At 43.6% G+C, this 268,374-nt stretch overlaps 3 protein-coding genes and 1 long non-coding RNA gene across 21 annotated transcripts; 1 reads left to right on the plus strand and 3 right to left on the minus strand.

The window, feature by feature from the left end:
- Nucleotides 1–14,871: 14,871 nt before the first annotated feature.
- Nucleotides 14,872–23,642, minus strand: Gm34963. The gene is made up of 2 exons (XR_388594.3): nt 23,413–23,642; nt 14,872–17,700 (listed from the first exon to the last, which is right to left on the minus strand). It is a non-coding gene; the product is annotated as a predicted gene, 34963 (long non-coding RNA).
- Pwwp2a (PWWP domain containing 2A) lies at nt 22,703–64,211 on the plus strand. Of its 15 annotated transcripts, XM_030246310.1 has the most exons (5): nt 24,130–24,194; nt 25,059–25,803; nt 46,112–47,055; nt 58,608–58,727; nt 61,799–63,999. In XM_030246310.1, the coding sequence occupies exons 3-5, from the start codon at nt 46,179–46,181 to the stop codon at nt 61,810–61,812; spliced, it is 1,011 nt and encodes a 336-aa protein (XP_030102170.1). In that variant the 5' UTR covers nt 24,130–24,194; nt 25,059–25,803; nt 46,112–46,178; the 3' UTR covers nt 61,813–63,999. The 15 variants fall into 15 exon arrangements, 13 of the variants coding, with proteins under 13 accessions (XP_006534263.1, XP_011247559.1, XP_006534271.1 ...); XR_001780050.2 differs by lacking the exon at nt 25,059–25,803 and having other exon boundaries at nt 22,703–24,194; nt 58,608–59,418; XM_006534200.4 differs by lacking the exon at nt 25,059–25,803 and having other exon boundaries at nt 22,703–24,194; nt 46,112–47,145.
- A 7,372-nt stretch (nt 64,212–71,583) lies between these two features.
- On the minus strand, nt 71,584–89,586 carry Ttc1 (tetratricopeptide repeat domain 1). The gene is made up of 8 exons (NM_133795.2): nt 89,500–89,586; nt 86,663–87,025; nt 83,339–83,399; nt 81,295–81,407; nt 80,375–80,411; nt 79,445–79,593; nt 77,997–78,051; nt 71,584–72,185 (listed from the first exon to the last, which is right to left on the minus strand). The coding sequence occupies exons 2-8, from the start codon at nt 86,990–86,992 to the stop codon at nt 72,052–72,054; spliced, it is 879 nt and encodes a 292-aa protein (NP_598556.1). The 5' UTR covers nt 86,993–87,025; nt 89,500–89,586; the 3' UTR covers nt 71,584–72,051.
- A 26,596-nt stretch (nt 89,587–116,182) lies between these two features.
- Nucleotides 116,183–242,828, minus strand: Adra1b (adrenergic receptor, alpha 1b). 4 transcript variants are annotated; one of them, NM_001284381.1, is made up of 5 exons: nt 242,672–242,815; nt 185,815–185,964; nt 178,371–178,438; nt 176,718–177,859; nt 116,183–118,037 (listed from the first exon to the last, which is right to left on the minus strand). In NM_001284381.1, the coding sequence occupies exons 4-5, from the start codon at nt 177,664–177,666 to the stop codon at nt 117,439–117,441; spliced, it is 1,548 nt and encodes a 515-aa protein (NP_001271310.1). In that variant the 5' UTR covers nt 177,667–177,859; nt 178,371–178,438; nt 185,815–185,964; nt 242,672–242,815; the 3' UTR covers nt 116,183–117,438. The 4 variants fall into 4 exon arrangements, with proteins under 4 accessions (NP_001271310.1, NP_001271309.1, NP_031442.2 ...); NM_001284380.1 differs by lacking the exon at nt 185,815–185,964; XM_011248675.3 differs by lacking the exon at nt 185,815–185,964 and having other exon boundaries at nt 116,184–118,037; nt 176,718–178,438; nt 242,672–242,828.
- Nucleotides 242,829–268,374: the final 25,546 nt, after the last annotated feature.

A 268,374-nucleotide genomic window follows, 5' to 3' on the forward strand; every position in this document is an offset into this window, starting at 1 on the left:
TGCCTCAGCATGGGCCTGCCCAGGCACCCCTCCCACCTCACAATACTGCCCCCTACCAAACATGTCCTGGCTTTTTATAAAACACACTGCCAGGAACCATCTTTCTCTGCCTTCCTGATGCTGGGCTTACAAACCCATTACTACACCTGACTCTCTTTTCTTTTGTAAGTTGGGTTCAGAGAATTGGAATCAGGTACCTGTTCATATGGGGCAGAGACTTTACTAAGAGCCACAGGCTCGTGTAGTCCAGGTTGGTTTTGAAGTTATATAGCCTGTGCACATTTGAACTATGATTTTCTTGACTTAGGCTCCCTAATACCTGGCATTACAGGTTGGTACCACCGGGTCTGGCTAATGCCCATGTTCTTATGGCTCCCATTCCCACTGTGTTTGCAAACCTAGAGGTTCAGAGTAACCCAGAATGGAGTTGAGTAGGCCTTAGAAACAAACCAATTCAGACACATGGTTTGAACATGTGTCTAAGTGCTACTTTGCATCTGTCGGTGGCAGACTATGAGACCTATTGAGTTCAAAGGGACTATGAGGCTTCCTACAGTATCAGTAAGTGACAGCCACTATGGCAGAGGTGTGTGTGTGTGTGTGTGTGTGTGTGTGTGTGTGTGAAAACACAGGTCTGGCTCCAGGCATCTCAGAACTGGTCCATGTGCCTTACTTCACAAATAGAAAAACCAAAGGCAAAGGATGATGGGTACCAAGTGAGACCCACTTGCACTGGTAGTCCAGCACTTGAGCAACAGGCAGATCTCCAGTGCAGGGATTCTCCTTCTGTCCACTTCAGACTGCCTTCGATCTTGGTGACAGGGCAGCTAGCAGATTTAAGCTCAGCTATATACTGAGAGACTAGGAGTTAGACCGATTCCCTAATAGGCTGAAGGATATGGAGAGGGCCATGACTAGGTAATAAAGATAGAGAACTTCCAAGATGGCTGGCTTCTTTCCCACCTTCCTGACCTGAGGCAAAAGCCTGAAAGTTTAAACCATAGGTCTTGCGGGTTTTTCTCCTACTAGTGGGATCCCAGGCCGATGAAATGGATCAAGAAGTTCAAAGCCAGACCAGGACTTGTTTACAAGACAGTTGTGGGCCAATCAGCCATCCAGGTTGTCTTCAAACTGACCAACCCTAAATAAGGGGTGGGGGAAAGCCTTTCAAAGGCTTTAAAACACACAGCTTTTGGAGCCCCTTACCCCACCCCGTACCTCTGCTTCGTGGGTGGACTTTCTCTTCATGTGTTTTCTATATATGCATTTTTTCAACCCTAATATAAAGCTCTTTCCCCAACTGTTGGGAGCCGCGCCCACATTCGCCGTTACAAGATGGCGCTGACAGCTGTGTTCTAAGTGGTAAACAAATAATCTGCGCATGTGCCGAGGGTGGTTCTCCACTCCATGTGCTCTGCCTTCCCCGTGACGTCAACTCGGCCGATGGGCTGCAGCCAATCAGGGAGTGACACGTCCTAGGCGAAGGATAATTCTCCTTAATAGGGACGGGGTTTCGTTTTCTCGCGCTCTTGCTTCTTACACTCTTGCTCCTGAAGATGTAAGCAATAAAGTTTTGCCGCAGAAGATTCTGGTTTGCTGTGTTCTTCCTGGCCGGGCGTGAGAACGCTAATAACAATTGGTGCCGAATTCCGGGACGAGAAAAAACTCGGGACTGGCGCAAGGAAGATCCCTCATTCCAGAACCAGAACTGCGGGTCGCGGTAATAAAGGTTCCCGTAAAGCAGACTGTTAAGAAGGATTCAACTGCATGAATTCAGAACTTTTCAGCTGGGGAACGGCGGTAACCCGTAAGTATAGCTTTACGAGGTAAGCCTGGCCTTGAACTTTCTAAGGAAATTCAAGACAGTCTATCAGAAGTAAAGTGGAAAATAGCTTTATAAGGTATGTTTGGCCTTGAACTTTCTCTAGTGTTAGAAGCCCTTTTGTTCCTTTTCACATGTTATCAAGTGGTTAAGGCAGGGCGGATTCTGGATGAAGTTCAGGACAATCTATCAGAAGTAAAGCGGGGAGAGAGAATAGGAGCAAAGAGAAAATATGGTTCACAAAATAAGTATACAGGCCTTTCCAAGGGTCTTGAACCCGAGGAAAAGTTTAGGTCAGGTAAGAATACCTGGGGAGAGATTAGAAGGAAGGAGAAGGAAAAAGAAAAGAAAAAAGATCAATTAGCGGAGGTCTCTAGGAGAAGGAGCCTATACTCATCACTAGGTGAGCTCAAGGAGCCAGTTCTTAATAGTTCTGAATCAGATGAAAAGGCTATTAGGGCCTGGAAGGCGCTCTCCCGAGCAGGTGAAGCCACTGGACAATAATGACAGAGGCAGGCTCTTGCAGCCTACAAGGTCTTATTGTCCACCCTGGAGTTGTAGATCAGGATTGTAAAGGGGAACTTCAGGTTCTCTGTTCTTGTCCTCAAGTTGTCTTTTCTATATCACAAAGAGACAGAATAGCTCAACTAATAATTTTGCCAAGCCTACATGGCTGTTTTTTCTTCCTCTGATATTCCTAGAGCTGCAAGAGGGATTGGTTCTACTAGAAATGATTCTGATTACTTAATAATGCCTTTAGATTGTTGTCAAATTTTGTCTACTCACGTAGGGGTAAACCCTCGTGGCGTCAGGCCATTACAGGTCTGACAAATGGATGTCACGCATATTTCCTCCTTTGAGAGAAATCAATATTTACATGTTTAGAAGAAACCCACTTAAAAATGGGATTGTGGTATATACTGATGGATCAAAAACTGGCATAGGTGCCTATGTGGCTAATGGTAAAGTGGTATCCAAACAATATAATGAAAATTCACCTCAAGTGGTAGAATGTTTAGTGGTCTTAGAAGTTTTAAAAACCTTTTTAGAACCCCTTAATATTGTGTCAGATTCCTGTTATGTGGTTAATGCAGTAAATCTTTTAGAAGTGGCTGGAGTGATTAAGCCTTCCAGTAGAGTTGCCAATATTTTTCAGCAAATACAATTAGTTTTGTTATCTAGAAGATTTCCTGTTTATATTACTCATGTTAGAGCCCATTCAGGCCTACCTGGCCCCATGGCTCTGGGAAATGATTTGGCAGATAAGGCCACTAAAGTGGTGGCTGCTGCCCTATCATCCCCGGTAGAGGCTGCAAGAAATTTTCATAACAATTTTCATGTGACGGCTGAAACATTACGCAGTCGTTTCTCCTTGACAAGAAAAGAAGCCCGTGACATTGTTACTCAATGTCAAAGCTGCTGTGAGTTCTTGCCAGTTCCTCATGTGGGAATTAACCCACGCGGTATTCGACCTCTACAGGTCTGGCAAATGGATGTTACACATGTTTCTTCCTTTGGAAAACTTCAATATCTCCATGTGTCCATTGACACATGTTCTGGCATCATGTTTGCTTCTCCGTTAACCGGAGAAAAAGCCTCACATGTGATTCAACATTGTCTTGAGGCATGGAGTGCTTGGGGGAAACCCAGACTCCTTAAGACTGATAATGGACCAGCTTATACGTCTCAAAAATTCCAACAGTTCTGCCGTCAGATGGACGTGACCCACCTGACTGGACTTCCATACAACCCTCAAGGACAGGGTATTGTTGAGCGTGCGCATCGCACCCTCAAAACCTATCTTATAAAACAGAAGAGGGGAATTGAAGAGATTTTACCCCGAGCACCAAGAGTGTCTGTGTCTATGGCACTCTTTACACTCAATTTTTTAAATATTGATGCTCATGGCCATACTGCGGCTGAACGTCATTGTTCAGAGCCAGATAGGCCCAATGAGATGGTTAAATGGAAAAATGTCCTTGATAATAAATGGTATGGCCCGGATCCTATTTTGATAAGATCCAGGGGAGCTATCTGTGTTTTCCCACAGAATGAAGACAACCCATTTTGGATACCAGAAAGACTCACCCGAAAAATCCAGACTGACCAAGGGAATACTAATGTCCCTCGTCTTGGTGATGTCCAGGGCGTCAATAATAAAAAGAGAGCAGCGTTGGGGGATAATGTCGACATTTCCACTCCCAATGACGGTGATGTATAATGCTCAAGTATTCTCCTGCTTTTTTACCACTAACTAGGAACTGGGTTTAGCCTTAATTCAGACAGCCTTGGCTCTGTCTGGACAGGTCCAGACGACTGACACCATTAACACTTTGTCAGCCTCAGTGACTACAGTCATAGATGAACAGGCCTCAGCTAATGTCAAGATACAGAGAGGTCTCATGCTGGTTAATCAACTCATAGATCTTGTCCAGATACAACTAGATGTATTATGACAAATAACTCAGCAGGGATGTGAACAAAAGTTTCCGGGATTGTGTGTTATTTCCATTCAGTATGTTAAATTTACTAGGGCAGCTAATTTGTCAAAAAGTCTTTTTCAGTATATGTTACAGAATTGGATGGCTGAATTTGAACAGATCCCTTCGGGAATTGAGACTTCAGGTCAACTCCACGCGCTTGGACCTGTCGCTGACCAAAGGATTACCCAATTGGATCTCCTCAGCATTTTCCTTCTTTAAAAAATGGGTGGGATTAATATTATTTGGAGATACACTTTGCTGTGGATTAGTGTTGCTTCTTTGATTGGTCTGTAAGCTTAAGGCCCAAACTAGGAGAGACAAGGTGGTTATTGCCCAGGCGCTTGCAGGACTAGAACATGGAGCTTCCCCTGATATATCTATGCTTAGGCAATAGGTCGCTGGCCACTCAGCTCTTATATCCCATGAGGCTAGTCTCATTGCACGGGATAGAGTGAGTGTGCTTCAGCAGCCCGAGAGAGTTGCACGGCTAAGCACTGCAGTAGAAAGGCTCTGCGGCATATATGAGCCTATTCTAGGGAGACATGTCATCTTTCAAGAAGGTTGAGTGTCCAAGTGTCCTTCTCTCCAGGCAAAACGACACGGGAGCAGGTCAGGGTTGCTCTGGGTAAAAGCCTGTGAGCCTAAGAGCTAATCCTGTACATGGCTCCTTTACCTACACACTGGGGATTTGACCTCTATCTCCACTCTCATTAATATGGGTGGCCTGTTTGCTCTTATTAAAAGGAAAGGGGGAGATGTTGGGAGCCGCGCCCACATTCGCCGTTACAAGATGGCGCTGACAGCTGTGTTCTAAGTGGTAAACAAATAATCTGCGCATGTGCCGAGGGTGGTTCTCCACTCCATGTGCTCTGCCTTCCCCGTGACGTCAACTCGGCCGATGGGCTGCAGCCAATCAGGGAGTGACACGTCCTAGGCGAAGGATAATTCTCCTTAATAGGGACGGGGTTTCGTTTTCTCGCGCTCTTGCTTCTTACACTCTTGCTCCTGAAGATGTAAGCAATAAAGTTTTGCCGCAGAAGATTCTGGTTTGCTGTGTTCTTCCTGGCCGGGCGTGAGAACGCTAATAACACCCAACTCTGTTGTTTCTATTTTTATTTATTTATTTTTTTTATTGGAAATAGATTCTTTTCTCATACAATACATCCTGACCATCGTTTTCCCTTCTTCTGCTTCTCCATGTTCCCCACCATTGCCCCACCACCTTCTCTCTGCCCCAGATCCACTTCCCCACCATTTCCCTCCAGAAGAGTGCAGACCTCCAAGAGACAATGACCACGCTGGAGAAAAGAAGATATAATACCAGCTGATTCTATGTGCTTCTGTCTACTGTGTTTGAACTTCCCTATCCCCCACACCTCACTGTTACCTGGGAGTGAGCGCTTGGGAGATGGGTGTCCCAAGCCAGCTATGTTGCCTGCATTGCTGGCTCCACAGCTGATGAGTTTCTCACAGGGAAAGCCATGAACTCATGAAGACACTCAAGGGACTGTCTACATGCAGAGTGTGAGTTTCCTACAGCCCCATCAATGAGTGGTTTCATTTCTCATCTGTCAATCAGGTTTATATAGAATGTTATATGGAAAATTCCTAGAGATTTGAACCAAAACTATGTATTTAGTCCATGGCTCTATGAGGACTTGGCTATATGTGTCTGTAACTGATGAACTGACTAGTTCATTGCCAGGAAGGGAAATAATACTTACTCTTCATCCCAACAGAAAGATAAAGGGGAGATGGCAGGAAGAAGTTTCATAAACTGCCCATATGGGCAAGGAATAATGTGATGGTACAGGCATTATCTACTTTGAAAGCTGAGGCAGGGGGACCACAAATTCAAAGCCTGCCTAGATAACTTACTGAGACCCTGTCTCAAAACAGGGTAAGTAAGGAGGCGGCTGGTGATGTAGCTAAGTACCTGTCTCTGTTGTGGATTTGGTTTAATGCTTGTATTATGTTAATTGGGTTCCCCAAATTGCATGAGAATCTCTCACCTGAGATGCTGAGGGTCCCTACCCCCAGTTGGTTCTGATTGGTAAATAAAGTTGCTGGCCAGGTAGAGAAACAGAGGCGGAACTTAAGGATTCTTGGGCAAGGGGACCCGAGAAGAAACAGAACTACCATGCTGGAGAAAGGAATAAGATGCAGGCTTGAGAGCAGCAGACGACAGAGTACCAATCATGTAGGAGCCAGGAAAGAGCAGCTCCCCACCCCAACTGGGTCTAGGGTAGCAAAGACTGGATTTTAGTAAGTAATGACTCTGGAGTATCAGAGAGGAGGTGTTACTGCAGGGAAGATTAGAATGATTAATCACCTCCAAAGAGGCCTTAGTTTATTCACTATCTCCAAATTTCCCCCAGCCTCAGTCTCAATGAATTTGCACATACAGACCATTCATTTGAATGGTGCAGTCAACCGGCCCTTTGTCTTTTTGATGATGTTCTGTAGCTATCCATACAGTCTCCTTGTAATTTGCTTTTTGCTGGTGGTTAATGATACAAGTATCTTTTGCACTAGTCTTGCCTTGAGATGTATCTTTCACCCCCTCACCTTTCACCTGTTTGTTCCTGGTTGTCCTTGGGGTAGGTTTGGTCAGGCAAGAGGGTGAGTAGAATGGAGACCTCCCTGTAGTTATAGGGAGAAACCACTTTCAGGTCTTCCAGTTATAGAAATTGCTATAAGCCCACTTCTCAGTGCTGTTGTCCACAGGCAGCTTTGTGTAATCTCCACAGCCACTGCATGAAGCATGGTCTCCTGGGCTCAGGAAAGTTAAGTAAACATGTGTAAAGTAAGTCAGCAAGGAATTGACCACATAGCTCAGAGACTCCGAAGTCACTGCCTGCCTGGATGAATGAGCTGCATGGCGTTCCTCATGGCTGGTGAGGAATGTCCCTGCAGCCCATTGAGATAGTGCATTAGGGAGGCTGAGACAGCAGTACCAGGAGTTCAAGGCTAGCCTGGGTTACAGGAGAGGCTGTTTCAGAAGCCAAATGAATGAATGGACAAACCACAACAAAAAGAATGGGTTAGGGCCAGGGCTATAACACATCCAGGAAATAGAGGCAAGGGGATGGCAAGTTCAAGGCCAGCCTGGGCTACATAGAAAGACTGTCAGAAAGGAAAAAACAAAACAAAAACCCTCCAATCCACACGTTGTGGGAACGCTTTACATTGGCTATTTTTCATCCCCAAAAGTGTGTGAGTGTGTGTGTATGTGTGTGTGTGTGTGTGTGTGTGTGTGTGTGTGTGTGTGTGTGTGTGTGTGATCATGTACTGTTGAAGAGTCAGGACTCCCATTTGATCCTGACTCTAAGTCTCAGGTTTGGTTTTGTTTGTTTGTTGTGTGTGTGCAGTGTGTATGTCTCCGAGTGTTCTCTTATGTGTGGACACAGATGCAAATATGCATGTGTATGTGCCTGTGCAGGTCCAAGGTTGGTTTCTGGAGTCTTCATTGATTGCTTTCTACCTTATTCATCAAGGCAGTTCTCTCAGTTGATCCCAGAGCTCACTGATATGGCTACTCTAGCTAGCCAGCTTGCTTGAGGGACCCTGATCTCTGCCTCCTGAGCCCATTAAGTGGCCATTTAAGTGAGTTCTGGAGATCCAAACTCTCCTGGGAAAAAAGGTTGTTTGTTTGTTTGTTTGTTTGTTTGTTTGTTTGTTTTGAAACAGGGTTTCTCTGTGTAGCCCTGGCTGTCCTGGAACTCACTCTGTAGACCAGGCTGGCCTTGAATGCAGAGATCCACCTGCCTCTGCCTTCCACGTTCTGAGATTCAAGGAGTGTGTCACAACCACGTGGCAGCACTATGCTCTTAGTTTCTCTAGCCCACACCCCCCACTTCTTTTGAGACAGGCTCTTGTGTATCCGAAGCAGCCTCCAACTAAGTAGCCAAAGATGACCTTGACTTCCTAGTCCTCCAAAACCTCCCTAATGTTGAGAGTCCAGGCTTGGACTATCATGACCCTGCAGCTTAAACTATCGTGACCTACAGCTAGGTCTCTCCTTCTTAAAGAGCATTATAATTTTTAAAATGAAATGAGCTAATTCACTTGCAAATCTGTGTCAGATGTGGGTCTTTGGCTACAAAAGTTCTAGTTTAGGCCATTAATGAAAGGCTTAGGATCTGATTGCCAAACTTGTGATAATCCCATTAAATATGAACCCAGCTTGGCACAAAAGGCCAAGAGCCAGGCCATCTAAAGGGTCCTGTGTGTCCATGGTGACCAAATGCTGTGAGAACGAGGCCAGGGCTCAGGGCTTCTGCTTCCAACCTGGCTGTACCACAGAGCTGAAAGTCTGTGTCGGTCCTGTTCTCCCTCTAAACGGAGGGGCTGGGACCCAGAGGCGTGTGAATTCCCTCCCAGCTCTGACCTTTGCTCCTCTGCCCAGCAGAGGACCGCCCTACCATCCTAGGCCCACACTGCTTAAAGGTCCCATTGCATTAGCCTCCCGTTTTCCAATGCATCTGGTACTTGCTTCCCCAGTGGGCGGAGAACTCAAGGGTGGTCTTATTATGAATGAATATGAAGAAATAACAGCAGGGTTGCGGCTTCGGAATGAAGTCACTATGGTGACCAAAGCTGAACGAAAGAGTACGGCTCCAACAGGCTTCCAAGGTCTCGCCTCTTTTATTCCAGAACTCTGCTGGGCTCCACATGATAGCCCTGCTGAGTTAACTGCCTCAAGGTCACAGAAGCATCTAAAGCTGCTTTGTCTGTTCCTGGCTTCCTCAGCATCCACGGACTGGGCTGGGCTAGCCCGAGTCTGGAAGGAATATGGATTTTGACACAACAGTACACCAGTTTCTAGAGAAAAAGGGGTTTGCTTCTAAAGATTCCAGGGGCAGCAGCGAGGCCACCTCCAAAGCAGCCCGAAAGAGTCTGCGAAGACTCGGGCCTTGCCTCTGCTGGACCGGAAGTGTGCTTTATGAATCATTTAGAGTCCTTGCGGAGCTATTCTGGGACATGCTTCTCTCTCCACCTAGCAAATTTACCACAGCAGAGAATGTATTGTGAGCCACAGAAGTGCAAGGGCAGGCTGCAGGACCACGCTCCCCCCCCCCACCCCCCAACCCCCCACACACAGCGCCTCACTTCTCATCTCTCTTAGGTACAAATCAGATCAAGGAGATTCTGGGAACCCAGTCATCCTCTGTACTTCTTAAATCAGGCGCCAGGTTTGGGATTCTCCTGCTCTAAGATGACCTTACCGCACTCCCCCACTTTGTTTTTGAGACAGGGTCTTTTGTAGGCAGGGTCAGCCTTGATCCTCCTACTTCTAACTCCCAAGTGCTGGGGTTTAGGGCTTGTACCCCAAGCCTAGCCCAGGCTCCATTTTCTCTACTTATGTTTTCCTCCCTTCCCCACTCTTCCTTTTCCCATCTCCCCCTCCCCCACTTCCGCCCAAGGCCATCAGTACACCACTGAGCCACATCCCAAGCATTCTGTGTATTTCCTGCCTAAGAAATCCATGTTCACTGTAGAAGAATTAGAAATTAGGGTACTGGAACCATATACTTGGACAGAAAGCAAGCCCACAGTGATCTGCCACTTAGAAATCAGTTATTCAGTTTGTTAATGCTACAAATGTTTTCAAAGCGTCCTGTATGTCGGCCAGGCTCTATACTGCCTGCAGCGGTGACCGAGGCAGATTTCACAGAGCTTTCTTCTCTAGCTAAAACTTAGTCTACATTTAAAGTTCCACGGCACTTTTGTAATTTCACTGTACTTAGTGTTTGCCTGTGTAAGGCAGATATTTGAGAGTTGGTTCTCTCTTTCTGCCGTGGGTTCTAGGGATGGTACTCCAGCCCTCAGGCTTTTATAGGAAATATTATTACCCACTAATCCACCCTACTGACCACACAGGAGGCTTTTCTATGTAGAGCTGTTTGCATATAGCTTTTTGTTGTTGTTGTTCGAGCAGGGTTTCTCTGTGTAGCCTTGGATGCCCTAGAACTCCCTCTCTAGACCAGGCTAGCTTTGAACTCAGAGATACAGCTGCCTCTGCCTCCTGAGGGTTGGGATTAAAGGCCTCTGCCACTACTGCCAGGCTTGCATATAGCTTCTTACATTTTTCCCCTTCTCCTTTTTGAGACAGCATCTCATGTATGGCCCCAAACTCACTAGTAGCTGAGGCTGGCCTTAAACTGCTGTCCCTCCTGTCTCCATCCTCTTCCTTAGCTCTAGGGTCACATGCATGTTCCTCCACACCCAGCCTGACAGTTCCACTTGTCTATTTATTTTATATTTGCACCAGAGAATAAACCTAAGGTCGGAGCCCAGTCATCAGTCTCTCTGGCAAGCCAAGATGGATAGTGGAGACACTGGTCCCCCAGAGTACTATCTCTGGGATTGTCATACAAAAAATTGAAACAATTCTCACCTCTGAGAGGATAAGAAATAGTTTTGTTTGTTTGATTGTTTGGCTTTTTTGTTTTTGGTTTTTGGTTTTTTGGTTTTTCGAGATAGTGTTTCTCTGTATAGCCCTGGCTGTCCTGGAACTCACTTTGTAGACCAGGCTGGCCTTGAACTCAGAAATCTGTCTGCCTCTGCCTCCTGAGTGCTGGGATCAAAGGCCTGCGCCACCATGCTTGGCGAAATAGTTTATTCTGAGTGACTATGCCACAGGAACATGGATTTTGGTTGCTGTAGATTCCATGTTCCAACGTGGTAATAGTTTGATGAAATTTTTATAGTACTAGAAGAGACAGTCACACATTGAGGGACGTGCAAATACATTATTGGTGACAGTTTCCCTGGTAGTCCAGTGGTTAGGATGTGGTAATCTCACAAATATGTTGGAAAGATCCAGTGGGTGGGGCCTCTCAGCCATACGTTTCAGATGCTATCTGATGGCAGGCTTAGCTTTTTGGGTGGTAGAAACTAGGTTTAAGTTAATACATTTTAAATGGTTTTTTGTTTGTTTGTTTGTTCTTCCCCTGATAGACACACAAATTTTAGTTCAGATACAGAGGTAAGCAAGTGATCTCTATTCAGGAAGCTAAAGACAGGTCAAGATAAACTGTAATTAGGCTCTGAACTTGCAACACTACAGCCTCTGCAAAATCATTTAAGTTTTCCTTTAAAAATGATTTATTGGGCTGGTGAGATGGCTCAGCAGGTAAGAGCACTGACTGCTCTTCCGAAGGTCCTGAGTTCAAATCCCAGCAACCACATGGTGGCTCAAAACCATCCGTAATGAGATCTGACGCCCTCTTCTGGAGCGTCTGAAGACAGCTACAGTGTACTTACATATAATAAATAAATGAATCTTTTAAAAAATGATTTATTTACTTTTTATGTGAACGAGTGTTTGCCTGCATGCATGTATGTGCACCACCTTTGTGCCTGGTTCCGGAAGAGGCCAAGATGATGGTGTCAGATCCCGTAGAACTGGAGTTCCAGATGGTTGTGAGCCACCATGTGGGCAATAAGAACTAAACCCAGGTCCTCTCCAAGTGCAGCAAGTGCTCGTAACTGCTGCTGAGCCACCTCCCCGGTGCCATTACTGAAGTTCTAATCAGTAAACCAACCTTGCGAAGGCTCAGTGGAAGGTATGGCTTCTTTCCAGACCCTCTGTTCAAAAAGTCAAGTTTAAAACATCTGCAGGCAAAACACTCAGATATACAAGCTAGGTAAGTCTAGAAGCAAGCAAACACCACCCTGAAGGCCTGCAAGAGGGAGTAAAGGTGCCTGTTGCCAAGCCTGGTGGCCTGAGTTGAGTTCCCAAGCAACACATGATGAAAAGCTATTCCTGCAGGTTGTCCTACAAGGCACACAGGTAGCATGGCATACATCTGCTCCCCACTCCACATGTGAACCAAAAAAAATGATTTTTTAAAAAAGGCTATGTTGTCACAGCAGTCACATTGTGCGTGGTGGTACATGCCTACAGACTTAGTTGGAAGGCTTACTTGAACCCAGGTGTTTGAGATGAGACTGTGCCGCACAAGACATTACAGAAGTACTTGTGTGGCTTCTTCTTTGGGAAAACACCCAGATGATGCCAGTGCAGAGGGAGGGCCCGGTGGACCAGGATGAGGGGCTTGTGGAGGTAAAGCCGAAGACAAGGAGTGGATCCTGGTCAAGGATATGAAGTTCAAGTCTCTGGAGGAACTCATCCTGTTCTTCCTGCCCAATTAGGAATCCAAAATTATTGGCTTTTCCTTGGGCACATCCCTAAAGAGTGAGGTTCTATACATTCCACTTGTGCAGGAGCAGACTCGGGCGACGAGTGGACCAGGTTTAAGTCCTTTGGTGGCTATTGAGGACTACAACGGTTATGTTGGTCTTGGTGCCAACTGCTCCAAGATGGTAGCCACTGCTATCCAAGGGTCCATATTCTTGGCCAAGCTTTTCTTTTCATTGTCCCTGTGTGGGGAGCCTACGGGGGGTGAGGGTGGGGATACAAGACTAGCAAGCCCCACACTGCTCTGTGTAAGGTGGTAAGCTACTTTGACTCTATGCAGGTGGATCTCATCTGTGCCTCAGAGGCACTGGCATCGTCCTGCTTGTGTGCCCAAGAATCTGCTGCTGATGGCTGGTATTGATGACGGCTACACATCAGCCAGGGGCTGAACTGCCACCATGGGTAGCTTTGCCAAGGCCACCTTTGATGCCATCTTCAAAACCTGCAACTACCTAACCCCTGACCTCTGGAAAAAGACTGTATTCACCAAGTCTCCCTATCAGGGATTCACTGACCTTCTTGTGAAAACCCACACCAGAGTCTCTGCTCAGAGGACCCGGGCTCCAGCTGTGGCTACCACATAGAGGCTTTTATACAAGACAAATGAAGTAACTTTTGTTTATTATTATTATTTTAAGATATGTGTGCACTCAGGCAAAGCACGGGGAGAGGAGGTAACACTCAGGCTATGAAGGAGTCTCAGGATAGTGCCTACAGGTTATAGGGCTTGATTTTCTACGCTCACCTGGTGGCTGCATCTGCCTGGCACACAGTAGGTGCTAGCCAAAAGGCTGGACTAATTGTGGCTTTTATTATGGAGAGTGTTGTCAGTGTTTATCTGTGCAGTATGCTGGCCCTTTTACTCTGCTGGTGTGAGTGACACTATGTTACCATAAGCAGACATACAGGAAGAGAGCACTCCCAGGAGCACTGGCAGATCTCAACAGTCTGCAGAGGTGTGTGGGGGAGAGGAATTTGAACTCTCCTTCCTTGTGTTGTTTAAACCTTAAGCCATGCAACATTTGCTTCTGAAAGGATCTTGGTGGGCTCTGCCTCTTGTTATTATGCTCTTCTGGGATCCTCTCCCCTTTCCTGGGACTCTGGAACTCAAGTGATGGGCTACTGCTTGGGAGATTAGGGCACAGAAACGTGGCTCCTCTGCTATTTGCACTTCTTTCTCAGCGTGGTCCTATGGAGCTAAGTGCACATTGCAGACTGTCCTGTGGAGCACGCTCCTATAGCCATTAGCTGTGGGCTGCTCCTTGTCAACACCCAGGAACAGAATGCAGTCAGTGTTCACATAAGCTTGCAAGTGCCTACATCAGTCAGGATTCTCAAGGGAAATGGAACTGATGATATTGGCTTGGTGGCTCATGCCTATTATCCTAGCACTGACATTGAAGCAGGAGGAGAGTCTGGGCTATATAATGAGTTCCAGACTAGCCTAGGCTACAGAGTGGGAATCTGTTTCAAAAAAAGATAAAATAGTGGAGCTGGTGAGATAGCTAATTAGGTAAAGCTCTTGCTTAGCAACCTGACGACCTGAGTTCAACTCCAAGAACTCACATAACAGTAGAAGGAAACCAACTCCAGGAAGTTGTCTACATACCTCTAAGTACACATGAAAGCAAGTGTGCATGTGCACATACAGAACCAGTATTGAGTTGATAATAATGATAGCGACAAAGACAGCATATACTGGGCATGGCATTGAACACCTGTGATCCCAATTTGGGAGGCAGAGGCAGGAGGACTAAGGGTTCCGAGTCATTCTCTGGAACAATAAGGAGTTTGGGGTCAGTCTGGGCAATATGAAACCTTTTCTTTAAGAAAAATTATCTTGTTTAATATAGAGGTGAAAAAGTCACCCTACCTGGCTGGCTGCAAGCTGGAAACTTACACAAGTTAACACTGTCTGTACCCCAAAGGCCTGTAAACCAAGAAGAGAGCCACTGGTGTAAAAGCCAGTCCAAGGGCCAAGGAAGACTGGTATCTCAGAGCCTGCAGGCAGGCAAGCAGCAGAAAGGCGGATTGTTCCTTTCCTTGCCTATCAAGCCTTTGAAGGACTAGGTAAAACCCAGCCACACCAGGGAAGGCAGTCTTCTAATGCTAACCCCTTTTAAAAACATGCTCATAGACATATTAGAAATGATGTGCAGTCTGGGCTCCCCCTGTGGCTCAGTGACAAGTCGATCAAACAGCACAAGGCCTCTTCCCCAGTTGAGCTTTCAGAAGGCGCACAACCCCTGCTGATGCCGCAACAGCAGCCCTGTGCAAGAGGACAGGGTTAAGTCAGGGTCCTGACTTACAGTCATAAAATGCCTGACTATTGTTTCAGAAACGATGGTGCTCGCAGTTGTAGTCAATACAATTTACTTACAGAAAGGTACACAGAGCAAAGCTGGCGTTATAAAAAGCCAAACACAACCTGTGTGACCAGTATTCAGGCCAAGATAGAGACTAGGCTTAGGAATGGCCCCTTCCTGTTAGTTCCTTGGCCTCCCTGGGACCACAGTGTCATGTGCCATGCCCGGCTTTGTTGTGTCTACCTTATCCATATGGGTTCTTACCATGTGTGCAGGCAGCTTTAGCAGATTCTTGGATTCCAAAGTACACTGAGAATCCCTGAGGCACAAAGAGAGCCAGTGCTTGACAAATTTGCCAGGCACTGAGCTTTACTGAGTTCAACTGGGAGCAGGTGAGCTAATTCTAGAACAGGCTTCCAGAGAGAAGTCGTCCCAGAAGCCAAGAAACACCTCACTGCACTCCCGTGTCATATGTCCCCATGAGTCTTTAAAGCCATTCCTTTTATCCTGGTCTCTGCCCCCCACATTGTCTTTTCCCTATTCCTCAATTTCCAGAGTAAGCATGCCCAGAGAAAATAAAATAAGCACTAAGTCATATTTAAGCATTTTCCCGTTCTGTGAATGAACATGCTAGGGCTTTTGTTTTCAGAAGTCTTTTGCAGGTTTCATTATTGGGGTGGAGGCAGAGTCCCGCAGCAACCATGTATGATTAATCCAAGATACACCAATCAGGTTGAGTTTCTGAACCTAGTTATAAATAACTTAGTATTCTTAAAATAAGCCTTAATATGATTGGAGGTCTATGTTATACACCTAGCATTACGCAGCCAGGCACGGTAGGACGGTCCTGTGATCCCAGTATGTAGGAGGCAAAGGTAAGAAGATCACCAAAAGTTTCAAGATACACCCTAAGGTATACAAACAAACAAAAGACTCCAAATCAAATCCTAGGGTTGGAGAGCTGGATTGGTGTTCATGAGCACTTGATGCTTTTGAAGAATGTCTGGGATCAGTTCCCCAGTCCCCAGCATCCCTATGGCAGCTCACACAACCAACTGTAAACATCAGTACCAGGGAATCTGATGTCCTCCTCTCATCTCTGAAGGCTCCAATGCCATCCTCCGGTCTCTGCAGGCTTCAATGTCCTCCTCTGACCTCTGAAGGCTCCAATGCTCTCTCCTGGTCTCTGCAGGCTCAAACACTCTTATTCTCTTCTGATTTCTGCATACTCATTGCACACACACACACACACACACACACACACACACACACACACACACTTTCTTGATAGGTAGTTATTATATGAAACTAAACAAAATATATAGGGAATGAAGAAATATGACTCAGTAGTTAAGAGTACTTGCTGCTCTTCCATAGGACTTGAATTTGGTTCCTAGCACCCGGGTCAGGACCATTTGTAACTTCAGCTCCACAGGATCTAATGCCTCTGACCTCTAATGGCACGTACACTCGTGTGTGCATACCCACATATAAACACACATGCCTAAACATAATTAAAAATGGATCTTCTAAAAAGTCAGTGCTTTAAAAGTAGCTTATAGCTGAAGAAACAGGTAAGATGATTTATCATGGAGATTATGGAGATTTTGTGCTGCCAAAGAGGCTGGCTGGAAGCGGACACAGGTTCAGGGTTCAGCCTTTTCTTTTCTTTTTTTTTTTTTTTTTTTTGTTGGTTTTTCGAGACAGGGTTTCTCTGTGTAGCCCTGGCTGTCCTGGCACTCACTTTGTAGACCAGGCCGGCCTCGAACTCAGAAATCCGCCTGCCTCTGCCTCCCGAGTGCTGGGATTAAAGGTGTGCGCCACCACGCCCGGCTCAGGTTCAGCCTTTAAGTTTAAACATTCTTGAGACTTGGTCAATACTCTAGCACCCCACAGAGCTTGAAACTAAATTCTGTGGCAGTCAGGACCAGCTGGTACCCTAGCTTAGCCTAGAATCCAAACCTGTCAAAACCCTTCTGCAATAGTCTCCTGAGTACTGGAATTATGGGTGGGAACCATGAGGCCTTGCTCCATCCATCTGACATCTTCGAGTCTTACTTAGACATGGCCTTATGCATTAGTCTGGCCTTGAACTCTGAACTTCAGATGCTCCTGACTCTATCTTCTGAGTGTTGTGTGTGTCTCTAGGCCTGGCTGGTTTCTCTCTCCTTTCCTTTTCTCTCTTTTTTCTTTTTTCTTTTCTTTTCTTGTCTTTCGTTCGTGTGTGTGTGTGTGTGTGTGTGTGTGAAACAGGGTCTCATGTTTGACATGCTGGCCTTGAACCCATGTGTGAAGTCAGAGAGGACATTGAGACTTTGAGTTCCTGATCTCATGGCTTCTAGCTCTGGTATGATAGGCATGCATGTGCTACCATGCTCAACCCCAGCTGACCTCTCTCTCTGTCTCTGTCTCTCTGCGTGTTTCTCTGTGTGTGTGTGTGTTCCTCCCTCCCGTCCCTCCCTCCCTCCGAGGCAGTATCAAGGATTCTTATTGTCAATATAGGAGATAACACAGATAGATTAATTTTTATGACAATTTTAGACTGCAGGGCTTCTTAGTGAGGTTAGCTCATTAACTAAACATATTATTGCCCCAAACAAAATCCAGCAAGCATTTGTGACAGTGTTCAAAACAGCAGGCCTGTTCACAGCAAGGAAAAAGAAAAAAAGGCATTTGTTTGTTTTCTGTCCTCAGTAAGATGTGTAACCTAAAGCATGCAGCTCATTTGGTAGAAAATGTTTTTGATATAGAAAAGATCTGAATTTTTCTTCTTCTTCTTCTTCTTCTCCTTCTTCTTTTTCTCCTTCTCCTTCTCCTTCTCCTTCTCCTTCTTCTTCTTCTTCTTCTTTCTTCTTCTCACAAACCAAAATCCCAGGCCTTGACCTAAATAAGGAAATCAAAATAAGGTGATTTCAAGTGAACCTCAAGTTTACCTACGTATCTGCCACCTTTACCCTTAAGAATATATATCTAGTACCTACGGGTGCTTAGTGAGCACATACCTAGCACAAATGAGCTTCAAGCTCTAGGAATAAAGAACACAAAAGCACAAGCCCAGTTAGGATGTATTTATCAATATGGACTTAGTAGACTCAGCTTTTTCCCATAGGAAGTTTTTGACCAAATTGAAGTTAAGCTAAGTTCATTTGCAAGAGAGGTCCTGAGAGATTAGTATTTGTTCTGTGACATTTAATAGCAAGGCACCAACTGCAGAGGCCTATCAGGTTAATAAAAAGCACATAGCCTCTAGCTTCAGTAGAGCCAGGGTCCTACTAAGTCTGGTTGTTATGTATACCCGGCTCTCAGATAGGGTCAGTCCTGCTGACAAGGCTAGAAAACATCAGGAGGACACAGCTGTGCAGGTTAATAGGTACATATCTCTGTTGATGCTTATGATGGTCATGGGAAAAGAAACAAGACATCTAGGTTTGGGAACTGTGTAAGCATTATTTACTCAGGAGGCAAGGCTTAATGTCCCTCTCTAGAACAAAAGATACAAAATAGGTCACAAGGTTCCCCAAACAGCACAGCTAACATTTTTTTTTTCATCCAGTACAGGACAGTTTCATTCACAAAGGATAATCGCTTTGTAGGATGTCACTCAAGCCTCTACTTAAAAATTCTGTGTCCCTATTTCAGAGCTGAGGTTAATCGGCAGAGTCGCTGGGACTGCCCAATGCCTTCTAGAAAGCAATGAGCATGAACATACTCAAGTCATGGGGGCTGAGCTTGTGGGTTCACAGTGTGTGCTTTTTGCCTTCTATCATTGGAACGTCATTCTTGGGCAATTTGAGGTTTCTGGATCTTCAGCTACTCAGGTGGCCTGGACATCTCTCAGCCTCTGGGCTCCTTTGTAGGGCTAGCTAGCAAAACCTCCAGTTTAACATAAACTTACAGATCAGTCTTGGTCCAAAGGGTCTCTGTTTACCTGATGAGTTCTTTTTTTGTTGTTGTTGTTGTTGTTTTGTTTATTATTTTTTAAATTTATTTTATTGATTTATTTATTTTATTATTATTATTTTGTTTGTTTTTTAGAGACAGGGTTTCTCTGTGTAGCCCTGGCTGTCTTGGAACTCACTTTGTAGACCAGGCTGTCCTCGAACTCAGAAATCCACCTGCCTCTGCCTCCCGAATGCTGGGATTAAAGGCGTGCGCCCCCACGCCTGGTTTACCTGATGAGTTCTTATCACTTAGGATTTGGGCCGGATTAGACTGGGGAGGAAGCAGAGATGAAGCAGCCTGTGGACTTCTGCTTATTGGATGAGTGAGGGGTGTTTTGTGTGGTAGAGTGACCGCTTTGCAGCTTTAACTCACGGAGTGGTTTTTGCCCTTCACAGCTACTTGGTCTTCTCAGTGGGAAGGCCCTTGTGCTGTGTATAGCCAAGTATCTCTCAGTCCTGTCTGATTTTCAAAATGCCAAATGCTCTCCTAGGTCAGTTTTGTGTTGAGATAATTCATGATGATGTGGGTAGCTTAGTTGTTCCACACTGTCAGTGGCTACTGATGGAGTTGTCTCACAGTAGAAAGGCAGCAATGGCTTCTCCTTCCTCTCCTTGAAGAGGTGCTGCTGGTGTGTGTGTTCTGGAATCTCTGGCTTCCAGGGGATGCTGCTCATGTCCAGTGGAGAAGTCATGGGTGCAGGGTCCTTGAGGCCACCATCATTCCTGGATGTCTGGCAGCAACACGTCTCCATGGGCAGCAGCGTCTTGCCCAGGCACTCACTGGGTCCAAGACACAATGAGATGTTAGACTATGGTGACAGGCAGATGTTACATGAGGAACATCATCCAGGGGCTGCACATCAACAAAGCTTCCAGTCAGAGGTCCTCCATAACTGCTACAGCCAGGCTCCCACCAGGCTGGAGGAGCTGCATCTTTCCCCGGGGCTGTGCCACAACACAGAGCTAAGCCATTATGCAAGCACAGTCCCCACAGTCCGCACCACCCCTCTGGAGCACTGCCACCCCTGCTGGGCTTCTTTTTCTTCCCACCCATACATCCATCCAGCCCTCCAACTATTTATCCATCTATTCTCCCGCCTACCTCTCGAGACCCACAGAGCACATGCCTCTCAGTAATCTCTCTCCACGACATTTCCATTCCAGAAGGAACCTGAGGGCACAAGTACCTAGCTGCAAATGTAAGAGCCAGGTTCTCTGCTAGACCTGGGGTTCCCATGGGAAGAATCTCTTACACAGCATTATTTCTTTTCCAACCTCATTCTACCTACTCATCCTCTTGGCCATTGTCTTCAACCACCAATGGTCTTCTTTCTCTTTCTGACCAGGGAAGCCCTCTTTGGCCTTGGGGCTTTAAGAGACTGCTATTCTTTTGTGACCTGAATGTTCAGCCAGCAATGCAAAGAGCTGGCTCTGTGTGTTCCGTTGCACCCTCAAGTGTCCTGATTCAGAAAGGCCCTTTTTTACCCATCTTCTTTAAAGGGTGCATTCTTCTGCCTTGCCTAACTACTTTATTACCCCAGTCTGTTTCTTTCACTTATAGAATTTCTCAGAATCTTTCATTGTCTTAAGTATTATTTTGTAACTCACCAATTAGAAAAAATAGGCCCAATGCTCAATTTTTTAATATTCTTATGGCATACCTTCTGTTTGTCTTACTGTTTGCAGCTACTGATACGTAGTAGTCCTTTAATGTTTTTGAATGAATAAGAGAAAGATTCGGACTAGACCTTCCTAGTATTAGAAAGCTTGAAGATTTGTAGAGAGTAGACTAGATAGACTAGGATTGGAGATAGGGTCCTGATGGCAAAGCAGAAGAGCTGACCTAATGAGGTGAGTAGAGTCTCTTGAGCTGCACAATGAAAACAGTAGCCCTGGAGGGTGCCTTGTTATGCATGCCACAATCTGTGATAAATTGGAAGTTTAAACTAGTCACTGCAGAATTTTGTAATTACGTTGAGAAGTAATGAGGTACCAGGACCCAACTCTTATTTTCCTCCCTGTGGGAGATTATACAGTGTGAGAATTCAGGGTGTCATGGCTCCATAGACTATATGTTATTGTTTAATTAGCTGATTGTGGTGAACTATAGATGTAGAGTCATAATGAAAATTCTGTAAGGCAAGACCTGTGTATGTCTAATGTAAGCATAACGTAATCCCCGTAAGAGATGTTTTTGGCTTTCTTACTCTGTCTAGGTATCAAAACCAATGCGTGTGCATGTTAGCAAGCACAGTTTGTTTGCTTGTTTGTTGAGGAAGGCCCAGTTTTTTCATTTGTAAAGAGAGTTAAAACATATTAGTGTGCTTTAAAAGCTGATTACTAAGATACAGTCTCATTACGATAGATGCCCTAATTGGTTGTCTTAGTCAGGGTTTCTATTCCTGCACAAACATGACCAAGAAGCACTTGGGGAGGAAAGGGTTTATTCAGCTTACTCTTCCACATTGCTGTTCATCACCAAAGGAAGTCAGGACTGGAACTCAAGCAGGTCAGGAAGCAGGAGCTGATGCAGAGGCCATGGAGGGATGTTCTTCACTGGCTTGCTTCCACTGGCTTTTTCAGCCTGCTCTCTTATAGAACCAAGACTACCAGCCCAGAGATGGCCCCACCCACAAGGGGCCTTTCCCCCTTGATCACTAATTGAGAAAATGCCTTACAGTTGTATCTCATGGAGGCATTTCCCCAACTGAAGCTCCTTTCTCTGTGATAATAACTCCAGCCTGTGTCAAGTTGACACAAAACTAGCCAGTACACTGGTCTAGAACTTGCTATATAAACCAAGATGGCCTTGAACTGAGATCCATTTGTCTCTGTCTCCTTCACTAAAAACATGCACCATCATGCCTGGTTATTTTCACTACTTTTAGCTATTCATCTCTGTATGTCTGGGAGTAGGTTTGTGCACAAGGTAGCTAGAGGAGGGCATTGAATCCCCTGGAGTGCTGGAACCAACTATGATTCTCTGCAATAGAAGCACATGGTCCTCACTGCTGAGCCATTGCTCTAGACCCCCAGAACACAGGACTTCAAATGAGAGGGTTTGGGAAAGTCAGTGGTACACAGTGGTCTCTAAACAAACTCCATTTTCCCTGTGGCTGTAAAGGGAGATTCTGAATTCTCCTTGACTGGCATCTTCTATTGGACTTTTACTTTCCTGAGAACTGCTAAGCTTGAAATAGACAGAACGTTGGCTAATATTTGCTTATTGTCATTTTGTCTTTTCTATAAAAAAATACCTGGACTTATGACCGTGTAATTTATTAGCTAAACAACATTAGAAACCTTTTTGTCTCAGTTTTCAAATAAAATGGGTATAATAGCACTTGTCGAATTGCAAGGACCATGTAAGATTGTACTAGATATTGATATATAGTATTCAATTAATCTTTGACATTTCATTCTTCCCTCCACGTTGGTAAATATCTTCTTTCTCTTTTGTAGGTGTTTTCAGTGCCTCTGATTGCTCCTATTAGAAAGGACTGACTGAGGAACAATCTGCAAGAAATGAGTACAGTGGCTCCTTCTAGACTTAACAGATTTCAAATAGAATTGGTCTTTAAACGCAACACTTGGGAGGCAGAGAGAAGGAGGCCGATCTCTGTGAGTTCCAGGCAAGCCAGAAGTACATAGGGAGACGCTGTTTCAAAACAAAAACCCAAACCACAAAAACAAGGACCTTAGGACACTGGAGGGCTCCCCTAGCCCTCATCTTTTCTTTCTTGGGATGGGATCTCAGTTTGCAGTTGAGTCTATCCTGAAACTGTATTAAGTCTGGACTAGAATTTTGCCATTTCTGCCTGTGCCTCCCAAGAGCTGCCCCACCGGCAACTATGCCTAGATTTCTTTCTTTCTTTCTTTCTTTCTTTCTTTCTTTCTTTCTTTCTTTCTTTCTTTCTTCCTTCCTTCCTTCCTTCCTTCCTTTCTTTCTTTCTTTCTTTCTTTCTTTCTTTCTGCACACGGCAAGGAAGAGGGTAAGGAAAGAAAAGGCTTCAATAGTGAACTCTTTCCGTGGATCTAAGGACTACAGTCAATTTAGCATGCCAGTTGTCTGTCTTCTCGTTAGAATTTTCCTTTTTTGAAATTAGCAGGTTCCTAGAGTTTAGTCCTTTATATTTTAAAGAGTGAAACCAAGGAAAACACCGCTTGTGTGTATGCGGGAGCTCCTGTCATGTGGTCATGGAGAATGTCTTGTACATCGCCCTGTTTCCAGCACCTCGTAATCTGACTAGTGAATAGGCACCCAAAAAGTGTCTCAGGATTATTTTCGGAACTTTAGTTATCTTTCCCAACAGAAGCCTGTTGTGCCCACACTTGGCCACAAGCAAATCCAAGCCTAGAAATAACATTTATTCTAAGGATCTCTGCGCAAAGATTCTTGGGAAGTGGTTCCCTTTCTGCATTCTCCCGCTATTCCCCCCTTGGGGAGTCTTTGAAAGAACTGGCACGACTCGCGTTTTCTTCCCTTCTCCCACCTCCGAAGAACGGGCCGAGTAAGGGCAGGGGCATAAACCAATCCTAAAGCGGTATTTCCCCTACTAACCAATAGATACAGGCTGTAAGCACAGGGCGCCGCTTTTGCCATCCTTCAGCCCGCCCCTCAAACTCCTTTTAGATTCTCCACTTGACAACTCACCTGACCAATGGGAAGTTCCTACTCTGAGGGAGGGGGCGGGACTCAGCCCGCGACAGACGGCTCCTTCTGACCAATGGGTTGACAGAAGTGCGGAAGGGGGTGGAAGGCGGAGCCAATGGCGCGGTGCCAATCACGAGCATCAGGGAAAGGGCGGGACGAGAGTGTTAGCGGGAGGGAGGGGAAGGCCTCGGGATCCCAGCCGCGCTGCCGCCGCCGCCGCCGCAGCCCGAGTAGGAGGAGGGAGAAACCAGCGAGAAAATGGCGGCCGTGGCTGCTGAGGCGGCGGCGACCGCGGCGTCCCCCGGGGAAGGGGGCGCCGGCGAGGCCGAGCCGGAGCTAGAGCCCATTCCCGGCAGCGAAGCCGGCACCCCCCTCCCGGTCACGGCCACGGAGGCGGCGGTGCCGGACGGCGAGGCCGACGGGCGCCAGTCCGCCCCTCAGGCCGACGAGCAGCCGCTGCCGCCACCGCCGCCGCCGCCGCCGCCGGGGGAGCTGGCCGATAGCTCCGAGGCTGAGGAGGCGAAGCCGCCCGAGCCCGCGGCTGTCCCGGTCTCGCCGCCCGAGCAGCCTCCGGCCGCCCCCGAGCAGCCCGAGGACGCGCCGCGGCCGCCACCAGCTCCGGCGCTCGTGCCGCCGGCGGGCGGGGACTCGGCGGTGTCGCACCTCATCCCCGGCTCGGAGGTGCGGGTCACGCTGGACCACATCATCGAGGACGCGCTCGTCGTGTCGTTCCGCCTCGGGGAGAAGCTCTTCTCCGGGGTCCTCATGGACCTATCCAAAAGGTACCGTCGGCCCCCCAACTGCAAGCTGTCCGCTCCGCCGCGAGGGAGAGCGCGAACCCGAGCTGCTCCCGCCCCGCCCTCGGGTCCTGCGCGCCGCGCCGCTCTCCGCGTGGGGCGCGCTCCGCGTGGGGCCGACGCGCGCGGCCCCGGCCCCAGGTGTGCAGCTGGGGACGCGCGCGGGTGCAGATGGCTGGCACACCCCGCCTCCGCATCCCCAGCCCCCTGCGACCCTCTGGCTTGCGCACTGGGGCAGATGGGTTAATGCAAAATGCAGATGGATCCCCTAGAGAAACGGGTGCTGTGGGGGGGGGGGGGGGGGAAGAGGTGCTGCGGAGGCATCTCCCTGTCCTCAAATCAACCTTTAACTTTAGCGGGGCTGAAGAAAGGGGTGTGTGCTTTGGGCTTCCCAAAAGGTTACCTGTCAGTTGTTAAAAGAGGAAGAGCCTAGAGTTAATGAACCCTTTTTTAACTGTTATTAAGAACTGCTGGAAATAGTTTCTCGGAGGATCACTCTTTAATAAGGAGGTACCTTTTGCTAATTTTACTTATAGCTTAAAGAAATATTGGAGACGGGATAGGTCCCCTGTCTTTTGAACATTTACTACCCAAGTGGTGGGTTTACAAAGGAATGTTCGCATGACTTTTTCTTTGGCAGTGATAGAGATTGAGTCTCAAAAGATTTCCGAGACGATGTTTACAGTTAAATTTGTTTTGACTAGAAGGTTGAGTTCACCTACAAACCTCTGTCTTATCCAGTATATTTTCACCTTTTGATTTAAAATGTTCTGGGCACTGCTTTAAACAGGTAAAGAAGGTAATCTGCTTTCAGTCTAGAGTTAACCTTTTTATTCTCTTCTTTTGCAGATAGGAAGTGCAGAGACTCCCATTCATGGCTCTCCATTCTGTTTCCTGCAACAGCACACACACTCTGGTGTCTCACCTGTTTGGAAATGGCTCTGTGTGTTTGATGTGTTTATGTATTTCTCTTCTCTTCTTTTTTCTCTGTACTGGAGATTGAGCCTAGAGCCTCTGCATGCTAGGCAAGCATCCTGCCATCTAGCTACACACCCCCAGCTTCCTCCAGAGTTTCTTTGACTTTTGAGACATGGTGTGGGTTAGTTAAGTTGTCCATGCTTGCCTTGAGCTTGCAATCCTCTTGCCTCAGCCTCTCCCAAGTACTGATATGATAAGCATTCCCATCATATCCATATCCCGGCTTATGCTTTACTCTCAAATTCCTTGACCTCCTGTAAAGTTACAGGAATTTGTTCCTACCTGGAAACAGCTACTTAAAATTTGCATTGGAATATGGCAGGGGGTGGGGTGGGGAGTGTTATGTTGGACAACTCTTCAGTTGCTCAGTGTACTTTGTTAGTCTTCAGAGTCCTTGCTTTTACTTATTCATTTATTTGTTGACTGTCTTTGGGTTAGTGCTTTCATTAGTAGCTTTCATTTTCATAATTAGAAAGCTGAATATAGATTGCTTTCTACTCATGTTTTTAATAGCAAGAGAGACACTCTAATGTGTATGCTATTGAATCAAACAGAAGAAGAGGCCAGTGATTGTGAGAATCTGAATTTCAAATCTGCAAAAGAAAGGTGCAAAAAGGTAAGTGTTTGGAAATAGAGTGGATGGTGATTTTTCATGTTGAGGTGCTCGTTCTGTCAGTTTTAGAGAATTGTCATTTTGAGTTTTGCTCTATTTTGCTAACAGCACTTCTTGTATATAATAATTTATTTTTTGTCAGAAGAGCTTTTGAAAGGACATGCAGTCTTGCTTAGTTTTGCTGTTTTGAACTCCTGGGCTCAAACTGATCCTCTTGTCTCAGCCTTTCTCCTGCCTCAGCACCCCCAGTAGCTGGGACTACAGTGTCCTGAGCATTTATCCCGACTCAGGTCATGGATACACTGTATTCAACAGACACTTTAAAATTAGCTTGTATCTTATTTGAATTGGCCACTGAATTATTCTTCCTGGTAAAAAGTAACAAGAGCTCGCAATTGTATCATAAGTTAGAGTCTTTGTAATTGTAGCGATGGTGTATCACTATGGAAGGCAATTAAGACTTATTTAATTTGACCAGTTAGCTTATGACTGACAGAGATTTAAATGTGAAAAGTTTAGGTGGGGTAGGAAGTAAAGAATTGGTGTGTGTGTGGTTTTTTTTTTTTTTCAGATTCAGTAGCAGGGTGCTGCAAAGGGTCTTAAGCCAAGCTGAATAGTCCCTTAATAGTCAAGGCTGCTTTGGAGAGTCTTTCTTTCTGTGAATATAGGAGGGCATATAACATAATTTCAGAAGTTGGAGTTCTTGCCCTGAGATAATTGGGAGACTGTGTCAGTGTATTTGTGCTATTGTTTAGTCTTCGAGAGGGCTACTTATTGTATTTATTTAGTTACTTAGTTTTTTTTTTTTGTTTGTTTTGTTTTTTTTGAGGATTGAATCAGGAAATGCATATAAATTGTTTTTCTCAGTGTATCAGAAAGGACAGACTTTACTGTTAACCGACTGTACTTTTGATGAAGACTATACCATCCTATTACTTCGTAGCTCTCTAGTTTGTACAAGTGAAACCGTTTCAGCAAGGCACTCCTCAGGATACACACTTCCTTTAAGCAGCATAAGCTGCACCATCCCTTACTTCTAGAGGTCTTCGCCCTCAATGACATCATTAGCCTAAAATGAGGGTAGTTTGAGTATCTTGTTAAAAACAAGCTTTGTTTATCATAGCATTAAAAATACACTGAATACGTTTCAGTAAAGCATAAAGTTCACTCACTCCAGCTGTTTATACCCATTCCTCTTAGATACTTTAGATTACTTGCTAAACTATCTGATTATTCTAGATAATATTACTGATGAACTTTTTGGTAGGCTTTATATCAGGAAATATGAGCCTGTATGTGTATACTGCCCTGCTTCAACATTTATTTCAGTTTGGTCAAATGTATTCAATCATGTAATTGCCTCCATTGGGTGTTTTTTGAATGAAATCCCAGGCCTATATACAGACATTTCATATTAGCTCTTTGAACAGATAAGGGCTTTATCAAATAACCATAATTCCCAGAATTAGTTAACATGGTTATGGATAAACCTTATTTTCCCATAGACTTTCTCAATCGATACCTGAAAGGATATTCTTGACATGATTTTGTTTGTTTGCTTGTTTTTGAAATAGGGTCTTATGTAGTCCCAATTGGCCTTGAACTCTGGTTCTCCTTGCTTCTACTTCCCTAATGCTAGAATTACAGACTTGAGCCACTACATCTGATTTTTCTTTTTCTTTCTTTTTTTCTTTTTCTTTTTTTTTAAATCAGGGTCTTGTGTGTAGTCTTGGGTGGCCTTGTACTAGCTGTGTAGCCCAGATTGGACTCCTCTTGACTTCTGTTATAATTATTGGTGTGTGCCTTGTTCAAATGGATTATTTTATTTAGTATTATCTTAAAGGAAGTTAAAAAGCTACTTTGAAACCCTGAAAAATATTTCTGAATCCCTGAATTAAGGAATCTTGGAGTAAGCATTTGTACGTTAAAAAGGATTGTATATTTTAATTTTTGTGGCACATACATATTGTATTTTTATAAATATAATAGTCTATGTATGGGGGCTGTTTATTAAAAATTGAAATGATTTCTATTAAAAACTTCAGCATTTATTGCCTAGGACCTTAAATTTGTAGAACATTTACTTGTTTTTAAAAGAAATATAAACCAAGACAATGATTTCTTTTCTTTACAGAGACCATGAACGTATGGTGCAATAGCCCTACTTTTGGTGGGAAAAATATACAGCCATTCTGGTGGAGCAGTGAGTAGTGGTGTCAGTAGTTTATATAAAGCTTTGAGGTTGAAGACATAGGCCCTCAAGTAGTTTTCATGAAGGCTGGGTTGAGTTGTATATTCCTAAAAACGTTTGAATGTATTGATGGTTATATCTTAACTTGAAAGGTGATAGAGGGCTTTGTATAGCAGAGACAGAGGCAAGTGCCAGTCACTTTCTGCTCTAGACAGCTTCTAGGATGCACTGCACTGTACTGCACTGTACTGAGTGACTTCCTCCATTGCATGTTGCTTTAATCTCACTGTTTTGGTGGGCAGGCATAATTAGTTGTTGGTAAATAAAAGTCTAGTTTGAGTCTGGGAACAAAGAGTTGTGGTATATATTTTTTTGCTTAGAGACAGAGTTTTTCTGTGTGGCCCTAGCTGGCCTGTATGTAGTTTGCACTTTCTCTGCCTTAGCTGCCTTGAGACCTGGGATTATAGGGATGTACTTGCCCAGCTCCCAAATAATTATCAATTCTATTAGCTATATTTTTATATTATATATAAAACACTCCCATGTGGACAGGCTTGCTGCATAGCCATTCAGGCCCTGAACTCAGATGGTTTTCTCTCAGCTTTCAGAATAACAAGTTTGGAATAACAAGCCTGTGTCATCACATGTACTTAAAATATTACATATCAGTAACTGGATGTATTATACGTTCTCTATGCCAGGCATGCTTTATTGGGCTTAAAGCTTTTCTTTCTTTGAGATAGGATCTCATTTTGTGCTCCAGGTGTACTCAAGCTGTCCCTGATCTTTTCTGTCTTAACCTTTTGAGTGCTAGGATTACAGGCATGGCCATGCTTAGCTGGAGTTTCTAATAATGTCAATTTTCAGATGTTTACATATAACTAAGACCATATTTTACTGTGTATTATTTTAAAGTCATGATGAAACTGTTGGTAAGAACAACTTTTTCTGGGGGAGGGAGCTGTTAAATAATTTAAGTATTAGTGCTTATCTTCACTGTTATGGCTGATTGCAGATGCTGAAAGGTGAAAGATCTTTTTAGTTATTTGGCCTATCAAGTGCATCATTTCTTAGTGGTTTGGTTCTCCCTAAATTCCTAAATTAAGATGCACATTACCAGAAAGAAGCTTGCTATAGTGATTGCTAGATATGGAAGTAAGTGAAAGTTTAGTTATGCCTGGATTTAATATAGAATGACTTTGCTAAACACAGTTTAGTCAGTAGTTCTCAAAAGTGTATAGATTTCTGGTGTTGCAAAGATGGCTGGGCTCTTCTAGAAGATACAGCTTCCGATCTCAGCTCATACAAGACAGCTCACAGCTGTCTGACTCTTGCTCCGGGAGATCCACCTTTCTGATCTCCACGGGCACTGTATGCATGAAGTTTTCATAAATACATGCAGGCAAAACACCCATATATATAAACTATCTTCTAAAGTGTACAGACTTCTGACCCAGTCCTTATCAGTTTTACTCTTACCCAGTGTGATTGTTATAGGAGACACCGGTTTTTAGGGATGTTTTAGTTCAAACAAAATTGCATAATCCTGCTACAAGAAGTTATTTTAACTTAGAATGGAATATAATTTGCACACTAGGCAGTGAGTTTGGAGGATGTTCAGCTTGAGTGACAGATCCAGAGTCTCGTGGAAAATCCGGTATGTACCTTTGGAAGTGGTGTTAGCTTTAGCTGCCCACTGCAGGGATAAGTTGTCAATAATTTTTAATCTTTACCTCTTTCAACCAATTGTTTTAGTTGTCTAACTGTAGTTCCCTCTCTTCTCATCTCTCTGTTATCTAACAGCGGCCCAGCTCTACTTTCTCCGCTTAATAAGTACACTGCACTTGTCATTTCTTTATTTTTATTTTATTTTTTTAATTTCCTGAGAACACAGAGTCTTTAGTTTAAGCAGGCCCCAGTTACTATGTAGTTGAGGATGACCTGGCACTTCCAACCCTCCTTCCGTTGTCTTTTGAGTGCCACAGTTAGAGATGGCATGCTACCTCCTCTTGTCTTTAGAGGTTGAGGATGCAGTCCACGGTTCACCCATGCTTAGGCTGCTTCACAAGCGCCTACAGTTGCCATTTCTGTGTTATGTACATTGTTTCATTTCACACTGAAAGGGTTTTCAGTGATAAATTGCAGACATAGTGCCAGGTTAAGTAAATTGCTTAAAATTATGGATGGTAGATGTTAGTAAGAATATATAAGGTGCCTGTTGTTATTTAAGACACGGCGAGACCCTTTACCTTGGCTGGCCTTGCCTTTCCCTTCTAAGTCCTGGAATTGCAGAACTTTATTTCTTCTACATCTATTATGTATGTATGTATGTATGTATGTATGTATGTATGTATGTGCTGGAATTGCAGAACTTTATTTCTTCTACATCTATTATGTATGTATGTATGTATGCATGCATGCATATATGTATTTATGTATTTAAATTTATTTCTTTTATACTTTATGGGGGCTGGGTCTCATAAAGTCTAGCTTTACCTCAAACTTGATAGCTGACTCTGGTTTTGAAGTCCTAAACCTCCTGCTTCTAATTCCTAAGGGCTGAGATGGCAGACATATGCTCTGGTCCCCAGGTGATTTACTTTTTGCCCAGGGCTGGGGATTGAATCCAGGGCTTCACGCACATTAGAGAGGAACATTCTGTCACTGACTATTTTGTCATTGTCAAACTTAGGGTTCTCCTGCCCTATCCTAGCCAGTTACTGGCACTAACCCCAGTAGCCACAATGCCAGACTGCTAACCCTATGCTTCTTTTATTTATTGTGTTTTGGAGACCAAGTCAAAGGACAACTTGCAGGATTTGTTTTTTTCTACCATGGTGGTTAAATTCAGGTTGTTGGCTTGGTGGCCAGCACCTTTACCCACTGAACTGGGAACCACCTTGTGTGGCCCTTTTTTGTGTTTGTGTATGGGTTTTTTGGGAGGTGTGCGGTTGGGAACAAGGTCTTATTAATTTTAGCTTTGGCTGGTTTGGAACTCACTATGTTGACCAGGCTGGCCTGTAACTCATAAAGATCTGCCTCCCTGTGCCTCTCAAGTGTTGGGGTTAATGGCTTGTGCCATTACAGTGTGCTGTGATCCTCTATTTTTTATTTTTTATTTTTAAAGAATACGATCTGGAGCTGGAAAGATGGCTCAGCAGTTAAGAACACTGATTGGTCTTTCAGAGGTCCTGAGTTCAATTCCCAGCAACCACATGATGGCTCACAGCCATCTGTAATGGGATGTGATGCCTTCTGGTGTATCTGAAGACAGCTATAATATACTCATATACATAAAATAAATACATGTATATATAATATTTTTCTTAAAAAAAAAAGAATAGGCTTTCATGTATCCCAGTCTGCCCTAAAGTTCACTAGTAGCTGTGGGAAGAGAATCTTGAACTCCCTGTCATCTGTCTTCTAACTTCCAAGTCTTGGAATTGCAGGAAAGCACCACCACACCCAGATTGTGTTATGCTGCATATCCAAATGTGTCTGCATGCTAGGGGGCATTTGGCCAACTGGCCTGCACCTGAGGCGCCCCCCCCCCACTTTAACTTAACCTTTATTTACTTTAGTATCTGTGGGTGTTCATGCACATGTACTCATGTGCATGTAACTATGGATGTGCATGCCATGGTTTGTGGAAGTCACAGAACAACTTCTGAGATTCTCAGCTCTCCTACCTGGGGATCAAATTCAGGTGTTCAGGTTTGCCAGATAAGCCTCAATTAAAACATTTTTTTTCTTTCCTCAAGAACTTTGGTATAGTCAGATATAGCTAGTTCCTGGCCTGCTGGAGCTGTATAAGGAAAACCTGTCAAAAAGAAAGAAAAAAGTGGTTTTGATGAAACTAAGATTATTTCCTTGGCCTGGTGGTGGTGGTGGTGGTGGTGGTGGTGGTGGTGGTAGTGGTAGTGGTAGTGTAGTACACCTTTAGTCCCAGCATTCAGGAGGCAGTGGCAGTCTGGTTTCTGTGACTTCAAGGCTAGCCTGGTCTATAGAGAAGCTTCCAAGACAGCCAAGGCTACACAGAGAAGCACTGTCTTGAGCCACCCTCCAGCTCCCCCAACCCCCCAAAAAAGAACAACAACAAAAACAAAAAAAGCAAGTTTTTGTGTGTGTGTGTGTATGTGTGTGTGTGGCCTTAAGGATTGCATTTAGTGTCTTAGACATATTGAGCACTAGCTCAAACTAGTATCTTTTAATCTTTAATTTTTAATTTATGTGTTTGAGTGTTTTGCCTGCATGTATGTCTGTGTAACTGGTTCCCATGAAGGCCAGAAGAGGGTGTTGGATCACCAGGGGTTAGAGTTATATTATATTATAAGTCACCAGGTGAGTGCTGGAAATCAAATGCTGGTCCTCTGGAGGGAGCTTTTAAATCTTGAGCCATTTCTCTAGTCCCAAGATTAGATTTTTTTTAGAAACCTATTTTTAATGTATTTTTGGGAGCGGGGGTATCTAAATGGTGTGTTAATTGAAAGCACTGTTTTCCCTACAACACTGTCGGAAATGATGGAATGTGTTTATACACCCATAGGAGAGCACATGCCTCCATACGTGCACATGTGTGCTTGCAGGTGCATATGGAGGCCAGGTGACAATTTCAGGTGTCATTCTTCATGAATTGTTTACCTTGTTTTCAAGGTTTAGTGTTGTTTTTAATTATATTCTCGTATGTGTCTGCACCTGAGTGCAGGCGACAGTATAGGCCAGAGATGTTAGATCCCCTGGGGCTAGAATTATAGATTGTTGTTGAGCTACTTGACTTGGGTGCTGAAAACTGAGCTTGGGTCTTCTGGAAGAGCAGCAAGTGCCATCTTTCTAGCCTCTTGCCTTGTTTTTTGAGACAGTCTTTCTCAGTGGGACTGGGTGCTTGCAGGGGATCTGCCTGCTTCCACTTTGCCAATGCCGGGATCACAAATGGTTCTGGGGATCAAACTATGTTCTCTCACTGGTAAGGCAGCACCTCATCTACTAAGGAATGTCCCTAAACTGTGTTTCTGCAATTAACTTTCTTTTCTTTTTCTTTTCTTTTTTTTTTTTTTTTGAGACAGAGTCTTACTATATGATAGCTCTTGGCTGTCTGAAACTCTCTGTGTAGACCAGACTGGCCTCAACCTAAAAGACATCTGCAGTTACTGGGATTAAAGTCTTGTGCCACTGCACCTGGCGTATTTTGAAATTTTCAATCATTGTAGAGAACTCTATTGTAATGCTTTTACCTAGGGTTTTTAATTTGTGTGTGTGCCTTGCCTCAGGATCTAATAGTTCAGGTTGGCTTGGAACATGAATTATAGCTAAGGATGACTGCACTGAATATCTGACCTCTCTGCTGAAGTTATAGGCGTGCATCACTGTACCCAGATAGTTGATAATTTTTAAAACTTTGTCCCATTACTTTATCATTATTTTTTTGTTTTATCAATCTTTGTTTTTAAAATATTTTTAAAAATTTTATGTGTATGAATGTTTGCCTGCATGTGTGTATGTTTATCATATGCATGCTTGGTGCTGAAGAGTCTAGCAGTAACCATTGGAGCTCCTTAGACAGATGTAAGCAACCATGCCATACCTGAACCTGGATTCTCTGCAAGAGCTGCAAGATGCTCTTAACCGCTGAACCATTTCTCCATCCTGTTTTTACCATTAAAAGAAAAAGGATTTATTTTTATTATTAAAAATTATGTGTATAGGCTGGGCAGTTATGGTGCATACCCTTAGTCTCAGCACTTGGGAGGTAGAGGCAGGCAGATCTCTGATGCCAGTCTGGTCTACAGAGTGAGTTCCAGGACAGCTAAGGCTACACAGAGAAACCCTGTCTTGGGGGGAAAAAAGATAGGAAAAGAAAGTATATCTAGTGTGGGTATATGCATGTGTGTGCAGCTGCCTAAGGATGCCAGAAGTGTGAATTCCCCTGGAGCTGGAGTTCGGATAGTTGTGAGCTTCCTGATAAGGGTAATGTGGTATAAACTGGTCCTCTGGAGAAACAGCACACATTCTTAACTTTTGAGCCATCTCTCTAGCCCCTGTTTTTATCATTATTGATACAAACATCTTTCCCTAAAATTTTCAGCATTAGGTTGAAAACATCATTCTCGGATGTGTTTGTATGCATATACATAACAACACCACACACACTTTAGATTTTTAAAAACATTTTCAGTGTTATATATAATGTGTGTGAGTGTGCACACTTTCCACAGTGCATGTGAGGACGTCAAAGGACAACTTTGTGGAGTTCATTCTTGGCTTTTGGAGATCACATTCACATTGTCAGATTTGGAAGGCAAATGCTTTTACCTGCTGAGCCATCTTACCAGTCTTATTTAAGATGGGCTCTGTGTCATACAGGCTGGCCTTGAGTTTACTATTCTTTTGCCCCAGTTTCCCCTCGAAAAATGCTAGAATTAGACTTGTGTTGCATAATTGTGTCTTGATTTTTTTCTTTTTTAAATTTATAATTAGATTTATTTTATGTTATGTATGATTGTTTGCATGTTTTCTGAACACAGATACCCCTGGAACTGGTAAGTTAGGGATGGTTGGGAAACCACCATGTGGGTGTTGGGAATCAAACGCAGGGCTTGTGCAAGAACAACCAGTGCTCTCAACCACTGAGCCATCTGTCTAGGCCTGCCTGCCTGCCTTTCTTTTCTTTTCTTTTTGTTTCTTTTGTAATTTAAAAAATTTTCTCATGTATTACATCCTGACTGCAATTTTTCCTCCCTTCTCCCCTCCCAGTCCCCTACTCCCACCTACTTTTCCTTCCCTTTCCTTTCAGAAAAGGGCAGGTCTCCCATGGATATCAACCAAATACAGCATAGAAAGTTGTAGTAAAACTATGGCTGGATGAGGTAGCCTAATAGAAAAAGTGTTCTAAAAGCATGCAGAAGATTCAGAGGCAGCCCCTGCTCCCATTGTTACGAGTTCCACAAGAAAACCAAAGTACAAACTATACCATGTGCACAGGGCTTAGGGCAGGCTCATGAAAGTGCCCGGATTATAAGTTTAGTCTTTGTGAGCCCCTGTGACCCTGGTCAGTTGATACTGTGGGCTGTTGTCCTGTGGTGTCCTTGAGTCCTCTGGCTCCTACAGTTCTTCCTCTTCCCCTTTGATTTCCCCCAACTTCACTTAATGGTTTGCTGTGGGTATCGGTTTCTCCTATCAGTTGCTGATGAAACCACTCTAACCTTTCATTTTTTTAAATTGACTTTACAGCAGTGCATGGTGGTGCTCACTTTTAATCCCAGCACTTGGGTGGCAGAGGCAGGCAGATCTCTAAGTTTGAGGCAATCCTGGTCTACAAAGAAGTTCCAGGACTTCTGGGACTGTTAGGTAGAGAAATCTTGTTTTGAAACAAACCAACCAACAATTCCCCCAACCCTGCTGCCCCCCCCCCCAATAGCTTAAGTTTCCTTTATTCCATCCTCCCAATCATTGTATATTTAGTTGCAGTCTGATCCATAAATTATAGGGACTGTTTCTCAACTTGTGTTTCTCTGATTTAATTCTAGGAGGTATAAAGAAATAATGTTTTCAGAGTTCTACACTTACAGTTATCAGATGCCATCTTGTCTTTTTTCCACTAAGAAATTACTATTTTCCATACACTAATAACTACAAATATGACGGGCAGTGGTTGCGCACGCCTTTAATCCCAGCACTTGGGAGGCAGACGCAGGTGGATTTCTGAGTTCCAGAACAGCCAGAGCTACACAGAGGAACCCTGTATCGAAAAACAAAAACAACAACAGAAATTACAAATATGATAGTTTTCACTGAATTTCCTATATCTGGGTAGATGCTACATGCATCTGTTTCACTTGTTTGTTTACTTTTTGAGATGAGGGGGTGTCTCATAGGATCTCTTATAGCCAGGGGCATCTTTGAATTTCTCTCTAGTAGAGATGACCTTGAACTGATCCCTCTGCCTCCATTTCCTAAGTGCTGTTACAAGCATACACCAACATACTTGATATTTGCTGTGCTGAGGACCAAGCTCAGGGCTTTGTGCATGCTAGGTAAGCACTCTGGCTGAGTACATCCTCAGCTCTTGTTCTGTTCTTAGACACCAAGTCTCATACTTACAGGCAAGACTGACCAGAAACTCACTATTTAGATTAGGCTGTGGCAGTCCTGCTTCAGATTCCTGAGTACTAATTGAGCTACCAACCTGGCTTCAAATTGGTTTTTTTGTTGTTGTTGTTTTTTTTTTTTTTTGAGACAGGGTTTCTCTGTATAGCCCTGGCTGTCCTGGAACTCACTTTGTAGGCCAGGCTGGCCTTGAACTCAGAAATCCACCTGTTTCTGCCTCCCAAGTGCTGGGATTAAAGTCATGCGCCACCACGCCCAGCCTATTTTTTTTTTAATGTATAAATTGCATACAGAGTTTAGCATCTTGCCCGTTGGGTGTGCATTTGAGTGATGTTAAGTATGTTTATATTGTTGGGGCATCACTATTCCCATCTTACAAATTAAAACTTGATTGACAAGAGATAACCCTGTTTTCCTTCACCAGGCTCTGCCTGGCAACCACCATGTCTACTCTGTCTGCTTGTTTTTTTATTTCTAGATATTTAAGTAGAGTAATCCACTCTGTCTATGGGGGATATTTTACAAGTTCCCCAGTTATCATAGGTACTTCTCAAAGCCATACCTATATAAGTCTATGGGGCCATCCTCATTCAAACTACTACATTCCATTCCTTGGCTCTCATAGGCTTCTTGGTTTTTTTGTTTGTTTTTATTATTTATTTATTTATTTATTTATTTATTTATTTATTTATTTATTTTTGAGACAGGGTTTCTCTGTGTAGCTCCGGCTGTCCTAGAACTCACTCTGTAGACCAAGCTGGCCTCGAACTCAGAAATCCACCTGCCTCTGCCTCCCAAGTGCTAGGATTAAAGACGTGCGCCACCACTGTCCGACCCTCATAGGCTTTTGTAGCCAGTCATATCATAATTCACAAATGCATTCAGTCCAACTTTGAAAGTTCCCATAGTCTATTGCAATCCCAACACTGTTTAAAAGCCCAAAGTCTCCTTTGAGACTCATGGCAATCTTTTAACTCTAATCCCCTATAAGATCAAAATCAAAAGGTACATCACATACGTCCAACATACAGTGGCACAGAATATAAATTGCCATTTCAAAAGAGAGGAAAAGGAGCATAGTGGACCAAAGCAAGACCAGAAACCAGCAGGGCAAAATCCACACATTTTACATCTCCATATTTGATGTCAAAACACTCTTAAGATAACCAGTTTCTTTCTGCTAGTTGACTGTAACACACTCCTCTCTCTTGGGCTGGTTCCATACTGCAGACTGGTTCTGGCATCTCCCACATCTTGGGGCCTCCCAACGCAGTCCATGCTTCACTTTCACAGTGTCATGTTCTATGCTGGGACACCCCTAACATTCTGGCCTCAGCAACTTTCGTGAGACAGAAAGGAAATTCTACAAACTCCTTGTATCTTGGTAAAAGCTGTAAAGCGGCCATGTGGTCATGGCCAAAGCTGCCAAGTTGTGCTGCTTGCTGGGGCTGGAACTTGGCCCCACTTTCAATGACATTAAATTCAGCTTTCTGTTGATGAGTCTCTTCACTGCTTAAGCTTTCCTTTTCATTTTTTCCCCCCACAATTTGGAAGCTTAGTTTGGGGTGGGGTAGACTTGCCCTGAGGTTACCACCATGCCCTTTATTCCATTTAAACATCAGGCTTGTCTTTAAACTTATTTCCTGGAGCATAAGACTTGGCCTGGTGTTCCTTTTCTTCTCAAGCTGTACCTTTTGTATTTCTCCTCGCCTCAAGTATTCCTTGTCATTGTAGGTCTGTGTAAGTGATTACCAATAACCACAGGACATAGTCAATGCTAGGCTGTCTTCAAATCTCCTCTGCCAGTGCTATTAATCCAAAACACTTCAATTTAGTGTCAGGCAGATTTTCAGGACAAGGACAAAAAGCAGCCACATTTATTGCCAAAATAGCACAAGAATGGCCTCCAGGCTACCTATTAATATTCTTCTCCTCTGGAACTTTTTTAGTGGTCCCCACAGTTCAAGTCATTGTAAGTATTACCACCTTCCATGCGTCTACTAGGATGGTCCCACTCAGCATTCAACCTAGTGTTCTAGTCTATAGTCCCAAAGTTTTGCATATTTTTCTAACAAACAGGCCTGTCACAGCAGTACTCCAGTCCCTGGTATCAACTTATATCTTGGTGTTCTGTTATGTAGTGACCAAGGCAACTGTTCTGAAAGAGGCTTGCTTGCCTACGGTTTCAGGTTTAGTCAGTTGTCAGCATGGGGCATGCAGGGTATGTGCTGGAACAGTAGCTGAAAGCTACATACAGATCATGAGGCAGAGAGAGTCATGGGGGGCCTGATGGGCTTTTGAAATCTCAACGCCCATCCCTCATCAACGCACTTCTTCCAACAAGGCCATACCTATATGAGCCTATGGTGCCATTATTATTCAAACCACCACACCTTGGATGCCTGAAACTGACGCTCATATAAATTGGCTTTTTTTCCTTTGTTTGATTTGTTGTTTTGGGGTAGTGACCCAAAAGTCAAGTTTTTGTGATTTAAAACCCTTTGGTGAATAGCTAACTTGAAGTTGAATAGATTTGTCTTCATAGTTGTCACTATTAAGTGTAACTTAATCAGCATTATTCTGTTTTGGGCACTAAGCTAGTAATTCTTCACTATTTTAACAGCACATAGTTTTAGGTGGCAGATGCCCGTAATTCCAGCATTCCTGAGTTAGGAGATCATGAATTCAAAGTAAGCTTAGGTTACATAGTGAGATGTTATCTACAAACTAATTTTTATATACTCTCAAATCTTAAAAATCACAAAGTTTGTAGATACAGCTCTAAATAAAGCACACTTATGTGTTTTGGGGGATGTTGACAAACAGGGCCTCATCATTAAGTTACACTTAGTCCCTCTAATTATTATTTCAATCACTCAATGCTAATTATATTTCACAGTGATCCTACAAGTGGTTTTTATAAATCTTGATAACTTATTTAAAATTTCATACTATATTAGGTTGCAGATATTTATTAAACATACAGATCCACAAATGCAAAAATGTTAAACTGATTATTGAACATCAGTTTAAAGCTGCATGATCCTTGCATTTCAGTTTTACAAAAAAATCTAAAGACCTTTGGATCTGTTGATAAACATTTGATGTACTGTAAAGTTGTTCTGTGAGCAAACTGAGATGATGCACAGAATCCTAAAATGTGCTAGCTTATAATTTTCTATCCCCTAGACTTCTCTGGAAGTTAAAGGTTACTTAGGGTTTATTATTATTATTAATAATTATTATTACTACTGTTGCTGAGATAGAGTCTAGTTAGCACACGTGTGCTTTTTTTTTTTTTTTTCTGTTAAAGAACCATTAAATACAAATAACACTGTTACAGAGCCATTAAATAACAATATGGATTTCGGGGGAGGGGGGTTGGGAGTGGAGAGATACAGGCAACAGTTAAGGTGAGGCAGTGTGTGTCCAGTCCTTGCAGGGACTCAGGCTGTGGTCATCTGAGAGGCTGGGCTATGGCTGCTTATGCAGGCTTTGCAGCTTGGCCAGCAGCTCCTGGATGATGTCCTCTGTGGGATTTGTGTAGTACTCCAAGAGCCCCTGGATTTTGCATCTTTCCTCTTGACTGTCTAATTCCAACAGTTCATCAATGTTGACCTCATCTGGCATATCTGATTCTGCCACGGAACAGCAGCTACTCCTGGTGTCTGTCCATCCATTTTTCCACATCCAGCCTGTACTGCAGCTTCCGTTGGTTGTACTTGATAGTAACTTGTACACTTGCTGTTTCTGCAGCCTGGTGGTGCCTAGTACCCCCTTGGCTCCCCCACTCCAGCTTGCTCTGCACTCACTTGCCCAGCTGCTGTGCTGCCATTGCCTTGTGACCTTTGATCCCCCATCTCTATTTTTTAATCCTGTAGTTGTGTGTTGCTGTGTGAGCAGGTGCTCACTGAGGCCAAATCTGTAGGATCTCCTGGAGCTGTAGTTAACAGGAGGTTGAGTCCTTTAACATGGGAGCTGAGACTGAGTGAGATTCAGGTCCTCTTAGAAGAGCAATAATGGTCTTAACCACTGAGCCAGTTCTCTAACCCCAACCTGAGCTTCTTGATTCTACCTCACAAATTTTGGGATTTGATTATAGGCATGTGTACCATGTCTAGCCTAAAACTATAATCACTATATTAACATAAAGTTTTACATTTGAGAACGAAAGTAAAGATTTATCATAACTAGGACAATATACTGTAACAAAAATATTATATGGGCCACTGAAACTGGAAAGTCAGCTAGGTATGTGAGGCTGCTGTACTTACGAAATCCTAGAAGTGGACTTGAGTACCTCCTTGAGGCCCACACGGTGTAGTGAAGTGACATGAATTATGATGTTGTGCTTTCGTTTTTCTGAGACAGGCTTCATGTAGCTTCCTAAGTCCTAGGATTCAGGCATGCGCTTCTATATCTAACTGGTAATTCTGTTTTAAAGGGAATGAATATAATTTTGTTGGTAAAATTTTCTATTGCATTTAGGTACTAATGAATTAGTTTCACTTGTCCTGATTAAATATTGACCTAACCAAAATTTAACAAAGAACTTTGAAGCAAAACAAGCTTGCTTCACAGTTTCCTGTCTTTATAACCTAGTCTGTCACTGATTTTTAAGACTGCTTTATGTGTGTGTGTGTGTGTGTGTGTGTGAAGGAGCATATTTGTTGGGGCCAGAGGTCACCCTCAGATGTTACTCTCGGGAGCTGTTGACCTTGTCTTTATTATTTTTTTCTTTTTTCCTTGTCTTTTGGGACAGGGTTTCACTGGACCCAAGACCCGCTGATTAGGCTAGGCTAGCAGGTCGACTAGCTCCAGGGATGTAGCTGTTTCCTCCTGAGTTTGGATTATACACATACCATCACACCCAGAGTTTGCTGTGGAGCTAGAGAGTGACCTCAGGTCTTCATGGTTCTGCAGTTTTAGTTTACTGAAGAGGTAGGATCTGAACACATCTGCTTGAAATAAAATAAATCTGGATATTATTTTCTAAATGGTTAGACTTTTTTTTTCCTGTTGTAGGAGGGACTTCATTTTTGCCTTCCATTGAGCTCTTTGCTGAAAGGGTAGTTTGCTACATCCAGAGTACTTGGACTTTTTCAACTCTCTTTAACTTTTCTCTGCGATTAGCTTCTTCCAACTCCTTTGCTTGCCTATAGATTATAATACCTTTGCATTTTTGTATTTTTGTGAATAACTTTTAAAAGAATCCCTTCCTACATTTACTTCTTGGCAAAAAGAATTGGAGGGGAGCAAAGGAGAATTCGTTGTACTCTGCTGAAGTGCTCTAAGCAGAGGGAAAATAATTAAGTTGAGGTCAGAAATGAGTTGATTGAGGGTGCTGGTAAGTTCATACAAATCAACACTGCCATCATTAAAAGGAATAAACTGAACTCTTGGAATCAGAGGTAAGCATTAGAAATACAAGAGGAACCAGTTGTGACATATGCCTGTAATTCAACACTGAGAAGTCCCATGTGTTAAAAGCCAGCTTGTGCTACATGGTGAGTTCCAGGTAAATCTGGGGCACAATACTCAGCCTTAACTCAAAATTACAAAAGTAAATCCAGAAATATACCTGTCTTAAAATAGATAGTTGTTGGTAAACATTCCAGTTAGGTTTCAAGTATTTTCCGGAAAAGTAATTTTGGTGTTTCTGAGCTTATTCCAGGGAGGAATAAGACTGTAAGTAAAGGATTGATTAGCAGTACTAGAAAGTGTGAGCAGAGTCATGAGTAATCTTAAATGGGATCCAAAACTTAGAATGAAATAAACCATTTCCTGTTTTTGGATTTTGGAACAGGGTCTTACTATGTAGCCCACTCAGACCACAGATCTTCCTGCTTCTGCTTGACCTAGTCTGGGGTAATTGCTGCGCTGCCATTCACAGCTCATAGAGCTTTGACACCGTCATTACTCCCAGAAGTGATAGGTATTTGTTTGTTATGAACTTTGGACCCTCCTGCCTTCACTTGCCAAGGATGCTAGGCTTACTAATGTAAGCCAGGTACATTTCGCCATGCCCAGCATTTGCATTGCTGGGACTTGACCCCAGGGCTTTGATCATGCCACAGAAGCCCTTTAACAACTGAGCTACATCCCAAACTCCTAGACTGTGCTTCTTCACTGATGTCTCTAGTCCTGACCAAAAAAGGTGTTAAACACCAATCTTCATTTCCTCCTTTAACTTTGGTACCTGCTACTTGTTCAAAAGAGTCAGTTTTGAAAACAATTTGAAAATAATTGTAGCCACAGGAAGTGCAAAGTCAGTACAGAGATATCTTGGATCTTTATCTACTTTTCCCTTACAAATTATTTTTATTTTTATTAATTATTTTGTGTGGTGCTGGGGATCTATGCTAGGCATGCCCAGGCAAGCAGCAAGCCATAACGTGTGTGTGTGAGTGTGTGTGTGTGTGTGTGTGTAGGTTTGTGTGTGGTGGTGGTGGTAGTGGTAGAGTGGATAGAAACTTGCAATATAGCCTAAGAGGTCTTGGAATCTAGATTCTTCTATCTCAGCCCACCATATACCATCATGTCTGGCAGAAATTTTTGTTTGTTTGAGTAGAAGAGAATACTGAATCCCTTGGGCCTAGCACACACTCAGCCACTCAGCTGTGCTCCTCAGAATCTTTCTGTGGTAATTAGGGACTAAAGATGGGATGGGTTAGAATTGGTCACCAATGTCTAAGTGCTGTGCCACACATGGAGAAGAAGCTCATGCAAGAGATTCCATTCCACCTTTCATTTGCACCCTTGCTCCTTTCCCTCTGCTGAGGTTGCTCCTTGTTGGGCATTGATGTAGGATAAATGTCTGCTTTAGAAAAACCTAAGCAACCGTGCTTACGGAAAGTTCAGATACCCGACCGATCCTTTGCTTATCAACACAGGATCTCACTGTGTGTTCCAGGCCGGCCTCAGCCTTGATCCTGCTGGGACTAAAAGTGTATGCCACTGCCTAGCTTAGTGCTGCTTGCTAGCTAACCTTTTGGTATCTTAGGTTAATGGCTTTCAAACTTAGGTTTAGTTAAAAATATGTTTATATTATATGTTATATGTGCAGGGAAGTGGGTCTCCGGTATCTTGAGACTGACCTTGAATTCCTAATCATCCTGCTTCCCCTCCCAAGAAGAAATACTCATATCTGGTAATCTATACGTACAGGAAACAGACTGCAGTTATGAGTATTACTCTGACTGGCTTTTATACATGGGTTTTGATTTAATCATAGTGTAACCGTTGAAACTAGTTTCATAGCTAGTGTCTCACTGTCCATGTTAGGCGGCAACATGATGATTGAAATGCGTGAGAATGTGTGATCCTGCTTTTGTTAAAGTGATTTATTTTTCTGGTTCCTTGGGGGTGATTTTGTAATTATTTAAATATTTTTGGGGTCAGGGAGATGTTTTAGTGATTTAAGAGTACTTACTGCTAGCCGGGCGTGGTGGTTCACGCCTTTAATCCCAGCACTCGGAAGGCAGAGGCAGGTGGATTTCTGAGTTTGAGGCCAGCCTGGTCTAGAAAGTGAGTTCCAGGACAGCCAGGGCTACACAGAGAAACCCTGTCTCGAAAAAAAAAAAAAAGTACTTATTGCTGTTCCAGAGGACCCGAGTTTGGTTCCTTAAAGCCCACGTTAGGTTGCTTAAAACTTCCACTGCTCCAGCTCCAGGGTATCTGACACCCGTCCTACCCAGACACCAACATGCGATGTGCATTGCCTCCACCCTCCAGTGAAAACAAACATAAACATTTTAAAAATTCAATCTAGATGTAAGTAAAGTTAAAACTATTTCAATGAAGGAAAATGTGTGCCTAATATTTGTTGATGATTGTGTTGAGGATTACCTGAATCCATGAGCTAGGAGCTAACCTTTTATTTTATACAGCAAAACTAAAATTTACACTTGGTAAGAGCTCTGAGAACTTCACTGTAGATCACTGGGCGTGGTGGGGCATGCCTGTCATCCCAGGATTTGTGAGGCAGAGGCAGGAGGATTTGAGTTTGAGGCCAGCCTGGTACTATACTACATAGCAGTTTCTAAGCTAGCTTAGAATACGTAGTGAACATAATTTCAAAAAGTAAGCAAAATCATTCAGATTATTATGCCTTAAATTCTCCAGCCTAAAGATTTATTAATTTTTAGCGAGGATAATGAGAGGATCCTATCCTTTTTGTTTGGTTGTTTTTTTTTGTTTGTTTCTTTGTTTGTTTTGTTTTGGTTTTTTTTTTTTTTTTTGAGACAGGGTTTCTCTGTATAGCCCTGGCTGTCCTGGAACTCACTTTGTAGTCCAGGCTGGCCTCGAACTCAGAAATCCGCCTGCCTCTGCCTCCCAAGTTCTGAGATCAAAGGCGTGCACCACCACGCCTGGTGTTTTTTTGTTTTTGATATAGAATCTTTCTCAATAGTCTTGGCTGTCCTAGAACTTGATACATAGATCAGGCTAGCCTTGAACTCACAAAGATCCTCCTGTCTCTGCCTCCTGATTACTAAGATTAAAGGCATGAGCCACCACAACTGGCTAAAGATTTATTTTTAAAAAGTTATTCTGAACCTTCTGGAGAACATTTAAGAGGACAAGAACATAAAACACAGAAACAAATGAGCAAAAAACCCAAACACTTGTTATTTTCAAAAACTGACATATAGAAAACATTTTCTTCTAATTTACAGGGTTCCTCATGACCTGATAGTCTGCTGCTATCATTGGTTCTCTGTAACTTTGCCTTATAAAACTGGCATTAACATTGTCTTGTGCTAGATGTTGTTGTCTCAGTGTTTTTTAAAATTTGCATCCTGACATACACTGAGATACTTGGAATATGGTTTTGTTTTTATGAAAATGCAATAAAAACAGCAAATTTAACTGAAAGTTTCTTTATTTCAACCAAGTTACATTGATCCAGTTACATTTCCAGGTTTGTCTGAGAAACAGTTCTTATTTTCTGCTCATTCTCCTTCCTACTGAAGCTGGGATCTATTTATACATGCATACTGGGATCTATTTATACATGCATACTGGGATCTATTTATACATGCATACTGGCTATACAACTGGTTTGAAATTGGATTACACTTGAAAATACTGCTTGTCTTTTATTCTTTCCTTTGCTTTCTCTCTTTGAGACAAGAGACCTTGGCTGTGTTGTACAAGTTGGCTTTAAACTCAATCCTTTGTCACACCCTCCTGGGTACTGCCACTGCAGATTCTCGCCAGTCTGCCCAACTGAAATAATTTCTGAATGTAGTTTGTGGTTTTAAAAAGTGAAACTCAGGGACACTGAAGGGATGAGTCATCAGTTAGGAGCACAAACTGCTCTTCTGGACCTGGGTTCAGTCACCAGTACCAACACAGCAGATCACAATAATAATAATAATCTGTAACTCCAGTGTGGGGGATTCTTTTCTGGCTTCTGAAGGCACTGTACTCATGGTATATATAGATGATATTCATAGAGCCAAAACACCAGTATATACAAAGTAATACAAAACAAACTTTGAAACCACGCAGCTCTGCCTTGTCAGCATTGGAAATACTTTGAGCATCTGATTCTGTGCTGTTTAAACTGACCTGGAACTTCAGGTGTTCCTGCCTTAGCCTTGAGTGCAGAGATTACCAACAGGTGCTACCACCCTGGCTGGTATTAAGCTTTTGAGAGGTATTATGTATGACCAGAGGAAAATGATGACGTCTAATATATGGGTGCATTTACTGGAAAATGTGCATGGTTCAGTGAGTTTAATACCACATGGCATCTCATATTAATCTGTCTGATAACAGATCCATTTTAAATAAAGCCACTCTGGTATTGCCTAGAGTAACCATTTATTTCGGTTATTTCTAGTTTCTCTCTAAATGTAGAATCAAAAGAAGTGGAGAATTTTGTTACTTTGGAGACAGCAGTAGTTTATTTTAGATTCGTGTATAGATGCGTATGAAGTTGTTTACGTTTAAGAAGTTGAGTTACAGATATCAACTCACTAGCTTTCTTTTGTTCTTCCATTTCCTTCAAAGGTTTGGGCCCCATGGGATCCCTGTGACAGTATTTCCCAAAAGGGAATATAAGGACAAACCGGACGCCATGCAGCTCCAAAGTACCACATTCCAAGAAGGGATAGAAGTCAAGCAGGAAGTGAACGGTGCTGTTCCCGATGACCTCTCTCCAGTCCCTCCTCCTGAGCGCCTGTGGGCTTCCAAGCCACCTCCTCTCTTCCATGAAGGAGCACCTTACCCTCCCCCCTTGTTTATCAGGGACACATATAACCAATCAATACCTCAGCCGCCGCCTCGGAAAATTAAGCGACCCAAACGAAAAATGTACAGGGAAGAACCCACTTCAATAATGAATGCGATTAAGCTACGGCCCAGGCAAGTCCTGTGTGATAAGTGTAAAAACAGTGTTGTTGCTGAAAAGAAGGAAATTAGGAAAGGTAGCAGTGACTCTTCTAGGTATGAAGATAAAAAACGGAGAAATGACAGTGTAGCTACTGTGAACAAAAAACTGAAAACTGACCATAAAGTGGATGGGAAAAACCAAAACGAAAGCCAGAGAAGGAACACTGTGGTGAGGGTTTCCAGTATCGCTCACAGCAGGGGCAGAGTAGTCAAGGTTTCTGCTCAGGCAAATACATCAAAAGCTCAGTTAAATACCAAGAAAGTGCTCCAAAGCAAGAACATGGATCACGCAAAAGCTCGGGAAGTATTGAAAATTGCCAAAGAAAAGGCACAGAAGAAGCAAAGTGAAACCTCCACTTCCAAAACCGCCCATGCGAAAGTCCACTTCACACGTCGGTATCAGAGTCCCAGCTCAGGTTCTCTCCCACCCCGAGTGCGGTTAAAACCACAAAGGTACAGGAACGAAGAAAATGACTCTTCTCTGAAGACGGGACTGGAGAAAATTCGGAGTGGCAAGCTGGCGCCTAAGCCGCAGTCTCGATGCACCTCCACCCGCTCAGCAGGTGAGGCCCCTTCAGAAAAACCGAGTCCCTCAGAAGGCCCGGAAGAGTCCGCCGGTGAGGTTCAGGACACAAGCAGAGTGCGTGTGCCTGGTGAGCAGGAGGAACTGCGGATGTTGGGCAAAAAGGGCAGCAAAAGCAGTATCTCTGTTTACCTGACCCTAAATCAGGAGACATCTGACTCTTCCAGTGCCTCAGTGTGTAGCATTGATAGCATGGATGATTTGAAATCCTCCAACTCTGAGTGTAGCTCTTCTGAGAGCTTCGTTTTTCCTCCCGGCTGTATGCACGCACCTTCTGCCTCTTCCACTTCTACTTCCTTCTCTTCAAAGGAAGAGAATAGCCTCCGTAATTCTTTGAAAATGAAAATCTTTTCAAAAAATGTCTCTAAATGTATCACACCAGATGGCAGGACCATATGTGTAGGGGACATTGTTTGGGCCAAGATATATGGCTTCCCTTGGTGGCCAGCCCGTATTCTTACCATCACTGTAAGCCGGAAAGATAACGGCCTTTTAGCCCGGCAGGAGGCCCGTATCTCATGGTTTGCATCTCCAACCACATCTTCCCTTGCTCTCTCACAACTCTCCCCCTTTCTAGAAAACTTCCAGTTACGGTTTAATAAGAAGAGAAAGGGTCTGTATCGCAGGGCTATCACAGAGGCTGCTAAGGCTGCTAAGCAGCTGACCCCTGAAGTGCGGGCTTTGTTGACACAATTTGAAACGTGAACATGGACAGTAAGGTAGGCGAGAACCACTGGAGCTGCTGCAGGTCCCTGGCTAGTCAGGAATCATTTCCACCAGCTAGCTTGGCCAAACTGGTGAGAAATTGCACTCAGTTGGCTTTTTATACGTTATATATAGCCATTTTTACACTAAGAAGCTGAAAACTGAAAGATGTTTCAAATTTTCTCTTAAGTAGGATTTTAGGAATATTTTCCAGTTTTAAAATCTAAAACCACCCTAAGGCATAGAAGCCATAGCTTCAAATGAAACAATTTTTGCAGGGACTGTTAATTGCCATTTGTAGCTATTGTTTGTGTGTATATGTATGTCTAGGTATGCACACCTAGACATACATACACACACATCCACATGTATAAACTATTGTCTGTCACCATGTGACATGGGTTGCATATTTGAGATTTTAGTAAGGGCTGGAACTTGGGGAACAGTGGATATTCAATGATTACTTGTTTTATCTAGTGAAAACTTAGACTTTCTATGCACATAGGGTATAAAAGTTTGATATTGGATGTTTGACACACTGAGATGCTTGCTATGACAAATTGGTATGCTTGCTGTTTAGTTATAGACCAGGCTGTACACATTGCCAGTATTTGGGATTAAAACTATTAAGACTAGACAGGTTTGGGTCAGTACTCTCTTGTCCAGTGAGGTTGTAAAACAAACTGTCAGATATTTGGTGGGAAGTTTAGATAGATTTTATTTGGGGTATATAAATAATTGAGTGAAAAGTTAGTCAGATTTCTCCTGACTGGCTGTTCCTAAATTCTTAGGACAGACCCTAGCAATTTACACTTTGTGAATTAATGTCATGTGTAATTGTTGCATTTTGGATGTACCTAATTTGATAGTTTTTCAGAAGCATTTTCCATTTAAGGTAATCTGTTTGCAGGTCAGAAAATGAGAAATGTGATTGTATAATGCATTGAAATGTAAAAAAAAAAAAGCTGTAAATAAAATCAACTAAATCCAAATTATTTGTGTGTGTTTCTCAAAAAGCTTTGAACAGTTTCAAAATAGTAGAAATTTTTCTTTGCAATAGTGGTTAGAAAACATGAGAAATTAAACATTTTTGTTTGCCCTGTCAGGGATGTATTGGAGAATAAATAAAATTCAAATAACAGGAGGTACAGTGAGGCTCTATAGTAATACCATCCGGTAGAACTCTAGTTCCTATCAACTGCTCATGAATGCTTTTCATTTTTTCCCCTCAGTTTTAGCTTTGATAAATTGTCATGCTTTAAAAAATTAGGTAATTGTAGTTGGTTTGCTCTCTGGTCTCCTGCCTCAGATATCACTGCTTTATGGGCTTAGTAATCTAACTCCATATTCTACATGGTCTACCTGTCCCTAAGATGTTATTTTTTAAGAGTCTCGCTATGTCACTTTGGCTGGCCAGGCTGATTTCAAGCTCAGAGCCTTGCCTGCTTCTGCCTCCTGAGTGCCCGCAGAGGCAAGGTGATCTCGAGAATTAAGTTGCTTCCAAGCCTTTTGTTTTCTTAAATTTGATATAGTTTCAGTTAGTACTTACTTGAGATACAAAAAGGTAAACTTTTATGGATTTCTAAAATAATCCAGTGTGAGATATGTTAGTTACTACATAATTAATAATAAAGATAATGAAATTTGGAAATGAACTTCCTTAAGCTTGATACCTGATTATTTCTGGGAAAGAAAATAGAATTTCTTCTGGGGAACTTAGTCAATGCTTTTTGATTTTAATAAACACACAAAGAAAAAGATACATATTCTTTCCTGCAAACAGAAACTAATCTGATTATGACAGTCTGAAAGCTCACAGTGTGATGAAGGGCTTATGAGGGAAATATCCTAGGTTTTCTGAGTAACTGTTTTAGATTAGAGTACTTGTTTGTTTACCTTTTGAAAAACTGATTTATGCGAGAGTCATCTAAAAAGTAATGTGAAGTGTGTGATCTGGGCTGTTGTAGTTGTGACTTTGAAAGTGGGTGTTGCTAATACAGTCAGACACTTTGGCAATGTATCTTTATGGCATAAACCATTTGTCCTATTTCAGAAGCTACATGGGAAAATACAATCTGTGATTGTGGAGTATATAAATAACATTCAGCCAGGAGTGATGGCATGTTCTAGTGATCCTATCATTTGAGAGGTGGATGCAAGAGGGTTGAGTGACTTAGAGATTGACCAGGGCACATAATGAATTCTTGTCCAGAAAATGAACAAAGGAATATTTGGCTCTGTGTGCTGGTACATGCCTTTAGCCCTAGCATGTTCTCTGAGATTGAGGCCGATCTGATCTATGGAATTCTATCTAGACCAGCCAGGGCCACATAGTGAGATACTATTTTTAAAGATATCCCAGTAGAATTTTCCAAGCAAGGTGACCATTTGCTATCTACTGTAACAGAGTTTCCTCTGAGAAGATAAAAGGTACTGTATGTACGATAATAAACCAAATGGACTTTTTTCTTCTTGTTTGGTTTGGTTTCTCTTTTCTGAGAGAATTTACTTAGACAAATTTCCAATATAAGAAAAGTAGCTAAAAGACAAGGATGAGCAAGTGCAGAAAACAAATAAGTTGTCAGGATGGCATCTTTAGAAATTTAAAGCCTCATGTTTCCTTCTTCATTTTGTAGAGCTTAGAAATCAGCAAGTGCACTGGTCTTTTAGAAGAAATCTGTTTTCTATTCTAGTTTATTCCCACAGAACAGAAGACCTGTAAAGGATTCACTATCTAAAGTCAGATTTAATGGTGTGTCCCCAAGTGTTTTGTTTCCAGTATAGCAGTCTAGCCTACCTACAGTTCACCTCAGCTTCTGATCTCTCCACCTCTCATGCAGGGATTCCAACACACCCAGTTTCTATGATGATGAGGACCGAATCCAGGCCTTTTTCACTTTAGCCAGGCATTCTATTAACAGATTTTTTATCTATCCCTGTTTCCTCCTAAGTGGTTTTGATATTTTTTTGTTTGTTTGTTTTCAGTTTTTGTTTTTTGTGTTGTTGTTGTTGCTTTTGTTTTTCGAGACAGGGTTTCTCTGTGTAGCCCTGGCTGTCCTGGAACTCACTCTGTAGACCAGGCTGGCCTGGAACTCAGAAATCCGCCTGCCTCTGCCTCCTGAGTGCTGGGATTAAAGGCGTGCGCCACCACCACCCAGCCTTTTTTCAGTTTTTGGAGCAGGATCTTCCCTTATAGCCCAGGCTGATCTTGAGCTCTTCTGTGCTAGTATTACAGGCTTACACCAACACATACGGCTGGAAACAGAATGTTAATGGTTGCTATTATTGTAGCTTAGTACTACATGCAGCAAGTACTAAGCAGGAATTTTTCTGAAGACATTGTAGGCAGACAACATAGAATTGATACTTAAATCAGCTTAGATCCATCTAGGGTATGGAGTTTATTCAACTAAGAGAGGCTGTTACTTTCTAAAGTTATTGGTTATTGAAGGAAACATATGTTCAGACATTTGGAAAGTGGCCAGTTTTCCTTTATACTGAATGACTGAATTGAGAATCAGAAAATCAGAAATTTATAGTATATGTTTAGTTAGGTCTTTTTTTTTCTCCATTTAAGTTATGAATGTTCTGTAGTTTGGACTGACAGTCTAGTGCCATACTGACATACTAGAAAGCTTGTAATGAAGGTTTTAGTTCAAAGGTTTATGTTCACTGATGGTTTCAAATAGGGAATTGGCCAGTTAGTGATGGTCATTTTCTAAGGAGGGACAAATTCAGTTTTTGCTTTGGGGCTGTGCTAATAGCTATTAACACTTTAATAGAAAAATCTGGAGTTGAGAGCTAAAGCTGGGTTGGAGCCGTTCCATTCCGTGCCAGGAGAGTGAGCGGCCAATCTTTGTTTCTACTTTCCCCTGGTTCTGACTTGAAAGGTGCTGACTGCGCTTCCACGGGGCGTGGACATTTCTGTACTCGGGCCTTCATTTAGCCACGGTTGCACAGTGGTAAATGATTTTATTAGACTTTTTGCAGAGTATCTGGGTTTTATTTTTGCCATGATAATTGATACTAAGTTTAATCTATCCTCCGAAAGGGACACCATTGAGTTTGGCTCTGTGGTGCTGGCTGTTGTAGCACACCCCGCTGTGATATTCAGAAGGGCGTCACTCCTTTACTGTCCCTGTGTCTTCAGTTAAAAACAAACAACATTATCTTTGTCGTAGTAAAGTGAATTGTAACTTTATGAATGCTTAAATAGACATGGCCTAAAATTTAACCATTTTGGGGGCGTATTTGCTTTTTAGAGGATTTTGTTGTATGGGTCAGGCTGGCTGGACATGCAGTAATCCTTCTCTCTCAGCCCCTCAGTATTGGGATCATAGCCATGTGCCACCATAACTAGTTTAAAGCTTTGCCTTTAAAACAAAATAGATAGGGGCTGGAGAAATGGCTCAGTGATTAAGAGCACTGACTGCTCTTCCAGAGGTCTTGAGTTCAATTCCCACCAACCACAAGGTGGCTCACAACCACCTGTAATGGGATCTGATGCCCTCTTCTGGTGTGTCTGAAGACAGCTACAGCGTACTCAGAATCAATCAGTCAATAAATGTTTTTTAAAAAATAGACAGGGTCACACTATCTAGCCTTGATAAGTAGACCAGGCTGGACCTTGCCTACTATCTTAAAATCAATTTTAATTGTACAATTAAAAAAACGTGATGTGTATGTGTGCGTGTGTGTGCGCGTGCTCTCGTGCCCACATGTACAAATGCCTTCAGAGGCTAAAAGATGGGATTAGATTCCCTGAATCTGGCATTGTAGGTCATTGAGAGCCACCTGATGTAGGTGCTACAAATAAGAACAGCAAGCTTTGGGGCTGGCGAAATGGCTCGGTGGTTAAGAGCGCCGACTGCTCTTCTGAAGGTCCCGAGTTCAAATCCCAGCAACCACATGGTGGCTCACAACCATCCGTAACGAAATCTGATGCCCTCTTCTGGAGTGTCTGAAGACAGCTACAGTGTACTTACATATAATAAATAAATAAATATTAAAAAAAAAAACAGCAAGCTTTTGGAACTCTGAGCCATCTCTTCAGCCCCCAGTTGTACATTTTAAAGGTGTTAAGTCTGTTTTAAGTCTGTACTATACCACTGTCTATCTGTAATATGGGTGCTTTGCTTTGCTTTCCTTCCCGCTCCCCCATTGGTTTTATGAAACTAGGTCACTCTAACCCAGTCTGGTTTCTAGCCCAGGACAATCTTGTTTTAGCCTCCCGAATGCTGGGATTACAAAAGTGACTTATAATCAGTGTTTTTAATAGAGTTTTAAATTTGCTGAGAATTGGGGCCACAATGTTTGCTTCCAGGATTCCTTGCTGTGTACCTGCAGTCCTGTATGGAGCATACTCTAGATAACAGCACTAACAGTGTTTTATGCTTAAGGACTACAGCTGCCCAGCCGCCCCTTAGTAAAAGTTTTAGGTGAATTAATTTAACTACATTGAGTACAACAATCTTTCAATGGTAGCAATTGCTTGGATAATTTTTTTGTGAATAAAGGAGACATTTTAATAAGTTTGATAATAATGGAGGCTGGACAGATGGGTCAGCAGATGAAAGTACAAACTGTACTGTACCCAGCATCCACTTCAGCATCAGGCAGCTCACAACAGCCTGTCCAGGGGATTGGACACTGACTTCTGACCTCTGAAGCGTGAGGATTGTAGACCTGCACCACTGTGCCCAGCTCTAAAGGCATAGTGTAAAGACAATCTTCACAATGTTTTGTAAAAATTTTGTAAAAAGGAAGATCAATCAGGAAGGTCAGTGTTGGGTAAATAGGTTTGAGACCAGCTTGGGCTACATGGATCCTCTCTTAAAAAAGAGGGAAACCCTCATAATTTCTATACTGGTATCCATGTCTGCAAGGAAAGGAACGCCAAGTCCTTCATGGCTAAAGTATTAGTGCCACCCTCCCACCCGCTATGCTTGTATGTATAAGTGTGCATGTATGTATAAATATGTTCGAGTTTTGCAGCTGTTTGAGACTAGGTCTCATGTAGCCTAGGCTGGCTTCAAGCTTGACATCCTCTTGTCTCTGCCTCTCTATCTCCTGTCATCTGCGCCTGTAGGCCTGGAGTGTGGCTTTTATGGGTAGGCTTTCTTAGAAAAGAAAAAGCTCATGCTGGGCAGTGGGGGCTCATGATTTTAACCCAGATCTCAGGAAGCAGAGCCAGATGGTTACCCTGCTCTACAGATGGCATTCTAGGATGGCCAGGGACACAGAGGGAGGGGATCAAAATTATAATGCAGAGTAAATTTTAGCAAGGGTGTCCTTTCAAACTGTTCAAGATATTTTGCATTCATTGGTGTCTCTCGTTTAAACCCGCATGTAAGATTTTTTTTTTAGAAGCTGGTGTGGAGGATCCTGATCTGAGGCTAGCCCAGGGTGTACAGTAAGACTGACTCACTTCATGTTCCCTCATAAAGCCAAAACCAAACCAAACCAAACCAAACCAAACCAAACGGTTGAAAGCCTGAGGAGCATAGTTTCCCATGGAAAAACGAAATGGAAGGTTTGGTTGCTTAAAGAGACTGTTTATGTGGGAAGGTAAGGGTGCCATCCAGATCAGAGGACAGGAGAAAGTAGTATGAGCAGTGATGCAGGGGAATCCGAGCATTAGCAGTTTTACATAAGCCATGTTTAACAGCAGGCTTTTATCAAGCAGAGAGTATTTTCTTTAAACGTTTTAGGCATGTGCTTGTAAGTATGAGCTCTTGATCCACATGCTCTGGCCTGATTGATGTGCTTCTTAGAAGCAGTGTGATCCGGGGCTGGAGAGATGGCTCAGCGGTTAAGAGCATTGACTGCTCTTCCGGAGGTCCTGAGTTCAATTCCCAGCAACCACATGGTGGCTCACAACCATCTGTAATGAGATCTGATGCCATCTTCTGATGTGTCTGAGGACAGCTACAGTGTACTTTCAGATAATAAATAAATCTTAAAAAAAAAAAAAAAGAAGCAGCAGTGTGATCTTAGGTAGGTTGATAACCTCATGCTATCCTACTAAATGAAGAGGAGGATAGAGCCACCTCAGAGGGCAAATTTTAAAGCAATAGAAAAATGCCTGCTTGGCACAAAGCCTGTGTAAATACTGCTCATTATTACCAGCTACTTATGTGTAGCAGAGAAACCCCATTTTGTTTTTGGCACTATCTATCAAATAGTATGTACTTAGCATAAATGAAAAGTTTTAAGTTTCTGTAATAGCACTATTAGCTACAGATATCTAGAGGTAGTATACTCTCCTTGGGAGTTTGGGTGGCCTCTCCTTGGGAGTTTTGAGATTGGCCTTGAACTGTTGGTCTTGTTTTTAACCTCATTGGCTTCTGAAATTAGCAGTTTTTGCCACCATGTTTAGGTAAACTGGCTGGCTTTTAGCTGGCATATATAGAGTCTAACTATTGGAGGTCATGGGAATTATGGGATATAAAAGCCATGATTAAAGTTTATTATAGTTTCATATTTAATATTCTTAAAGGACTACCTAGTACTCTTCATTTTGCTCATAGCAAGTTTAGGCATCTGTAGAAATGTTCGTCTAGAGATGGTGAAGTGGGTAAAGAAGCCTGCTGGGAAACCTGACATTCTGAGTTTGCTCCCTGGGGACAGACAATATAGGAGAGAACTGACAACTTTAAATTGTCATCTGATCTCCATACATAGGCTCTTATGTGTGCACACAAAAGAAAAGAAATGAGGACAACTGATGCAGGGATGTTGTCAGTCACCACCTCCAAATCTGCATATTCCAAATCCTTTTCAGAGCTCGGAGGAGAATCTGAGCTTGGGTCTCTACAGCAGAATCCTGTTAGGAGAGCCTTACAAGGGAGCTATAAGTGTGTCATCTTTTAAGTACGTTGGCCAGTTTACACAGCTTCTGTATGTTCTTGGGGCTTTGGCATTTCAGCAAGTGGTCAAGAGTAAAATCTGTTTGCACATGTATTGATGGGAGACTTAGGGGGGGAAATACTTGGCTTTAATCTGTATGTGTGGTCTTATTTCCCAGAAGATAGTCGTCGTTACCCATGGCTCATTTTGAGATGCTGTTGGTTACAACTGTATGGCCAGTCCCTCTCCCTCCACTTTATTTTTTAGTAAGGGATCTGTCTAGGAGTGGCACTGTCCAAGTATCCTGGGAAGAACTGTGTGTGGGTTAGTCTAAATCTAAAGCTCAGACAGGAAATCAGTCACTGGTTAGAACCCAGACTGTCTCTATAAAAGAGACTTCACCTCTGCATTTCCTTCTTGCTCACATCGCATCATACGCATTGGAATTTGAGTCTTTAGTGGAACCATAAGTCCATGCATATAGTCAGAATCTTTCACTTTTTCATTCAGGGCTTTGCACTATTTCTCCTTTCATTGGCTCTACCAGATTATGTACTACCCTCTTCTGATTGGCCCTTGATCTTTGCTGCTTGTAGGAGAGCACCATTGTCACACTTAGGCTTTATCTTAGAGGACAAATAACTTCACTGAGCTTGAGATTGATGCCTTTTCATGGAGGATCCCTGCCTTTACTGCTGTCAGGCAGGGTCCTTAGCTCTTCATAGAGGAAATTCTGCATTGGGTAGGAGCCGGGGATAAGTTTCCACAGAAAAATGTGGAGACCCTGAAAGTACCGAGTGGAAGCTCATCCAGTCAGGCTCTGTATGGAACTGACAGGCTGAGGTTTTATGTAGCATTTTAAGAGTTGTAGTGGGGAAAATGAGCAGGAAAGGTGAGCTCACCCCAGACCTGTTTTTTAAAGACCTTTTAAAAAAGTACAGTTATTTGGGGCTGGAGCTTAGTATGGTTAAGGGCTCTTGTTACCCTTGTAGATGACCTGGGTTTGGCTCCCAGCACCCCTGTGTAACTCCAGTTCTAGGGAATATAATACTGCCTTCTGATTTCTATGGGTACCAGGCAGTCATATGGTGCACATATGTGCAGGCACAGTACTCACCACAAAAATTTTTGAGTTTGTACATGTATACAATCTATTTTGATCTTATTCGTTCCCTTCTCCCCCACAACTGCTTTCAGATTCATCCAGCAACTTCCTGTCCTCTTTTTAAATTTTATTTTTTATTATAGCCTTTGGTGTTCACTCACTGGGTTGTGACTGACAGAGCATGATTGACCTACCTGAGTTTAGCATGGTGGTGCACACCTTTAATTCCTGCACTTGTGAGGCGGAAACAGTCACATCTGAGTTCTGAGCAAGTCTTGCCTACATAGCAAGTTCCAGAAGAGTCAAAATCACATAGAGACCTTGTCACAGGAAGAAAAACGAGAACTGACTAGCTCCCTCAGCCGCTCTCCATTCATTGTCCATCGTTGTCAGTGTGGTGGGTGGAGGCTGAAAGGGAAGCTGGATGGAAGTTCCCCGAGCACTCCAGTGCACTGGCTCCTGTTCTCCCCTAACAAACACTCAGATTCCTGTGTAAAACCTTACTACTGAACCTCATTTTTAAAGAGTTATTTTTCTTTAAACTAGAATTTAGAAGTGATTGTGTTTATAATGTCAGGATAGCTTACTTTAAAAGTTTTATTTACTACTCTACTGCTTCTGATTGGTATTTTAATTTATTAAGGTAAGGCCTTAAAATGTAGCTCTGGCTGTCTTACAACTCGCTATGTAGACCAAGCTTGCTGGGAATGCAGAAATCTACCTGCCCTGTGCTTCTGCTGAGACTAAAGGCTATGCATAGCCATGACCTGCCTGATTGTGATTTGTTTTGTTTTGTTTTGTCTATGTAGACCTGGATGTCGTGGAACTCACTTTGAAGATCAGACTATCCTTGAACTTAGAGATCCGTTTGCCTCTGCCTCCTGAGTGCTGAGATTAAAGGTGTGCCACCACCAGTGCCTGGCAATTGCTGGATTGGTGATCCCAGAGCTGGCTGTGCTGATGATAAGAGAATTGTTTATACTAAAACTAGGGCAGTAGGTGTGCAGCCAAATATGTTTAAAAATAAAACTTGCTATATGGAAGATGTACTGGCTCATGCCTGTAATCCTAGCACCCAGAAAACCAAGGTAGGAGTTTAAGGCTTAGGCTGGTTTACAGGGAGCTCCAGACCAGCCCCATGCTGTGGTTTAAGACCCTGCCTCAAAAGCAGAACAAGGACACTTTTAAAATAGTTTTTCAGTTGAATTATGCTCAGTTTTTCAGTTGAATTATGTTCCTAGAACCTGAAGCTCCATCACTCAGAAACAAAGGGCTTTTGATGGTCTTTGAGCTCCTGGATGATGTGATCTGGGTGAGGTGAAAACTTTAGCCCTCTGGACCATCTTGATCAGGTTAGTGAACTAGCTAGTGTTAGATGGTAACTTTTTTTTAAAAATATTTTTCTATTTTTCTTTCTCTCTCTCTCTCTCTCTCTCTCTCTCTCTCTCTCTCTCTCTCTCTCTCCTTCCCTCCCTCTCTTTCTCTCTTTCTCTCTCTCTCTCTCTCTCTCTCTCTCTCTCTTTCTTTCTTTCTTTCTTTCTTTCTTTTCTCAGGGACATAAAATGTGAATTAGCACTTCCTCTTTCATTTATAGGCTTATTGGAGGGCAGGCAGCTTGCCAGGTTACATACTGCATCTCATGGAATGCACACATAAGGATGCCCTATCTTGCCCATTGTTGAGGTACCCACAAGGCTTTCAAAGGCTCTCCGTTATCAAAACTGAAGCTGGCAAATTACCTAGAATAAACTCTAGGAAAAGTCAAACTAATTTTGGTCTTATTTTTAAAAAATACTTCTTTTTCTAGTTAAGATGGATTAAAAAGAACTCAACAGTCTGCTCTATTTTTGTTAACTTGGTTTTTTCTACCATAGGTCTCAACAAATGGCAGCTATTACATCAGACAGTGACGAGTCCTGCTGCTCCCTTACAGTGTCTGACAGACCACTGTGGATTCAGGCTGGGAGCATTGAAGTTAACAGTGAAGCGGGCAGGTCTGTCTGTCTTAAGCCCTGCCACAAAATGAAAAGGGCACATCATCACTTAGCCACCCCTGAAGTAGACTAGGCTAGCCTTCAGAAGACTCATTAGTTTTCATTGACCTTGGTAGTTGGGAATGCTTCCTGTAGGTAATTATTTCCAGGAACTGAAAACTTTTCTAGAGTAGAGCCTTCTGCCAGTGTCTGTATTGAGCGCCTTGTGGTGAGTCAAGTGTTACATTGTAAGCTTCTGTTAGCTGCCTGAAAATCAGGGACTGGTTTATTTTCTCAGTTTCAATCTTTGTCACTTTAAATTCTTTGTTACTTATTATTGTATAAGTCATAGGAAAGTGTCTCAGTTGGTAGAATGTGCAAAGCTCTGAGTTCATCCCCAACACCGAGTAAACCAGGCATGGTGACACATGACTGTTAATCCCAGCACTCAGGAGGTGGAGGCAGGAAGGTTAGAAACTCAAGATGGTCCTCCTTATCCTAGTGAGTCTGAGGAAGTGTGTAAGAATGTGTATGTATGTGGGGCCTAGAATGGTGGTGCATGGCTTTAATCTCGGCACTTAGGAGGCAGAGGCAGAGGCAGATCTCCCAAGTTCAAGGCCAGCCTGGTCTACATAGGGAGTTCAAGAAAAACAGGTCTACAAAGACCCTGTCTCCAAAAAGAAAAAGAGATGCACGTGTATGTGAATACATAGTAAGTAAATCTTAAAACTCATTGTCATTTACATAAGGTGAGTCACACTTTTAGAGGTGGTATGATAGGATTAAAATGTGCTTGTGTGACATTGTTATTGCTATATGTGACTTAATGGATAATGTGTAAAGTTGATTTTGGACTCTTAAATGATGGGAAAGGTTTAGAGATTTTGGTTGTTCCTCTTGAACTTATCTTTTTATATTTTATTATTTATTACATTTATTTTCATTTGTGTATGTAAGTGAGAATATATGCCAAATATGTGCAGGTGACCTTGAAGCCAGAAGAGGGCTCATGTCCTTTGGACTGGAGTTACAGGCATCCACTCCCTGATTTGGATGCTGGGAACGATACTCAGGTCCTATGCAAGATCAGTAATGTCTTCTTATCCACTGAGCTATGTCTCTAGCACCTGAACTTACCTTTTATTTGAAAAAGTCTTTAGTCTTCTGGGATAGGGAATGTACTAGAGTTATTTTGACCTGCGGTTTGTACAGCTCCTGGAGAATTTTATTGTTGCATGTAAGCTTTGATACTGGTTCAAAATAAAACATTTTGCAGTGAATATTGTCTCTAAATTTTGGACTCGTAGCTAAATAGTCATGGTAGCCACCTTAATATAACCAATTAGGGGAGAGAGTCTTTGGCTTTCTGTACTTCTGTTGTCCTTGGCAGTAGTCCTTGGCTTTCTTGTTCTGGTCTTCAACTGAGCCTCAGTGGGCCTGGCATTAAAACCTGATTTTTGGGGGGCTGGAGAGATGGTTCAGTAGTTGAGAGCACTGGCTGCTGTGTCAGAGGTCCTGAGTTCAATTCCCAGCAATCCCATGGTGGCTCACAGCCGTCTGTAATGGGATCTGATTTCCTCTTCTGGATGTGTGTGAAGACAGATCACCCATACATATAAATATTTAAAACAAGACCCCAGATTTTCAAAGACTTACTTCAGTTAATAAAAGGGTACACCCACTTCCAAAGTTTTATATGAGTTTGTATGTTAGTATAACAGTCATGTTAGCTAGCTAGCTCATTTTCAGAAAGTTGAATTTTAAATCAGCATTAGTCATCCTTTTTTTTTTTTTTTTTTCAGAAGCAACAAATATATGGGCCCTTCATCTTAAAGTTTGCAGTATTTTAGCTAGAAGTCATTTTTCATTGCTTGAAAGACACATGAAAGAATGCCCTGTAGAGTTTTACTTTTTATAAGCCCCGACTCAGGAAACAAATGAACCATGGGAAAGATGAGTGTTTTTTCTTCCTTCTGCATTCTTTGTGTGTTTTATTATTCCACTGAAATAGCATTTTCTTTGGTTTAAAAATACATTTGTTACAATGGTGATCTTTCTTGGGTCTCAAGCTCCCATGTGGAGGGCCCAGCTAGGGACTGGATGGTAGTGGGCTCTCTCTCATTACTTTGTGTGCTAGCTGTTTGCTAACCCTGGGCAGTCTGGCCCTGCTGCTTGGAAGTATTTTCTATAAGTCACACTGTCTGCCTGTTGTGCCTGGGGCCCTGCCTTTGCTCAAAAGGCTACTGAAGGGTTCCTCGTTGATGTCAGGTATAATAACAGGCACTGGTCAGTGCACTGAAGTGGTCTAGTGATAACACGACATTCTTAATGCCTTTGGATGGATCTGACTCTGGGGAGGCTCCTTCCAGTCCCCTCTCAGCTCTGTGCAAGTAGTACACCGTGATCTAGGCTGAATTTTAACCTAACTTGGTTCTGTATATAAGTTTGCTTAAGACTAACCAGTTAGCCTTGATGATGTATACCTTACACACGCACAGTACTCAAAGAGATGAGGCAAGAAAGATCAGGAGTTCAAGGTCAGATTGAGGTCATCATGGGCTACAAGAGACACTGTCTCTGAGAAGGGGAGGAATCAGAAAAGGTTAAGGCTGGGTTTGGTGGCTCATATCTTTAATCCCAACATAGAAGGTACAGGTAGGCAGTTAGTTCTTCGTGAGTTCCAGGCCAGCCAGAATTACATGGTGAAACTGTCTCAAAGAACATTTTAAAAAGACTGCAGGTTAACTGTGCTTGGGAAAGGCTGGTGTTTCCTAAGAGTCTTATCTTTGCTACTTTATATTTTAATTTAGACAAAGTCAAAATTCTCCTGCTAATATAATAGGCAAATATTCCTAAGAAAAGGACTCAGGTGATAGCCAAATGTGTTGGAATTTGGTCAGATGTGCTCAGATAAATTAGACAATGCTTCTACTGGTCTAGAGTGTCAGTAAGCTGTCTTTAAAAAGTCAGATATTTGTTTTGAAAGAAAAGTGGTACAATCCCATGAGCTGTAGGGCTTAAACAACAAAAGACTTCTTTTTCTCCTGTTACCTATGATTAACATTTTCTTCCTTTTGTTTATTGTATTTCAGCACAAAGGCATTAGCAGACTGCTGGTTTCTTGGATGTGACAGAACAACAGAACAACAGGACTGAATAAGATTGGAGCTTTAAACTGCACTAAGAAGTAAATGTAAAGGCAGTGACTAAAACCAGTCAATCTACACAGGGGCAGTTGCAAGGTAGACTGAATGGAAGAAAAGTTATTAGGGAATATTTTATATATATATATAGAAGAAACAAACTGCTGCAATAAATTATGCATGAGGCGAGGAGAAAGTGGTATGAGCACTGAGTGTGGTGCGGAGGAATCACTGACAGTAGCTTCTCTTGAATGTGAACAGTAGTTTGGACAGGCCTACCAGGCATGGGATGGTGCAGAGACGAGGAATTGTTTGCATACCTAACCTTTGTGCTTTCTCCAAGGATGATGTTTAGCAGTTCAGAAGTGAGCAGAGGTGTGTTTAAAATGGCGCTCCAGTGACACAGCAGTGGCCACATGTGCTAAGGCCAGTGCTTCCTTCAGGGTGCCAGTAGACACAAGAGGAAGGTGATCTGACATCCTGCTGAGAGGATGGCTAAGTGCCCCGCCCACCCACAAGTACAATGTGGATCTTTTAATAAAACAGGGCTGTATTATCTTGAATATATGTTTGCTTGTTAGAACATATTAAGATGTATTTATTTGCCACTAGTATTTAACATTTTGTGCACATTTTCATAACTACATTCGTACCTTTTCATATTTTGACTCCCAAGTGGATAGGCTAGTGTTGAACTTGGAATGAAATCATATACTCCCAAGAACTAGCTCATGATTCTGAGCTGGACAGGCTTTTATTATTGCCTCTCCCTGACTGAGTGGTGCTGTTCAGAAAAGGTGACAGCATCATTGTTGATCTGGGCCTCTTTCCACGGCCAGGAGCCCCTCCTTCTCAGTGCAGGAGATTCTCACAGGGTTAGGGAGCACTTGGCCCTGGGGAACAGTGGCAAAACCATCCAGGAAAACAGCCTAAACTTTTGGTGCATGGAACATGAATTCTTAACAGAGATTTCAGATTTCCTTGTCTTTGCTAAATACATAGTATGAAACCCCTTAATTTTTCTTGTTTAATGAATGGAGAACACATGAGAAAATCAGATGGACCTGTTAGTACTACATTTTTAAAGCATTTTATATTTGATGGTGCCGTAATTTTAATAATAAAACTGAAGATTTTTAGTGGCGATACTGATTTATTTTTTAAACCAGAAAGATAACATCATATTGATTACTTACTACAAAAAGAAAAAAAAAAAAAAAGAAAAAGAAAAAAAGCCAAAAGAAAAAAGAACTAACTCACTGTACTCATTCAAAGTGACACAAGTGACAAATGAGCGCTTAGCTCAAGAGGTCACTCCCTGTGATCTTTCTGTGTGGGTGAGAGTACCCAACAGCCCATTGCTCAGGATTAGGAAATGCTCTGGGTGAGACTTTTAGATCATTTACTATACCTGACTGTGATTTGATTTATAACTCAAGAAGAAAAGCCGGGTAGTCTGGAGTCTAGTGAGCTTAATTCAGATCCTAACACTGCACGTGCTGGGAAGTCCTGATTGCATTTTACAGTGATCTCTTTGGAGACTTCACATCATGGCGTCATCGTATCAGCTGGGCTCAGGAACTGTAACAGCAGGGAGCTGTGGAGAAGATGAATCACAGCTCCAGGCTCTGGGGTCACTCTCGTCTTAGACCCCCACACCAGCAGTACCTCTCACGCTCACTCAGGAACCAGGTATCTCCCAAGCCATGTGGAATCATGCATGGATCGTATCAGGAAGACCTCTAAGCTTTAGAAATTTTTATTTGTAGAGTGATGGAATTGACCAAAAAATTAAAAAGGCAAAAGCACTGGGAGAGATCAGGTTGTAAGAATCTACATTTTTTTTTTTTCCTCATGGCAAATCCTTAAGGGCCTTTTATTACAAATTAGATTTTCATTAAAAAAATAAAGGATACTTGGTGGTATTTAAGATCTAGGCCTACCATGTTACAACTTCATTTTTATTGCTTTAGTTGCTTAATATTTAAGCTCTGCTTCATGCTACCTTTTGTCTGTATTAAAATCTTCACAGGCCTATTTCATTTGTAGACTTGAATTGTTTCTCACCTTCCATCTGCTCAGAGTTAAATGTTAAAGAATGTTGTGTAACGTTATCCAATAAAGTCTTTGTTTTTTTTTTTTTTAATTTATTTAAGAACTGTTTTACTGTGTAGGGGTTACCTTTAAAAGTAGCTTTTGAGCCGGGCGTGGTGGCGCACACCTTTAATCCTAGCACTTGGGAGGCAGAGGCAGGCGGATTTCTGAGTTCGAGGCCAGCCTGGTCTACAGAGTGAGTTCCAGGACAGCCAGGACTATACAGAGAAACCCTGTCTCAAAAAATAAAAAACAAAACAAAACAAACAAACAAAAAGTAGCTTTTGTTGTTTCTTTAGACTTTAAAATCCAACCCAGGTCTGTGTCCTGGGAAGTGGTGATGCTCCTGAGGGAGACCCTGAGGCTTTGGTCACTAAGCTTTGATGGGATTTCTTCTGACTAGAGGTAGAGGCCAGCTGACTACAGAGTTTGATTAGGATCCTGTACACAACAGATTGCTTTACTGATTTAAGCAGCCTGGCCTTTACAGTAGGGCTGGCTTTACAAGTGTGGAAGGTTCCTTCGGTTTTAACTTTAAGGAATTCATAGCTGGGTATGATGGCACATAGGGCCTGTAATCTCAGTGTTTAAGGTTATATAGTTCAAGGTCATCCTACACATACTAACTTCAAGCACCCCCTATCCCCATCCACAAGAAGGAGTCCTACTTATACAGACTGTTTCCTACCATAGTTTATAGGATTGACCTGTGAGCCAGAAATGCTTTGTCATTAGGAAGAAAATTAGTTTGTGAAAGCCTATGGGGTAATTGAGAGGCTTGTAGTCTCCTCTCCTCTCCTCTCCTCCCCTTTCCCCTCTCCCCTCTCCCCTCTCCCCTCTCCCCTCTCCCCTCCCCCCTCCCCTCCCCTCCCCTCCCCTTCCCTTCTTTCTTGTGACTAACATAGAAACTTCCCCATTTCAGTAAATCAAATCATTGGAAGGCTGCCTAGCACTACAGAGGATGTATACAATCTCCAATGTCAAACACTGCTTGATTCAGTGTAGCTAAATATCCATAAGAAGAAGCCACTGGAGTCTGGATCAGTTTGTCAAGAGCACATTATTCTGGGGTGGTCAAACTATGCTTGCATAGTCCCACAGACAGATGTTCTCAATAGCCAACTACTTTTACCTCATTCTGTCCTTGTATCCTTGGCCTCTGAAGACTGCTGTAACTTGTTTCAAGTCCTTAGTGGGTTTCTGGCTTCGAAGTGAAGGCACTGACTGGAAGCTGCATTTTGTTTGCTCATGATGTGCCAAGCGTGAGCCCAGGTGTGGGTCTTAGCATGGTACTACACCTGTAGCAGGACAGAGCTGCTCTTAGTGCTGCTGTCTCCTTGAGAGATGTTTCCTTCATGTCTGCTGTGACTCCCAGGGCTTGACAGCAGTTCTAGCAAGGGGAACTTGCTCCTGTGTCTGAGGAGTGACCTGCCGACAGTCACCACCACCAACTCTTCTCTGTAGGCTGCCATGACGTACTGGGAGGAGCAGTAGGCCCTGCTATGCCCCGAGTGAAGGGAAGGAGGAGGCAGGGGATGTTTTTAAGTTTTGGCTTGGGAAGCTTCTGTGGGATGGCCTTTTTTTTTTTTTTTTTTTTTTTTCCCCATAGCTTGTAGGCCTTGGAGGGGTGGAAAATCGAAAGTATTCTTAAATTATAACCATCCCCCAAAATTGTAAAGGTACAGCCTGCTGAGACAGATGGCTCAGCAGGGGAGGCACTTGTTACTCAGCCTGTTTGAGTTTGATCTGTGTGGCTCACATGCTTGAGGGGAAGAAATGACTCCTCACAAGTTTTCTCTGACCTCTGTACATACGATGTGGCAGGCAGGCATGAACATGCACATGTATATAAATGTAATTTTTAAAAAAAATCTGTCTTAAAAAATTTCATTCCTAGCTTCAGCAATTACCAGCTCATGACTAAGGATATTGAAGTTTTTGATATAAAAGGTATTTTTAATTCTTGGAGGGTTTTCTGTAGTAATTCTGGCTATCTCAGACTAGCTTCTTGGTCTAAGTAGTCTATTTTTCTAGTTTCAGGACCACTTACCAACTCTGGAGTGGGCTCATGGTCAGCTGTGCACATTAAACAAACAGGGAGGGATTAGAAATAACTACTGTTCCCTGTACAGTATACTAAAGAGACAGAATCCCAGCCCCTCTCTAGAGCAATGAGTCAGGAGTTCATGTAGCTCCAGTCTTCTAAGTTTCAGGATTATAGTAACAGCCACCATGTCCAGTTAATGTGCTATTGGATGTATGTATGGTGGCATACACACTTAGCGGTTGTTACATTCATTCTGACCATGGGGCCTCATACCTACTAGGCAAGGCTGCCATTGAGCTGTAGTTCTAACACAGACTTTTTGTATTTATTCATCTATTTTTGAGGCAGGGTCTCATGTAGACTAGGCTGCCCTCAGCTCAGTTCACTCTGACTGCTTCCTGAGTGCTGTGATAAAAGGCTTATGCCACCATACATGGTCATTAAATATTTTTAAATTTTATGTAAATGAATACTTTGCCTGCATGTATATTTGAGCTATGCATGCATGCCTGATTTCCATAGAAGTCAGAAGGCATTAGATTCCCCAGACTGGAGTTAAGAATGGATGTGAGCTATCACAGATTCTGGGAATTGAACTTAGGTCTTCACCTAGTTCAGTAAGTGCTCTTAACTGCTGAGCCATCTCTCCAGCTCTGCCCCACAACTTCCTTCTATGTTATTGAAATGTAAAAGGTCTTACTTTGGCTGTTCTGGACCCCTGGAGGCCAGGGTAGTGACAAACGTAACAGATCTTTCTATCTTTGCCTCCTGAGTGCTGGGATTAAAGGTGTGCCACCAAGTTCAGTCTTCTTTTTTGAAGGGAACTTAAATGATAGAAGAACTGAGCTGATCAAGGATGGAGGTGACAGACTGAAAAAGATCACAGCCATCAAACTGAAGTTAATTCAGGGAGATTTTGCAAAGGTGGTATGGATGTACAAAACATACACAGGACTGTCAACAACATTTAGCATCTTAAAAAAGGGGTTCAAAAAAAAACCTGGTGTCACATGACTGAGTATTTGAGAGGTAGCTCTCTGAGATCGAGGCCATTCTGGTCTTCATAGTGAGTTCGAGGCCAGCAGGACTACATGGGGAGACCTTGCCTGAAGAGAAAAGGGTGGGACTTAATAAGAAAAGGGGCAGGGAAAAGGAGTGACCACAGAAGGGCAAAGGAACAGAGATGGGGGCTTGGCTGCTGCCTCTGCATTTTGGCTAACAAGGCTGCTGTATTGTGTTGGGACAGCTCTGTTGAACTCCAGTAACTCAGGCCATGTTTTTGGTCCCAGGGACAACCCTAGAGCAAAGCACAGAGGCTTGCCACTTTGTGGTAGTGTCTGATCTGGTCTTAGAAGGGACCTGAACAATCTTCCTGTTAAAGCTTTTACTTAGGTCCCAGTACTCAGGCTAAAACAGGATGATGATCTTGAGTTTGAGGCCAGCCTGGGGTACAATAGAAGCTGCTGTCTGAAAAGAAAGCACAACAGGATAGGAAACTCCAGGTCATCCTTAGTTACATACTAAGTTCAACACTAGTCTGGGATACATGAGACCCTGTCTCAAAGAAAGCTCCCCCTTACCTCTCAGCAAATACAGCTACCATTATCTTGCACAGCTGTCTCAACAGTCTGGCTCTTTGGCTCCTAACCTACATACTCTTCCATTTTGACATCCTGGACCCTGCTAAGCTTGTTGCAAAAGGTGGGGTTTTTAGGCCAGCTTAGCACTTGGGAATATATAGCCTCTCAGGTTTGTGTAACATTTGCGTTTAGCTCAAACCCTGCTGTCTACTCAGAATGGCACTGAAAAGCCCATGTCTGGTCTTCCTAAATCACCCTGGATACTTGGATACTGTGTGAAGTGATACCAGTAGTTTTAGAGGCAAGATCAGAGATCATAGCATCAAAAAACAAACAAAAATCTGTCAGCACAGCCAACATTAAAGTGGTCTTCTACCTTATCATCCACAAATGTCCTGTACCTGAGCAACTTTGACAAAACAATGTGGGCATTCTGCCCAAGCTGAAATGCGTGCCCACTACTGTAACATGAGCCACTAGGCAGGCTTAGCAGCTGACTTACTTCTGTATCTGGACATAGTGTAATGTTCACTTAGAAGCACAGTTGTGTGGGACTTTGGAGAGACCGGATGAAGTACAAGTACTGGCTAACAATACTAGCACCATCAGCCTAACTGGCAGCAGTGCTGTGAAAATAGGCACATGCAGAAAGAGGAAACATCTGAACCCTGCCTGGTGGTTCAGGTCTGTCAACTGAGGCTGCAACTGGAAGATCACACATTGATAGCCTGGGCTATTGAAGTCTAAGCTGCCCAAGACACAAGGGCCTTAGGAATATAACTCAGTGGTAGGGCCTTGCGTAATATGTCCAAGGCCTGAGTTAAATACCTAGCACAGAATATAGGCAGGCAGGATTCTAAGAGTGGAAGGTGAATGTAAGAGTGGTGTAATCTACAATGTAAGTAAAGTAATCTATAATGAATGGGATACAGAATCACAAGGGTATGAATTTACTGTATAATAGCCCTACGTATGGCCAAGCCTCTGGAGACACTCCACCAATGGAAAACCACCCAGGTGAAAGTCACCATATGGTGTGGATGCAGATACAGGAAATACAGCCAGAGGGATGGAGACACTGAAATTGCAGGATAGGAACTTCTGAAAGTCTCAAGAAACTTATAGATAACCAAGATGTGAAACAACTGAGGATGTTCTATGTGACTAAGACAAAGCAGAGTAGCTTCAAGTAACCTCGTAACAGAATCTATGAGTTCATGCATATAACTGCTGGATTCTCATTGCTGAGCAATCCTAGTGGAGCCCTTCACATTTGCCAGAATTACACTTGGCCCAGCAATGCATTGGTGTGGCAGTCAAGCCATCCATCCATTCATTAATAAGGTATGGAGCTGTGATTGGCCAGGAGTTCATTATGTAGAGCAGGTTGGCCTTGAACTCACAGCCAAGTCCTTTCCTGGCCATACATAGGAAAAAATCAATCCACTGTCCTTTCACTGCCTCCCATTAATATCTGTGGAGTGTGAAAAAAAAATATACAAGCCCTCTAGACTGATACCAGGACTACTTTCTAGGTTTTTAGTGGCACTTTTATAAATCTTAGCTTTTGGAAGGTGGAGGCAGGCAGAGGCAGGCGGCTTTAATCTGTACATGCAGATAAAGTACTCATATATATTAAACAAATAAAAATAAATCTTAAAAACAAAACCAGGGGCTGGAGAGATGGCTCCGTGTTTAAGAGCACTAACTGCTTTCCCAGAGGTTCTGAGTTCAATCCCAGCAACCACATGATGTATCACAACCATCTGTAATGGAATCTGATGCCCTCATCTGGTGTGTCTAAAGACAGCTACAGAGTACTCATAAAATCTTAAAAACAAACCCAAATAGGCACTTAATGGACACAGACTCTGAAGGCCTTTGGGTTCACATTGTTAGTATCTCTTGTGGAATCTCCCGGTGCTAACAATCTAGGAACCATAGTGCAGGAAATGACAGATCACACCCTGCCTGCTCCAGTGCTAGGAGTCAAATCGATGGCTCACACATGTCTCCCCGTTTCCTTTCTGGTCTATGCAGTGCTGGTCCACGCGATGCTGGCTTCCCTTCACATTCTCTAACAGTTTGAGGCATATACTCTTATCACTGAGCAGTAGCCCCATTCTTAGCTTACTGTAGAGAATGTCTCTCCTCAGAGTTTTATTTCTTGAGACTAGTTAACAACGGTCTCTGTCGTCCCTTCTCAAGAGTTTGGTTACTACAGGCGTGTGCCACTGTGTTGGTTTTTTTCAAAACAATTCTAAAAGGAGGCTGAAAATTGTTTTTACCTTCTGCAATATTGCTGGAACTAAAATACATGTCATTGGGTGAGCTGTACATTACATGCCTGTAATGTACTTTGGGAGGTGGAGGCAGGATTAGGAGGCCAGCCTGGTTATAACTGACCCTGCCTCAAAAAAAAAAAAAAAGATAAAATAGAAATAATAAAAAAAAAAACCCCACACAGGTGTGCACCCACCCACCCACCCACCCACCTACCTACCTACCTACCTGCCTTATTGAAACTCTGGGGTCTAGGCTGTAGCTCTCAATCCCCAGCATTCCCAAAGAAGTAAACTCAGGGTTAAGGGAAGAAATCAGAGGATTTTTCAAATCAGAAATAAGTAGTAGAGCACCATGACACAGCTCTCTACATACCTGTTCCATTTTACGATTTTGCTATTGCTAAACATTTTGAAAATCTTAGATCTGGGGGCTGGCTTATGGATGTCTGAGCAGCCACATGGCTCCCCCTTTCCTTTCTGCAGGCCCATGCAATGCTGGCTTCCCTTCACATTCTCTAACAGTTTGTGGGCTGGAGGAAGGGAGAGGGTTTCGAAACCTCCAACACTCGGGAGATGGTTCGTTAAGTACCTAGTGTGCATGAGGCGCAGGCAGGTAAATCTCTCGGAGACATGGTCTACTGGGTTGTAAATCAGTAAGAACTATGTAGTGATTGAGGAAGATAGCTGACGGCAACTTCTGGCCTCCAAATTCTTGGATGTACAAACGCATACACAAAAGCAATAGCTCTATACCCTGCAGCAATGCCTATCAGGAAATGTAACTAGAATATCATTTCCTGTTCTTTGGGCCAGAAATCTTTCAGAAAGGGCTAGAGATGACTCATCAATTAAAAGTGCATATTGCCCTTGCAGAGGATCCAAGTTTGGTTACTAGCAACCACATGGTGGCTCCCAACTGTGACTCCAGTTTCTGGTCTCTGTGTGCACATGGTGTAATATAAACTCACACAAGCATACACTTACACATAGAACTTGAGGGTCTATGTTGTAGGGACTTAGGGAGGGGAAGGTGTGCAGCGGTGACTGATTGGCCAAGCCTGTCTTCCAGGCTGAGAGTTAATCAGTTTGGAGCTTGTGGCCTCCTAAGTGCTGGGGTTTACAGGTATTAGCTACAACACTCAGATTTGCTGATTACATGTTAAATCTGGCATCTAGTTTCCCTGAAAAGCATATGTATAGAAAAAAAAATCACACAAGTTGTACAGAAACTTTGGCCAAAAGCTACTCGATATTGACGCACATAAGTTCTAGAACAGTTGTCACACACAGCTCACAAAATAACATGGCAGCTCATCTGCAAAATAAGGCACACATGTCACTGACACTGACTGAAAACTAGCATCAACAGATACCTAGGTAAACAAAAACCTCTCCTGGAAACTTGTGCCTTCATGCAGCCTACACAGACAGGCTGTTTGGAGACAAACCATTCTGAATGATGGCATTTTAAGCTGAGATTAGCACTGATGCTTGGTCAGAACCGCTAATTTCACAAAACTGGAGACTGACTCAGCTGCCCTGTGAAGCAGGAGTCTTCAATTCTGGCACACTGATCGGTTATTCAAGGGAGAGTCAAGCAGCAAAAACTTTAGCTTTGTGGGCTTCAGAATCAGTGACCTCGATGGAAACCAGAACTGGTTCCAAATGTCATATAGAATCTGCTTCAGCTGCTGTTAAGGGGACAAAATTAACAACATAGTCCCCAACTGTCACAGGATGTTTTTATTAACACGGAGGAACTCAAGAATGCTGAAGCCCCTGCACTGCAGCATCTGAGCAAGTGTGAGCAGGGAGGGACAGCAGGAGGGGACCCTGTCCATATGTATGGTCATCACTCAACTACAGGCTTGCATGGTTACAGGAGGTTTTTGGTGGCTAGCACATCTGTGCGGCTCTAAGAGGTCAGCTTTGACAAGCAGGCTTCTCCACCAGACAGAAAACAGCCAGAACCAGGGACACGGCTGCACAGACACCACCTTAAAATGGAAATTAATGAGGCTCATACATCAGGAGGCACATTCCACCCTGATCATAAAACAAGAGCAAGAAGGCGCCTCTGGTTCTACTACACAGCCTTTCTTAGATAGATGCTTTTAAATATTCAACGCCTGCAGAGCCGTGCTCCTTGTGAACAGTTCATGGCCTCCCAGTCAGCCTTTAAGACTGTTATTTCTGTTATCTATTATTATTCGGATTTTGAACAAAATTGATGGAGTAGGAGCCAGTAGAAGAATCCTGCTTGATCTGGAAATTTTCTGTGGAGAGCCCAAAAGGTCGCAGAACCAAGTTGCCAAGATCTTTTAGTTTACCTGCAACATAAAAACAACTCAGATGAATGCAGGAACAAGCAGGAGACACCAGTCAGTTAACTCTGTTGTCAGGACCTGACACTTTCTGGGAGGATTCTCAGCCTCTTTCCTCTCAGGCTCGCTGTCACTCCACTGCCTGAGTGACACTGGAGCTCACAGTCCTTCAGGATCCCTCCATGGAGTCAAAATCTCCTGTCAAGCTGGCTAGAATTACAAAGGACAGGGATGTCCATCCCAAGTGCTGGATGAAGGCATCTGGCTGAGCCTGGCCTTCCTGGATGTGAGGACAGTGGTTCCTTAACTCACCTGTTCTAAGGCAAACAACAGCTGCTGAGTTCACCCCAACACGACACATTTCTACTGAGCCTCCCGTGTTTACTCTTGGCTCCCACTCAGCCTGCTTCAAAGCTCTTGTTACCTTCTGGGGGAGATGAGGTCTTGTTCATTTGTATAGTGCCACCAACTTCAATATCCCAGGGTTCCCTGCTCTAGCTTCAAGCTTTACTCACTCATCACTTAAGTAATGAAGACATACCAAAAATTGGGGCGTTATGGAGTAGTGGACAGAATTTATAAAACTATGAATGTTCTGGAAAAGTTTGGCTGAGATAGGAGACTGAAGCTTCAATGCTTTCTAAACTGCATTTAACGTTCTGCTCGCAAGGAGACAGGCATGAGGGGAAGATGGGGAGCAACAGCTTAATCCTCAGAGTAATATGCTCCTTCGTGGTCCTTGCTAGCAACATTTGCCACTCTGAGTGTCCCACCAGAGGAAAGACCGAGTGAAGCACTTGTCAAGTTGTATGGTCTTCACAGTCGAAGCTTCTGGACTTCATCTGGAGATCTTGTCCAGAAAGACTTAACATGTCTGAAGAAAAGTTAATCCATTTTTAGAGACAGCTTCCAGAACCTGGGGTGATCACTCTCATGTAGGTACCCCACACTAATATCTAGAGTACATATGCTCACTGCTGCTGTCCTTGAGCACTGTGGGGCAATGGGCTATGCACAGACAGGCTGGTCTCCAGTCGAGCTGAGGTCTGAATCCCGGTAGGACCCGATGGGTGGTGATCATTTTCACCTACATGGGACGGAAGGCCTTCCCTCATGTCTCCTGGACCTCTGGTTCCTGTCAAGGTTACCTCCCCACAGCCCCCACAGCCCCCACAGGAGAGGTGTGGCAGTCAGCCACGTAAGAACAGCACCCCCCAGAACTGGGAATCTATCCAGGGAATTAAAGGTACTCGAGAACTATTTCCTTTGTCTGAGTCTTTTGTTCCAAGAGCTGTATGTAACACTTGGGAAGAGATCTTCTCTCCTGAAGAGCCACCCGAGGTCCTGCCACACTCATTACTGTATTGTTGGCTTTTTGTCAGCCCAGCCCGACCTGACCCAGTTCAGAGTGTCTTAGAGTTACCGAGCGACCTGGAAGGCATGGCAGAGACTTCGCCTTTCTGCCTGCACTCGCTTCCCTTTGCTGGAACCCTCACACCCGACCTGGACAAAGATCTCCATAGAAAACCTCGGTACCCAGGCCCACAGAGCACCATTGACATAAACCTTGGGTACCTGCACCCCCAAGCATACAAAGTCCAGAAGCACAGGCACAGAGACAGGTGTTCAGGTGGGGCATGACATCATACAAAAATTATCCTTAGGGAAATATGAACCACAAATAGTCCCAAGAACGTCAGCTGCTTATTCTGGGGTTATAAAAAAAAAAGGGCAAGGAGAAATAAAAACACACGTAAACACAATAAGATGTCATTATGGGAACAGGTGTGCTGATACATGCCTGTAATTCTAGCACTAAGAAGGCTGAGGCAAGAGAATTGCCTTGAGTTCAAGCTTGCCTGGACTACAGAGCTATGTTATTCTGCTCCATAGTGCAGTGTTCTTAAGCACCAATGGCTTGGTTTTAGGCTGATCTATGCAAAACCAAAAGTGTTCTTTGAGTGCTCAAAGATTATCCCAAGCTTAAAGTAAAACATTCAAACCTCTCTAGATTCTCACTTTGCCCAGCAAGCTGAAGGACTTGCTTGCATGAAGATCTTTGAACTCCAATGCTTCTCCAAACACAGAGAAAACTAAAATCTATCAGCCTAGGGTGATATGGGCTGCCTAGGCGTGCAGGGATAGATCAGGGGGAGGCTGCCCTGGCTCCCCAGGGGCTCTGCTGAAGCTGCAGTGGAAGACCCTCCTGTGTAGAAACACAGAACAGAGCACAAGGTCAAGTCTCCTCTAGAAAAAACCCAAGCCTCTCTGATGGATTACTTCACTTACCATGTGCAGTGTGCGTATGTGCAGCGCCTTTTGTAGTACAGATGAATAAAACTGTACACAACGTGGTCTACACAGAGATAGATGTAAACTGAGAATTTGATGGAAAGCAAGATAGGCAGAGACAGTGAGCCATACTTCCCATGAGTGGGGAAGAAGACAGGAGGTGGCATTCTGTCTGTATTCAGGTCCTGAGCCAGGCTTGGTGTCCTATGGCTCTTGTGCCACAGGAGTCCACTGACAGTGAACGGTTCAAAAGGGGAAACCTTAATGGTGCTCCGGAAGTTACCAAGAGGCCATTTATTCATGAACTAACATCTCTATGATGCTTGGCAAAGAGTCTGAAGCCACGGTCCAGCCAATGGGAACTCAAAGGAACACAACATAGATGATGGACTCAGGTTTTTAGTATCTGAAAAAGTCACTTATTGCTGTCTGTGATGATGGCAAAGAAGCAGCCAACTTCTGTGAAGCCAGTGCTTAATACACACATCACAGACACTTTCCTGTTGCTCTTTGGGCCAGTGTCAATGTTCAGAGGCTAAAGCAGCCCCCTCATCTCAAGGAAGCCTATCTGCCATACTTGTCTCAGGCTGCTAATGCTATGTCTCGCTACCTTGACAGCAATCAGATTTCCATATTCCCTCCTCTAGCAAACTTGGCATCTTCAACATGCTATGTCCCTTGCATAGTGGAACCTATTACATTAGGATCCTATATCTGCACTCCTTACTGTGCAGTCACATTCCCAAGTAAGGGTCACTGCATTTCACTTCAGTACATCTGGGGTGGCACTCTACAGTGATGATGGTCTGTATATTGAATTCTGTTCTCCAAAGAGAACAAAATTACAAAATTAAATGAACGTTTTTCAAAGGCAACTTCCTTTTGCAGTTGGTTCCTGCAGTCTTGAGACGCTGTTGAGAAGCTAACTGGAGCCATCCGCTGCTACTAAGGAGAGGGATGCGGTGTCTCCTAGCGCAGAGAACTGATGTGACAGGAGATTCAGGAAGAGCCACCAGAGCACACCCAGTTCTACTTGTCTCACAGATTCCCTGGCTCAACAGCTTAGGACAAAGCATTTGCCGGATGCTGACAAATGTCTACTGTAATCAGACAGTTCTGAGACTTATGTTAGCACCATTGTCTGGTCACTAAGAACACACCTCTTACTCTCTCAGTAAGTTGCTAAGAATGGCTCACAGATCCTGCATGTATTAAAACCTCTAAGCAAGCACTCTGATGGGTCTGAAAGCCTTGCTCTCCAAGAAGCGACCTAAGTGGGGAAATAATGCTAGGACTTTATCCTTGCCCTCCTAGAGTTGACCTTCAGGAATCCTGGGATGGCCGACCAGTTTCACTTTTATTTATTTTTAAGATAAAAACATTCTACTTTTGATTATGTATGCATGTATGTCTAAGTGTCTATATGGTATTTGTGAGTGCGTGAAAACAGACTCGGACTCAAGATTATTGTATGTTATGAGCTAAAGCTTTTTGCTTTCTAAAACAATGGTTAATTTTTCTATCCTTATTCCTAAGAATTATAAGTATCAGATTTGTTTATCTTTTGTTGTATTATAATGTTCAATTTTAAAAACTATGGTCTGATTTGAGTTTCACTTTAAAAAATTAGGTCATTTTGGTTTGAGATTAGGGCAACATTTCCCAATGGCACTAAACATACTCCTGCCACTGTGTAGAATGTATTTATGTCAGGTGTCAAACTCAGCACTGATAATCCTAAAACCGTACTATCGAGCCACTCTGAAAACAACGACTATGCTTAACGTCCCGCGGCGGCAATGCTTCAGCCTAGTTTTGTTTCTCTATGGAAAATGCATTTCTCATTATCATTACACAAATTTGCTCTTACATTGAAGACAGGCTAAATTATGTTAAAGAATTACCATTTTTAGAGATTACCTTTATTTTACATGTATGTGTGAGTGTATGTGCATGAGGAGCCCAAAGAGGTCACAGAAGCATTGGACCCTCTGAAGATAGAATTACAGGTGGCTGTTAGTTGCCATGTAGGTTCTGGGAGCCAAAAGCTCTTTGCAAGATCAATAAATGTTCTTAACTACTGAGCCATCTCTCTTGCCCCTTAAATAGTTATTTCAAATAAAGCTTATGATTTGTTATCAATGAATGTTTGAGATACACACACACACACACACACACACACACATACACGCATAACTGTATGCATAGGATCATGTAAAAATTTTGTGGGCAAAAAGATGTTAAGAGTAAAAAAAGTCCATTAATTCATCTACCGGAATGATCTACTGGGAAGTCTACGCACACTCTCTAGATACTGTTATTAAACTACATATGGCTAAACTAATGTACTCTATGCTCATTTTCTTGTAGGTCTATGCCCTTGCAATGCACATCAAAGATTTAGAATGTATTCATCTAAAAAATGGAAATAGATAAATTTTAAAAAGAGGGCTGGAGAGATGGCTCAGCGGTTAAGAGCACTGGCTGCTCTTCCAGAGGCTGCTTGCAACTGTCTGTAACTCCAGTTCCTGGGGATCTGTCACTATCACACAGACATATATGCAGGGAAAATACCAAGGCACCAATTAAAAAAAAAAAAAAAGAAAAGAAATACATTTTAGAATGTATTCATCAGGAAGGTGCAGCAGCTTCAGAGCAGGGTCGTATGAGAAAGGTTAGACAGACAATGCAATGTCCTTAGTAAAGCAGGAATCAAGAGGCTCGGATTCCAACTACGAAACGTTCTGGCAACTCTAAGAGAATCCATGCCCCAAATGCCCCTCCTACCCCTGGCCCATTTTGTGGGCATGTGCATTGGTGTGCAGAGGTCAACACTGGGTACCCTCTATTCCTGTCTCTCCCTGAACCTGGAACTTTCCAATCCAGTGAGAGTAGCAGACCACAGAGGTCAAGGGGTCCTCCTGTCTCTGTGTCCCCACTGCCAGGGTTACAGATGTATTCCACCCTGCCTATTTTAAACATGGGTTGTGAACTCCGGTCCTCTGAGGAATTGCCTCAGCGTCCGGCCCTTATGTTTACTCCACACACTTTTCATGTCTTTCCAATCACTAATGTGATTTTTAGTGCTATTTCCAACCCCAAACTCACTTTATTCTGACATTACTGGCTCTAATGACTCCAGATTATATAAACATAAAACCTTAAGCGTTGATTACGCAATGGAAAGACTCAACTGGGCTTTGAGATTATCAGGTGAAAGCCAAGGTAGAACTCTGGGTCCTGAAAACGCTGATCCCTCTCTAAGCCAACTGTGCTTCCTGAAATTAAAAATCAGCCGAGCCAAGCAGGCTTTGTCCCGCTATAGCACTGCTGCAAAGCAGCAGTCTCAACAACACACACACACACACACACACACACACACACCCCAGTCTAAACAATACACACTCATGCACACACCTCAGAGACTCTGAACCGCTCTTCTCTAAGCAAATGAAAGCAGTTATGGTTCTACCCTAGTCTCCTAGCTGTTATGATCAAGAGAGAAAGTCATGGAAGCAAACTTACCTAACATCTCCTCTTTTAACCTTTCATTACGTTCTTCAATTTGCTTAGGTAATCTCTGAGGAAAAAAGTAGAAACAAGCATTTGGTAAGAAATTCTTACTAAATCTGACAAGATTCTCAGTTCTCTTAAAAAAAAAAAAAAAATAACGGTTTATTTTTTTCTTTTTCTGTGTGTCTGTGCCAGAAGAGTGTGTGGGAGCCACTGGCTGGAGTTGTGAGTGGTTGTAAACCACCTGAGTGGGTTCTGGCAACTGAGCTGGGTCCTATGGAAGAGTAGGGAGTACTCATAACCAGTCATTTCTCTAACGCTCAGTTCTTTTGTGTGTCTCTGTGTTTATGTGGTGATCAGAAAATAACTTTCTGGGGTCGGACTTTTTCCTGTCATCATGTGGGCTCTAGGAACTGAACTTAGGGCATCAGACTTGGCAGCAAGCCTTGACCTGCTGAGCTGCCCCATCACATTCTCAGGCGGAAACAATGTCCAGATCAAAGGCAGACCTTAGGACAAGTTTGTGACTGAGTCAGTTGTGGTGCACACAGCTGTAATCCACGTACTTGTGAGACACACGCAGAAGGACGACTGAGAGCTGGAGGCCAGTCTGCTTAAGTGGAGAGTTACTAGCCAGTCAGGCTCAGTCTCAAAAACCCCAAACTAAGGGGCTTGGGCAAGATGATGATGAGTTTGAGGTCAACTTGGGCTAGAATGAGACACGATCTTAAACAAATAGACAAAGACCACAAATAGATCACAAAAGGGTAGATCATAATCACCCATCAATTTCATTTCTAGGGATCTGATGCTTTCCTCCAACCTCCATAGGCACCAAGCACTATGTGGCTCACAGATATACTTGCAAGCGAAATACTCATACACATAAAATAAGATAAAATTCTAGTAGACTCACTAAACTGTGTAACTATAGCGAACAAAATAACCCCGATGTAAAAAGAAACGCTTACACAGCTTATTTATTTAATTAACTTCGGGGGATAGGTCTTTCTTTCTATATAGTCCAGCTGGTTTCAAAATCAGGTTTCTTTCCCCTCCAGTTCTGGGATTACAGGAGTGTGCTGTCATGCTGGCTCATATATGTGGAGATCAAATGGTACATAGTCCCAGTGAGTAAGTAGCCATCACAAAGACCTATCTCTCATTTATTCTGGTAATCATAAAAATAGAATTTAGTTGTAACTGGGAAGACTAAAGATCTACTAAGTACAAAGCAAAAGAAACGGGAAATACTTCTGATTTTTTTTTTTTTTTTTTTTTTTTTTTTTTTTTGGAGACAGGGTCTCCATTCTATAGCTCTGGCTGTCCTGGAACTTGTCATATAAAGCAGGCAGGGTTTGACCTCACAGAGATGCACCTGTCTCTGCCTCCTAAGTGCTAGGATTAAGGACATGCATCACTACCCCCAGCCCGAGACGATACTTTAAAATCTGTTTTACCATACAAGCTTCTCTTGCTTGATGTACTGATGGATCTTTTTCTAATACTGATTTATAATCTTCCAGTGCTTCATCTAGTTTGTCTGTTTTCTCATATAATTCAGCTCTCCTCAGTATTGCACGGATATAGGTGGGGTTTAACTGAATTGCTGTAAAAAGAAAAGAAATTGTTATCTCAAGAAAGGGTTCTAAGTACCGAGAAGAGCCCCCATTTATTGGTGGTGGTGCAAATGAATACAGCCACTATGGGTCTCAGTTTGGATGTTCCCTAAGACATTAAAAATAGAACTACCATACATATAACATAGCTATTCCACTCCTGGGCATACCTAAGAGAGCTCCACATCCTACCATAGAGATAGCTGCACATGAGTGTTTATTGCTTCTCTATTTACGGTGCCACAGATATGGAACCACACTAGATGTCCATCAATAGACAAATGGGTAATAAAAATGTGGAAATCTGTTGTAAAAAATTTTTCAGGAAAATAAATGGAACATATAAAGTATAATATTAAGCAACGTGATTCAAGTTCAGAAAGACAAAACCTCTTCGTGTCCCCTCTATATGTAGATCCCTGACTGTGATGTATACATGCTTATATCTAACCAGCTGTGAGTGTGGGTTCAGCAGCTAAGCTCCTCAACGAGTCAAAGGCAGGTAATCAGAAGGGAAGTAAATTCTGTTCCACATCCGAGTTGTGATGCCAAAGTAGCTTCAAATGTTTTCTTATTTACTACTGTAAAGCAATTGGCTAAAACTCCATGTGAAAGCATGCTTACTCTATGATGACTCCTCCACAGTACAGTCCCTCTGAAAAGGCCATCTTACAAAGCTGCTTCTTTAAAATCCCAGTATGAGAGTCCAGGCCTGAATACACACCCATTGTCTCTCTAACTGAGGCAATGCTCTTTCAACAGAAGTTTTACCTTTGCTGCAGTCAGTGATGGCCGTCTCCTTCTTGTCCTGTAAGGAAAGATGACAGATCACATTAACATATATTCCTCTAGTTTCATCTCAAAGATCCAAAGGCGCATTACCATGATCTGATCATCAAAGACAAGTATGAAGATGAAGAATATAGAGTTGAGGCAGGCAGTGGTGGCACACATCTTTAATCTCAGCACTTGGGAGGCATGGGCAGGCGAATCTGAGTTCAAGGCCAGCCTCATCTACAGAGTGAGTTCCAGGGCTACACAGAGAAACCCATTCTTAAAACAAACAAACAAACAAACAAATCTATGCATATTAATGGTATATGCCTGATCTTATTGTAGCTTGGTATGTCGTGTTTGGTTGATATCCCCAGGATGCCAGCTCTTTCCTGAGGGGAGGCACAGTGGGCGTAGATCTGGGATGGTGGTGGAATTGCGGGTAGAGGAGGGAGGGGAAACTGCAGTCAGGATGTAATACATAAGAAAATAGTAATAGAAAAGAATTCGGGGTTGGAGAGATGGCTTACGGCACTTGCTGTTCTTGCAGAGGTGTAGCCAGCACATGGCGGCGGGTCATCTTCTTCTGACCACTGAGGGTATTCAGCATGCATATGGCACACATACATACAGCACTCCTGCTTCACTAACCTGCCCTAGTTAGGGGGAACTTGTCAGGCTGCCTTCATCAAAGTACTCTGCCTGCTACTTTTATGAGCAATGTTAACATGAGCCTGAGCCGAGTTCTTCTAAGTATTTTTCTAGCCCCTCAGTACCCTTTTCATCAAGGAAAGACACAACCTCAAGTGCGTGCACTAGTTTTGGAGAGAAATGACCGTACGGAGCACCGGAAGATCATGCATGAGCCTAGGAGCACTGGGGATCATGCAATAATGGAAAAGCAAACCAGCTCCTACCTGTTTCATCCTCGCAGCAGCTCTATTTGAAAACAGAACAGATCGATCTTTCTGGAAACAGGCTGGGCACATCTGAAGGGCTTGACTGTAAGAACTCTCAGCTTCCATGTAATCTGAGGATAATACCATAAGATGGAACAGCCATTATGATTTTATTCTGTTGAATCTCAACACAGTTTCCTACTCACAGGACCAAAGTTTCTAATGGAAAGATGGTCCTAGGTTATTAGGTTTTAAACATCATTCCCCCTTCTGCCTATAAAGACACAGTTGCCTGTTCATGCCAGTGGCATCAGGCACATGACTGGTGAACTGATGAACATCCTGTCAGTCAAGAGCCCTCAATTCTCAGAGCAGTAGCATGTCCTCATTGTTCAGCTTTCATCTGGTTCAGCAATTTAGAAAAGAATTTCCAAAGTGTTTAAGGGACTGGATGGGTGAAAGACTACATGTGAGGTCTATGATTCAAAGTGAAGAAGACAATTCTAAGGTTTAGGATGTAGCTCATTGACAGAATGTTTGATTAGTATGTGCATAGTGTTAAACTAGTCCCTAGCACCAGGGATGGGAGGGAGGAATCAAACTATTGATTTCAGTATTTAAAAAAAAAGCCAGGGTGGGGCATGGTAGCACACACATTTAATCTTAGCACATGGGAGGCAAAAGGCAGGCGAGGCCATCCTGGTCTACACAGTGAGATCCAAGAGAGCCAGACCTACCTGGTGAGACTGTCTCAAAAACAAAACCAACAACAACAACAAACAACCCCCCCAAAACAAACAAACAAACAAACCAACAAACCAAAAGCACACCAGCTAGCTAGGTATGATGGCACATACCCTTAATATTAGGAATAGGGAGGAAGAGACAGGTGAATTGCTGAGTCTTCAAGGCCAGCCTGCTCTACACTACACAGTGAGTTCCAAGGTTACATAGCCTGAACTTTTCTTGGGGGGGAGGGAGGGGAGAAGGAAGGAGGGAGGAAAGAAGAAAAAAGGAAATCATGAGGAAAAATTAATCTAAACCCCAGCAGAAGAAAACACGGGAGTTCTTAGGCATGTGCACTCTGAAATGTGACAGGCTGCATAACACTAAGTATTGCTGGAAAGCATGAACACACTCCTAAGCAGCCACAGGAAACGTAAGGAAAGAGCACTGCGCGGGTTTGAAGGAAGCTTGTTCCTGCAGTGTGCCGAGGGCTGGTGGAGGAGATCTGCAAAACCAGAGTCTACTAGCAGGTCATGAGTGCTGCTGCCGCCCTAGAAGGGGGAGCAGGGGTGGTGCCTGCAGGGAGTTTTAGGGGGAGTGGTTAGGAAGCCTGAGCCTTCTCCCCAGCCTCTCCATCCTTTCCTGTGTGCTCTGAGCCCTTCCTCTTGGACACATTCCCGCCATCTGGCAAGAGACCCTTACCAAAGCAGCCACTGCTATTTTTTGACTCTTCGCCTACAAAAATGAGCAAAATGAGCCTGTTTTCTTTATAGAGTTAGCCTGCCTTGGATATTTTGTCACAACAACTAAAATCTAACCAATAATCACAGACAAGGACACATGAAAGCAAGCAAGCGGGTGTGTTAGCAAATATCTATAAGCTCTGCTCTTAGGAGGCTGAGGCAGGAGCATTAGTCTATCTTGGCCCACAGAGTGGGATCTGGTCTCAAAAGCCAGAAAGAAAAAAAAAAACCTAACCAAACAATAAAAATGTAGTAAATGACTTCTCTTTCGGGAAGGTAGCGTATGGGGACTGGGATGCTGCTTTTATCAACACATTAAGCTTAGGGTTTTCCAAAGCAGTAACTAAAGAGCTTTCTCCTTAACGCCTACATTAAAAGCTAAACCACAGAAGAGAGAGATGATGCTGGTGCAAGAGCCTCATGGTAACCGCTCACTGCGACTGAAGATGGATTAGTCCTGCTGTGGCGAAGCAGGAGCGGCGCGCCCTTTCCAACTGTTCTCTGCTGTGCGGGGGTGGGGGGGTGGTGGGGTGGTGGGGGTGGTGGTGAGAGGACAAGGGTTGGATGAGCAATCCCAGCAGTGCAGAACTCACCTCCTCTCTTAAACCGCTCATTCCCCTCCTCCTTTAGTTTAGCGCTCTCCTCTCTTCTTTTCTGAAAGAGATCAAATAATTTTCAGTTTCTCACAACATTATCAATGAAATTGGGGGGTGGGGGTCACGTTGTAGTCCAGCATTCAGGAGGCTGAGGCAGAAGGACTGCTGAGAAACTGAAGCCAGCCTGGGTTATAACTGAGACCCTGTGTCAAAAACCAAAACTTAAAGCTGGCAGTGGAGGTGTATGCCTTTAGTCACAGCACTCTGCAAGGCAAAGGCAGGTGAATCTCTGTGAGTTTAAGGCCAGCCTGATCTACAGAGCAAGTCCCAGGACAGTCAGGACATAGAGGAACCTTGTCTCCAAAAAAAAAAAAAAAAAAAAAAAAATAAATAAATAAAAACTCAAACTTGAGATTTTTCTCCTCTTGGCTTCTAATAACTCAGCAACTTATATAGATGAATTAAAATGTATCAAACACAAGCATGGACCAAGTGCTGCCCACAGAGAAAAGATGGAACATGCTGTGTCTGGCATGTGCCTCCTTCAAGGAACATGCTAACAATGTGGTTGCTCCAAGGCCCACTGGCAGAACCATGGAGGCCTACCTTCCACATCTGGACAGTGTTTTGTCCAATCCCCACAAAAGCAAGGAAACACACAAAACCACCCAGGGACGCCCTTCCTCCATTTCGTTAAAATCTGAGACTCAACAAAATCTGTGAAAGGAAAATAACATAAGCATGTATATTTCGTGTACAAGAGAAGCTTAAGACCTAAATAACTGGTACTCTCAGGTCTAAGACCCATGCCTGGTGGTAGTGGTGCACACCTGTGATACCAATATTCTGGAGGCTGAGCCAGGCATGTTTTTTGTTTTTTTTTTCAAAAACAAAACAAAAGCAAAACAAACAAACAAACAAAAACCAAAAAACCCAATTCAAAACAAACTAGAAACCAAAATAAAAACCGCATTTCTCTTGAGAAGACTTGTTAATACACTACTTGAAAGGGCCGTGTATTATTAGATGCTGGATCAAACAAAGTAGCTGAATGTTGGTAAGGATGCGAAAAGGTAGGTGTGAACTGATGCCACTCTTTATGGCATCTGCTGTGTGCCGGACAACCATTTGTGTAAGTACAACAATAACTCATTTCCCGGTACAGCATGCCAGCACTAGCACATTTGCCTCGCACACTCTAGGCTCTGCAATCTAACCGCCAGCACCAAAAGTAAAAGCAGACACACCCTTTCCGAGAGGTCACCACAGCTTGAGAAGGGCTGGCCAAGAGGATACAGCTAAATGACTGGCAGGGGCATGTGAAGGTCAAAGGACATCATGTGGGACTCAAGTCATCAGGCTTGGCAGTAAGTGCCTTTTCATGCTGAGACATCTCTCCTGGTCTAAAGTTCTAGTTTTTGTTTTAAGAAAGGGTGCTGCCCAGGCTGTCCTCAAGTTTGTAACTCAAAGCAATTTTACTGCCTCAGCCTCCTTATATTGTGATTACATGCAAGGACAAGCACATCTGACTACAGACATATTCTCATTTACATCTTAAAGTTATTAGATTAAGGCTGAAAATTTTCACTTTTTTGGCTCATTGTTGGATTTTTTTTTCCAGTGTCATAATCGCCATAAAATCAGGTATGATACTCCCCTGTTCCTAATAATCTGAAATAACCAATGAGAACATTTCTTCTATTTTGTTGGTTAATGATAATTTCACAAAAATTCCTTATAATACTAGCAGAAAGTAAATAGCAGCTAACGGAGGGCTGGGGTAACTCGGTGGTAGAGCACTGGCTTAGCACGGGTAAGTTCCTGAGTTTACAGGCACATACCCCCCTAAAAGTAAGTCTGCCTACTGACTTTCTGTTTTGATTTGTTTTGTATTTTGAGACAAGGTTTCTCTGGGTAGTCCTGGCTGTGCTGGATCTCACTTTGCAGACCAGTCTAGCTTTGAACTTCAATCTGCCAGCCTCTATCTCCTGAGTGCTGGAACTAATGGACCGGCTTGGCTACTAAACGTTTGACATGGATGCTATAAACTGAACAACCCTACACTGACTTTCTAGAGGTATGTTTCTGAAGGGTAAACAATATTTGCTTTCATTTGCTGAGACAGTTCTGATAAGGTAGCTCATGAACTTGACTATCAGGAGACCTGAGTTGGAAAACCAGTTTTACCATCTATTAGGTGCATGGTCTTAGTCCTAACCACTCACACATTAACTTAAAAAACATCTTAGCTTTAGTAGCTGGTACACTGTAGGTTTCCAACAAATAGCTACTATGCTTCACAATGTGTTCCTTGACACTTAACGGTGCTCTGTAGTCACAATGCCACCAAGGTATTTAGGATTAAAAAGCACAATCCATAAAATAGTGCTAAGTAAGTTTACACGAGGTTTGTTACAGAAATTCAGCAACTTACCTTAGGAGGGATCATTTAAAAAACAAAGCAGAAGGTGGTGATGAAGATGAAGTTTAGCAGCAGAGCACCTGGCCTGCATTTGTGAGGACTTGGATTTGGTTATGCCACAAAAACCCTAGAAGCTACAGGTATGTGTGCACATACGTATTATAAGCACGTTGTAGATCCTTAAGGTAGAAGACAGAATTCTAAATACACAGGAAAAAGCCAGCAATTGCTTTGTTAAACTGAATGATCAGGTTTTGGTTTTGTGTGCCCATATCACAGCACTAGGGAAGTGAAGGTAGGAAGACTGGGAGCTAGCTTGGGCTACGTGGTCATACCCTGTCTTAGATAGGGTGTTACTGCTGTGAACAGACACCATGACCAAGTCTTATAAAGGACATTTAATTGAGGCTGGCTTACAGGTTCAGAGGTTCAGTCCATTATCATTAAGGTGGGAGAATGGCAGCATCCAGGCAGGCACAGTGCAGGCAGAGCTGAGAGTTCTACATCTTCATCTGAAGGCTGCTAGTGAAAGACCGGCTCCCAGGTAGTTAAGACAAGGATATTACAGCCCACATACACAAGGCTGCACCGCTTCAATAAGGCCACACCTCCCAACAGTGCCACTCCCTGGGCCAAGCATATACAAACAATCATATATCCTGACCTAAAATATATACAAAGCAATGAATTAAAATTTAGATGGGTTTTAAGCTAGGTAGGCATGGTGGCTGAGGCCTGTAACCCTAGCATTTGGGAGGCAGAGGCAAGAGGACTGCTACAGGGTCATTCTATGTATTGTTTCAGTCCAGTCAAGAGGACGCCGAGAGACCATATCCCCCCCAAACAGCACCACCACCATCACAGGTGACTTAGCAGGCACATTATCCACAACCATTTACCTGTTTCTCTTCTTCTGGCATGTTTTTTTCCAGTTCAATTAGGTATTCTTCATCCAGTTCAGAACTAGAATCATCGCTGGCTTTGCTCCCTGCCACGTGCGCCCCTGGCTGTTCCTCCTCAAACGAGGCACTACAGTCATGAAAACATTCCTCTTCAACATGGTCGTCCTGTGGATGGGCTTCAGCAGCCTTCGGCAGCTTGCTCTGGCAGTGCTGACCCTTGGGATCAGAAACCATGGGGCTGGCAGACTCTCCTTCTTGAGGATCTGCGACTTTCAGACCATTGAACAGATCTTCTGGGACCTTACAGTCTTCTGACTTTTCCTCCATGCTGAGTTCAGGGAGGGAGGTACGGCTAAATGTCTGGAAAAAAAGAAAAATAATGTTTTTTAGTTATCTTCGTATATATGCAGTCTTTTTTGTTTTTTGTTTTTTTCAAAACAGGGTTTCTCTGTGTAGCCCTACCTGTCCTGGAACTCACTCTGTAGACCAGGCTGGCCTCTGCCTCCCAAGTGCTGGGATTAAAGGTGTGAGCCACTAGTGCCCGGCTGTATACAGTCTTAAATCCCTTCTGTCGGATATTAGCCCCGAAATTTAGAATACCCAAGATATAAGATACAATTTGCTAAACGCATGAAACTCAAGAAGAACGAAGACCAAAGTGTGGACACTTTGCCCCTTCTTAGAATTGGGAACAAAACACCCATGGAAGGAGTTACAGAGACAAAGTTTGGAACTGAGACGAAAAGATGGACCATCTAGAAACTGCCATATCCGGGGATCCATCTCATAATCAGCTTCCAAACGCTGACACCATTGCATACACTAGCAAGATTTTGCTGAAAGGACCCAGATATGGCTCTCTTGTGAGACTATGCCAGGGCCTGGCAAACACAGAAGTGGATGCTCACAGTCAGCTATTGGATGGATCACAGGGCCCCCAATGGAGGAGCTAGAGAAAGTACTCAAGGAGCTGAAGGGATCTGCAATCCTATAGGTGGTACAACAATATGAACTAACCAGTACCCTGGAGCTCTTGTCTCCAGCTGCATATGAATCAGAAGATGGCCTAGGCGGCCATCAGTGGAAAGAGAGCCCCATTGGTCGTGCAAACTTTATATGCCTCAGTACAGGGGAACGCCAGGGCTAAGAAGTGGGAGTGGGTGGGTAGGGGAGTGGGTGGGGGAGCGTGTGGAGGACTTTTGGGATAGCATTGGAAATAAATGAAATAAATACCCAATAAAAAAAATATGGAAAAAAAAAACCCTTCTGTCTTTCACACCTAAACAAACTTCTACATATAACCCCGCCAAACACAGCTTGACTTTCTTTGACTGGGGAGTCATTATTTTTATTTATTTGTTTTATAAGTATTATTGGTTTTTTTGTTTTGTTTTGTTTTCTAGACAGGGTTTCTCTGTGTAGCCCTGGCTATCCTGGAACTCACTTTGTAGACCAGGCTGGCCTCGAACTCAGAAATCTGCCTGCCTCTGCCTCCTGAGTGCTGAGATTAAAGGAGTGCACCACCATGCCCGGCTTGTTTTTTTTTGTTTGTTTGTTTTTGTTTTTTGAGACAGGGTTTCTCTGTGTGACCCTGGCTGTTCTGGAACTTGTTTTGTTCATCAGGCTGGCCTTGATCTCAGAGATCCACCCTCCTCTGTCTCCCCATTGCTGGATTAAAGGAGTATGGATCATGCCTGTCCAAGGAAGTCATTTTAAAAACAGGATATCACCAATTGTGGTGGCCCATTCCTGCAGTCTCATCATTGGGGAGATGTAGTTAGAAAGATCAGAAGTTCAAGGCCATCCTTGGTTACACAGCAAATGTGAGGCTAGCCTGGGCTATGAGACCCTGTATTAGGCCCCTCCCCAGCCCCAAACTAGAGTATAATAAACTCACACTCAATGCCAATTATCATTTTAACTGATAGTCTTGCTGATCAAATATGGTATCAGACTTATACCAAGACTAACATCCCCACTTCCCACTGGTGTTGGAGACCGAATCTCAGACTTTGTGGTACATGTAAGCCATTTAAACAACTGAACCACACCCTCGATCCATACCCTAAATGAAAAGACTGATTTTAATGTGACTTTTCCACGTCCGGCAGCTTGCTGGATGGCACAAATTAGACAGAATCCAAAACAGCTGCAGGGGAAAAAAAAAGAAAGAAAGAAAGAAAGAAAGAAAGAAAGAGTTCTAATCTTTGTTCAGAATAAATGACCAAGTTGTCAACAGGAAACAATGAAGTCCGAATGGGACACTATCGCCACCGGGAGCCGAAGAATAAGTTTCTTATGGAGCCCAAGATGGCATCTGTGCCCAAATCGTGCTTATCATCGTAAGCAAATGCAAGCGGTATAGCTTAGGTAGCTAATTCTGGAAGGGGAGCCTTTGCGCAGATGTTTTCACAGGCATCCTCCAGGGACTCAGAACTCAGCCTTGGAAGAGCCGGTTCTCAACTCTCGCTGCGCAACCCTGCTGCCCAGATCCTGACAATATTGGTCTGCAGTCAGGTCAGAGCATCTCTGTTTTTTTAAAGTGACTCTGATGATTTTACGTTCATCCTATTAACCACTGCTGCTCTAGAAGCTGAGTCAGAACCTCTGCGGTGCCTGCCACCCCTCTGGTCGCAGCAAAACCACGCCAATGACCCAGTGTCGCGTTAAAGTCCGAATTCGTCCTAGCCTGTTAAAAGGAAAAGTTAAAAGGGAGGGTCAGGACTCGCAGGCTTCGCTTTTACTCGAGTGTCGCGTCCCTCCCGGCTATGAGTCAAGGTTAGAAAAGCCCCTCCCCGCGCGACCCCGCGCCTGTCCCAGGCCACAGTCCTCACCGAACGCCGCGAGACCCACGATGGGCTTCACAACCTCCCAGCTCCTCTCTCCACCGCTCCTGCCTCCGAGTCCTTCTACTTCCTCCTGAGTCAGGTGCACTTCCGGCCGCGCTGGCCAATGGCGCCATTGCTGGCAAAGCATTCTGGGAAATGTAGTGGCCAACTCGAAGAGAGTGAGCGGAAGTAGCTGTGTGACGTCACTGTACGGCTCAGTACTATGAGCCTCAGCTGTCATCTTGAGTTATGTCAAATCCTGCCAATTAGCACAAAGTAATTTTTCAAACGCGACTACTTGTGGCTTTAAAAACGTCTTTATTCTGGCGTCCCTCATGTTAGGAATGTGCATAAGAACCCGAAAACATCCTTCGTCCCTAAATAAACATTTCTTTCCAGTAGTTTCCAAAGTGCCTTTCAAGAGCTCTGTTAGGAGAGTAACAGTTTTCAAAACAGTAAATATTACACACTTTTTCCACTCATTTTCTCATGACTGTACAGCGCTTTCCAGAGGTTGTCTTCTGATATAGTGCAACAGAAGGAATACAAAAAGGGGTGAATTATTCTAGCTGTTAGGCAAGTCCGTCTATTTGTGAGCTAGACCTCCAGGCCTTCACCTGTCCTGTATTAAATCAGAGATTTGCAAAAAATTGAAACAATGCCATTCTTCTTGTGACAGGATAGCAAAGATGGAGAAAATTAAAAAGACATCGGAAAGGAAAGTAGCCTTTCATCAAGACTGGTTAAGTCTCTCCTAGGCTCAGTCATGAATTCCCACAAGGGGCTAGGAAGCATGACTTAGCAATTGAGAGCAATGACTGCACTTTCAGAGGACCAGGGTTCAATCCCCAGTACTCACATAGCAGCTTACCACAACTTTAACTCCAGTTCCAGGGCATTTAAGATCCTCTTCTGAACTTCATGGCCACCAGGCACACACATGGTAAACAGGCATACATGTAAACAAACACTCATGCACACCAGAAGAGTTAATTAGATAACAGTAAAGTTAAAAAAATTCCATAGAGTTATACAAAATTTCATAGACAGAAATACTGTTCCTTTGATTTATTTGTTTTTAAATGTAGATACTTTAAGAATTAACACAGAAGCTAGGCAGTGGTGTCACTTGCCTTTAATCCCAGCACATGGGAGGCAGAGGCAGGCAGATTTCTGAGTTGAGGCCAGCCTTGTCTAAAGAGTGAGTTCGAGGACAGCCGGAGCTATACAGAATTATTAAAAAAAAAAAAGATTTAACACTGAAATGAAACATAAGACATACCCATACCGCTGGGCTGTGGTGGCGCACGCCTTTAATCCCAGCACTTGGGAGGCAGAGGCAGGGGGATTTCTGAGTTCGAGGCCAGACTGGTCTACAAAGTGAGTTCCAGGACAGCCAGGGCTAAACAGAGAAACCCTGTCTCGAAAAACAAAACAAAACAAGACATACTCATACCCAGTGAAGCATGAGCCATATTTCTGACTCGTAATTTTCTGACAAATAAGGTTGTGAGATTGTGAGGGGCTAGGGAGATGAGAGATGACTTAGTGTGACAATAAGGCACTTGCCAGCAAGCTTGCTGACCAGAGTCTGATCTCCAGGAACATGTGGTAGAAGGAGAGAACTAGCCCCTGAATGTTGTCTTCTCATCCACACCTATATGTCATTCACACACCTTTATCCACCTCTCTCTATCTCTCCCTTTCCTGATAAATACTAATACTCAACAAAAGAAATGAAAAGTATACGATTCTGGTGTTATTTTCCATAGTTGTTTATGTAATTTGGTTCACTTGAAAAGATGAACTAATAGCAGGAGTTTTTCTTAAAATTTTGAGTAAATATTTACCGTGATAAAAGCATTGAAAAAGTATACCACGTATACCACATCCTTTATTGTTTGTTTGTTTGTTTGTTTTGTTTTTTTTTGTCAAACAGGGTTTCTCTGTATAGCCCTGGCTGTCCTGGAACTCACTCTGCAGGCCAGGCTGACCTCGAACTCAGAAATCTGCGTGCCTCTGCTTCCCAAGTGCTGGGATTAAAGGCGTGTGCCACCACTGCCCCATTTTCAAATCTCTTAAACAGTGTAACTTTAAAATCCACCAGAACAGGTATAATGGGTATAATCTCAGTGCTTGGGAGGTGGAGGCAGTAAGATCACAGAACTTTGTGGCCAGACTGGGTAGGTAGTCTGGGCGTAGTGAGTTCTAGGTCAGCTACGTCTAGAAAGTGAATAGCCATCTGAAATGCTAGCAAAAATGTATTTATATATTAGCTACCAACATCCCCCACCCCCCACGGGCCTGCTGTAATCCCAGCTATTTCCTTGAAGGTGAGATTGGAAGGTTGAAAGTTACAGATGAGTCTGCCTGGGCTATTGAGAGAGTCCACAACTAACCTGGGCATCTTAGTAAGACCATACATGCACAAAACAAAAAGTTTAAAAAACAAACAAACAAACAAACAAACAAACTTGCCTATCACATCTAAGGTCCTTTGTTTAATCTCTATCACTGAAAAGAGAGGGTGTGGGGGAGGGGGAGTAGGAGGGAGGGGAAAAGAGGACAAGGAAGTGGATCTCTCTCTCTCTCTCTCTCTCTCTCTCTCTCTCACACACACACACACACACACACACACACACACACACACACAAGTGCGTGTGTACTGATCACACTGTGAGATTGTGTAGTTAGAAACCTGTTTCTAGTTATGGTGTGTCTCAGCGCTAGGACACACCTTTCATGCAAGAGCTTTCTATTTACTGTAAACAGGATTAAATGGAGTCAACCTTAGGCCAAGAGGTGGAACAAGCAACCAGTTGACAGGAAGTGAACATAGAAAAAAGAACCATAGAGCATGAGAGGAAGTCAGGAGGGCAGATAGAAAGATGCAGGGAGAAGAAAGGAGGGACATTCAGTTGGAAGGGTTTTAAGACTGTGGAGGAAGCCGGGTGTGGTGGCGCACACCTTTAATCCCAGCACTCGGGAGGCAAAAGCAGTCGGATTTCTGAGTTCGAGGCCAGCCTGGTCTACAAAGTGAGTTCCAGGACAGCCAGGGCTATACAGAGAAACCCTGCCTCGAAAAAAAAAAGACTGTGTAGAGGAAATAAACAGAAGCAGATACATAGACCCTGTCTCAAACAAACAAAACAAGGGCCAGTGAGATGGCTCAGTAGGTAAAGGCCCTTGTTGCCAAGGCTGACTACCTGAGTTCAAGCCTCAGGACTCACAATGTAGAAGAGAATCAACTCCCCTGAGTTGTCTTCTGGCTTCCATAAGTAACCATTTTACATAACTTTCTATCCTACTATGGCTGCAATAAAACCTGAAACTCCTTACTGTGACCCCCCCCCCCCAGACTTGTGAGATTCTGCCTCTATTTCTGCTGGGGTCACTGTCCCCCTTAGTCACTTGCTATTCCTAACTGTGCAGAGACTCTTTTCCCTTCTCCAGACCTCTGTGCACTGTGTCCTCTGTGTGACACTGGTGACAGCTGCTCTGTGTCATGCTTGAACTCTTTCTGCAGATATTCCCTTACTGCCGCTAAAGTTTCTCACTCTATCACATGGTCTCCTGTCTTTCCATCACCACCTGGAAGTGATGCCCTTTAGTCCATCAAAAGATCCACAAGACTCTTGTCTGCTTGACTTCCTGTACAGAGATCTAGAAATTTTCCCAGGACAAAACAGGAAACCAAAAAGGTCTTTTTAACCTACTTCATTCATGTATTTATTCACTTGTCTAAGACATGTATCCTGGGCTGACCTTGAACTCAAAATTTAGCTGATCTCCAATCCTCTTATTTCAAGCACCCTTGCCCCGCTCTCCCCCTAGTGTTGGGATAGAGGCATGTACCACAACACCTGGTTTTATCCAGTTTAGGGATTGACTCAACTAACTGAGCCATAGCCCCAGCTCCAGAATTCAAATATTTATTGTGGAAATATATAAAATCAGTAGGTGCCATAATTACAATGTTAAGACTAAGAGTCAGAAAGTTTAAAGTCTGACCTCCGACCCTCACCAGTTACGAAGGGAAGCACAGAGCAAGGGTATAAAGTCTGGTCTGGCCACAGGGTATAAGTTCTTCTAAAGGACTAAGACACAGGACAGATAGAGTTACATTAACTGCAAAAACAAAAAGAGCCTTTGAAAGTCATTTATCCCTACAATAATATTTCTGGGTGTATACTTGGCATGAAAATCCCGTAATTGTTCCGTTTCAGACAACTGGCTCAGAGCCTGGCTGCAAATGAGATCTCTGTGGCTGGCAATGGATGGATGAAGGTACCATGTGTAACTGAGACTCGAAGTCTTGGAAGGAGTTATCCAGGAAGTTGGCAAGGTCAGCATCTTACTCCCAGCTGCCCAGCCCCCATTTGCCCTCAACCTTGGTCATTTGGCCAAAAAAGAGACTTGAGAGCTTCCATTATACACAGAACAGTGAGCTTGCACATTTGCCCTTCCCTTAGGACTCATCAGCCTGGACAAATAATTTATTCTGAGTTATGAAACATATTTTCAGCCTCTTGTTATATTAAATATTGATGCCTGTGTTAAAGCATAATGTACTGTGTGCATTTTGTACTTTGTAAAGTCAGGCAGGAAGCCAAGTCTTTCTTTTTTTTTTTTTTTCTTTTGAGTCTGGGTCTAAGTATGTGGACCAGGCTGGCCTTGAACTCACAGAGATCTGCCTGCCTCTGTCTCCCAAGTGCTGAGTGTTCCACCATGCCCTGCCCTGCTCTGTCTGTCTGTCTGTCTGTCTCTGTCCCTCCCTCTCTCCCTCCTTCTCACTATCATCTCTCTCTTTCCCTCTTTCCCTCCCTCCCTATCTCTATTGCCCATTCTTTCCTCCCCGACTCTCTCCTCTCCGTCCTTTTCCTCTTCCTTTCTTCTGGACAGGGTTTCACCTAGCTCAGGCTGGCTTCAAACTTGCTATGTAGCTATATAGGACTTTGAACTAGTAATCCATCTGCCTCCACGTCCTGAGTGCTCAGGATGTTAAGCATGTGCTACCACACCCAGCTAGGCCAGTTTTGGGCCAGGAGTCTGCAGGAAGAGATGTGTGCTGAGCACTAGCCGAATACCAAGCGTGATTCTAAGTACTGCATGATCACTGAGCACTAGCCGAATACCAAGCGTGATTCTAAGTACTGCATGATCACTGAGTCTTCTGCTCCTTCTGAATGGAAAGGAACTCCCTTTACCACAGAACAGAAAGAGTCAGCCTCTGGCCTGGTCCAAGCAGAGGGAATGGGGGATGGAGTAGTCTCCAACTTTCCAAGTGGGAAACTGTGTATTGTAATGCTAAGTACAGCCTCTAAGACCTGGCGTCCACAAGTGTACCAAGTGACATTATATGACCTTGCCCCCGAGTTATTTCTGATTGGTAAATAAAGATGATGACAACTAATAGCTGGGCAGAAGAGACATTATGTGGGGTTTAGAATTCCCAGGCTGAGGGTCTGAGGAGAACCACAAGGGAGAGAAGAAGGTGAAGGAGGAGAAGCCACCTTTAGTTAGTTGAGTTCAAGAAAACATGGCCCTGAGGGCTGGCCAACTGGAGTTAAGAGCAGCCCAGATGAAACACAGTAAGTAATAACTCGGGGTTATCGATAGGAAAGTAGATTCTAATAGCATAGAGGGTAGATATCTGCCCAGCTCTTGTGCTATTTAAGGCCTTTTGTAAATATAAAGGTTATGTGTGTCTTTTTCCTAGGAACTGAATTGTCAAGGGCAGGGTAGAAACCCTGGATTGGGATTAAAAATTTCTACAACAATGGCACTTCTAGCTGTTTTCTTCCCGACCCCAGTTATCCTTTTACAGCCCCATCCCCTTCGCAGGAATCATGGTACTTAACTTTTGTTTGTTTAGAGAAAGGATCTCACTCTACATAGCACAGGCTAGTTTGGAACTCATTATGTAGCTCAGGCTAGTTTGGAACTCATAACAATCTTCCTGCCTCAGCTTCTCTTGTGCTGAGTTACAGGTGTAAAGCCCCGTTGCCTGGCTTCTTAACCTAACTTTTTCATGTCTTTTCCACTAGAGGAAAATACAGTAGAATTTTCCATTGAGGATTAGAAAACATTCTTACACAGGGAGAGGGCATCGATACTTCATATTTTGTTGGTCACTTTGTCTCTGAGGCAGCCACTCGTCTACTATTGTCATGAAACTGTAGCTCTGACACCCCCGTAAATGTGGAAGAATATTTGTGTCTCAGTAAAGCTTCACTACAGAGGTGGGTGTCAGAGGCTGACGAGGTGACTCAGTAGGTAAGGGTGATTGCTGCCAAGCCTGAAGACCTGAGAGTTTGATCCCTGGGAGCTACCTGGTGGAAGGAGATAACTGACCTCTGAGTGCTGGGATCATGGGCATGTGCCACCACTCATGCTCTGCTCAGAGTATGTTTGGCTTCTTTAAACTTCCACCACCTTCTAGCAGTGTCCCAGGCTGATGGCTGAGCCTTTAATACACGGGAGGTATTTGTTAAAGGCACCCAAGCTACAGCTTTAACCTCTGGACTTCTCTTGAAGCCAGAAGAAAAGGACAGCATGCGTGTGTAAACCAGACTTTTCCTCACAGCACCTGACAGCATCAGTGAATCACTGGGGAAACAATTGAGAACATCATCTTCTCTGGGGCACCTTTAATTACTAGTTAGTTTTCTATGACTGGGATAAAGCACCATGACCAAGGCAACTTATAGAAATAGTTGATTTGGACTTACCATTCCAGAGGGTTAGGGTTACAGGATATTTGATTACTGTATGTAGAAAACCCGTTGTTGGCAAAACATAAAAGCTTTAAGTAGATACTGTGTTTGTCAGATGCAGTTTTATCTAAAAGCCTCCATAGATAAGAATGCTAAAGAATGGGAAGTTCCTGCCTATTTTAAAACATGTTGCTTAGGAGAGGTCTTGTTGTGGTTTGTGTGACCCAAGACAAAGTCAGCTGTATGTCCTTGAGCTACCCCACCATTAAGGTGAAATATTCAGCCTCTGCTGACTTAGCTTGGAGGTCACCCACACCTCCCCAGATGGTGTCTTGGTTCAGCTTGCCAAGGGTGTAGGGGAGGAGCTAGAGACGTCTTTTATAAGCAATTGGAGCTTTGATAGATCTCTCCCACTCCTCCCTCTCCCTCTTCTTCCTTGGAGCAACTAGAGCTCTGAGTGAGAGATAGGGATTTCCTCTTTGGGTTTGCAGAAACAATAGAGAAGCTGCTGCAGGACACAGGTAAAATAGAATTCTAGGAAAGAGAGCTAAGGAGCCCGCTTGGGTTTGGAGGAGCTCAAGAGAAGGGTAGACTAGCTTCATAGAATGATACATATCAGAAGAGATTTCTAAAGAGCTAGTAGTTTAGTTGTAGAATCAGGCTTATAAATAGATATTTTGTATATAGTTCAGAAAATAAAGTTACCTCTCTGAGCTAGCAGGTTTTTTATCTCAGATTACATCTCCCAAGTTTTTATTGGTATACATATTAGGTAATTTAAAGGGTTTGTGTTACAGTCCATGATGGCGGAATGGAGTCATTAGGAGACAGGAACTGGATGCCAACAGCAGAAGCTGAGGGCTCATTTCTTGAAACGTAAGCAGGAAACATAGAGGGCATGCAGTGGAGCTACCCTTTGAAACTTCAAGGCCCACCCCCAGTGTCATACTTCCTTCAGAAAGGCCATACCTTCTAAATATATCAAAACAGCGCCCCCAACTGGGGACTTTGTATTCAAACATCTGTATCTATGGGGACTTAATCTGACCACCACGGTTACTTCTGTGTTCCTGTGACTAAAACACAAGACAGAAACAACGGAGAGCAAGGAAGGTTTGTTTTGTCCCACAGTTTCTGTTCTGGTTCAGAGCTCTGTTCTGGGTGTGAGGGCATGATAGAGTGGTTCTGTCCCTGAGAGCAGATCAGGGAACAGAAGGCAGGCTGAAACCAAGCGTGGGCATATCCTTGTGACTTCCACCCACAAGGACCAAGGATTTTATGTCTCCATAGCCTCAAAATAATATCTTAATGTGGGATCTAAGAACTGAAAGCAATAGCTATGGGGAACTTTCCAGATGCATTCAAACCACAATAGGAAGCATTTTTTTTTTCCTATTTCACAGAACCTGTGTCTTTGAGTATAGACATCGAAAATATTCAGTGGTCCCCCAATATGATTGAGATCATGTCTTAAATATATGTCACCAAGATTTTGAAAACTTTGTTATTTATTTATTTATTTATTTATTTATTTATTTTTAAAGATTTATTTACTCGTTATATGTAAGTACACTGTAGCTGTCTTCAGACACTCCAGAAGAGGGAGTCAGATCTCCTTGGTTGTGAGCCACCATGTGGTTGCTGGGATTTGAATTCCGGACCTTCAGAAGAGCAGTTGGGTGCTCTTACCTACTGAGCCATCTCACCAGCCCAAAACTTTGTTATTTATTTATTTTTTTTCATTATACAAAGAAACTCTCCTCCCTCCCTCCCTCCCTTTCCTCCCTCCCTCCTTCCCCTCCCTCCCTCCCTCCCTCCCTCCCTCCCTTCCTTCCTTCCTTCCTTCCTTCCTTCCTTCCTTCCTTCCTTCCTTCCTTCCTTCCTTCCTTCTGTGAGAGACAGGGTCTTACAATGAAGCCCTAGCTGTCCCAGGACTCTTGATGTAAACAAAGTTGGCCTTGAACTTATGGGGATCTTTCTGCCTCTGCCTTCTGAGTGCTATGTTTACAGGAGAGAGTTGCCTTGCCTGGCTTTGCCTAAATTTTTCTTTCCTTTTAAACGATTATATTTCAGAGTTTTAATTTTTATTTATTTATTTTTGTTTTTTCGAGACAGGGTTTCTCTGTGTAGCCCTGGCTGTCCTAGAACTCACTCTGTAGACCAGGATGGCCTCAAACTCAGAAATCCTCCTGCCTCTGTCTCCCAAGTGCTGGGAATAAAGGCGTTCACCACCACTGCCTGGCTTAATTTTTATTTTTAATGACATATATATATATATGTGTGTGTGTGTGTGTGTGTGTGTGTGTGTGTGTGTGTGTGTCTGTACATGTGAGTATGGTGCCTGAGGAGGTCAGAGGGGGCTTTGAATCTCCTGAACCTGGGGTGGTGGGTGCTTATGAACGTCCTGATGTGGGCGCTGGGGACTTGCCTTGTCTCTCCTGTAAGAACACTCTTGACCACAGAGTTGTCTCTCAACCCCCATCCTAAAAATTCTTTTTATTCTCACCCCACCCTCTCTGTGTGAATGCCACGTGGGTGTCTGTGTGTGCCTGCTGAGGCTAGATGAGGATGTTGGCCCCTCTAGAGCTGGAGTTAGAGGCAGTTGTGAGCCACTCAGCATGGGTGCTGGAAATTGAACTTGGGTCCTCTGGAAGAATAGCAAGTGATCTTAACCACTGAGTCATCTTTTCTGCTCCTGATCAAGTTTTTCAAATTGCCCAACATAACTTGAGCTACGTGGCCAATTGGTGTAACCTCATTTTACCCTCTTGTGTTCTTAAGTGTTTCAGACATGATACACTGCCAGTGCAGATCTTCATTGTCTGCTCTGCTCCATATCTAAGAGCTAATAATTGCTTGGTGCTAGTCAGAGGAGATGGAGTGCTGGGGAATGTGCGCACCAGGAAGTCCTCATGATATGGTCCTACTCTTCCTTTTCCTCAACCCTTCCCAAGCCATCTGTCTTCCTTTTCTATCTTTACTGCCATGAGATCTGAGGGCCACATACCTCAGTGTATGTGTAAGCTCAGGCCCATAAGGAATGGGACTAAGTGTTCATGAACCAACGTCTCTAAAACTGTAGCCAAAATAACCTTTTTTACTTCTTCAAAAGTTCATTGGTCAAGGGTCTTTGTTACAGTAACTGAAAGCTGACTGAAGCATGTAATTAGGGTGTATGGTGGTTTGAATGAGGAGTCCCCCATACGTCTTGGGCACTAGAGTATTTCCTTCCCAGTTGGTGACTGTTTGGGAAGACTAGGGGGCATGGCCTTGTTGGAAGTATGTCAATGGGGAAAAGGCTTTAAGGTTTCTGAAATCTCCTGCCATCCCCAGTGTGCCCGCTCTGCTTCTTATCTGTGTCTTGAGATGTGAGCTCTTGGCCACTGTTCTGACCACCTGGCATCTGCTACCACTGCTCCGCCATTATTGACGCTAACTGTCTGGAACCATAAACCTTAAAGTCCTTATTTTATAAGTTTGTGGCCACGGTGTTTTATCACAGCAGCAGAAAAGTAACCAATACGGAGTATAGTTTCCCCTTTATTATTGCATTTTAATTAAGTCCCAATTTGGCATTCTAAAATATAGTGCTGTAGCAGGTAATTTTTTGTGTGGAAGTAATAGAGAATTATCATCATATCTGAGAAAGACATCAAGAGTTAATTCATTAAAAGAAATCCCTCAGCATTTAAGTTGTATTTCAGAAGTTGACCCTGCACAATGAATATTTGTTTTCCTTAGTTTTACTCAAACAAGGTATCTGGCCTCAAGTTGCTATGTAGTTAAGACAAGTCTCAAACTTTCACCTGCCTACTTCTGTCTCCACATTATTTAGCTTACAGGCAGGTGCCACCACAGCTGGCTTTGTAACATGACTTACTTGTGTGTACTTGTATAGACATCCTTGATTTCCCAAGCAGTTCGGAGCTAGACAAAGTAAGGATTGCTTCCATTTTCAAAGAAGAGAACACAAAGAAAGTCAAAAGCTCATGAGACTCATCTGGATGGCTGCCAGAGGCCAAGTCTATTGCCAGCCAGAGGGGCCAGGAGAGCTCAGCCAGGGCTGCTCTAGCTCATTTGCTCCAAGTTCCTCTGTAAGCTGCTAAAGCATACGAACCTCTTTACAGAAACCTGTTTCTAAGTGCATAGAAAGATAATTTTATCCCAACATATTATATTTATCAATTATCTGGGAATTTCACATAATGTACCCAATCATACTCAGTTTACTCAGTTCCTAGTTATTCTATGTGGTGAAGAAGAAGAAGAAGAAGAAGAAGAAGAAGAAGAAGAAGAAGAAGAAGAAGAAGAAGAAGAAGAAGAGGAGGAGGAGGAGGAGGAGGAGGAGGAAGAGGAGGAGGAGGAGGAAGAGGAGGAAGAGGAGGAAGAAGAGGAAGAAGAAGAGGAAGAAGAGGAAGAAGAAGAGGAAGAGGAAGAAGAGGAAGAGGAAGAGGAAGAAGAGGAAGAGGAGGAAGAGGAAGAAGAAGAGGAAGAAGAAGAAGAAGAGGAGGAAGAAGAAGAGGAGGAGCAGGAAGAGGAGGAGGAAGAAGAGGAGGAAGAAGAGGAAGAGGAAGAAGGAAAACGAAAGAGTCTAATTTGTGTTGTTCATATATTCAGTGGAGCATTCTTAAATTCCCTGCAGCCAGTTCCCTGGAGAAACTGAGTCTTCCCTACCTACACCCATTCCAGAAGCCACCAACCATGGTGAGCCATGCTTTAGCATCCTTGTCACAATTTTTAAGAGCTCTCTTTGATGGCTTCCTTTTCAGGCTATTGCATTTTGGGGGAGTGGGGGTTATGGGGGTTAGAGATTGCCACAGAAGCGGTCTACTTCATTCTCAACTTTGCATCTGCAGTCATTGACACTACTGCAAAAATCGCTTCCTTGTGTTTTACAGTCAGTGGGAGCACGGATGCTGAGTTTCTGCGTGGTCTCCAGTGACAGCACAGACTATGGTCATTCACGGCATTCACATGGTCTCTGGTGACTGTTGCAGTTGCCAATTAATCTCCACTCAAATCGACCCAGGTGGCAGTGCGTGTTCCTCAATACACACTCCAAAGTTCTGGGTTTCTGAATGAAATGAAAGACACACACACACACACACACACACACACACACACACACACACACGGCCTTATATTTTAATATGCCTTAAACAGCTCAATGGCTGAGACACTGCCAAACCTCCACATGACTGACATGGTCCTCACTGATATTCCTGAGTTATTATTTAACTAAAATCTATGTTTCATCCTTGCTGCCCTAGACCCAGTGTGGGGGAGGGGGTGGGGGTGGGGGTGGGGGTGGGGGTGGCTGAGGTCGTTCTTCTCTGGCTCTTACATGTTGGCTGTCTCTCTGGGCTGCACTTCTCAGGCACAGCAGCTACTCCTCTCCCAGCACAGAAGCTTTACCTCTTCCTCACCTTACTCCATCCCTAGCCCGGAGATCTTAAAAGTCCTGTACCTGTCTCCCTGCCCAGCCATTGGCCGCCAGCAACTTTATTTACCAATCAAAACCAACTGGGGGACAGGGATCTTTAGTATCTGCTTGTGCAATTTTGGGGACCCAATTAACATACTGTAAGTAGCATTAGACCAAATCCACAGCAGGTGGCAGTATGGACTATGGACATCAACCTACTAGCCCTCTGCCAAGGCATGGGTCATGATGTACTATCTTAGCCTTCAGCAGCAGTACAGGCCAAGAACACCAACATGGCCTCTGGGTTAACGTGGGTCAAGGATGCCAATATGGACGTCTTCAAGTGCCAGCACAGACCACAGAGGGAACACAGACATCAACATGTCCCCTTGTGGCAGCACAGCCCACAGACAATAACATGGCTCTAGGAGGTGGCATAGACCACAGACATGACCTTAGGTTGTGTCTTAGGGGTTCAGTGCAGGGAAGAGACACCACAACCACAGGGACTCTTATAAAGGAAAACATGTTTTTTGTTTTTGTTTTTTTTGTTTGTTTGGTTTTTTTTGACACAGGGTTTCTCTATGCAGCCTTGGCTGTCCTGGAGTCCCTTTGTAGACCGGACTGGTCTCGAACTCACAGAGATCCACCTGCCTCTGGCGTGCTGGGATTAAAGGTGTGCACCACCATGCCTAGCTAAAGAAAAACATTTAATTGGGGGCAGGCTTGCTTACAGTTTCAAAGGTTTAGTCCATCTCTATTAATTAAATGGGTGGGGAGCATGGCAGCCTGCAGACAGACATGGTGCTGGAGAAGGAGCTGAGAGTTCTACATCTTGATCTGAAGGCAGCAGAAGTGAAGCCTGAGACGCAATGGCCAGACTTGAGTTTCTTAGATCTCAAAGACTGCCTCTAGTGACCCAGGGCAGCTCTCAGGGTCTGTTCTCCCTCCACTGCCGGGGAAAGACAATGACAAAGGAGAAAAATAGTATTAAAATACAGTTACTGAATACTTACAGTCAAGTATGTAACACACCTACCTGCTCCCCTTTTCTTGACGCCATCCCGGCTTGGCCCCGTTACATCGGCAGTCAGGAAGCAGGGATGGATGAGTGTCGGTGATCAGCTAAAGGAAGGCAAAATGTAAAGTACAGTGCCTGTGACACGGTGGGCATTTGTGACAAGGCCCACAGGACACGTGTATAAGCAGATGTGTGAAACTCTTCATGAGGACAGCTTCAGCTGAGTGTGATTCCTGTTCTTGTCCCTTGCTTCTTCCTGGGAACTTCACTTCCTTATCAGTTAACCGGTCTTAGGCATTTTGTCATAGCAACAACAACAACAACAACAACAACAACAACAACAACAACAACAATGGCCACAGCACAGACTAAACTATCATATCCTGGACTGCCTACCTTGAGATTTCTTAGAAGAGTATGCGGGAGTAAATGAGGGGCGGGGGCTGGGCTGGGGTTCCAAATTTCACTTCCAAAGCACTTTCTCATTCAGCGATGTGACTTGTCATTAGGTCTCACCTCCTAAAGGTTAACGAGGCACACACTACAGTGAAAGGCAGATAGTACTATTACTGTTTTGGTCAACTGCAAATTGATACTTTTTTTACTGTATTGAGTCAGTTTCAAAACCACACACACATTCCCAATGCCTTAAGCCTTCTCCCCACACCCCTCACCTCAACTCTGCCACACAGACCACATTCTCAGCCTCTGTTAAATGCTAATTATATCCCCCAGTAAGGAACATTGAGTAAAATGCTGACAGAGACCAAGCGTCTAATAATTAGTGGCTAACGACTATAGACAGGGAGGCAATTAGGAGGTTTGTATCAATTCAGACTTCCTGCATGAGCCCTGGTGCATTGTTTCTGCCAGCGGTGGTGGTTTTCATAGGGAGGATGTGAGGCGATAAAGGGTAAGGGAGTAGTAGGGGCCTTGACACTCTTCAGACCCAAAAGACTCCCTTTTCTAGCCCCTGCTCCCAGGGGGGACCTTCTGCCATCAGAACTAGGTCAAACAGGATGTATGTAAGACCACAGGGCTTTGAAAAGGCCAAAGAGTGCATTAGTTAGCTTTCTGTTTCTGTAACAAAATGCATGAGGTTACTTAAAAAGAGAGGTTTATTTTAGCTCATAGCTTGTGAGGTTTCAGCCTGTCATTGATTGGGGTCCCGATACTTACTTCAAGGGCATTCTCTCAGTGGTTTATCTTCCTCCCATTAGGTCTTACCTCCCAGACAGTCTACTTTCTATCATCTTAGAAGGGGTAGCAGATGTCTTTGGAAAACACTTATCTATGCCATAGCAAACTGCAAAGATGGCCTAGCCTGGCTTTGAATTCCCAGTTTTTCCTCCTCCACAGTCCGTGTTGGGATGACAGGAGCACACCAGCACACTGAGCTTATGGGACTATCTCTGCTTAGTCCATTTCTTTCCTTTGGCATCATATCCTTTAGCACTGAAGGCATCAGTCCCACTCAGAATGCTAATGTTGGCAAACCAGCCTTCTTTACAAGTGAGGCACAGGCTCAGTTCTGTTAGAGTTCCTGGATGTATATAAGAAAGGAAAAAAATTAGTATTGTTTATAATTAAAACATCCTTGTCATAATCACTTTTATTAGAATAAGATCTTTCTAGGTTTTTTTTTTTTTTTTTTGAGATAGAGTCTTATAGATATACAACTCACTATATAACCCAGGTCTTGTGGCAATTCCCCTGCCAAGTCCTTGGCTTTATAGCTATGAGCTACCACAATCAGCTAAAATATCAAGTTTTAAACTTTTATTTAATTTATTTAAGAAGGAGAAGGAAGAATAGGAGGAGGAAGAGAAGGGGAGAAGAGGAAAAAGAAAGAAAAGAAAAGAAAGAAAGAGAGAGAGAAAGAAGAGGAGGAGGGAGAGGAGGAGTAGGGGGAGAAAGAGGAGGAGGAGGGGGAGGAAGAGGTGGAGGAGGAAGAGGAGGAGGGAGAGGAGGAGGAGGAGGAAGAGGAGGAGGAAGAGGAGGAGGAAGAGGAGGAGGAATTGTAGTATCTTTCCTAGAAGGGATATCAGTAAGAATTATGTCAGTGAACTTTTCTATTGATTTAAGATGGTGTTCCATCCCTCTCTCCCTCCCTCTCTTCCTCCACTCTCTATTTTTCTTTCTCACCTTCTCCTTTCCCTTTCAGGTCTTATGTACTACAGACTGGTTTCAAACTTGATATGTAGGCTAGGATGACTTTGAACTCCTGATCTGCCCGCCTCTACCTCTCAAGTGCTAAAATTACAGACATGGACCACGTTCTATATGCAGCTAGCACTTCCATAAATACCCTGCCTTGTCATCATCGCAACCCTTTTACCACGTGATCTAGTTCACTATATAGTTCACCTGTCTATGCCCAAATGTGGGGGTTTTCAGGGCATTTGTCTAAAAGATACTAAAAGCTCTGTCCAAATTCTAAGGGGACATGTGCATGTGCTACTGCACACAGAGGGAGGCCAAAGGGCAACCTTGAGTGTTGAGTTTGGTTTTCTACTAGGTTTGAGACATGTTCTTATTGTTTGCTATAGACTAGGCTAGCTGGCCTGTGAACGTCCAAGGATTCTATTTCTGAGCTCTATCTTGAGGCAGGTGAGCAGGGATTACAACTATGTGCTATCCACATCCATTTTCACGTAAGTTCTTGGGGTGCAAACTCTAGTCCTTGTGTTTCCATGGCAAGCTTCATACACAATGAGCCACTTCCCAGTTTTTTACTTTCTTATCTTGGGAAATCTGGCAAAGGGGTAACTAACTACAACAAATTGTTTTTGTTATTCTTCATAATTAATAACCCCCTTTTATAGTTTTCTTTCTTTCTTTCTTTCTTTCTTTCTTTCTTTCTTTCTTTCTTTCCTTCCTCCCTCCCTCCCTCCCTCCCTTCTTTCTTCCCTCCCTCCCTCCCTCCCTCCTTCCTTTCTTTCTTTCTTTCTTTCTTTCTTTCTTTCTTTCTTTCTTTCTTTCTTTCTTTCTTTCTTTCTCCTTCCTGCCTGCCTGCCTGCCTGCTTGCTTGCTTGCTTTTTACTGGTTATTTTATATACATTTCAAATGTTGCCTCCTTCCTGGTCTCCCCTGTGCAACTTCCTTCATGCCCCCTGCTTCTATGAGGGTGCTACCCCAACCACCCATCCACCCACCCCCACCTCCCTAGCATTTCCCTTTGATGGGGCATCAAGCCTCCACAGGACCAAGGGCCTCTCTTCCCATCGATGCCAGATAATGCAGTCCTCTAAATTAATAGCCCTTTTAGATCTTGTGGGTTTGTTTTGTTATTGTTGCTATCACGTGTGTGTGTGTGTGTGTGTGTGTGTGCATGCATGTGCATGTGTACATGTGCATGCCACAAGGAGTGTGTGTAGAGAAGAAGACATCTTGGAGATACTGGTTCTGCTTCCACCATGAAGGCCCTGGGGGTTGACTTCAGATTATCAGAAAACACCTTCACCTGCCAAGCCGCCTCATCAGCCTGGCCATTAGATCTATAGAGCTCAGGCTGGGAATAAACATCTTGAAAATCTCCACTTTGAGTGGCTTCTGGAAATGATAAGAAGAAATCGGAGTGTACTTGGACTCTTGGGTCATTTCTGCCACACTTGGTTTTCACGGGAACCAACTCCATCTGCCACATCCTCTTGGAAGAGTAACTAAGATCAGCAGTGTTAGTAGCTATCTGGAAACACTGTTTCTGGAACATTCTCTCACCTCAGGAGGATAAAGTGGAAGCTGAGAAGTTGTGGCATTCACTGTCTTGCAATTGTCTTTGAGGGATTCTGTAATAGAGTCACTTCAAAGTCCCCATAATTCCTCAAGATCAGACAAAAGTTCTCGGATTGGAAGACAGATCTTCCCTCCTCAGTGATAATTTCCAGACCACAGGCCTCTTTTTGGATCACCAGGACAGTGACATAGTGACATGGCTAGGATTGGAAGCAGCTGCTAACAACCTGAGTCTTAACCAACATTTTATCCACAATATATATATAATATATATATATTTTACAATCTTGAGGGCCATAGCTTCTGTTTTCAATTCCTGGGCAGTAACATCAGCAAGCAACACACGGCTCAATAGCAGTGTAGTGTTGCTCAGATGTCAGCAGTTAGTATATCCACAGCAGGGCCTTTTCTGTCTCTACAGCCTTCTACTAGTTAAGTAAACTTCATATCATCACTTTTCCATTAAATACAATTTCTTTCTTTCTTTCTTTCTTTCTTTCTTTCTTTCTTTCTTTCTTCCTTCCTTCCTTTCTTTCTTTCTTTCTCGAAACTCAGAAATCCACCTGCCTCTGCCTCCCGAGTGCTGGGATTAAAGGCGTGTGCCACCACGCCCGGCCCTATTTATTTCTTTATTTGAATTCTGAAGTTAAGTCTATCTATGTAGCCCAGGTTGGCCTAGAGTTCACTTATACTCCAGGTTGGCCATAAATTTGTGGTAACCCAGACATCTCAGCCTCTCAGATATGAGAATTATAAGGAAGCCAAAATCCTCCTCTGGCCCCCTGGGCATCTCGCTCATGTGTACCTATGCCTCCAGCTTTAGTGATGTGCACCTTATTGGGGTGGGGTTGACCCACACACGGAGAGTTAGCATTTTCTCAATTCAACAATCAATGTGAATATCTTTCTTCCTGCACAGTTGGACCACTGCCAAGCTTCTGACCTTTTTAATGTCCACGTACAACCTGAACTTCACCATCCTTTGGAAGGCACACAGACTGAACCTGATGCTTCTATCTCAGCACTTTGGAAAGAGGGGGAAAGACACGATCTTCCTCTGAATGTGAGAAAATGTATTGAAATGCCTTACGTAGTTTTTGCTTCAATTAGAAGTCCCAAAAGGATCAAACATCTTGGCAGCTGATGCTCCATTGATGGATGCTAAAAGGAAAAGTTCTGTTTTCTTTTTAAATTAAAAGCACTTATGTGCAAATAAAAAGTATCAGCCAAAAATAAAGGTATTAATAAATTACACTTTGTCAGAATTAAATATTCCTGCATTTTAAAGGACATAATTAAGGAATTCAAATACACGGTATCAACTAAGAGAAAAGAACATATACATAAAAGGAGTTGCATGTTATGGAAATAAAAAGAAATCTTTAAAAAATGATTGGATGTGTGCACTTGAGTTTGGGTACTTGTAGAGGCCAAGAGAGGTTGTCAGACATGAATGCTTGGAATTGAATCTAGGTTGTCTGAAAGAGCAGCAAGTGCTCCCAACAGCTGAAATATTTCTCCAGTTCCAGAAATAAGGAAACCTAACATCTCAGCTTGAAATAATATATCTTGCTAAGATGAAAATATCTATTAAAAATGAGCAGACTTGAACACACCATCAAAAAATGTATGGAGGGCAAATAAGCAGATAAGACATTTGACGGTACTAGTCATTAGGGAAATGCAAATTCAAGCCACAGGAAGAGTACCACCAACCTGTTAGAATGACTACAATTAAAGCCGACTAATGCTCTCGGAGCTGGTGAGGAAGCAGAGTAACTGGCTGTCTTATGCCTCGTTGGCAGGAAAGCAAAGTGGCCAGGCAATATTAGAAACAGCCAGGCAAAATCTGGAAAGTTGAATATGCATCTGCCAGATACCCTGGCAATATTGCTCAAGAGACTTTGTGTGTGTGTGTGTGTATGTGTGTGTGTGTATCTACAATTCATAGCATTATTAGTCAGACTCAGGAAAACTACCTCTTTTCCAGAAAAATATCCCACTCTGAGTAGTATTTGGAGGGTTCCTAGACTTGTTGAAGCTAACACACAGATCCCAAGTTAAGTACCCTTAACCTAGGATTCCAGAACATTTCCCCAACTGAGAGTCAAGGGAAGAGCTGCAGAGAAGATCCAAGCTGAATTGCAGAGCAACGTTTCATTCGCGTTGCTTACTCGTATTGGACAGCAGATGGCGCGCCCGCCTGCCTGAACGCCGGGCAGGTTGCACTCTAAGAACGCGGTGGCGCGCGAGGGGGCGTGGCGCAGTGCCTCTCACCACCTCGTCCGAGAAACAGCTTCCAAGTGTGCGTGGAGGAAGGACGCCAGATTGCAGGTGGCTAGGAGCAGCCCCGGGGGGCCCCCCTCTGTATTCCTTCCTAGCGTTGAGCTGTAGATGCGGCGTAGCGGTGGAGAGATGCGCGTCCCTCAGGGTGCTTGGATGCGGTGTGCGAGCAGAGCTCTTGGCAGTAAGCACAAACCACAGAAACCTGACTGCAAATACTTCCACATGCAAAGGAGGAAACCGAAACCTTCCTGCGTCATTTAAAAGGAACGAAAGCTGGAGATGTAGTTCAGTGGTAAACTCTTGTCTAGCTTACGTGAGTGAGGGCTAGGTTCAATTCTCTGTACTGGCAAATTCAAATAAAATAAAACCAAACGAAAAGCATCCAAACAACTCTGTTTTTTTTTTTTTTTTTTAACCTTCTTATAGAGCGGTCTTTCCCCTGCACACTAGACTTCTTCCTTATTGTGGGCAGTGTGGTACAGGTAAACTAAGAGAAGCTTGACTGAAGACGCGTAGGGCTTGTTTTCTCAGCTGCTATCCTTGGCTCATCCAAGCAGGAGGGTAGAAGTTAGAGCCTGAAAAGCAGAGAGACGCTCAGCCTGGGCAGAGAAGAAGAGACCCCTCGAACTTAGTACTGGGGAAAGTGAGTCCCAGAAGGCAGTAGGCATTGTAAGGTTACTCAATTGGTTGACATGTATATCCCTCCGAATAAGGATGAAGGTGTCTGGTGTGCAGGCAAAACAGTGTTTTGTAGGGGGATCAGGGTTTCTAAAAGCCAGTTGTTTTCATGGGGTCATAAATTAGCCCAGCTCCTAAAGCAATGATGCTTTGCAGCAAGGGTTCTCAACCCGTGGGTCGCGACCCGTCTCGAGAGTTTGACTAACGTTTTCACAGCGGTTACATATCCAGATATCCTATCCTGCGTATCAGATATTTACATCACGATTCATACCAGCAGCAAGATTACAGTTATGAAGTAGCAACGAAAGTAATTTTATGCTTGGGCTCATCATAAAGCAAAAAACTGTATTAAGGGATTCCAGCCTGAGAAAGGTTGAGAAACACTACTCTAGCGCATTGCTTCTCAGCAGCCTGCCTGTGATTTCAGCACCAGGGAGAGGCAGAGGCAGGAGGATCACCTTGGCGTTCAAGGCTAACTTGGGTGAGTTCCAGGTCCACTTGTGCTAAAGTGTAATGCCCTGTTTCTGGTGGGGAAAAAGAAAAGATTCTGGCTCATGATCAACTGTGCCTCAAGAAGAAGGATGTGCAGACCAGATGCCCGGGTCTTCCATTTCCTAACCCAGTCGGGAGGAATGGGAGGTGGGATAAGTCCGTATTCTAAATAAGCATTCTGATTAATCCTTCCATCCTCCTCAATATTTTTAAAATAATTACTTATTTATTTTATGTATATGTATACTGTAGCCATCTTCAGACACACCAGAAGAGGGCATCAGATCTCACTATAGATGATTGTGAGCCACCATGTAGTTGCTGGGAATTGAACTCATGACCTCTGGAAGAGCAGTCAGTGCTCTTAATTGCTGCGCTATCTCTCCAGCTCCATTTTCCCCAATTTTTGCTTGTTTTACTGTTTTGCTTGAGGCAGGGTCTTGCTATGTAGCTCAACTGGCCTAACCCATGGACTAACCCATGCTACCCTTGGACCTCTGATTCTCCCATCTCCCCGGGGCTGCCAAGGCAAGTCTATACCACCACACTGGAAACTCGGAGTGTGAGAACTAGGGCCTTTTGGTAGTTCAGATGAAAGAGAGCCAGGTTCTGAGTTCCCAACTCTTTCCAAAGTTGATTTTTCTGCTACAAATGGTCAGATGTGATCCTGTAATCCCAGCATTTGGGAGGCTGAAGCAGGAGGACTTTTGTGAGTTGGAGGCTAACCTGGACTATGTAGTAAGTACCAGACCTTTTTGCGAGGTGGCTCAGCCACCCTGCTTGATGATTAAATTCTATCTCTGTGACCTACATGGTAGAAGAAGAGGGCCAACTCCTACAGACTGTCCTCTGACCTCCATATACTCATGGTGCCATGTGGGCTATTCTCTTATATAAATGAATGAATGAATGAATGTACAAACTCACAAATAAAGAAGAAAAACAACAAAACAGGTCCAGGACTGGCTAAGTTGGTAGAGAGGTTGCTAGCATGTATGAAGTCCTGGGTTCTATCTCAGCCCAGAATAAACCAGACCTGGTGGCATTAACCTGCAATCTTGGGAAGGTGGAGGCAGAAAAATCAGGAAGCCAAGATCATCTTCCATTACACAGTGAGTACCAAGCCAGCCTCAGTTACTTGAGAACCTATCTCAACACCCCATTCCCATTTTGTTACTGTTGGTAGTCCTGATCTATTTTAATAATATTAGCTGTGTGTTTCTTAAATGTCTCATATTTCTTTATTTCCTGCATCGGCTCATTGATCCTTCATATCATTGGGGTATAGATGATTATATGTTACTTTAGTTTTATATGTGAAGCACTCAGGGCTTAGGAACACCAAACCTCAGCAGAAACCAAAACCAAAATCAGCTAGCCAACCACAACAGAAACCACTGAGACCCGGGAAGGGTGTCCAACCAAAAAGGTTTAGATTAGTGACTTTTAAAAGCTTTGAAAGATAGGCGCAAGTATCTCATGGGGAATCTTTCAGTCACTGTGACCAGATGCTTGGTAGAAACAACTTAGTGGAGGGGGATTCCTCTTGGCTTATGGATTTAGAGGGGTTAGTTCATGGCTACATGGTCTCATGTACTCAATCAGAAACCATTGTGGTGTAGGTATATAGTGAGGCTGCTATGCACTCCCTGATGGATGGGAAGTAGAGAGAAGGAAAGCCAGGAAGAATCTGAGTCAAGATGCAGTCCCTCCTCACACGCCCCAGTGATCTAGGTCCTACCTCTTAATTTCCACTCCCTCTTAATAGTGCCATCTAGTAAGAGTCCATTAAGGATTAGACCTGGTTCTGACTATGTCAGAACCCTTATGGTCTGATGGTCTTGGGATGCCAGAGGTGTGTGTGTGTGTGTGTGTGTGTGTGTGTGTGTGGCCAATCTTCTGATCACGTCTTGGTTCCCATAGCCACTGCACTGTATAAAGGTGCAAATTCTTCTAACACCCCTCCTCCCAGCAATGAGGCAACTCCTCTCTCAGAGCCCACAGTGCTGTGCCATCACCATATCTGATGCAAGATGGTGCTTGATGTTGAAGTTTAACTCACTGAGAATGGTAGTGGAGCACCTGCCTCTGTTATACACTTGATGTGGCAATTGCTGACCCAGTATGTTCCAGTCAGACCGGTTTCCCTGAGCATGGACCTCGGTCTTCTTTTGAGTTGTATTTTCAGATCTGAAATTTGAAAACTTCAGATCCATCATTCTTATTGCCCGCCTCTGTGGACTTAGAATCTTCTGTGTTTTGATGGAATTACATTTGTTGAGAAATCTATAAGCTGATTTTAATGTGTTCATCAAAAGATTTAAGGCACCAATAAGACATGAAACTAGGCTTATTTTTCATTAGCTGTCATGGGCCTTTAAACCTTTTTTAGATTTATTGATTTTATGTGTATGAATGTTTTGCTCACATGTATGGGCACGTATCATGTATGTATGTGCATCACATAAATGCCTGGTGTTCTTGGAAGTCAGAAGAGAGTACTGTATCTTATAGGCTGGAGTTTGGGATGGTTGAGAGCAATGGGTGTAGATTTAGGGAACTGAACCAGGTCTTCTGAAAGAGCCACAAGTGCTCTTAACTATGGAACCATCCCTTCAGCTCCATCAGATTATTTTTTAAAATAATTTTTATTTGCTATTTATTATTTTCAGTGTGTGTGTGTGTGTGTGTGTGTGTGTGTGTGTGTGTGTGTGCATGAAGGCACACGTGTTAAACCAGAAGACAGACATTTGGGAGATGATTTTTCTCCTCCCACCGTGGACTTGGGAGACTGAATTCATGTGTGTAAGCTTTTAGGGAAACCACACATACCTGCTGGCCCATCTTTGGAGATAAGAGCCCATGTAGCTCAGGCTGGTTTTGAACGCCTGATTTTTCTGCCTACAGATCCCAAGTGCTAGGATCACAGGCCTGTACCACCACGTCCAGATATGTCACCAGATAATTAAGCTGCCGATTCTGGAAATATTGGAAATGGGTGGCTGGAGGGCATGGAGATACACGCCTGTAATCCCAGCATGTGAGAGGCTGAGGCAGAGGGATTGCTGTGAATTTGAGGCCCGTTTCAACTACATAGTAAGTTCAAGGCAACTTTGATCTGTGGTAAAACTATGCCCTCCAAACCAAACTGAACCGGACCGAACCAAATCAAACCAAACCAAACCAAACCAAACCAAACCAAACCAAACCAAACCAAACAAGATAGTGCTGATCTGTGCAAACTTGTTCAAGGTTTCTGTCACTTATTCCTCATCCTAACCGTGGGAGATCAGTACTAAACAGATTCTCAGCTTACATGCAAGACTTTCAGGCCCAGGGCAGAGGTGCCCAGTCTAGGTTAGAGCACTGACTTGAACCTCAGTGCATGCTTGCAGCTGTTCTGTGCCTCCATCTCCAGCTCATCTGCCATAGGATGTGCTGTTTGAGACACCATACGCTTTCTTTTTCCATATAATACTCTTAACACCACCTGCAATTTGTGCATGTACATGTGTATGTATGTGTGCATGTATGCACATATATGCAATACATGTGAGCAGCCATGCTCACCCGATATGTGTTCATGTGGAGGCCAAGGTCAGCATAGGCATCTTCCTCAATCATTCCCTACTTTGGTTTTTTTTTTTTTTTTTTTTTTTTGAGGATCTCACAATGAAGCCACACCTTGCTGTTTTGGCTGGACTGACTGGCCAGTGAGCCCAGGATCTACCTGTCTCCATCTACCCAGTGTGGGGGCTACAGATGAGCACCAGAGCACCTGGCTTCAAATTCTGTATGTTATTTATGTCATTTCCACCCTCCTCTCTCCATCTGCCTAAGCTCTCCAGTGTTCTTCTTTCCCCACTCACGCTTCAAATTCATGACCTCTTCTATAATTATTGTTACTGTCTGTCTGTCCATTGGTCGGTCTGTCTGTCTGTCGGTCTGTCTGTCTGTCTATCTGTCTGTCTGTCTGCCTGTCCCATTTAGTGTTGCTCTTGCATGTGGCTTAGGGCTGAGTACTTAGGCTTAGATAATCTACCAGGGGGTTCATGCCTAGAGAAGATGGATTACCACCCTCTCAGCAGCCATGAATTGACTGTAGCTCTTGATCTAGGGGTGGGACCATGTGACCTCTCCCTTGAGTTGGTATGTGGGCTGGTGTTGTCATTATGCAGGTCTTATTCAGGTAACCACACTATTGAGAGTTCATGAGTACAGCATCCTTGTCTGGTGTAGAAAACACTACGTAGCACGCAGGCATCCTGGTCCTCTGGCTCTTACAAGACATCCTTTCTCTTCCTTGAGGTTCCCTGAGTCTTAGGTACAGGGATTGAGATGTGGACTGAGACTGGTGCCCTGCTTATTATATAGGTGTGTGTAGAAAGCACTTTATCCACTGAGACACCTCTTCAGCCCACCTCCAGTGCTTTATTAACTTAAAATCAATAGATTATCTTGAGAAAGGGTCTTTTGTAGCCCAGGGTTGCAGAGGCTGGCCTTGAACTCCTGATCCTCCTGCCTTACCTCCCAAATGCTTAGAGGGATTACAGGTGGGCTATACTAATCCAGCTTCTATTAATCTTTTAAAATCTTAGTTTTGTTTTGGCCTGATCTCTTTAGTAATCTTTCTCTGGGCTTCGGGAAACCATATTCTTTTTGATTTGTCTTAGGACAGGATCACACTCGCAGCTCAGGCTGGCCTGGAACTGTGTAGCCCCAGTCTGGCCTCAAACTAGCCTCAACCTCCAGAGGTTGCAGAAAGAAGGCACCAGTTCTGACCCACAACATTCTGTAACTCTGGGATGAACACGTGCCTTTATTTTTAAAGATGAACTCTGGCAAGGCATGGTGGTACATTACCTAGCTGATGAACACTTGGGAAGCTGAGGCAGGAGGATGTTCCTGGACATATAACAAGTCTTATCTCAAGAAAGAAGCAAATCAAAAGAACCCCTGGAAAGAAGTGGATATTGAGGCCCACGGCTCTGTAATCTCTGAACAACTTGAAGCTCATTTGGTCTATATATTCAGATTTTCTAAATTTCATATATCCATGTAGAAATAATGAACTGAATAATGAACACCTCCACCCACAGCTGCTACATACTGACTGTTCGTCAGTGTCTGGCCTGGCGGTCTTCTACATTATGCCAGAACTCAACCCTCACCATCTCCTTTTATCTTTTCAGTGTTAAAAGCACACACTATGATTGATTGTCCACATTTCACAGCAAAAGCAATTGAGGTTAGACTTGTGTGATGTAGGTTGCTGAACACGACGAGCTGCCGAGTGGCAGAAGTGGGATTTGATCCTGGGTCTGGAGGGAGACCCGTCCATCTAGCTTGTCAAGTCACTTGCTACTTTTCTAGGATTGACAGATTTACTCTGCAGCCTGTCTGAGCGGGGACAGATGACCCAACAGCACCTGGATGGCTGGAGAGTGTAGTGTGGCCCTGCTCTGTGCTAGGCTGGAGTTCACATTAGACAGACCTGCCTAGCTCCAGAGCTTCTGGTAAACCCTGCCCCCCTCCCCGGGCCTGGACACAGTGAGGGACATGGAGGGATCAGCATCATGCTGGCTTGGGCTTGAGGCTGATCCCGAGCCCAGTACTCTCTGGGGGGCAGGGTGCTAGCTACTACTTGGCCAATGCTCACTCTGGAGGGAGGCAGGCAGCTGCCACCACTCCTCAACAGCTCCTCCCAACACCCCAGCCCTGGGTGACCTCCAGATACCAGAAAGTGATGAACTGACTATATCCAAGCAGCACGGGAAATGCCGTTGGTGCCTGTGGTTTCAGATTTCCAAGATCAGAATTATAAGTCGAATCTATCCAGACATTTGCATGCCAGTGTTTACACTAGGGACAACCTCGGCGAACCTTGCTACTTCTTGGTGGGCTGCAGGATCATGTCTGCTTGTGAGGTGAGAAACGAGGTCAGAGGCAGCAAGATGAAGGGCCCGAGGCCATGCAGAAGTAGGGCTTGACCCCAGACCCTGCTGCTCTAAGTTGCTTTTGCTTTACCAGATCTGTGAGGCCGCAGGGTGACTGGGACAGGCCTGGGAAAGGAATGGAAGGGAGGAAGAAGCGGGACAGCCAGCCTCTGTCCTCTCTACGTTCTCTTGCTGTAGATGAATAATTTGAAACAAGGTTTGTATTGCCAATAAAGTGTTTTTGGAGGATCCAAGTTATTTCTTCTTCCCTGGGAGTAAGGTCTAAGCAGCTCCTGCCGCCCCCCATTAAGTTCCCTATTCTATGCAGGAACAAGAAGAGGCATTTGGGAGAATGTTATTAGTTGCAGCACAGAGACACACAGTCCTGGAGACACAAGCAAAGGAAGTGTAACTTTAATAACACTTTGTCAAGTTCTTTAAAAAAGAAAAAACATTGCTATTACATTGTGTGTGTGCTTGTGTGTGTGTACAAGCCCAGTGGTATAATGCATGGGAGGAGGTCAGAGCATAACTTGCCAGAGTCCAGACTCTGCTTTACCTTGTGTGTCCCAGAGATCGAACTCAGGTCCTCAGGCTTGGCAGCGAACACCTTTACCTGCTCAGTGTCTTGCTGGCCCATGCCAAAATCTTAACCTCAGTCACCCATCTATAAAAACCAGGACTTGGCTGAGATAATTCTGGTTCAGTGTAGGATACTTGTGTACCTTGGAAGTTGTGATTAACCCAGGAGATCCAAGATAAGGGACCCTAATTGTCTGCAAATATGTGTGTGTGTGTGTGTGTGTGTGTGTGTGTGTGTGTGTGTGTGTACTTTTTGGAATGGCCTTGTCTATAGTTTTTGTGGTATTGACTCCTCCAAGGAGTCCTCTGGTTTCCACATCTGTTGTGGCACCTGAATACCTCTTTTAAATACATAAAATAATAAATAAAAATGTAATCATAAATACGATAATCATAACAATGTCACTAATAATAATAGTCTAACTCCTCCTGGCCTGCCCCAAAAGAAAAGTCCTAGGATTTGATCAGACCTGAAGGAAGAGGAAACACAAGGCTCTCCTTCACAAATCACTCAAAGGCGCACAGGAGAAATGATCTTTAATATTTGACTTGTTTTCCGACCCTATCAAAGGGCCAGCATTGACTGGAGAGCAGGGAGGGGTTTGAGAGGTACAAAGTCAAGAAACAAACAACACACCTAGACATCACCAGGGGTCACACTCACTCTGCCCCAGCACATGCTTGCGGGCAGGCCTCACACACGCACCCACGCAGCCCACACGTACACCAAACAGACACACGCACGTGTACCCACAGATAAATACATATAGAGGAACTCATTTTATGTATATACAGAGAGAGAAGAGAGAGAGACTTAAGTCCCGGCCGGCGTAGGGGGGGCCCCCAGGCTCTCAGCATGCTCAGCCCAGCTCTTCGCTGTACCTGGCACCCATGCCTCTGCCAGAAAAGCAGCTGCCCCTCTCCCCACCCCCTCCCCTTTGTCCCCTTGAGACCTTGTGTCTACTCAGGACTGACACACTCCCCCCACGCGCCCTCCCACCTCCCATGATGGTGTTCTTCCCCCAACCCCCGATGTGTGTGTGTTCGGGGGCGGGTGGATGAAGAGAGACCCTAAAAGTGCCCGGGCGCCAGGGGCATGTTGCTCTTGAAGCCCGGCTGCCCGTTGGCCAGGTCAGTTGTGGTGTCGCAGCCCCCATTGCTGGCGTCGCCTTCGGTCCCCGGGCTCTCAGGCTCGCCCAGGAGCTTGAAAGTGAAGAGTGGCCCGGAGTCGAGGCGGCCGCGGCGGCCAGGAGGCTCTGGCAGGCTGAGCAGCGCTCCGGGTTTCCACTCGGGGAAGGCGCACAGCTCCACGGGTGGCTGCGTTCCACGACCCAGGTATCCCGGGCTGGGTGACGCCGAGGGCAGGGTCCGCTGGCTGCCGCTCATGCAGCTGCCACTGTCATCCAGAGAGTCCTTCCGCGACTGCGACCTCTCCAGCGAGCCGCCGCGGGTCCACGGCCGGTAGGTGTAAGCGCAGCCTCCTAGACGGCGACGGCGGCGGCGGCGACGGCCACCGCGGCACTGGCACCCCAGGATACGCATGAAGGCGCGTTTGAACTCCTTGCTGGAGCACGGGTAGATGATGGGGTTGAGGCAGCTGTTGAAGTAGCCCAGCCAGAACACTACCTTGAATACGGCGTCCGGGGGCTTTAGGGTGGAGAACAGGGAGCCTGAAGGGGTGCAGACACAAAGACAGACAGCAGTTGGTTAGTACACTCTCTACTCAGTGGCTCTCCTACTCTGTGCTCAATGGTAGCTTTGTCACCCTTGGGCCTTGTCCCATGTGATTTTTTTTTTTTTTTTAAAATCCTGGATGGCTAGCCTTTCTCATTTTGAAATGAACAAATTACTCTAGGGCTGGGACAGATGCTCATTGCTTAAGAGGCCTCGAGGCTTTATCACAAAGACCAGAGTTTGGATCTCAGCACTCCCACATAGAAATTCCTAATTGTCTCAATCTCCTGCTCTAATGGAGCTGACATCCTCTTCTGGCCTCTGTGAACAACAACAACAACAACAACAACAACAACAACAACAACAACACCACCACCACCACCACCACACACACACACACACACACACACACACACACACACACACACACACACGAATCAGGTATGTTCACTTTTGATCCCAGAATTTGGGATACAGAGGTATGTGGGTCTCTGTGAGTTTAAGGCCAGCCTGGTTCCATAGTGAGTTACAGACTTACAAATAAATAAATAAATAAATAAATAAATAAATAAATAAATAACAATAAAGGAAAGGAAAATGAATGAATTCTAACCCTGGTTCCATAGTGAGTTACAGACTTACAAATAAATAAATAAATAAATAAATAAATAAATAACAATAAAGGAAAGGAAAATGAATGAATTCTAACTCAGTAACTTCCCTCTGTTTATGAAATCTTTCCTGATTTAGGTAAATTGCTGCAACAGTCCTGACTGTTAGGTTTCATAGGTCAGTCCTTACCCTGTCAATCCATGAGACAAACAGCTAAAAGGTTATTTAAAATATAAGAAATACTCTAGCAAGAAAAAAGGAGGTGAGTATTTTAGTAGTAGAGTCCTTGTGTGCGAGTGAGGCCTTGGGTTCAAGTCACTAAGCCAAGCAACATGAATTTGGAACCAACATGGAGGAAGGACACAGCAGATCCTAGTTTGTCCTCTGACCTCCATGTCTGCAACACTTCAAATAAATTAAAAAACATTAAGTTAAATTAAAATATCTATATGATGGTTCTTGCCTTTAGTCCTAGTGCTCAGGGGGCTGAGTCAGGAGGATTGCTAAAAATCTGGGTCATCCTGGAATACGTATTTCTAGGCCAGCTTGAGTTTCAGAGTCAGGTACAAAATGAGAGTCTGTCTAAACACAAGCAAAGAAACAACCCTCCCACCCCACCAAAATCAGCAACAAAAATCTCCCAGTCAACCAGGTAACTAGTCAAAGGAGCAAATCTCCCAGTCAACCAGGTAACTAGTCAAAGGAGCAAATCTCCCAGTCAACCAGGTAACTCGTCAAAGAAGCAAATCTCCCAGTCAACCAGGTAACTAGTCAAAGGAGCAAATCTCCCAGTCAACCAGGTAACTAGTCAAAGGAGCAAATCTCCCAGTCGACCAGGTAACTCGTCAAAGGAGCAAATCTCCCAGTCAACCAGGTAACTCGTCAAAGGAGCAAATCTCCCAGTCAACCAGGTAACTAGTCAAAGGAGCAAATCTCCCAGTCGACCAGGTAACTAGTCAAAGGAGCAAATCTCCCAGTCGACCAGGTAACTAGTCAAAGGAGCAAATCTCCCAGTCAACCAGGTAACTAGTCAAAGGAGCAAAGCATCTCCCCATCTCCAAGCTCAGACAAAAATGAGAACCCAAGAAGAACACGGAATTCCCAGGAGCAGGATACGCAGAGAAGAAAAAGTGGATACAAAAAATAGGTAATTCACATGGAGACAAGATGCTCAAAGTATCAGGCAGTCAAGTTACATTGAAGTAGAATCCATAAAGAGACAAACCATGGCCTTTAAGATGATGGAAAACATTAGATGGCTGCTGAATAAGGCTGTGGGGGACACAAGGAGGCCCTGGCTTTGGCTGCTAAGGACACAGGCAGTCTAGACATTTAGGAGGAGACACCGGCACTACTTGGTTCAGCTATGTGTGTGTGCACACAATCAAGCTGGGCTATTCTGTTCCAGGCCAAACCTTACTCAAAGAATTTCACACAGGACCATAAGGTGGCATACAGGAGGATGCTTTTGGTAGTGTTGCTGTGGTCACAGAGAATAGGAGAAAGCCTGGGGAAGAGGAGGGAGGAGGCATATGTAAAACTGGATAATGGGTAGCACTTATGTCCCAGGATAACAAACTTACGGCAGTATGGAAAGAGTCTAGATACACCGTTTCTTCCCCATGGTAAAACATGCAAAACAGAGTGAGATTTATGAATGATTTCATTTAAGTAATTCAACAAACAACCATATGTGTCTTGCAGAAATGCTTTGAAATTAAAAAACACATCACAAAACGATATGAGACACTTAATGTTTGCCTAGGGGTGAAGGCAGATGGACATGGACTAGGAGATGGGACTAGAAGGAAATAAATCAGTAAAATAAGAGAGAGCGTGGCCCGGTGACAATGAGATGCTGTGGTCTGTGCACATGATTAACTTACCCTCTGAATGTGAGACCCTAAATCATTTCACAGCAGAAGCAAATTAAAAACAACTTCTAATTTAAATATAGGCAACCGAGACCTGGATCAGGGAAGTGGATTGTCCTTGGCCATACAGCATGCCTGAAAGTTTGCAGGCATTGAACCTACACTTTATCTAAATACACAGTACATAATGCAGAAAAACCATACTTAAACAAGATTATTTTTGAGACAGGTCTGTATTCAGGCTGGATTCACACATGCAATCCTCCTTGCTATCCATTTTCAGGACTTTCTATCGAATTTATTTATTTACATATTTAAAACAATGTGACTATAGTTTACAGACCGTTTTGTACTTTAAGTGTGTTCTCTAACCCCACTACCCAGCCTGTGACATACGGTCTTTCATGTTCCATGCTGTGCCCCATGACCAACCAACCAATCAACCAACCAAACAAAATGCAGTAAAAACCAAAAACAAAACTTCCAAGCCCCTCCCCAAACCCCATCTTTAAGCTTGGGTTGTGCTCGCATTCCATCTGGGGACACCTCACCTTCTTGGTCAATTGATGTAAAAATAACTCTTATTCTCCTGTAGTAATTGTTCCTTCCAAGGCTTATTGCCTTGGTCTGTTAACTTAGGCCTTGTCCTGGAAACTTCTAGCCTCGATACAATCTTATCTAACCTAGAAGGTTTTCAGCCTCTGAGGTTTGCTGCTGAATAAATTCCCCCCTTCCTTGTTCCTTCTGAATGCAGGCTGGGCTGATTCAGCTCAGCTGTTCCAGCTCCAACTCCTCTCCAAGCTGACTGAGTCAGCCGGACTTCTCTCTCAGCCTCTGACTGAACTGCTGTTTGGTCTCAAGCAAACTCTAGTAATCTGTTCTCATCTGCTGGCTCATCCTGTCTTCACCCGAGTCTAGCCTTTTCACTCTTCATCCTGTCTCTGTAAAACTCTCTCAGGAACAACTGCCTCCCGCCTCTCTCCCTCTGCGCTGCTTCCTCTTACCATTGCCTCCCTTTTCTCTCTCTCTCATGAGAGTTGGGTAGATCCTATTCTGTCAAACCTTTCTCTGACTAGTCACTTCGTCTGTCACTCAGTTAAACATCACCTTCAAACATGGGTGATTCCTTCTACAACTTTGCCTTCATTGTTTAGGATTAAAGGTGTGTGCTAAGGGCAGGGCCACACCACAACTAGAAACAGGTTTTTTTTTTTTTTTTTTTTTTTTTTTTTTTTTTTTTTTTTTAGTAAATAACACAATCTCAGGGTTCAAATATCCTGCAACAATTTGAGGTTCACCCTGTTGTTGTGGGAAGTTGCAATTCTTCTCAGTTTAGCAAATCAGTAGTTCGGGCTGTTATGGCTTAGTCAGGCTCCTGGAGCGGGACTAAGCCATCCAGGAGTTTCTATTTGGAAAGAGTACTATGCATACCCATGTGTCAATGCTGACTGACGTCTTCTTTAAACTCTGGGGAAAAGTGGAAGTGGGCTACATTCTAGCTGTATGTTAAGACCAATAAGGTGCTGCTTTAATTCTGACAAATATTACACCGTCACTTAATCCAAAAATAGGGCTTTGGATTAAGACACTGTGAACATGACAAGACACCTACTGAACTGTAGCAAATGAACGTGAAGCATCCTGGCGGGATGAGATTTATGTCTTTTGGCTATGGGCATCTTTCCAAGACCGAGTCTGAGGGGTCGAGGAAACAGGTCTTGACTAAGTAGGAAAAGGAACAAGAGTGATGGATATTGGAGGCCTATGTACTCCGTTGGGAGGTATGTGCTGATGAGAACAAAGCCAGGCAGCATGTCTTGTTGCATAGGAACCAGTCTGGTAGCTATGGACGCAATGTGACCAAAGAGGGGAAGGATTGAAAGCAACACAGCCTTTTTTCTGAGGATAAACATGAAACCTTGCCTGGTGTCAAGCCTGTTGAAGATGGCAGTGAATTGAGCAACAAATGGATCCTTCCTTTTAAGGACTACACAGAGCACAATACCGCTAATGGCAAGTGTTCTCCTAGGCCATCTTCCACACTGTGAAGATTGTGTTCAAGACCCTGTGCTGAAACTTTGTTAGAAAGCACCCTGTTATGGCCATAGCCTTGTAAAGTTTAAGCAAAGACCTGAGGATAGATTTTCTCATGCAAATCTGGAGTCATGTGCAATTCATTCTTGTGAGTATAAGGCATTCTTTCCTCTCAAGATAATTTGGGCAGTGTGAGAGATGAGTATAAGGCGGAATTCAAATGACCTGGCCTGGTGTCCAGAATTGGCTGTTGGACTTTAGAAGTGTTCATGAAGCCTGCTACTTTCTCATCTATCAAATGCGAACGGTAACTGTTTCATAGAATCTTCTTTTGAGTATGTGAGAGTAATTATGTACATGGGGTAAGGTGTAGTGACACACATTGAAAATCCCAGCTCTCGGGAGGTGGAAGTAGGAGGAGCAGGAGCTCAAGGTCATTGTCAGCTACATATTCAGTTTCAAGGTCAGCCCTGGCCACAGGAAGCCCTGTTTCAAAACACCACCACCACCACCACCACCACCACCACAACCACCAAAAATGAAACAGAAATGATAAAAAGGAAGAAGTAAATGAGAAAATAGAAGGAAAGAGAGGACCATGTAAAATTCTTATTATTTGCTCTGACACTTTTTAACCCTATAACAAATGATGGGCCTTTTGAAACGCACGTGGTCCGCATATCAGTGGGAGGAGGATCCCAGCTCTTGTAAAAAAAAAAAAATCTGCGACTTTGCGCTTCTATAAAATGGTTCAAGAGATTTGCTTGTGACCTACTTGTAGCCTCCCATGCATTTTGCATCTTCCTTAGGTGACTGATAACAAATCAATAACTCAGAATCTCGCATGATATAAGTGACGCATAAATGGCTGTTATACTGCGCAGTGTTTAGGGAAGAGCGAGGGAAACAAGTTGCATCTCTCCAGTAGAGCTTCGACCTTTGCCCTCAAATGTCTATGCAAATTTATTCTTTTGTTTATTTTTGTGCTAGGGGCCACATGCCAAGGAGTAGGTATACAGTTCCAAGGGCATCTTTGGGGAGTCAGTTATCTCCTTCTTCTACGTGGATCTGGGGTACTGACCTCCTGTAACTGTGCCTAGCGGCAAGCCCCTTTGCCCACTGAACCTTCTTCCTGCTCCACTCTTAATGCTTTTAACGCAGGGTTGGTTAAACTCTCGGATGCAGGACTGGAGGATACAGAGGGCCAACACAGCCTGCCCAGTCTTCAGCCTCCATCAGGAACTCTGCTCTGATCTACTCCAGTCAAGTCAGTGTGGTTTCTTTATCCCCCACCCTGCTGAACACATACAGGCTGGTCCCATTTGGCCACTTAGTTGCTTGTTAATATTGTCAAGCTATGTCCCAGGGCTGGCTGAGGCCTTGTTTACTAACTAGATTGTAAATCCCTTCTGGACAGGAAACATTATTTTCATTTCCCCTCCAGATTTATATATTTTCTTATAAAAATGATAATGCTGAGTTAAAATGACCGGTTACAAAAATAAATGTATAAAAGAATAAAAAAAATCTTTCTCCAGTCAAGTTCGGAGGACCAGAGTTAACAGTTGTGGTTTTCTTCTGTGATTTTTTTTTCCTTAAATGGGGTCCAACTCCACCTCTCTTTCCCTAAATTGCTTGGCTCAGTCACTTCTCCTTGTCTGGGTCTATATCGTTTCTTCACCCCGACTACTGCCATGTCACATTCCAATCTGGATGCATAGTAATTTCTTTAACATGTCCCCTAATGCCAGTCAAGCAGGTGATTGATCTCCAATATTTAACTGTTCCAATCTGCAGCGATTAAAAAGCCTCAGGCACTCGCTCTTTGCACATCTGTTTCTGTAGGCTAAACTCCCCTGTGAGGATCCTCTGGGCCAACTGTACTGTAAGCTCTGACAGCTAGCTGCATTGGCTTCTTAAGGGCTGTCCCAAGCTTCCCTCCTGCTGGACTGTGTGCTGTGACATCCTCCGTACATTGCCACTCTGGGTTCCTGTAGCTGTTCTGGTCTTTCTTGTCCCCTTTGCACTGTGCATTGTTTTCCTGTCTCTTCCTTCAGACCCTTGCATGGTACCACCCGATCTCCAGTAAGCACTGTTTCTAAGACAGAGCCTTCACTATTCAACTCTGGCTATCTTCCAGCTATCTGGGAAGCGTATAGACTGGCTTTAAATACATGGTCCTTAGTCTCCACAGTGGAGACGTACAGGCATTTGCCAGCATGTTTGTGTCCTGCGGTGATTTCTTCTATTGTTTGTTAACTTTTAAAGATAGACTGTCCTGTAGCCCAAGCTCATTATGTAACTGAGGGTGACCTTGGACTCTGGATCTTTCTATGTTTACCTCTCAAGGGCTGGGATTACAGGTGTGTGCCACCACATCCAGCATCCTCAGAAATTTCTGACAGGGAGTCGTGTGTGTGTGTGTGTGTGTGTGTGTGTGTGTGTGTAATTGTTTCAGGGTTAGAACCCTGAATATCCTTCCTGATATATCGACTTTCATACTGTCCCTAGGGACCTCAGGTTCTCATCAGTAAAATGGAGTTAGTAGAAGCAACTACATCCAGTGTTGTTTAGGATTGAACTAGATGCAACTTGTTAAGTCCATAGGGGCATGCTGTAAACCAGGTCTCTGCCCCACAATCAACTCCAAAGTAATAGTCATTTGCCACATAGTAATTACTCCTGTACTGATGGGTCTTGTAATTTCACCAAAAATCAATCAATCAATCATCAATCAGTTAATCAATCAAATAAACAATAAATAAAGAGGAAAAACCGTTGGGACCTATGCTTGATATCGTTACATATAATTTTGATTTAATTATTTCCCCATCAGTTTCCTTTCTTGGATTTAGTAATTCTAGCTGAGTACTTAGTATCCTCGAGAAGGCACATACTGCTCCTTGCTGGAGGTGGGGTTGGGTATGGGCTTCCCTTGGCTCACCACCAGGGGGCACTGTGAGTCCAGGACTGTTTGGCCCCTGGTACAGATTCCAGGAATATTTTGACTTCTTCCCTAGGGATCTTTACTCCCAAATCCTGCTCCCTGCCTCCACCCCAACACACATGAGGACTAAGGCTCTACTTGCTGGACCAGCCAATGCCCTGGTAGGGTACAGAAACCCATAGTTAATTGGAGAAGGTGCTAAGCCTCTTTGGCATGAGAGAAGATGGGCCATGTGGATCTTTTCCCCTGGGCAGATCCTTCCTCAGGAGACAGGAATAAGTACAACAGGAAAAGCAGGTTCCTGGAAGGCAGGTGCTCTGTGCTGTGGCTCAGGCTGCAGAGGGTTCTCTGACAGTGTCACTAACTCACTGTGAACGCTCCCTGGTCTCTGAGTCTGGCTCTGCTTCTTCCACTATCGAAGCAATTCCAGTGCTTCAGGTTCTGAATCTTAGATTGTTGAGCCTTGGCAAGTCTCTTAAGTATGCCTACTAAGTGAAGGAGGGCGACTCACTCAAGACCACTCAGCTTGGAGAGCAGCAGGTAGCCACTAGGACCCGTTCCCGTTGATTGGATCCAACAATGTTTGTGGAGCAGTGGAGTCAGGGATTTGAAGTTCTTTTCTGAGGTCATAGATGGGCAAATCTGCATTCTCAGGAATGGGGTGAGAGAAGATCCCCCCTCCAGTCCCTGAGGGAGCCGCTCAGATCCCTGGAACATGGGAGTTGCTTTCTGCAGGGATAAGGTGACTTTAGTTTTGCTGAGGGCTTTGTGCACAGAAAGCTCTCCCTAAGTTTAACTCTCATGGATGCTGTGAGCACATTGACGCACAGCTTTGGCTCTGCTAGCAGGCTGCCACCAGGAAGGGGACAGTGGTCGCAGTCCACAGGCAAGGGTTCTCACTAGAACGCTTTCTCACACTTAAGTCCCATGCTGGGTCCATGTGATCTCCGAGCTCCGGGAGCTGCATGAAACCGTCCTGTATTTTCCTCAGAAAACAGACTACAGCTGGCATGGCAGTTGTAAAAGGACCAGGAACTCTCCAAAGGCCGGGACTCCTGACCTACCTCAAGACTAGGTTGACTAATTAATGTCAGTCTGAGCCACCACTAACACAACGCTTTTCTTTAAATCCATTCACTTTTGGTACCTGAACTATGGGGTACAAGAAGGAGACAGGGAGATTAATAAAAAAAAACTGTATAAAATTTCCACAAGGAAACCTATTACTTTGTAGGACAATTAAAAATATATAGTCTGATAGATGCATACAAAAGATACTTTTGATTAAATGTTTGTAAGTGCTGAATCGTTACTTTAATGAGACATAAATTCATAAGCTATGCCTTTGTGTTTGTGCTGTATATGGTGTGTGTGTGTGTGTATATATATAATTTGTACACTCATGGAGGCCAGTGGAGGGCAAGTGCTGTCCTTTCTCACTTTATACCTTGTCCTATCAAGACAGCATTTCTCAGTGAACCCAGGGCGAGGCAGGTGACCAGTAAGTCCCAGGACATTTGGCTCTGCCTTCCCTTCAAGGAGTGAGGTTAAAGGTGTGTTGGGACCATGGTTTGACTTTTTACATGGCTGCTGGGGATTTGAACTCAGGTCTTCATGCTTGCATGGCAAGCACTCTTACCCACTGAACCATCTCCCCAGCCCAGAACTATACTCTTAAGAGAAGCTTTTATTACTCATTGAAAATATGAATCATTTGCTATAAATGGAAAGCCATAGTTAAAAAAAAGATAGAAATACAACATTCTTAGTACTTTTTGGATTGCTCCAGACTGGCAGGCCTCAGGCCTGCTCTCCCTTCCTCAGGAAGAAGTTAGTATAGGTAGAGATGAGTTGACATTTTGACCTTAAAGTGAGAGACATTCCTTTTTGAGGGACCTAAAGTATTTAAAGATGTGAACTGAGACTCCCTTTTGCCCTGGGAAGCTCAGTCCCTGGCACATAGTAGATGCTTCATAAATATTTGATCAATGACTGAATATCTAATTCAGAGATTCTTGTGCCATTTATAGCTGTAATTTGAAGCTAACACATAGACCTCGGAAACATACATCTGATTTGATTTGACCCGCAGTAGAGATATCCCTGGGAAACACTGTTAGTGACCCCATGGCCAATTCTGATTTCCTTGGCAGTCTTAGGATCATGCTTTTTAAGCAGACCTAATGAGACAGCCCTCTGAAAGGGCTGGGGTGGGGGATGAGACCTTAGCACTTGTGTGAGGCATTTCTATTATTTTCCTCTACCTTCTGTTGTGTGCTAGGAGGAGGAGGTGAGGCTTAGATAAGAAGGGATAACGTTGGGGAACAGATGTTCTCCTAGACCCAGCTACGTCAATTGGCTCTTAGGGGCTTTGAGTGATTTAGGAGGTTTGTGAAGTGTAAGGATCAAAGGCTAACACCCAGCAGGGCCCGTTCAGAGAGAAGCATGTTGGTTGGACATGTTCCAAGGAGGTCATCCTATAGGGTCTATTCCACAACTCTGAAGAGTAAGCACTAAACATTCAACTTGCTGTGAGCCAACGACACTCATTGCAACCACAGGGCATCCTTGTAGAACCACAGTTACTCTTTAACAAAATTCTTTCTTTGTACCAATCACTGGGCTAAAAGCATGACCCCCTTTTGCCTGTGTGGTGGTTAGTTTTAATTGCCAGCTTGATGCAATTCGGAAGAGAGCCTCAACAAATGACTGTCTAGAGAAGGTTGCTCTATTGGCATCTGGACAATCTGTGAGGGATTGTCTTGATTACATTAGTTGAGGTAGGCCCACTGTGGGCATCATCATTCCTTTGGAAGAGGCTTCTGAACTGTGTAAGAGTGGAAAAGCAGCTGAGCGCAAGTGTGCGCACATTCATTCTCTCCCTGCTTTTGTCTGTGGGTGTGAATGGCTGCTTCTTGTTCCTGCTGTTTTGGCTTCCTTGCAGTGGTGGACTGACTGTATATAGCCCAGAACTGTGAGCTGAAATAAACCCCCTTTTCCATTGGGTTACTTTTGTCAGTGTATTTTACCATGGTAACTGGATAAGAAACTAGGATAATTCTTCATTTCATCATCCCCGTTCTTAGGACAGCTCCACTTGTCCATGCAATGTCAAGCTACAAAGGATGCTATTTTCACTGTGATGTACATTTCCAGCCTGCATTTCTGGTCTAGAGACCATGGTTATTCCACGCTGACAGACAGAAGCCCAGATTCTACAAGTAAGTTCCCAGAGGTCACAGAACAGGTGGGAAGTAGAGTTTAAAAGTTGAATCTTTGAATCTAGGCAGCCAATTTGAATAAAGGCCCCAAACCGGCAGAATAGCACTCAGGAAAACAGAATATATATGTTGACAGATATAAAGATAGGAAGAATGGACAATGAGCATCTGTCAACACTGCTAATCCTCAGGCAAGGGAATTGTGGGTGAACTTTCCTTTTGGTGATTTTTGGTGTTTTCCAATCCCTCCCCCATACAAACTAATTATGGACTCAGTTAAAACTCAGAAAAAAATCCAAACAATCCCACAAGATATGTTAAATCACATACTAGCTAGTTTTAAAAATGATCCTATTTTGTGTAATTCCCACGACAGCTTGACTATCAAAGCTGGATTTGTCACTGTGTTAAAGATGACACAAACATAAAGCTTTACCTTTGGAGCTTGTAGGAGATCCTTGCAGGTAAGGGACAGAGACATTGAGAGGAAATCTTTCACTGCTGACCCCAGAAACCTTCTCTGTTAGTATCAATGTGCTTATACTCTGCTGACCTTATACCATCACTATGGGGATAAAAGGAGAGGGGGTGTCGTTTTTATTCCCACCCTGCTTACTGTGCATACCCAAAAGCTTTTACCTAGGACTGGTGCAAAGCCAGAACCAGTGAGCTTGCTTGCAGATCAGAGTGGCATCGTTTATTTGGTGTACAGAGCACCAATACTGAGCTCTGGTTTGTAGCATCCCGCTAGGCTGTGACATTCAGGGACTCTTGGATTATAAATTCAGATTTAACTTATTTCACAGTTATCATCAGGCAAATCTATGATCTCAGGGGAGCCAGTGGGAGGTGAAACCAGTTTGATGAACTTGTAAATGGAGTGAGGCTCTTCCCACCCCCCCTACCCCCCGCCCCCATTCTCTTATTAGCAGTGTGTGACTACACCTTCAGCCAAACTGCCTCTCCCTAGCAGAAAGAGTCTGGCCCAATAAAAGCTAGAAAAATATAAAACGCTTGCTAATTCTTTCAGCACTGATCCTGTAAAAAGGAAGCCCTCCTGGATTTGGAAACCCCCTTTGAGGTTTTTCCATCCCCATTTGCAGAGATCATAAACTCATCCAGCAAATATAATGTCTTTGGGGCCAACAGACTCATGTTAAGTTTTAAAACAAACTGGAGATAAGAGTAAGCAGGGTAGCCGTTTACAGTAACTGGTTCCTAAGGTAATCATTGACTACCATGCTTACAGACATCCTCTGTAAAGATCCCTCTGATGGCTCAGCACTTCATTCATGAGTGATTCTCTTCATGTTCTTAAATACTAGATGGGTCCCCCTTCACCAACAATTCCTTACCACCCAGAACATCCCAAGTGCTTCCTCTGTCCCTACGATGCATCCTCTGTCACTCTCTACCTTCATTCCAGTTCTCTGGTCTATCCCTCGTATTTGTCTCTAATTAGAATGTGAACTTCTAGAAAAGAGAGTTTGGGTTTGACTCTGTCTCTGTTCATAGCCTAACATAGGGCACAACAAGTTATGATAGGCATTTTGCTAACATACATTACACCGATAGTAGTCTAGAATAAACATAATAAAATAAAAAGCATGTTAGCCCTTAGCTATTCAAAGAAGTGAAACTTCTGGATAAGCTATACTCAGGCTTGTTTTAGAGATGCAATATCTGGCTGGGTGGTGGTGGTACACATCTTTAATCATAGCCCTCAGAGGCAGAGGAAGGTGGATCTCTGAGTTCCTGGTTTACAGAGCAAGTTCCAGGATGGCCAGGGTTACATAGAGAAACACTGTCTCAAAAACAAAAACAAAACAAAAACAAAACAAACAAACAAGCAAACAAACAAACAAAAAAACAAAGCAAAAAACCTCAAACCCCAAACTAAAACAAACAAAAACCAAAAAGCTCCAAAAATCCAAAAGAATAAAAGACAGACAAACAGACAGACAGGCATATAATAGTTGGTCTGAGGACATGGCTCAGTAGTTGAAATGCTTATTGTACAATTATGAGGATGGGTTTTCTAATTCCTAGAATCCACATACATGTTGGCTAGGCATTGTGACCTGCCTGTAATTCCAGCTTTTGAAGATGGAGAGAGGGTATACCTAGAGCCAACCGGCTAGTGAGACTAGCCATGAGTGAGCTATTGGTTTGGTTGAGTTATACCACCTCAATGAGTAAGATAGAAGAGTGATGGAGAATAATTCCCAGCACCAATCTGTGTCTCTACATGTTCTTGTACACACACGCATGAATTCTCATACACATGCCCATGCCCACATGCACACACACCCTTGCACATACAAACACACATACACGCACACACACACTCACACACATACATACACATACACACATGCCTGAATGTGTGCTTGTGCACACACACACACACACACACACACATATACAAATACATACACATACATACACAATCACACACATACACACACATATACACATACTTGTATGTGTGCTCACATACACACACATGCTTACTCTCACACATACAAATACACACACACACACACACACACACACACACACACACACACACACACACACACACAAATGGGGAAAAAACATAGAATCTTTGATCCAGTGCATCAGACCTGCTTCTGAGCAAGACTCAGGTGAGAAATACCATTCCAAGCCACACAGATGTACTTATTTATTTGTGCAAGTACACATATGCACTCATTTGTCAAGACTATAGGTGCCACTCACAGGAGTCATCCATTTAATGATGATGAGATCTCTCACTGGAACCTGCTTTTAGACTAGACTGCCCACCCAGCCAGTGAACTCCAGGGCTCCTCTCTTCTCCTCCCCAGCAAGTGCATGCAACCACACCCGACCCTTTAGTGTGCACGACAAGAGTCAAACTAAAGTTCTTATGCTTGTGCATGGAGCAAGGACTTCGCTGACTGAGGCATTCCTCTGCAGCTATTTTATTTCATTTTTAAGACACAGTCTCATGCAGCCCAGGCTGGCTTTAAACTCACTTTGTAAACCAAAGATTAAAGAAAGAAGATCATGAAGCCGGGAAGAAGATTGGAGCAGGGCGGGGAGGTTAGAGGAAGTTGGAAGGAGAAAGTAGTAGATAGATACGATCAATACATATATAAATGTATAAAAATGACAGAAAAAATTATTTAAACAATAATAGCAACATGAACACCCCACTTTCAGTCCATAGCTGAGGATGTCCTTGAACTTTTGACTCCTCTACTCTCACCTTCTGAGTCCTGGAATCACAGGTAGGCACACCACGCCTGCTTAAGTGCATTGAGAGGGAACTGATGTTTTCATGCATACCAGGCAAGCACTGTGCCAACTGGGCTATAGCACCAGGCGTACAAACTTATTTTTAAAATTTGTTGTCTTGCGTTTCTTAGCTCTCAGGGAAAAGCATGGGATTGGTTCCCTCGTATTCAGTTCTCTTATGGCCCCTATCGTTAGTAGGATAAAGTTCAAACTGCTTGGGCTGGAATTTAAGACCCATTGAACTTGGCTGCAATGAGCTGAGCCTCTGCAACATTCCCTGGCCTCTTTCCTTCTACTAACGCCTGCTGTCCACTGGCCTGCGATGGCTCTCCTTTCCAGACCTGGCTTGGATGGATTCCTCCTTCTTATAACTACTTTCTTCTGGGGTGTGAAAACAGGCAGAAACTAGCACAGAGAAACTCTGCTAAGATCTGGGTGGTGCCGGCAGCAGCAGTCAGGCAGGAGGGATGGGCTCTGTAGTCTCAATTTACACAGGTACATATTGGGCCCTGGGCGTATGGGACTCATGCAGTATCATAAGCAGCATTTCACTGATGGAACTGAGACTCAGTTTCAAGCATCTCTGGCTGCAAACCTGGACATGCTTCCATAACACACAACAATTATTTTTCTACTTTAGCACATTTCTGGGATAAGGGAAAACCAATATTTACTTATGTCTTTTTTGTTTTAATCATTTTTTTAAACTTGGGTCTTCTTAATGTTGTATGTAATATTTTCTGTGTAGCCATTAAAACCTGTGCATGTATCTAGAAGCCAAGAGGTCTGAGGATTCCTTTCAGCTGCCAATACTGGTTAAGCAGATAACTTAGCATCTTATGGTTTCAGGTACCCACAGCCCCACTGAGTCTCCTCTTTGCTTACCCACAAAGCAGAGAGTCCCCAGATAAAGTGTATCTGCTACTTCTGCATGTGTATAAGTACACTTGAGTGCAAGGACTCTTGGAGGCCAGAAGCATCAGATGCCCCGGAGCTGGAGTTAGAGATCCCTGTGAGATGCCGTAAGGGTACTGGGAATTGAACCTGGGTCCTCTGGAAGAGCAGCAATTTGCTCTTAACCACTAAGTAATCTCTCTAGTCCCTCCTCCTTCTCCCTCTCCCTCTCCCTCTCCCTCTCCCTCTCCCTCTCCCTCTCCCTCTCCCTCTCCCTCTCCCTCTCCCTCTCCCTCTCCCTCTCTCCTCCCCCTTCCCCTCCCTCTCCCTCTCCCTCCCCTCCCCTCTCCTCCCCCTCCCTCTTCCCCTCCCTCTCTCTCTTTGTTTTGAGACTTGATCTCATTCTATAGCTCCAGGATATATTGGCTATTACTACATAGCTCAGGTTGTCCTTGAACTCATGGCAGTTTGCCTGCCTCAGCCTCTTGAAAGACTAGAGTCACAGTCAGGCTCCATCACATCTATCTTTATTCCTTTTCTTTACTTATCAAAATGAGATCCACTTACTTACCTAACTGAACCCAGCTCAGTTCTCATCTCTGCCTTGAGAGCTTCCCTGACTGTCCAGACACATCCTTTTAGTTTCTCAGAAGCAGAGCCCATAGTGCACAGGCCAACATAAGACTCTATTGTTTACAGGCGATACCTTCGATCTATTTAAGCATCTTATAAACTCTTAACAAAATAGGGTCTATATTTCATACCACTATCATGGGCTGGACATACAGTCAACTTCTACTGGTTAACTGTTGATTAATTGGTGTGCCTATTCCAATGTCCAAGAGGTGATCCTCCTGCTGACAGCCCAAAGTGGGGAGTAGGTGGGTGGAGTGTCACTACGGCATGTGAGGGGACCCTTCCAAATTCTGTGAAGGTTCTATGCTTTGACTTCATGGGAAATAGTGTTTCGCTTGGTGGAAGACTTTCACAGATTGAGCATTGGTGAGATTTATGGGGAGGCGGCTATAAAACTTTATAAGGGGGTATAAAAAGAAGACACGTATAAATGGTGAGACCTAGCTTGCTTTTGAACAGAAGTCCCTATCCATCATAGATTCATTTCTCCCCAGATTCCTCTGAAGGTCCAAAACAACCTTATTAAAATCCCAGCAAGTTTTTGGGGTAGGTAGATTTTTAAAAAAATACCCCAAATGAAATATATGCACAATTATGAAATATAAAAGAATAATTATGAGAAGTCCAGGAAATTTGAAAAAAATGATGGAATGACTTTGGAGATGAGTTAGCTCATTGCCTGAGTATATTAATTAATGCTGTCCATAAAATATGAGGGCAGGAAATAAGGAAAAGGCAGAAAGATCCATAAAGTTATACAGTTTAGGTAAAGAACCAAATACACAAGAAATTTTATGTGTCATTTCAATGCTTTCGGGAAAAATAGATTATTTGTAAATAATGTTGGGGCAATTAGAAAGAGTTGAAGTTGGATCCTTACTTCATCCATTTCTTATACACAAATAAGCTTGTAACAACTTACGATTGTAAGTATTCAAAAATCCCATTAAAATACTAGAGGAGATCTGGGCCTGCTACCACAGATCTGTAATGCTGGACACTAAGGAGTCTGAGGTGGTAGGAGTTGGGTCACAAGTGGTAGGTTTACCTGGGCCTATGGTAGGGGGGAACTCAAGTATAATTCCAGCTTAGGCAATTCAGTGAGTCCCTGTTTCAAAAACATAAACGACAACAGCAACAACAGCAGCAGCAACAACAACCACCACAACCACAGCAACAACCACAACAACAACAGCAAAGAAAAACTAAGCATGGGACTAACAATTTAACTCAGAGGTAGAATTCTTGCCCAGGGTGCATGAGGCCCTAGTGTGATGGTTTGTATATGCTCTGCCCAGGGAGTGGCACTATTAGAAGGTGTAGCCTTGTTGGAGTAGGTGTGTCACTGTGGGTATGGGCTATGAAACACTCATCCTAGCTGCCTGGAAGTAAGTATGTTAACAGCCTTCAGATGAGGATGTAGAACTCTCAGCTCAGCCTGCCTGGATACTGCCATGCTCCCACCTTGAGGATAATGGACTGAACTTGTAAGCTAGTCCCAATTAAATATTGTCCTTTAAGACTTGCATTGGTCCTGGTGTCTGCTCATAGCAGTAAAACCCTAAGACTAACCTAGTTTAGTCCTCAGTATTGAAAAAAAATCAGAAGAGAATGTACATAAATATTTTAATGGTTTGAATAAGAGAAGGATTTTAAGGTGTAGCAGAATTTCAGGACTGCTAAGGAAGAAATGTAGATGATGAATTTGTTGAGGTATGTTTAATAAGATCATAGATTTTATTTATTTTCTTACTTTGGGGAACAAGATATGGCTTTGAACTTGGTGTATTGCCAATGATGGCCTTGACCTTCTGATCTTCCTGTTTCCATCTCTCTGAGTGCTTAGACTATAGGCACGCATGACCACATAGGGTTAGGTGGTACAAGGCAAAGAGCCAGGACTTCATGCTTGCTAGGCAAGCACTCTTCCAATGGAACATCTCTCCATCCCAAAGGCTGCATACTTTAAAATCAAAGACGTGAGAAGAATTGAGAGAAATACTGATTTTGTTTTTGTTTTGAGATGCTGGGAAGTTGAACCCATGGCCTTGGGCATGTGAATCAAATACTCTACCATCGATCTACATTTCCAGCCCAAGAGAAATATCTGTAACGTAAGTGACAACAAAAGAAATGACATCTCGGACGCAGAAAAGCTCTCTTTGAAATCAACCGGAGAAAAACAAACCAGCAGAAAACCAAGCAAATCAGATGGATAAACAAATAGGATCAGGACAGTGGTCAGCTCAGGAATTCGTGAAAAGTAAAATTCTTCTGCAAATAAACAACATGAAACATTTGAGCGCTAACAGTTGAGATGAGAGCTTACAATGTGCTGTGGGTTGGGGGAAAGCATTGGCGTGATTACTACTAGATAAGAGCATTTGCTATTCTTGTAGAGGACCAGAGTCAACTGAAGTTCCAGCTCCAGGGAATCTATTGCCCTCTCTAAACTCATTTGGTACACACACACACACACACACACACACACACACACACACACACACACACACAGAGTCTCACACACACAGTCACATGCACAAATCTTAGTGGGAGAAAGTGCTAATGTTCAGTTTGTGAAGGGTATAGGAGAGAAGACATTTTTTTGTGTGCTTCAGTGGAAGGAGTGACTTTGGGGTTGGAAAAGTGGCATTACCTAATAAGATCAAATGACCATGGTTTCTGACTTATGTATGACACCCAGGAACTTGTCCTCTAGAAGTGTTCTTGAAAGAGAGCAAGATGAAAAGAGTAGGGAACCAAAGCAGTGCTCCCCCAAACTGAGAAATAACCCAGATTCCCAACAATGGGGGATTGTAAAATAAACCATGCAGCCCTCATGCCGTGAAAAACCGTGTATTTACCAAAATGGTAAGATTGGTCTAAAGTGACTTACATAATAATATTAAAAAGAAAAAGGTAGCAAGTTCCGTGAGATCATGACTACAACCTACTTTTTAAACGACTTATCTATTTTATGCATGCGAGTGTTTTGTCTGCGTGTATGTGTGTGCACTGTATGCATACCTGGTGCTACCAGGACAGAAGATGGCGTCAGATCCCCTAGAACTGGAGTTAGAGAGGTTTGCAGGCAACCAGGGGGATGCTAGGAGTGGAACTTAGATCCTCTAAGACTGACGAGTGTTCTTCATGGCTGAGCTATCTCTCCATCCCTAATCTGATTTTTATATAAAAACCCTCTTTCTCTCCTTATTCCTCTTCTCTCTGTGTATATAGTGTTATATTTATTAAAAATCAATCTGAATGACTAAAGACTGAATTGTTGATAGTGCTTATTTCTGAAAGATGGGCAGTATGAAAATTTTCACTTTTATCTTTTTTTGTAATAAACAAATGCTGCTTTTTTGGAGTGTGTGTGGGAGAGAGATTGAAAATATAATGTGTGTGTGTGAGTATGAGTATGAGTGTGAGTGTGTGTGTGTGAGTGTGTGTGTGTGAGTAGGTGTATGTGATTGTGTGAATGTGTGTGAATGCGTGTGAGTGTGTGTGAGTGTGAACGTGAGTGTGAGTATGTGAGTGTGAGTGTGTGTGAATAGGTGTATGTGATTGTGTGAATGTGTGTGTGAATATGTGTGTGTGAATGTGTGTGTGTGAATGTGTGTGAGTGTGAGTATGTGAGTGTGAGTATGTGAGTGTGAGTGAGTGTGAGTGTGTGTGAATGTGTGTATGTGATTGTGTGAATGTGTGTGTGAATGCGTGTGAGTGTGAATGTGTAAGTGTGAGTGAGTATGTGAGTGTGAGTATGTGAGTGTGAGTGTGAGTGAGTGTGTGAGTGTGAGTGAGTGTGTGAGTGTGAGTGAGTGTATGTAAGAGTGTGTGTGTGTGTGTTGAAGTTTACACAGAAAGGGCCCCTGGTGGACACTGAAGCCTGGCCTTGGCTTATGGGGTGTGAAGTTAGGGGTTGATGAACTCCCAGGGTCTCTTCTCACTCTGATTCAGCCTCGTGCCCACCATTTTGAAATGTGTCTGAAGTTAGCAGAGAAAGTACCTGATCTCTTTGGCCTGAGTGTCTTTGAGCCAAGAACAAACAGGCCACCCAGCACTTGATTCTTCCTTGCAAGGTGGCAGATGAGCCTGTCGGCAGGCTGAAAGGCCCACGTGTCTCCGATGAAAGGCTCCACGACAGATCAGGGGCAATTACTGGCCTTGGGGAGCCAGATGGGAAACTAGCCAGATTGGACCACTTAGGCCATTAGGCTCCACAAGATGCCTTTCATCCCGTCTCCCAGCAGCTGTTGGCTCATTTGAGTTTTCTTTCTGACTCATCCCTTTGTTCCGTCATTTGGCTAGTGGGATCAAACTTTTCCTATCTCCAAACTCGTCTTCCATGTTTAGCTTGGCTCTGGACCCCCACGTGGCTCTGTATATCTCTGTTCCACCTGTTTGGCCCCATCTGGGACACTGCTCCCTCAGGGGCTATGTCTGGGGATGGCAAAGTCTTTGTCATCTGGAGCCCTCCATGCTCTTTGACTGCAGTGTGAGTGATGCCAGTTTCAGCTCCAGGGTGTCCTGCCATCTCACCAGAGCCACCTCTTGCCTTCTCATGTCCTGAGAGCCAAACACGTTGCTTGGCATTGTGAAATTTTATATGATGAAATGACTGTTCTTTTGAGAGCTGACTGAAAGTCACTCTCCAGGTTCTAGAAAAAAAGAGCTCATTCTGGTTCTTAGACTAAGTCCGCGAGCATGCCCTAAAATGACTCTGGGTACTGTGTCAGTGAGATAGGAGCAAAAAGTTCTGGGTGCTGTTCCACAGAAGCATGACTGTGGCTAATAAGAATGCATGGTGCATTTCAGAAAGCTGGAAGAAAGGAGGTTTTGAAAGTTTTTATGGGAAAGAAATGATCACAGTCGTATACGGTGGTTTATGCTTGTAGTTTTAGTACTCTGGGGACAGAAGCAAACGGGCAAACTTGTGAGTTCTAGGCCAGTGGGGGTACTTAGTGAGTTTCCATCTCAAAACTAGGAAAATATTCCAGGAGGCAGAGATGCACACCAGTGAAATGCACTTGCTGCTCTTGTAAAGGACCTAGGCTCTGTTCCCAGCACCCACAGGGTGGTTCAAACCATTTGCAAATCCACTTCTAAGGGATACAGCATCTCCAGCATCCATGAGTGCCAGGCACGCACACAATGCATGTACATACACTTTAGCAAAGCATTGACATGTATAAAAAATAATAAATCATAAAATATGCAAGAGAGGGGAGAGGGAGGGAGGAGGGAGAGGGAGAGAGAGAGAGAGAGCTAATTCAGTCCTCTACAATTTAAAGATTAAATAATGTTTAACTGTATCAAAGTATCACATTGTATCCCATTACTACAGACTTCATGTTTTTATGTTTCATTGAAAAAAAAATCAATTAAAAAGCCCCCTGAATTTCCTGATCTTTATCATGGTTTAAAGGCTGCTCACAGATGGACAGTGCTCTGGAGGGAAGGGTCTGGGAAACAATTCCTTGCTTGGCTGGCAGATACTCTGTAGGATAGATACAGAGATGGATGAGTTTGCTGTGGCCACACGAGAAGAATTTCAGAGAATTTCAGTGACTGAATGCATTCTATGTGTGTTATAAATAAACATGTTATTTGTAAACGTGTCACTCAGACATGGTTAGCTGGAGCTTCTCTTGAAAAGTAGGTGCGATTGTCTCCTAGTTCCCTTCTTCACAGTCGTCCTTTCAATTTAAACTATCAGGATCCCTGGGGGTTGTCTGACCACAGCTTGGCCTTTTTGCCTCTTTGTTTCCAGTTTTTTGATGTTCCTCTTGCTTTATCCCATGTGGCAAGGGCCCTCTGAGAGAACAATCTCTCATACCATGTGCAGTGTATGAATCCTGAACTTCATAGCTTATAACCATAACTCTCAGTATGATGGAATTTAGAGGTGGAGCCTTTGGCATTCAGTCTTGAAGGTGGAACCCTCAAAAATAAGAATAGTGTCCTCATAAATAGGACTCTAGATTGGCAGTCAAGTGCTTGCTTAGTATATATATAAACCTGACTTCCATCACAAGCATATAAAAAATTAGGGGTCTCCAGAGAACTCTCTTACTCTCCATGTGAGGACAGCACAGTCAACCTGAAATCTGGAGGAGACCAATAAAAAGAACTGGATTGTACTGATGAAATAAAAAACCAGGAGTCAGGGAGATGGCTCAGGGGTCAAGAGCACTTGTTGCTCTTGTGGAGGATCCAAGTTTAGCTCCTAGTATGCATGTGGTGGCTCATAACCTTCCGTGACTCTAGTTCCAAGGGGTCTGATGCTCTCTTCTAACCCCCACAAGCACCAGACATGCATATGATGCACACACATATATGTACATAGAGGCAAAACACACATATAATGAAATAAATAATTAAAAAGAGAAACAGAAATCCATCTTTAGTAAAAATAGACAAAACTAACAGTTCTGGACTATGGCTCTTTCTTGGAGCAGCCTGAGGGGACTGAGACCCCCAAACACATAGAGAAGATGCTGCATGCTGGACTACCTGATCTTCTTATCCCCCCCCCAATCTCTGTTCTTCTGTTGTCTCTGGGAGGTTTGAATTATCATTATTTTTGAGACAGGTTCTATGTAGACCAGGCTGGCCCCAAACTTACTGTGTGGCTAAGAATGGCCTTGAACTCCTGATCTTCCGCCTCTGACCCTTATAAGCCCTGGGGTTATATTTCCCAAATGGGCTTTTGGATGTTGGCATTTGGACTGACAGTGTCAGCAGGAAGTCCCCCAAACTCTGCTCCACTTTGCAGTGAGCCTCAATCGAACATCCCCTAGATGCCTGCAGCTGGTTGAGCATTTAATCAGGGAGATTAATATTGATCCCGGAATCAAGGAGATTTCGCTGATTATTTTGTTCAACATTCCCAGGCTTAGGAGGTGAGCATAATAATTATGCGTAGTTTACATAGTAACAACAACAATAATAGAAAACAACAGCTCAGCTATTAATCAAGTTGTTTAAAACTGCACAGTGGCACACATGAGATTTAGCTCTAACCCTGACTCCTTGAGTCCAGAGCACTGGTTCTCAACCTTCCTGATACGTTGGTCCTTTGATACAGTTCCTCAAGTTGTGGTGACCCCCATCTATAAAATTATTTTTTGCCGCTATTTCACAGCTGTCATTTTGCTACTTTTATGAAACATAATGTAGATAGATATCTGATATGCATCGCTTTGATGTCTGACCTCTGTTAAAAGGTTGTTCAACTCCCAAAGGAATTGTGACCTGTAGGTTGAGAGCCCTGTGGACCATTTGGTCTGGGAGTGTCTGGGAGAAAACCAGAAGTACTGATTGCACATAGGGAAGGAGAGACTTATGGAAGTTTGTTTGGGAAGGAGACATTCTTGGATGCTATTGCTTTCAAAACATGTTCCATCTTTGAAAGTGTTGACGAGATAGATTGGAACGGTAGGGCAGAGTACCTGCTTCACCCGAGGTGGCGTAAGAGCAACTGAATACATGTGTTTCAGTGAAGCCTGTAGTCTAGGAAGGCCGTTTAGCTCCTGAGAGGAGTCTGAGTTCCTGATTTCAGAGGTAGAGAGCAAGTACAGACTCTCACAATAGTTAGAAATGGACTTGTTCTTTGTGATGGTTAATATTGCTTATCAACCTGACAGAGCATAGACTCACAGAGGAAATCAGCCTCTGGGCATGCCTGCAAGGGGTCATCCAGACTATCCTATCCTAACCTACCCTAACCGGTGGCAACACTGTTCTTGGGTTCTGGACTGAATAAGATAGGAAAAAGCAAGCCAAGCATCAGCATCCGTCACTCTCTGCTTCCTGCCTGTGGATGCTGTGTGACTGAGCAGCCCCAAGCTACCTGGTGTCATAATCAACAGAGCCCTGGCATGGTGAGCACAAACAAACAAACAAACAAACAAACAAACAAACAAACAACCCAACCAAAAACCCCACTCCAACATCCAGCTGCTGTTGTCAGGTATGTTGTCATAGCAATGAGACAAGTAACTGATACAGTCTTCATGATGAGAAGATGCTGTTCTGATCCAAATAACAATAAAACAACAATAAATTCAGTTACCATTGACTGATAGCAGTCAGGTGGCAGGTGCACTAACTGACCTCATTATGCATTATCCTGTTCAGTACTCAAACAGTTATATGTGGGAGCTACCATTAATTGTCCCCATTTCACAGATTTTTGAAAGTTTCTTTGTGATTGGAGGATTTGGACTTAGGGCTTCATACATGCTAGCTAAGCACTCTCCCATGCGGCTGTACCCCCCAGCCCTGTTTTTACCTTTTATTTTGAGACAAGATCTCACCAAGTTGCCCAGCTGCCCTCAAATCTGCGATCCTCTAGCTTCAGCTTCCTGACTAGCAGAGATTACAGGCCTATGTCACCAGGCTCAGCGCATTTCACAGATGTTAAAGTTGAGTTTTAGTAGAGAGGTCATTTCTGCAAAGCCAACTGAATGATCTTCTGTTCCCATCTTCTGTGGTTTCAATCTATGATTCAAATACTAAGGAATCAGGTACCCTAGAGAAGTTTTAAAAAGTAATGTGAATTGGTGCAACCACCACGGAAATCAGTGCGGTGATATTCCTCAAACTACTAGAAACGGGTGAACCACATAACTGAGCTAAACCTCTCTTGGGGATAGATCCAAAGGACTCTATTTCTCTGATACAGAGACACATGCTCAGCCATGTTCATAGCCCCTTTCATATTATCTAGGACATGGACACAGCTTAGATGCCCAGCAGCTGATGACCAGCTAATAAAAAGGTGGTATCTATATACAGTAAAGTCATATTCAGCTGCAAAATAAAATAAAATAAAATTGTGGAATTTGTAGGTAAATGGATAGAATGGGGAAACATTATACTGAGTGAGCTCATCCAGATCCAGAAAGACAAACATCTCATGCTCTCCAACTCATGTGAAGATCCCAGTGTGGAATCTTTAGATTGTGTATTTACCTTGGGGTTTGTGTTGAACCAAAGGAGATAGATAGCAAAGGGGTCACTGGTGGAGATGAGAAAGAGAGAGCTTAAGGGAGGTGGGGGATGGTAGAAAATGGGGAAAATGGAGAATATGGTGAGGGAGGTTTAAGTAGAGAGAGGGATGGGAGGGTAGGATAGAGAAGGGAACCGGGAAGGAATAACTCACACTAAGGATGTCTGAAAAAACCAAATGGAAACCTCCTATTTTATAAGATTGTTGTCCCTCCTCCTTTCCAAATATTCATATTGGCACAGAAGAGTTGAAATGGAGTCACCCTACACAGAGGATAATACTCCTTCCAGAGGCATAGGTTGACAAATAAAAAGTCCAACGTCAGGTGTGGAATAGTATCCCTTGAGCTGTGGTCAGAAATGTCCTGGAGAATATCCTCCTCTGCCCATCCCCTACCTCCCAGGGAAAAAAAAAAAAAACCAACAACAACAGTATAGATGATTACCACTGCTCTTGATTGCCAATGGGAACTCTATGGTAAAACTCCATGTTGAAGACTCCACACACTCTGTACATGGAGAAAGCAAAACAGGCAAAGAGAAAGAAGAGAGAACAGGGTGGATATGTAACTGTAGGCATTTGGGAGGTGGAGGCAGGAGGATTAGGAGCTTGAGGCTTTCAAAAACCCAAAACAAAATGTAGAACAGAACCCACAAGGGAGTGTATGTAAAGAAGAGGGGGAAAAAGAGCCACGTTAGGGTATGACCACTAGTTTTCAGATAACCTTTCTTTTCAAGCAAATTGAGAGAAAATATTTAGAATTAAAAAAAAATCATGTTTTCCTCATCTGGACCTCGCAGAGTGAGGTGCATAAGAAGGTGGCGAGACAAGGGATGCTCAGATGGAAGATTTTTCTGCAGATTGTGGCAATGACATGAAAGAGAACCAGAGGATAGCAAAAGGTGTGTCTGTAGAGTGGGGGAAGCAAAGAGAGACGGAAAGTCAGAACTAAGCCGCTGTTAAAAAGGCCCCCAAACCCCTGTCCCCATCACTTTCTTCTCATATTTTTGATACAGATGAAAGGGTCTTAAGTACAATGAGCCCTGAATGGTGACTGTGGCTTGGTGGTGAAGCCAGGGCATTTTGGATTTTAGTCTGAGAAGTCACTGCATTCTGTTTCCTGGTGGTCTGTCCTTCCTGTTCAAGTGTACCATACCTCTGCTCTGGGTCACCCCAAAGGGCTTACTTCAGCTTGCTAATTCTTCTGTCTACTTCCTTCCTTGCAGTTCCAACCTGATGTTCAACCCGAAACCTGACAGTGTCACTGAGCCCCAATGGCTCATTCTGAAAAATGGCTCTATTTCTTCCAGATTTGCATGCTTACAATGAGGGCACACAGAAAACTCCACCTGACTGAGTAGCAGTGAGGACAGGTGACCGGCTGGGCTCTGGTCTTCATTTTCCCTTGTGCCTCTAACCCCTGCTCTAACCCACTGATCGATCCCGGAGAGATGATGCAGTCTCTGAGGGCTCGAGGATAGTTTTGCAAATGCCAAGAGTAGGATGTGAGGAGAGGCCAGCTAGAAGCCGAGCATGTGAACAAACAAGTTTGGCAAGAGCGTCTCGACTCATTCTTCCGAGGTCGCCGACACGCATGAATGGAAGCAGGCTAGCCCATCTGCTCTGAGCTCTTGCTGGCTTGGGAGAGGACAGTATGACCTTAGGAAAAAGCCTTGACCTGGCCACCTGCCTCTGCGTGGCTAGTGCTCCTTTTACAGAGCCAGGTACTTTATTCTAGACTCTTTTGATCTGCGTCTTTACCCTATGGATTTGTTAAAAGAAAAGGACAGTCTGGGTAAAACCAGCATTTGAAGGCTGGGTTTATTAGCCCTACTTTCTGTTTTACTTCCTGTGATGTTAATGCATCAAGCCTCAACCCCCCCCCCCCCCTCGCCCGGTGTCTGTGAAACACTGACAAAAAAGTGTCGACTGGTGCTTGGATGTACCATGTCTTTGTAACTGTTTCCTAGCTTCCATTAGGCTTTCCAAAGAGCCCTGTACTAAAAAAAAGTGGTAAGGACCATTGATTTAAAGAAAAATCACTGTTTGAATCAAGAGCCGGCTTGTCCACGTGCCACGCTCTGAGAAACCCGGTTTCCATTTCTCTAATGAACAATTCGAAGTTAATGGTGTTGGTTAGGATGCAGGTGAAGGAGACTATTGTGCCCTGATTTGGGGAGTATGAATCGGTTCATGATTTCTAGAGGGAAATTGAGAGAGCTGGCTGTAAGGCTTTAGAGTATGACGTATTTGAGCTCTCTGTACAGTTGAATGGCAGTTCTGCCAATGTATCTTTGCAGCCTCTATTGTTAATTCTGGAATCAGACTGACAGGTTGGAATGTAGAGTTATTGTGTCTATCTCTGTAGGGGACTCAATCCCTCTAAACTACAGATTACTCATCTATGAAATGGAGATATTATCTGTCTGTAGAGTTCTTTGGCGGGTTAAATGAAAACATACATGTGAAATATGTTGTCTTCATCCAAAGCATGAAAATCCAACAAATAAAAACTCGTGTAAAGGCACATATCTGGGACCCATGCAATGGAAGGAGAGACTCAATAAATATTAATGACTGTTTGCATATAATGTTTTGATTGCCATATTACTTATAATGACTAAAGTTGTAACCAACCTGAAATATGTAACATGAATAATTAGCCTAAAGACATATGGCATGTGACTAGTTAAGATGAATGAGGTGAGTATGATCAGAAAGCCATTTGCATATTTATAAGCTTTCTATATATGTACACACACATACATATACACATATACACATATGCACATATATGTTTATGTGTATATATGTATATATATGAATATATTTATATATTCATACAGAGGGAAAGTTCTCCTCTCAGGAGCTAGAGGTTATTAGACAAAAGCCCATGCCAAGTGTTGGATACCTTGCCTTAAATTGTTGGTCAGGATATCCTGGAGACCCTCCAAACAGTATAGGCACTCATCACTGGTCTTAGTTGCCAACCAAAACTTGACGATAAAATCCTATTGCTGAAGACACTACATGCATTGTTCACTGGCATGGAAGAATTAAGTTGTTATTAATGAGGAAGCTTCCTATTTGAAGTCTGGTTATCATTGATTGAAAGGTTCTATGCAGGCTGTTGTGGGAAAAAGCTATCAACAGTTGTGTCCATCTCTGAACCCTGTGAACTGCAGTACGAGGTTATGGAGGTAGCCAACTGCTTTCTGAACTGAAGTCCATTCCATCAGAGGACATCGTACTTGGTGCCAGAACCCATGGATAAGGAGCTAACAGGAGTTAGAGGTGAACCTTCTAGTTTCTTAACTGTACATTGTACCAAACTGCTTTCTATAGTTCTCTCTCCATACCCATGTATTAGTGCAGCCCTCAGACCTCGCTAGAGAAGTCTCTTTGTTCAGTGGGTGGTGATTAATACATAAACGCACAGCTGATAAAAGTGTAGAGACTAAACGTCAATGGTGGACTCAACCACATATGGGACATCTCCCACCACCGAGGTGTTGGGACCATAGTGTGTAAGAGGGAGAGGGAAGATTGAAGGAGACAGAGGCTTGGGAGGACTGGAGTTAAATAGTGTCCTCTGTATATGATGGGACTGCTGTCTTGATGAATGCAACAGCTGTGCTTGCTTGGCCATGATTTGCACAAGATCAAACCAGTCGTCACTGTAGCGTGGAGGTAGAGGGGCTCTGGAATCTCTCCCTTATCTGAGGAACTATTGGTAGTTGATGATAACTTCTAGAGGAGGAAGATTCAGTTTTCTTGAATGGTGTGGCCCTGTTAGATCAACAACACATTCGTGATTATATGGGTACCACAAGTTGGAACTGGTGGGTTATTAATAAACAAATTAAAAGCTGGGCAGTGGTGGAGCATGCCTTTAATCCCAGCACTTGGGAGGCAGAGGCAGGTGGATTTCTGAGTTCGATGCCAGCCTGGTCTACAGAGTGAGTGCCAGGACAGCCAGGGATACACAGAGAAACCCTGTCTCAAAAAACCAAAACCAAACCAAACCAAACCAAACCAAACCAAACCAAACCAAACCAAACCAAACCACCACTACCACCACCACAAACAACAACAAACAAATTATAAAAAGGGGGTCACGAAATTGGGAGTGGGTAGTGAGGTGGGGTGGACCTGAGGGGAATTAGAGGAAGGACTCAGGGGTGAATATGATAAAAATGCTTTGTATGAAATTCTCAAAGAGTTAATGAAATTGATAAATATATTGTATTAAAATGTTTGCAGTGTGGAAAGACACTACGGAGGTTACAAGAGTGCGTGTGTGATATTCCACAGAAAAATGGCTCAGTAAACATTCTAGGCCTTTTAGGAGCTTTATTTGGGGGCATGGGCTTTTGTGATCTTCATCTTCCTCCTTTCCTAAATCTTTTAAATTTTCTGTAATGAACACATATAGTTTTTTTTTCAAGAGGACAAAACTGACTTAATGACTTAATTCTATGAAAAAGTGATGACTAGTCACTCTTGAGAAATATGTCATGACTGTGATCACTTTCGGGCAGATTTTTTTCTTATATGAAAAATTAGAGTTACGTTTATTTGTTTGTTCATTTGAGAGAGGTTGTTATTGTATAGTTCGAGAAAGCCTGGGACTCATAGAGACCCTCCTGTCTCTGTCTCCTGAGTGGTGGGATTAAATGTGTGTGCTACCATGCCAGGCTTAAAATTGAGTTTGTAGCTGGGCAGAATAGCATATGCCTATAATCCCAGGACTCAGAAAGGGGAAGAGACAGGAGGATGCAGGAACTCAGGTTCCCCAAGTCTGAGATCAGCCTGGGCTACATGAGACCCTGTCTTGAGAAACTGTAACTACGTTCATTAGGCAAAAGTGCTTGTGGTTCAATTGTGAGTACTTGACTTTGAATCCTCAGAACCCACATACAAGCTGGGCATATAGCATGATGATCTTTCATTCCAGTGCTCCAGTGGGGAGATGGGAGGCTGACACAGAAATATCCTAAGAGCTCTTGGTCTACTGAGCCTGGTACATAAGGCAGGGAACAAGAGATTCTCAAACCAAAAGAGTTTGGTCTGTGGCTTAGCCTAGCAGACAGGTACTGGGTTAAATACTTATCATTCCAGGGTACTGCCGCCACCACCACCACCACCACCACCACCACCACCACCACCACCACCACCACTACCACCACCACCATTACTAATAAAAGAAAGGCATCAAACAAGATAGAAGGGGAAGACTCGAACCCAAGTTTTGTCCTTTGACCTCCATATATATGTTGTAAGCATGCACGATTGAATGCAGGCACACATAATTAATTAAAAAGTAAGCAAAATCAAGGGGCTGGAGGAAAGAGCGCAGTTGGTAATATTCTTGCTTTGCAAGTCCCAAAGCCTAAGTTCAACCCCTAGAACTCATGTAAAAAATATCTAGGCATGGGAATGCACAGTTGCAATTCCAGCTCCGGGATGCCTAGGCTCCTTGGGCTCTCTGCCCAGATATTCTAGCTTGCTTCGTAAGTTTGAGGCCAAGGAGAAATCCTGTCTTTTTAAAAAATTAGGTATTTTCTTCATTTACATTTCCAGTGCTATCCCAAAAGTCCCCCATACCCTCCCATCCCACTCCCCTATCCACCCACTCCCACTTCTTGGCCCTGGTGTTCCCCTATACTGAGGCATATAAAGTTTGCACGACCAATGGGCCTCTCTTTCCACTGATGGCCGACTAGGCCATCTTCTGGTACATATGCAGCTAGAGACACGAGCTCCGGGGGGTACTGGTTAGTTCATATTGTTGTTCCACCTATAGGGTTGCAGATCCCTTTAGCGACCTGGAGGGCATCATCCTGAGTGAGGTAACCCAATCACAAAAGAACTCACATGATATGTACTCACTGATAAGTGGATATTAGCCCAGATACTTAGAATACCCAAGATATAAGATACAATTTGTGAAACTCATGAAACTCAAGAAGAACGAAGACCAAAGTGTGGACACTTTGCCCCTTCTGAGAATTGGGAACAAAACACCCATGGAAGGAGTTACAGAGACAAAGTTTGGAGCTGAGACGAAAGGACAGACCATCTAGAGACTGCAATATCTGGGGATCCATCTCATAGTCAGACTCCAAACGCTGACACCATTGCATACACTAGCAAGATCTTGCTGAAAGGACCCTGATATAGCTGTCTTTGTTTTTTTTGTTTTTGTTTTTGTTTTTGTTTTTGTTTTTTTTAAGGGCAGATGAATGATGCCTGAGGAGCAATATCCAAAGTTCATTGCTTTCGTATATATTCAGACATGGGTAAGCACACCCATGTGCATGCATGAGTGTGAGTATGCACACACAACAAAATGAGAGTGGTACCTTCTTTTCTTGTTGAAATGTAAATGAATTTTGCTGTCCATTTTGTTTTGGACGTAGCGGCTTGTTGATTGCCTGGGATGGGCAATTGAGCCCTTGATTCTCAGCTTCCTTATGGCTGTGGTTTCAAACAAGAAGGAAAAAAAAAACATTGTTCAGGTGGTAGGTGCTACTCATGGGGAAGCAAGACTCCTTCACTTTCATGGCTTTCACAAAACTGTCTGGGTTGTGAGACCATGTACCGCAGAGTTCCAGCTAGCTGGACTTTGAAAAGGCACCCCCAGCCCTGGGCGAGAGGGTCATTGTAATGACTCTAGGGAACCTCATATGGATTGAAGATATCAGGGACTGTGACATTCAGCTGTGGACACTGGCCTGCAGTCAGGATTCCAAGTTTAATCTCTGTGAAACTGATGCAGGAGCATGGCTATGCTTGCTAATTAGACAGCAGCAGTGTAATTGATCAAATCAGCTCCTTTCATGACGCAAAGCCAAAGAACTCAGCAACAGCTTGTGCCAGCTTGCAGATAACGAAAAAGCATGACTCCTCCCTGAGAAGACCCTGTTGTCTGTCCGCATTGCCTTGCTAACTGCTGGCTCCTCTCAGTGACAGGCAATATGGTGCTATTGCAGTAGCTCCTGTCTCTCTCATGTGGTCCGATTCCAGGCTTGGACAATTTAAATAGTGCTCATTCATTCCTTTCCTGGATTTACGGCAAGCATTAAACTTCATCAGCCTTAAAGAGCCATTGCACTCTGAAAGGAAGCAAAGTCATAGCTGGGGTTCCCTACTGCATTTATGAATGGCTCTGCTGTTAATTGGAAAGCCAACGTATCAAAAAAGAGAATGAAAATGGAAAGCACTGGAGGAAATCACACTTATCGCAGCTGCTAATTATTGGGACCTACATTTCTAGTCTGTTTTGTGCAGATCAAAGGAAGAAACGCACAAGAGGTAGCTTTGGTTGAGTAATGTGAGCATGGGTTTTGGGGGGCCCAAAAAGATGGTTGTAAGCTTTGCTGTTTGTGAGCCCAGAGAACCAGGGGCCATGATCTTACTTTTCAGAACCTTGGTTTTCTTATTGGTAGAATGAAGAGAATTAAATCAACCTCAAAGGATTGTGAAGACTAATAAGATAACAGAGAAACAGCCAGCTCACATCTGAGGATGCCATAAGGGCCGTGTAAATATTAACTTCCCACCCACGTCGTGCCCTCTGAAGAGAGCCCTGCAATCCTGTCTTCAATCTGTGTTTCAGGCTTGTGGGGTCTCAGGCTCACTGCCCATGCTGATGGAGTTCCTGGTTTTTGATTATTCTTCTAGACAAGGGTCCCCATCAACAGAGTTTGTGCCACATCTATGTGAGCTCTGATTTTGTTTTTTGAAACGTGGTCTCATGGGGTGTCTGAGTCTGGCATTTAACTTCCTGGGTAGCCTATGCTAGGCTTGAACTCACTAACTTCCTTCTTTGGTTTCCTTAGTGATGGGATTCTGGTATGTTCCACCCACAAGGATGAGTTCTGAATCTTAAGAGAGGGCTAAACAGAATCCTGGAGTAGGATCTCATGCAAGATTTGAAAATAGCATATTTGGTATTTTTTAATATGACAGTCTTAATATAAGATAAATGAATGTAAAATTAAAATGCTTTTGGATGGCAGTATAGGAAAATCCCTGTAGGAGAGGAAATTCAGCTCTCACCGTAGAAAAGGGGGAATGGATTAAGTAAGATGGGGAAAACAGATTTTCAGGTCTTAGCAAATCCTGTGCAGATACACCGTAATGCTAGAGGTTGGCCTGAAGAGGACACTGTGGGGTATTGATACCCTTTTCTGTCTCATTTTGGGTGTTATTTATAGGGATGCGTTCACTTGTTGAACGTGATATACTACAACCACCATGCTTTTCTGCAGGTATTCCCACTGCAATGTAAAGTTAACCTAAGAAAAAACAAAAGTTGGAATTCCTCACAAATCCTGGATCATGCTTTTTTTTCTTAGTGACCCAGATTTTTCTATTCAAGAACCATCTCTTCTGTTTGTACCTTTTCTACAGTGTCTTGCAGCTGCTCTGAAGCCTCTACCATCCATTTTCCTTTATCCTATAAGAAACATTTGTGGTCCTCCCCTCCCCTCCCCTTCCCTGCCCTTTCCTTTCCCCCCTGCCCCGCCCTCTTAGTTTTCATAGCTCAGGTTGGTCAAACTCACATAGGCAAAATTGATCTTTGGTTTCTCATCCTCCTTCTTCTATCTCTAGAGTGCTAGAATTACAGATGTGCACCAACACATCTGGTTTATATAGTGTCGGGGACCAGACTTGAGGCTTTGTGTATGCTAGATAAACACTCTACTACTATCTCTGCTACATTCCTAGTCACCACATTTTAACGTTTCTTTTTTGATAGTAGGTCTATATTGTAGTTTCAATGTAAAACGGTCTTCATAGGTACATGTGTTTGAACACTTGTTTACCAGTTAGTGTTATTGTTTTGGAAGACCGTGGGACCTTTAGGAAATGAAGAGTTATTAGAGGAAATGGGTCAATGTGGGTAGGCCTTGAGGCTTTATATTCATCATCACTTCCTGTTCCACCAAGATGTGAGAAGGTGGAGAGTCCCAGTAGCACATTCCTGCCACCATGGTTCCACCTCTCTCCATGAAGGAATGTGTGCCCTCAAACTGTAAGCCAAAGCAAGCCCTCCCTCTCTCTGACCCTCCTTCCCTTGAGTGTCTTTTTGTCAGATATTTACTCACACTAACGATAGACATAACTCACACAGTGCCTCGTATAGCCCAGGCTACAAGTGTCAAATTTATGATTTTATGATCCTCTTGCCTCCACCACCCAAATGCTGGGATTACAGGCACTAGCCATGCCTCGTTCAATGAGGTCTTCATGAACAGAAGCCAGATTATGTTGTTTCATCTGTCAAGAGCCCTCCAGAAACTTCTCTCTTTTCTTTAGAGAAAACTCAAACCTCTTTATCATGACCTTAGGCATTAGGAGAGGTCTGTGGCACCTTCCTATCTGACACAATCTGTAATTTCTTACCCCGCCTCTCCCCACTCTTCCATTTTATATGACAACCACCTGAAACACAAAGCCACTTTAGGACCTTTGTATCCGAGGTGTCTGATGCCTGGAATGCTGTCTCCTAGATCCCTGCGGGACAGCTCCAAGCTAGCCCCACCCTGCCTTTCTCTGTTGCCTTTCTTGGATTTTCAGCACCCTGTCCCCTATAGCTCATCAGCTCATTCTTTGTGTGTGTGTGTGTGTGTGTGCGTGTGCGTGTGCGTGTTTTTTTCCAGACAGGGTTTCTCTGTGTAGCCCTGGCTGTCCTGGAACTCTTCTGTAGAGCATTCTAGCCTTGAACTCAGAGATCTGCCTGCCTCTGTCTCCTGAGTGTTGGGATTAAAAGAGTGTACTACCATTGCCCAGCTCCCCTTTTGAGTTCTTAAAGTCAGGTCTCAAAATATATATAACTGGGCATGACAAGGAACTCACTACTTCTTCCTTCTTCCTTTCTTCCTTTCTTCCTTTCTTCCTTTCTTCCTTTCTTCCTTCCTTCCTTCCTTCCTTCCTTCCTTCCTTCCTTCCTTCCGTCCATCCGTCTGTCTGTCTGTCTGTCTCATATAGCAGCCAAGGCTTTGAACTGCTGCTCTTCCTCCCTCTACTTCACCAATGAGTTTTTATTTATGTGTTTTGCAGTTGGTTTGAGGCAGGATCAACTCAGGCTAACTGTGTACTTACTAAGTAGTCAAGGCTGGCCTATTTCTTTTTCTTTCTTCACTAAGGCTTACAGGCACCTAATATTCGCCTGAGACTTTACTAAGTAAAAGTGTGTGTGTGTCTTGGTGTGTGTGTGTGTGTGTCTTGGTGTGTGTGTGTGGGTTGTGATTCCTTTGCTAGTTCCATCTCTATAGCACCTCTTAACATCTGGATAGAGATCTGACTGTGAGATCCTCACACACTTCTCACTCTCTGAACTTCAGTTTCCACATCTGGAAAATGAAGTTGACGACAAGCCTCTCCCAAGGCCCCAGGAATCTTATGAAGATTAAAGGCAACGAGGTAGATGCTCTCCTCAGCACGGTGTGCGGCCAGGTGTCTGTGGTGTTAATTGTGAGCCTTTGGTGGACTTAAATCCACAAGGTACCTCTCTAATTCAGCTATCACAAGCTCGAAATCATCTGTTATTAAGGGCATTTTGACAAAATGGTAACAGGGCCCATGGAGAGACTAGATTTCTCATCATTATCCTCATGTTTCTTTGGCTAGGTGTTAGAGGCACAGTGTGGTATTGTGTGATGTATAATGGTTGATGGATAGAGAGGCCCCTGCTACTTGGGATCATTGCTTGGAAGATAGGGGATCTGGATGGGAGAGGCTAAGCAGCCCTGGGGCGTTGCACGGTGGTCTTGTGTGGTAACAGCACAGCACAACCCTCTGTCCAGGAGATGGAATGGAGACTCAGCCTCCCTGTCTAGGAGAGGGAGACCACAAGGAGGCCCAGAGACAGAGCTGGAACAAGTGGGGCTGCCTGTTCCTGGGGCATCCTAAATAAATTGTTATTTATAGAACTACTAACAAAAAAAACAAAACAAAACAGGACCTGTCTCCTACACAAACAGGAGTTTGCAAACGTGGAAGCATACATCAAGAGATGCTGAAGTAAACCAGCAAGTCTGGGACAAAGCCTTGACTCAAGGACCTTAGAGTTACCTCAGTGGAAAGGGAGTTATCACCAAGCCTGAAGAAGAGCAATGATTCCTGAGAGTTGTCCTCTGACTCATGAATGCTGTGGATGCACACACACACACACACACACACACACACACACACACACACACAGAGGGGGAGGGGAGGGAGAGGTGGGGAGTCTGAGTAGTACCCTCCTGCTACCATGGAGCCACCTGTCACTGTGTCTTCTCCATGATAAAATGGAGTTCTTAAAACTGTAAGCCAAAGTAAGCCAACCTTCCTTCACCCACCTCCCTCCCTCCCTCCCTCCCTCCCTCCCTCCCTCCCTCCCTCCCTCCCTCCTTCCCTCCCTCCTCCTTCCTCTCCCCCTTTCTGAATTGCCCTTTTCTTGTCAGATATTTGGTTCATCAACGAGAGAAGTAACTTACACTACATCTCATATTAGTTAGGATGTTAGTTACTTAGGATGCCCAGGAACAAACAGCCTCATGTTAACCTGATAAAGGAGGGGAAAGAGAGGGGGAGAGGGAGAGGGAGGGGGAGGGGAAGAGGGAGGGGGAAAGGCAGAGGGGGAGGGAGAGGGAGAGGGAGAGGGAGCTACTGATTTGGAAGGAGGAAAAAGCTGGGGGGTGAAAGCATGGATAAGAATTAAGAAGGGGAGGGGAGGGGTCGAGGGCATCCGAATGAGGCCAGCTGTGGCAGTCATTCAGCTGCCCACGCTGGAAGAAAACCAGAGCGGAATTTCAGCTACATGAGAAAGTGGTCTGCTGTGTTCTTTTAAAAATATTCCTTTCCCACTTATAACAGAAAAAAAAAAAGAGGGGAAAAATGGTGACAAATCAAATGACAGACAAAGCTCTTCCTGTCCCCAGCCACGAAAAAGAGAAAGGCTTTCCTAAGTAGGTCACATGATAGACCCTCAATCCTCTCTGAGTTCAAGGTGCCAGAAACATACAGAAATTGGATGTAGGTGCTATAAGGTTAGGAAAAGGTGACAGCTGGCCACATGGACAGGAAACCAAAGGCCAACTCATCACCTAGAATGTCTAAAGTCAGGGCTTTAGAGCTCTTTGGGTTTGGTTGCTGACCAGGGTGACCTCCCTATGGGGATGTTTTCAACTCTAGAGAATTCTAGGCTAAGTGAAATGTAAGGGTTAAGTCTGAAACCAGGCACAGTGCTTCACACCTGGGGTCACTGCAATAGGGAGACAGAGGCAGGGGGATTGCTACTTCTTGACAGCCTAAGCTACAGAATGAGTTCAGCGCTATCCTGGGCTATTGTTGGGCTATTGAGGGAAACCTTCAGCTAACAGCCAGGAGTAAATGATGTTGCTTAGGTACTTTTGTTCTTTGAAATTTCTTTATTATATTCCTGCACCAGAGGTTATCCAACTTATATTTTCACTCTAAATCAGAAAGCTTTAAAAATGTTAATTATACATGTAATAAATCAATTCTTGTTTAAAAAATGAAAATGGTAGGCGCCTCATAACTTGTATCCTTAATTCCACGGCAGTAGTTCCTGTTTTAGATGACATACTACTGGCTCTCCTGTTTGTAATACTTTAGCCACTAAAGAGGTCACCATAGAGATTGACATGAGGGTGGGGAGTGATAATCAGCTTTCCACAGGAACTTTGCAGCTAAAAAGAAGCCTTTGTCACAGATGTCACAGGAAATAAAACCAAAGGCTGCCAGGCCTCCAGCTGGAGCTGCACCACAGTATGGTTCAGAGACTTCTGATCAGCAGAGATATGTTTGGTAAAGTTGGCAAGCTATGTAGCTCTCCCAAGCTTACCTGTTTATTCTTCTTGAAGGCATTTATTATTATTATTATTGTATGCACACAGATGGTGTGTGTATGTGTGTGTGTGCACGCTCACACACATGCCATAGAGACACATGGAGAAGTCAGAGGACAATTCTGTGGAATCAGCTCTCCCTTTCCAGCTTTTAGATAGGTAGGCTGCAGGGATCAAACTCAGGTCACAGGCTTGCATAGCCTTTACCGGCTGAGCCGTTCTGCTAGTCCTAGCTCACGTGCTTAAATAACTGTCTTTGCTGTTTTGTTTCTTATGATCAAAACAACACACATGTTTGATCGAGAAGCATGAAAGGAGAATAAAAACTACTGTAGATGCTTATACTCATGGTCATATGTCCTGTGCACCGTGTATATATTATTCCATAATCAAAGTCCGGGGGCTGGGGAGACAGGAGCTGAGCAGAGGGACTTGGAGGAGAGGAGGGAGGGGAATCTGACATTGGGATATTGAAAAAAAAAAAAAAGATGGCAAGAGCCAGAAGACTAGCATGCCTGCAAGAGCCAGAAGACTAGCATGCCTGCAAGAGCCAGAAGACTAGCATGCCTGCAAGAGCCAGAAGACTAGCATGCCTGCAAGAGCCAGAAGACTAGCATGCCTGCAAGAGCCAGAAGACTAGCATGCCTCCTTGAGGCCGCGTCTTCCGGACTTGGCAAGGAAGCTACACCTGCGAAATCTCAACAGTATGGCTGCTTAAAGACCTGCCTAAAGATGTCACCCATGCCATGCCATGTGGATGGAACAAAGGCCTCAAGTCCCCACTACTAGATGAAGGCAATTAAAGTCTGTAGCGGGGGGTGGGGGGGGGGAGAGGAGAGAGAGAGAGGAGGGAGAATCAGTTTCTTAAGGGCAAGCTCCTTGATAGGTTATTCAATAGTAAGTGGTTATCCTTTAAGCACTTGTATATATACTTATGTAGCAATATCCATCAAATAAGAAGAGGTCAATAAATTTTAGAGGAAGTGGGAGAAGGCATGGGAGAAGTTGAAGAGGTAGAGAAAAGAGTGTAAATGATGTATATGACATTATTATTTAAGCATCACTAAAGCCTTAATCATACATTTATGAAATATTTAGTCATGTATGTATTATCAAAAAATAAATAAAATGAAAAAAAAAAATCCAATGACCTTGTTAAAGCACGAGAGGGGAAGACTTCATTCAGGGCCGTCGAGATCGAAAGAGGGATGGCAGCAATGGGATTTTCTGGTGGGGAGAGAGATGGCTCAGTATCAAATACAGCTCAGGCTGTGGGAGACCATAGCCAGGGTGAAGTAGGTGGGGGAGCGCTGGGAATAAATCATCAGGAGAAAATGTCAGGTGGCTGGAGTCATGCTGCACTAACCTATGTAGGATTCTTGTTGAAGACAGGCCAGAGTAATGGCATCCTGGGGGCTGGTGGAGGATAGATGTCCGGTTAGGTAGATACTGAGAGTCAGGTAGAGTTTCCTTTTAGACTGATTATCCAGACTCTTGCTAAAACTGGTCTACACAAGGAAGTGCCAAGGTCAGTCTAAGAAAAGGTCTAGGAGACTGACTGAAATTTGATCCAATAAGGAACCTGTCAAAATTCTCTGTGTGTCTATACTGCAGCTGGCTCCAAAGCTGGACAGATGTTGGAACCGGTCTTACCCCTTCCTTACGGCTCTTTTGATTTCCTTTCTTTTATGTCACAAGCCCTTACTGGGGGCTTCTGCGAGGTGAGACCCTGTCTTCTAAGGGAGATGGACACTGGAAAGCTCATCTGAGACCTGAGTGGTAAAGTAGGGGTGTCACTGGACAGAGAAAGCACAGGGAGGTAACTGTCCCTCCCTGGGGCATTGTGGCAGATTTGCAAAGGAGAATCCACATTTGAACTGCAAGAAGTCACAGTGCAGAGCTGGGTATGGAGGTACCTGCTTGCAATCCCAGCTTACAGGAGGCAGATAGGGGGATCAGGAGGTCCAGACCAACACTGACTTTACAAAAAGTTTGAAGCCTGGGATACCTGATACCCTGTGCTGTCAAAAATCAAGAGCAAACAAAGCTAGATGTATGATAGAGAGGGGGAAGGGTGTTATGGGCCCCAGGTGTAGAATCTTCAGGTATGTCTGATCAGGGTATATCACTGTGGAAGCCATTCATAGGTTACCTGATTTAAAATCTTTTAAATTCTCTTATTGACACAGTGAGGTAAGTAAAGTGCCACCCCTTTGATAGGCAAGGGGTGGAAGCTGAGAGGGATCAAGTAATGTGCCCAAGGGTCCCAGGAAAGACCCTTTCTAGAAGAATAATCAAAAGCAAGGGACTTCAACAGTGTGGACAGCGAGGGACAGAGCACAAAGGCTGGACACATGAGGTGTGTGTGTGATGCTTAATTTTGTCAGTCTACTTGGGGGCAGGTTCTAGAATCACTTAGAAGATAAGCCTCTGGACAGATATGTGAGAGATTTTCTAGGTTAGATTAGCTGAGGTTGGAAGATGCAAGCCATATGTGGGTGGTACAGTGGGCTGCAGCCCTAGGCTGAAAGCAAAGGAGAAAGCTAGCTGAGCAGTGGTGTTCATCTATTTCCTAGCTGTGGATATCTCAAGTTCAGAGTTCATCCTCAAACTGGGAGTCAAACCTTCCTTAAGTCACTTTTCTCAGTTTTTTTCTAAATCACAGCATCGAGAAAAATAAGTAATATAGTAGGTCAGACCCCCAAATGTGGGCAGATGCTTCTACATGTGTGAGACTTCAGGTCAGTCATCTGTGGGAGCAGAGCAGGACACCAGCCTGACTACAGTTATGTCCTAGGAAAGGTATGATGGCCACAGTGAGTAGACTGATTCAAAGCAATTCAGCAGTGTATCTTGTGCAGAACTATATCACACATGCGTGCACATGCACACACACACACCAGCCTTATTCTCCCCCTCTCCTTATTCTTTCTCTCTCTCCTTATTCTCTCTCTCCTTATTCTCTCTCCTTATTCTCTCTCCTTATTCTCTCTCCTTATTCTCTCTCCTTATTCTCTCTCCTTATTCTCTCTCTCTCTCTCTCTCTCTCTCTCTCTCTCTCTCTCTCTCTCTCTCTCTCTCAGACACAGCCTTATTCTCTCTCTCTCTCACCAACCAACTCACCCACCAGCCATCCAGAGTCTCTGAGACTCCATCCCTTCTTGTTTCTCTCTCATTTCCCCTGGGGACATCAGCATGGGAGTCCCTGTTCTGTCCAACTTCCAGAAGACAGGACAGAAGGATATTCTTATCTCACAGGAGCACAGTTTCCTCATCTACTAGTGAAGCCCTGGCAGTTTTCTGTCTTTACAATCAGCTCCTCAGAGCAATAGGCTCACTCTGGCCTAGCCTAGCACCTTGGGTTTTTGGGCGTTGAGGCTACTTGAGGCTTGGTTGTCCCAAAATGCCTGGCCTCTTTGTGTGTCTTTTTATTCATTCACTTTGAAAGAGGGTCTCATGTAACTCAGGAGGGCTTCAAAATCCCTACAGAGCTGAGGATGGCCATGAACCTTTTTCTAATTTTTCTGCTTTCATCTCCACAGTGCTGAAATGATGCGCACGTACCACCAAGCCTGGCTTATGCAGTATTAGTCATTTAACCCAGGACTTCATGCAAGCTGGGCAAGTAATCCACAAACGGGCTCACATTCCCAGCCAGCGATGGCTTCCTCACCGTGTCTTGCACAGTCTGAGGTCCAGCTATCCAAGCATCACTGAAGACACAACACAGCCATCTTTTGTCTTCAGGCGCAGCCAATGGCAGCAAATAACCTAATTAGGATCGCACAAGCAGCTTGCCCAGTGAAAGCTAATTTAATTAGGGTCTTATTAGTTGTTATAACTACTTTTTAATGAAGCCTTATTACATTCAACTCCACAGATCCCAAGCAATTGTATTAAACACTGGCAAATGACCCATCAGTCTTTGATTTCAATCTGGTGTTGTTCACACCTATCCCGAGACTCAGATGCCTGTGTTGCTTCCTCTCATTACCTTTTTTTTTTTAATAGCCACTTGCAGCTTTAAAGGCATATTCCCTTTCTTCTCCAATCCCTGAGGATTCTCTCACTCTGACGCTGACGACCGAATGGTTAATGATTAGAAGTGGGGGAAGTCTCTCTGTGCAGGAGAGTCTTTCTGCATTCCCCCCTCCTTTTATTTCCATCCTTAGTCAAACCTTAATGGGAAAACTGTAAGGCCCTAGGTTGTGAGGCAAATGGTATTTTGGAGGCAAACACCGAAAAACCATTATCATAAATTCACACCTCTGTGAGGATTAACTCATCATATTAGCTAATTGGTCAATACACAAGACTCCCAGAGAATCAACTCTGGATGGGGTAGTTTTGACAGTGGAGGAGAAAGAAGAAAACCAACAGCTCATTAGTCCTTGCTGTGCTCCAGGGACTGGCTTAGAGATGTTTGTCTTCGGTACCCTGATTAACTCTCACAACGAGCTTGATAAGAACGCAATATTATTATTGGCTTACAGGTGAGAAGTGGGAGCCCAAGAATGTCAGAACAAATGACCAACGGATCACAAATGATGAATGACAAGGCTCACAGTGCTCCTGTGGGGAGTGCTCATTTATTGAATTGTGCTCCCTATCTCTGTTAGAGAGAAACTTGCAAGACTCCGTTCTCTCCTTCTCCCATGTGGGTCATGAGGACTGAACTCAGATCATCAGAGTTGATGGTAGATGCTATTACCTAATGAGACATCTCACTGGTTCACTGTGTTGGCTAGTTTTATGCTAATTGGATACATACTAATGTCATCAGAGAGGAAGGAGAGAGCCTCAATTGAGAAGATGCCTCCATAAGACTGGACCGTAGGCAAGCTTGTAGAGGATGTTCTTAATTAGTGATCAATGTGAGAGAGCCCAGCCTGTATTGGGTGGTACCACCATGGGCTAGTGATACTGGGTTCTATAAGAAAGCCGGTTGAGCAAGCCATGAGGAGCAAGCCACTAAGTAGCATCCTTCTATGTCCTCTGCCATCAGTTCCTGCTCCATTTCCTACCCTTTTTTTTTTTTTGAGTTCAGGTTCTGACTTCCTTTAATGATGGACTATGATATGGAAGTATAAGTCAAATACATCCTTTTCTCCCCAACTTAGTCTTGGGCATGGTTTCATCATTGTAATAATAACCCTAACTAGGAATTCACTTTTTGTATTTTTCATCATTACTGGGCAGGGGGCTGTTATTCTTAAGAGGTAAAATTCAGTATCAGGCTGGTCCATTTCAGGCTCTGCTTCCAGTCATTTTTTTTGTAGATATGGCACTGGGAGCATCATTTAAATGCTAAACAATGGTTCCCTCACCTCATGAAAAACTTAATATTCAAGCTGGGAAAGTAAAGGGTTATGTGTCAACTGTAATAGTGAGAATATAGTCCCTTGGCTTCTGAACCATGTTGGATTGCTGCAAACAGGGGCAGATTCAGGGGGCGTGATCTAACTATATTCCATTGTTGGTTATTGAGCCTGCATCAGTATAGCCCGGAGGGCACAGAACCCAGATATTCTTGGCTGCACCTGCAGCTATGACTCAGTTCCTTTGGAGTGGGCCTCAGCAACCACCACTGGAACAAGTTACTGGTGATGCTATTGAATCTCAGAGGAGATTGCTCAAGGCCGAAGTTCCTGGGACAGCCATAGGCACAATATTCTGGGTCTTTCTAAGCCTGGGGTGAAACAGAAAGGCTGAATTCTCCCTTCTTCCCTTCTCTCCATTTTTTATTTTATTTTATTTTATTTTATTTTATTTTATTTTATTTTATTTTATTTTATTTTATTTACCTCACTGCTCTGACTTCCTGAGCCATTGGAAGCCAGGCCTTGAAATCAGGGACTAAGAAGCTGACTTAATTAAAATTCCTTATTTATTTACATATTACCATGCCAGACCCTGGGCTCATTCAGGTTGGAGGAATATTTGTGGTTTAAGTGAACCAATTCTGAGGCTGAAAGTAATGCTACAATTCCTTTTATACAGAGAGTAAGAAGCAGACAGACGCTGAGGAAAAAGCTTCCGGTTAATCTATTAGCCTGCAATTTGATGTTTTTTAGGAGAGGATTATACTTTGATTTAACAAATAGAATAAACCTTAGACATGCAGAAGAAACGGAACCAGACTTCTGCCGTTCTTTGCCAAGAAGAATCACCTGGCTGATGGCATTGAGATAATGAATGTAAAACATCTCAGAAAGATTAGACTAATTTGGGGGCTGGTGAGATGGCTCAGTTGGTAAGAGCACCCGACTGCTCTTCCGAAGGTTCGAAGTTCAAATCCCAGCAACAACATGGTGGCTCACAACCACCCATAATGAGATCTGATGCCCTCTTCTGGTGCGTCTGAAGACAGCTACAGTGTACTTACATATAATAAATAAATAAATCTTAAAAAAAAAAGTCTTCAAAAAAAAGATTAGACTAATTTATGGCATTGAGGGGTTAGTTTTGCTGTAAAATTAGTGAGTTTATTAGTTTACACACACACACACACACACACACACACGTGCGCGCACACACAAGTGGAGATTTGAGGGTAACTTGCAGTAGTAGGTCCCCTTTCCCACCCCATGAAGGTCCTGGGGATCCGCCTTCTTGTTTTACCTGCTGAACCTCTCTCTAGTTCTTGAGATACCACCATTTCCTCCCTTTTGTCCAAAGCTGCCTTCCTTTCTTAGGATCCGTGGTGGTCACAGCAATATGGATAGGTTGTTACCATCTTTCCTGGGCCCAAGCTGCACTGGAGGCTTCCTGTGTGAATAGCGGATGCCTGGGGGCTATTTACTAATGTTTGTGGCCTGGCTGAACCCTTCCTGTATATTTCTCACCAATTCCTCACTACACTCCTACAAGGGCAATGATTCAGTCCTCTTTAATAGATGGATTAGTCAAGGCTCAGTGAGATAGGGTGGAGCCAGGACCAAAGACCTGGATTTGTTTGACTTTAGCACTCTGGATTACTACTCTAGGCAGCCTCCGTTCTAAGCGGCCAGAGACCTTGAAGAACCCGAGAGGCTGTCTCTGAGGAGGGGGGCACTGCCCCCTTCACCAAGATAAGGAGTGTCAGGGCAGTGCTGGTGACAATGACAAGATTGGCTTCCCAATCTGGGTCTGAGTCTCTATTGGCTGAGCTTTGGCCTCAGCACAGGCCCCTTGAAGTCCTGATCTCGTGGAAATGTGTCAAAGTTTACCTCTTCCCAGTCCACCCAGCAGCCGGTCCCAACAACTCTAGATTTAGTACAGTCTGAAAATAACACTGCCTCTCCTTTCCGATCAGCAGTTCAAGGTCAAGATCAAATTCTGCCCTTGCCCAGCCAGAGCCCATCCACTTCTTGAAAAGCCCCCTTTACAAGGAGCAGAGCCGTGTTGGAGTGAGTGTCCGGCATGTGAGGCTGAGCTCTTCAGGGGACAGCTTGAATACTGAAACTAAAATGTGGAGCGCCTGTCATCCTCTTGCCTAAATATAGACTATCCACTGCATTCTGGCCACACAGGCCCTCACGGTGGAGTGGGGTGGGTATGGACACCCAAGGAGTCTTTTCTTACTACCACAGCCCCTTGACATTGGGGGCTACAAATACAGCATTTTCTTATTCTGTGGTCTCTAGACCAGGCTGTCCTCAAACTCCCTGTGTAGCTAACTGGTCCCTCTGCCCTCCCCCCGCAATCTCATTGGTGTTGAGGTTATAGATGTGAACTATCACTCTTGGTCCATTTGATGCTGGGGACAGAACCCAGGACTTGGTGTATCCTAGGCAAACACTCTGCCAACTCAGGCAGAGCACCAGCCCAGGATCAGAATTTCTCTGTTATTTCTTCATGTTTTTAACTTGGGACGTCACTCCTGGAGCCAGCGGGGCCACTGGTGTGGGCCATGATGGGCTTGGGTGCCAAGTGAAAGGCTGACTCTGGTTTGCACCCTTGGCGGCTGCTTTTCACTCCCTGCTTTTGGGTGAAATGCACACGTTCCAGGCTTCTGCTTCCCTGGCAGATGGCTGCTGCATTCCAAGAGGGCGACATGAAGTCCTGCTTGAACTCCGGGAAGCTGTCCTGATGTAGCTGGAAGGATCTGAGGCATTCCAACTGTCTGGGGTCCTCAGTGAGGATGCTGACTTGGTACTTTGACACCTGGAAAATTTCTGGGCCCCTGAGCAGCAAGGAGTTCTCAGTTAAAAAGCAGCTTCTTGGGGCTTGGGATTCAGCTAGGTCTGTAGGTGCTTGCCTTTCTTGCACAAAGCCCCAAACTCTATCCTTGGCACGGCATAAAACTGTCCGGCGACACACATCTGTAACCTCAGCGCTCAGGAGGTAAAGGCAGGAGGATCAGAAGTTGAGCTTCATATCAAGTTCAAGGTCAGCCTGGACTCCATGAGATCCTGTCTCACCTCTGTCTCCCTCCCTGAATATTTTCATTTCTATTTCAAGGATTTTATATTATACAAACTTACCAAGGTAAAATATATGTGAAATATGTGTGGGAATAAGCATATGATTTTATAAAAACAAATGTCTATAAGCACTTCTAAATGCTGTTCTGCAGGGATCCAGTTGGAGAAAAGAGGATAATATGCAGCTATGAACAAGGCTGTTCTGTTTATACTGGAGTGGAAAGGTCTGCCTCATACACTGTACAATGAAGAAAGCAAGTGTGACCTAGTGTTTATAGAGTAGTATCTCCATGGAAAGGGACATAGGAATATACTTTATGCATATATATGCAATATATGCATACATATACACATATAATATATAATATATATTATATTATATATATAATATATAATATATAATATATAATATATAATACATAATATATTATATATTATATATTAATATATATACATATATATATATATATATATATATATATATATATATATATACATACATACATACACGAGATATTCCAGAAACTGGTGACAGTAGCTGTCTTCAAGGAGGAAAGGGATGATCGGGGCCAATAGGAAAAAAAAAAATTTCAAACAACCCTGTGAGAGGGTTGTACTCTTACAGTACACTTGTACTTTGTGAGGGAGGAGCCTTGTGTGTGGAATTGCCTATTTATTTAAGTGGTCTGCTTATATAATGAGGTTGGTTAGGCACATTATGGCATCTTTTGATATAGAACTCATTGGCACACTGAAAAAAATGAGAGAAATAAAAAGAAAGAAAGTGAGAAGACTGAGGATTTATTGGTATAGCAAAAAGTCTGTGTTTGATGAGTGTTGAAAAGAGCCTGGGGTGATGCAATGTGTGCTACATACATGCAGGCACACACAGATACATGCACAGACACAGACACAGACACAGACACAGACACAGACACAGACACAGTCACAGACACACATACACAGACATACATTCAGATACACATACACACAGACATGAGCACACAGAGACAGACACACACAGACACACACAGACACACAGACACACAGACACACAGACACAGACACACACAGACACACAGACACACAGACACAGACACACACACACACACACACACACACACACACACACACACACACACACACACAATCCTAGAAAGTCCATAGAAAAATATGATACAGTAGTCTGCATGCCGAAGCTCTGCTATCTTCCTATTTGCATGTTAAACATTCCTGTCAGTAACACTGGGGGGAGGTGCCTGGGAAGAGGTCACAGGAACAGAGCCGCTATGACTGGGATTACTGTCCTCATGGAAGAGGCCTGGGGGAGCTCACTGGTGCTTTTCCTCATGGAAGTTGCTCTCTGTGAGGGCTGGAAGCGAATCCACAACAATCTTGACCATGGACTCTCCCAGCCCCTAAATCCATGAGCAATAAATTCCCATTGTTTATTAATGACCAAAGGCCGAGCCGTTTTATGAGAAAGTCTACTTTTCTTGTCTTTTTCATTTATGATATTATGTATGAATGAATGGCTTCTGGTGTTGAAAGGAGTAGGAAGAATTCTTATTTTGAAAAGAACACAATAGGAAAAAAAATCTCAAACAATCTGGCATGTTTTCGAATGGAAGAGTGAACAGGGCTGTAGCAGTGTCAGGAAGAACCAGGAGAATTTCTAAGTGTTCCCAGGGCCCAGAAGCAGAGAGCGGGATATGAGCAAAACTACAGTAAAAATGATGAGATAACGCTGGTTGTCCAAGGATCCGAGTTCAAATCCTCACTAACCATATCAAGGTGGCTGAGGCAGCTATGAGCCGTTATCACAGTGATCCTATGACAAGATAAAAGATGGAGAGAGGAAATCCCCAGAAACTGGAGAGCCAGCTAGCCTGAGTACACAACCAGGAACAACAATCTCAAACCAGGTGAAATGTGAACACATACGTGCACGTGATTAAAGAAACGGTCAAGTGTAGATAGAAACTTTTTCTTTTGGTGGTTTTTCTTCTGAACTCATTAAACAGCATCGAAGTCCAAACAATAACTTTATTAAAACCCGATTTCCATTCTGTTAATGTTCTTAATCTGGTGTCTGTAATTACAAATGAAATGTTTCCTTAATGCAGTATGTAAACTCATAAGAGGACAGAAAAAGTTAATAATCTATTTCCACTCTGTAAAAGTGGTCCCTGGAAGTGAGTAAGCTAAAGCTCTAAGTTTTGTTTTTTGAGAATGCATATGTGCATGTTCGTGTGCGTGTGTGTGTGTGTGTGTGTGTGTGTGTGTGTGTGTGTATGTGTGTGTGTTTGTGTGTGTGTGTGTTGTTTAGGTCTGAAAACAACCTCCAGTATGGTTCTCTCCCTCCATGCCTTGTTTGAGACAGGGTCTCTTGCTAAGTACTGTGTATACCAGTAGCCAGTCCATGATTCTTAGGCCTCCACTGTCTATCTCACTGCATTGGATGATAGGCAAGAAGTACTGAACCTGGCTTTACCTGGGTTTTGGGTTCCAAACCCATACTCTCACACTTCTTCGGCAAGCACTTCACCCACTGAGCCATCTCTGCATTGCTTTTGAAAGTGGGATGGCTGGTTGGCAGGATGGCTCAGTGGGTAAAGTGCCTTCGGTGAGGGCTGACGACTTGAGTTCCATCCCTGCTGCCTGAATGGTGAGAAGGACATAATTGAGTTCTGTAGTTGTCCTTTAACCTCTGCTCCCTAGCACGTGCACCCCCCCACCATGCAAAATAAATAAAATGTAATAAAAATAAAAGTGAGATTGCATATTAATCAAAGACTTGCTTTTCTTGTACAGATATCATGCCTATGTCATGATAGATGAATAGACCTATTAACCAACTTTGTTTATAACATCACATTATATTTTCCCATGCTTTAAGTTAATTGCTTAATAAAACTGAACACATCAAAGGCTAAACACCAGTAGTAAATATACCAGTGACTTCACTGCTGAGGGGAGAGTATCCTGGGTGCATGTGAATTCTGGCACCGGAAGAAGCTGATTTTTTTTCCATTTTTCTCTTCTCCTGGCTTAATCAAAACTAAGAAAAGCTAATGAAAGGATTTCTAATGCTATTCTGCTACACTCATAGACCAGAGCCTAGCATACCTGTCATTAGAGAGGCTTCATTCAGCAACTGATAGGAACAGATGCAGAGATCTACAGCCAAACATCAGCCAGAGATTAGGGATCTTGAGGAAGAAGGGAAGGAAGGTAGGAGCCAGAGGGGTTAAGAATATCAAAAGGACACAGCCCACAGAATCAACTAAATAAGGCTCATAGAATCAACAATCACAGAGCCTGTGTGAGTTTGACCTAGGTCTTCTCTATGTTGTCGTTGGGTAACTTGGTGTTCTTGTGGGACTCCTAACGGTGGGAGTAGGGGCTATCTCTGACTCTTTTGCCTGAGCTTGGAACCCTTTTCTTCCTCCTGGGTTGCCTGGTCCAGCCTTGATATAAAGGTTTGTGCCTAGCCTTATTGCATCTTGTTATGTCCTGTTTGATTGGTATCCCTGGGGGCCCTCCTCTTTTCTGAAGGGAAATGGAGCAGGGGGCACTGGGAGGGATGGAGGGAGGAGAAACTATGGTCAGGATGTACTGTATGAGAGAAAAAACGTAGCTTATCAAACCAATTGCTAAACATCATCATACAAAACAGAAAGTGCTATGACACAGCCTAAATTGTCTGTGGTCCTATGATGATAGACAGACATGGACATAGGCATAGGCATAGGCATAGACATAGGCATAGGCATAGGCATAGGCATAGGCATAGACATAGGCATAGACATAGACATAGACATAGACGACATAGACATAGACACAGACACAGACACAGACACAGACACAGACGTAGACATATATAAAACATATATATGTAAACCATTATTCCCAGAAGTCCATTCTTTTGACATCCCAAGGAGAGATCCTTTAATCTAGGGTTTGAGGAGTCTGTGAATTTGGATGGGAAGAAAAATATCTCAACAAAACAAATGAAACCCCTTTGGCTGCAAGTTTGCCTTTGTTCGTCAGGAATGCAGGCCAGGGACCACAGACAACTCTTCAGGGGTTGTCATCCATAGAAGTCGGGTCTACACCATCCTGTTCTGTTTGCTGCCGAGCTCATGAAATGTTTCCACTTGTCACCACTTCAAAATTACAGTCCTTGCTTATTTGACTGGCTGCCAGACCTTGTTTATTTAATATGCTAAGGAGTGCCTTTCCCACTCTACAATCAATTTGCTTTTCAACATAATAATAACTGCATTTCAGAATAATTGGTTAGCTTTGACTTCCTACCTACATGTCTGCTTTGAGGAGGGGTTTTATTTGATTGCCAACCTGGCCAATGGAAGGATGAAACCCTCAAGAGCACTTGTGTTCAGGTTAACTCTGAAGAGATGGATTTTCTAAAACCTAGGAAGAAACCTCGGGGACCCAAGACCGTTACTTAGTCTTCCAAAGTGAGGCCTGTTAACTGAGTTCAACGGAGACCTCTTTCTACTTCCATGACTCTGTTTTGCTGAGTGGCCCCATTCCATGCTCTGCCTTTCCTTTTGCAGGTGTTGGTACAAGGGCCATTAGACTCTGGAGTTAGGCCACATTCTGTTCCCTTGCGATTCTCTCCACCCTGTGTATGTACTTCATAGCCCTTTCTTTCTGCATAGCTAGGTCATCACTAGCCAGTTGCTGTGGAACACAGTGTCTAGAAATACTCCTGTCCACAATGCCAGCTTGCTTGTCCTGTGACATCAAGGGAAGGGCGTAGGATGACCCGTGATGGAGAAGTGTCCTGTGGTGTCGGCATCATTTGAAGGTGGATGGAGGTGGTGAATCCAGTCTCAAAGTTAAAGAAGCCAGAAACAATACTGGGGAAACATTTTTCTAAATATGTCTTTTCTAAAATTTACTAGAAACCTGATCAAATGTGCTTGTCATTAGCAACAATGTCATGAAGTTGAAAACTCTTCCAAAAGTGTCACCAGTAAAAGAGAGGTTTCAGTTTGTCTTGCCAGGAAACGACCCAATTATTTTTATGATCTTTATATCTTTGTGAGTTTGTGACCAGTGGCCATGTGCCCTTCCTTGCCTCCTTCTAAGAATAGAGGTTCCCATTTTTCTCCATACACTTCCAACCAACATTTCTTTAATAAGAAGCCCATCTGATGGCCTGGATTTGACTTCATGATCAGCCACTCATCTGAAACAAAGCTCTCCTATCTCCCCTGAGTTCATATCCCTAATGGTGCAATAGGGGATAGCGTCACAAGTTATCTCACAAGCTCATGGAGAGAGGACAGAGCAGAGGCTGTGGGGTAGCCCTCACCCCCAGCACCAAGTGGCAAGGTCTAATGTATGGAAGTCATTAGTGTATCATTTGAGGTGGCCAGGGAGTACAATGGCTGAAGACAAAGCCTGCAGATATGGGAGAAAGCAATTTCCAGATGGAGGCCGGTAGTTATCCATGATTTCTGCAGCTTTACACATACTCACGTAAAGCCTTCATGGAGCCCTTGGTGACCCTCTGGTACTTATGTCGCCCTCTGTGCCCCAGCAGACTTGACCACCTCCACGATTGGCTCCTGTCCTGTGTACCTGGCACGTTCTTCTGCATAGGCTATTCCTCTCTCCTGGCTCCTCTGTCCCAGTTTACTTGGTTTCATTGGAAGGTTGAGGTTGGCTCCATTATCCAGCCCTCCTTTCTTTTTCCCTTTTTTCTTTCCGTTTTTTCCCATTAATCTTTTTGTGTTGTCTATGACTCCAAACTCAGGAAACTCAAATTTCAGATATTTTTAGAGGCAACTGACAGAGGTTGCTATTTTTTTAAATGATATCAAATAGGACATTACAGCACACACACACACACACACACACACACACACACCCTACACACAACTATTACCATTCATTATCATCGTTCCATCTAAAAATGCTATTTTGGTGTCTTAAAATAGAAAGGATATAGTCTTCAGATTGAAAGGACAGTCATTTAGATTGAATACATTTCAGTTTTGAAAGAACACAATGTTTTTCTCATTTTGTCATGAGCCAGTGGAAACTTTGGGCATCGGATCTCTGACAAATTCTGGGGAAGCAGTATACTAACAATAGGGACAGCACAATGAGCGTTACTGAGTACCAGTGCAGAGTCTGACAGATTCTACCATTTACTAGGTATGCGACCTTGGGCAAGCTATTGAGCCTCTCTGAACTTGGTGTTTTCATCTGTGGAGACAAGGATGACATGACTTGCCTGCAGGGTTGCAGCTCTACATACTATGCCCTGTGCGGTGAGGAAACTCCCATAGCTCATCCTGTTTCCATAGTTGGGGCAGGGGCTCTAGTTCAAAGACACCACCATCCCTCCTGCCTCCTCTCCTCCCCATGGATTGGACCAAAGGTCTGGGTAGGGTTGAGAATACTTCTAGCTGTACCATGAAAGCTTAACCATGTTTTCTTGGATTCCCATAAGGTATCGGATTCATGGCTGCCTGGGAATAAGGAGGATGCTGGATGCATGAGAATCCACCCAGGAAAACTGGTTAAGGGCTGAAGACTCTTGGCCTCACAAGAGATTCTGATATGATGGGTTTGTGCTGGGGCCCAAGGCTTGGGCTGACAAAACTGTTCCTGTCAGACGCCTCTCATGGGTATCTGGGGCCGCTTACAGTGACTCCTGGCCTTAGGTCAGAGGGCGTTTTTTCCCCCTAAATCATAATAATAATCAGCAGATCCTTTCTGCTGTGATATTTTATGATCCTTGAGGATGTCTGTGACAGACCGTGGAAGGAATCTTGTTGCTTCTGCTCATCCCTCCCTGCTCCCCACATTCTCCAGATCAACAAGTGATACCCAGGTGGTTCTTTGCCAACACCCAGGCTATTCTGGACATACTTTTCTCACCAGCCTTCCTATGCCATCCCATACCGAGTCCTCAAATCTGTCTGCTTCTTGCTATTTCCATTGTCATCAGCATGGTTGAAATCACTGTTTCCATTCACAGCAGTCGAGACCTTCTACTGGTCCCATGTCCACGATGCTTTATATGTTGGCCAGACACACACACACACACACACACACACACACACACACACACACACACTCACGTACACACACACACGAATGTAGTTGCTCTTGAGGCCAGAAGAGAGCGAGCATACTAGATCACGTGGCTGGAGTTATAGGTGGTTGTGAGCTGCTCCATGTGAGTGGGTGCTGGGAATCAAACTGTGGTCCCCTGTAAGAGCAGCAAGTGCTCTTGACTGCTGAACCATCCCTTCTGCCCTATAGCATTTTAGAGATAGTATTCAGATAGAGTCTTGGTGTGTTTCAACTCCTTCCATAGTGGCTAATTACAGTTAAGACAAAATCTAGGGCTGAAGATGTAGCTCCGTTGGTGCCTGCCTGGTGTTCACAGAGCCCCAGGTTCCATCCCAAGCAATGCATAAACCAGGCATGGTGGTGCTTGTCTAGAACAGCAGCATTTGGGAAGCAAAGGCAGGAGGGTCAGAAGTTCAAGGTCATCCTCAACCCCATAGCCAGGTTTTGGCCAGAATGGGCTACCTGAGACCCTGTATCAAAGAACAAAGCAAAACAACCACCACCACCATCACCACCACCATCAGCACCATCACCACCACCATCAGCACCATCACCACCACCACCACCATTACCACCACCACCACCACCACCACCATCACCACCACCATCACCACCACCACCACCACCGCCATCACCACCACCACCATCACCACCATCACCACCACCATCACCACCATCACCACCACCATCACCACCACCACCTAAACAGAAACCCAACAACATCAAATACAAAACCCCAAAACTAAATTCTATAATATGGCCCAAAAGTCCCATCATGGCCAGGCTTCTGTCCATGTCCACAGTCTATCTTACCCATGCCTGCTTTCATGCTAAGCTCTGGGAGTTCACCATCACTCCCTACTACAGGATGCTGCATGGATCTCTCTCCTACCAATGTTACCAAAGCAGCCATTCTAAACTGTTCTGTTCAGCCTCTGCTTCCATGTTGCTCCCCTGGGACCTCATGATATACTGATCCCTATTAGATAATTCTAGTCTCTGATCACTGATGTATTTATGTTTCTTTTTATGTTTTTTTCAAATACCTGTTTACTTTGTTAGAAGTAAGTTCCATGGTACTTAATTATCTTCCTTACCATAGTTTCTCTAGAAAGACTCCTGGACACAGTATCCGTGTGGTAATTCATATTTAGTTAGTGGGTGCATGCACAGTTAAAGATGAGACCCACAGCCTTAGGAGGAAAGCAGGTTCCCTTCCACCTTTTCCTCCAGTTTAGCTGACTGATGGGCAAAAGCCTGTTCCTAGGGATTGTTAGCAGTCACAATGCAATAGGCTTGGAGAAAATCTAGCTTTAAGTTTGAACATGGATGGTCTGCTCTGACATTTCATCAGTTGGAGTTTTTCTTTCCCACATCAGGGATGGGCAGGATTTTACAGTGACTTTGTCCTTCCTATCTTCTGACAGGGTGGTGACAGGGTGGTTTACAGTTTCCTGGCGAACACTTACTATGATAGTCGGTTGCCACCAGTGAGCAGAAAGGACCAGGTGCAGTGTATGAGGTATGGTCTTTCTAACAGAGCTGGGGCAGTCTTTGGCCCTATCACTGACATGCTGTGTGACCCTGGGTAAGGCTCTAATTGTATTGAGCTTTGGTATATTCACCTATGAAGAGGTAGCAGTTACTACACACTGCATCTCTGCCAGGGTTATTGGGGGTAATGTCACAGTAAAATGTCTATACAAAGTATGAACTCAATAACCGTATGCTGAGTAAGCACATAGGAACCATGTTTAGTTTTAGTTCATCAATCCAGCTTCTAGTACAGAACCAAGGGCGCGTAGTAGGCACTTTAAGAAGTCTTTGGTTAAATATTTAACACCCGGCCAAGAGTATGTTACTGCAGTAATATTTCCTTCTTTTGGGAAGGATTCTGCTTTTAATTTTTTTCCCTCTTTACCAAGTTCTCAAAGCAATTGTTTTCCTTGAAGGAATCTCAAAGGCTGAGTTGGAGGATCCACATACATCTGTGGGGGTGACTCTGTTCTAGGTCTGAGACCCTCATTCTCACTTGCTCTCATAATGAGTGGAAATTCCTCAGCGCCCATTTGAATGAGAAGAGAGCCCAATCAGTTGCTATTTGGTTCAGTACTATATGGAGTACAACTGTCTCTTTGAAACTGACCTTCCTTTATTTAGAGGGGGAGAGCAGTTAGTTCAATAATGGCTTCCTAGTGCCTTTCAGCATTTTAAAAGGCGGAAGAAAGATTTGGAGCAAGGCAAGTTTCCAGTGTTTTCTAAACAGCTCTCCAGTCCCAGCCGCTTGTTGGCTGCCTGGCACTTCCTACCGCCTCTCCTCACATCCCATACTGAAATGTACACTCCCTCAAGAGTCCTGCCACTTCATCAGACCTTGACCAGGATGTCTCCCCTCTGCTGGGAGCTGGTCTTCATTGTCATACCAAGCAGCTGGAGGTTCTCTTGGACATCATGTATGGTCCACGAGATAGAAATCCTTCTATAGTCTAGTCCAGATTCTCTGACACTCCCTGGCTCATTTCCAGGGGCCAAAGAAAGAGGTTCTTGTTTGATGATCATGCATCTCTGATCCTGAATAAGTGAGCACTGGTCCCTGGTGCAACTTAGTCTGAGGCCACAGGGAAAGGGTGGGGAGAGATGAGTGGGGTAGTGCAGGTGGGGAGGGCTCCACAGGAGCCCTCACTGCAGGTGGCCCAACCCTGCTCCCAAAAATAAAAATAAGGGAGGAAGAAAAACAAATGGGGCTGCAGAGCAGGGTCCTGTAGGGCCATGTCTATTTTCCCTCCTTCTAGAAGGAATCCCAACCCTTCTCTCCTATGGAGAAAACAAACACAACTATGGAAATCTCATGGCACCCAGGCACCTGAGAGTCTAGCTGGATTGGAAGATACTCCTACCTACACTTCCCTGTTTGTTGAGCGAAGCCTTCCGCATGTCTGCTTCTGCCTTCTCTGAGTAAAAAGTCCTTGATGGAAAATTTAGAATTTGGAACCATCTTCAGATGCCAGGAAAAAAAAAAAAGCTCTTATTGACTAACATACTACTTCTCACTGGATGTTGTTACCTGGAGGGACTACAGCTTCATCTTGCTGTGATGTTCTTAAATTATTAAGAAAGCAAGCAGTGATTGTGTACCTTCTGACTGACTTCTTGACTATCTTTCTGAAACCACTGAAAACCCACAGCCCACCTACATGGGTATCCTCCTCTGTTGTCTTCTGTGGAAGAAGGATGCTTACTGGGCTCATTCAGGGACAACATATTGGAGGGTTTCCAGGTGATCATGTTGCAGATAATCAGAGTTTCCATTGGTAGGAGAGGAGAAGCAAGCTCTGCGAATGCCGTGGGCTGGGGACATGGACAAGCTTTTGCTGCTATTGCATGAACATGAAGGACCCCAGGGATGAGGAGAACAGGGTCTCAACAGGCATGAGCAGAGAGCCAAGGGAGACCCCAAAGGCAGGCCTGGCAACTTGAAGCATGTGCTACAGAGAGAAGCCATGCCATCTCACACTACTGGTAGCTGGGGAAGATCCAAACTAGCAACATTTAAGGATGCTGGGCTCTAAAGGGGGCTAGAGAAATGCTTTGATCAATCAGTTGTGATCCACCCCTTCAGAGTCTCCTAGGGTTTGATTAAACATGTAGACTCTGGATTCATCCGATTTACTGAATCAGAGCTTCTGTAAGTTGGACCCAGGGGTTTGTGTTACTATGGAGTTTCTCAGGTGCTCATTGTATTCAGTACATTTCCCCTTCATCACACTTAACCATCTTGTCATCTATACATGCATCCTGAAGCCCAGAGAGGCACAGCAATGAGCCCAGGGTCACAAAGCTAATTTATGGCCAAGATCAAAGTAGAACTTGGTAACTTGTACCACCTGAGTCTCTTCTTTCCAAGTTGTTGGGAGCTTTCCTGTTCCCTTGAATCTCAGAGCCAAGGATTGTGCCTGCGATGATTTCTGAGTGGGGATTGAGCTATTTTTCTTCTTAAGCATGTTTTGGCCATAGCCTCTGTATGTTGGCGGGTAGATCCAGGATTCAGTTAACAGGTGCTGGATTGGCAAGAGTAAACCGAGGAAACTTACAGCTACCTCCAAACAAGTGGGGCTTGGCTTAGAGTACTCACACCTAATTTTGATTAGCTACTTGCCGGTCCACACTCTACACTGTCTTCTCCTTCCATCACCACAACTCCTTGGAGTGAATACTAATTAGTCCCTTTTGTAGATGAAGAAACCGAGGCTCACAAAGCAGCAGTGCTTACCCCAAGGTCGTATGGCTGATAAGAGACCAAATCACACCTCCACAGACCTATGATCTTTGTGATGGTCTGGAAGAGTGCAAGCTGTCACCCGTGGTTAACAGAACAAGACTGCCAAAGGTCCCAAGACCTTGAGAAGGCGAATCATTTTCCTCTGCAGTGGGATGCAATCACTGCTGGGGCAGAATTTTAAGCTCTTTCTACTTAACACCATTGGAAGGAATATTTCTGAATGGCAGTAGCCTGCCAGACTTCCTTAGGAAAGATCACACAGACAGTATGTTGGATAGATTTTTTTCCTTAAAAAAAAAAAAAAAAAAAGGAAACTCTTGGTAAACATTCACTTCCTTCCCATTCATCTTTTTCTCTCAGAAGCAGTGTGACTTTGGAGTCATAGCTGCTGGAGGGGTTTGGCCACCCCTGAGACCCTGCAGGTATGAGGTCTGTGGTATTTAGTAGTGTCCCCTCTTCTGATAGCATGCCTTGAGTACATCCTTCCATTCATTTCCCTCCAGTTCCCATCAGAGATAGGAAAAGATATCAAAGCAGATCAATGCACCAGAGAAGGGACAAGGATTTCCCAAGCCACGTGAACAGCATGTCACAGAACCTTCTTCTCTGTTTACCATTTAGCCAGACCTTGTCTCCCCCCCCCCCCCAGCAGGAATCAGGCAGCCTTTTGAACTTATCAGGACCACCAAGCTAAATAAGATGGGCACATTTTTGTAGGGGGTGGGAAGCTGGTAGCACTGAATTCCATCTTGCCTGGGTTTGGCGTCTTATCGCTGAAGGTGAGGGTCAGCTATAATTAAATTCTGAACATTTCATAAATTGCCAGAGTTGGGAGCATTTTGGGGGTGAAAACGGAAAATATTTCGCTTTGAAATCCCAAGCTTCAGAAACTTAAAGGCCCATGGAAGCTGTGTGGCTGTAGGATGCTCCTATTATCTGGTAAGAACGACAGTGCAGAAAGGGGAGAGCCAGCAGGGAGGGAGGAGAGGAAGACCGCAGCCTCTGCAAGGCTGAGAAACGTGGTCCCTGCAAATATTGAATGAACACTGCCTTTCTCTGTAGGAGCCGCCTCTCTGCTTCCCCAATGCCGCGTCTGCAGTAACTACAAACTATTTGGTATTCTGTGTTAGTGACGCTGCCTTCTCAGATACATCGTTACTACCGAAATAACACTGGCGAGATGTTGGAGCCCAGTGTCCTTTTTAATTATTAAACTGAGGCCAGTGACTGAGTCATTCCACATCCCAGATTCTCCTTCCGTGCTTCTATTTCAAGTGCCTAGTATCTTAGCTTTTTTTTCACCAACACCTGAGTTGGTTCTTAGCCAGTTCCCCAATCTGCAAAGCCCTTGCAGAACAAATAGTATTATCCAGTCTCCAAACACACACTGATGGCATAAAAATAACCAAACCCACACAAAAACTTTGGTGTGAGATCATCAGGAAAACCAATGTAGGTCTACCTCCCCTCTGCCAGCCCCCAACTTACCAAGTGGGAGAGCGATGAAGAAGGGGAGCCAACATAAGATGAACATTCCGACTACAATGCCCAAGGTTTTGGCTGCTTTCTTTTCCCTGGAGAACTTAAAAAGTTTGACAGCTATGGAACTCCTGGGGTTGTGGCCCTTGGCCTTGGTACTGCTGAGGGTGTCCTCATGAAAGTTCTTAGAGTGGATTCTCAGGGTCAGCTCTTTGGAGTTGGACATTTCCTTCATGACTCCCGCCTCCAGATTCTTGGTGGTCCTCTTGGCCACGATGTAGACTCGGCAGTACATGACCAGGATGACCGCCAGTGGGATGTAGAAGGAGCCCAGGGAGGAAAAGAGGGCGTAGAAGGGTTCTTCTGTGACCCCACATTCTTTGTCGTCATTGGGCGCAGGTTCTTTCCATCCAAGGAGAGGCCCGATGGAGATGACCGTGGACAAGACCCACACACTGAGGAGCGCCAAGATGGCCTTCCTGCGGGTGACCAGCGTGGGGTACTGCAGAGAGTATCGCACCCCAATGTAGCGGTCAATGGAGATGGCACATAGGCTCAGGATGGAGGCCGTGCAACACAGGACATCAACCGCTGCCCAGATGTCACAGAAGATGCGCCCCAGCACCCAGTAGCCGAGCACTTCCAGGGTAGCGGAGAAGGGCAGGACTGTGAAGCTCAACAGCAGGTCAGCAATGGCCAGGTTGACAATGAAGTAGTTGGTGGGCGTCCGCAGGTGCCGGTTGCAGGCCACCGACAGGATGACCAAGATGTTGCCCACGATGGCAAAGAGGATGAAGGCGCCCAGCACCAGGCCCACAGAGATGGCCCTGGTGACGTCCAGCTGGGGCAGTGTGGAGTTGCTCGAGGTCTGGTTGGGGCCAGTGAAGTTGGCATCTTTCAACTCTCCCCAGTGGGCAGGTGCTGATGTGTTGTGGCCGGTGTCCAGATCGGGATTCATTTTAAAGTCCGCCCTCCATAGCCAGGGAGGAGATTGGGCTCGGAAGGGCTGCGACCAAAGCTCCTCAGCTGCCCTGAAACTTTGCTCCCTCCGTGGTCTTCTTTCCAGAGGCGTCCTCCTGGCGAGAAGTCATCTCCCCCGGGCAGCCTAGCCCGGCAGCACGTCGCCTGCCTGCACCCAGCGGCTCGCTCGCCTGTCAGAGGGAGGAGGAGGAGAGAGGGGACGAGGCGGCAGCTCCAAGTTTAATGGTCCACGTCAGGCGCGCCTGGCCGGGCTGGCGCGGGAGCGCGGGGAGGAGCGGGCGCCGGGCCGGGGGTGCCCGGCTGTGCCCGGCCCGCGGCGGGTCTACGGACCGCGGTGCCTTCTCCGCCCAGCGATCGCGAGGAGGGTCTGCTTTCAATGAGCCGCCTCTGGGCTGACTGCACGGCGGTGACATCAGGCGGGGAAGCCCGGGCGCCCTGACTCTGTGCGGCACTAGGGGGCAATGCGGGTCCAGCCAAGGAGCGCAGCCCCGACGCCAGCGCCAGCCTAGTCGGCTTGGAGACCTGCCGCGCCCGGCACCGCTCCCTCTGCGGGGATGGGGCGGGGAGCAGAGCAGGGGATCCGGGTGTGGGCATCCCGGTTCATACACCCCAGGGGGCCCGCTGGGATTATTTTTTCCCCCTGTTCACGCTTCAGTTAAAAGGTAGGGTGGGGATGCTTACCTCTAATGGGGGCTCCTGGAGTCAAGCCATGGGTTCAGAGAGATGTGCAACTTCTACACAACTGGCTTCTACAAAAGGAAGAAAATCCCTGCGTTAGGCAGGTGACAGAGACTTGAGTCACATCTGAGACCAGGCGTATACTTTAGTTCCCCCTTGCAACCTCTTTGGCCTTGATAAAACCTAGAAACTTCTGTTGCTCATTCATTCGTTCAGTTATTCCCTGCACACATTCCTTCAGTGGATTGTTAATGTCCACCTCCAGGCAGTGGCTCCATTCTAGGCACTGTTCTCCAACAGTTAGAAGGGTACCCAGATTCCTGACCGGCAAGTGGAAGCTTATCAAACAAGCAAAATCTGAAGCGAGACATCTAATGACAGGAGTTTAGGAGAAGATTAATTGAGGACAGAGAAATGCAACCAGGGTATGGAAGAATATGAATTGGATTTTTTTTTTTAATGACAGAGTATGATGTAGCTCAGGTTGCCCTCCAGCTCACTGTATAACACAAGAATACCTTTGAACTCTTGATTTTCCTATGGCCACCTCCTGAGTGCTGGAATTACAAGCATGTACCGCCGTGGTTGGTTTATTTGATACTGGGGATGGAATTCAGGGCTTCGTGCATTCTAGGCAAGCACATACTCTACCAAGTGAGCAGCATCTCTAGGCTGAACTTGACATTTTAAGAAGGGGCTTGGGGTTGTCACTAAAGAGATAGTTGAGGGAGGGAGGGAAGGAGGGAGGAGGGAGGGAGGGAAGGAGGGAAGGAGGGAAGGAGGGAAGGAGGGAGGAAGGGAGGGAAGGGTGAGAGGGAGCTAGTTGTATCTCTGGGAGTAGAGAGTGAGGACTGATTGCCAAATCCTGGGGAAGGGACTTGGGGGGGGGGGTCTTGCCTGTTGGCTCTTTTCTTGTATTGCCTTGTATACATGTAGGCTATTAGGCTACAAACCCTATTTCCAGAGGTGGGTAATTACAAAAAGGAAGAAGAAAAAAGTCAAACCAGGGAAGAATTTTCTTGTTTGTTTGTTTGTTTGTTTGTTTTTAGAAAGAAGGTCTTCAAAAAAAAAAAAAAAAAAAAAAAAAAGAAAGAAGGTCTTCAGGTTGGTTTTGAACTCAAGATTCTCTGTCTCCCAATACTTAGATGCTAGACCATGTGCTACGTTCATGCTGCCTTTTCTCCCGACTTGATGAGAGAACTAGTCTCATTTTGATTTCTGTTTTGAGGATGGGACCCGTGTGATAAGGGAGTTGAGCCGTTTTTTTCAAGTACATATGCCTATTGAGGAGAGGAAGGGTGAGTTGGAGTTGAATGTCATTACTGGGTTTCCTTATTCTAGTGCTGAGTACTGAGCCATAGAAGAGTCACCGTTTCTATAGGAGCAAAATAGGGGATAGAGTAAATGTTATAACTTGGGCTTTTTTTTTAAATGGCTCATTTTGGGGCTCAAGTTAGTGCTACTGGGAAGGAACCCACATTTGCTGAGCTCCTACTGTTCATCAAACATTTACTTATTTCTCTCCCCTCCTCTCCTCTCCTCTCCTCTCCTCTCCTCTCCTCTCTCCTCTCCTCTCCTCTCTTCTCTTCTCTTCTCTTCTCTTCTCTTCCCTTTTCTTGCTGTGTAGCTCACACTGGTCTTGAGCTCACTATGCAGACCAATATTGTCCCAAACCCCAAAATCCGTTGGCCCCCACCTCCCCAGTGCTTGGATTACAAGCATAAGACACCACACCCAGCTTACTTATTTTCTTTTATTTTTCTTTAACAAGTCTTTGAGAGAGAGGCATCACTGCTCTCTGTGGACACACGAGAAAACAGTAGATCAGAGAGTTAGTCATATGCTAGTGACATGAGGCAGGGGACAGGGCAGTGGCTGCTGAATTGCAAGGAGACACCTGATACCCATTTCTTCCAGTCCACAAGCCATGGCCCAGGCTTCTAATTTCTGCTTTTGATAGTCGCTGTATTTTGATTAAGGGGCAAGGAAGCAGGGGCCATGCAAGGCGGTTCCTGTGCAAGTTCTTCAGCCTAAAGTTGGGCTTTTGAAGTCTTTTTGCTTGTACTTTTTGGAGAAGATTACGTTTTTTGTTTATTTGTTTCTTTTAATTTACTGTCTTTTTTTTTTTTTTTTTTTTTTTTTTTTTTTTTTTTGCGTGTGAGTATTACATTCATTGCCTGCTTTGCTGCCTGTGAAAGTTGACAGATGGGCATGGGGTCCTCTGGAGCTGAAGTTGGGATGGTTGTGAGCCACCATTTGGGTGGTGGGAATTGGACCCGAGTCCTCTGCAAGAGCAACAAATGCCCTTATCTGCTGAGACAACTCTCCAGCCTTTGATTGCTTGTTTGAGAGATGGTCTTACTTGTGGCCTAGGCTGGCCTAGAACTTATTATTAGCCCAGGCTGGCCCCAAAATCATGATAATCTTCCTCTTTTCCCAGCCTCTTAGTGTTGTTGTTACAAGCATGTATCACCCACTATACGTTTAAGGTCTTAATCTCCTATTAAAAATGCACAAGCTCTCCAGTTGCACAAAATATACAATTCTAAGGAGTTTCTCTGAGATAACAAACAAACAAACAAACAAACAATGATTCAGATAGCCTTGAAAACAGTCCCTGCCCTCATTTCAACTATCTTACCTAAGCTGCCTTTAGAGATTTAAACATAAGAGATGCCTATTTTTGAGGTTTGTGGTAGTGTGAACCTGTTGGAGCTCCTGGTACCTTAGCTCATTGATCATGGAGATGGTGCAGAGGCAAAGGGCACTGGGCAGCTGCCACAGGTGGTCAGGCCATTGACTCCTCTTCTCTGGCACACAGAATGGGGCTTCTTCTGATGTAGAAAAATGCCACCAACATGGCCAGTGCTGAGTTACACAGTGGAGTGTGGACCAGGTCAGTGCCTGCATGCAGCCATCTGCCAGAGACCGTAATGAGAAGGAGAGGCTGTCCTTCATCTCAGAGGCCTCTTGCACTATTGTGTATGGAGATAGAGGCTGGTCCAGATGACCCTTCGAGGTACCCTTGTGTGTTGACTGGATAGACTAGCCCCTCAATCCACTCTGCTGCTCTTTCTTTATTGCATCTTCCATGATGGGATGCGACAGCAGGAGAGCATCTCCATTTCCTACACAACTTGAGGGCTAGGAGGATGGAGCTTTCCTGGAGCTGTTTCCTCTCTGGGGTGATGTGTGGCAAGAGGAGAATACTGATGAGCTGGGATAAAACTGATGGTTTGTACAAATTCAGGGATGTGGGGACAGGAGGCAAGAGGCAGAAGGAAGAACAAGTTCTCAGTCCATGTTTTGAGTTTGGTGGCCCACTTCTTACTTCCTTGGGTATCAATTAATAGCCAACAGTACACCACAGAATCCGAGGCTGTGTCTACATAGTCATAGAGTCTGCAATATGAAAGCCTGGTGTATAGAGCCAAAATGGAAGAGATAAACACACACACACACACACACACACACACACACACACACACACACACACACACACTAGTGCATGCATGCATGGGTCATAAAGAGCAAATCTGAGGTTCAAGGTTGCCTTATTCTTTATTACCAAAGAGAGTGGTTTGAGAACTTGTGTCTCCGTTCAGGTGTCAGGATGTAGAAGGGCTTATTGAGGCCCTGAAGGAAGTCAAACATCCTTGCAGATTTCTGACATGCTGTCACTCGCCAGCATCCTTCACACAGGCAAAACAAACTAGGTCCCACCGCAAAGCAGACAGGTAGCAGCCTTAGTAGCAGCCAGGAGGCAGGGCCCCCGCTAATCAGGCCCTCCTCTGTCCCTAGCCTCGCTGGAGATGCCTGTTTGCCTTTCTGGCTGAGTTTTGACCCACAGAATTGTTTAGGTGTCATGAGGATACAGACGATATTTCATTTTCTCGGTACTCCCTGGGGCAAAGCCAAGCACAGAGCTCTGACTCACTCGAGGCTTGGAGAAGAAGAATCTTTTCATTACCCATCTTATTACATTAGAAACCTCTGATGTTGCAAACTTCCATATATGTGAGCCCTCTAGGAGAAGCTGCCACTAAATCTGAACAGAGGGGAAACTGAGGCTGGCAGTGATTTACTTAGGGCATTTATGGAAAGTTATTTCTCTCCTGGAATTAAGCTTGCTTTCTTTTCTTTTCTTTCTTTCTTTCTCTCTCTCTCTCTCTCTCTCTCTCTCTCTCTCTCTCTCTCTCTTTCTTTCTCTCTCTCTCTCTCTCTCTCTTTCTTTCTCTTTCTCTCTTTCTCTCTCTCTCTCCCCCCCTCTCTCTCTTAATTATTTATCTCTCTGGTTTACTCTGTCTAGCTCTCTCTAGTTACAATCCAACCAGATTTTGCCTACATCGGCTTCATGAGAGATACCACACTAAGTGCTGTGGGTTATCAAAGGTCAAATCAAATAATAATAATAAAAGCAACTGATAACTTAGCACTCACCATCCACTGAGCATAAGGAATGAAGGAAAAAATACCTTTTAGAGAGAACGTTCCATGAGCCAGACACTCCTCATCAAAGTTCAAATGAGGGCTTATGCCCATCTTACAAATGAGAAAACTGAGGCTCAGAGAGGTTCTGGATATGACCAAGGTTATGCAGTGAGCAGTTGGCCTTGGTGTTCATAGCACTATCATCTGCTTCGAAAGCTGCAGTGCAACCTTCTCTCTGCATCAGACTGAGATTGTTTAAAAAAAAAAAAAAGCAGCCGGAGGTTCCATGTTAGCCTGAAGGAAATTACAGCAGAAACGAGAATGTGACCAGGGTTCCGAGTGAGCAGAGGTCAGGGAGGTGGGAAGGCAGAACCATTTCCCCCAGAAGCTTCGGCAGAGTCACTCCTCAGGCCAGCCTGCTCTGCCTCCAGGAGTCCGTCTGCCAGGGAGTTGAGGGCTGGCTGGGATTCGTTATAATCCTACTCCATCCTTTAAGAGCAACTACTGTGGCCTTGGGTAGGGGAATAACGTATGAAGAGCCAGAAGTCTGGCATCTCGCTGACCCGAGTTTGTGCCCTACTTTCATAAATTATGATCTTGGGTAAATCACATAACCACTTTGGGCTCCCAGCTTCCTTACCAGTGAGACGAAGGTCAGCACTGCTTCACAAGGCCACGGTGAAGACTGTGATACTGTGTGAGAATTGCCAAGTGCTGGATGATAGTAACATCTATCAGCCAGGGATTGCAAGGCGTTTAGGAAGTACTCGGCATGGGACCAAAATGCTGGACACTATATCTTATTTAATCCTGGCAGTGATTTTAGGTGGATGCTGCTGCTGCTGTAGATATTGGATGGATAGGGGAACTGAGAGGTTCAGTGGTTAAATGGCCTGCCCAAGGCAATAGGACTAGCATAGATAATCTGCAAAGCACCCCATAAATGAGGCTAAAAAAGAAGGTGCTGGTAGTGTGAGGAATTTATTCCACAAGGCACCTGGGGGCTGTGGACCCTCAAAGAAGAATTTTGTTCCTTTGTACCTCTAGGTCAGAGGGCCAAATACTGTCCCATACTTTCTTCGGGACAGGGGATGCCGGCTGTTGCAGGCATACCTGCTGCTTCTAAAGACAGCATACATGTCAGAGGCTCACAAGAGTGAAGAATCTCAGCTTCTTCTGTGCAGAACTGCTTTTGTCTAGGGTAAGCTTTGATGAGCTTAGGGCTCCCTAATCCAGCACATGCATCCAGTCGCGGTGAGCTGGCAGGGCTCTTTAGCACCCCTCAGCAGCAAGTGGATGAAGATTAACTGCCAAGTCATCCAGGAGCTAAATTCACACCGCACACTGTGGGAGAGTCTGGGAGCCCAGGGTGCAGACCTAGGGGGCCTGTGCATGTAACATGACAGTTCTTTCTGTAGGGCTGAAGAACATGTCCAGTTTCTGTTATGCCAGGGAGTTACTGTACTAGAAAACGATGCCAGAGCCACTCGAACAACATGCATCAAACCTTACATCAAAGCTTAAGGCAAAAGGCTCCTTCCAGCTGCCTCCGCATTGCCCTGGCCTCTCTGAGCTCTACCACCACAATCCAGGACCAGGAACTTCTAAAATGTCACAACAACAACCACCACCACAACAACCCCAAACAAAACAAAACGAAGCAAACCAAAACATTAGTCCAGGGCATACAAACTATAGCCCGTGGATTAAATTAACCTTTGTGCCTGTGGTTTATATTATTTTATTTTTATAATAAAGTTTCACTGAAACCCAGCCATGTCTGTCTTGTTTATGTGGAGACTAAGGCAGTTTTCATACTATAGTGGAAAAGCCAAGTAGTTACAACACTTGGGTCATCTGGTCTATACAGCCTTAATCATTTACCCTGTGAAACTTTGTAGAAAACCCTTAATCTAGTCTCACTGTCTTATTTTATGTGTGGGGACACAAAGGCCCTGGAAGAGGATGGGGCTTGCCTGAGGCAGAGCCAGTGTCAGTAGCCAAGAGAACTGACTTCATGCTCATAACTGTGTTGCCACGGGTATCATGTTTCTGCATCACGCTCTGAGTTTGAATCCCAGTTTCAGTCGCTCAGCTGGGTGACCTTTGCACAAGCTATGTAAGTCATTTCCATCCCTTAACTCACTGTGTCTTAGAAAGAATGCTTTCCATTCCTGGAGAGAATGCACATGTTAGGTGGTTGTACAGATAAAAGGTGCTCTCATTGATAATGTTTAGGCTGAAAGCTGTCTATACTGCCCCTTCCAATAAAAGGCTGTCACTGCTGTTACATTAATAGCTTCTATAATTTTATATTTATAATCTAAGTATGCATGTATGTATATTATCATGATCATCTATGCATATGTATACTCACCATTTGACTGTCAATTACCTACCATGTGTGTATGTATCTATCATGTATGTATGCCACTATCTACCTACCACATATGTATGTATGCATGTGTCTATTTGTCTACTTCTTTGTTCCATGATTTTCCTTAATTTCTCCCTTGCCTTTTTTTTTTTTCTTTCTTTCTGGAAACAGTGTTTCTGTCTGTTGCCCTGGCTGTCCTGAATTCAATTCTGTAGACCTGATCGGCCTCAAACTCAGAGATCCACCTGTCTGGGTCTCCCAAGTGCTTGGATTAAAGGCATGTGCCACAAATGCCTGGCTCCTTAATTCTTTATTGTGGCTTCCTCAGGGTTAAATTCTTGTTAGGACCCTTGATCGATATCTCTATCCTATTACTTATAACTATGAGTCTCTCCTGTTCTCTGTCTCTGTCTCCTTCCCTTCCTTTCTCTTTTACTTTGCAGCAACAGAATGAATCCAGTGTTTTACTATTTGTCATTTGTCATAGACCACAACTTGAACTGAGTCAAGTGAATTGATGCTGGCCTCCCTTGTCCTCACAGACTTTGCCATTGAGATGAATAATGAGCATGTAGAGGATTTCGCCTGACACTGAACAAGGATGTGAGTTAAAGAAGGAAAGAAAGAAATACAGAATACCGGGATCAAATTTCTCTATCGTTCTTCTTCTTCTTCCTCTTTTGTGCTTTCTGATCCAAACCACACAAGCCTTTTGGGGGATTTTCACTTGTGGTCACCAACTTCAAAGAGTTCTAAAGGAAGTGGTGGGAATCTTTTCCTTGGAGGCATCTAAAATTGTATTTGGACAAAGTGTTAGGACCTAGCTTTAGAGGGGACAGACCAGGCCCCAAGGGATCAAGACAGAGGAGAGAACTCTGACTGGATTCTGCCTTCTTTCTCTATTTTTGAGCAGAAGTGTCTCTGTGTGAGACCCTGGGATAGGTATGGGTGAGCTTGGCAATTGTGTGTGGCATGGCTTTGGGTACAGGGACATGGTGAGGGGGAAGAGGGTGAGAAAGGAGGCTATTTCCTCTGCAGCACTGAGTAATGAGACAGGAAGTGCCCAGGCATTCTCAGATGTTTACTGGACACCAAATTAAAAGTTTTGGAAACATGCCCAAGGAGTTTTAAAAGGATGAGCAGAGGGAGAGGAGGCATCCTGGTCTTTCTGCTTCTTATGGGAACTGTCCTCACGAGTAGAAACAGTTTGGGAAAGGTCTAGGTAAGAGGAACTTGGGATAAATGGAAATTAACTCCACGATGGACATTCCCAGGACGACCCCGTTTATCTCCTCAGCCCCACTAGAAGCATGACATGGTGGGCTTTGCCTGCCCCTTCTGCCATATTTACATAAACTGTTACTTTGTTGCACATAGGCACTAGCAATATGCTGACGTCATCTGCCTGAGTCACCTCATCTAAGTCCCCAGCATCACCTTTCCATGACAGATATTATTCACTCTATCTCATATGTAAAGAAACGGAGAATAAGAGAGATTCAGTAACTTGCCTGGAATTATTCAAATGTAAGATTGGAATACAGGCAATCTGATGAGAGAGCTGATACATTCCATCTTTTTGGTACTCCATAATTGGCTGTAATTAATGTTGGTGCTGACAAAACATCAACAGCAGAAACACTACAGAAAGTTCTGGGCAAATTTCAGTAGACCAGGGACACTGATCTATGGAAGCAGACATATTTGGGGTTGTGTTACAGTAAAGCACAATTGTGGACCCCTCTTTATAGGATCCAAGAATTAAATTTCTCCACCCATAAAGAAAATGTGTTATAAGTACAAATGAAATGTTTTCAGCCATAAATATACAAATCTTGGGCCAAGTGTGGTGATGCCTTCCAGCCATTCCACACTAAAGAGGTAGAGGCAGGAGGATCAGGAGTTCAAGGCTTGCCTCTCCTACAAAGCAACTTAGAAGCTGGTCTGGAATACACACAACAACAATAGCAACAGATGACGATGACAACAATGAAGGCAAATGAATAAATGTTGAAATTTGAAATCTGGGGTAGAAGAAGTGGCTCAGTCATTAAGAGTATTTGATGTTTCTATAGAATGCCTGGTTTGGTTCCCAGCACCCATGTGGTAGTACACAAGGGTAACTCCAGTGTCAAGGATTATGATACCTTTTCCCCATCTCTGTGGGAACTAGACACGCAGTGCACATACACCAGGGGAAAACTCAAATAGAATGAAAATAAACAAATCTTTAAAAAAAATTACAGAGAAAATGGAAATCTCATTATATGGACAACATAGATGGAGATGGATGATTTCATGTTAAGCAAACTAAGCCAGGCATAGAAGGGTTAAAAAGCAGTGACATCACGCATCTGTGAGAGTTATAAAAGTCAACTCTGTGGGAGAAGAGAGCAGCAGAGTAGTCACTAGGGACCAGGAAGGGCAGAGGGAGTCTGGGTAGCATGAGCTGACATAGGAGAAAGTAATTCTAGGGCATTGTTTGTATGGCCGGCAACAATGCGTCATAACCAGGAGTCTGAAGCCCTTCAGCACAGACTAGGACAGATGATTCCGAAGGCAGAGATGCTAGCTGTCTTTATTTGATCATCACACTGGGTATATATGCGCTAGATTATCACAGTGTGCCCCAGAAATTCCATATGTTTACCTGAAAATATTCTTCTCTCACTCCTTCTGGGTACCTCAAGTAAGCTTATATCAAGCTCCTGCCTCAACCTCTCTACGAATGGGGAGATGGTGGTGGCTAATTTTGGTTGTCAGCTTGACAGGAATCTGGAACCAACCAAAACGGAAGCCACTGTGAACGCCCATGAGCGACTTTCTTGATTGGATTATTTGAAGTGGGAGGACCCTCCCTCAATGGGCAGCATAGATAGAAGGATAGAGAAATGGGGAACTTCTTTGCTGGCTTGCCCCCACTCTTATGGGGAAATTCATTCATTCTGATGCTACTGCTGATACTAGAATGAATTTCCTGCTTCCCAACATGCATTGAAGACCAGCAGCTTACTGAGTATCCTCCAAATTTTTTTGTACCCAACTGGGGCTGTTGAGATACCCAGCCTTCTGGACTGACCAACTACCAAATTACTCTCTGATATGACACAGCCACTGTTGGACTACCCAGACACTATTTTGTAATCCAATCTAACAAATCCCCTTTAATATAGTTATAAAATCTATAATTTATAACCTCTATCTATCTATCTATCTATCTATGAATCTTATCTATATTATCTATACTAGTTTACTATATATTATCTATCTATCTATCTATCTATCTATCTATCTATCTATCTATCTATTATCTTATATTTATTCTGTTTATCCAAAGAACCCTTACTAATATAAGAGACCCAACTAAGTGATTGTCTTTTTAAGGATTGTAAAGATTGCTTGTTATATGTTGCTAACTAGCAAGAGTGATAGAGCAAGAAAGAGCATGAGAGAGTGTGAGAATGGAGAGAGAGAGAGAGAGAGAGAGAGAGAGAGAGAGAGAGAGAGAGAGAGAGAGGGCAGGCTCCAGTGACAGCATGAGATGCTAGTTAGCCTTAAGGAAGTAGCTGGTTCCACACCAGAATGGTTTCATCTGGACGATCATAGTCTCACTCCTGCCTCTTCTGGGCTTTGTGAGCTGGAAAAGCCCCTTCGTTTGTTTAACCTCCCATCTGTTTGTCTATAAAATAGGGGTTTTAATAATATTTACCACATCAAGTTGTTGAGAGGATTGAATGGAACTGTGCCTGGAACCTAGAAAGCTTTCAACAAATGTTAGTTGTTGTTGATACTTTTGTATAATCTTAAAAGTACACAACAGATTTCTCAGTCCGTGATGCTGGGTGTGCACTCTCTGAGCCAGTCTCACAGCTGTCCTTCTGATTCTTGATTGCCAGTTGATACAACTGATGTATTCTTTTTGTTTATTTCTTTTTTTTCTGAGATAAATTGCCAAGAAGCAACAGTAGCTGAAGAAACAGCAATACAGGGAAGAGATAACATTTGTTGAGCACTGGTTGTATTCTAGGATATATCCATTGTATGCTTTAAAAAGATTACCTTCCTCTACGTGTTTGTATAGGTAATCGTGTACAAACAGTGTATATATGCACATGTGTAGTGTGTGTGTGTGTGTGTGTGTGTGTGTGTGTGAAGGACAGTCTCTGACATCATTCATCTTAAGGTACGATCCACCTGTTCTGAGACAAGATCTCTCACTGGGGCTCACTGACTATGTAAGGCTGGCTGGCAACTGAGTCCTAGCAATTACTCTGTTTTTAGGTTGCAGTACTTCAATTAGAAACACGTGCCACCACACCCAGCACACCACACCCAGCCTTTTTACGTGGGTGTAGGGATTGAACCCAGGACCTCTTTTTTTTTTTTGCATGGGAGATCTATTACCAATGGAACTGTCATCCCAGGTCACTATATCCTCTCAGTTTAAGACAAGAATCCCAGGTACACATAAGTAGTCTATCCGCCTTTGCTTTTCAAATGGCCATATTCAGAGAGCCCAGAGCTCTCTGGAAATCATTCTGTATGCAGAAAGAATTCTTGGATTGGAGGCAAAGCCAGTGTGGGTGTTGGCGATCTCAGGGAGTGGAGTGTGGTGGGCAGTTGGCCCAATGGAGCTTGCTGTGCAGAGAGAAAGAGAAACCCAGCTCAAGCCCACAGCAGGGCAGCAAGCCCTCGGCTTGTGATTCTTGGCCACTGGAACAATTATGTCAACAGGAATTTTCCTTGTGTACCAGGCCAAAGTGGCTCATAGATAATAACCCTTTAGTCAAGGGAGACCATTCACGCCCTAGGAACACAGGGAAGGAAGGACAGTGATGATGCTCATGCACACACTCCCTGATTCCTGCCCTCCAGAGGGCTGGGATGCTGAGAAGGAAGGGGACAGAAAAGCAGAAAATAAATGCTGTGAATATGTATTCTAGTTACACCCCAGGAACTGACTAAGGTTCTCTAGTCAAGCTGAGAACTGACTTAACAGTGATGGGTCATCTGTAGCACACGGAAGAATTGGCTTTTTGTTGTCAACTCAAGACTTTATAATTCCCTCTCTGTTCAATCTAGGATGGCACCACCCCAGGGATCTAGAAAATTAAAAGAAGAAGAATTCCAGATAGTCTCTGGAAAGGTTCGACAGTGTAGGCAGTGTAGCCTAAACTTTACAGCCGCAACTCACTCACAGGAAGGCCTCAAAGCAGATTCCTGGGCCTCTAATGTGGGGTCCAGGAGTTTGTGTTTTATACAGAGCTGTGGGGTTCAGGAGTTTGTACACAGATAACTTGAATGGTTCTTTTGCAGCAGATGGGTGGACCACGTTTGGAAGATATCATTTAGTCCAATGTCCATTTTCTGGATTATCTAACAGAGGCCCAGAAAGTACAAGTGACTTTGCTGAGGGTCTTTGACACAGGGCTGTTGAAGGACCAAGGTCTTAAACCCAGGCGATCTGCTTGACAGTCCTAGTGCTCTCATCTCTGGGGGCCCACGACAGACGACCTTGCTCACTTGCTGCTCTTTATACCTGCCATGCACCTCACCTCAGGCCACTAGCTCACTCAGGGTGACTACTTCTCATTGTTTTCTACTTAATTACTTTTTAATTAAAATTTTAGTGTATAAAACACTATATTCCATTATGCCGTTGTCACACATATTGACATTGTACTTTGCTCATACTTATGCACTTATGACTTTTTAAAAAATATTTTTAATTAGGTATTTTCATCATTTATATTTCCAATGCTATCCCAAAAGTCCCCCATACCCTCCCTCCCACTCCCCTACCCACCCATTCCCATTTTTTGGCCCTGGCGTTCCCCTGTACTGGGGCATATAAAGTTTGCGTGTCCAATGGGCCTCTCTTTCCAGTGATGGCCGACTAGGCCATCTTTTGATACATATGCAGCTAGAGTCAAGAGCTCCGGGGTACTGGTTAGTTCATAATGTTGTTCCACCTATAGGGTTGCAGATCCCTTTAGCTCCTTGGGTATTTTCTCTAGCTCCTCCATTGGGGGCCCTGTGATCCATCCAATAGCTGACTGTGAGCATCCACTTCTGTGTTTGCTAGGCCCCGGCCTAGTCTCACAAGAGAGAGCTCTATCTGGGTCCTTACAGCAAAATCTTGCTAGTGTATGCAATGGTGTCAGCGTTTGGAAGCTGATTATGGGATGGATCCCTGGATATGCACTTATGACTTTTAAATAGTTAATGTGTGTGTGTGTGTGTGTGTGTGAGTGTGTGCGTGCGCAGGCATGGGCCTGTAGGGGAGAGGACAACTCTCTGGAGTTAGTTCTCCCCATCCACCAGCTGGAGATTGAACTCAGGGGTCCGACTCAGTGACAATCATCTCTACCTGCTCAGACATCTATCTCATCAGCCTTAACAGAGTTAAAATACATCAAGGTGCATGTGAGAACTTCTGACTTTAGTGGCATCCCACTTATAAATCATTTTTATTTACTAAATTTAAAGATTTTTTTCTTTTTTTTATTTATTTAATACATGTAAGCACACTGTAGCTGTCATCAGACACACCCAAAGAGGGCATCGGATCCCGATTACAGATGGTTGTGAGCCACCATGTGGTTGCTGGGCATTGAACTCAGTACCTCTGGAAGAGCAGTCAGTGCTCTTAACCACTGAGCCATCTCTCCAGCCCATTCACGTTTATTTGTACATTTTAGAGTCACTTAATTAATAATGTTTTTGAGACAAGGTCTTATGTATCCCAGCCGTCTTCTAACTCATGATGACCCTGAGAATGTCCTTGAATTTGTGATGTTCCTGCTTCCACCGTCTGAATGCTGGGATCACAGGTGTTTGCCACTGTGCCTGGTTTATGCCGTGCTGTGGATCCAATCCCAGAGTTTCAAACCCAGGCAAGCACTCTATCAACTGGGTTATATCCTCATCCCATTGTTTTTTTGGAGACAGCATCTCATATTGTAATTAACATAGTCTGTCATGGATCTCGTTATACGACATAGTCTGTCATGGACCTCATCATACAACAAAGTCTGCCCTCAAATTTGTACTGCCTGCCTCCTCAGCCTCCTAACTGCTGAGACTATGGGTGTGAGCTGCCACTCCTGAATGTGTAGAGTTATTTTTAAAGATTTCTTTTATTTCTTTTATGGGTATGTCTGTGTACCATGCATGTGCCTGGTGCCAATGGATATTCTGGAACTTGAGTTACTGATGGTTGATGGCTGCCATGTATGGCTGCCAGGAATAGAACCCAGGTTGTCTGTAGGAGCAGCAAGTACTTTTAAGCACTGAGCCATCTCTCCAGCACCTCTCTCCCCATGTGTAGATATTTTTGAAGCTGAGGGTCTTTTTTTTGTCTTCTTCTGGTCCAACACTTTCATGCCACTTGCATGCCCTGTTCCTGAAACCAGAGTTTGTTAAATGTAAAACTGGAGAATGCTTGGCTCTCTATAAACTTTGTATTTCTGTAGTGAAATTATGTGTTGGGAATCAATTCTGCTCTCTGTAACCTTCCCTCCTATCATTTGCAAGAGCCCAGTGGATCCAAAGGTCTTATTCATGCTGCCTCTAGCAACTCCTAAATTGTGACCTTTTCTAACCTGTCCCCCAGACAAAGTATGCCAGCCTGACGTGCTGTGTTCTCGAGGCTTGGGAGTGTCAGGGACCCTTTATAGGGTTGGCTCCTTGCCAGTGACAGACAGCATTTGTCTGTTGCTCTCCTTCCTCACTTATTAATCTGGACTGAAATGATGCTTTGTAAAAGAATCCCGTGTACCAATGACTCGACAGAGGCCAAGAAACACTGATTATGGAATGCTGGCGACTGAATATCGACACGGGCACCTCAATAGACATCTGTAACGAGCTCCATATCAAACAATCGTGATGATAGAAGTGCTATGAATTATTAGAGTGTGGATAATTCACCCTGTGCCAACCCTAACCACAGTAATGTTAATTTACTGTGGGCCCACTCAGTAATGTTAATTCTTCCATCCTGTAAAAGGACTGGAGAGGTTTCCTGGATTGAGTGGTTAGCTGGTCTTCACTGAGGAGTAATCTCTCTGAGTTCTGCAGAGCACATTCAACTTCTGATGAAATCTTCAGGGCTTGCAAATGAGCCCATTTACATTCAGGAGCAATTCCTTATCTATGATTTTTACTTTGCTTGGGTGTCTATGGGAAAGAAGTGCTCAGAATCACAGCTGGTGGGGATTGTAGAAGTCACGTGGCCCTTCCTTTATGTCTATAGGCAAGGAAATTGTGGCCAGACAAATGCCTTGACCATGGTCACCCAGAGAAACTAAGGTTACCGATGTCCAGCCATGAAAAATAAGTGCATTCAAATTAACACCATGTGATCGTCATTATTTAAATACTAAACAAATGACAGCAGATTCTTCAAGGCAGATTATGGCTATAGTGAGCTATGAAAAGGCAGAGGAAGTTGACAGGAAACCTTTATCCTCCACTCTGAGAATACCACTGTTAATATTTCAAAAGTTGTTCTCTAGGCTTCTCTCTCTCTCTCTGTCTCTCTCTGTCTCTCTGTCTCTCTCTCTCTCTCTCTCTCTCTGTCTCTAACACATATACACAGTCATTCACAAACACATACACACACTCGAAAAACAAAAACACATGGCCAGATGCGGCACTCACTTTTATACAAACATACACAAACTCTCTCTCTCTCTCTCTCACACACACACACACACACACACACACTTCCCTTAGACCTAGGGGTGAATACATGGAGTTCACCAGTGCCCAAGTTTCTATAAATGAGGAACTTGAGAATAGAAAAGTCATGTTTGAAATAAGCTCTAGAGGTGCTACATAAGGAGGGGCCCATTTGGGTGAGTGGAACTGAGTGCATGGGAGACTCTGGCTGTTTCCCCCACTCCTTCCCATGGGAGTTATCAGAATAAACTCAGTCCTTTACAGCAGCTAGCTGGCTATTATTACCAGATATGCTTCTTAGCGGACTGCCTTTGAACAAATTGCTTAACCTCTCTGAGCCTAGTTTCCTCATCTATAAAGTGAGATGGCACTTTGTAAGAGTGAGGGTAGTACGTGCTTACTGTTATTATTATGACTATGAACAACTCAAATAATTGAATTTATAGCTATGTGTGTTAGCTTCTTGCTGTATGCCAGGACTCAAGCCAAGCAACTTATAAACGTTCCACTTTTCATACCCAGAAAAAGTGGAAGAAAAAGTACCTGCCTCTATGTCCTGGCAGAAGATGTCCAGGCAGAAGCAGACCCCCAAAGCCCTGTATCCTCGTGCTATCATTTTGCTAACTGATTGCTTTGCCTCCTTCAGCTTTTGGAATAGAGACCTTGGCACTTTTCAGGGCCTCTTGGCTGGGATCTACGTTTAAAAGCCTTCCGCAGGGACAGGACTCTGACTGATGTAGATGGAAGAAGTGCCTGTTCAACTATCATGGCAGAGAGCAGAGACACTGGCCAGAACCCTTTGTGTCTGGAGAACCCCCTTTCGGCTGTGCCCTGGCGTTCCCTAGGTAACAGTGGGGGACGCAGCAGAGATCTATGGCCTGCAGCTTCCAGCAGCTACTTTACATGCTCTGTCTAAGAGAGACAGTGTCTGGTCTCAGGTGACTCATCAGGATGGAAGCAGACACAAGCCGGTGATGTGGGAGGAAGGATATCCCCCACACTCTCACTTCCCACGATCCAAGGGGACCTGAAGGGATTTCTCCAGCAATGCACTTTTATAAAGACGGGTGATCAAGACTCTTTTTATATGTGGAGAAACTGAGGCCCCATTCCTAGAGTTCCCTCAGTTTATAAATTAATTAGTCAGTTTATTTATTTTGAGGAACATTGATGGAATAGTGACTTTGTGCCAGGTACAGAATTAGGCTGTGTAGCAGATATAAACATAAGCAGACACAGACTGACCATCAGCAGCGCTGTTGACTAGGTGGGGAGGGAGGAAGATGTGGCAATGGGGGACGGTGAGGAAAGGTGCAGGCCCCAAGAGTGGACCTGTCAGGGGTTAGTGTGTGAGCACCTTCACCTTCTCTGCAAGTGTCACCATCCTGTCTCCTCTCCTTCTTCCATCTTTTCTACGTTCACTCCATTTCTTCCTCTGTATGCCTCCCATCCCCCTTTCCCTCCTCCTCTTTCTCCTCTCCCTCCCCCTCTTCTTCCTCCTCTCCCTTCTCCTTCTCTTCACTGTAGTAAAAACTCAATGGCACAAAATTACCCTCTTAATTTATAAACGGTCACAGCAGCCCTGTGAAATGTATAACCTAGATTTTTTCATCTGACTTGACAGAAACTCTGTGTCTCTTAAATCAGTTTTTGATATGTTCTTCCTGGTGGTCAATGGAATTCTTCATTCTCCATTCCTGTGACCTCACCTGGTTTACCTGCCTCACATGAGAAAATTGTGTGACATTTCTCATTTTTGCCACTGGCTTACTATATTTAACACAACATCCTTGAGGCCCATAGACTTTGTGTCACTGGACGTGTCTCTCTCTCTCTCTCCATATCTCTCTCTCTCCCTCCTCCCTCTCTTTTTAAGGATCAGTAATATTCTATTGTCAGCAAACACGATCTTCTCTTTATCCATCTATGCATGGATAAACATTTAGGTTGCTCCCACTACATGGCTGTTATGAACAAGATAGTGCAAATATCTCTTTGAGATCTCAAACCTAGAGGGAAAAGTGCTGGATTTTATGATAATTTCAGTTTTTTGAGGAACTTCCACAATGTGTTCTATAGCAATGGTGGGTGTACTGGTAAGGCCCACGCCAAGGTGTCCCCCTTAGAGGTCATTTCATGCAACAGACCTAATATAAAGGAGGTTTATCTCAGGGAAGGGAGGGGAGGAAGGACCTGGAGAAGGAGTAGAGGCAGACAGATGGAAACAGATTCATGAGGGCAAAGAGGGGGGAACAGAGAAGGACAGAAAGAAGGACTTAAAGGGGGGGAGAGAGAGATGGGCTGGGAACATGTGGGAACAGAGAGAGAAAAATAGAGAGAACTGGGATTTCAAGCAGTTTTTTTTTTATACTCCAGGCTACCTGCACAGGGCAGTGGCAGGTAACGGTGACATGTGATGATGTAAGCTGTTGCTAGGTCCCTGGGAGGAACCTAGTGGAAACACCTGTAAGCTAACAGTGGTGTTCTTGTTACAACCCCTCTGATAATGAAGAGGAATTCCTGTCTTCCCGTTGTCATCAACACTTGTTATTTTCTGTTTTATTCCCCTGTGGGTTTAAATATTTATTTACTTATCCTTGTGTGTGAATGTGAATGCACACATGTACGTGTATGTTAGTGGAAGCCAGCTGTCAGCCTTATTGTTTCTCAGGATACTGTTGATGACATAGTCTGTCTCTCACTGTTCTAGAACTCACTGACTTAGCTAGGATGTCTGGCCAGTGAACCCTAGAGATTTGTCTTTCTCTGTTTTCCCAGTGCTGAGATCTTGTGTGCCACCACACCTGATAAAAAGAATGTTTTATTCATTTTTATTTTAATTTATGGATATAGGTGTTTTTACCTGCATGTGTGTTTGTGCACCACATGTGTGCAGTGCCCATAAAGGCCAGAAGAGGGTGTTAGACCTTGGGAACTATGCTAGAGATGGTGGTGAGCCAACATGTGGGGGATTGAACTTAGGTCCTCTGCAAGAGCAGCAAGTACCCGGAAACATTGAGCCATCTCACTAGTGCCAGTACCCAGAATTTTTTAAAAATTAGGTTTTAGAGATTGAACTCAGATACTCAGGCTTGTGTGGCAAGCACTTTATCAATTCTGCAGTCTTTTAAAAAATTACTTTTTAATCATCATGGTGCTTCTCCAATGGATGTGTGGTGATATCTCATGGCTTTCCTGATGGTCAGTGGTAGCAAGGATCTCTTAATCATTGGTCATCTATGTATCATCTTTAAATCATTTCACTCACTATAGAGCTGTTATCTGTTACCACACATATTCTTTGAGTATTTCTTTCTGGTGCTGAGGAGAGTTAAGATGATTTTGAAATTTCCATGAAGATCCTGTGCCACAGAGCTCCATATCCAAATAGCACGGGGAGAGAGTGAGCCTCCCAGGAGTGTGGACAGGCCTGTGAGTTCAGGTAGGATTACTAATGCAGCTCAGAGGAACCTGCATTGAACCCTCAGGATACAGGAACTGTGGAGCTGGCTGGGACAGGAGTCTTCCAGTTTCCCTCTGGCCCAGAGCTGATCCTGGGCCACAGAGCTACATACACAAGTACTGCCAGGAGAGAGATGGTCTCCCAGGAGTTCCTATACACCTGCGAGCACAGGTAAGACCACCACTTTTCTTCAAATTCCTGGCCCAAGGACCCTTCCAGAGCCATCAGGACACAGGAACCAAGGGGGCAGGATCCTTCTGGTCTCTGTCTGCATCTCAGAGCTAACCCTGTACCACAGCTCTCCATACCTAAATTCCTCTAGGAGAGTACTGGTCTCCCAAGAGTACTGACACCCAGGCTTGCAGGGCAGACAAGCCACAGTCAGAGACAGCAAGACCAGCTAACACCAGAGATAATCAGATGGTGAAAGGCAATCGTAAGAACATAAGCAACAGAAACCAAGACTACTTGGCATCATCAGAACCCAGTTCTCCCACCACAGTGAACCCTGGTTACCACAACACAACAGAAAGGCAAGACTCTGATTTAAAATCACATCTCATGATGATGACAGAGGAATCTAAGAAGGACATAAATAACCCCCTTAAAGAAATACAAGAGAACACAGGTAAATAGGTAGAAGACCTTACACAAAAATCCCTTAAAGAATTATAGAAAAATACAACCAAACAGATAAAGGAACTGATCAAAACCATCTAGAATCTAAAAATGGAAATAGAAACAATAAAGAAATCACAAAGGGAGACAACACTGAAGATAGAAAACCTAGGAAAGAGATCAGGAGTCATAGATGCAAGCACCACCAACAAAATACAAGAGATTGAAGAGAGAATCTCAGGTGCAGAAGATACCATAGAAAACATTGACACAACACTCAAAGAAAATGCAAAAAGCTCCACCCCCCCCCCAAAGAAAACCATCCAGGAAATCCAGAACACAATGAGAAGACCAAGCCTAAGGATAATAGGTACAGAAGAGAGTGAATATTCCTAACTTAAAGGGCCAGTAAATATCTTCAACAGAATTATAGAAGAAAACTTCCCTGACCTATAGAAAGAGATGCCAATGAATGTAGAAGAAGCCTACAGAACTCTAAATAGATTGGACCAGAAAAGAAATTCCTCCCATCACATAATAATCAAAACACCAAATGCACTAAACAAAGAAAGAATATTAAAAGCAGAAAAGTGAAAAAGGTCAAGTAACATATAAAGGCAGACCTATCAGAATCACACCATACTTCTCACCAGAGACTATGAAAGCTAGAAGATCCTGGGAAGATCTCATACAGACCTTAAGAGAACACAAATGCCAGCCCAGGCTACTATACCCAGCAAAACTCTCAATTAGCATATATGGAGAAACCAATATATTCCATGACAAAATCAAGTTTATACAATATCTTTCCACAAATCCAGCCTTACAAAAGACAATAGATGGAAACCACCAACACAAAGAGGGAAACTACACCCTAGAAAAAGCAAGAAAGGAATCATCTTTCAACAAACCTGAAAGCAGATAACCACACAAACATAAAAGTAACATCAAAATAACAGGAAGCAGTCACTATTCCTTAATATCTGTAAACATCAATGGAATCAACTTCCCAATAAAAAGACATAGACTAACAGACTGGGTACATAGACAGGACCCAGCATTTTGCTACATACAGAAAATGTACCTCAGTGTCCAAGACAAACACTACCTCAGAGTAAAGGGCTGGAAAACAATTTTCAAAGCAAATGATGCCAAGTAACAAGCGGGAGTAGTCATTCTAATACTAGATAATATCGATTTTCAAGTCATAAGAAAAGATAAGGAAGGACATTCATACTGATCAAAGGAAAAAATCTACCAAGAAGAGCTCAATGCAAGGGCACCCACACTCATAGAAGAAACTTTACTAAAGCTAAAAGCACACATTGCACCTCATACAATAATTGTGGGGAACTTCAACACTCCACTCTCATCAATGGACAGATCCTGGAAACACAAACTAAACAGATGACACAGTGAAACTAACAGAAGTTATGGACCAAATAGATTTAGCAGATATCTACAGAACATTTCATCCTAAATCAAAAGAATATACCTTCTTCTCAGCACCTCATGGTACCTTCTTCAAAATTGACCATATGATATGTCACAAATCAGACCTCAACAGATATAAGTAAATAATCCCATGCCTTCTATCAGATCACTATGGATTAAGGCTGGTCTTCAATAGCAACAAAAACAACAGAAAGCCCACATACACATGAAAGCTGAACAATGCTCTACTCAATGATAACTTGGTCAAGGAAGAAATAAAGAAATTAAAGACTTTTTAGAATTCATCGAAAATGAAGGGACAACATACTCACATTTATGGGACACAATAAAAGCAGTGATAAGAGGAAAACTCATAGCTCTTGGTGACTCCCAAAAGAAACTGGAGAGAGCATACAGTAGCAGCTTGACAGCGCATCTGAATGCTCTAGAACAAAAAGAAGCAAATACACCCAAGAGGAGTAGATGGCAGGAAATAATCAAACTCAGGGTTGAAATCAACCAAGTAGAAGCAAAAAGAGCTATTCAAAGAATCAACAAAACCAGGAGCTGGTTCTTTGAGAAAATCAACAATATAAATAAACTCTTAGCCAGACTATTCAGAGGGCAGAGAGATAGTATTCAAATTAACAAAATCAGAAGTGAAAAGGTATATATAACAACAGAAATGGACGAAATTCAAAACATTATCAGATCCTACTACAAAAGTCTATACTCAACACAACTGGAAAATATGGATGAAATGGACAATTTTTCTAGACAGATACCCAATACCAAAGTTAAATCAGGATCAGATAAACCATCTGTAACAGTCCCATAACCCCTAAAGAAATAGAAGCAGTCGCTAAAAGTTTCTGAACAAAAATCCCCCTAGGACCAGACAGTTTTAGTGCAGAATTCTATCAGACCTTCAAAGAAGTCCTAACACCAGTACTCCACAAACTATTCCACAAAATAGAAACAGAAGAAACACTAACCAGTTCATTCTATGAAGCCACAATTACACTGATACCAAAACCACACAAAGATCTAACAAAGAAAGAGAGCATCAGATCGATTTCCCTTATGAAGATCGATGCAAAAATACTCAATAAAATTCTTTCCAACCAAATCCAAGAACACATCAAAATGATCATTCACCACGATCAAGTAGGCTTCATCCCAGGGATGCAGGGATGATTCAATATATGGAAATCCATCAATGTAATCCACTACATAAAGAAACTCAAAGGAAAAAAAAACATGATAATTTCATTAGATGCTGAAAAGCATTTGACAAAAATTCAACATCCCTTCATGTTAAAAGTCTTGGAAAGATCAGGAATTCAAGGCCCATACCTAAACATAGTAAAAGCATACTCAAACTAGTAGCCAACATCAAACTAAATGGAAAGAAACTTGAAGAAATCCCACTAAAATCAGGGACTATATACAAGGCTGCTCTCTCTCTCTCCCTATCTATTCAATATAGTACTTGAAGTTCTAGCTAGAGCAATTAGACAACAAAAGGAGGTCAAAGGGATAACAATTGCAAAGGAAGAAATCAAACTATCACTATTTGTAGATGATATGGTAGTATATTCAAGTGACCCAAAACTCCACCAGAGAACACTTACAGCTGATAAACAACTTCAGCAAAGTGGCTGGATATAAAATTAACTCAAACAAATCAGTAGCCTTCCTATCATCAAATGATAAACAGACTGAGAAAGAAATTAGGGAAATGACACCCTTCACAATAGTCACAAACAATATAAAGTATCTTGGTGTGACTCTCACCATACAAGTGAAAGATCTGTATAACAAGAACTCCAAGTCTCTGAAGAAAGAAATCCAAGAAGACCTCAGAAGATGGAAAAATTTCCCATGCTCATGGATTGGCAGGATTAATATAGTAAAAATGGTCATCTTGCTGAAAGCAATCTACAGATTCATGCAATCCCCATCAAAATTCCAACTCCATTCTTCATAGAGTTAGAAAGAGCAAGTCTCAAATTCATCTGGAATAACAAAACAAACAAACAAACAAACAAACAAACAAACCCAGGATAGCGGAAACTATTCTCAACAATAACAGAACTTCTGGGGGAATCAGCATCCTGGGTCTCAAGCTGTACTACACAGCAATAATGATAAAAACTGCATAGCATTGGTACAGTGACAGGCAGGTAGATCAATGGAATAGAACTGAAGACCCAGAAATGAACCCACACACTTATGGTCACTTGATCTTTGACAAAGGAGCTAAAACCATCCAGTCAAAAAGAGACAGTCTTTTCAACAAATGGTGCTGGTTCAACTGGCAGTTAGCATGCAGAAGAATGCAAATCAATCCATTCTTTTCTTCTTGTAGAAAACTCAATCCAAGTGGATCAAGGACATCCACATAAAATCAGATACACTGAAACCAATAGAAAAGAAAGTGGAGAAAAACCTTAAGCCCATGGGCACAGGGGAAATTTTCCTGAACAGAACACCAATAGCTTATGTTCTAAGATCAAGAATTGACAAATGAGACCTCATAAAATTACAAAACTTCTGTAAGGCAAAGGACACTGTTAATAGGACAAAACAACCACCAACTGATTGAGAAAAGATCTTTACCAACCCTACATCCCATAGAGGGCTAATATCCAACATATACAAAGAACTCAAGAAGTTAGACTCCAGAGAACCAAATAACCCTATTAAAATGGGGTACAGAGCTATACAAAGAATTCTCAACCAAGTTATATTTAATGGCTGAGAAGCACCTAAAGAAATGTTCAACATCCTTAGTCATCAGGGAAACACAAATCAAAACATCCCTGAGATTCCACCTCATACCAGTCAGAATGGCTAAGATCAAAACCTCAGGTGACAGCTGATGCTGGCGAGGATGTGGAGAAAGAGGAACACATCTCCACTGCTGGTGAGATTGCAGGGTGGTTTAATCACTCTGGAAATCAGTGCGGTGGTTCCTCAGAAAATTGGACATAGAACTACCAGACTACAGGAGGACTCAGCTATACCACTCCTGAGTATATACCCAGAAGATGCTCTAACATGTACTAAGGACACATCCTCCACTATGTTCGAGCAGCCTTATTTATAATAGCCAGAAGCTGGAAAGAACCCAGATGTCCCTCAACAGAGGAATGGATACAGAAAATGTGGTACATTTACACAATGAAACAATTAATTCATGAAATTCTTAGGCAAATGGATGGAACTTGAAAATATGTCCTAAGTTTGATAACTGAATGATGAAAGAACACACATGGTATATACTCACTGATAAGTGGATATTAGCCCAGAAGCTCAGAATACCTAAAATACAATTCACAGACCAAATGAAGTCCAAGAAGGAAGACCAAAGTATGGATACTGTGGTCCTTCTTAGAAAGGGAACAAAATACCTATAGGAAGAAATACAGAGACAAAGTGTGGAGCAGGGACTGAAGGAAAGACCATCTAGAGATTGCCCCACCTGGGGATCCATCCCATATACAGTCACCAAACCCAGATACTATTGTGGATGCCAACAAGTGCTTGCTGTCAGGAGCCTGATATAGCTGTCTCCTGAGAGGCTTTGCCAGAGCCTGACAAATACAGAGGCAGATGCTCACAGCCAACCATTGGACTGAATGAACACAGGGTCCACAATGGAGGACCTAGAGAAAGGACTGAAGGAGCTGATGGAGCTTGCAGTCCCATAGGAGGAAGAACACTATGAACCAACCAGTACCCCCAGAACTCCCAGGGACTAAACCACCAAACAAAGAAAACTCATTGGAGGGACCTATGACTCCAGCTGCATATGTAGCAGAGGATGGCTTAGTTGGACATCAATGGGAGGAGAGGCCCTTGGTTCTGAGAAGGCTCGATGCCCCAGTGTAGGGGAATGCCCGGACAGGGAAGCTGAAGTGTGTGTGTTGGTGAGCACGGGGAGGGGGATGGGATGGGGGAGTTTTTGGAGGGGAAACCAGGAAAGGGGATAACATTTGAAATGTAAATAAAGAAAATATCTAATAGAAAAAGAAATTTCCATGAAGCCTTTCGGAAGGCTTGGCACAGGGATAAGCGGGGGTCTTCCTCAACATGATGTAGCTGATTGTGTCATATAGTATTGAAGTTACATCTTAGAAGTTCTATCAGTTTACAGTGGTGTTCAGAAAGACTTTGAAAACAATATTGGTCCTGCTGGTGGTTCTTGCACTTTGTCTGGCTGCCTGGGAAGAGTGTAATAGGGAGGTGGTCCTGCTGAGCATCTCTCTGCCCAGCCTTTAAGACTCACTGGGCTTTTCCAGAAGAAGTCCTCTGAGGTCTCTAGTTCTTGGGAGACTCTTGGAGTGACACACATTTTTACACAGTAAATAACTCTACATTTCTGTTTCTACCTAATAATCATATTAACACATCTGGAGGCAAGTTTCTGCTAGGAGGCGAAAAGCTTGCTTCAGCCATTCCATTATGCACCTTTCGGCATTCCTAAGTCAGTGCACATTCTGGTAGCTGTCCTGGGGGAGGCAGTGCTGGCTTTGAGAGCAGGTATGATCCTTAGAGGCATCAGGAGTCTTTATGAAGACAATACAAGTAAGAGCTTGGGTCTGTCCCACGGCTTCCCTTGCTTTTATGTCAGGGTCTTTCTCTGCTGCCTCCCACTCATCAGCTTCAGCTGGGTTTCCAGTGGGCATACCGCAGGGAAAAGACAGGAAAAGTGATGTCCTCTTCCTCATCCTCATCTCCCTCCTCCTCTGCTTCCTCTTCTCTACCCCATCTTTTTCTCTCTGCTTTGGTCTCGTCTGATCTAGTTCCACCTCCTCCATGGATCTTGCTCAACTAGGCATGTATACAGCAGTACATATCAATGGCTTGCTATATATCAGCATGGATGTGCTATAAAACAGAATACAATAGTAGTCCTGTATATATTATGTAGAAATAATTTTAACAAGGGACATAAAGGACCTATATGATAAAACTTTACTTAGAGGCATAAAAGAAGACTTAAGCAAATGAAAAGACACATTATGGAGATATTGAGAAGCTGCCAATGGCCTCCAATTCAATTTATTCATTTATTGCAGCTCCATAGGAAATATCAGAAGAATTTGGAAGGAGCTTAGCAAAATGATTCCAAAATACTTCTGCAATAAATGCTTAAAGAGAGAACATAAAATTTGGGGAAAAAGGTTAGAGAGGAAATATTCTACTGGGTTAGAAATTTGACAACGTGACTGAAGTGAGACAGTAGTGCCGAAAGCCTAGCTTGATGGCTGGAATGGATGATCTATCTAAATGGCTGTCTGCTGGTGAGATGTAACATATGCATGCAGGTAACATCTATTGCTTACAATGATACTGATTTTGGATACTCAAAGAGGCTAAAGTTAAGGCCCTACTTGCTTGCTACCCTGCACAAACTGTGAAGCTCAGGCTGTGTGTGCTGCTTAACCATAGAGCTTAATTAACATGTGTATGATTCTGATATTATTCCTCATGTGTGTTTACACACACACATACACACACATACATACTTATACACATACATACATTTGCATATACACATACACATACATACACATACATATACACATGTATACATTTGTATATACACATACATACACATACATATATACACACATATATACACACATACATAGACACATACATATACACACATAACACACATACATACACACATACACATATAACACACGTACACATACATACACACATACACACATACACATACACACATAATACACATATACACATACATATACACCATATGCATATACATCATATACATGTACACATATACAAACACATACATATATGTCATATAAATTAGAAATTTTAATATAAACAAATCATAAAAGTAAGAAAATGTAGGTAAATATTTTTTAAAAATCAGAAAATCCTTTTTAAAAAAACATGGCACCAACTATGAATAGTTGTAAAAATATAAATAAAAATATATTGTGGCTGGAGAGATAGCTCACCAGTTCAGAGACCTGGCTCCTCTTGCAGAGGACCTGGGGACCTGGGTTCACTTCCTAGTATCCACATAACGGTTGAAACAGTCTCTAAATTCCAGTTATAAGGCATCTGATGCTCTCTTCTGTTCTTTGGGGTCGCTGCATAAAGGTCGTGCACAGACATGCATGCAAACACTCAGCCATAAACACAAAATAAATCTTAAAAATATAAGGTCTTTTATTTCAAAACTCCCACATTGCCAAGTTAAAGCACAAAGGTTATATTAAATTATGTCTTGAGCAGTGTGACTCATATTATTTTGATATTAGAAAAATTCTTAGAGATCAATCATAAAAAAAAAGAACAACTTTCCAAACAAAAAGGTGAAAAATATCTATAACTAACTACATAAGAAACAGTAAAGTGTCTACAAACCACATACCAGAGATATCTGGGTTTTTAATTCACCTTGCAGAGAGAAAGGAACAAGAAATAATCTATAAGTAGTCAGTGGCAGAAATGATCGGTCCCATGGGGGGTGTCCCATGAAAAGTCTCTATCATCAAGCATGTTGTTTTAGAACTGTATATTTAGATACACACACTTATCGTTCTGTTACAACAAATTGTTGTAGTCAGGACAGCCACATGCTGCATATTTTTGTAGCCTAGGAGCAATAGGTCACACTGAATGGTCCATGTGGGGTAGCAGGCAAGATCCTGAAGGTTCATATTAGTCAACCTCTATGATGATCATACAGTAACTAAATTATCAGATGATGCATTTATCTGAATGTATTTACCACTTTAAAGTGATGCGTGCATGAGCATATTAGCTGAAATCATGTCTGAGGAGGTAACTCGGGGTTCTAAGTGATTTAACGTTTTCCCGTATATCAGAATTTAGTCTTACTTAACAGTGTATAATGTGCAGTTTGAAGGCTAGTGTGTAACTGGGCTTGTTTTAGCAAAAGGAACCTGGGACCCCAGGAAGGCCCTTGGCAAACTTCACATAGATAGATGCCTGGTGTTTTTCTCCTATATTCACGGTACAGAACAAAACCTTCCCTGCTTCATGGATTGAAAATGAAGACTGCAAAAGTCCCAAGCTGTACATCTCAGAATGGAAGGAGCCACCAAAAGCCCACCTCCTTTCTCCACATTCCCAAGGAAGTCTTTACAAGCCTGAGCAATTGGATAAGTCTGATTGATCTAGGGGTGGCCACACAGACCAGTCAACTGTGTGGACGAAGCAGACCTGTTCTACTTGCCCATCTCCCGGTGTCTGTAAATAGATCCTTTCATCTGATAGGTAGCCATAAGGGTTGGCTGTAATTTTGGTTTAGAGTCTGCATTGTGAGGGTATTGTGTATGCTAGTGTCCACATATATTAGAGGGCAGAGGTCACCTTGGGCATTGATTCTCAGCGGCTGCTCACTTTGTGTTTTGAGGAGGGTCTGGAGCTCAGCAATTAGGCTAGACTGGCTATTGAGGAAGCCCCAGGGATCCACTGGTCATTACTTTCCCAGTCCTGGGATTATAAGCATGCATCTCCATGCCTGGCTTTTGATCTACAGTTTCCTACTGGCAGGTTCTGCAGACTAGATCTGAAGGCCTTCCAAAGAGTCCTGGTGGAATGTGTAATAAGAAAATGTAAATTTATAGTCCCCTTCCCAGTGACAACTTTGGTGGCATTTGGAAATGAAAGTCTTGGTGTGTGGGAAGTGTGCATTTCATTCCCAGCCTCATTACATGCCATGGGAAGATCTGAGATGTGTCTGGGTGGCACGGAGAAAGTACCTCACATACTTTCCTTCTGTGTGGCTCTTGTTAGTGACAGTAAGGTCACGTTTCATCCAGAGTTAGAAATTCACTCTTTAGATCATACCTGCATATCCAGCACCCCAAATTGATGAAGCGAGAGGACTGAATTTGCTCATGCTAGAGATTGCCTGGTGCAGATGAAGCCGGGCACACAGCTCACAGTGCATGGCCAGGATATGTTTTCTCTATTTGTGGACCATGACTCTGATAAGGGTCCTATTTTCAGACTTTCTGTTCATTGTCACCTGAAGCACTGTCCACACTTCTTGGGGGCTATATCCTCCCAGATCCCCAGCCAGTGGGAGATATTAAACCATGTTCTAAGCACTAAGAAAATTCCCAGTCTTGTGCATCTCACTGGGCCTGACTGGGCTATGGGTCTGGCTCTAAGAGTCTCTGTGGTCAGGGGTCGTTGAGTCACACACTGCTTGATGTATCTCAGTCACATGGTCACCACTGGGATGAAGCTAAAATGCTGAAGGTGGAGAGGGCAACTCTCCATGCACATTGGATGGCACCAGAGGAATAGGAACCGTGTAGTGGCAAAGCCAACATCAAAGCTCACCACATGTTTGGCAGCAATTCTGAGGACACTGTTGTCTAAATAATTTTAGAGTCTATAAAACTGAGGTCCAGAAAGGGGAAGGAACTTTCTAGAAGACAGAGAACACATTAAGTGAGGACAAGGGTCCTGCAGCTTCCGTTTTAGGCTCTTTGCACTGGGCATGAACCCTTTACAGCAGTGGTTCTCAACATTCCTAATGCTGTGAGCCTTTAATACGCTTCTTCACGTGGTGATCCCTGACCGTAAATTCATTTTCGTTGCTGCTTCATAACTGTAATTTTTGCTACTGTTAAGAATCACTATGTAAATATCTGTGTTTTCTGATGGTAGGTTGACTCCTTCTAAAGGGGTCATGACCCACATGAGAACAACTTTCCCTTCTTCTTCTTCTTTTCTTCTTCTTCTTTTCTTCTTCTTCTTCTTCTTCTTCTTCTTCTTCTTCTTCTTCTTCTTCTTCTTCTTCTTCTTCTTCTTCTTCTTCTTCTTCTTCTTCTTCTTCTTCTTCTTCTTCTTCTTCTTCTTCTTCTTCGATTTATTTATTATATGTAAGAACACTGTAGCTGTCTTCAGACACTCCAGAAGGAGGAGTCAGATCTCATTACGGATGGTTGTGAGCTACCATGTGGTTGCTGGGATTTGAACTCAGGACCTTCAGAAGAGCAGTCAGTGCTCTTAACCCCTGAGCCATCTCTCCAGCCCTGAGAACTGCTTCTTCAAGAGAAGATCATCTCTACAGCCCAGTGCTTCATTTCCTAGACCAGGTTTAATTTTCCCGAGAGATCATGAGGGCAGGATTGTATACATGTATAGCTGTGTTCAGGAATTTTCATAGATGTCAAGCTCTGTATATGAGTGGCATCCACTGACACTGTGCAGTTGTCGCCTGTGTGGGCACCCCTAGGCATTCTGGAAGATGGATCAGTTCTTCTGTTAAGATGGCAAATGTTTGTTACATGTAGTGACACTTTTGCCTCTAGTACTATGCAAGGCATCGCATCAATCACAGCAATCCTTCCTGGTAGTCCAGGCTTTGTCTCAGGATCTTTTTCATCTAAGCCCTCTGGGTTTTTTCTTTTTTGCCAGTTTTTAGCTGTAGCAGGCACTCACCCCAAACCTATTCACCCCATTGCTCAAAGTAGACCGAGCCTATCCTCAGAATGATCCTCTTCTAGGTCTCCACATACTCCCTAGTATTATATGAAGTAAAACAAAGTCTGGAGGAAGTGATTAGCACCTTGTAAATGACCAATGATTGATATTTAATAACAAACATCTAAAAAACCTAGCATCTTTAAAGACATCTTGTTAGAAGTAGTAAATGTGTTCAGCTCCTATTGTCTATATTCTCAGTCTATCCCCTAAGTTTCAAAAATAAATTAGAGAAATATGCTGGCAGTTACATGTTTATTAGTATTTCAGTTTACTTTCAGACACATACTACCCCCATCAACCCCCTCCTTCACACACACACACACACACACACACACACACACACACACACACACACACACACACTCACACACACTCCTTTTGGAACTCGGTATTTGTAGTTTTAAACAATACAGAGGAGTGGGGCAGAGACTTATAGCTGTGTTAAGAGTCTCTTTTTCTGTCTTTCTGTCTTTGTCCCTTGGTTTCCCTCCTGCTGTCTGGTGATATCAGGGTGTCAGGTGACTGACAGTGAAGTTTTGGAGGCAGCCAATTGGTTGTATTTGGCAGCCTCCAGAGACCTGTGCATGACTGACTGGCTTCCTTAAATGAGAGTTGGAGGCAGTGGAGTGTCTTGGATCAACCCTGCCTGAGGCTTCTCTGCCCGTGGTCTCCCCATGAGCCAGGTTGATGTGGGGGGAAAATGGGAGGGAAGGAGAAAGTGCACGGTGTGGAGTAGCACAGAGTGGATTGCAGCTAGCTTTGTGACATTAGACTCACCTTGGCCCAATCCACTTGCTGGCCTGTGCCAGGAGTTCCCAGTGTGGTCTGCATTGATAACAGAGGCAGTGCCGGGAAGGGACTGAAGTTTTACAAGGCTGTGTATATTTTTAAGTGTTTTGCAAAGATACCATCTTTCTATTTGTGGCGTTTCTTTCAGCCCTGTTTCCTTTTAAAACAAATTTTGTAAATTGAAAAAAAAAGATTTAATTTAAAAGGGAATTAAGCTTTTTAGGCTGGAGCTCAAAGCAATGGGTTCTGCCATGATGTCATCACACGCAGACACATGTCATTGTATGTTCTTCTCTTCCCCACTGACTTCCACAGATCCCTTCCCCTCTCTAGCTGACCGTCTTTCTCCTGCCTTAGACCTTAAAGGGGGATCTTGAGGACTAGCAAAGAGCTGCATGTGAGGGAGTCCTGGGGTGTCATTTGATGGAGGCTTGGGGAGCGCTGACCTAAAACGAGGTTCTGAGTGGTATCAGCTCTCTTTCTGATGCTGGGAATTGACATTGAGCACATTACTGTGCAGGCACCTGGAGGGGTGACACTAGGAGAGCATGCTGCATGGGGCTTCCAGTTCCACCTCGTGCACAACTGTGCTACCTTCTCATACTGTCTCTGTTTCTTATACTACTATCTAAATTTATCTTGTTTACAGCTGTGCTCCACGATGCTGGGGAATTCCAAACACCCTGAAAAGTAGATGTTAAGGATATGAATATGACATGAATATAAATTTTCATGTTTTTGGATATATATGGAGACCACACACACACACACACACACACACACACACACACACATATGCAATCATGTGTGTGTGACATCTGTGGGTGTGTGCATTCATGCACAGTGTGCATTTGGAAGTCAGAGGACAATTTGGGCATTTCTTCTCAGGCCCCTTTCACTTTTGGTTTGAGTCAGGGTCTCTCACTGGAATGGGACTTTGTCACATAGGCCAGGCTACCTGGCTCGTGCACTTCTAGAGACCCTCCTGTCTCTGCCTACTTTCTCTGTGCCTCACTTTATTCTACACAAGTTCTGGGGATTTGAACTCAGATTCTCTTACATGCAAGGCAAGCACTTTATCAACTAAGCTATCACTCCAACCTGTTTATTTGCAGTTTTTGTAGCAAAATCAGACCTTCATAGTTGTGAAACTCTGCTTTCTGAATTTATTCCTTGTAGGGTAAATATTTCCATGTACAGCTGCATAACTGTTAACATGCCTGATTTCAGTGCTGGCCCAGATGCTACAGTGTAGAACACATGAGTTGGTATTGAACATAGCAGGCAGAGTCTCTCAAAGACTGGAAAAAGTCTTATCTTCCAAACAACTGGTGACAAGGCCTTCAGATAAGATGCTTCGGACTCTTCTTAGTTGTTTGTTTTCTCAGCCTAGTCCATGAAGATGGAAGATGGCAAAGGTCTTGTTTGCTGACTTAAGGCTGTATCTTGAGGCTGGCATCAGAGCTGACCCAAAGCAGGCACTTTGTGTCTGAGACTGGAGCCATTTAGTGGGCATGCTTCTATAGAGCATGATGTCCAGTGTGGTAAAGGGGGCTCACTGGTAGTTCTGTAAGCTGCTGCTTTTTGCTGACTAGCCTATTGTACAATCTATTTGGGCTATGTAAAGGGCTGGTGTGGGTCCATTTTGGGGGGCAATTTGGACTGAAGACAATCTCCCAGAAAGCCCTCTCTAATTCAGTCCATCTGCCTCTTAAGGTCCTCATTCCTAGTGCAGATACTGTGCCAGTTGAGGTGTTATAACTGTAGGAAACTGCAAGCCCCAGCCTGCCTTCTGACCCATAAGTACAGCCTCCAAATCTCTGGACGTGTATTTCCAGAACGTTCCTTCTGGAATGATAGTTGTGCCGTCAGTTTGCCTACTTTTTTTAGTAGTCCCACCCCCATACCCTATTCAGTATAGCAGGTTATCTTGTATGGAGCAAGGACCTGAGAAACATTTACTGAATAGAATGATATATAAGTGGATGAATGAATGAATGAATGAATGAATGAATGAACGAACTTCATCTTTCTTGACATTTAATGTGTCTTTCTGGCTTTGTGTACTCCTTAGTCTTTATCTGTGAGGTGTTGGCCCACGTGTCTTTCTTTCCATTTTGTTTTGTAATAAACAGATCCTCCACACTTTAGAGTGAGGTTACATTCTGAAAAACAAATTTTGAGTTGAAACTATTGTAAGTTCAAATGCATCTGATACATGTAATCTATGAATGACCATCATTTAGTAACAGGGCTTGTGCAGAAGATCAGTGGCTTCACTCCTGGACACAAGGAGACTGAGTCCTGGGTAGTTCCACTGCAGAGTATCAAGTGACTATTATTAGATAGTATATCACCATCCCAAGAAATGATCAAAAGTCAGAATATAGTTTCTACTGATCTTGTCTCATTCCACATTATCATAAAGTAAAATATTTGTTAAATCAGAGACTGTGATGGTTAGTGTTAACTGTCAGCTTGACAGGACCTAGAACCATCTAGGTGATGGACCTCTAGGCACACCTGTGAGGGTTATCATGATTACATTAACTTATGTGGGAAGAGCTGCCTACTATGGGCGGAGTCATTCCCCGACCAGAATCCTTACCTATAAAAAGCGGAGGAAGTCCTGGCAGTACCTTGCATTTATCATTCACTTCTGATTGTAAGTAAAACATGACTAGCTGCTTCAAGCTCCCTCTGCCTTGATTTCCTCATTGTTATGGGACTGAGTGCTAAAAAGAGCCCCTTTCCCATAGTTGCTTTGGCCAGGATGTTTTGTTACAACACCAGGAAAAGACCCTAAGGCCAGTACTGTTTGCTTTCAGTTAGCACCCAACCTCTTCCTCTTTATCTTTGCCCTCAGGAAGCATTGAGTATCCACTTTCTGTGGTCAGAAGCATGAATGAGGTCATCATCTCGCAAATCATTCCTTCTTTTCAGAGAGGTGAAGTAACTCCCCCAAGGACACACAGCTAGGACGTAGCAGAGCTGGATGCATAACCCAGGCTTGATGTTCCTTTGCATAGTTGGACACTTTTTAGTCTTTCCACTTTTCTTTTTCACGTTAAGCCCACAGACTACCAAGGCATACACCAAACTCTTAACTTGGTCTGCTGAACCCCGAAGTGGACCATCAACCCTTGGACACGCATTAGCACCTCAAGTCACCAAAGACACTAGGATTCCCATCATGGGATTCTGTAACTGTGCCAGGCTCTGAAATCCCCCACAGCTGTTTCTCAGTTATATTTCTAATAGCATTAAATAATATATCAAATAATAACCCTGGTAGGTATTCAAAGACGTGTTTGCTTAATTAATTCTCCTCAGAACAAATAATGCATGCAAGAGAAGCCTTCAGTTCAGTGATGGGCCCACACCAAGTATGCTCAAGGGGTATGATTTGTTTCATTGAAAGGAAGCTCATTCAAATGCTTACGCTCTCAGGCAACTAAGCGAGACCCAAAGCAGCTCTTCCCCACACCATCAGGACCTGGTGTGTGGGGAAGAGCTTCACTGGGTGAAAAGTCTGGAGTCTGCCCTCAGTTCTGGCTCTCCTGAGCACAGTTTTGCCCTTGTCCTTCTGGGAGGCAGGCCTGGTCTGCAGCGGAAGGACTGAGCAGGGGAGACTGCAAAGAGCGTTCTGAAACCCATAAGTAATGAATCACCAATGCTTTGCCTGAGGGCTAAAAGAGAAGTCAATTTATTTGGTGCCTTTCTACCTTCAAATTTTATCCAGTTCTTGCAGGATTCTTAGCTCAGGAACATTAGCTATCGTGTGGCCAAACCACCCCTTTGAGGTGGTATAAACCACCTACTTACCTGGTTCCCTCCCCTTCTCAGTGAAGTTGTTGGAACTGTTTATCCTGAGGTGCCCATCCCCGAGGGACAGGGTCTTAATGAATACAACTCGGGGAGGCAGAATTTGAGCAGAGGAAGCATGGTGTGAGCAATTTTTGGGCCACGTTTGTACTTAACACCACATGCAATTTTATTTACTTACCTTTCCGTCCGAAAAGTCATCTTGGAGTTTATTGATTGAAGGGGCCTGGGCAAGCTGGAGAGCCGTGTGAACGAGAAAGCAGCGTATATGGCTTGGAGGGTTATTGAAATGAGGATTGTTGAGTTAATGCTTGTAACAGGGAGCCCTTGGAGATGACATTTGCTTTATGACATTTATTTGTTTTTGTTCAGAAGAAGTCAGGAGATCATCTGAGTCTCACTGAGCAGACTCCCCTCCACCCCCTACCACTTAGAAGGCAGTTAGATATCAGGGATTCCAGACTAAGGTAGCGGGGTGCATATTTGAAGACAGGCAAGAGTGACTTGTCACATGAGCCAAGGACAGTGAGTTCAAAATGGCCTCGTTAGCCTGGAGATTATTGAAAATGACTATGGCAGAAGTATCTATCCAAGACAGTGGCATGGACTGTCTCCCACTCTAAAGGCTTGTTTTAATCACAGGACCTGCACTCTGCCAGAGAGACAGGGGTCTCCATTCTCTTGGATAAGGGGCGGTCTTTGCCACTGGTTTGACTAATAGAAACTGCAGAAGTAGCATCATGCAGCTCCTGAGGGTAGACTGTAAAAGGAAATGCAGCTTCTATTGGTTCTTAGAAGCCAGTAGCAATTTTGTAGAGAATCCAGGGCTCATATGTGGATGTTTCAATAGCTGGATCTAGCTGGGCCACTTGCTCCCAGGTAGCATCAACTACTGGACATATAAATGAAAGAGCTATAGGTAAGTGCATCTTCCAGCCCTCAAGTCTTCTGTTGAGATCTCAAAGAATCATACGTGGGTTGGAGACATATTATCTCTCTAAGGTCATGGCTGACTTCCTGAGCTCTAGACAGTGTTAGTGATGATAAAGAACTATCACTTTAAGTCATTAAGTTTTGGGGTGACTTCATGTACAGCAACAAAGGACCAATTTAGTAGATGATATCTTAGAACGGGAGAGTTTGGGGTAAAGGATGTTGTTCCCCAAACAATCCTTGGTTGATACTGGAAGGAGTTTGGGATTCAGAGTCTGTAAGGAGTAGTTTGTGGCCAGATAAGGTCTGGGAGAGGCAGGAGTATAGTTAAGAACTTTCTAGGTGGGTTAAATCCTTGTGATCTAGACAGGAAAGCAACTCAAGAGTGCCATTAGATTTTGAGCTGACTCTCAAGGACCTCACTAACCACCCTTCCCTGTGGTCATGGCTGGAATAGCATGAGCCTCGACCCCTGGATTCTTTAAGACACCAGCACATTCCCATATCTTAAACTTCTGAAAATTCCATGGCAGTACCTACTTATCTTCTACTTCTCATTTGTCTTTGCTAGGGTTGGAGATGAACCTTTATTATCCCTCAGGTAACCACAGCTTTGGAGTTCAAGATGTAAGATGTGTGGTTAGAAACAAAGACTTCAAGCTCGTCAAGGTTCTTGGTTGTAAATAACACACAGTTCTCTATGATTCAGGCAGAAGATGAGATTATTGAAATACTTATGAAAATTAAAGAACAAAAGCCAGTTCCCAAAGAGCCAGCACGTGAGATTTTCATAGACCTAGAATGTGTGTATCTCTGAGCCCCAGATGGAGCCACTGGAATGACCACCATTGTGGTCCTAAGAAACTGGGTGTGGCTTCTCAGTTAGGAGAGAACTTCCCCATCTCTACTTCTTTTGGTCACCAGGGTCAGATGTATGTGACTGGTAGAACATAGGTGATGTGCCATCTCCTGTCTGTCAGAAAGCTGGGAAATGGAGACTCTGAGGAGTGTCAAGTACTGGGCAGACTAAACTTCACATGCCCACCTCTGGGTTGTTCTGTACTTGTGATTATGGGTACATTTGTTTATTGATGTGCGGTTGTGAGGTGAAATGGAAATCAGGCCTTGCATTTGAGAACTCCAGGGACAGTGCTTAGAGGAAGGTCACATTTAGAAAATATGGGTGTGTTGATTAGCTGTCTATTTCTTTCCAGTGTCTTTCTTGCCTTCCATGTCTTGTGCTGCAGTGTGAGTCTGGATTACTGTAAACCACAGATTCCAGCAAGCTGAAGGCTGGAAGGAGAGAGAAGGCACTCTTTCGGTGTTGCTGTTCCTTATGTGTGTGGGCTCTGGGAGTGACTGACTGATAATCTCAGTGTTAGCCACAGGGACTCAGTGCTGGTCTGAGAGGTCATCCTTATTGGCCCTTTTCCTGACTTGCCAGCTCCATCTCCCCTTCTGACATTATGAGCTATGCCTCTGAGCCTGCACAATGGCATGTTCTTATGTTTATTCCAGCTCTGGCCTCATTCTGGGCACCCCACTCTCTGCTCCCCGACCCTCTCCTCTTTATGTTCTTACATTCAAGACTTTGCAACTAGTTACTTGGAACAACTCCCCTCTACTTGAAACTCCCCATATGGTTCCAGTATCCTGAGTACACTGTGATATATATCCCAATTTGGTTCAAAACAATACCCATCTGTAGCATAGTTCTCAATAGCAAAAAGTATGTCTAGAATGCTCCATTTTACCTCCCCTCACTTCTATCTGAAGAACTCATATACACCATATAAAACAATTTTGGCATTACTTCTCTCATGATAATTTTCCTGATAATACTCTTACCCTACAAGATCAAAAGCAGCGTCACATAGTCACAGTGTGATGTGATAGGAGAGCTTGTTTACATTGTGGGCTATGAAGACTGTAAGTGTATGTGCTAAAGAAGACACATGGAATAGCATTTTTTCTATCTCTATGTATGTATGTATGTATGTATGTATGTATGTATGTATGTATGTATGTATATGTATGTATCTACCATCCATCTATAAATCTATCACTTATTTATCTATATATCATCTATTTATCTATATCTATCTACATATCTACTATCTACTATCTATCTATCCATCTATCCATCTATCTATCTATCTATCTATCTATCTATCTATCTATCTATCTATCTATCTATTGATCTATCATCTACCTATCATCTATCTATCTACCTATCTATGTATCATATACTTACCTATTTATCTGTGTGTATATATGTGGGCACACATGTCAAGGCCATGTGTGGAGGTCTGAGGACAACTTGTGGGAATCAGTGCTCTCCACTGTGTGGGTTTTAGGGATTGAACTCAGATATCCAGGCTTGGTGGTAAGCATCTTTGCCCCCTGAGCTATCTTGTCAGCACTCCGGAAGCTTTTCTTGAGCTAGTGTGCTAATCTTGAAACCTGAGGTTATAGCCAACATTTGGTTGGTATCTATCTCTATAATCTTGGACAAATAAGTTGACTCCTCTGGGGTGCAGGAATTAGTGTGTTTTATTAGGATGGTAATTTCTAAACTTTTAAACGTTGCACGATGAATGACTTGAATGTTCAGTTTGGAAAACAGAAATAAACACACTGGTTACTCTGAAGGGTGGACATTGTAGAATTAGCTCCACTGTTACCTAACTCCCAAGCATCTGCTGCCATGTTTGCCAAATCTCAAAGTCTCCCTAGAGGATGGGGACAACTATCTTAGCTGGCTTTTCCAAAACATCTTAGTCATACACAGCGAGGATGAAAACCACTCAATATGTTGCCATACATGGCTCCAGTGGTAGTTGGAACATGGCCTTCTAACTATTAGTAGATTTATAAGTCTGCATGCAAATTTTTCTCAAAATCATGTTAAAAAAGACACACATATTTTCTCCTTTAAGTACCATACCAACTTAGTGACATGAGTAAGTGACATGCTGGGGGGGGGGCATCTGAGGAAGATAGAACAAATCTTTTCTCATGAACTTGAGAGAATCATCAGAATGCCTTTGAACACTTGGCTTGGTTTTCCTGTTGGCAACATGGTCTTTTGAAATGAGCCCTATCTGCGTTGGCTCATCAGCTGACTGATCATCTCCTCTGAGTGCTGATGGGTGAGCATCATTATCTCATTGTGACACAATTGGGGATTATTTTTGCAGGCAGCCACAGAGGAGACATCTGACTTTTTTTTTTTTTCTTTTGGGCAAGTTTCTGTACAGGACTGTGTTTTCATTAAGGAGTGAAGAAACATGGGCCACAGGACAAATGAGAGACAGAATCTCTTATAATGAGGCCGAGACTTGCTCTGAATTGCTAATGAGGAGAAACATTGACCATACAAGCTATCACTTGTTTTCTCTTCTGGTCCATTAAATTCATCATCATCATCACCATCACCATCATCATCACCACCACCATCATCATCACTACCAGCACTACATTACCACCACTACCACCACTACCATTGTCTTTTTCATCATCCAGTTACTACTGTTATCTTTGAAGACGCCATACATCACTGTGTCATGTACTATGCTAACAGCTAATATTCACTATCCCACTACTCTTATAATTGCTATTCCCTTTCTTTGAGACAGCGCCTCAAGTAGCCTAGGCTGTCCTCAAACTGACTATCTAGCTGAGGATGATCTTGAATCTCTGATCTTTCTGCCTTTGCCTCCTGAACATGGGCTTACAAACATGCACTGCCACACTGGTTCATGTGGAAGGGCTTCATTCAAGCTAGGCAAGATTTCTACCAGCTGAGCTACATCTCCAGATTCTGCTTCTTACAGACAAAAGGTAGGTTTAGAGAAGTTCATGTGCGCGCACGTGTGTGTGTGTGTGTGTGTGTGTGTGTGTGTGTGTGTGTGTGTAAGTCTGTGTGTGTGCATGGCAAGGACACTTTCAGATATCATTTAGATATCATTGTAAGGAATGCCATTCACCTCCTATGAGACAGGGTCTCTCAATGGTCTGAGCTTGCCACTTAGGATAGATATCTATCCCTAGAACCCTTGATGTGTTTGTCTCAACCTTCCACCACTGAGGGTACAATCTGTGTGTTACTATGCTGGCATTTTCACATGGGTTCTGGGGATGGAATTCAGGTCCTCATGCTGTTGTAATGGAGTCATCTCTCCAGCCTTCTTACTTACTGTTTTGCATCTATCATCTAGCTAATAGCAGAACTGGATGCAGACATGAGAGTTAAACCATGCCTCAATTATAAGCCCTGCTACTCTACCCTCATCTGAAGAATCCCACGATGCAAGGTTATTGCATCATGCTTTTATCATATGAGTATGGTAACAGTACCAACATCAGCCTGTCCCCTCGCTCAGGAACAAACCAAGGTACGTAAGGTTTCCAGGGTGGAACTCTTGACAACTAGGCCTTCGTTTGCTTTGTTTCCGTGCTTGAGACTGTTGGGCTGTCTGTTGGACAGCTCAGGAGACCCACTGAATCAAGACCGAAGCCAATTAGCATGGGAAACCAGCCAGCTTCTCTTCCCAGCCCCAGCTGGTAAGAACTTCCTGCAGGCAGTGTGCTCACCCCTGCAGGGGACTCTCCAGAAAGAGTGACATGTTTGTCTACTAGCCTCAAAAAGTCAATGAATAGTTGTAGAGGCAGAAGTAGAAAAGACAGTGGAAGAGAGATGATGAACACAGAGAATAAGGGGACAGAGAAATGACTTCAGAGCAGGCCAAACCATGAGGCTCTGGGCCTCATGAGAAGGGATGCATAGGCTACAGGATAGGGTGTGTCAAAGTGAAATCATGGTTCCAGGAACATTACAGGGACACTGTATCTCGGTTTCCATCCTCAGATAACATTGACTTACAGAGCTTTCTGCAACAAGTTACCCTCCCACCTTTTTGGTGGTGTAGAATGGAGGCTAAGAGTGAGATCCTAGAGGCATTCTGCTTCAGTTTTGAACCTCATTTCCACCATTGACCAGTGGGTTCAGAGCAAATTATTTAATCTCTTCAGGCTTCATGTGTCCCTTTCCACCCGTCTAGAAGAAGGAGATATGGTATATTCAGGGCAGTATGGTTATAGATTTGCCCTGTATAGAATGGAGATAGTATGTTACCCATCTCACATGGTTGTCATAAGGGTTAAAGGAAGGATGTTTGTAGAGTACCAAGTGCAGTAATTGGCCCACAGCATCATCTAATTTAGGATGCTTACTGGCTGCAGTCAAACCTCCTACACAAAGTGGCTTCAAAATACAAGTGTGGTGACTTTGTGTGAGCAGAGGTTAAAGAACAAGAAGCCATCCCTAGGGTTGGTTAAGTTAGTGTCATAATGATGCTCCCAAGAGCCTGGGTCTGGGCTGATGAGATGACTTAAGGGTAAAGTACTTATGAGGATCTAAGTTCGAATCCCTGGACCCAAGTCAATCTGGGTTCAATGAGGTCATTGCGCCTGCAATCCTTGTACTCCTACAGCAAAATGGAAGGCAAAACAGGAGATTTTTGGATGCTTGCAGATCAGAGAGTGAACCTGTTGTACTCACAACAACATAGAGACCCAATTTCAAATAACATGGAAAGCAAAGACAAATACTCGAGGCTGGACAAACCCTCTGAATGCCAAATGTGTGCTATGGTGCATGCATTCACACCCTCCCCATGTGCACGAATACACACACACACACACACACACACACACACACACACACACACACACACACCACACATACACACACATACACATACACACACATACACACACACACACATACACACATACATACACCACACATACACACACATACACACACATATACACACACATACACACACATATATACACATACAGACACACACACATACACACACACACATGCTGTGGCACATGCACTCCCACCCTGCCCATGCACACATGAACACACACATACAGAGAGCCCGAGTCTCCCTCTGTTTCTAGTTTATAATCCCAAGCCTCAGTAACACAGCCTTAGTTGGCAGCAGGATGCTCACATGTGTCCTAAGCATGGCTTTTAGGTATGTCTATATGAATCGGAAGAGGCAGGATATCTTCTTTATTTGGAACAGAGAAATATTTCATAGAAAATAGGATCCCAACCACAAATATCTTCTCGAACCTCAATGGCCAGAGATGTGTCATATTCTTATTCTAACCTATCCCTGACAAGGGACTTAGGAGCAATGGTGCTCACCCTGAAATTAGAGGTTTGTGTGGAGGGAGGTTAGAGGTCTAAACAAAACAGATGAGCTTTTAGGAAATTGATTAGGATAAGGCTGCTGGCTAGACACATGATAGAAATCTCTATAATCAATAAATGGACCAATAAATCAAAATGAGGGCTTGTAAGGTGTCTTTGAAGACAGTATTTTAAAGACATTCTCGTTGCTGTTGGCTAACTCTGGAGCTGGAGTGACGGTGACACCTATTACATGGCGGAAAATAGAGTGGGATTATTGACATTGGCTTCATCTCACTGTGTCAGGAAACATCCTGGGCACGTTGTCACAGCTTTCTGATCAGTTGATGCTTACAACTATTTGTCAAGTTGGGGGAAAAAAGAGCTTTTAATTTAACTCACACCACACTTAATAGATTATGTGGGAGAGAATAGATTTCTTTAAAATTGAGTCTTCCTATACAACCTCAAGAATGTAATCCAGGAAGAGTGTTGTGCAACTGGAGTTGTGGCCACCCAGGAGATTAACACGGGAGGACGGCGAGGGTGAAGTCAACTTGGCAGTAAGTAACACCGGGCCATCTTCCCATCTCAAAAACAGAAAAGGCTTCTGTTCAAAGCAAGTGTCAGAAACATCTGCTACAGGTGGTGACCATCTTAACAAATGCATCAAATATACCCTCTGAAGAGCTATGCACCTCAGCATCTCTCCAACAGCAATTATTTATTCTTTCTAGGCTCCTATTCTATCCATATATTCTCCCAACTCATGTAGAAGACTTCCAGGAAATAGAAGTGACAGGCTTTTGGCTAGTACTTCTGCTGTCAGTGTATCTTGTATTCCACGTCATATTTCACCTGTTGTGTTTTTATTCACATTTTACTTTGCAAATGAAAGAGACTTTTTATGCCCTCATAACATAGTTAACGTACACAGATACTTTTATGACACCTCAGAGGATAACAGAGTTTTCTGACTGAGTTTGCCTGGGTGCCAGTTTTGTTATCCTTTGCGAAATGGTTCTTCCTTCTCTTAACAAGAATCTCAGATCATCTTACACACTGGTGCTGTCTAGAAGTGGTCCTCTGGTTGCTGTTTTTGCTGATATTACTGGCCTCTGTCTGGTGAGGGATATGAGACTGCAGTTTGCCTTTTCTCCAACTTGCAACTTCAGACTTTGATTCCATTGTCATTGTAAGTATATATAGAAGTTGTCCCTGCATGGATAGGGAGAGCCAATGGAATGTGTGGTGTTATAATTTTATTGGTAGCAGCAATGATTGTTTTCAGTTGGCATAAAACTCGTTATATCAAAGAGATTTCAGTTTATTTCACAAAGTGTGGATTTTCACTTGCTTCTGTTTAAATGAAGTGAAGCCAATATAAAGTCCTGTTGATTTTAAATATTAGTTGTCTATTTCTAGACTGTAAACCATAGCTCTCACCAGGAAACTACTGTGTGCATTTCTCAAGTTGTTTTTAATAAATGTCAATAGTAGAAACAGTTGCTAAGAGTTTTTAAAGGGTGCATGGATGCATGTCTCTCTATGTGGGTGTGTGCATGCCTGTATGTGGGTGTGTGTATGTCAGGTGCCTGAGAGATCAGGAAAGAAAGTCAGATCCCCTAGAGCTAGAGTTATAGGTGAGCTATCACTACTCAAACCATCAATACTCAATTATTTTAAAATTGTAAAATAATCCCCATCTTTGAAAGTCTGTGTAGCTTATCATTTTCTAGGGCCATCAAGGTGGTTCAGTGGGAAATATGGTTGTTCTACAACGCTGACAACCCTAGTTGGGTCTCTGGAACCTAAGTTAAAGGTGGAAGCAGAGAAGCAAAGACTTCATGGATTTAAAAAAAGTTCATGTTTGTAGTACAACCCATGTCTCATTGTGTTATTGTTGCACTTAAGATGGATTCTGAGGTGTGAGCTGTGTTCTTTTCATAATACCCATTCATTTTACATGCAGTGGAGTTCCTTTCATCATGGCAAAGTTAAATGACTGTATCTCAGTTAATCTCTCATGTTAACATATTCAAGTTCAGGTTTTAGGTCTTGGTTCTAATCAGACACAGTGACAGTGCATGAAGCAGAAGATAACAGTAGAGCTTGTCAGTTTGTATTAGGAGTCAGAAAACTTTGTCTGTAAGGCCCCAGACTTACAGACTATATTGTTAAACTAAGAATTTGTTCCTGCAGTGCAACAGCATCTATGGCTAATTCTTAAACTATGCCTTTGTAAGTAGTTACAGATGTAGATAGTGGCCATATTCAGATTCCAGTATATAGTTTGCCAACCCCTAGCCTACTGTATAGGTCTAGTTAAATCCAGAGGATATATGGTAGATTTAGAAACAGAAGTTACACAAAGAACGTCTTTTCTTGGACCTATGTTCTGAATCTTGTACATGATCAAATATATAGTTGCATTCATTAGTAGGGGAGATATTTAAGTCTTTTGCTACTTGGTCCTTAAAATATTGCATTTTAGAACCTCTTTTACAGATAGGTATTTTAGAACATTGAAATATGGCCATCAGTAGTGATTGAAGCATGCCCACTCCACGGTATTGATAGGAGTTAAGTGATGCCCATTTCCATATAGTAGTCAGTAACTTTCCTATGTTTATTTAGATGTATGTGGAATTTGTAGCTGTTTGATTTTTGTATTAATGTGTCTAAGCTTTCTATTTAATATATCATGGAGGTATTCCAAAATCAGTAACTATAACTTACAGACCTTATATTAGATATAAATTATGCATTATAATGTATTGAGCTTTTCTTTATTTTAAATAATTTAAGTTGATAAAAAATGCGCTTTGCTTCTACATGTGATGCTGTTGTGGATAATTATAAAACTATGATAATATATTTATGTCCCTACTTACAGAGTAGTATGGTTCATCATATTAGTTCATCATCTGTGGGTACCTTTGGTTTCTGTTAGTATTGTGAGACTGCCTTTGAATGATTCCTTGGCTAACCCAGGGTAATGGTGGAATGAGAACACTGATTTCCATAAACTTCTGTTTGCTGGCTTTTGATAGCCCTTTACCACTAGTTAATCTAATAGATGAAGTACTATTCTAAAAACTTAAGCCTAATTTCAATGTTACATGACCACAGTTTTATAAATTTAAATGGGTTTTTGGGTTATTCATGATGGAAGAGGTACTTGTGTTCCTTCAAGAACTGTCCAGATATTTATAACTAGAAATCACCAAGTGTTTCCAAATTTAGCACATCTTCATGCTAAACTCCTTAAGCATACATTATGATGACAATTTCCCCATTCATTTTGACATGATTTTAGAGCCATACGGGTAATCTCATAGGCTCTTTATCCAGGCTGACTTGCTCTCTGTGTTCCTCTCTCCAGTTTCTATTCCTTTCCTTTTCTCTCCTCTCACTTCTGTTTATACATGTCACTAATTTTCTGAACTACACATTAGTTGCAGATGTGATGTTCACATTGGCCAATAATCAATTATATATCTTATTCAGAATCCTCAGTGTGGGGTGGGCTAATTTTGGTCCCTGCCTCTTCTCTGTACTTTCACAGGCTTGTGGATACCCTGTTAAGTCTGGTTTAAAATGTAAGAGCATCACACACATCGTCACTAGTTTAAAAGTTGCAGATACTTACATCTCACTAATTGTTTTGGTCTGAGTCGTACATCCATTCTTCCCTTCCATGAGATCAAACAGTATTTGCAGAAGCCATCTCTTTCATACTCGTTAATCAGAATCAGTTCTTTAGTCTGTCTTTGATGACACTGGTATTCTTGAGAGTTAACATCTTTCAGGTTTTGAGATTCCTAAGTTTCTGATTTTTTTTCTTTGTGAAAGCCTTGAGGACATGCTTTGTGGTAGAAATGCTTTAGATTAATTGTGTATTGTCTTCAATAAAATTATTTATATATTATTATTACCATTATTATTATATTTTTTAAAAATATTTTTTATTTGGTATTTTCTTCATTCAAATTTCAAATGTTATCCCAGAAGTTCCCCCATCACCCCCCCCGACTCTCCTACCCACCCACTCCCACTTCTTGTCCCTGCCGTTCCCCTGTACTGAGGCATATAAAGTTTGCAAGACCAAGGGGCCTCTCTTCCCAATGATGGCCGACTAGGCCATCTTCTGCCACATATGCAGCTAGAGACACAAGCTCTGGGGGTACTGGTTAGTTCATATTGTTGTTCCACCTATAGGGTTGCAGACCCCTTTAGCATATTATTTTTAAACACAAGCTCGCACAGTCTATTCCTAATTGGTATAATACTTGCTATGTAGCCCAGGATGGCTTCAAACTCAAGTAATTCCTTTTTTATCAGCCTCCCTAGTGCTAGAATACAGGCATCTGGAATTATACTGTTGATTACTATTTTATTATTGCTGTTATTATAATCAACTTATGCATTATGCTGTGTCTTAGTTTCATTTTTCCATTGCTTTGATAAAATACTCTGAAGCATAGCTTAGTGAGAAGAAGTGTATTTGGCTTGTCTTTTCAGGTCATTTTCCAACATAGCAGGGAAAATCACAACAGCAGGAGAGTGATGGAAATGGTCATATGGCATTCATAATCAAGAGGAGGATAGTGAACAGTGCTCATCTTGCTTTCTTTTATGCAGTCCAAGATCTTGCCTAAGGAATGGTGCCGCCTACAATGCACATGCTTTCCCACCTCTGTTAGTGCAATAATTATAATCCTTAAATATGCTTATAAGGCTTATCACCCCAGTGATTCTAGATTTTATCAAATTGATAGTTCACACTAACCATCACAGATGGCTTTCTTTTCAGTCTCTTTTTCACTTTCAAAAGTCCGTGAATCGGATCTTACTCAGAATTCTCAGTGTGGGCTGGGCTAATTTTGGTCCCTGCCTCTTCTCATGAGAAAAGACTCGAAATGTACCATTTTTGTTTCCAAGTTTCTTATCCCCTTAGAAATACCTCAGGTGGAATAGCCAAGTACTCAAGAAACAGCCAGAGGAAATTAATTTTAAGATTTCAACATCTGTCACTCACACTAATGTCTTGTGTAACTGAGTTGATGATACCATTGGATACGTGACAAACTATCTTTTCCCACCTTAGCTTGCACATTTGCCCTTTATCCAAGATTATAAGTAAGCCTAGTCCCAAATAGTTCTGGTTGCAGGAGTATGTATTTGAACATTTATAGCCAGTTGAACTAGTTCCTCTGTGTTCTATGGACACAGATTGTATGGTTAACACATTTTTCTTCTTTTTAAAATTACTTTTTATATTTTTTAAGAAGAATCAATGTGGACAGCTTGATGAAAAACCATTCCCATTTTTTTTGCATAAAAACCTCTAAACATAATAGCATGCCATTTGAGGGCTGGATAAATACTCCTCAGTTGCATGGGACAACCTATTTGTTTTTGCTACCCCACCCTGAGATATAACTTAGATCCACACTGATAATTGATTTTTTTTCTTTTTAATTTATTGTTGGCTTTCAGCCACAGGGAAAGCTGTTTGGTGAGCAGATGGCTGAGACCACTTGTATCTGTGGCAGCCAGGTCAGTCAACTGCAAAGAACCCCATAGTCTACTGTTGGACTGGCCTGAGGCACCCAGAAAGGCATGCCTGGCTTTCAGGGTAGATGTGAGGGAATTGCCTCATAGTTTAGATAATATTTTCCCTCAGAGGGTCAGGTCAGACACTGCACTCTGATGTCATAAACTTCCAGGCAAGTGGCAGAAATTTGGTACCATGGGATTACTTGCAAGAATCAGCCAGAAGTCTCCAGAATCTGGTGGAGTGAATTATAAGTCATTGAGTAAGATGTTCATTAACCTCTTTTTTGGAAATACATTCCACTTGCTTCATCAGAGAATTGTGGACTTTTAAAAACAAGGAGTGACTTTGGAGGTTATGTATTTGAATGATTTTCCAGCCAAGTCCACCGAGTGTGCCTAATTCTCCTCAGACTGCAGGAACTCTGAGACAGAGGTTCTGCTTGTATGAAGTCCCCATGGACCTTTTAGGAGAACTGGTAAGGGAATATATTGGAGCTGACTGTTGGTTCTAGCTAAAATTCTTTAATCATTAAGGAGCTAAGGATTACTTAGACTGGGTCCAATTCTTGGATAACACATCAGAGAAATGATGATTTTGTAGGCTATACTTTCTGCATATTTCCTTCTATTCCAACCCATGAAGATATCCCAGAACTCCCAGGAGAAGAACTCAAGGTAAGAGTCAAATATAAGAACCCTAATACCAGCTGGCAAGACCCTCATAATGCAAAGAAACTCTGCTTGGGGGACTCATAGAAGTTGGGTCTTATGATGCTGAAGTGGAGGTCTGAGAAGGGACTCCCAGGTGGGACTGGGAGTGAAGTCGCTGATTGACAGGATTTGATAGTCATGACATCCAAGCTTGGCTCAAGAGTGACAGTAAACAAGGTGACCCAGAGATCCGAAACCCAACATCAGCCAATCCAACAGAGAATATGTGTTTACTAGGAAGTGGCCATGGGAATGAGTTCAACTAGTCTCTCTCTCATGACTTTGCATCTCTGTAATGTTAACCTGATATCATCACTCCTTCCAGCTACGGGGCCTGGAGAACTACTTGACACTTTCTCTTAGTCAGTGTTCATTGGTATCTCCATCTTTCTCCAGGTTAGAATTGAGAACTGCTCATCACAACAAAATTATCCTGTTATCCCTTTACCAATTAGCTAGCAACTGCAAGATAAACAGATCCTCAAGGAGCAAGCTTGACAGTTTAGGGAGACGGGGACTTACAGCCGCCAATCCCTCACTGTTAAACAGCTTGGACACTGCCAAGTACAGCTGTATGCTCAGGCTATTGAGCCATGGAAACATCAGTAGTAAATGCCTGGTACCTCACTGCAGGTGGAAGGCACAGATGGTTAGCTGTCATGACACTTGTCCTTGTCAAAAATCACTGTTCTCTTTCTTGTCTCAATATGACCTGTGCTAGCATAAAAAGAGCTTTGGGAGCTAGCACAGCTGGGAAGCAATGCCACCCAGAGCCTAGCTAGCTGTGTGTCTATGCTTATGTTCTTTCATTTTTCCCCCAGTCAGTTTCCTTGCCTATAAAATAGCAAAACCACACGTAGCAACCAAAGATGTAGGACTAACAATAGGACAGCCAGAAGGATGCTACAGGGTGGAAACCTGCATCCCTACTGATTTATGTCTTCTTCACCTTTGGTCCTGGTGGTACTTCCATGAGATGCCAAAGGTCTGAGGAAGCTTTTGATGTTTTTTTTTTTTTTTTTGGCAGCATGACCAGTAATATCTAAGATACCATGTAGTTTATAATTCTATTAATTTCTTTGATGAAAACAGTCATGTATTCTTAGTCCCTTACATAATGCAACTCCCCCCTCCCCCGCCCCACATGAGTGCACCCACACAGTTTATAAATCTAGGAAAGAACAATGTGGGGTGGGCTTTGTATTCACTGCTGGAGATTGTCTCTTGTGTTTCTGGAGATCCCTAGGATTGTTGGCAAGATGCTAAAGGGCTATAAAGAAGCCCAGAAGATTGTGGTCCTGGAAGAGGGAAACCTAGGGCATCTCCAGGCTACCTACCAGGAAAAGTGTCAGGGCTCTGTGGCCCCTGAATCTGAATCTGAGAAACATAAGGGATTCGGACAGTTCTTAATCCTCATAGTTTACGTCTAGATGTGCTAAAGGAAAATGCTTCTCTTAGTGTATTCTAAGATCCAGTTGCAATAATAAGCTCTTCAGAACCATTTACAATACCGGGGTTTAAAAAACACATAAGACCCAAATATGAGGTGCCACTTCTCTGGACTCAAGAGGCTCAGACAGGAGGGTCCTGAAGTATAGGCCAACCTGGATGATGTAGTGAGACTGTCTTAAAAGAAAATTTATGTATTGTGGAACAATGGACCACTCCCGGCACACAGGCACCCACCTGAGACAGTAGATGTCTTCTTGCTCCCTATTAGATTCCTGGTCTGGAACATGTGACAGCACTCCTCAGGTAGGTCTTGTAGCCTAGCATGCTAATGAGGTACCTATAGGTCCTGAGGCTTTAGCCAATAAGCTTCCCCTCCTGGACATTCTTTCCTGCAAAAGGTATTTAATGTCTGCCCCCAACCCCTCATTCCTGACTCCTCTGTGCAGCTTTTCAGCAGTGAAGGGATGCCTGGGAGCTTGGGAACCCCTGCTTCGGCCTCCCACATCCTAGGCTGCGTTTTCCCCACCTCCTGAGTGGTGTATCGGTACTCAGTGGCACAGGGTAAAGAGTCTAATGTGAATTTCATCTGCCCAGCACCCCAGTGGTGTGGCAAAACATGGACCTGCATTGTAGGAAATATTTTTTCATTTGTTACCCCCCCCCCAACTGAAAACCTTCCTTCTCCTGTAACACAGTCAGCCTTGCCAGTGAGATATAGTTGTTATCCCCCCCCCCTCCCCCGAAAACCTTCCTTCTCCTATAACACAGCCTTGCCAATGAGATATAGTCATTTTTTCCCCTAGGCCATTTCTTCCCACCTCACTGGTCTAAAGGCAGTCACCTGGGCCATGTCTGGCCAAAGAATGGGTTTCTCCCTCCTAGGTCACAGAGCTTCTGTTATTTAGATGTGGGTGAGCATACAGCTGTGTGGGGATATGGCTTTGGACAGCTGCCATGTTGGACAATGAGCAGCAAAGGAAAGCAGCATGCCAAGAGACAATCACACAGAGTTGGGGTGGGGTGGGGGGATAGAGTTAGGACTGGGAAAGAGGAAGAGGGAGTGGCAAAGGGGAGGGTGGGGGTAGCAGCTTCTCCTACTGATCTCATTCTGCAAGTCTCTGCAATCTTCCCACATAGAGCTTTCTTTTGAGCTTGATGCCATCCTTCTACCCAACCTGAAAAGCCAGGACAGACTTTTCTTCATCTGACATCCAACCAGTCCTTAATTAAGACAAAGACTTCACACAGTAAGTCATGGCACCACCATCTCCCCCTGAAAGGGCTCACTCTTCCCTTAATCCTCCCAACTGACACTTATCTAACCTAAACTGGACAGCACTGCGGGTACCAGCCCAAGGGATACAGTGATGAGCAAATATATTTGAAGATTTGAAATTTTTTCAAGTGTGAAATGGTTGCGAGTCTGGTTCAGGGAGGAAGCGGCGCAGTGGCTGTCAGTGGCTATTTGTAAAGCAATGATAAGAGGAAGGAATTAGAGTTGGTGTCTCTCTTGCCAGAGGACACGAGAAAGCTTATGGGTAGAGATGAAAAGGGGGCAGATTGGGAGTCAGCACTTCCAGGAGTTTGGCAATGAGTGAAGATGGAGGCGTGGTCCAGTTTGGGTATTGTTTGACTCTTCCCTATTGATTCCTGGATGGAAAGATTGTGTCTTTCTAGTTTTGGAGATCTGGTACCTCTAAGAGGCGGAGCTTGGAGGAAGGTCCTTAAATTAAGATACTATACTCTATGGGAACACTCAAAGCCTACAGTAAAGTTTCAGGAAAGTGAGTTATAAAAACCAGCAGTGGTGCCTCCTACTCTCCCTTTTTCTTGCTTCTGCATGAGTGACTCCCATTGCCCTCCACCATGAGACCATGTGGATGCACCACTAGCTAGAGCTGGGCCACCACAGGTGTCATGTTCTCTAAAACGGTGATCGAAATCAACCCTTATGCTTCACAACTAGCCCGCCTCAGGCATTCCATCCTAGTGTCGGGAAGCTGCCTGATACCAACAGCTTGCCTTGAGCTTTGCATTTTTTTTCTACCCTGGAACAGACTGATGAGTGTTCACAGGTCTGAGGTGTACAGAAAACATTCGATGAACTTTGAGATGAGAAGGTCACTTGGACTCTGCCCCAAATTCCTGTTTGGAGAACTTACAGCTTGAGTGACTTTCGGAAGCTTGTTTCGCTTCTCTGGGGTGTGTCTGCCATCTCTGTACAATGGGACAAGGCACAGGCTAGAGTTGTGCAGGGCTCAGAGAAAGCCTGAGTGGAAGAAGGCGGCCCCAGGAATCAATGCCTTCCTTGTTCTCTTTCAGAAGAGACTCTGCTTTTCCTGAAGTATCGCTTTCTCAAGCTCTGCTGCAACTCAGGGATTTTATTTGCTTTAAGCAACGGCAGTCCATGGAGACACAAGAGGATGCATCCTGTTCACCTTGCTTAGCGTAGGGCAGTTGTGCAGAGAAGGTCCTGTGATGTAACAGGGAGTCCTAGCTAATGGTTGTCATCCTGGATCTGTGTGAGAGAGGCTTCTTTGAAATTAAACAGCCTGTCACAGGAGACACAGCTGTGCACACAGACACACGCATGAGTTCACATGGACCACACCTAAGTGGATGCTCATGGGATGCAGTGACCATGGACACATGTGACGCTGACCTCCACACCTGCCTAGACTCACTCTCCCCTCAGAATCAGGGGGGATGGATGAAAAACTGGTTTGTGGAATGAGTCACAGAGGCGGCCAGAATGAAGGGCAGGATTCAGTCTCTCTGGGGATCTTTATTTATAGCTCTGACTGTTCAAGAGGGAGGTGGAAATCATTCCCAACGAGTACCACCAATGAAGAGGGATTGGATAACCGAAAGATGTCATTCCAACTGCTGTGTTTGTTCTCTTGCAGCCAGGCGCCTGTTGCTCTAGGAGCTGGAACCTGGAGAAATGCTGTGTCACTCCAGGGCTGCAGAGCTATGGGGAGGAACTATCTTCCAGCTGCTCCTTCATCAGCTGTTGAACCCTTCTCCCTAGGGTCCAGGCAATCTCTATGCTAATCTGAACAACTCTTCCCCAACCCCGAACAATAGAATCTCTCTAGGCAGACAGAGGCCACTGATCATGAAGGATGCTGTTTTGATTTAAAATGACACAGTCTAATCCTACATCCAGATGCCCCTACCTCTGTCATGCTTCTGTAAGAAACAGAACACATGACGTGGGAAATATGCGCCCAGGGACCTGTCCTGCTTTCCTGAGGAGGTGGTGCCTCTTTGTTGGGGTGTGTGTGTGCGTTATGCATATATTTGTGTATGCGGAGGTCAGAGAACAACCATGTCTGTCACTCACAGCTGCCAAACACTTTATCTCTTGAAACAGGGTTTCTCATTGGTCTGGAACTTGCTGAGTAGGCTAGGCTAGCTGGCCACTGGGTGGTTGTCTCATGTCTGCATTCACAAATGTATGCTACCATGCCCAGCTTTTTAAAAAATTGGATTCTGGGAATGGAACTCAGATTTTTGTGCTCTTAAGGCAAGCACTTTGCTGGCTGAGGTATCTCCCCAGCCCTTTGTCAGATGTTGGAGGACACTAGAAAACCAGGAGTTGTTGAGCATCAAGCATTTTGGGCAGGCTTTGGGCCTCATGCATTATGGCTCGCAAGTGCTTAGGACTCTTCCTGACACAGGCAGTGCTCAAGAGGTTAGTTGAGGGAAGGACACACGTGTGATCTTGTCAACTTCTTTGTAACAAAAGCCTCATAGCTCCAGCTCTTAGGTAGGGTACATAGTACAGAGAAAAGAATATTCTCTCAGAACACAGACAGCCCAAAGTTCTAATCTTGCCTCTTCTACCAGAAGACCTTTGACAGATCACTCAATCCCTCAAGCCTCATTTTGTTCATCTATAAAATGGAGAGTCATGGGTACCTATCGATTTTTGAGAATCATGGTAAAAATTAAAGACAGTGCCAGCATGGGTATCTTACTATGACATACACTGCCTAAGAGGACTGAGGTGCCACTCTCATCCAGTAACACTTTGGCTGAGTTGATACTTCAGCTCTCATTTGGCAGCACTTCAGAACTGCAAGGGGATCTGTTTGGTCCATTGGTCACTGTGACAGTTATTATTCATTGTCTACTTTACAAGATATAGAATTACCTAGGAGACAAACTTCTGGGTATGTTTATGAGGGAGTTTCTAGACTGGCTAATTGAATTGAGAAGACCCACTTTGACTGCAGGTGATACATTTTATGGGATAGGGTCCTGGACTGAAGGAAAAAGGGGGTGGGAGGGAGAGAGGGGGGGGGAGGGAGAGAGGGAGAGGGAGAGAGAGAGAAGAGAGGGAGAGGGAGAGCGAGAGAGAGAGAAGAGAGGGAGAGAGAGAGGGGAGAGGGGGAAGGAGAGGGGGAGGGGAGGGGGAGGGGGAGAGGGAGAGGGGGAGAGAGAGAAGAGAGGGAGAGAGGGAGAGGGAGAGGGGGAGGGAGACGGAGACAGAGAGACAGAGAGAGAGAGAGAGAGCGCACCGAGTGCTGTTTCTTTACTATGGTTGCAATGGGATTAGGCTCTTTAAGCTCCTGCTGCCATGCCTCCCCCACCATGATGGGCTGTACCCCCAAACTGTGGGCTCCAATCAACCTTTCTTCTTTAAAACACTTCCTTAAATTCCCATGTATGTTGTCTTGGCAGTGAGAAAAGACTGCTCAGATGTGCATGCTCCTTCCTGTTCATTGCTGTCAGTCGGTTCAAGTGTACCATGAACTGTGTTCTGAGCAGAGGCAGGAAGCTCTTGGACTGGACAACAGCTCAGCTGCTTAGTGCAAACCTCAGGCTGTGACCCTGGACCATGACTTTGGCTGCAAGCCATGAACATAGCTTAGGCAACACTCTGCTACTTGCTCTGGACTCTTGATCTCAATGGGTCACTCTGAGCATGAAGGCCCTGTCCGAGAGCTCACCCTGTCATTTGGTCTTGCCTGGTAGTTTCTTCTTTTAATTTTGGGATCTAATGAAGTGATAGGATCCTGGTCATAGCATCCGAAGATACCTAAGTCTACTCATCTGTGTTGCAGGGACACACAATTCACCCCATGTGTCTTCAGGTTGTTCCCAAGGGAGGACAAAGAACAAAGAGGGACAGGAGGGTAAGCTCTAGGGACAAGAGAATCAGGAGCTGAAGAAGAATCACTCAGAAGAATATTTGTTTTTGAGACAGGATCTCATGTAGCACAGGCTGGCCTCAGACTTGCTAAGCAGCTGAGGCTGATGCTATGTAGTTGAGTGTGATCTATCTTCTGATCCTCCGCTTCTACCTTCCAAGGGCAGGGATTATGTGTCATTCCGAGTGCATAGTCAAGTATCATTGTGCACAATTTATGTAGTTCTGGAGACCATGCCCAGGGCTTTGTACATGGGCAGTCTCCTGTGGATCCAGAGACTATAATCACCATAACAACACAATGCCCATTGTTTGTCTTCAGGCTTTCAAGAACCCTTTCTTTGGGCTCCTCCTAGATGGAAAAGAATGCAGTAATTACTAAAGCTCAGATTTTGTGTTGGGCAGGTCTGAACTTACAACATGGTTTGGCTGCTGGCGACTTTAGGCAGCCTTGGGTGAGCTGTATCACCTTTGGGTCCGTGATTACAAAGTGGAGTTAGTTAGGGACCTACATTAGAGAATTAATGAGAGTTTTAAACAGGATCATGAGTCTAAGTGTCTAGTAAAGAGTTACGATTAGATGCCATTTTTGGTCCTGGTGGCTGCATGTTTGTCAAGAGAATTTGATGAGGTGAAGGATTTGAATCCTGGAAGCTGGAGACCATGGTGCTGTCACGGGGCACGGAAACATTTTTTTTCAGTTTTTGCAATTTGATGGATGTGCTGTTGGCTTGGGTGCATAGCAACCAGAGAGTCTAGAGGGCTCCCTGAGGACGGCCTCTTGGGGCAACATTCCAGGCTGGTGCAGTGTAAAGGGAGGGGTTTAGAATGAGTCCTTCTGCTGCCTGGGCCCTTGCAGAGCCACTGGGTTTGCTAGGTTCTTCCATCTTAGCAGGGTGACTTGATAAGGGGATGTGAGACATGTAGTGTCAGGTGTGACAGCTTTATATGACAACTGTTTCCCAGGATGCACGGCTCTGGGTTGCCTGAGGGTGAGTGAGCTGAGGTAAGATACAAGGCCAGGCATTGAGTCTCAATGAGTGACTCAGCCCCCTGTTCTAGAACATCTGCAGTATTTTCAGAAAATCATTTTAAGAAGACAAACTGACCTTCAGACTACAGCACTGAGTCTCAGGCCTACTCCAAAGGGCAATGTCTTCTACCTTTTAGGGGAAGAAAACATGGGAAGTTCTAGAACTGGGTCAGAATGGGGAGCTGCATTCTACTGGCTGTACATGTCTGAACAAGCTTCAGACCCCAAGGATGAAAGGGAGGATGGGCAAATTCATTAAAGAAATGATGATGCCAACAGCAGTCCATATAGAAAGTCACATAGAAAAGACAAAGAGGCCTTAACTCTGTGTCACACCATGTCTCTCAACCTCTGCAGACTTCCCCAAGGATCCCAATTGTCATAGAATGTTAAGACACCCTATATGGCTATGCCTTCCTCAAATGGTAGGTAACACAAACAGCTGCCACCTTCCATGTTCCACCAGATTGTATATACAGCCATGTGTAAGATGGAGCCCCCTGTAAGATCCAAGGGATGGACTCTCTGTGTTTTCATTCAAACATGAAAATCCTGTTCCTATTTGCTAGCGATTGGCTTAGGGAGAGCATACAGTCCAACTATGGCCAATGGGGCCCGAGTCAAAGTCTTCTGGAATGTTCTGGAAAATTTTTGTTTTCAGAGAAGAGCAAGGCACGGCAAGAGACAGTCTGTCCTTTCCTTTTGTATGTCATTATATAAGAATATAGGGTTTGGAGCTATGGCAGCTGTTTTGCCAGCCAAGGAGAAAGGAAAAAATACAGAGAAGTAGATTCAGAGCTTTGGTGTTCTCAAGCCCTGTTCTAACCCCATAATCATCAATATGTTGACTTTTGTTAAATAAAGCAACAAAATTCCATATTAACACCTGTCCCAAAGCAGCTGAACTAATACATGAGGAAAGCTTTCCTTATTTGGCCGCCCTCTTTCCTGTATTACTTCAAAGGACTCAAACTCACATATCTATAGGGTCAGGGCAATATCAGAAAGTATATAAAGGAGGCTAGTGGGAGACTGGGAGTCTCTTGTAAAAGAGTGCCTGCAGCCGGTGGTGTTGGTTCTGATTCTGGAATGCCACGCCACTGAGACCAGATGTTCTTAGGTTTTAGAAGAAACTGGAAGCTAGATTATTGTGTGGTATCTCTCAATTTTGAGGTGCATGTTTAAATGATCAATAAAGAGGTACTATAGGCACCAACCAGCATGTCCATGTACTATGAGCCTAAGGATCACACAGTTGTACTTGACTTTATCTGCATAATTCCAGACCCATGAATAGTCACCCTCTGCCATAGACTTCCATGTAAACTATGTCTCCACAAGACAAAGTAATAGGACAAACAACAGTGGGTTGAAACCATAAGTCACAACAAACCTTGTATCTGTGTAAATTGCTTATTTCAGGTGTTTTCTTGTAGAGCTGGAAAGCTGAGTAACACAGATGGGTTGGAGGGAATGTATCTCCATTCCACCATTGCTGTGACCAAGTGACCGACTAGAAGCAACTTGAGAAAGGAAGGGATTCTTTTGGCTCAAGGGTATCCTATCATGGAGGGAAGGCATGGGAGCAGGGGCTTGCTTAAGGAACCTGGTCACCTTGCATCCACAGTCAGGAAATAGAAAGAAATGGATGCTGGTGTGCAGCTCTCTTTCTCCTCTATACTCATTCTGAGATCCCAGCCTGTGGCACAGTACCACCCACATTCAAGAGAAGTTGTCTTAGCTACAGTTTTCATCGCTGTGAACAGACACCATGACCAAGGCAACCCTTTTAAGGACAATATTTAATTGGGGCTTGCTTAACAGGTTCAGAGGTTCAGACCATTATCATCAAGGCGGGAACATGACATCGTCCAGGCAGGCATGGTGCAGGAGATGCCAAGAGTTCTACCTCTTCATTTGAAGGCCACTGGTAGAAGCCTGACTCCCATGTGGTTAGGAGTGTCTCATTGCCCACAGTGACATACTTTCTCCAACAAGGCCATACCTACTTCCTACTCCAACAATGCCTCACCTCCTGATAGTGCCACTCCCTGGGACAAGCATATTCAAATCACCACAGGTCTTCCCACCCTAGTCAAACCTCTCTGGAAAAACCCTCATACCAACACCTAGAGGTATGTTTCCATGATGAATCTAAACCCAGTCAAATTGACAATGAAGATTAACCACAGCAGCCATGAAGCTAGGACATTGAATACAATTTCTAGGACTTTGTTATTTTATACAGCTTTATCAGTGCCAGGAAGATGTATGGTATTTTTCTTTTAGCAGCCTTCTGAGTTTCTATTCATCTGAGTGAATGATCAGGGTTTTTTTTTTTTTTTTTTCTTTTTTCTGGAGACCATCACGTTTGCCTCTGGGCCATCAAATGAAGTCTTCAGAGACCCTTGATGACATTTTGCATCAGAGAACAGCTAACAGGAACTTTGTGTGGAGCACTGTGTACAGCACAATGATGGTCCTCGATGACATGAGAGAATGAGTCACCAACAGCTCCAGGAATGTGGAAGTAATGCCAATGAGACTGTGAATAATGGGTGCAGTTCTGACACAGAAGAAGGCAAAGGGCAGACATTAGTTGTCAGGGAGGAAAAGTGGGGGTAGGGGAGGCCAGCTCCCCTATATGGCTACAGCTTTGAGCAGCTTGTGTCCCTATGATGGGATCATGGTGGGCTGGAATAGTGAAGAAAATGAAGAATTTTTTCCATTGGAAAGGACTATTATGTGCAGGAGCTGGTGGTGAATCTTTCTTGAGGGGCAGAAGAGTAGTTTTGACAGCTTCTGGAAGCTCTGTCAGATTCTGGACTTTAATCGTGGCTATGGGATATGACAGGTACCAGTGAATCTGAGCTCTTCTGAAAGCATCCTGGGATCTTCAGATGGAACATCTTACAGAAGTTCAGGGACAACTGAAGCTATGTTTAGAGGGCAAGTCAGAGTTGCTCAGGAGCTCAAGAATGTGTCTGTATCAGCCACGTGTCTCTGTGGTAAGGTAACTGAAAGGAAAGACATACAAGAGGAAAGATTTATTCTGACTCAGTTTCAGGGGCTTCAACCCATGGTCATTTGTTGCTTGTGGGACTGCATTGTGAGGCAGAACATTGTGTTAAGGGGCATGTGGCAGAGCATACTGGCTCCCTGGCTGGTGTATAGGAGAGAATGGAGGAGGGAGAGAGGGAAGGACAGAGAAGATGATGAAAAGAGGGTAGGGTAACAAGATGAACCTTTAAAAAGTCAAGTTCTGAACGACCCGCTACCTCCCACTAGACCTCACCCATTCAGGTATGACCTCATCAATGGCCATGTAAGAAGGCCTTGTGATATAACCACAACTCAGCATCGCCACCTGAGGACCAAATGACCATTTTACACCTAGATTACTGTGTTTTCAACCTTAGTGGAGAAGTGCCACCAGGGCAGTAAGTTGTTCAGAAGACAAGTTTTCTCTCTCCTGAAAACAACAAATGGTAAGGTTAACAAGCCAATGGCTGCATGTTTCCAGATCTGCCAATCAGTACTTCTTGGTGATTTGTTCTTGCAAGAGGGCAGCAGGGAACAGTCATCAAGAATATAACTCTTTCCAACTGAAGGTATCCTCATTTGTCAGTGTAAATCAACCTAAAAATTAGTGTAGTGATAAAAGCTGGTGAAACTATGTCCACCAAGATTGCCACCGTTGTGGGCACCATTTGTAACCATGTTTGGATAGAGGGGTTTAGTGCTAAGATGGGAATAGTAAAATTGCCAAAGCCTGCTGTGAGCAGGGTTTAGTTTTAGGGTTGGATGCTTGGAGGAAAGAGAGGAAGCAAGAAGCTAGAAGAAGAATTGGAGACAACATCCTCACTAGAATTGTCTCCAGTGAGCCTCTGTGGCAAAATCTTTAGCAGTTCCTGACCAAGGCCTGTATGGAACGGTCCCATTCTGGCCCCATCTGCAGCTAATAAGACTAAATTCAAACTGTCCTAGGTGTTTTCTGTCAGTAATTTTAGGTGTATGCTCCTTTCTGAAGAGAGTTATGAGTGGTGGGTCACTCACTACATCCTGTACAGAGTCCATATCCTGAATCCAGAGAAGGCCTTTCTGGTAATTATTTGTGAAACTGTGGCTTAGCACCTTGGCCTAATTTCTGACCACAGCTGTTGGACAAAGTCAGTGAAATCCTTACAATGGTTGAGAGAGTGTGACAAGACTGCAGATCTCAGATGCAGACAAACTTAGCTTCAAGTCCATATCAATATTCAACTGTGATGGTTAATGTTGCTTGTCAACTTAACATACTCTAGAACTACATAGGGGACAAGCCCCTGGGCAGGCCCATGAGAAACTCATCTTGACTAGGTTGATTGAGGTAAGAAGAGCCACCCTAGGGCAGCCCCATTCCCTTGGCTTGGACCTGGACTTCATGAAAAGGAGAAGGGTTAAATAGAAGTTCATTGATGAGGTCTTCTTATTCCTCTCAATTTAGAGGACCTCATTCCTCCTCCCCTCTGTCATGTGCTGTCATGAATTCTTTTTTCTCTCACAGGGACAGTCACATTGGGAAGCTCCACTGTGTGTGTGTGCGCGCGCGCACACGCGCGCGCATGTGCCATTTTTCCAATCCCCTTTATGCCCTTTTATCTTTTGACTGACTATAACCCTGAAAAGATGATGTTCATGCCTGTGTTCTTGATTCTGGTGATCCAATGTCTAGCTCAGATACACTGCTGTTATCTATTTTAGTGGCCACAGGTCACATGATACTGCTGTGAACACACTGGATTGTGTACCATGGTCCCAGAAATGCTTTTCACAGATCACCTTTCTTCAGTCCCACAACAACACTAGGAAGCCAAAACTGCTATTCTCCCCTTTTATAAATAAGAGGATTGAGTGTGTCACTAAGGGACAGCACATACCTCGTATGTATGATGCTCTGGCTTCAACCCCAGCACTGCTCCCCACCCCACAAAACACATTTTACTGATAAAGAAATCAAGATACAGAGAAGCTACTTCACTTCAGATTTTATAGGTAGGAAGTTTTGAAAAGAAGTTGGTATTTAAACTCAGGCATGAAGGTTCCTGAGACAAAAAGTGTTCACTGAATGACCCCATGTAGTTCATGGTAGAATAGGATTAGATCCCTGGATGTTTCCTTCCCTGAGAGATAAGGACATCTGCTGATAAGGACAAAAGAGCTGAGAAATTTGGGGGAACTTAGAAAGTAGGGACATGTACATGTAATTAATTCTTGGGGCAGAATAAAAATATCTTTTATAGCATTCTAGGTTAGATTTTATCCATCCATCCATCCATCCATCCATCCATCCATCCATCCATCCATCCATCCATTCATCCATGCATTTCATGTGTGTATGCACATTTCATGTGTACATGCATGTTTGGGTAGATGTGTACGCACACAGATGCTAGAGCTCAGCCTCCACTGTTGTTCCTCAGGGACCATCTATCTTGGTTGTTTTTGAAACAGGGCCTTTCATTGGCCTAAAGATTGCTAGCGTGGCTAGGCTGCCTGGTCAGTGAGCCTCAGGGAGCCACATTTTCTGCCTTCTCAGCTCTGGGATTTCTGATTTCTCAGCTCTGTGTCTGTAGCCTTTTTTATGTGGAGTCTAGATACCAATCAAGCTTGCTCACATCCAGTATAGTGAGCGGCAAACACTGTGCTGACTTAGCTATCCTCAGAGGCCCTGTTTTTCATTTTGCCAAAGAAATGTTGCATATAATAAGCAGTGATCTTCATCTTTGTTCTCAGTATTGAACCAGAAGACAGGAGGAAACTTTCTAGTTTTAGTAACTGATCAGAAAAGACTTTCTGAAGAGACTCACCTTGGTGCAGGAACAAGCCTTTGTCAAGTCCACCCTAAGATTCAGGGTGTATGGTCTATTTGTGTCTGAACAGAGAGGAAATTCTGTTCATTGCTGCAGAAGGCACAGGAGTACTTTGAGAGGAGGATTGTAGAGCCACAAAGAGAACTAATCAGCTGGGTTAGGTTATGCTCTGTATAATCAGCCCCCAGATTGTCATTGGACAGTCATCAATAAATTTAGAACAAACAGATTTTCTTTGAAATAGCATCTCACACATCCCAGGCTGGCCTTGAGCTTGCTATGTAGACAAGAGTGCCCTTGAATGCCTGATCCTCCAGCCTCCATGTCTCAAGTATTGAGGTTATAGGCATGTATTCAAGCATGCCAAGTTTGTGTGGTACTTGGAATTGAACCCAGGGCCTTGTGCATGTTATGTGAGCATCCAACCAATCAATTGAGCCACATTCTCAATCTACAAATAGAAAGCCGAGAAAGGACTGTTTCTTGGGCCCTGTGGTAAAGTGAGAGTATCACAGTAGATAATATGAGCCATAACAGCAGGAAAAGCCAAAGATCTTGATGACCATTTGAGACTTTGCTGCACCCCAGAATCCGGAGTTCAAAGCATCATCACTGAAATTGTGAGGTTTTCAGAGAGGTGAATGTCTATCATTGGTAACATCTCTAAGAGGATGTTGTGATGATTCTGAGTAGTAGTGAAGAAAGAATAAAAAGACATTTCTTGAGGGCTAACCCTCTGTAAGGCATCCGTGGGTCAGACATCCTTCAGGGCTGACAGGGGGAACCTCCATTTTTAATGATTAATTTATTGTTTTATATACGCATTGGAGTGTTGCTTGCATGCATGTCTGTGTGAAGGTGTTGGATACCCTAGAACTGGGGTTACAGATAGCTGTGAGCTGTCATGTGGGTGCTGGGGAAAGAAGCTGGTTCCTCTGGAAGCACAGCCAGCCCTCTTGACCACTGAGCCATCTCTCCAACCATGACAGGGACAATTTTAAAGCTGACCTGTAGGACTGCTCTTCTCATGGACTCTGCTTGGAAACCTCTCTCTCTTCTACCGCCTGTTCATCAGTTCCTGCAGGAATCAACCCGGTCTATTCCTCCAACAACAGAACCTCAGTGTAGGCAGTTTCTTTTCCTTACTTTGCCTGGTCAAAACTTTCTAGTCACAAAAGCTGTAGGGTGTTTTTAAGAGAAATCTGAACTCAGACTTGTGAGGAAGTCTTTGTTCTGGAACTTTCTTGCTGTTGGACTAGGACAAAGCCCTTATATCTTAAGAGTAGCTCTCATTTTGTTTTTACGTCTTTGAAATGGTCTTCATGTCCCTGTCACTGTATACATGACCAGACATAAGGATAAGTAGAGTTACTATCTATGTGTAGCTTTAGCAGCCCAGTATGGCACTTGAAAGTCTATAGTTTTTGAGTGAACATGAATCTCTCCATGCTGTTCCCGGGAAGCTTAGCTGTGTCATGAATATGTCATTGAATAGGTTTTAGAAAAAGATAATTCGCCTGCTTGGAAGAAACCTCATCACACCTAGCTATCACCTTAGAAATAAATTTAGTTAAATCAATTTTATTCAGAACCTCTTATTTGAGAGTTCACTTTGTGGCTAACCCCAGCTGGGGCTACTTGCGTTTTCTTCTGTGGGCTTGGGGAGGAAAGTATTTATGTTTTATAAAGGCAGTTTAATTAACCCATAGGAGTCAGAGGCAGCATGGACAAGCATACTGAAAATAATGAATTTTGGGACAAAGAGGAAGCTTTCTGAGTTTCTTTAAGCAGGAAACAAAAGCTGACATCTTCAACACTACGTGCAATCACTAAGACCATGGTGTCTTTCTAAGACTTCTGGGAAAAGGCACTGCAGTGGTGAGGGATACACCTTTCTCTGGTGAGTCCAGCATGAAAAACCAGGTCACGAGATAGAGTCAGACGTCAACTGTGGGAATTAATACCAATGTAGTGACAACCATGAGTAAATATACCTCTCCTTTACATCTCGTGTAAAACCTCCTATTCCATCGTAAGTTTGCCTGCAGTACTTACTGACACCCCCCCCCCCCCCCCAGATTTCTGTGAATCACTTATGGTTGTCACGCCACATCCCACAAGATTACATAAGGAAGAGAGAAAAGCGAGCTATTGAGCCAAATTTCATAAGAAAACAAACGAAAAAAACCCAATTTCGAAAAGTAGATTCATCTTGGCTTCAGCCAGCTGACAGTTTTGTACTCACCAAAGGTGTTTGTTCCAAAGAGAATGCATTTCTGTGACAATCCTGAAGATTTCCTGTTGCCACGAAGCTAAGACCAGCCCAGGGTTAGGTCCCCAGAGATGCCCAATGATGTCTGCTATCCCCCAAATACTCTTCTTTCCCTCTAAGTGAACTTTGCTGTTAGGTTGCAGAAACATTCTCCTGGTTAATGATTGGACAAAAGAATCGACGGGAGGAAGCTCTATCAAGTTGGTTGTTTCTTTAGTAGGTTTTAAGAAAATTGGACTTCAGTGTTTCGAGGGCCAGGGCTGATCTAGTTTGAAGGGTAAAGAAGTTGATGACCAGAGAGGTAAAAATGACTCACCCAAAGCCACACAATTAGATTATGAGCAGCTAGACACTAGTGCTCTACCTGGGGGGTTTCCTAACCGACTTTTCCACAGATTGATAAACACAGATAAACACTATGATTCATAATAGTAGCAGGATTACAGTTATGAAGTAGCAATGAAAATAATTTAATGGTTGGGGATCACTACAATACAATGCACCGTATTAAACTGTGGCAGAATTAGGAAGGTTGAGAACCACTGAGCTAGAAAAGCCAACCTCAGAGCAGCAACCTGGGTTTCCTGTCAATGAACCTCCATCTCCTTTTTTCTGTAGAAGTGGTAACATTGTGTATTTTCTTTCCTTTCTTCTTGTTTTCATTTATTCCTCTCTCCTCTCCTCTCCTCTCCTCTCCTCTCCTCCCCTCCCCTCATCTTCTCATCTTCCCATCTCCCTCTTGAGGCAGTGTCTAATGTAATGTAGCCCAGGCTATAGGTGAGAATGCCCTTGAACTCCTGCTCTTCCTGTCCCTTCCTCCCACGAGTTGGGATTACAAGAGTTTATCACCAAATCTGACCTGCATTCCATTTTTCAACTAAAGAGGTTTTGGAGTTTATTGAATCGAGTTTCTATTGCTGACTTCTTTACTAAGGCTGCACCATTCGAGGGAGACAGGGCATGCTCAAAAAATACCAGCAAAGCCAGGTTGTGTTGAAGATTAGAGGACTGGCTGCCAGAATAGGTACAGTGATCTATTTCCTCAGCTCTTGGTAGAAGTGTCCAAATGACAAAGGTAGGAGTTTGTGTAAGAATTAACTCACAGAGACTATGGTAACACACAAGATCTGCCCTGGTTTAAGCCAGATGGAATCCCAGCACTGAGACAGGCAAATGGACATGAGGTTCTACCAGTAATCAAGAAACGATTTCCAATAGATATGCACAGACAAAGGGAAAGTGAATTTTCTCCAACAGAATGTATATTATATCTATAAATATATAAATTTTCTCCAGGGTATATCTGACACAACCCCAAGTCCAAGAGTAGTTAACATACTCTATGTTTTTTATTTTATTCTATTATGGACTTTTTGTTTTGTTTTGACTTTTTTTGTCTTATTGGTCTTTTGTTTGTTTGTTTTGGCTTTTAGTTTTGTGGGGTTTTTTATTTTTTGTTTGTTTGAGAGAGAGAGAGAGAGAGAGAGAGAGAGAGAGAGAGAGAGAGAGAGAGTTCGGCAGGTAGGGAGGTGAGACAAAAATTTGGGGGAAGATGGGTGAGGGGGAGTCATGATCAAAATACATTACACAGAAGTTTTAAATGAAAATCAATCATTCCCACAAACAAATAGAAAACTGAAGTCTAATACTGTAGAGTTCTTATAATATAGAAATCTAAAACTATTTTTAATTGCTATTATTATTCTCTCTCCACCCAACAATTTGTTCCAACTCTTCCTCAGGGATTCGCCTATGTTCCTGGTTTGTAAAGTAGGCATGAGTGACAAAGGGAAGGTAAACTGGAGGGGAGGGAAAGGAGTCCCAGGAGGGCAATGTGCTTCAGCTCCACGGACAGGGGTTAGGGGAATATCAGAAGGAGAAGTGACGGAATGGTGGGCAAAATGGAGCAGGCTGGGTTCATGCTGCTCCAGCCTGCAAGGTGGAACGCTCAGGCTCTTACCTGTGCGAAAAACATTACAGAACAGGGTGTAGAGTGTCAGCCTGTTCATGCCTCACACTGCCTCAGTCCGTGGTGTGCAGGGCACCCTAAAAGTGTCCACTGAGGAGTCAGGAACCTCTGTTTTGTTTATTCTCTCTTCCCCCACCCGTGTGTGAATATGGAATATATGTATGTGTATATGTTTGTATGTTGTACAGCTTGAATCAGCATGTGCCTGCAAGTACTCATGGAGGTTCAAAGAACAAGATCAAGGGTTTTCAAGCGTTAGACCACGCCCCTTTAAATAAGATAGCGTCTCATTGGCCTGGAACTCACCAAGGTTGGCTGGTGAACAAGCTTCAAGGCTACCTGGCTCAGCCTCCCCTGCACCCGCATTACAGAGACACGCCTGACTTTTTTTCCTCCACGAGGGGTGTAGGGATGGCATTCAGGTCTTTGCGCATGCCTGAAACTTCACCGACTAGGCTGTCGTCCTGGCCCCATTGGCTCTCTTTCATCAGCTGTGTGATTCTGGGAACGGTCACTCAGTCCTCTCTTGCCTTGGGTTTCTCAACAATACAGTAAAACCTGCTCTATTGATTTGGTGTAAAGGTCCGAGACTCAGAGCACAGTGCTTGGCACAGAGAGAGGCTATAAAGGAGGGAGCTGGCACACCACCACAGAAAGCCTGCTGGATCCAGAAGAATCCGAGAACTTTACTTTTCAACTTGTCAAGACTGTGCCAGCAATCCACTTGGTATATACTCTTTCTTATTTCTTATTTTATAATATTCAGTCCTTCCTCTTTCGTCCTACGTCGTGTTTGCATTTGTTTGTATATCACTTAATAAGGTTTTTTTGTCTGTTGATTGTGTCTCTCTGTTTATTACTGAGAAAATCCAGAATAACCCAGTTCATGACTGTATCTACAGCCACATCTCATATGCTCCTCCTCTTATGCCCAAGTCTTTTCTCTCTTCATTCATCCTTATCACCTCCCCCTCTAATTATTGGTTATAATCTTCCATAGCTTTAACAGTTTCTAAAATCAATAAACCCTAGCACTATCCTAACCTTTTTTTGAATACTTTACCCAGTTTTTCTTTTCAAATTTTATTTGATAATCATTATCCTTAACATCTAACATCTCTCACTCTTAATCTTATTACCTAAAATCCAAGTAAACTCCATTTTATTCTTGGTTGCTTATCCTTCAACCACCGTTATCCAAGTCGAAGTGTCTCAGTGTTATAGTTGGTGGGTACAGCATTTACAGAGTGGTATTATAACTAGCTGAGATTTTTATTCAGGTTTATAGTCTATGCAGGGAATAATATAGGACTTTCACAAGGTGTCCTGCACTCCCAGACTAGCAGTTCTTAACCTTCCTAATTGGTTTTAATTACTTAAATAATTACTTAACTAACTGATTATTACTGTGATCCTTTAATACAGTTTCTCATGTTGTGATGAGCCCAACCAAAAAAAAAACAAAAAACCATACTTTGTTGCTACTTCAAAATTGTGTTTTTGCAACAGTTATGAATCTTAATGTAAATATTGAATATGCAGGATATTTGATACATGATGCCCAAAGGGGTGGTAAACTGAGGTAGATTGAGAACTACTGTCTTAGACAGAGGTACTATTTTTTTTTTGAACTACAAACTCAACCCCACTTCTTCAAGGTCATTTGTGAACACTGAAAATACTCCAAATGAAAGAACATAGCTGACAAAAATAAACCAAGCAAAGAACACCATTGTCACCTGTGTAAATTCCAACTCTGTGACACAAGGAACATAAAAGAGAGAGAGAGAGCACATGCTTTTTCTATACCAACCCTATAGGAATGGCATCTAGTGATAATGAGCTATGTGAAACCCCAGACTGAGAACTCAAAAGAATGACTACTTGAATATGGTTACATAGTGATACGTTCAAAGAAATCAAAGAAGAAAATAAAGCTGCTCGTGGAGACCACAAACATGTGAATGAACTAAGGAAGGCAATGCAAGATATGGAAGTATTATATAAAGAGATCAAAATGCTAAACAAAAATCAATGTGAAGTTCTGGAAATGAAAAACAGCGAGTTAAAAAACAGCATCTTTGGGAAGTCTCACCAATAGACTGGATCATGAAAGAATGTAACAGCAGAGCTTGAAGATAAGGTGGAAGAACTGGATCAGTTGAATGACAAACCAACCAATAAATGACGCAAGTCTATGGAAAAGGGCAGGAAAAGGGGGCTGACTGAAGTTTAATGGCTTAGAAAACAGTTTTTAAAAAAGATTACTCACTGATAAGTGGATATTAGCCCAGAAACATAGAACATCCAAGATACAATTTGCAAAACACAAGAAAATCAAGAAGACAAAAGACCAATGGGTGGATACTTCATTCCTCCTTAGAATAGGGAACAAAATACCAGTGAAAGGAGTTACAGAGACAAAGTTTGGAGCTAAGACGAAAGGGTGGACTATCCAGAGACTACCCTACCCAGGACTCCATACCATAATCAGCCACCAAACCCAGACACTGTTGCATATGCCAGAAAGATTTTGCTGAAGGGACCCTGTTATAGCTGTCTCATATGAGGCTATGCCTGGCAAATACAGAAGTGGATGCTCACAGTCATCTATAAGATGGAACACAGGGCCCCCAATGGAGAAGCTAGAGAAAGCACCCAAGGAGCTGAAGGGGTCTGCAACCCTATAGGTGGAACAACAATATGAACTAACCAGTACCCCCAGAGCTCATATCTCTAGCTGCATATGTAGCAGAAGATGGCCTAGTCAGCTATCACTGGGAAGAGAGGCCCCTTGGTATTGCAAACTTTATATGTCCCAGTACAGGGGAATGCTAGGGCCAAGAAGTGGGAATGGGTGGGTAGGGGAGCAGGGCGTGGGGAGGGTATAGGGAACTTTCAGGATAGCATTTGAAATGTATATAAAGAAAATATCTAATTAAAAAAAAAGATTACAACATCATAATCCCAGCATTTGAAGCACTTGAGAGGCTGAGAAAGGCAGAGCTATGTGAACTGAAAGCTAGCATATTGTACATAATGAGTTTCAGGACATCTAGGCCTACACAGAGACTTTGTTTCAACTCCACCCCCAAGATTGATAACAGAAAAATTCTCTGAATTAGGAAACGTGATGATAACCCTGATATGGGAGATATTCAGGATACTAAACAGGCAACATCAGGAAGAATCCTAGCCTCATCATATTATAATTAAAAATTTAAATATATAGAACAAAGAAAGTATATTGAAAAAACTAAGAGAGAGAAACCGTCACATATAAAAGCAGGCTCATCAACTAACAGCATATTATTCACTTGAAATGCTTAAAGTCATGAGGACATTTGCAAATTTATTTAAAGTTCTAAAGAGAGCAGCTATCAGCTGAGACTATTATACCCAACAAAACTACATGTCATAGTTAAGAGGGGAAAAAAACTTTCCATGATAAAAATAGGCTAAAGGAATTAATGACAACTAAATCAGCTCTCCAGAAAAATACTCAAAAAATTCTTTAGATTGAAAGGAAAACCAAATCCACCCGCAAGGCCATAGGAAAGAATAAACCACACTAGAACAGTAGTTAAACAAATGAGAAAAAGGAAAACAAATACCTTTCAATAATAACTATGAATATTAATAGTCTCTATTATCATAATTAAAAGATGGAGCCTTTTAGACTGGATTAAAAAAAGAAAAGGCAGTAACCAACTATTTGTTGTTTCCAATAAAAGCTCCCCACTACAAAAGACAGACTTTACATCGGAGTGGAACATTAAAAAAATATGTTAAAGAAATTGGCAGGTGTTGCAGTTCTAGTATCTGAAAAAAAATAGACTTCAAAACAAAACTAGTGAGAAAAGATAAATAGAGATACTTTATACCAGTTAAGGAATACTCTACCAAGAGGGATACTATGATTCTACACATATTTGCCAAGCACGAAGTTTCATAAAAAGAAAGCTGTAAAGCCTTGGGCTAGCCTTAGCACAACAGTCGTAGATGACCTCAGTACCCACTCTCACTAATTGTCAGGTCATCCCAACAAGGGATATGTGAATTAAATGGTACAATAGATGGAATGAACTTAAAACATTTTAGAACATTGTATCTAAGTACTATAGAATGCATATTCTTTTCAGGAGTCCATAGAACTGTCACCAAAATAGATAATATATTAGGGAACAAAGTGAGTCTCAGCTAATATGGAAAAATTGAAATGATTCTTTGTATTATATTTTTATTACATGGAATCAAAACTACAAATCAGCAGCAAGAGAAACCCAGAATACATACAAACTCATGGAAATTAAATAACATGCCACCAAATGACAAATAGGCTTTGGAAGAAACCCAGAAGGAAATAACATTCTTAGACTCACTCTCTCTCTTAGTGCCTCCTTCTATGAAAGTTCTGTGCCATGAGAGCAAAGTGGATGAAGAAGTTAATGTGTAAGCAGAAGCACAAGATAAGAAAGATGAGGCAGAGGTCCAAGTAGACAAACTTGTGCACCTGTGGAGGCTGAAGAAGCAGAAATAACGGATGTTGGAGGCCAGCAGGCTGGTATAAGTTGTTGGATTGTATGCTACTGATGATAATGACTCTTAATAGATATGGAACTTCACCATGTTGCAGAGACCACCTCTGAAAGACTGTCTTTTTTACAATCCAAACACTCCCCATTAACCCTCTGCCATGAACTTGTGGCATTGGGGTAGTTCTGCTTTCAATTGTGGCCAAACATAACTTATGTACAATAATCTTTCTTACTATCTAAGCTGAAGAATAAAATAAATTCTACAATCAAATGAAGAAAATATAAACATTGTATCAAAACTTGGGATACAATGAAATCAGTTCTAAGGGGGAAAGTTATGACTTTAAGTGCCTACATTAAGAAATCAGAGAGGGACTGCTGAGATGGCCCAGGAGTTAAGAGCACTGGCTGCCCTTCCAGAGGTCCTGGGATCAATTCCCAGCACCTACACAGCAACTCACAACTTTATGTAATCCCTCTTTCCAGGGATCTGACAACTTCATTCAGAAATACATGCAGGCAAAACACCAATGTGCATTAAATAAATAAATAATGTAAGAAAGAAATCAGAGAAATTTAAAATAAATAACTCAATGATGCATGTTAGATTCCCAGAAAAAGAAGAACAATCTAAACCTCAAATCAATAGGCAGAGATAAAGTCATAAGATCAGAACAGAAATTAAAAGAATGGTAAAAAATACAAGGAATCAATGAATCAAAAAGTTCTTCAAAAATAAAATTGACAATCTCTTAATCAAACTTAATGAAAGAAATAGAAGGTCCGAAAATAAGGGGTGAAAGGGTAACTGCAACAGATCCAGTGAAATTTAGAAAACTGTTGGATCTTACCTGAAAACATACATTCTACCAAGTTGGAAAGTCTAAGAAATGAATGAATTTCTAGATGTATGGGACCTACCAAAATTAAAGTAAGGTGAGATTAAACAGCTTAAGTATCTATAATAAATTGAGACTGATGCATAGCTAAAAATCTCTGACCTAAAAACAACTCAGGCTTAGATAGATTCATTGATGAATTTCACTATATTTTCAAAGAAGAGCTAATATCAATTCAAATTATTCCATAAAATATAAAGGGAATGTTACCAAGCTATTAGCATGAAGCTATTCCTATCCTGATACCCAAAGCAGATGGACACACAACAATAAAACAGATTACAGGTGGATATCCTTAAAGTTAGATGCAAAATTTTCTCAAAAAACCCCACTGAATTTAAAAACAAATAAAAAAGATCGATCCTCCTGTCTCAGCTACTATTTTAGCTACTGTTCTATTGCTAAGAATAAAATACCATAACTAAGGCAGCTTATAGAAGAAGCATTTAACTGAGGGCTTGTTTACAGTTTCAGATGGTTATGACTGACCATCATAATGAGTGTGGTAGAAGGCAGGTAGATGTGGCACTGGAGAGAGAGAGAGAGAGAGAGAGAGAGAGAGAGAGAGAGAGAGAGAGAGAGAGAGACTGTTCCTATTGTTGACTTTTGAAACCACAATGTGTACCCCAAATGACACGTCTCCTCAAACAAGGACACACTCCCTAATTCTTCTCAAACAGTTCCACTAAACAGATCAATGTGGGTCAAGCATGTAAATCTATGGCCCTGTGGGGGCCGTTCTCATTCAAACAACAGCTTCCATTTAACAAACACTTGATGAGAATCTGTAGGCTAGACACAGAGCTAAAAGAAAAACAGAAAAGGAAGAAGAAAGAAAGAAAGGGGGTGAGGGAAGGAAGGAAGGAAGGAAGGGAGGAAGGGAGGGAGGGAGGGAGGGAGGGAGGGAGGGAGGGAGGGAGGGAGGGAGGAAGGAAGGAAGGAAGGAAGGGTGAGTCAGCAGCCAAAAGCAGAGCTAAAATATAAATGAAAAGGCTTCATTTTCGCTTGATATAGGAAAATGTTCTCATCGTATGGAATTCTCAAAGAACTAATAATATATGTATGAAAAGAAAAACCTGTTGGACTGGAAGAGAGAAAGCTGGCATTTTAGCAGTAAACATTCCATTCAATGCCTTCATGATCTCAGCCAAGTAACGCCCCCCTCTGTCTCAGTTACTCTTCTATTGCTGTGATAAAACACCATTAGAGCAACCTATAGAAACCTATAGAAAGAAGTGCTTTATTCGGGGCTCACAGTTCCAGAGGGTTAGAGTCCATGACCATTATGGTGTGGGGCACAGCAGCAGCTGGGCTGGTGTAATAGCCGAAGGCTCACACTTCTATCCTTAGGCACAAGGTGGGGGTGGGGAGGGAGGGAGGAAGAGTGAATGAACAAACCAGTGAACCCACTCTAAATGGAAATGGTACAGACTTTTGAAACTTCAAGGCTTGCCCGCAATGACACACCTCTTCCACCAAGGCCACACCTCTGAATCCTTCCCCAACAGTCCCACAACAGGGGAACAAACGTTCAAATATATGAGCCTATGGGGGCCATTCACTTCCAACCAACACACCTTCCTTTAAGCTTCCAAGTTCCATCAGTAAAAGCAGAAGAGAGCTGAGGTGAGGACTCAGTGGGTAAAGAGTTTGCTGTCCAAACATGAAGATCTGAGTCAGATCCCCAGTGCCAACATAAAAGCCAGGCACAGAGGTGGGCACCTCTATCTCCAGCACTGGGGGTGTGGCCACAGCTGGATCCTGAGGGTCAGTGGCTGACCAGACTTTGCAAAATGATATGCTCCAGGTTCAGTGAGAGACTATCTCAAAAATATGGTGAGCCGAGCTGTGGTGGCACACGCCTTTAATCCCAGCACTTGGGAGGCAGAGGCAGGTGGATTTCTGAGTTCAAGGCCAGCCTGAGAGGTACTCTTCTGTCATTATAATAAAGGAAGTGAATGGTGTGTTCTTTAGTGACCACACACAGGAAGGGTACAAGGAACTTGCCTAAGACTGAGAAACTGATGACAGATAAATTAGGGTTTAAACCCAGATGTCCTGATTCAGTGTCTATGATCTTAATCATCCCAATCCACCATTCAGTAAATACCTGTAGGGTAACCTGTGGAAGAAAAACTGGAGGGAAGAAGGAGGGACAAAGGCAACTCCTCAAGAGAATGTTTCCATGTTTTTCTAAAACATGCATCACTTAATACACAAGATATGAACTTTACTCCATTGGTGAATCACCTCATAGGAATGCAAAGGAGAGCTACAGGTATGGTACAGTGGTAATGCGTTTAGTAGACAGGACACCTAAAACTTACTTCTTAGCAACATTGCAAATAAAGCAGGAATTTCACATGAAAATGTAGTTTGATTGTGGTCTTTCAATAAGATCATCTGAATCCTAGGGGCCTAGGGGGGGAGTAATAGTCCCAGAATTACTATTTTCAACAATCCTTGCTTATAAATGTAGGCTACTGGACTGAGCACAGGGTCCCCAAGCTAGAGAAAGGACCCAAGGAAATAAAGGGGTTTGTAGCTCCAAAGGAAGAACAACAGTATGAACTAACCAGTACCCCCAGAGCTCCCAGGGACTAAACCACCAACAATAGAGTACACATGGTGGGACTCATGGCTCTAGCTGTATACATAGCAGAGTTAAGTCAGTCATCAATGGGAGGAGAGGCCCTTGGTCCTGTGAAGGCTCTATGCCCCAGTGTAGGGGAATGCCAGGGCTAGGAAGCGGGAGTGGGTGGTTTGGTGAGCAGGGGGGATGTGGAGAAGGGATAGGGGGTTTTCAGAGGGGAAACCAGGAAAGAGGATAACATTTGAAATGCAAATAAAGACAATATCTAATAAAAAAAAGGCATCTGAAAAAAATAAGGTGGAGAGCAACTGAGGAAGAAAATGTGAAAATCACAAAGCTATGTGTGTGTATGAGTGTGCCTGTGTATGCAGGCACACTCATACACCCCCCCATACACCCCTCCCCCACACACACTGAAATAAAATAGATCAATAAAACAGGAAGGTCGGGAAAGCTGTTCTGTTTGAGATGAGCCGTCAGCGTTCCCTTCAGAGCATGGAGCAACACGGAGAGCTAATTCCCACTGGGCCTTAGCCTTATCATTCTTTGTTATTTTCTCTTGAAAAAAATTGTTTTGGTTAAGATGTAACTTTTACTCATTATTGGAGCACGCATTATAATAATTCTATACAACTTCCAGGTCAGTAGAGGGAACACCCAGGCATTGCATAAGGACAAACAGATTTTTTTCTCCCCTGCCCATGCTTTGGTAAAACCAGTAGGTGACTTGGCTGCCTCACACAAGTTGGACTAATGTCAGGTCTGAAAAGAGAGCAGCTGGCCTGTGAATTGCAGTATTGCAGTGAGAGGTCTGGCTTCAGGAAATAGGGGTGGGTGGGCGCTACGTTCTTGATCCAGATGTTGCCATCGGAAACCTAAACAGCTCCTGGAAGGCGAGGCGAGCTTCTTCCATGTTGCTCTCTCTTCTTGTCCAGAAAAATAGACTGTTCTTTACAGCTTCCTGACCTCAAACTTGGCTTCCCCGAACAAACAGGTAGACTCAAAGCTCTCCAGGAGCTCGCTCCTGGATACTCTGGCAAGATGCAGTGCCCAGCACACCTACGGGGGTGTGAGGAGACCCACTTTCACGTGGGTGGATTGAGTCTTCTCGGCCATGGTGACCAGAGGAAGGAGATGCGGGAATTCTGACAGTGATTGTGCTGACACGACTGGCTGTCAACATGTGGCCCTGGCACGATGACATGAACGACGATGTGTTTCTGGAGATGAAGGAGGGTTGTGACTTTTGGCTTGGATAGGAACATCTCAGTGCCCAGACAGAGTTCCCAGGAACTTTCCACCGAGTATCTGTTCTTTCCAAGTTCAGATGTGGTGTCCATCCTCATTGCCTCTTTCTCCTGGCTTACTGTTAGCAATTAGCAAGAACTCACAGCAGAACCAGAGACGTGGGTCTCAAAAATAAGGAGGGTGAATTAGCGAGGGGCTTCCTTCTATTCTCTGAGCTGCTCCATGTTCCTCTCATAGGCCCGTGTGTGGTGAGAGAGGGTGATGGGGTTTCATCTTTAGCTCAGGGAATTCCCCTTTAATTTTTTTTTTAATTTATGTGTAAGTGTGTTTGTCTGTGTGAGCGTTTGCCATGTGTGTCTGGGTGCTTTTGAAGACTAGAAAAGGGAACCAGAACCCCCGGAGCTGTGGTTATAGGCAATTGTGAGTTGCCCAAGGTGGAGGTTGAGAGCTGACCTCTGGTCCTCTGCAAGAGCAGCAAGCTACTCTTAACCATGGGTGCATCTCTCCGGTCCCAGGGAATTCCTCTTTAATCTCTACTGTATTTTTAACTTTGCCTACATGATTTCCCTTGAAAGAAGTGGCTTCTTCTTCTTTTTTAAAGTAAGAAAAGTTTATAAACCAACAGAATAAATATACTCTTATTTATTTATTTATTTATTTATTTATTTATTTATTATTTGCTTACTTGTTTATCTGTAGGCTGTGGTCTATAGAGTTATGCACATGCAGCTGCCATGGCCTCTTGAGCTCTCGGCTGCTTTACTCAGCAGCTTCTTATTGCTCTCGCCCAGGATTTTGCCCCTCAGATTCCTTGTGTTGCAGCAATACTGTACTCAGTCAGTGTGCAGGGCTCACTGGAAGTTCTGGAGGCTGACTTTTGCAGTAGTAGCCTTTACGAGACAGGTGGGAATTACTAGAAAATAGCCCTTAGTGTAGGCAGCCAGGGTCCTATGCTATATCGTGTCCTGGAAATCCCATTGGGGGTATCACTAGGTTACACACTAACACATGTTATTTTAGGGGTTTCTTTTCCAAATCCCTTCACTGGTGCTTTCTAGGGTCCCTGCCCAGATGAAAAGCTTGTACTTGAATGCTTGGTTAGGGACAAGGGATCCTAATCCATTCTGTGGAGCTTACAGTGTCATGGGTCCCTATGTTAAGCTGTCCCTTCCAGCTCTGCTTAACCAGGGAAGCAGGGCCAAGGACCTGAAAATGTCTCTGACTCCAGTCAGCCTTTTAATCAAGCTTCTGATTAGGCTGCTAAATATTTACTGAGTGCCAAGTGTGAGCTAATCCTGTTCTGGGATCTGGGACATGAAAAATGTTCCTGTAAAATCCTTGTATCCCAGACATATAATCTGAAAAGAGAGGGGAAGAAAAACCGGTTGGGATGGTCATCCGCATCATCGATTTGACTAGATTTGAAATCACTTAGGAAGCACACTTACGGGAATCTCTTTAGGGGCATTTCTAGAGATGTTTGTCTGAGGACAAATGATTCGCCCTGAGTGGAGGCAGCATTACCAAATACACCCAGATCAAATATAAAGGAGAAAGCAAACTGAGCTCATATCCCCTCAAACCATGAGCCACCACAAGACCTTTCTTAAGTTGTGTCTGTCAGTGGTTTTGTCTCAGTAACATCAAAGTAACAAATACAGCCACAAGACAATTCAAGCATAATAAGAAGACAATGGGAAGTGAACGCTCTTGGTTGCATTACACCTCACAGGCATAACAAGTAAGATACATATTTATAACTTTACAGACAACTATGTTGCTATGGACATATGTGTGTCAATAGTAGATACTTGTCTCAGTCTTTGGAAGCGTGGAGGGCCTTGGATCTTCAGTCCCCACTAAGCAAAGTGACCATCAAAGGACCCTACTTTAGGAGCATGAAGCCCTTCTCCAGTGCGCAGGCACAGGAGTCAGGACACATCATGCCACAAAGTGAGTTTTAATCAGAAAAACAAATAGAAGCAGGAGAGTTTGTAGAGTAGTGGACCTCACTCACCCTGTGGATCCCAACCCCTTACAACCTTTCCACAACAGTCACCTAAGACCATCAGAAAACACAGATACTTACATTATGATTCATAATAATAGCAACATTACCGTTATGACAGAGCAACAAAAATACTTTTACGTCAGGGTCAGCACAACACAAGGAGCTGTACTGAAGGGCCACAACATGAGGAAGGTGAGAACTGCTAGTGTAAGCCTTCCAGTCCCTGTGAGTGGAATTCCACTAGGGGAGGATCTAACCACTGTGTTTGGGTCCAGCTCCAAAGACAGCTGTTTTCCGTTGAGATCCAAGGGCCTCGGACCTTCATTACACAGAGAATGTTTGGCTTCCTCCTCCAGCAATCCCATTGGCTGACGGCCTATGTATTTACGTTGCATGTTTTGTCAGCCAGGCAGGCATTGCAAGGCTGTTCTGTGAGGGACTTTGTCAAGCTGCTGTGGAATATGAAAGGCTATGCTGTCAGGCATGGCAACCACTTCCTTGTTTGTTCAAATAAACAGGTCAAAGACAGTGTAGATGGTTGTTTAGCGTGGTGCAGACCCAGACGGCTGACTGGAGGAAGAAGGCTTCATATTTCACCTGAAGCTTTTCAATGTGCACTCTTAGCTATCCTCTTTCTCTCTCTCCTTTGGCTGCCCGCCTCTCAGCTCCCGACACTGTTTTATGTCACAGAGACATGGGTTATCAAGTGGCCAATTGCTGCGGTTGATGAGGAGGGCTGGCTATTTGGTCTGAGAGCGCCTTATGTCTGTGTCTGAGCTCCAGCCCTGAAGTGTCAAGAAGGACTTTTTCCTATCCCCTCCACTGAAGCAGAAAGAAGATTTAAGTAGCACAGGGTTCCTTGGAAGGAAACTGGTGTGTGTGTGTCATGTGACTGGAGTCTCCTGAGGGTGTGAAGGTGATCCCCTAGTGCAGCTCAGCTCAGTTTGCCCCAGTTCCTACAGGCTGCAGAGACTCGACCCATGTTCAAAGTGAAAGGTTCTTAATCGGATACATTAGTGATCTCTTTAGGAGAGAGGTAGTATCTCTCTCTATTAAGAAATTAATTAAGTTAAATTTTAACTTTATGTGCATATTCATTTGTATTGTCACCATGTGATTGTAATTCTCATAGAGACCAGAAGAGGGCGTTGAACCCCCTGAAACTGGAGTTACAGGTGGTTCTGGAAGAGCCAATGAATGTTCTTAACCACGGAGTTACCTCTACGTCCCTTGGCTTCATCCATTTGATGACAGAGTAAGGAATAAGAGCAAAAGCAAGCTTTTTTATTTTTATGTTTTAAACTTTTTATTTATTTATTTATTTATTTATTTATTTATTTATTTATTGGTAAATTTCACACCATGCACCCCAATCCTAATCATTGTCCCCTCCCCTCGTACCACCCTCCACTTCCTCCACAACAGAGAAAAAGAATCTTTTTGTGGGAACTATAGTGTGTCACAATATGCCCCATACTATACTCTTTGGTTCACACTTCTTTGCTTGCAAATGTTTATTGCAATGACTTGTTGGTTTGGTACGAGGCCTCTGGCTTCTGCTACTCTCAATACTAGAACCTCACTGGGATTCCTCTTAGATATCTTGTTCTTGGCCAGCATCATGTATATCATGTAGTTTTGGATCTGTAGGACCGGCCCCTTCATGCACTCCAGCAGTTTATTAGTAGGGTAGATGTTAGGTGGGCCAACTCAAAGTCTTGGATACAGCCTGAGAGATATCTGAGCTGGTCAGTCTGCCTGCTGTCCTGCTCTCATGGCCTTAGGGCCTACATCCCCAGCAACTCCCACTACCAGGGCCAGTTCTACCCTGCTACATAGGCAAGGTGTTGGGCCCACTCTCTTGAGTGTTGCAGCGGGTAAGGGACACAGCCAGTTCTAGTATCTCATGAACTGGGGTCCAGGCCTTCTGCCTGCCATAGACAGCAAGAGATGGAGGAGGGGAGGAGGGTATCTTGCCCTAATTTGCACTGCTGCCTAGCAGACAAGAGGCAGGGCCAGCTCTCCCATACTCATACACTTGGGTTGGCTCACCTGCAACCCCCACATCCAGAGCCAACTCTACTGTGCTGCCCAGGTGAGGTACAGGGCCTGCTTTCCCAAGGAAGGCCTGCAACAGGTGAGTGGCGGGGCCAGGTCTCCCATTCTGACGACATCAGGGTCAGTTCCCCTCTTGCCATTGGCGGTAAGGGGCAAGAGGTACGCATCTCTTCCTTGCCTATGTCACTACATAGCAGACGAGCTTGTGAGTCCAGCTCTCCCTTGTTCACACCCTTGGGGCCAGCTTACCCATGCCCCTACCGTCATGATCAGCTCTACTGTGCTGCCTAGGTGTGATGCAGCTTTTCTTCCACCATCAACTGTCCTGTTTTTGGTCAGGAGACAGAAGGCACAGTTGTGGGAGGTGGCTTCCAAGGCGACTGTCTAAGAAGAATGGTAGGGGTCACGCTTCCTCTGAGCATCCCTTCCAAATGGGCCTAGCTCTTGGAGATAGATACTGGCAAAACATGGCTACCTTTCTTCCAGGATTGGACCATAGTTTTGCAATGTCTTGGATCTCAGGTGATGCGTCTGGCTCACATCTAAGTGCAGTGAAGAAGTTTTCCTTGCTACTGGATTTATGCAGCAGGTACCCTCACTTGCTGAACTATCCTGCTGGCACCCTATATTTTGGATCTTATTATCCTTAAAGGTCTATATGTTAACAGTCTGGCCTGCAGCTTGGTTCCCCCTGAGAGGTGGTAGAACCTTTAAAAACATGTTTGGGGTAGGTATTTGGTCAGTGGGTTATCATTGAAAGGGATTGTGGAGCCCTGGTCTCCTCTTTCTCTTTCTTTTGTACAGAGCTGTAAGACCTCTAGGTCTCTTCCATCCAATGCTACCACAGGCAGCAACAGGGCCAAGCTCTCTTGAACTGAAACTTTCAAAACTGTGAGCCCAAATAAAGCTTCCTTATTTAGGTTCTTACCTCTGGCATCTCATTACAGTAACAGAAAGCTGGCTAACGGGATGGTTAAGAGAGAGGATACCATTTCCAAATTAATGATGCTTTCCCCTGTTTACTTGCTCCAGTCTCTGCCTTTTCTTGTCTGAAAAAAAAAATAAATGGCAATCATAATACTTGCCTGTTTGGCTTTTTGAGAGACTTACCTGAGAAGACAGGTGCTAAGTGCTGGGGCCAGGGCCTGGCTCAGGTAAATATTAAGCAGCTGCCTGGAATACACATGTGGGAATATCACACTGAAAATTTTAATGATTTTCTTGGGAGTAAATGCAGTGTGAACACAGAACCCTTCTGTTCAGGATTTCATGGATTCTCCACAACCTTTATTTTTCTCCCTCCTTTATTTATTGTGATTTGTATTTATGTGAACCAACTTGAATGTCAATGAAAACCAATAGGATGAAGTCTCTTGGTATTACTGATCCCAGGCAAGTAAGTGCAGCGGGGAGGGGGAGGGGTCTCCCCTTCGCTCTAGATGGAACAAAGACCTTTTCTACCTGTGTATTATAAGAGAAGGAATGGATGGCACAAAACCAGAACACTGACCTGAAGACAGAAGAGTTGCATCAGAGGCAGTAATTGCCCAATAATTAATAATCCAGACTAATTACGATCTATGCTCAACAAGCGCTCAGAGATGTGGAATGCAGGCTTCTGTATTGGACAGTTCCAGTGTGTCCTGAACCAGTTACAACTCTGTGGGGTTTAGTTTCTGAATTTTTACAGTGCAGAGGTTGATTGATTTTATTATTATTATTATTATTATTATTATTATTATTAAGAAAAAATCCTTTTGTCAAGTAAAGTCCCAAGCCGTCCTGTATGAGAACAAACAGGAATGACAGGAACAAGAAGCAAAGCATATTAGAAGCACTGCAGCCATCCTGGGTGGCTTGTAACTCTCCAAAAGAGAGAGAGAGGTCCTCATGGCTGCTTCTAAGAGCTTATGGCAGGCCTTCAAAAATAGTGTGTGTGTGTGTGTGTGTGTATGTGTGTGTGAGTGTGCATGCAAGTGTGTGTGTGTGTGTGTGTGTGTATGTATATGTTTGTGTGTGCATGTGCATGTGTGTGTGTGTACATTTATGTGTGTGAGAGAGTGTTTGTCATATTGAGGATTCAAAGTTGACCTCAGATGTTTTTCTAAGTCATCTTATTCTTTTAAAGGTTTATTTTATTTATTCGTTTTTTACATTATTATTAAAAACCTTGGAAGTAAATAAATATATCACACACCAAAATTAACCAGAAAATTAAAAAATTGCATGTATGTATGTATGTATGTATGTATGCATGTATGTGCATTTATATGTGTGTGCGTGTGTGTGATATATGACTATGGTGCTTCTGGTGCCAGAAAAGGGTGTCAGATTCCTTGGAGCCGGAGTGATTGGCAGTTGTGGGCCAGATGGTGTTGGTGCTGAGAACCAAACCCAGGTCCTCGGCAGGAACAACATGTACTCTTAACTACTGAGCCATCTCTCCAGGTCCCGTTCTAAATAGTTTTGATTAGGTGGAAGCTCTACTTTTAATCATCTAGAATATTCCATATCTCCATAAGAAAGAGCCTAGGCCTAAGCTTGACTTCTTAGGTTGCTGTAGAAGTGAACATCTTATCTGTCATTTTAGACTTTCTCTGAGATAAGCTTTGTAGTTAGCATCTTGCAGACACATTAGTCCTAGCAACCTTTCTGGAAAGTGGCCATGATTATTTCCATTTTCTCATGATAGAAGCTGAGACTTAGAGAGGTTAAGTGGCCCAAAGTGACATAGCTCTGGTGATGGCCCACGTTCTTTATCATTTATCTAGCCTCTGACTGATGATGCTAAGGCCAGAGGGATTTAATCTGCGGCTGGCTTTTATTGCCTTGCTCCCTGCTGAAAACCAGAGAGTCTGTGATTGTTTAGAAGGGGTTGCCAGATGTATATTTTGTTAAAAGATCATGGAAACTCACATGCCATGCACATAAATAATTTACACCCTGGATGCACTTGTGCCTTTATGAGCCTTCCTTTCCAACATGGAAGCCCAGGAAAAATCATTACAGGTGGACCTTGGAGACAGATGATCTGTTGAGTTTCGTAGATGATCCAGATGTCCTTGGGCCAGGTGGGGAATATTGCTTTCTCTTTTGGTTTCAATCAGCTCTCTTCTCTTACTGGCCAAATTCCCGAGTTTATCCCCACTAGGTCATCCGACCAACTAGGTTGGAGTCAAGCTTTGGATGAGCCAGACACCTGTTACTCAGGGTGACTCAAGGCAAGGCTAAGCTAACAGCTGTCTTGACAGTTCAGTGATGCAGATGGCCCAGGAAACAAACTGGCCCCAAACTGTCCCTCTGACTCACCAGCTTCTGCGTGACTGGACTCTCTTGTTCTTCTCTCTCCTGCCTGGACTGATTTTCTGTTTACAAAGCACTTTAAAATCCGTTCTCTTACTCACCTCCCACCCCACCCCTATTACCCCTGGTAACTCTGTACTCCCGGTCTCTGTCTCCAGATGCAGAAACTGCATCCATGTGGAATTCACGATTGGTCCCAAATCGCAGAGTTCCTAATTAGGAGAGCAATGACTCAAATACAGACTTTCTGTCTCCAAGTGACATATCCCAACTCTGACTCAGACAAAGTGATTTGAAATTCTCTACCTTCCTCCTCTCCCAGTCTGACCCCGACTTCATCAGCCTCAGCTTGCTCATCTGAGGCTGAGCATTTCTGCTATAGAGCCTGGGTATCATTCCTTAGAGGACAGACGGCGTGACATCTATATGAGCCTTCAAGTCTGTCCTTCCACTGTGTCATTAGGTCACTGACATTTACTGTCTACTGTGTACTTGACACTGAGTTTAAGCCTAGACTAAAAGGAGGGATGAGCATTCACATGGCTTACTCATCGGGCTGGGGAAGCTTGCTTGATTTCCTCTCTTCTTTGTTGTTGGCTTCTTCTCCTTTTTTTAGTCTTAAAATCTTATTTGTCCTACCTCAAAGAAAAAAAAAAACAAAGACAAAATCTGAAACAAACAAAACACACTCTCAAGCAGAGAGGAGGACTTGGGTGGACAAAGTCAGATCTACAGCTATTGGGAGGAACAGACTGGAGTGTCAAGTGTGGAGTCAAAGCACAGGCTTGGTGATGGGACAGGGTACAGAGCCCCTGCAGGATGCAGATGCATAAATAGGCTCCTGTGTCATCATCATTGTCGTCATCTTCTCCTCCTCCTCTTTCTTCCTCTTCTTCCTCTTCTTCTCTTCTTCTCCCCCTCTTCCTCCTCCTCTTCTTCTTCCTCTACTCCTCCTCCCCATCCGCTTCACCTCCTTCTCCCCATCCTCTCCTCTCCCCCATCCTTCTCCTACTCCTTCTTTTTCCTCTCCTTCTCTTGATTTTTTGATTCAGAGTCTTAGGTAGCCCAGACCATTCTCCAACTTACTATGCAGCTGAGGATAAATCTTGAACATCTGATCTTCCTGCCTCTACTTCCCCAATTGGGATTCCAGTCTTGTACCATCACACCTGATTTATGTAGTAGTTAGGGTACTTTGTACATGCTAGGCAAGTATTCTGTCATTGGAGTCACACTGCTAGCGTTGGGAAATTTGATGATACATCTGAATCACAAGGAAACAGGTGATGGGGGCTGAGTACCTCTGAGAGATGAGCACCATCTCTTGATTCCCAGATGTCCCTAGAGGCCTATTCCTCTTACTCCAAAATCTGCCTGGTTGCTGAAGATGTGCACATTTGAGATTCTCATGCACAGTGCTCCAGCCTGGCTATACCTGCATTTCCTGGAGCTTGTACTCCCAAGTAGAGTTATTTTCTCCTCAAATTCTTCTCTTTTCCATGGTCCCTGGTCTCCCTACAGGGATGGATACTATAGAGGTTGCAAATGGGCAGTGCAGGAGACTGTCCACTCATACTATAAAGCATTCAGCTTTGTGCTCAGTTCCCAGAGTGATTGGCCAAGAAAATCTGGGAATTGAAAGATCTCCAAGGTGGGTAGAGTGGTCCATGTCTTTAATTTCAACACTTCAGAGACAGAGGTGGGCAGATCTCTGTATGTTCAAGGCCAGACTGGTTTACATAGCAAGTTCCAAGATAGCCGGGGCTATGCAGTAACATCCTATCTCAAGAAGAAAAGCAACCATCAATCAATCAGTCAATCAGTCAACCAAGCAAATGAAAACAAGACCCCTAGCCCTGCCTACTGAAGAGCAAAATGGAGGAGGGCTGGGGATGTAATGTTTGCACCAGGGGCTGGTAGCTACTCAGTGTGAGCTGGAAAGCTATTTGTTTGTTATTAGTTAGTTCTGTTGGACTGATCTCACCCTGAGATGTAATCTTGTTAAGCCAAGGCTACTTGATGACCACACAAATTCATCCTTTACTCTGCAGTGGGACAGATGTTCTCCCACTGCCCTTTTTGCTTCTGTGAAAAGTCATCAAAGTGTTTTCTGCTTCCTCCTGAGTATGCTTTCATGAAAAAGGAACCCAAAGGCATGTCTTCTTGCACATGCGCCAAAGCAAACACTGTCCAGAGCTCTGAATTGTTTTTGTGCCCTGCCTGAATTCTTTGAAAACCCTGAAAATGATCTAATTTCCTTATTTATTTGTTTTGTGAAGCAAAGTGGCTCATTGTAGCTGATGACTTCCTGGTAGTTATTCTTTGTTCTAGGACCTCATAGGGGTGGACATTCGTTTCCAGGAATGCTACTTATTAATTTAAGTGTGTGTGTGTGTGTGTGTGTGTGTGTTGTGCATGCCTGTATGTTTTCATGTGTAGTGTTACGTCTGTGTGTACTTTCCTGTGAGGTCCAAAGTTGGCATTAGGGTGTCTTCCTCAATTACTTTCTTTTTTACTGATGCAGGGTCTCTCATTGAACCCAAAACGTCCTTATCCCTGCTAGTCTAGCTGGCTAGATTGTTCCATGATACCCAGTGCAGGCATTACAGCTATCTGTCATATCTGTCTGGTTTTAATATGGATTCTGGGAATCCAAATCTGGTCTGTCTGTTTATGTAGCAAGTGCTTTATCCACTGAGCTATCTTTCTAGCTCTATTTATTTATTTTTATTGTTTATTGTTTATTTTTAGTGTTTGCATATGCACATGGGTATACATAGGCCGTGGTGTATGTGTGTGGAGGGTGGAGGATGTCTCATAGGAGTTGGTTCTTTCCTTCTACTACCTGGGGCATAGGGATGAAACTCAGGTCATCAGATTTGGCAGCAGGTGTCTTTACCTACTGAGTCTTCTCTCTGGTTCCTTATGAGTACATATTAATTATACGTAATAATGTGTTTCTCTGACCCTCCCCAACTCCCTCTGATCTCCATCCTCTTTTAATTAGCTCTTCTTCTGCCTTCTTGTTCTTTGAGTGTATGAGACCCAAGAGATTCATTAGGGTTACTCATAGGAACATGGGTAAGGGGTTATTTACAGGAGCATGGACAACTCACCAATAGCTACACCACTGAAGAAAATGCCTCTTCACTGGCAGCTTGTAACCATTAATCACCTATACATCCCTAGGAAGGAGCAGGGCCTAGCCAGCTTCCCTATCATCTATCGCTTCAGTCTTATGATGGTGATCAAAGCTACTACCAGTTTATGAGTACATCAGTCAGGTCAGGCCTAGACAATAGCATTCAACAGAGCTCTACCCCTTCCTCTGGTTCATTCATTCTTTTCCATCCCTCTTCTGTGACATGGATGCCCAGTTTAGGGCTGAGCAGTCAATAGTCCTATATGCTCAGTACTGTGCCCAGGTTTTGATTTTTTTGCAGTAACTCCTGTCCACAGGAAAAAGGAGCCTCTCTGACCAAAGATGATAGCTGCACAAACCAACAGGCATAAACTCAAAATATTTAGAGGGCAGTTTGATTGGTGAAACCTGTCTGTTTAGCAAACCAGCAGCAGCAGGTTTTTCCCCTAGTGTCTATGGCTTCCCCAGCCATTGGCTTTTGATCAGGTCTACAGTACTAGGAGTAAATTCATTCCTGTGTAGAGGACCTCAGATATAACGAGAAAGTGTTTGGTTGCTGCCATAACATTCAGGTCATTATTGTACCAGTGCACCCATTGTCCAGCAAGGTAGTGTGGTAACATGCAGGGTTTACTGCAGAAGACCATTTACAACTTTTCTTCCTTATTAGCATGGGCAGTCCCTTCTGGTCCCTTGAAAGCTCGCCAGCAGGGGTGAAGCTTTTTAATCTCAGTTCCAGCTTTATTTCTCAATGGCCTGTCATCCTGTAATCAGAGTGTATAGTCTCTTCAGCGAAAGGGTCTTGTCATCTAGTTCTTACGGGCAACAAAGCACCATGGCTATAACATGTGTTCTTTTGGTGGCACCAGGACCTAGAACCTAGCAGAGGCTTCCTGAGTGCTGGGATTAAAGGAGTGAGCCTTTAATTGTCTAATGTCTTAATAGTGTTTTTGCTTTCATTTGTTTACCAAGGAAACAAATGGTCTTTTGCTATGTTCTCAGTTTTGTTTGACACTCTTTATCCCTTCTTCTCCATCTAAGGTAGATCTTTGTACTTTCTAAAGATTTTCAATCTCACTACCACAACCTGTGTGTTAGGATCCTAGAATCATTTCGTAGCTGGCTTGTGGTATGACCAATGATGTAATTTATTGGTACTCTCAGAGTTTTAGGGCCTCTCTTGGAATGTTCACGAGTTGAACTGGCTTGCGTGTCCCCACAGTTAGTCCTTGGAGGATCATTCTCACAATCCTTGCTCCAGTCTTCTGTTATCTGGTTCAAGTTGACACATGTTTTAAAACTGTCTTTGAAATACCCAGTTTGGGGGCTGGAGAAATGGCTCAGAGGTTAAGAGCACTGTCTGCTCTTCCAGAGTCTTGAGTTCAATTCCCAGCAACCACATGGTGGCTCACAACTGTCTGTAATGTGATCTGATGCCCTCTTCTGGTGTCTCTGAAGACAGCTACAGTGTACTCATATAAATATATAAACCAACCAACCAAATACTCATATTACACATTTCTTTAGTTTTGTTGTTAAAAACAGAAAACCTGGACCATTTCTCCAAGTGGAAGGTAACCTGCATAAGGACAAACATGAAAAACCACTACACTCCAGGCACTGCCACATCAGTCATGTAATGAGTTCCTAGCAGCTGTGGCCAAGGCTGTCTCCTGTGAAGTTACTCACTAGTATTCCTGATTTTTGCGTCAGAGCTTTGGGGACTAATGAATATAGTTCAGCTTACAGGCTGCAGCAGTCCATCACTGAGGGGAGTCAAGGCTGAAACCTGAAGGGAGGCCTGCTGCCTATTCTATGCTGCACTACTTCAGACCAAGGAACTCATTTATAGTCAAGGAAGTACAGCAGGAAGCTTAGAATGTTTCTTGCTACCTGTGTCTCACAGATAGGCTAACCATTGTTAGCTAGATTTTTATATAGTCCATACCACCTGTCAAGGGGAAGGTATCATTTACACTGGGCTGGGCCCTCTTACATCAAGTAAGAATCAAAATAATTCTTAACAGGCATTCCCACAGGTCAACCCTTAACTGGGCGGGGGGGGGGGGATGTCTCCTCTCATGGGTTTTATAGGTATATAAAATACGTGTCAAACACTTACTGCTAAGAACTCATAATAACTTTGTTTTAAAACCCTTCTTTGGTATACATATGATTTTTACCATTTAGCAAAGATGGGCCAATTTGCATTTTTATGAGCTAAGATAGATGTGCTTGTTTAACATGACACAACACAACTCAAAGATACAGTAATTTGGTACTTACCCGATGGTAGGAAGATACTAAAAGACTTTCTTTTCCATAATTAGACCATTATGTTTCCTTAAGAGCAGAGAAGTTTTCCTGTAATTAAGAACATGAAGTTCACAGCACACAACAGTTTCCAATTGGGACTAAGTGGTGCCAGGTAGCCTTGCAGCCTGATACCAGGGCATGCATATACAGTGTGAAGTGTGCATGCTGTGTGATGCATGTACAGTGTGAAGTGTGAATGTTGGGCGTTCAGTGAAGATGCAATGATCTAGAGTAGCTGCAAAAGCAAGTAGTTTCAGAAGCACTTTGTATTCATTACATTTTGATTTCCAATTAGGTTTTGGTTGTCCTGGAATCAGAGACCTTTCAGTGTTGCCAAATTTCTCGTGGCCCACCCTGCCAGCAACTACTCACCCACAATATCAGATGCTTGCGAATCACATCTTACATCTGAAAAAATAAAATAAAAAAAAAAAAGAACCACAAAGTCGTATATTCATAGAGTCCCTGGGACCCGGCTCAGGTTGTAGTCCCAGCAGCCTGCCCTGCATTGCACACTGGCGCAGGCTGTTCCTGCTGTTAGGAAAGGGAGATTAACTGTGTCCCAGGGTGTTGAAGCCTCACTAGCACTGAGAGAATTTCTCACTGATGTAATCAGAGGTGGCGGAAAGAGGAGGGAGTGGGAACAGTGTGCTCACCAAATGACTCCTGTCCTCTGGCCCTGAGCTCATCCGGGTGGCTATTGTCTCAGGGTCTGCTGGCTGAAAAGAAAACCATTTTTCAAATCACCTTCTCTGTATTTTTATTCTTATCTTACTCATTTTTAGCTGTTGAATATCACTTTTTGCCCCTAGCTATTTTTTCTTAAACTAAATATTAGAAAAAAAGGAAACAGAATGTCCTTTCTTTCTTTCTTTCTTTCTTTCTTTCTTTCTTTCTTTCTTTCTTTCTTTCTTTCTTTCTTTCTTTTTATTTTGTCAGTGCTAGGCTCCCTCCATTAGGAGCACAAAAGGAACCAGAGATTAGCTGCAATCAGCGGAGTCCCACAATGCCACAGTAATGACTTGGGGTATCTTTTAATAGCATTAACGAATGCTGGCGGGCCAGCATGGCAGTTGCTCACAGGCATCTCTCTTTCATCCCTGGCTCCTTGGGGAATGCAGGGCAGTGGCAGGAGATGGCAGGTAGGAGGGGAATGAGTAGGTCTAAGCCTCAGGACAACCACTAGCTTGAAGATGGGGCTGCGAGTCTGACTCATAGCCAGCCTGGGGCCAGAGCCATGAAAGTTGATGCAACATTTGTTTGTGCAAAATGCTTCCCTGATGTGCGATTATGCCCCCCATTCCTGTAACTCGGTTTCCATTTTTCTATGGGAGCAGTGTATATGCATGCTGGCAGGTGCAATAGCCTGAAAACCTCTTGCTAGAAGTGGAGTCATTCACACCACCGAGCCCAGTGGCTGAATCACTGCACAGGCTGGGAGCCTGATTTTTACCTCAATAATCACATCTATAGTGATTCTGTGCTAGGGGCAAGACGAACCAGCAGAGAACATGCTCAACCTCCATTTTCACAGTAATTCTTCCCAGGGCTGGGGATGTAGCTATGGTGAGTGGAGTGCTTGGCTAATATGCACAAAGT

This window comes from Mus musculus, chromosome 11 (assembly GCF_000001635.26).
Source record: "Mus musculus strain C57BL/6J chromosome 11, GRCm38.p6 C57BL/6J".
NCBI classification, from domain to species: domain Eukaryota; kingdom Metazoa; phylum Chordata; class Mammalia; order Rodentia; family Muridae; genus Mus; species Mus musculus.

Coding starts and splice junctions, on each gene's coding strand:
- Pwwp2a (NM_027557.1), top strand. CDS start 23,671: ATGGCGGCCGTGGCTGCTGAGGCGGCGGCGACCGCGGCGTCCCCCGGG. Junction 24,195..46,111: donor CTCATGGACCTATCCAAAAG/GTACCGTCGGCC, acceptor TTTCCTTCAAAG/GTTTGGGCCCCATGGGATCC.
- Ttc1 (NM_133795.2), bottom strand. CDS start 86,992: ATGGAGGAAAAGTCAGAAGACTGTAAGGTCCCAGAAGATCTGTTCAAT. Junction 81,408..83,338: donor TGAGCGGTTTAAGAGAGGAG/GTGAGTTCTGCA, acceptor TATTATCCTCAG/ATTACATGGAAGCTGAGAGT. Junction 80,412..81,294: donor CTGCTGCGAGGATGAAACAG/GTAGGAGCTGGT, acceptor CTTTCCTTACAG/GACAAGAAGGAGACGGCCAT.
- Adra1b (NM_001284380.1), bottom strand. CDS start 177,666: ATGAATCCCGATCTGGACACCGGCCACAACACATCAGCACCTGCCCAC. Junction 118,038..176,717: donor CTTCATCGCTCTCCCACTTG/GTAAGTTGGGGG, acceptor GCACCCCTTCAG/GCTCCCTGTTCTCCACCCTA.